Here is a 287,354-nt window from a genome sequence, read left to right on the forward strand (position 1 = left end):
TGTAACTATACTTCTTTTTCTAAATTTTTCAGCTTAATAAAGTCATCTAGAATTATAACTGGAGTTACGCCATTGCCTTGTTGTCACTGTTTACCTCATTGCATTTCCTAATAATTCCTTCATATATTTGTCTTTGCACATTTGGTATCAAGCGTTCATTAGACTTCATCGGTCTTCGGACATTTGACCATTCTCCACTGTGTGTTACATACCATATCTGTCCCAGTCCTTCCATTTATTTATTTTTAATTATTTGTTGGGAAAATTTTATAAATAAAATTTCTTTCTGCGAAAGAGATTACAGGGGTATGTGCTGTCTGTGTTTGCACGTGCCAACAATGTCTTTTCAACTCTCATATTTATGCAATGGTGAGGATGTGTAGAATTTGGAACTCAGAGCCCCTTTCCCTCAGAACTCTGTCAATCTTTTTCCACTGGCGTCTACATTTAGGGCAGCAAAGCAGCAGGCCAATGGCAGTTAGATTCTTGTTCCTATGTTATGCTAGTCACCATACAGGACTTCATTAGTTTTTGATGTAGTGTTCCATGATTCATTGTTTGCATAGTGCTCCATGCTATACCTGCCCTCCTTAATACCTGTCACAGGGCTAACCCATCCCCCTCCTCCCCCTCCCCTCTGAAACCCTCAGTTAGTTTCCCAGAGTTCACAGCCTCTCATGGTTCGTCTCCCCCTCTGATTTCCTCCCCTTCATTTTTCCCTTCCTTCTTCTAATGTCCTCCATGCTATTCCTTATGTTCCACATAATAAGTGAAACCATATGATAATTGTCTTTCCCTGCTTGACTTATTTCACTTAGCATAATCACCTCCAGTTCCATCCATGTCAATGCAAATGGTGGGTATTCTTCCTTCCGATGACTAATATTCCATTGTATATAAGGACATATCTTCTTTATCCATTCATCCGTTGAAGGTCATCTCGGCTCCCTCCACAGTTTGGCTACTGTGGACATTGCTGCTAGGAACACTGGGGTGCATGTGCCCGTTCTTTTCACCACATCTGTATCTTTGGGGCAAATATGCAGTAGCCCAATTTCTGGGTCGTAAGGTAGCTCTATTTTTAACTTTTTGAGGAACTTCTATACCGTTTTCCAAAGTGGCTGTACCAACTTGCATTCCCACCAACAGTGTAACAGGGTTCCCCTTTCTTTATATCCTCTCCAATATTTGTTGTTTCCTGCCTTGTTATTTTTTGCCATTCCAACTGGTATAAGGTGGTATCTCAATGAGGTTTTGATTTGAATTTCCGTGATGGCTAATGATGTTGAACATTTTTTCATGTGTCTGTTAGCCATTAGTATGTCTTCTTTGGAGAAGTATCTATTCATGTCTTCTGCCCATTTTTTGACTTGATTATTTGCTTTTTGGGTTTTGAGTTTGAGAAATTCTTTATAGATCTTGGATACCAGTCCTTTATCTGTAGTGTCATTTGCAAATATCATCTCCCACTCCATGGGTTGCCTCTTTGTTTTGTTGACTGTTTCCTTTGCTATGCAAAAGCTTTTTATCTTGATGAGGTCCCAAAAGTTCATTTTCACTTTTATTTTCCTTGCCTTTGGGGACGTGCCTTGAAGAAGTTGCTGTGGCCAATGTCAAAGAGGTTACTGCCTATGTTCTCCTCTAGGATTTTGATGGATTCCTGTATCACATTGAGGTCTTTCATCTACTTAGAATTTATCTTTGTGTATGGTGTTAAGAGAATGGCCGAGTTTCATTCTTCTGTATGTCGCTGTCTAATTTTTCCAGCACCATATATTGAAGAGACTGTTTTTTTTTTTCCCATTGGATATTTCTTCCCTGCTTTGTCGAAGATTAGTTGACCATACAGTTGAAGGTCCATATCTGGGCTCTCTTTTCTGTTGTATTGATCTATGTGTCTGTTTTTGTGTCAGTACCATGCTGTCTTGGTGATCACAGCTTTGTAATATAGCTTGAAATCAGGCAACAAAACAACAAAAAGAAATAAAAGGTATTCATATTGGCCAAGAAGAATTCAAACTCTCTTCGCAGATGACATGATACTTTATGTGGAAAACTCAAAAGACTCCACCCCCAAATTACTGGAACTCATACAGCAATTCAGTAATGTGGCAGGATACAAAATCAGGGCACAGAAATCAGTTGCCATTTGTATGTCTTCTACACTTACTAACAATGTAACTGTAGAAAGAGAAATTAGGGAATCAATTCCATTTACCGTAGCACCAAAAACCATAAGATACCTTGGAATAAACCTAACCAAAGAGGGAAAGGATCTATACTCTAGAAACTGCAGAACACTTATGAAAGAAATTAAGGAAGACAGAAAAAGATGGAAAAACATTCCATGCTCATGGGTTGGAAGACTACATTGTTAAAATGTCTTGCTGCCCAGAGCAATCTATACTTTCAATGCCATCCCAATCAAAATACCAGTGGCATTTTTCAAAGAGCTGAAACGAACAATCCCAAAATTTGTATGGAGCCAGAAAAGATCCCGAATCACCAAAGAAATGTTAAAAAAGAAACACAAAGCTGGGGGCATCACGTTTCAAACTATATTACAAAGCTGGGAAATACGCTTTTATGCTGTGGAAAAGTCTACAGAATTATTTTGGCATATATGAAAATCACAACTTATCCTTGGATCAACTGTACATAGGTATGTCTTTTGCTACAATTCTTACCTGGTGATTGATGAAACTTTTATGAATAAATATGCAGAATTTCTGTTCAGTGAAATGTTTTTCTCCTCCTTTATTGTTTGTCTTTCGTCTGTTCTGTTTTCTCCTCCTGAATTACATAATGTATTCCCCTGGTCTACTTTTTATGTCTCTCACCTGTTCTCAAATAACCAAATTCTCTCTCTCTCTCTCTCTTTTTTTTCCCCTCTAAGACTGGGAAAGAAACTTAAGTTCTTTTCAATTTAAAAATTCATTTTTATGCATTGTTTTATCAACTTTTAAATACTATCTACTGGATTTTATTTGATCAACAATGTCAATTTTTTCCCCTAAGACAAATTTTTATCTCCCAGTCACCTTTTCTCCTAGCTTGTCTTTGACAGACTGCTTTTGCTTTATTGGTTCAATAACCCCCTGAATCCCACGGACCATACCGCTGGGACTTTTCTTTACTGTCTCACCATCTTCCTGCAACAACTCTTTTTCAGGAGAGGCTGTTTGTTTTCATGATTAGTTTATTTATTTCCTCCCTGTTGAGTTAGAAGTTCATTTCAGCTCTCAGAGGCTTTCTATTCCGCTCATTCTTTTAACTGGACTTCTAGATTACTAACAATTGGGAGCTGGCTTGGAATTCCTCACCAGTCATGGGGGTGATTCTTAGATGTCTGCTGGTGAACTTCACCTCCTTCTCCCTCTGACTGCCATGTAAGGTTGGGTATTCTTAGGTAGAAAAGCAACTGACAGTCACCACTTGGCTGCATGCTTGGTCAAGCCATGTCAGGAAGTTAAGAGAATTCATTTGATTCTCCTAAATATATCTCAGTTTCCACATCACTCTGATGACCTATGGGAGGCCTCAGCTATCCAAGGACAGAAGTCAGGGTGACTAACATCTTCAAAAAGGGGAAAGAAAAAAGGCCTGAGTGTTTGACCCTTACATCAGTTTTGCCACAATCTACTCACTCTCCTCTCTGCTCCAAAGGTGTGAATGATTTTCTGGTGGGGACCATGATTGAGGACAGGAAAAGAGATTGATTACGGAGACATAGGAAGAGAACAGTTTTAGGGATTGTTAGAGAAACAACTTTAGGAATTAACAGGAACATAAGGAGAAAGAAACAATGAGCATAAAGATAAAAATATTACTATTGTTTAATATGGAATAGAATATGTTGAAAGGTAACATGAATCAAGGACCCAACCAAATATGTTCAAAGACAGAGGCCACGGAGCAATTGAATTACAGATCTATAGACTAGAGCTTTTTGTAAGTTAAAAATAAAACTTGAAGTGTTATTTTTCCTGGACATCAATTAGTTCAGTATGCATCCCAAAGATAGAAAACTCTAAGGCTTGACCAGCGGTATATACTTCCGCAGAAGTGCGTCTAGAACGGGGCGGAGACATCCCATTAAATGCTTCCTATTCACATAAAGCCTTCTGTGTGATCAGATTTGCCTATGCACCTTTGACGAAATTGGCCCTTTATCTTATCCTCTGAGACCCTCGGGTGAGAGAAACTAGGGAACAGAGATCCATCAGGACCCCGCACCATCACTGGATGAAGTGTTTGCGAAGTACCAGGTTCCTCACAGCAGCCTTCACGTCCTTGTTCCTCAGGCTGTAGATGATGGGGTTGAGCATGGGGGTCACCACCCCATAGAAGAGGGAGGTGAGCTTGTCTGAAACATCCTGCTTGTCTGCCCCCAGGGGGTCCTTGGATTTGGGCTTCCCATACATGAAGAGTGGTCCCATAGAAGATGACCACCACTGTGAGGTGGGCAGAGCAGGTGGAGAAGGCCTTTTTCCTTCCCTCAGCTGAGGGGATCCTCAGGATGGTACCAATGATGAACACATAGGAGACAAAAATGAACAGAACTGGGACCCCCAGGAAGATCACATTGGCCACTGCCATACTGATCACGTTGATGGAGATGTCAGCACAGGCCAACTTCAGGACAGCCAGGATCTCACAGGTAAAGTGGTTGATGACGTTGTCCCCACAGAAGGGCAGTCGCATCGCTAAGGATGTTTGCACCATGGCAGTCATGCTTCCAGCTGCCCAGGAGCTGACAGCCATGGGCACGTAGGCAGCCTTGCTCATGACCACAGGGTACCTAAGGGGGTTACAGATGGCCACATAGCGATCAAACGCCATCATGCCCAGAAGCACACACTCTGTGGCTCCCATGGCAAAGGAGAGAAACATCTGCGCAGCACAGGTGGAGAAGGGTATGGTTTTCCTGGGGGTGAGGAAGCTGTCGAGAATGAGGGGGACTGAAGAGGTTGTGTAGCAGATGTCCAGGAAGGAGAGGTTCCCCAGGAAGAAGTACATGGGCGTGTGCAGGCGGGAGTCAAGGACGGTCACCAGGATGAGGACCCCGTTGCCCAGCAGGATCACCAGGTACACGGACAGGATGAGCACAAAGAACGTTTTCTCCAGCCGTGGGTGGGCTGAGAGTCCCAGGAGGATGAACCCCGCCACAGGAGAAGTCCAGTTGGACCTGTCCATGGTATATCTTCCCTGTCACCTGTGGGAACTCAGGAAGCCAACTTCAGGTTTCTTTGATACCTAAAGTGGCCAGAAAGCCATTGAGGATACTTTCATTGCTAAGCAGCTGGAGAACAGCCCTGGCAATCTGGGGGCTCTTTACATTGTTCTAATTAAATGCAGAGAAATTGGTCAAAATCTACTTTGTGATATTTGGCCACCCATAGAGGTGTTTGACATTTCACAAAATTGGATTTAATTTTCTTAAGCACATTTAAAATTAACATCACACATTTACCTCAGCTTATACCATATGCGGCTGATTCATTTAATCAATTTTGTGAGAATTGTTATACTCCATTTGTATGAATTTTTTTTCTTTTGGGACATAAGACTGGTGGAAATAACTGATCTTCATTCTCAATTCCTGATCATTTTCCTCTCCAAGTAATTTTGGATACGACTTCCCTCCTCTTTTATAGTTCTCTCTCACAGTCCACAGACCCTTGGTATATTCATTCACTCATTTCTTCACTCACCTTCCAAACTCCTTGGAGCACTTACCAAAGAACTGACTTTCACCAATAATTCAATGTATGGGGATTATCAAGGCCCTTTTCCTCTCTGGGCTCTGTTTCCCTAATACTCATTTTGGAATGGATTATATTTTGAGATATTCTAACCAGGGACTAACTGATCTCATGAATTTCTCATTCTAAGATTTTCTGTCCTACCACTGAGATGTCCTTCTCTCTTTCCTTCCAGTTCACCCCATGCACATAGTCACAAGGAATGAAGCCAGGAATTTGGCTGGGCCCACAGAGTTTACATTCTCTTATACAAGTTCTCTCTTACCTTTTCTGTAAATAGGGCAATGACGAAAACCACTTGTCTGAGGTCCGGGAATAGTCCAGAGTCTGAAATTAGCCAATCTGATCTGAAAGTAGCAGCCAGAGGAGTTAGCCCATAAAATGGATGAGAGCTAAGTCTTTGTTGTATGTTTAGGTAAAATCCACAAAGGACCATGCATTGCCTATATGAAGCCAGTTAAATTCCACCCTGCTATTGGGATTATTCCAGTCCCAGAAGTGATTTAAAGTTTTGAAAGTAAGCTGACAAAGTTTAGAAACTTTATACATCTGGGATTATGTCCCCATGATCCAATTATTTTGAAGTCCTTCCAGAAATACTTTCTTCTCCCTCCCTCCCTTTATACCCAACCTGTTGAGTTATTGGAAAGCATTAGAAAGGAAGGGTCATTCTGGTCCTGTCAGAATTAACATAAACCCCCAGTCAATGACAATACTCAGTAGAGTCCATGATAGTTCTAGGAGAGTGTGAAAGTCACTGCACAGGACAAATCCTTACAGTTCAGTATCACTGGTATTTTCAAATTCAGGATGTTGGGGTTGGAAAGAGGCAAGTGACCTAGAAAATTCCTTCTTGTCTGTGTCCCACCATATAGATTCAGAGCTCCTGCCATAGGCCAGGCCTTTATAAGGCATTGGGAGAGTCATAAATGAATCTGGTTCTAGCTCTTGCCATGAGAGTTTCACGGGTATAGAAGCTGTGGACTTGAAAAAAGCCAGTTGATTGCAAAAGTGATGTCCTGTTGTTTGAAGTCTTTTTTATGCTCATTTGTTTTATCCTTTCCAGAGAATAAACTATTTGGGCGGATGGCTAAGAGACAGTTAGCCAATGTCATGGGTTGAGCAAGGAGGTGTGGGGACTCTGTTTCTTATACTTTTTTTTCCCCTAATCTTCCTTGTTTTAGCAGCATCCCTTCACCCTGGGACCTAGAGGGACCTGGTGCAGTGGCTTCTCAATGCTGGGGATCTGATTGTAGCACAGCACTCTCCCAGTTTCTGGCTCAGGATTTAGCTCTGTCAGATCTGCCTTAGCAATGACCACTAGTTTATCCACTTCCAGCCTTCAAAACGTTATCACTCTGATGTCCCCCTTCGTCTTAAGCTTGTGGTTTGTCATTTAAAAAAAAATGAAACAAAACAAAACAAAAAAACCTGTAGTTTGTGTGTGTTTTGGGAGCGAGCAAATTTAGGTGCATGTGTTCAGTCCTCCTGTATGCCTCAGTCCTGATTCTGCGCAGTTTCTAATCCCCTATTATTTTCTTATATGTGTGTGAGTCAATTGTTTCTTGTCTGTTTCCATCTGCTAGAATGCAAGTTTCACAAAAGCAAGGACTTTTTTCTACATTGTTTATAAATGTACCCTAAGTATAAAAACTGGACCTTGTTTACAGGAGGCATTCAATGAAGAGTTGCTGAATAAATTAATAAATGAATTTGTGCCCTACTCTCGTTTTCTTCTTTGCTCTGTGGTAGCTCTTCTTTTTATATTTTTACTTTTATTCCATCTTTTTAAAGTTTTATTTTGTAAACATTTTATAATGTATATAACATATTGGTACAGAACATTTATGCATTTTATAAATAAATAACCAGACAGTGTAAACTGAAAGGAAGCAAGGCTTTAAAACCTAGGGGACCATTGTCCCCAGATACCTAGCTTCTGGCTATGACTCCAGCCTTTCAGATATGTAACAAATCTCTCTTTTCTAAGTGGCTCTTAAATACTGGAAACATCTATCTTGAGTAGAACAAACTCGCAGAACTCAGGACTTTTGGCCCGATTGAAAGAGAATCTGCCATCTCACTTGTCTGTACCATGTACATTTCTTTGTTGGAGGCCATCCATGGTGAACAGGGCTGGGTGCTCCTGTTTTCGAAAGTCACCTCTGAGCTTCGAGATGCCTTGAGGGTCTAGTTTGGAGTCTCTCTCTCTCCTCAACTTCGGTTTCTCCTGCAACTCTTCTACAGTCTGTCACCCCTCAGTATTCCACTCATGAGCTTCGGTCTCCTGTGGAAAGCTCAGGAACAAGTGGGAGGGCCCACACCATTGCCTAAGCTCTTAGGATTGGCCCCAGTACTGCCAGGCACACAGGAATCGGGACACATATCACAGTGACAACCTGATTCACTTCTGCTCTTTACAGGAGCTTTGCCCACATTAGCTCTTAACATCTTATTATGTTGGTGTAACTTTGTTGCTGGGTGGACTGGGGATACCTTGGGTTCCAAGGCCTTGACACAGCCCATCCAAAAGATATTGTGTGGGGCTCTTGGTTTTATCATGAGAAAGAATTCAAGGACAGACACAACACAGCTGATGAGCAGTACAAACAGGAGGGTTTATTAAGTCTCATTATTCACTCTCTAGATGTGAGAGCGGGTGAGCTCAAGGGAGTGCTGCACCCATAGGGGTTTGGTTTTCTATCTTTAATAGACAGTTTTTAACAAAGAGGTGGAATATTCTTTACTCAAAGGTGGAAATTTTCTTCAAAGCAGGTGGTCTCTTCCAGGAATGTGGGTTATGTGCCTTTTCTTCCTTACTTGGTCAGGGGTTTTCTGTCATGGCACCCTTAGGGAGGAGACTTTGTCAGCCATCTTGGGCCTGTCTGGTTTAATATGGTTTCCTGTGGTTTTGTTTTGGAGTGCTGTCAGGATAGACCCCTGACTTTAGTTAGCTGTGACTTTCTCTTTGCTAGCTTCCAAGCATCCTGTCAGAACCTAACTAACTGCCTCTAACAACTTTAAGCCCTCTCCATACTTTCCTGGAATGAGGTTGTATGTGGGAGGAGATAACCTTAATCAATAGGTTAAGTAAAAATTCTGTAGAAATTGTAGGTATAAATTTTATATATGTATAAATATTTTATATTTATATATATTTCCTCTTTCCCCTGAAAGGCCTAGAAACTATGATAAACTCAATAGCACCCTTGGCACCCAGATTGTGGTTTCTAAATACCAGTCCCCCGTAAAGGAAACAAGAACTCCTTAGAGAAAATAATTATTTCCATGTCTGGAAAGGAACTGCAAATGTTGAGCCTATAATATCTTGACATACCAGAAAGCAAGGAAGCCATCAAAGATACTAGGGTCATATCAGAAGATCTCAGGAGCCATGAGCTCATAACTGCACTAAAACATAAACCTTTCAAGTATCTAGACCTAATCATCAATTTATAGGAAATACAGGGACAGACACTACAGAACAGTAATCAGTAGATTGTAGTAATGTGAAACAGATAAGAGGTATATATTTGTTCATTCAGATGACCAAAATATATTTCTCATATATATATTTGGTCTTTGTCAAGGATTCCTGGTTCATAGCTCCCAAAACCTCTGGAATTTCCTGAACAAGAGCAATGGGAGCACCTTTGTTATAATGTCTGGTCTCTTGTCCTCAGTTCCTGAGAAACACTTCACAGCCATAAAGGTGAAATGGTGTCTTATTATTTATTACAAGCCCCTTTCAAAGACACCAGAGTTTATGTTAATGAGGTGACTTTTGGAAAACAAATAAGAATGGAGGCTGTTTGTCAGGGAGACCAACCTTGAATAGAGTGTTGGAACTTTCAGTTCCACCTTCTCTATCCCCATCCCCAGTTTCCAGGGCAGGGAAAGGAACTGGAAATTGAAACAACCACTAATGGCCAATGATTTAGTCAATTGTGCCTATGTAGTGAATCTTCCAAAAAAATAAAAAAGGTCAGGGTTCAGAGAACCTCCGGGTTGGTGAACAGGGAACATAGGGGAGAGTGGAGAGGGCATGGAAGCTCTGCACCCTTACCCATACCTTGCTCTATGCATCTCTTCCATCTGGCTATCCTTGAATTACATCCTTTTATAATAAACCAGTGGTCTAATAAGTAAAATGTTCCTCTCAGTTCTGGAAGCTGCTCTAGCAAATAAAGAGGAAATTAAGGAGTGGGGGGGGGGGTGAAACAGGAGGGGAATGGGAGAGGGGAAAGGGACTTGCAGAGTAAAATACACTAATCATAATGTATAGTCTTATTTGGATTTTGGCTCAAATAAACAAATTGAAATAATTACAGCATTTATAAGACATTTGGGGAAATAGAAAATGCTGGATAATTGATGATTTCAAGGAATTAGTGTGAGTTTTAGGTAGGATAATGGTAACTTATTTATATTTTACAAGAGTGCTAGTCATTTTGAGGTAAAAACAGAAATATTTAAGGATGATATGCTTCGACTATCTGGGATTTGTTTCAAAATAATTCAGGAGAGAGAGAAATAATCCTTGGAGTTATAGATGAACAAGATTCTTCAAGATAAAAAGCTTCTGCACAGCCAAGGAAACAGTCAAAAAAACTAAGAGGCAGCCCACGGAATGGGAGAAGATATTGGCAAATGACACTACAGATAAAAGACTGGTATCCAAGATCTACAAAGAACTTCTCAAACTCAATACACGAGAAACAAATAATCAAATCAAAAAATGGGCAGAGGATATGAACAGACACTTCTCCAATGAAGACTTACAAATGGCTAACAGACAAATAAAAAAATGTTCAAAATCATTAGCCATCAGGGAAATTCAAATCAAAACCACATTGAGATACCACTTTACGCCAGTTAGATTGGCAAAAATTGACAAGGCAAGAAACAACAAATGTTGGAGAGCATGTGGAGAAAGGGGATCCTTCTTACACTGTTGGTGGGAATGCAAGTTGGTACAGCCACTTTGGAAAACAGTGTGGAGGTCCCTTAAAAAGTTAAAAATGGAGCTACCCTATGATCCAGTAATTGCACTCCTGGATATTTACCCCAAGGATACAGACGTAGTGAAGAGAAGGGCCATATGCACCTAAATTTTGGAAGGAGCTGAGATGCCCATCAACAGACAAATGGATAAAGAAGATGCAGTCCATATACACAATGGAATATTGCTCAGCCATCAGAAAGAATGAGTACCCAACATTTGCAGCAACATGGACATGACTGGAGGAGATTATGTTAAGTGAAATAAGTCAAGCAGAGAAAGACAATTATCATATGGTTTCACTCATTTATGGAACATAAGAAATAGCAGGGAGATTGGTAGGAGAAGGAAGGGAAGAATGAAGGGGGGGGTAAACAGAAGGGGGAATGAACCACGAGAGACTATGGACTCTGGGAAACAAACTGAGGGCTTCAGAGGGGAGTGGGTGGGGGAGTGGGATAGGCCAATGATGGGTATTAAGGAGGTCACATATTTCATGGAGCACTGGGTGTTATACGCAAACAGTGAATCATGGAACACTACATCAAAAACTAAGGATGTACTGTATCGTGACTAACATAACATAATAAAAAATTATTATTTTTAAAAAAGATACATCATGAATGGCTCATTTTTGGATCTGGGACATGAATACCTAAGGATTCATTTTATTATCTTCTCTACTTTTCTGTAGATTTAAATTTTTCCATAAAATGAGAGAGAAATTCTCCATGTCTTGGGTCATATATTGTACGGTTCTCTTTTGATTTGTCATTTCTCTGCAGACCACCTTTCTCTTTCTGGCAAGGCACATAGCCACATTGGTCCTGCATTTATGTGGCCTCTCAGCTCAAGAGCCCTATGCCAACTAATAAGGGTCTCTATATCCACATTCATATTCCCTGGAGAGAAAATATGATTAGCTCTGTTTGGGCCAATAGTCCAATCATCTGTGCCCAGGGGAAGGGGCACTACTGTCCTCTCATCAGCTACTAAGGAGGAAACATCTTGCCTCTGGCAGAACTTTCTAGTTAGTTTGCTACAAGGTCCAGATATGCCAAGCTTAGAGTCCCCCTGTGGTCATTAATCAGGACATGTTGTGATCTAATCCCCCAGGTGAATTGCCTTCACCATCTACCTATCCCAGGGTGCCCATACAAATCCCATTATTTTCTATGTGGTTCATGGCAAAAAATGGGAATGGGAAACACTGAATAAGGAGGTAGTAGGGAGATTTCAGAGAAGTTAACCACAATGTAAAACAAACTTCAAAGTAAGTTGATAAATAGAAGAACTAGAACGTAACCAAGGTCTTGTTTCAAAGCTTCTGGTGCTAACACAAGTATTGTACGTGGTACTTGTGAGGACTGCCAGTCTCCATGGATTCTGAAAAGAGAATATATGAATTATGTGAGCAGTGGAGCTTGCATGATGTCACAGTTTGAGTTTGCCAGGAAGCAGACTCTGGTATGGAGATTGCAGCACATAATGTTTATTAGGGAGTGCTCTTGGGATCAACACTGGTGGAAGGGAGGATAAGAAAGCAGGAATGGGCAGAGGGAGGAGTTGGCCCATGATATAGTCTCAACAAAGGCCGCAGTCAACCTCATGGGAAACTCTAGCAGTAGGATCACCCTTCAGAAGTATCCCAGGGGCGCCTGGGTGGCACAGCGGTTAAGCGTCTGCCTTCTGCTCAGGGCGTGATACCGGTGTCATGGGATCGAGCCCCACATCACGCTCTTCCGCTATGAGCCTGCTTCTTCCTCTCCCACTCCCCCTGCTTGTGTTCCCTCTCTCGCTGGCTGTCTCTATCTCTGTCGAATAAATAAATAAAATCTTAAAAAAAAAAGAAGTATCCCAAGTAGGGGCAAGATGTTTATATCTCTTCATCAGTCAATCATTGGATATGAGCTTCCCTAAGGAAGGGGGCATGACCTTGGGGGAGTCAACTGTCTTCAGCTAAGAGCACTCTTTAGCTAATTCCTGAAAGAGAGTGACAACTGAAGGCTTTCTGAGGGTAACACTTGCATCAGCTGAAGGAGTCCTGTAGAGAGTCCTGTAGAAAGATCTGGATGGAAACTAGTTACGGTTCTCTAAGTCAAAACTAGCAAAATGAAGTACGTTGAAAAGGAATCTTGCTCTGCAAGTATGTTTCATTTTAAAGTCAATTCTTGACTTATAAAGGATGGAATTGATCCTGAATTGATGTCATCCTCTCTGCAGTGAGCTAAGAAGGACATAAATGGGCTTTGTGCTCAACAGGGAAAGGCAAATTCACACCAGAGTGGGACAGATAATACTGGGTTTGAAATGGTGAGACAGGAATAGCCAAAGAGACTGTTTAAGGGCCCACACAGGCCGTGACCAGCAACCACGTTTCTGCCCAGTGTGGACAGGAGAGTGCTGTAGGGCTGAAGGGGGTGGCTGGCCACATCTCAGACAGGAGAAGTCCAGAACACCCAAGCAAGGCAAGCAGGGAACATTTGTTTTTATCAGGAAATTTTGATTCTCAGGAAAAAATAGACATCCAGTTATCTCAAGGGAAGAGAGACATTCAGAGTTCACTCCCTCACAGAATCTTTGTCCCTTTTTATGTCTCTAGTAACTGAGATCCTCACACATTACACCTGTGGACCCCTTCTCAGGTGTTCGGTGAACTGGCTCTGCCTTTCAGTTTTATCATTCCACTTCTCCTCGGTCAGCCACCTTGCCCCATCTTCTGCTGGTCCTGTGGTGCTCCTGCTCTGCTCTTGCCTGTAGGTCCCTCCTCTAACTCTCCGGACTATAGGGCCAGACTATGTACTTAAATATGTAAGACTTACGGAGGGCAGGAAAAGGAAGCTTAAAACCAGATACCAGCTATGAGTGCTCCTGGGCTAAGATCTTCCACATGCATTTGTAAGACCAACTTCCTTGCCCTCAGAGGAAATAGTCTACCTGGAATCTACATGATCCCAGCTCCTCTGAGTATCAGGGGAAGGAAAGAGCCAACTTTGTTCTCATCCCCAATCTCAGCCCTGCCACTAAGAAAAACAACATTGAAAGATGTGCCATTTCATCTCCAATGTGAACAGTTTTTTATACTGTTATGTCATGAAGTTTTGCCCCACACTGTCTTCCACGTCTTCTTTGCACAGAAGGATCTTGGATCTTAATGTAACTCAAAAGAACACTAAGCTGTTTTTCCCAGAACAATGAAGCAACTGCTCACAAGGGTGAATTCAGATGTGCCCAGAAGGAAACCAGAAAATCACTACTTGTTTTTTCAGCAGCACCCATTCCATCCCCTCAAGTCCCACCCTGTCAGGTTTTAGGTTTCATCATTTTTAAAACTTGGGTCCAGTAATAGCCAAAGTTCTTCATTATGTATGCGATTTTATTTTCTGGTAATCATTCTTCACATATCTCTTCTTTGGGGGCACCTTCTTCTGAGATTCATGGGTGCGAGAGTCAAGAGCACAGAACTATAGGAACAATTGTCCTCCAGATATGACTAGGTAAAGCATTTCTGACTCACCAGGTTCCTCACAGCAGCCTTCACATCCTTGTTCCTCAGGCTGTAGATGATGGGATTGAGCATGGGGGTGACCACCCCATAGAAGAGGGAGGTGAGCTTGTCTGAAACATCCTGCTTGTCTGCCCCCAGGGGGTCCTTGGATTTGGGCTTCCCATACATGAAGAGTGGTCCCATAGAAGACGACCACAACTGCAAGGTGGGCAGAGCAGGTGGAGAAGGCCTTCTTCCTCCCCTCAGCTGAGGGGATCCTCAGGATGGTGGAGAGGATGAAGATGTAGGAGACAAAGATGAACAGAACCGGGACCCCCAGAAAAATCACATTTGTCACTCCCATACTAATCACATTGATGGAGATGTCAGCACAGGCCAACTTCAGGACAGCCAGGATCTCACAGGTAAAGTGGTTGATGACGTTGTTCCCACAGAAGGGAAGCTTCATTGCAAGGGATGTTTGAATCATAGAGGCAGCACTTCCAGCTGCCCAGGAGCTGACAGCCATGGGCACGTAGGCAGCCTTGCTCATGACCACAGGGTACCTAAGGGGGTTACAGATGGCCACATAGCGATCAAACGCCATCATGCCCAGAAGCACACACTCTGTGGCTCCCATGGCAAAGGAGAGAAACATCTGCGCAGCACAGGTGGAGAAGGGTATGGTTTTCCTGGGGGTGAGGAAGCTGTCGAGAATGAGGGGGACTGAAGAGGTTGTGTAGCAGATGTCCAGGAAGGAGAGGTTCCCCAGGAAGAAGTACATGGGTGTGTGCAGGCGGGAGTCAAGGACGGTCACCAGGATGAGGACCCCGTTGCCCAGCAGGATCACCAGGTACATCAGGAGGATGAGCACAAAGAACGTTTTCTCCAGCCGTGGGTGGGCTGAGAGTCCCAGGAGAATAAACTCTGTCACAGAGACGGTCTGGTTGGCACTTTCCATGGTATGTCTCTTCTTTCAACAGAGGAAAACACTCAGAGATCCAAACTCAATATTCTTTGCCTTGCTTAGGTCCAGGGCATCTGGTCTGGAGTTCTGGTTAGGCTGAGTGATTAGAAAATAATATTGAAAGCCCACAGTCTCTATTTCTGCCAAGAAAAAGAAGCAATAATTTCATATTTTACTTTGGGCCCATAGAACATCAAATTTACAATATTTAAAATGGTGATTCTGATAACTTAATGCATTTCACCAGAGATAAGACATATAACACATTCATTTTTATGATTCTTTTTTTTTTAAAGATTTTATTTATTTATTTGACAGAGATAGAGACAGCCAGCGAGAGAGGGAACACAGGCAGGGGGAGTGGGAGAGGAAGAAGCTGGTTCATAGCGGAGGAGCCTGATGTGGGGCTCAATCCCATTACGCCGGGATCACGCCCTGAGCTGAAGGCAGATGCTTAACCGCTGTGCCACCCAGGCACCCCTCATTTTTATGATTCTATGTCCATATGGCAGTTCATCTCATTCAACTTTGATCAGAAAAGTGACGTTAAGTTTGCCTCATGTTCTCCAACTTTGTGCCAGTTACTAGTGAAATGATTAGTTGTGACTGCATACTTTCTTTCTTCTCTCCAGATTATTCTCACAGAAAACATACTCTTGTTGTTCCTAAGATTTCCTTTCTCATGGGCCCCACCTGCTCCAGGACCTTCCATCCATCTGTATTTCCATTCATCCATCCATCCATCCACCCACGCACCCACCCATCCACTCATCCAGTAGCGTCTGAACATCCTTCCACTAAAATATTTGTTGATCAACTAGTATGTGGTTATGACAGTTCCTATGGGAAACAGGGATGCCCCGTAGTCCAGACTTAAGTATGCTCACAACTTAGCAGGAAAGGGAAGCAGAAGGTTTCAGGAGAGGCTAGAGTATCTGAAAGGGCATCCAGGGTATTGATGGGAATAGATTTACAGAAGGCTTCTTTGGTGATACAGAATCCAGCTGGGCTTTCAAGGACAAAAAGAGACTGGGCATACAGAGCTGAAAATAGAAGTTGTGTGTGTTTGGTGGGAGGGGGTCTCCAAAGTAACTTCATGCTCTGGAAATGCTGGTATGTCCCAAATAGTTTGAATCTGATGTTCCATGGAGATAGAGGACTGGCTCTAAAAATGCACAGTGGATCACAGCTTCTGGAAATCTAGGTCTCTTAAATAACTAAAGCAATGCTTTTTTTCTTATTCTCCTGGGTCCCCCTTCCTCTGGATGAGCACCCTTATAGGAATCAATGGACATTAGTAGTCCTTGAGCCTTTTGACGCAGCTGCTAGATATGTCACCCAGACTAATATTCTGTCACTGATTATGCTCCCCAAGTAATCTAGTCCAGTCCTCTCTCCCACTCTAGATCATTTTCTGCACTGCACTGATGCATGGCTTTCAGTTTGCTTTTATTTTTTTTATAATAATTTTTTAATTATATTATATTAGTCACCATACAGTACAACCCTGGTTTTCGATGTAAAGTTCCATGATTCATTAGTTGCGTATAACACCCAGTGCACCACGCAATACATGCCCTCCTTACTATCTTTTAATAACGAAGAGCTCACTATATTCCCAAACAGCATACTACATTATTTGCAGGCTCTCGAGTATTAGAAAATGTTTCTTCATGTTGAACCAAGCAGGCAATTTTCTAAAAGTTCCTTATTCATATGATGGTAGTCAGCTTCCTTCTGGAACTGCATTGAATCTGTGGAAAGTCATCAGGTCTGTAAGGCAGAGATTTGGACTGCATTCTTCCTTCTCACCTGCTATGTAGACTTCAGTACTTCCTTCCCTCTCTTACATCCTCAGCTTACCCTATTCTGTATTAGGATTATAAGAGATCAAGGATGTTCAAATTATTTAAGAAAGAGAATAATTATTTTTTTAGGAAAGAGAACTTTCGTTTTCTTAAATTTAGAACCCCGAATATAAAGCAGAGGTGCTCTTGTTGAAGTAGGGAAAGAGGGCTGGGAATGTCTGGGCTACCCGGCCAGTGAGGCTCTTTCAAGGCATTGCAGGCAGTTTAAATGGCGCCCTCTAGAGCCTAACTGTGGGACAACGCCGGCCTTTCCATGGCTACTATGTGAATGATGCTCCCCGGAGTTATACAAGAAGGGGCTCTGAAATCATGGGCCCATCTCATTTCCGAGAGTGTCTCTAAAGTTAGATGAGTCCATTAAATGAGGCTGATAAGTTTCATAGGCTTCTTGCCATCTAGGTTTTTCTAATCCAGGAAGAAGGGGTTTGTGTTGCCCTCAGTCTTTGTGAGACTGAAATTGCTTCATCTCTTCTCTTTTCAAGCTCCAACCCCTTTGAAAAATCAAGTCAGAAGCTGAAAATGTTACTGTGCTAACACAAGGTTGAGGATTACTCTGATAAGAACCCTCACTTACCTTTATCAGGAACCTACTGAGAAAGGATCCCTACAGTTTGGGAATAGTGCATGGGCCAGAAATGGCAACACTAGTTTGAAATGCCCAAGCTGAGATGCCCACCTTGGATTTGAAGAAGGGGTGAAAACCAGTTCTTCCCATCTGTCTTGATTGTGTGTTGTAGGCAAACTCTCCAAAGGAACGGCCAGTACATGCAGAAGGCAATTTGAAATCAGTGGAGTAATTGGGACTGTTGTGTTCCCTGAAGTGATTAAAAGTTTGGAAATGGAATCATACAAAGTAAGAAAACTTTTTATACTTCTGGGACAATATCCCCAAGATCTAATCATACTGAAAACACTCTAAGAGGACTTCTTTTTCTCTTTCCTTCATTCCTGCTGGAACTTCCCACTCTTAAGCCACTGAAGGACATCAAGGGAGGCATTTCCATGTCCTGCTTGAATTTCTACAAACTTCAAAAGGCTTAAAATTCTTGAAAAAAGCAGCCAGAGGAATTATTTACAAACATTCTATGTTCATGGCATTATGGAACCAGCAGCTGTGGGCACAGTGCTTCTAAGCCAAGTGCTCAAGGCATGGCAGTGGACACTTGGGGGGAGCTTCCACCGAGAACCCTGAGAAGGCTTCAAGGAGCAGGAGATTTGTGGCCAGGACTTGAACAATAGAGGAGAATTTACACATGAAGAGATAGGAAAGAGGTGGGAAAAAGGGAAAACTATCTTGGGGACAGAGCTTGGCAGGCCTTGGGCTTGAGTATTTCTTCCATAGCCTCAACAAGTCATTTGTTTGAAAAGCATCATGGAACAGGTGGTATAGAACAAAGTCCAGGGAAGATATTCTATGCTGGTGGAATCTGGAAGTGGTTGCAGCCTCTAGGATTCTCCTTGCTGATTCTTTCCTCCTATTATTCATGGCCTTGTGTAATTCCCTTCCTTTTAGTGGCTTGCTTCTGACCAAAAGGCTACACTGTCTTTCTGGGTTTGATGAAGCAAACTGTCATATTGGAGAGGACTTGTGGCAAGGAACGGAGGGAAGTCTCTGGCCGACAGGCAGTGTAAAACTGAGGTCCTCAGACCAACTACCCTCAGGTTACATGGCCAACAACCATGTAAATGAGCTTGGAAATAAAGTTCTTCTCTCATCCCCAGTGAAAACCCCAGAAGAGATCCCAGCTCTAGTCAACATCTTGACTGCAGTCTTGTGAAAGACCCTGAAGGAGAAGACCCAGCTAATCTGTGCTCAGGTTTTCGACCTACAGAAACTATGAAACAATACACGTATGTTCTTCTAAGCTACTAAGTTTTGGAGTAATTTGCTTTGCAACAGTAAATAACCGATTCATGGAGTATGGTTATAAGCTGTGAGGAAGAAGCTAGGAAAAGAAAGAGGTAACACATCTAGGAAAAAGTCGTTCAGTGAATGGGACCCTTCTACTTTCCCAAAAGTCTGTCTCACTGCCAGAGGACATTGGTGATCAGAAGGATTTTCCTCACTCTGGACCAAAGTTTGCTTATCTACCTGCAGTTCTACCTGGGTCCTTGTTTAGCTCTTGGGGGACACACAGGACACGGTTGCTTCCTCTTGTGTATCAGCCTTTCAAAAAAAAAAAAAGTAAGTCATTGTAGACATGATCAGTTACACTGAAGATGTGAGCCTGAACTAAGCACAACATTCCTTCCACAATAATTTTGCAAGTAACTAACAATAACTAAACAGTAACTCAATAAACATATGATGAAATCATGACTGAGAACCATCCTGGGAAGCCAGTCCCCAGCATCAGACCACATGGCAGAAGGAATCTTGGGCCCTCAAATGACCTGCTTGTGAGAGGGACTTTTCACATGATTAAGAGCAAAGAAATGGTAACAAATACAGTAACAAGCTCCCAGTAGAACACACCTTCCTATTGTGTTGAGGCTACTAGGAAGGCCATCAGACAAATCTGTGCCTTGCCAATAGCAGTCATTATAACAAGTCCATACATTTAGGCAGACTGATAAGAAGCTGTTCACCTTTTTTTGGTAAAATTCACTTACAGTGAAATGTATACATCTTAAGTGGATCATCCAGTGAGTTTTGACAGATGTGCACACCCATGCAACCCAAATCCAGTCAAGTTAGAGAATATTTCCAACACTGCAATGAGTTTCTTATGCCCCTTCCCAGTCGGTCCCCAGTACCACCCTGCCCAGAGCAACCTCCATTGCTCTGATATTTTTTACCTTTTTAAAAACATCATATGCATAGAATCATGCAGTAAGTATTCTTTTGTCTAAGTCTTTGTTCAGAATGATATTATCAAGATTCATCTATGTTATTAAATGAGTTAGTGGTTTGTCCTTTTTTATTACTGAATAGTGTTCCATTATGACCATCCCATTTTGCTTACCCATTCTCCTTGTTGATGAACATCTGGGCTGTTTCTAGTTTGGCCTGTTATGAACAAAGTCATTATTAACATTCTCATACAATGGGGTGCCATGTGTGGCTCAGTCAGTTAAGCATCTGACTCTCGATCTCAGCTCAGGTCCTGATCGCGGAATTGTGAGTTCGAGACCCACTCCCAGCATGGAGCCACTTAAAAAAACAAACAAAAAAACATTCCCATACAATTCTTTTTCTTTTTAATTTATTTAAATTCAAGTCAGTTAACATATAGTGTAGTATTGGTTTCAGGAGTAGAATTTAGTTTCATTGCTTACATGTAATACTCAGTGTTCATTCCAACTAGTGCCTTCTTTGTTTTATTATTTTTTATTATGTTCAGTTAGCCAACATATAGTACATCATTAGTTTTTGATGTAGGTGTTCAATGATTCATTAGTTCCGCATAATACCCAGTGCTCAACACAACATGTGCCCTCCTTAATACCCATCACCTGGTTACCCCATCCTCCCACCCCCTCCCTTCTGTAACCGTCAGTTTGTTTCCCAGAGTCCAGAGTCTCCCATGGTTCATCTCCCTCTCTGATTGCTCCCCCTTCAGATTTCCCTCCCTTCCCCTGTGGTCCTCTATGCTATTCCTTATGTTCCACATATGAGTAAAACCATATGATAATTGTCTTTCTCTGCTTGAGTTATTTCACTTAGCATAATCCCCTCCAGTTCCATCCATGTCGATGCAAATGGTGGGTATACATCCTTTTGATGGCTGAGTAATATTCCATTGTATATATGAACCACATCTTCTTTATCCATTCATTTATTAAAGGACATCTCAGCTCCTTTCACAGTTTGGCTACTGTGGACATTGCTGCTGTGAACATTGGGGTGTATGTGCCCTTTCTTTTCACTATCTCTGTATCTTTGGGATGAATACCTAGTAGTGCAATTGCTGGGTCATAGGGTAGTTCTATTTTTAACGTCTTGAGGAATCTCCATACTGTTTTCCAGAGTGACAAGTGCCCTCTTTAATACCCATCACCCATTTAGCCCATCTCCCCACCCACCTCCCCTCCAGGAACCCTCAGTTTGTTCTCTTATAGAGTATCTTACGGTTTGCCTCTCTGTTTTTATCTTATTTTATTTTTCCTTCCCTTCCCCTATGTTCATCTGTTTTGTTTCTTAAATTGCACATATGAATGAAATCATATGATATTTGTCTTTTTCTGGCTGACTTATTTCACTTAGCATAATGCACTCCATCCATGTTGTTGCAAATGGCAAGCTTTCATTCCTTTTGATGGCTGAGTAATATTCCATTACATATATATATATACACACACCATATCATCTTTATCCACTTATCAGTTGATGGACATTTGGGCTCTTTCCATAGTTTGGCTATTGTTGATAGTGCTGCTATAAACATTGGGGTGCATGTGTCCCTTCGAATCAGCATTTTTGTATCCTTTCATACAAGTCTTTTTGTAGACATGTATTTCAGTTTCTCTTAGCTAAATACCTGAGAATGGGATTGCTGGCTCATAGCATAGGTATACACATAGTTTTATAATAAACAGATCCTTTGCCAAGACACACCATTTTACATTCCTGTCAATAATGTACAAGATTTCTCATTGCATCGCATTCTTGTCAGTGGTGTTTTAGCCGGCCTGATTGATGTGTGGTGGTCTCATTGTGTTTTTTATTTGCATTTTCCTGATAACTAATGATATCAAGCACTTTTTCATGTGCCCATTGGTCATTTATAAATCTTTGCCAATTATCTGTTTATTTTGCCCTTTAGTATAATTTTTTGTTGTTTTTGAAAATAATGGTTTATAGGAGTCCTTATTTATTTTAAATACAAGTCCTTTGTCAGATATATGTATTGTGAATATTCTCCCAGTGTATGTGGCTTCTGTATTCGTTTTCTTAATAGTGTCTTCTGCTGAGCAGATGTTTTAAATTTTGATGAATTTTTTTAAGATTATTTATTTATTTATTTGACAGAGATAGAGACAGCCAGCAAGAGAGGGAACACAAGCAGGGGGAGTGGGAGAGGAAGAAGCAGGCTCACAGCGGAGGAACCTGATGTGGGACTCGATCCCGGAACTCCGGGATCCCACCCTGAGCCGAAGGCAGACGCCCAATGACTGCACCACCCAGGCGCCCCTAAATTTTGATGAATTTTATCATTTTTTTCTTATTTAGTTATTACTTCCCATAGCCTATCAAAGAAAATTTTGCCTACCCCCAGTCACAAAGATATTTTTTGAAGTTTTATTATAAAAACCTTTACAGTTTTAGCTTTTATATTTAGACCTATGATCCACAGTGAAACTAATTTTTAATTTTTTGTCTAGTTGTTCTATCAATTACTGAGAAAAGGGTATGAAAATCTCCCCCGGTGCCTGGGTGGCACAGCCATTAAGTGTCTGCCTTCAGCTCAGGTCATGATCCCGGTCCTGTGATTGAGCCCCGTGTCAGGCTCCCTGCTTGGCGGGAAGCCTGCTTTTCCCTCTCACAATCCCCCTGCTTGTGTTCCCTCTCCTGCTATCTCGCTCTCTGTTAAATAAATAAATAAAATCTTACCAAAGAAAGAAAGAAAGAAAGAAAGAAAGAAAGAAAGAAAATCTCTCATTCTCTTCTATTCCTTTAATTATGTCCATTTTTTGTTTCATATTATTTTCAGGCTTTGTTACTAGGTGAAATACATTTATAATCTTTATGTCTTCCTGATTGACACCTTGTCATTATGAAATGTCTCTTTTTATCTCTGGTAATACTCTTTTCTTCAAGTCTACCCTATCTGATATTAATATAACCCTCCAGTTAACTGTTTGATTGATACATTTTTCCATCCTTTCACTTTGAACCTGTATGTGTCTTTGTATTTAAAATGCTTCTTTTAGGCAGAATTGAGTTGTCTTTCTTTTTTGCACAGTCTGATAGTCTCTGTATTTTTTTCCATTTTTATTAGTTTCAGAGGTAGAATTTAGTGATTCATCAGTTCCATATAACACCCAGTGCTCATTACATCAAGTGCCCTCCTTAATGCCCATCACCCAATTATCCCTTCCCCCACCCACCTCCCCCCAGCAGCCTCCCCTCCAGCAACTCAAGTTTGCTTTCTAGAGTTCAGCATCTCTTATGGTTTGCCTCCCTCTCAATTTGCACCTTATTTTCTTTCTCCTTCCCTTCCCTATGTTCACCTGTTTTGATTCTTAAATTCCACATATGAGTGAAATCATATGGTATTTGTCTTTCTCTGACTGATTTATTTCACTTAGCATAATACCCTCTAGTTCCATCCACATCATTGCAAATGGCAAGATTTCATTCTTTTTGATAGCTGAGTAATATTCTGTTGTGTGTATATACCACATCTTCCATTCATCTCTTGATGGACATCTGGGCTCGTCCCATATTTTGTCTATTGTGGACATCGCTGCTATAAACACTGGTTACAGGTGCCCCTTTGAATCACTATTTTTGTATCCTTTGGATAAATACCTGGTAGTGCAATTGCTGGGTCATAGGGTAGCTCTATTCTTAACTTTTTGAGGAATCTCCATACTGTTTTCCAGAGTGGCTGCACCAGCTTGCATTCCCACCAACACTGTAAGAGGGTTCCTCTTTCTCTGCATCCTTGCCAACATCCGTTGTTTCCTGAGTTTGTTAATTTTAGCCATTCTGACTGGTGTGAGGTGGTATCTCATTGTGGTTTTGGTTTGTATTTCCCTGATGCCGAGTGATGTGGAGCATTTCTTCATGTGTGTGTTGGCCATTTGTATGTCTTCTTTGGAGAAATGTTTGTTCATGTCATCTGCCCATTTCTTGACTGGATCTTTTGGTTTTTGGGTGTTGAGTTTGATAAGTTCTTTATAGATTCCAGATACTATCCCTTTATCTCATACGACATTTGCAAATTCCTTCTCCCATTCTGTAGGTTGCCTTTTAGTTTTGTTGACTGTTCCCTTTGCTCTGCAAAAGTTTTTAATCTTGATGAAGTCCCAATAATTCATATTTGCTTTTGTTTCCCTTGTCTTTGGAGACTTACCTAGCAAGAAGTTGCTGCAGCCAAGGTCAAAGAGGTTGCTGCCCGTGTTCTCCTCTAGGATTTTGATGGATTCTTGTCTCACATTTAGGTCTCTCATACATTTTGGGCTTATTTTTGTTGCCCAGGCTGAAAGTCTCTGTATTTTAATTAATATGTTTGATCTATTTCTATTTAACGTAATCATTCATTGATTGGGTTTAGATTTACTATTTTCATATTGTTTTCCATTTATCTCATCTATTTTTTGTTCCTCTGTTCCTCCTTTCCTGCAATCTCCTGGGTTAATTGAATAGTTCTTAGAACTAATTCCATTTTATCTATTGGCTTTTTGGCTATATCTCCTTGCCTTATTTTTCTAGTCATTGCTCTAGAGATTACTATATACATCTGAATCTTTTAGCTTTCTCAGAATTATTACTCAAACGAGAATATATAAATTAATCAGGAAAAGAAATTAATAAATCAATCCCAGTGACAGACTACTTCTGCCAGAATATTCTAGGTACTTGCTATTCAAATTGTAGTCAGTCTAAGACCAGTAGTGCCATCACTTGAGATCTGTTAGAACTGCAGAATCTCTAGTCCCATTTCAGATTTACTGAACCATATCTGCATTTTAACAAAATCCCCAGATGATCCATATACACATTAAAGTTTAGGAAGTGCTGTCCTCAGTAATTGACAATCTGTAGTAACAGTGCAAATATTAGGCACATCAGCATCACTAATTGATGATGTCCACCACTTCTTGGAATCCACCATACCATGGTCGTCTTCAGTCAACTCGGGTAGTTTTGTTTGCTCCTGTTGTGCGTACTATCCCCAATTGGCCACAACCACACAACCAATCTTCTGTTGTACTAGCAGTTGCTTGGCTTTCTGCATTATGCTGAAACCTGATGCTTACCTAGCCCCTCTAAATGGAAAATGCACAATGCTTTTGCTCCATGCAATGCCACATTTATTTTATTTTTCGGTGAAATGTTGTCTTCTATCTCCACAGCTGTGTTGTGCTTACAATGGAATAACTTCTTTTTTTTAAAGATTTTATTTATTTATTTATTTGACAGAGACAGCCAGCGAGAGAGGGAACACAAGCAGGGGGAGTGGGAGAGGAAGAAGCAGGCTCCCAGCAGAGGAGCCTGATGTGGGGCTCGATCCCAGAACACTGGGATCACGCCCTGAGCCGAAGGCAGACGCCCAACAACTGCGCCACCCAGGCTCCCCTACAATGGAATAACTTCTGGACTGAAATGATAGCTCTCTTCAAATCCAGACAACCTGATTCTGAATTTCTGAGATATGGCCCTACTGTTGGATACATACTAGTCATAGGTTGAGTTTCCCAGGTAATAGACTCTGAGGAATTCAACATATGAATTTTAGTGGGACACAGACATTTAGTCCATAGCAGCCCTCACTGTGTAAAAACAGCCCTATCTCTTCCTGAAGACTAGGATCAGTCATATGTAATTAGGATAGTAACTCCTTTCCTTGCCTGTTGGTCTCTTGACATAAGAAGCTCAACATGACTGGGGGATAGTCACAGCTTTAAGTTTAGTAGATATAACAAAATAGAAAGTCCTTACAGAAATTGGTCCTTATATTTATGGTCAATTGCCTTTCAACAAAGGTGCCAAGGCAATCCATGGGGGGAAAGATAATCTTTTCAGCAAATGGTCTGAAACAATTGAATACTCATATGTAAAAAAAAAAGTAAGACACTTATTTCACACCATACAAAACATTAACTCAAAGTGGATCACAGACCTAAATGTAAGATTTAAAACTATACAACTTCTAGAAGAAGTTTCTCATGAGAGAAAATCTTTGTGACTTTGGGTTAAGTAACGGTTTCTTAAATAAGACACCAAAATTAATTTTTAAAAATTGAGTATTGTACTACAAAATTAAAAACTTTTGTTTTTCAAATGACACCATAAAAATGAAAAGACAAAAAAGGCTAAAAATATTCACAAATTATATATATATTAAAGGACTTATGTCCAGGTTACACAAAAAACTCATACATATGACTCAGGGTGCCTGGGTGGCTCAGTCAGTTAAGTGCCCAACTCTTAATTTCAGCTCAGGTCATGATCTCAGGGTCCTGGGATTGAGCCCCATGTCAGGTTCCATACTAAGTGGGGAGTCTGCTTGAGGATTCTCTCTCTCCCTCTGCCCCTCCCCCGCTCATGCTCTCTCTTTCAAACAAATCTTTAAAAGAATAAAACTCCTACATATGACTCAATAATAAAAAGACAAACAGCCCAATTTAAAATATCTTCACCAGAAAGGTATGTGAATGACTAATAAGCACATGAAAAGATGCCCAACATTAGTAGCCATCAGGGAAATGCAAATTACAACCACACTGAGATACGAAGACACACCCACTACAAGAGCTACATTGAAGACCTCAACACCAAGGGTTGGTAAGGACATAAACTAGACATGTCATACATTGTGGTCATTTAAAATGATGCAGCCACTTAGGAAAATAGTTTAGCAGTTACTTAGAGTTAAACAGATTTGTACCGTGTGATCCACCAATTCCAAACAAAGTTCTGTACTTGAATGTTCATAGTAGCATTATTCATGATAGCCAAAAACCGGAAAAATCCAAATGTCCATCAATGAAGGGATAAACACGATGTGGTAGATCCATATAACACTTGTTTGTAGCAAAAAGGAGACTGCTGATACGTGTTATGACTGGACGAGTCTCAAAAGCATGCTAAATGAAAGACGCCAGACACAAAAGTCTACCTATTGTATGGTTCCACTTATCTAAATTTCTTGAAAAGGCAAATTTTTCTAGAAATGAGTTGATTAGTAGGTACCTTGGGCTGGAGTTGGGGATTGACTGCAAATGGGCATGAGAGAATTTTTGAATGATATATATATTCTGAAATTGGTTTGTAGCGATAATGGCACAACTGTAAAGATTTATCAAAAATCATTGAACTATACCTTACAGTAGGTGAATCTTATGGTATATAAGTTATAATTCAATTAAGTGCTACAAATTTTTTTAAAAGATTTTATTTATTCATTCAGCAGAGATAGAGACAGCCAGCGAGAGAGGGAACACAAGCAGGGGGAGTAGGAAAGGAAGAAGCAGGCTCATAGCAGAAGAGCCTGATGTGGGGCTCGCCCATAACGCTGGGATCACGCCCTGAGCCGAAGGCAGACGCTTAACTGCTGTGCCACCCAGGCGCCCCAAGTGCTACAAATGTTTAATGAGGCTCTTTCTGTGTCCCCTGGTGGAAGCAACCCTCCGTTAGGAACTAGGATCCTTAGACCTATAAAGTCTAGAGTTACAGTGACTGAAAGCACAAATTCCCCCAGTAGGTAACTGGAGGTGACGTAACCAGGGCTATTCTTGCTACTACCCTTGATTCCTGGACCACGTATTTTGCCTGTTGGGAACACAATACCATAAAACAGTCATTGATTTAGGGTTCATCCTACATTCTGGAGGGTGGTGCCCCATTCTTGAAGAGTATTATCTCTAAGCTGGTGCCTTAGCTGTGCTTTCAAAAGGCCATTATGTCACTCTCTTGGGCCAGCTACTTCTGGATGGTGCAGTATATGGAAGGATCAGTGGAGCGCATAATCATGATCTCACAGCTATACCAACTTTGCTAAGTGAGTCTTGGCCAAGAGAGATATTATGCAGGATCCCCTGTCATTAAATCAAATCCTCTGTGAGTTTTCAGATGGTGATGTTGGCTGATGCCCTACAGAGAGGAAAGGTAACCCATACTCAGAAGACGTGTTGATTTTAATCAAGGCGAATCACTGCACTTTCAGAATGGAAATGGCCTAATGCAATCAGCTTACCACCAAGTGGCTGATTAGTCTCTTGGAATGAGGGTTGGTCTACGTCAGCCTGAATGAGACCCTGCTGTTTAGCAAATGGCCTCCTGCAATCATGGCTGCTCTGTTCATTGTACCAATGACAGGGATTGGATGACATCAGCTCCCTGAGTCCCCGAGTTCTGTTTGGTTGTTGAGCCTAGTGGAGAAGAAGAAGGTTCTGAAGATGTTCCTAGCACATGAACAGCTAAAGAGGTGAGAGAAACAAGACTCAGTTCCAAATACTGAAATACTGCTATAAGACGGAGAGGGATTCTCCCACCAAAGAATGGAATCACAGATCCAAGGAAATTCACAGGTGGGTGTCACCTGAGATTTAGTACTCCCACTTCATTGTGTGGAAGAATATACCGGAAATTCTTCAAGAGCAGAGAATGCACTCTTGGTCTCTCAGCTCTATGTGGGAGGGCAGGGATTTGAACCTAGACCTTCTGGACATGTTCCAAATTTGCAGGTGATAGGATCCACAGAGGGAAAAGCCACTGTGGCAGAAAGGGAGTAATTGATTACAAGAAGCATTACATATTGAGCTAACAACTGTTGTTTTAAAACTGAGTTCTATAAGATTTCTGCTGTGTATTATAGCCTGGCACTCTTTTTGCACAAGGCACACTATAGAGAATATCTACTTTACACAAGTTAGTAATCATATTAGATATAACTTTGGTTGCCCTCCTTCAAAGAAAGTAACTTAATCTAGATTTGTGAAAAATAGAATCTAGTATAAAGATAGAGGAGTGTCCTTTAGAAGCGCAAGTACAGAAATATGCACCAAGCCTGGGGAAAATTGGAAACCAAGAACTGGGGCCATATGAGGATGCCCTCATCATCTTTGCTCTTTGCAGACCTGGTTTCTCTTTACCACCCCAGTACACATGGGCAAACACATGACCCCAAAACCCCTAAGTTTGTCTGTTATGGATCCAGTGACTCACTCCCTGGCTATTCACAACAATCCCCAAAACCTGGCAGAAAGAATCTGATTGGTTTAGGCAAGGTCAGTGTCACACAGCACAGACATGAGTACCTCATCTATGTGGATAAAGAAGAGGGGTGACTGGGAAAAATGCCCAGAGAAATGGGATTGTTGGCTCATAAGCTAGAAAGCCAAACAGAAAGGTGCTATAATAATAAATTAGAATTGATTCAGTCAGGGGCGCCTGGGTGGCACAGTGGTTAAGCGTCTGCCTTCGGCTCAGGGCGTGATCCTGGCGTTGTGGGATCGAGCCCCACATCAGGCTCCTCCACTATGAGCCTGCTTCTTCCTCTCCCACTCCCTCTGCTTGTGTTCCCTCTCTCGCTGGCTGTCTCTGTCTCTGTCAAATAAATAAATAAAATCTTTAAAAAAAAAAAAGAATTGATTCAGTCAGACAGAAGGTGGAATTGAACTCTGTCCTCAAACGTCATAAGGCTTCCACAGAGGAGTTATTTAACATATTTCTATAATAAGAATAATGTTTGTTTGTCAATTAGGAAGATATTCTTTGTTAGCCATTGTGCATTTTATGTGTGTGTGTGTGTGTGTGTGTGTGTGTGTGCGCGCGCGCGCGCGCTTTATTTTAATTTAATCCTCACAACAACTCTATGGGGTAAGCTTAATTATCTCCATTTTGCAAATTAGAAAACTAAGAGTCTACAAGATTAAGTAGTTTTTTTTTTAATGTACCTGAAATTACACAGGCAGAGGCACCTTCACATCAGTCAGGCTCCAAAGTCCATGCTCTTAACCACAAGGGTAATTACAAGTAGATTTTTAGCAATTGGTGCCAGAATCCAGTCCAAATCCTAAAGACAGAGAGGAAACTGAGTTTGACCATTGGGGTCTGGATGGTTGCAAACATCAATTCCAGGGAAATAAAAGGACTCAGAATATAAACTTTGCATTGCAGTAATAATGAACTTGAGAGTCCTAGAAATTTTGTTCTTGTTCTACAATATCTGGAGTTTGATTAGTGTTGACACAAAGTCCTCCTTCACAAGTTTGGGTAGGAATAGATGTGCTTTATGTACAGTAAAAGAAGGAGTTTCCCAGAATTGGTTCTAGGATATTAAGCAGGAAATAATTAAACAGGAAACACTCTGGGCTCCTTGCAGGGTGAAATGGTGTCATTTGGGATGTCTTGGTGTTGGTGATTTTCCAAAATGGCAGGTTGGTCTTCAGTTTGGACACCAATTAAGAAGTGACTTTTCCTCACTGCCACCCTCCCTCCCCATTGCGCAGTAGAGCAGAAAACAACATAATGGCACATACGAACTGCAGCTGGTCTGCACATGAACAAGGAAAGTATGTTTTTCTTTCAAAGTTTTAGTTTTTACTTATTTTTTCATAATAAAAATAAAATTTAATAGTCACTTATCTTCATTTCTGGGTGATTTAACACAGCCCCCTCTTCATTCTAAAGGCTTGGTGTTCCATTGTCAGACATTCAGGAAAGTCCCATCCTGATGTGCTTTGTTTGGGCAGTTTTGTGATGAAACTGTTGTGTGGGACCACCGAACAAATCTATGCTTATGAAGTAGCCATTTCCTATGGGAACAAACCACAAGATATGCTGCTTCCTCCCACTCTCACTGGGCAAAGCATTTCCGACTCACCAGGTACCTCACAGCGGTCTTCACATCCTTGTTCCTCAGGCTGTAGATGATGGGGTTGAGCATGGGAGTCAGAAGTCCATAGAAGAGGGAGATGAGCTTGTCTGAAACATCCTGCTTGTCTGCCCCCAGCGGGTCCTTAGATTTCGGCTTCGCATACATGAACAGAATAGTCCCATAGAAGACGACCACCACAGTGAGGTGGGCAGAGCAGGTGGAGAAGGCCTTTCTCCTCCCCTCAGCTGAGGGGATCTTCAAGATGGTGGAGAGGATGAAGATGTAGGAGACAGAGATGAACAGAACTGGGACCCCCAGGAAGATCACATTGGCCACCCCCATACTGATCACGTTGATGGAGATGTCAGCACAGGCCAACTTCAGGACAGCCAGGATCTCACAGGTGAAGTGGTTGATGACCTTGTCCCCACAGAAGGGTAATTGTACTGCAAGAGAGATCTGCACCAAGGAATTGGCTCCACCAGCCACCCAGGAGCTGACAGCCATGGGCACGTAGGCAGCCTTGCTCATGACCACAGGGTTACCTCAGGGGGTTACAGATGGCCACATAGCGATCAAACGCCATCATGCCCAGGAGCACACACTCTGTGGCTCCCATGGCAAAGGAGAGAAACATCTGCGCGGCACAGGCTGAGAAGGAGATGGTTTTCCTGGGAGTGACGAAGCCATCCAGGACTAGAGGGATGGAAGAGGTTGTGTAGCAGATGTCCAGGAAGGAGAGGTTCCCCAGGAAGAAGTACATGGGCGTGTGCAGGCGGGAGTCAAGGACGGTCACCAGGATGAGGACCCCGTTGCCCAGCAGGATCACCAGGTACACGGACAGGATGAGAACAAAGAACGGTTTCTCAAGCTTTGGCTGATCTGAGAGCCCCAGCAAGACAAATCCTGCCAGAATAGATTGGTTGGCCACTTCCATTTTAAATTCTCTTTTCTACCCTCAGGAAAACTGAGGACAGCAAACACATGTTTATAAGAATCAATATGTGGGGTAAGAATGAGATCCTTCCAGAACTTAAAGTTAAGTTTATCCTTTGACATACCAACGTGCAGTAGCAGCATCAAAGTTATAAAAATAATTGTCCACTGAAATTACCTTAAAAGTCAGGATATATCAAATGAAAAGCAGGAAGAGCAGACCCTGGAAACCTAACCAAACCATGATATATGACAGAACTTTAGCCAGATCGATAGTATTGACACACTTGAAGGAACGGTCTATATGGGAACCATGAAAGAGGGACCCTGAGGGTGTGCTGCACGCGTGGGTCCAGAGCACTGACTGGCTCTTCTGGCCAGCCCTGCCCACCCATAATTGTCCCTGCAGTGTCCTTGGGGGCTTCAAGCTGTCATACTCAGTGATGTTAACCACTGACATCACCTCACTCACTCCCCTGGCTCTAATTCTGTGTTTGTATAATAATTTTCTGACTATAATTTGGCTCCACATGGAGTCCTACATGGAGAGAATGTGATGGGCAGAGGCCAGGAACATGAAGGGCTGCCTAGCATTTATTTTGTTACTTGATGTCGGGTTTATACTTTATTTCTTGTGAGTTCGGTTGGTGATCTCCATTCATTGTGCTGTCAATAGGGAATATCTGGCAAATAGTTCAGAGAGACCCTAATGGAAACACTTGCACATCCCTCCTCTGTAACCGTGGCCTTTGTCCACAGCATTGCAGTTCTGCTCCAGCTGCCAGGGCTGGGGAGCAGGAACAAAATCCAAGGACAAATGTCCCTCATGCCTCCCAGCATGAGCATCTGCGACTTTGTGACCAGGCTCTATGCTTTTGAGGCTGCTCTGTAGGCTACAAGCCCCCACTCAAACCCTTCTATATCTGAGTTGACCATTAAAGCCACGGCAATGCCGCAATAGTGCTTTCTACCCCAAAGAAAAGCAGACAATTCTATGCAGCCTCGCAAAGCGGTCTCTCCAAAGAGGCATTGCACATAGGATGTACTCCAGTTGGGTAGACCAGTAAATCCAATACATTAGAGAAAACCTTAAGCCTTGGCTTCTCATGTTAAATGTGAGGAAACAGAACCTCACAAGTGCTCCCCTGTTGTACCAGAGCAGGTCTACTGAGGAGCAAAAGATCCATTATGAAATCCTGGTCATCCTTGCTTTTCCTAGGACACTCATGAAAAATAGAGATGCCACCCCTTTCTCTAAGGTATCCGCCTTATAACAGAGCTTGGGTGAGGGGGTGTCCCTGGACTTCACACACTGTCTGTGACTCTTACACTATTGCTGCCAGTCTGAAGCTAGCCTCATGCGATGATCAGAGGAGAGTAACTGTGGGCATTGGGAGCATTTGAAAAAAAAAAAAAAAGATACGTTTTTAGAGACATCAGTACTATTGGCTGGAGACTCTCAGACTTGGCAGGAATGTTGTAACATAACTGGTTTGCCTCTTTCCCCTCCATTGTATGAACATCTGTGAAATGCCATTTTCCCATTTCTGCTTTGAACACCCTGAGCTATGTTGTATCATTCCTTTGTCATACAGCCTTGATTGTTGGAAAGTTATCCCTCACATTAAGCACAACTTTATTCTTCTAAGGTCATCCCCACACCATACCCCCTGCCCCACCACCACACTGGCCTAGGCTCCCAGGACACGCCCCCTCCCTTCCCTTATAAAAGCCCTTCATAGACATGAGAGTTGTGACCAAGTCCCCACTCACAACCATCTTTTTTCCTCTCCCACCTATTTGGAGAAGTTCTGGCCAGAGAGAGAACTCAGTCTATATCCAGTATGGGGATGAGGCCATGTCAGGAGCTTACCTGGACAGAAGGTTTCACGTCAGGAAGGATGCTGGAAGGCTTCTGGCTTTAGAGGTGATTGCTTCAATTGCCCACCTTGACCATCCCCTGTCTAGCTCTATCTGGTGAGGCTGGGCCTGGAAACGTGCAGCCAATTCTGTTTAGCTGCCTTGGAGCTAAGCGGTTCCTTCAAATTTCACAGCAAGGTAAAGAATATTCAGGGCTGGCCATAGCCTAAGAGGCTCTCCCTGTTCCCTTTCCTGGCCTTCTCCACGCCCAGTGAGATAATAGCAAGAAGGACATCTCAAGTTGCTGTTTCCCAGTGGTCCTGACAGTCATGCCCAGCCTGCGTGCTTGGAGCAGACACACTCTGTTCTGTGCCGCTTGCCCTCTCTCCATAGGCTCCGTCAAAGAACCATGGAGCAATCTGGAGTTCTGGGTGTTCGGGACCAGTTTAATCCCAGAAGCAATTTAAAGTTTGGTGAAGGCCTCATAGGAGTTTAGGGCCTGTGTCCTATGAACCCAATTAAAGAAGTTGTAGACAACACTATGTAAATCTTAATTCTCATTACAAAGAGATGTCCCTAAGATTAGAAAATTCCCATCGTCTCCTTGCCAACCTTCCCAGAAGTAGAGGAGACTAAGTTCTGACTGTGCTTTTACCACAATGGTATCTGCTAGAGGGGGCCTGCACTTGTTTTTGCAAGGCTAACTGTCCAAACAAGAGGTGGAAGCTATGCCTAGGCCCTGGCAGACACACTGGGCATCCTCATGCCCCAGGAGCTGAGCCCCGCTTCTGTCCCTCGGCACTCGTCCAGGGCTGACAAGCTCTAGCCCTTGCCCTCAAAGACAGGAAGCAACAGACATGTACCACAGGCCAGCACCAGGCACTAGAAAGAGGGCAGAAATGACAAGGGTGGCACCTCTGATTTCCAGAAAGGTCCCAGTGACAGCTACAGTCTGAGAGATGATTGCCCGGTGCCTCTAAGCTGTATGGGAGTCCAGAGTAGACAAGAGTCAGAGGAAGGAAGTCAAGGCGGTTTAGGTCCCAACTAGGAAGCAACTCTTCCTGCGTCCTGCCATGCTATAGTAACTCGGGGAACAAGGATTACAGATTGCAGCAGAGGGCACGAGGGCAGAAGAGAGCTCTGGGCTTGGTGAGAAGACAACAACATTCAGTCTTAGAAGCAGCTCTGGAGTCACAGGCCAGGCAGGGAACGAGGTAACCAGCATTTTGCTAAGAGCTTCTATTAGTTAGAGATCTTTGGTGATGGGGACTGAGAATCCTTCAGGTAACCTCAACTGGGGTCCAGGAGGTGAGAGTCAGGCAGCATGGAGCTTGGCCATGCCTGCTCAGCAGGGCCTGAGGGCAGGAATTTTCCCTTAGAAGTCGATGAGGGGGAAGGCAGGGAGGAGGTAGGGGAGCCTCGGATTGAAGCCTAATCTCTATCAAAAGCAACCGCTAAAGACTTATCTGGAGGGTGAATTTGCTAATGAAAGACCTTGCGTACTAATTCTCCCTTGGTAAGAAGATGGAATTTGGTATCGGGGTTTGTTGTATATCCCCAACATCCGGGTAGACATCATGGTCCATGTTACCACGGGGGAAACGCACAAAGATCTCATTATAGAGTGTGGGTTCAGCCCCTCTCCACCAATGGTGCCATTTTCACGAAGACTGAGGAGAAGCAGCCCTGGAGCCCCCTGGCTGGGGATCTCTATAACCCACAGACCACCGCAGGCTTCAGGCTAGGGACTGGCGTGTTTGGATTTTCTCTTAAGAGAAAGTTTCACCCCTTCACGCCCTCACTTAGACCTTCTACAGAAGTCTACAAGCCACATACCACATCTCTGTGAGCACAAGGAGTGCAGGGGGATAAGAGAATGTTGAAAGGGAGTTGGGGAGAGATGTCTGTGCGTCTTCTTTAGCACCTGTACCCTAAGTACATTTTTAGGCCCTGAAGACAGTTACATCTGGAACTATCGGGTCCATTTCAAGACTGCCCCCCTCACCTGGACATTCTTACTTTAGAAGGTCCCACCTCAATCATGTCAAAATGTACCTGCATCCCACTTGAAGTATAATTTTATGGTATTTTATAATGATGTTTCTACTTCTGTTTTTAAAATTATTTGGCTTACAAGTGACTCAGTTTATAATTCTATGACTTCTCAAAAATAAGCATAAAAACTCTAGGGATTCTTGCGAAGTGAAAGTAACTATAGATTGTTCTAAAATATTGGGGTGCCTGGGTGGCACAGTCAGTTAAGCATCTGACTCTAGGTTTTGGCTCAGGTCCTAATCTCAGGGTCGTGAGATCGAGCCCCACCTCAGGCTCTGGGCTCAGCATGGAGTCTGCTTGGGACTCTTTCTCCATCTCCATCTGCCCCTCCCCCACCCCGTGCTTTTCCTCTCTCTCTCTTTCTCTGTAAAATAAATAAGTCTTTAAAATATGAGTCACGAATACAAGCATTTACCAATTACTGAGGTTGACATAATGCTCCCTTTTTAAGGCATGTAAATAAACAACCATTAAGATTTTTTAAGGGTTTTTGTTTGTTGGTTTTGTAGTTAAGAGCCAACATGTTCTCCAGACCTCAAACACCTTTGTACCGGCGAACACCCCACAGAGCTGACTACAGCACCCGCACGCGCAGGGGGTCAAACAGCCCTGCTGACTCTGCTCAGGAGTAAAGGCACTGGCACAGTAAATACAAATTAAGATCCATTTACAGGAATTTAACTTAGCAAATCATTTTTGGGGGAATAATTTTTTCCTTGAACAAAAGGAATTCACCCAGTTACTATCCTTGGCAAGCAGGGTGCAGGAGACACCTGAGAAGGACGTGGGCCAGTCACACACACAGCTCACGAGCCAGTGCTGAGATGTGACAATTGTTCTCCGTCGCAGGTAAACTTTCCCAGGAAAAATCTGATGGGGAGATTTTCACGCAGGATGTTTACTGGGGAGAGCTCTTATGGGGTGGAGGTGAAAGAAGCAGGACTGAGCTCAGAGGGCAAGCTTGAACTGCCCGTAACTCTCATGGGCCAAGGGCAAGCCAGCACAGGAACTCAGCTGAATTCTGTCTGCTACCAACACTCCCAACAGCTGGGGAAAGAGGAGCTTCAGTCCTGGGTGGGGTGGGAGTGGGGTCTGGGTGACACACCCACCACGGCATCCACTACACACCTGTAACCAATACTTCTCAAGGTTCAACGTGCGTATGAATCCCCTGAGGGATCTCGTTAACCTGTCAATTCCGATTCAGTAGGTCTGGAACCGCCCCGAGATTCTGCATGTGTAAAAAGCTCCAGGTGATGCTAGCTACCACGCTGTGAGCAGCATGGCTCTGAACTCACTTTGCCCCTCACCTAGTGTTAATATGCACTGAATTTCTCAAGTGAATCAGTGTGGGTCACGACATATCCCACCGTCACTGGGTGAAGTGCTTCCGAACCACCAGGTACCTCACAGCGGTCTTCACATCCTTGTTCCTCAGGCTGTAGATGATGGGGTTGAGCATGGGAGTCAGAAGTCCATAGAAGAGGGAGGAGCTTGTCTGAAACATCCTGCTTGTCTGCCCCCAGCGGGTCCTTAGATTTCGGCTTCGCATACATGAACAGAATAGTCCCATAGAAGACGACCACCACAGTGAGGTGGGCAGAGCAGGTGGAGAAGGCCTTTCTCCTCCCCTCAGCTGAGGGGATCTTCAAGATGGTGGAGAGGATGAAGATGTAGGAGACAGAGATGAACAGAACTGGGACCCCCAGGAAGATCACATTGGCCACCCCCATACTGATCACGTTGATGGAGATGTCAGCACAGGCCAACTTCAGGACAGCCAGGATCTCACAGATGAAGTGGTTGATGACCTTGTCCCCACAGAAGGGTAATTGTACTGCAAGAGAGATCTGCACCAAGGAATTGGCTCCACCAGCCGCCCAGGAGCTGACAGCCATGGGCACGTAGGCAGCCTTGCTCATGACCACAGGGTACCTCAGGGGGTTACAGATGGCCACATAGCGATCAAACGCCATCATGCCCAGGAGCACACACTCTGTGGCTCCCATGGCAAAGGAGAGAAACATCTGTATGGCACAGGCTGAGAAGGAGATGGTTTTCCTGGGAGTGAGGAAGCCATCCAGGACTAGAGGGACCGAGGAGGTTGTGTAGCAGATGTCCAGGAAGGAGAGGTTCCCCAGGAAGAAGTACATGGGCGTGTGCAGGCGGGAGTCAAGGACGGTCACCAGGATGAGGACCCCGTTGCCCAGCAGGATTACCAGGTACATGGACAGGATGAGCACAAAGAACATTTTCTCTAGTTTTGGATGGGCTGAGAGTCCCAGCAAGACAAAGTCTGTCACAGCAGATTGGTTGGATGCTTCCATTTCAAACTCTCTCCTTTATTCCTAAAAATACGTGTTGGTGTTTTGGTGGCTTGCTTGTGTCCGTACACAGGGATCACAATATGATGTCCCTAAAATTGTAAATAAATTTAATCTGTGGGATTCAGCTAAAAGACCAAGCTATCTGAAGTTAGGCTGTGTATCAGTCAAAAGCATGAAATGCAGAACCTGGAAAACTAAAAAAAACGTGATAAAATAAAAGACATTTCTGTCTAGTCAATATTAACATACCTGAGGCAAAAACTGTATGTCTGTATATGCTGCGTGTCTTCAACACTTTACAGGGAAGCAGGGGCCTCTATCTGTCTCTGTCATATAATTGGGACCTCGAGCTAGCACAGCACAGTGACACTGGCCATTGATGTCATGTGGCCCATTGCTATGGATCTAGTTCTCCTTTGCGCGGCCAGTTTCTATTATCATTGGACTTCCAACAGTCTTATAGGAAGAGAAGGTACTGGCTTGAAAACATAAAGCTACTTATATCTTGAATGGTTTTATTTCTTATACTGTATCTGGTTTACACTTCAGTATTTTGTGAGTTTAGTGAGCGTCAATCAGTTTATCTGATCTTAGCCCTCTTCTCTGAAAAATCTGACCACATGGAATTTCTGGAGCCTACCCCATGGAACTCCCACCAAAATCTCCAGAAGCCTGAAGAGCAGGCCTTGTGTGTTGCCTTCTGTGACCACAGCTGATCTGTCTGCGCCTCTGCTTCTCTGGAACTTGGGCCCAAGGAATAAAATCGTACCTGATGGTCAAAGCCCATTCATAATTCACATCCTTAGTGTAGGTTGAGTGGGGCCTTGAATCACATGCCATCCAGTGCCACTTAGATGCTTTGCAGACATCGTCACATGTAAATCTACTCAGCTTCCCAGAAGCTTCCAAAGCCACACTGTGGATCATCACAATTTTACTGTCAACGAGATTGGGAACACCAGATGTCATCAGGGTCTGCAGCAGGGGGCCCAAAACAACGTGACTGCTGGTTAAAAATACAGAATGCTGGGTCCTACATTTGTAGATGATCTTAGAGATTAGTTTTTGCTTGCTCGCTTTTTAAAGAAATGCTCCCCATGTGCTTCTGATCCACACCAGTCTTGGGAATCACTGACCTCTTAGTTTAAAGGTGCAGGAACTCAGGTCTGGAGAGAGGTTTGTGAATTGCACGTGGCCCTGAAGAAGGGGTGCTTTTTCGAATTGGTAATGACACAATGCTCAAAAGAGCTTATCTCGGGATATGTGGAATTAAAGGACAGAGAATCGTTTTTAGAGAAAGGTTCCGTTAGTACCAGGGAGTACAGAATTTGAGGCCTGGCAGAATCTTCAGCTATTAACCCAGTCCAGTCCCCTCGTCTAACCCACCCGTTACAGAGATCCTCTCTTCAGGAAGTGATTTCTCTGCTTCTGCTTCGACACTGAACATATTGTAGTCAGGAAGCGGGGCTATTGATATTTGCCCTTTTTCTCACTTCTTCCTTCCTCCACTGGCCCTAAGGCTCCTCTGGGCTCATGCAAAACAGACCTGCTCCCTGGCCACAGCCGCAGCCTTCAGAGCTTTGGAAATAGTTGTCTTGTCCCCCAGCCCAGTCCTCCTCCCACCCCCCACCACCACCACCCTGCACAACACTCTGCATTAGCCTCTTTTCTTCCTTCCCAGCTGGCAAAGAGCTGGCCATAGACATCCCCTGGCACTTACCCAGCATGGGGTGACATCTAGGCTGGGTCAGCGGCTTGCAGGAAAGGAGGCCCGGAGTGGGGAGGCTGCCAGTTTACAGCAGCAAGGAGAAATGACTGTCTCTGGTGTCACCTGCCCATCTGGGTGCTACCAAAGCCATAACGAAGCAGGCCATACAGACCTTATCTCTCAGAGCTGCTCCAGCACCAAGGATACATGTTCTTAACATGGGCACATTGTTAACTGTTGTCTGACTTCCTGGTGTCTCTAAATGACCCTGGGTATAGAGGGGTCCAAAGTGCAGCCACAAGTCACAGCCCATAGAAGCTACAGCTACTCACAGTGCCTTTGCCTGACCTTGGGGCTCAGTGAGACAAGGAGACAAAGGCTGACTCTCAAGGCTGAGACTCAGCCAGGAGCCTCAGCCCAGGGGAGGCTGTATCCCAGGGTGGGTTGGCAAGCCATGCCTAGCTACTGGGCCCAGCACCCTCTTCTCTGTGCTCCACACTTTCTCTAGAGGGCCCCACGATGACTCTCTCAGGAATTAAGGCTGGGTTGCTTTGGGGCCAGGCCTTATCCCAGAAGCAATTTAAAGTTTGGTGAGAGGTTCAGAATTTAGACTTCACTCCCATAGACCCAATTAGGCAATGTTGTGAAGTCTACCCAATGTCCCCCTCTCACTACAAGGAAATCTCAGCTTAGAACATTCTCTGGCCAGGTAATCAGAGTTTCCCTGGGTTTTGATCACAACAATGGGTCCAAGATGCTCTCTCATTGCCCTCAGAGAGCCTGGAAGGAAGAAGAGCTGGGCCTCAGTGATTCAAATATTCCAGGAACTTTGAGCCAGACAGATTCTCTGCCAACCAGGCACCTCCTCTCCTCCACTCAGTGACCCGTGACCCAGCGTTCATTCTCTCTCTCTATCTCAACAACCTGCCCACCACTCTGAACAACTGCTATGAACATGTCATATGTACCAAGCCTTGTGCCAAGTACCAAAGAGTAGAAATGGGGGACATGATGACCAGGAATGGGTCTTTGTCTTCAGAGAATGCTGGCATAGCAGAAATATCTAGAGAGCGAGGCGTGACTGAGGGCCACTAAGCTGTCCAGGGGGCTGTGCACAGGCGGGCTAAGCAGAACTCACCTAGGATGAAAATAACAAGGCTGGGGGAGAGAGGGGCCCAGGGAAACATTCAGGGGGAGGAAATGATAGGATTTAGAGGTAGATCTGGGAGAGATGCAGGAGAGAGAAAAATCAACAGTGGTTCAACTCCCAGATCTTGGGAACCGGCCGGTGACGTGGAGGAGAACCAGTCTGGGCTGGTAGGGATAGGGTGGCTGCAGCGTTATTTCCGACATTTCAGTTTATAGTTTTTGTGCCCTCTTTTGTGCCCAGCTCATTGGTTACTAGTAATAAAGATAAGACTAAGAAATAGTTTCTGGGATTGAGGAGTTTATGGATTATTGGATTTGTTATATTTGAGATGATGATGAGATGTTGATATTAATAAGAGTTACCATTAATTTATAACTATTTCCTTAATCTTGTCTTACCTAATGCCCCTCACGATCGCTTGAGGTAAGTATGAGGGACACTTGGATGTGAGCAGGTGGGGGACCCTCCATCGTTGGGCTCCAGCCTTGTATTCATGATGTCTAACATCTTTGACCTCTGCCCTCGAACTGCGGGGAGCCTGTCCCTCTTTCACTCTTGGTTTGAGGCTGAGGGGATGTTATAGGGTTCGTGTAGGTGGGCCTTATGGTTGGACAGGCACTGGAATGTCAATCTGGGTGGCTCCCACTGGCCCCTCTGTGGCAGAGCTCTGTGTCCCCCACCTCTAGGGCTCTACCAGGTGGGAGACTCAACCACTCGGGACTTACTCCAGCTGGGACTAATTGCCCCCGACTCTCTTCCCTCTGACTCGACTTCAGCTTACCACGGCTCTGACTTCTTCTCAGGCCTAACCACCTGCATTACTGTGGTTTCTCCTTCCTTTCCTTCCTTCCTTACACCAGCTGGTGACTACAGCCTGGTGTTTGAGTTCGAGCTCCTGAGAGACAGATCTAAAGGGTTTGGTTAGTCATCATCTAGTATAGGTCACCAGAGAGCTCACACGTTAACTACCCTAGAACTGGTGTCCACCTGGTCTAGTCGGGTGAGTCGTGCGGCCTAAGTGCTGCATGGTACAAAGCATGGAAACAATTTGAGGGGCAGGAGAACATGGGTATATCCAGTAAGTAAGGCTTGCTGGCATGAAGAAGCGAATCAGACAAATATTGTTTAGATAATCCAACATTCGGACTTCAAAAATTATATACTTGTATTTCCACTTAGCGCTTGCTGCATGAGTGGTCTTCTCTCCACGAGCAGGCAAAGCCTTGGCCCTCTCACCTACCATGGAGACAACTTCTCCCTCCTGCCTCTTCCCTTTTCCCTCTTCAGGGAAGTTCTGTTTCTCTGACCTTATAGCACCTGATTCCAGTCCTTGTTTTATCTCAAAATGGTGGTGGTTCTTTTTTGCCTTCACAGAGAATGTGCTAAAATGATTCCTGAAAGAATCTTAAAGTGTTTTTTAGTAAGATTGAAAAGTTTTGACGAGTGATCTGGTCATAAGCCTTGTGAATTCCATGGGATGTCATGTCCACATTTGTCCCCAGGAAGCCACAACAAGCAGATATCTCCCTGGAAAATTCTGGAGTTACTGGGATTTGGACTACCACGTTGGTCAACTCCACTCATCTTTGGCAAACTCACATTAACACACACCCAAACATACGCAATAAGGATATTTCTGACACACAAAGCTTTGTCTTGGCCAATTAAAACCCAAATATTCCCTGCCTGGTCTGACTAGAGCTTTCCTAGGCGTTGAGGAGAAATGAAGAGAGACATTTTCAGCAATACTTCTAATCTCAATGCCTTGAGATCCCACACACGGAGTTAGTAAGAGGTCTAGCTCAGTGCTCCTCAAGTGGGACTACAGACAGCACTGGCATCACCTGGCAACTTGTTCATGATGCAGATTCCTGGGCCCCTCCCTGGACCTACAGGATCAATCTCTGGCAGTGTGTGCCAGATCTCTATTTGTGTGGTCTGTGTTTTTCTAATTTCTGTTTTAACAAGTCCTCTGGGTGATTCTGATGCATGCTAATGTCTGAGAAGCACGAGTCCACCTAGACTTTTCCTAGAATTGGAATCTAAGAGGAGGGAGGGATTTTTTGTGAATGATCAGAGCAGCTGCCTAGAATTCCTCTGTTCTGGAGTCAGTGCTCTTTCAGGCTTGTTTGCCCCTAACTCCTGACCCTTGACCCTTGACCATCCACACCTCTGCGGACCCCCTCTGGGTCACTGTTCTCTGGGGTCTTTCTATCCTGGAGATTCACTTTCTCAGAGGGTTCTCACAGCAGTGTAGTGGGACGTTAGCGGCCCAGAGGTAAAGGAAATCCTGTAGATACTCTGAATTTGCATTTCCGGGGCTGCCAGCCATCTCTTACGGTAGTACAGTCGCAGTTGTATCCAGAGACGGCAGAGCAGTGCCAGCAAGCCCAGGGCACCAGCCACTCTAGATGTTTAGTCGGTGGGTCTCTAGCGCAGACATCTCTCCCATCTCTACCAAACATCTATACCCCAAAACGAATTCATCTTCTCTCCTAAAACCAGCAACTCGGTCAGTATTCTCTACTTCAGTGCTGTCACCACCACCCACCCATCATTTGAGCTGGAAATAGTGACTCTACCTTCTTTCCTGCCTGCTATATGCATCCAAGCTCTAGTATTGTATTTTGTATCCACCAAACATTTCTTGAACCTCTCTCTTCATCCCTCCATCCCTTCCCAGTTAACGTCCTTATCTTCACTTGCCTTTTAGTGTTTCCCTGTCTGTTTAGTTCTATCCTCCTGCCCCCAATCTTCCCCCACACAGTGTCCAGAAGGATCAACCTCAGATGCAAATGTAACCACATCAGACCTTTACTTAAACTCCCTAAATGCCTCTGTAGCCCTTACAGGAGAGAGTCCTAACTTCTCAGGATGCCCCCAAAGACCAACTAGAGTCCAGTCCTGCCTTCCTGCCCATCAGCAGCACCTGCCCCTTGTGCCCCAGCAATAGTGCACTGCTGGCCACCCTGGGGCTCCTTCTCGTTCTGTGTCTTTGTTTATGCAGCTGCTTCTTCCTGGGATGATTCCCACTCCCCCTTGTCAGGTCAGTTGCCACTCATGCACTCCAGGGGTGTTCTGGTCAAGGTTTAACAGCAGGATCTCCAAGTTAAAAAGCCCTGGTCTGGAGCATTTGCTGATTACTGTGGTATAAACACTCCCACGATGGCCAATTTCAAGCAACCAACAAATTCACTGAATGGGAGTTGGGAAGAAATGTACACAAGTGGCAAACAGCTCCAGCACAGGATGGACTGTGGATCATCCCCCTCACCCCGGGAGTCTGACCCCTGCCTCCCTCTGGGGTCTCCCAACATCTGGGCATTCTCTTCCCCGCCTACTGCACTTCCTCCCTTGATCATTTCTTTCCATGTTCCCCTCTTGCCACTAGAGGGCGCAGTCCAGGAGGCGGAGACCGCGGTTCCTCGGCACATCTCTGCCTTCTGTGCTCACGCTCCGTGATTGTTGGCCGAATAAAGAAATGTACCCATCCTGTGGACCCACCCCTGCTTTTGGCCACATTCTGTCAGTGACTTCCAGGAGGTTTCAGACCACATGCACACATGACAGGAAGTGGAAAGGATAGTGATTTAAATGGAGGCTGGGTGAGGATTGAGGAAGAATGCAGCAGGTTGCTTCAAGGGGCCTAATCCAACAAATTGACAATTTAAACGGAAAGTATAAGTCTTCCACTCAGGGGGCATCTGGGTGGCTCAGTCAGTTAAGGTCTGTCTTCTGATCAGGTCATGATCCCAGGGTCCTGTGACTAAGCCCCACATCATGACCTCCCTGCTCAGGGGGAGCCTCCTTCTCCCTCTGTCCCTTCCCCCTGCTTGCACACTCTCTGTCCCTCCCTCTCTTTCTCTCTAATAAGTAAATACAATCTCTTAAAAAAAAAAAAAAGTCTTCAACTCAGACTCCTAAAACCCTGCATAAGCACAGACTTGGGGTGATGGGGCTTGGCCAGAGCACAGGAGAAAAGACTTGGGAGTCAGGATGAGTCCTGGAATCACTGCCCAGCAGGCTGTTGGACTGTCTTAACAGGATTATGATGCTCAGAGGGAAGAAGGGATGGCGGGGGGGGGGGGGGCGCGGAGAAAGCAAGCTGGCAGCAAACTTCCTCCAGTGCCTTCAGCATAATTGGATCTTGGGGATGTTATCCCGGAAGGATACAAAGTTTCTAAACTGGGTACCGCTCACTTTCCAAACTTTAAATGACTTCAGGGACTAAAATGGTCCCGCAGAACATGCTAGAATTTAAATTATCTCCTAAAGGCAATGGCCAGTCCTTTGGAGATTGTGCACTGAGCACAGGAGGCAGGTGGAGGGGAGAGAACAGGCTGGACCCCTCACCTTCCTTGTCACACGTTCTGAGCCCTCACCCTGGCACTTCAGACCCAGTGTTGCTACTTCTGACCTGTGGCCTCTTCCCAACCCTTAGGAAACAAATGGATCAGTTGTGTTCACCATGTTTCTGATCTAGGTAAGTGCAGGTTTTGATCATATCAAAATTTTCGTTAGCAAGCTACATTTCTGTCGTCAGACTGGATTGTAGTGGAAGGGGAGAAGCCCCTTCATTGGTATGGTGTATTCTCATGGAGTCACATAGACCCAGCAAACTGCAACAGTCTCTAAGAGAGATCATCTGGCCTCAGCCCAGTTCATACAGAGGGGACAGGACTCGCCCAGGACCACACAGCTCATAGACTTTTCCACACATGCAGTTGTCCTTTCTTGATTAAANGGGGGGGGGGGGGGGGGTTTTTTTTTTTTTTTTTTTTTGTAGTTAAGAATCCAAAGTATGGTAATAATAATGAGCCATGCTTCTGGGTCTGGTGATAATGGCATAAAGGGAATATTTTCTTCACATGATCCAGGTTCTTGGGAGAGGACTGGCCAACTCAGGGACCGATTTACTGCCCCAGCACGGACGTCACAAGTAGTAGTGTGTCCTGGGCACCGGAGCCAGCCCCAGGCTGGGGGCCATTCTCAGTACTGAGCAGCCTTGTAGTCAATTCCTGGATGGTCCGTTTGCCTCAAAGAGATGGATCAGTGTTTTTAAGATGCTGGGAGAAAAAGGGAGATCGGCTCTTGTTTATCTTCATGTTGAAGCCAAGCGATTTGTAGGTATTTGGAGGCCTGGAACTTGAAAGAGGGATTAAAGTTGCAAAGGAGCAGATTTCAGCCAGTCCAGGGTGAAACTACTTCAAAGCGAATGAACCTCGTCAGGAAGTGCAGTGTCCCACGTCACTGGGGAGCCAGGCGCAGGCTGGAGGACCAGGACAAGGTGGTAGGGGCTGTCTGCGTTGGAAAGGGGGCACGTTGCTAGCTAAATGCTAAGGCCCATTGTCAGCATTAGCGTGATTATTGTGGTTGCCGCTACGACTGATGTGCTTACTTGTTGGTATGACTATTTGCATGACTATCTTCCCCACTAGATTTTGAGCTCTTTGAGGTCATGGGCTGTGCCTTTCATTGCTGGGCTCCCACCACCCAGAATGATGCCCGGCCCAGAGCACGTACTCAATAAACGTCTGTCAACCTGAGCTGAATTTTTATGGCACTTACTTGCTCACAGCTCCAAAGGTAAGAACCAATGGAAGAGTGTCTCAGGCAGATGTGCCCTGCGTAACTGAGGAAGGGGCTGGGTTGCTGAGAGCACTTGGTGAGCTGGATGGAAAGTTCATGAATGATTTAGATACGGAACAGGTAAAATGGAATGCCCAACACCCTCAATGTTCCCTACAAGTTTGTTCTTTTTTAACTGGTCCAGAATAAATACCAGTTTGGGGAGCTCTTAGAAGTCTGAGGAGAGATTCAAGCATGCCAGAAAGAAGAGCTGGCAGAGTGGGACTTGGGGACTTGTGAACAGTCTCAGGGAGAAGGGACATCCAGTCAGAATTCCCCATAGTGTGGCCACGGTGCACAAAGGGCCCATTTGCTGCCCCAAAGGCACCAGAGGATCAACAGGATGTTAGGACCTCAGCGCTGTGGCCCAAGCGGATTCTCCCAGCAGGCGGCACCAGGGCAGATGGGCTGTCGGCTCCCCTCTGTCCCAAGAAAGGCGATGCTTGATTCTCTGTTGGTTTTCATTTATGCTGTCTTGACTCCTGCATGCCTTATTCTTTTTTTAATGTGTGCCAGATGGTGTATTTGCACAATTCTTTATGGAAGTGATTTAGAAGACTGCGGCGACGTTACTTTCCTTCAGCATGGATTTATATTTGCTTCTGATTTGGGAAGCACCAAAAATCGGGGACCACCTCAAACCAATTTCAGGGCTTGTGCAGAGTGGAAGCTGATCTACAACGCCTGTAGGAAAGGGTCTCCTTCTGATGCTCTCTGACTCTTTGGGGCTGCCCTTGGGGATCCCCTACCAAAGGGAGGAGGTTTAGTGAGAGGCCCTTCACAGTGAGCCTTGCACTTCAAAACCTGTCCCCCACCTTCAGGAGGCCGTCCGTAGTGCTTCCTAGCTGCTCAGTGGCTACCTCGAAATGCTGCACGTGCCTCCGTTGACTCATGGCCTCAAATGCTGGACTTCTCTGAATTCCAGATTCCCAGAATTCCATGACTCCCAGAATCATGACCCTATGATCCTTTACTGTCTTACAACCTCACCAATGCTTTATACAGATGTTTTATGTTGTTGTGTAGTTTTTTTTTTTAATTGTCCTATGCAAGAGAGTTAGTCCAATTTAACTCTTCTTTCTTACTGGAAGCAGAAGTTAAATATTATTCTCTACTACATTTTCCCTAGAATCCTATAGAGATGACCAAATTGTCAGAGCTATTGTCCAGTTGCTCAGCAGGGTGGGGATTTTTGCCCCGCTGCCCAGGCACTTTTGGAGTCAGAGAATGCTGAAATTGACGGCAGAGTTCCCGCAGGTGACAGAGCAACCGCACCATGGACAGGTCCAATCAGACCTCCCCTGTGGCGGGGTTCATTCTCCTGGGGCTCTCAGCCCACCCAAGGCTGGAGAAAACGTTCTTTGTGCTCATCCTGTCCGTGTACCTGGTGATCCTGCTGGGCAACGGGGTCCTCATCCTGGTGACCGTCCTTGACTCCCGCCTGCACACGCCCATGTACTTCTTCCTGGGGAACCTCTCCTTCCTGGACATCTGCTACACAACCTCTTCAGTCCCCCTCATTCTCGACAGCTTCCTCACCCCCAGGAAAACCATACCCTTCTCCACCTGTGCTGCGCAGATGTTTCTCTCCTTTGCCATGGGAGCCACAGAGTGTGTGCTTCTGGGCATGATGGCGTTTGATCGCTATGTGGCCATCTGTAACCCCCTGAGGTACCCTGTGGTCATGAGCAAGGCTGCCTACGTGCCCATGGCTGTCAGCTCCTGGGCAGCTGGTATCACCAACTCTGTAGTTCAGACGTCCCAGGCTATGAGACTGCCCTTCTGTGGGGACAATGTCATCAACCACTTCACCTGTGAGATCCTGGCTGTCCTGAAGTTGGCCTGTGCTGACATCTCCATCAATGTGATCAGCATGGTCGTGGCCAATGTGATCTTCCTGGGGGTCCCAGTTCTGTTCATTTTTGTCTCCTATGTGTTCATCATTGCTACCACCCTGAGGATCCCCTCAGCTGAGGGAAGGAAAAAGGCCTTCTCCACCTGCTCTGCCCACCTCACAGTGGTGGTCATCTTCTATGGGACCATCCTCTTCATGTATGGGAAGCCCAAATCCAAGGACCCCCTGCGGGCAGACAAGCAGGACCTTTCAGACAAGCTCACCTCCCTCTTCTATGGGGTGGTGACCCCCATGATCAACCCCATCATCTACAGCCTCAGGAACAAGGATGTGAAGGCTGCTGTGAGGAACCTGGTACGTCAATAACACCTGAGTGACTATCAGTGATTTCCAGGCTGCCAGAATGCAAGACCTCCAAACTCCTCATTGTATTCATGGGGAAATGGTGACCCAGTATAGAGAAGGGAGTTTCCTAAGGTCCCTGCTGTAGACCATGGGACTAAGACTAAAAAGTAAACTGGTTCTCTATCTACCCACCCATTGTTCCATAGTTAATGGAAGCTTCTGTCTATGACCCTAGAAGGAAAGAGCCTTCACATTTCTAGAAATGTTATCTAGTTGTTGGCTTTGTGCACAACCACAGTGACATCATATCGTAGCTATTTTATGCTAGCGAAATCTTAGATTCTCCACCACCAGAAGCTGGTGCATGTCCGAGAAGCCTCATTGGTGTGGTGTGTGCAACATTAAGAGACAAACGCAGAATCTGGTTTTAGTAGAACTGGGCTCTTAGAATGTACTGTGAGGCCCCATGTAGAACTGCTAATCACTGTACAAGCTTTGGCATTATCCTAGAGGCTTGTGTTCAGTAAGAATAACGTGAAAAATATCATCTATACCATCACAGCATGTTGGCTGATAGCACCATGGCAAGAATTCACCTTACATCTTATCACCAGGAAAAGAGGACTCTTACCTTGAGTGTGGAACACTCTGAGGAGGCACAGAGAGATGTTTGCACTCTCCTCCCCACACCCCAGCTGCAATCACGCACTGATACGGTATTGCGTGGCTGGGAGGCAGCTGCTCTCAATCTCTTATTCCCCACACAAACTACATGACTCACAGCATCAAACACTCCCATGCGGGTGCCCAGACAATGAGGAAGTCCAAAAAATGTTTTGGGGAAAGCAAAGGTTATAATAATCCTCAATTGCACAGCTATCATCAGCCATTAGTAAGAGTTGGTTATGGCACAGGTGGGATGCGTGGTGGGCTGGGGGGGCTACAGGCTGGGACTCTTGGGTAGCAGCCATAACAGCTTGGAGGATGGAGGTCATATTGGGTGAGAGACCTTTGACAGCACAGAAGAGAGAATTATACTCAACCTGGTTTAAGAATGATGTGGTTTTATCCAAAAGTAGGGCCAGCCTGAGGCAAAGTTAATCAGGCTGTAGCTCCTTTGCTCTGAGATTCTCTTGACTCTTCACTCTTCCGAATGTCGGGTTTGTTCTCAGTCTGACTCTTCTTATGGTCACAAATGGCTGCCGTAGCCCTGGACCTGCAGTTTCCCATTCACTTAGGGGACAGAAACAACTGGTCCTCCAACCAGAACACAACCAGAGGTTTGCAAACCCATCACAGTGGCAGGTGAGATAAGATTATGTAGATTGACTTAGACCCTCAGGACACTCCTCCGAAACAAAAGGTGGGGTCAGGCTAACCTAAGTCTACAGCAGCTCTCNGGTCAGGCTAACCTAAGTCTACAGCAGCTCTCCAGAGGAACATCTGGAGTTGTAAGAAAGTGGTAGAGGGGCAATGGACCCCGGAAGGGCAGCCAACAAATGTCCACCATTTTCTGGGCCCTATGTGAGGCTTCCTGCCTCTGTGAAATCCCTAGGAGGGTAAAGTGCCTCTTTTTTTTTTTCAAGATTTTATTCATTTTTTTTATTAGAGAGAGTGTGTGCGAATGGGGGGAGGGGCAGGGGGAAAGGGAGAGGGGAAGCAGACTCCCCGCTGAGCTCAGCGCCCCAGGAGAGGCTGGATCTCACGACCCCTGAGATCACCACCTGAGCCGAAACCAAGAGTTAGACGCTTAACCGACTGAGCCACCCCGGTGTCCCTAGAATGTCTCTCATTGAATATGGAGGCAGAATATTCCCAGCCTGGTCAAATGGCGGCTCACTGCGAGACTTAATTTGATTAAAGAAAACAAATTCAAGAATATTCCTTGTACATCTGAGTTTTTGTCCTAGATTCAAACCTGTTCCTGGTCTGTTTGTATCATGTCTCCAACTCTGCAGCTGAGAAGTCCTCTCGATGGTTTGCCTTCCAAGGTGAATCTTACTCCTCCTTGGCTTTGTAATTTTATAATTTGTCTACTTTTAGTTTTCCTTTGTCCCATTTTCTCACTTGTCTATTTTTAATTTTCTGGCTTCGTATGTAGTTTTGGGTTATGTCAGTCCTTTGTGGAATGATGCCAGACATATAAAACCAACAAGCGAACAAAGCAACAAGCAAGCAAAAGAATTTAAAAAAAAAACCCAAATGAACTAGTGACAAAACATGGCAGTGGGGCGGCAGTGGGGGGACTGTTGGAGATGTAGCCCCTCACAGCTCCTTCTCTGGGCCTTGCTGTCTCTCCCCTGCTCTAGCTTCATTAGGGACTGGATGCCCTCCAGGCCCTTTCAAGGCTGACCTTCCAAGGTGGTGATTCTAACCCCGGCCATAGAATGAGACTTTGGGATGGTGAAATGAGACTTTGTAAAAGTCACCTTCCAGTATCACGGTCCCTACGGCGTCCTTGTCCTGAGCGGCTTCCTCAACTCCCAGTCCCCTGGATTTATTATATGTGTTACATGACACAGGAGATGGTGATTATAATTATTTCTACATATGTACTTAGATTTACCTGAATACAAGGCTCTATGAGTGGATCTCAGGTCATTTGTCACGGACATCCCCAAAGGTATGTTTGTGCGATCTGGCGATTGTACTTGAAAGATTCTGCTCATTCCCAGATTCTGGGTGGTGGTAGAGGTTCCTTTCACGTAGGATTGTATATAAAATACCAAACAACCTGCAAAGATTAGGACTTCTTGTGGGCCTTCTAGCAGGAGAGAGGAAAGAGAACACCAAGAAGTTCTCTACGGAAATTCTCTTTGGGCTTGGGGTCAGTGAGAAGGGGTCAGAACCTCGCTCCTTGGAAAGCTGTAAAACGAGGATCCTACTCTTGTTGAATTGACCACAATCCAACCCTCTCCACCACCAGAAGGGAGCAGGGCTTTGGGCAAATAGAGGAAAGTGGGTTACCCCAGGAGAAGGCGGGCAGGGGACATGGGGAGGGTCTGGGGCTATCTGTTGCTGTCTCTGCATTTTCCTTTGTTTCATGACCTCCACTTCATCTGACTCGCTGTGTTAACAGCGTACTCAGAGCAAGTCTTACTAACAGCGGATAAGAGGGATGGAGTTGAGCTTTATTACAGTCCTTTGCTTCCCTACCCCATTTAAAAAATTTTCCTTAGAGTCTGGGAACACCAATGTTCGGCTCCATCAGCTTCAGCTCTACTGAAACTCTGTTCATGAATTCTAGGTGATTTCCCTCATCAACCCAAATGAATTCTTGGAAAAAAATTAGAAAAAATTTACGTGCGCCTATGCAAGTGAATCTTTGTTCTTCTAACTAAGAGAGCAAAACTAAGCAGATTGAGATGAAAGTTCACTGAAGAGTCAGTGGCTCACAGCTGGTACTGGCCGCAGACTCAGGAACCATTAAGATTCCCAGGGGATCCTTTGAGGACCAGGGCTGGTTCTGTTTGCTCCCAGTTAAGACTGATGCTTTGTTCCCCTGGGGGTTAAGCCAGGAACCTGAGTATTGTGGAAAGTCCATTAGTATTCCAAATTGAATTATTACAACAGCTGCTTCTAGCACTCCCCAAGAAAACAAGAGAGCAGTTCAAAGAGCAACTGGGTCGGGGAGACCTGGGAGGTAGACACGCGGCCGCTCCCATCAGCACAGGCTGGGGCCGAGCCATCTTGCCACCTCCCTCCGGAGGCACGGTGAGCCCAGGCCAGGGAGCCAGAGATCTGCCTTCCAGTTCTGCTTCCAACGCTGTTTGCCGCTGTTGAGTTTCTTTCCCTCTCTGAGCCTCAGTTTCTTTGTCTGTGAAATGAGAGGTATTCCCCCCCCCCCAATAAACAACGCGTGGGAAGACAGCTAGGGAGAGCCCAGAAGGGAGGAATTCACGGCTCACACCCCACCACTTGTCCCTGCTGGATGCTCCCCCTCCACAGTCCATGAGCTATGGCTCCAAATTGCTAATGCCACTTGGGGCAGGATTTGAAGGAGCCCCGGGTAGCGGATTTGTGGCCCTGGCTATGTGTGCCCGCTACATGCCCGCCATCTGGTGGCCAGTTCTGCAAGCCTCGGAGATCAGTGCCGCTTGAATCCGAACGTGCTCAAGGGTCACCTGTGGACGTCGTGAAAAGGCAGATTTGGGTTCAGTCCGTCTGAAGTGGGACCCGGAACCCTACATCTCCGACAGGTTCCTAGGGGATGCCTATGGCGCTGCTTTGCACGCCACACTTTGAGCAGCAAGCCCTAGAAGACTTGGGACCAGGACCGAGGGACTGAAGGAAGAGGCAGGGAAGCAACGCCCGCGTGCAAGTCTCCTGCCGTGTGCCGGGTACGTTGGTGTCAGCCACCCACTCTGGTCTCTCAGGTTTCCAGGGCAGCAGTTTGCCCCGTGACCTCACTTCTCTATGGATCTAAGGACTGTTGATTGATCAGTTTGTTCAGCTTCTTACCTGTCAGTAGAGTGTTGACTACCTAGCTTCTTACATGGTAGACCAGAAGCTAGCCGTTCCCATTTCAAACAGCTCCAAAGTGCGGTCAGGTGCAAATATGAAACGTGGTCAGGGGCACCCGAGTGGCTCAGTCGGTTAAGCATCTGCCTTCGGCTCAGGTCATGATCTCAGGGTCTTGGGATCAAGCCCTGTGTCAGGCTCCCCGCTCAGCGGGGAGCCTGCTTCTCCCTCTCCCTCTGTCTCTCCTCCCTGCTTGTGCTCTTTCTCTCTCTCTCTCAAATAAATAAATAAGAAATCTTTAAAATAAAATAAAATAAATTAAAATGTGGTCAGGTGCAGAATAAGAGGGATAATTATAGCAGAGAAAGAAACATCAAATTTTGCAAAAAACACAATTATTATATTTCCAAAAATTAACCAGAATGCTATTAGCAGTAATATGAGTTCAGAAGAGTTAAGGAGGTAGAAATAACTTCCCAAAAATCAATTGTATTCCTACATACCATCAATATACAAAAGGAAAAAAAGCAGGAATAATATGCTATTTACAGTGGCAACAAATATCCAATAATTGGAAACAAACATAATTCCAGGCATGACGGAGTTAAGAAAAAAATATTGTAAGAGTGTTTTGGGAGTATAGGGGAAGACACAATTTTGACCAGAGATCACTCTCGGGAGAAGCAAGGGAGAAGAAATACAAAAAAATGACCTTAATTTCTACAGTGGAAGCTCTCAAATTGTATCAAACAGAAGACCCTCTTAATATGGGCTCTACCTCCAAATATTTCAATTCCCCTATGTCAGAGGTAAGGCCAATAGGAAAGGTGGGCTCAGGGCTCAGAAATAGTTTAGTGTTTTTAAATCCCTCCAAGGCTCCACTGAGCTACATAAATTGCTAGTGAAGAACAACTGAACAATACAAAGATTTTTTCAAGGGAACAATGTTAGATCTCTCCTACCAGATTTGAGCTTACTACAAGGTAGCAATTTCTGGAACTCCATACCATTGCTTTTTAAAGTTTTGTGACATCAGTGGTATCAGAGGCACCAGAAAATTCCAACTGTAAGAATTAAATACATATATGCCAGGTCAAAATTCACAGTGTGAAGGGAAAAAAATCACTTTTCAATCGTGGGCAGCCACAACTTCCAATCGAATGAAGGTTTGCCTCTGATCCACACGTCACACCATACGTTACCACACACTTCTGATGGATTGGAATTAAACAGAAAATACCATCGTAATGACTAAAAGCTAAAAAAGAACAGAATAACATATTTATTCCAGCTGTGGAAGGGGGTGTGATTCATTATGTTGGAAGAGAGAAGGTATCGGAATTAAAATAGACAAGCTCAACCATACGTTGTACAAAAATCCTGAATAATAAAGTCTGATCAAACAAGTATCAAACTACTCCCAAAAGGAAGTTTGTCAGACTCCACAAGTATTTCTTTAAAATATGTATATTTCCAATAACTCTTAAGAGGTAGTAAAACAATGGACACGTGCAAATTTGCGATGTTTTGATTTGTTTACACTCTAGTGGCCACTATCACATTAGCATGCATGCCACTGAGTTGACTTCCTTTTGCAAAGACCTCAGAATAAATCTCTTCCTGACGTCTCTGTGCATTTGTTTTATCTTCTTTAAATGTGTCCTTGATTAGAAAAAGTGTAGTTCTGCACCGATCTTTTCTTTGATCTAGGCTGATGCGCATGCGCTCATGTATATGTAATTGTACCGGGGAGTACACATAAGCACTGTTCTCAATTAAGTGCCGGGCAAGGCTCAGCATCATCTGCGCGGTGCATGTTCTCATCATGGTGTCATAGCCGATTGCACAATGACGAATGAACGTGTAACTGCTCCACGGTAATAATGTCACATTATAACTAGTAATGGGATTAACCATAAATTTGGGGTGCTACTTCTCTGACTACATTTAAGGTAAGGAATTGAGCGGTTAGCCAATCTTATTATCTTATTATTTCCGATTTTTAATGTCAAACTAGCATTTTTAAATTAATAAACTTTGTCTTTTAAAGCAGTTTCAGGTTCACAACAAAACTGGGCAAAAAGCGCAGACAGTTCCCATATAGCCCTATCTCTGTGTACCATCCCCCTCATTATCAACATCCCCCGCCAGAGTGATTACCTTTGTTACAACCAATGAACCCACGCTGACACATCATTGCCCAGAGTCCATAATTTACATTAGGATTCACTCTTGGTGGTGTACAGTTTGTGGGTTTGGACAAATGTATAATGACATGTGTTCAGCACTATAGTTTTTTTTGTTTTGTTTTGTTTTTAAAGATTTTATTTATTTATTCGACAGAGATAGAGACAGCCAGCGAGAGAGGGAACACAAGCAGGGGGAGTGGGAGAGGAAGAAGCAGGCTCATAGCGGAGGAGCCTGATGTGGGGCTCGATCCCATAACGCCGGGATCACGCCCTGAGCCAAAGGCAGACGCTTAACCGCTGTGCCACCCAGGTGCCCCTCAACACTATAGTTTTGTGCAAAATTGCTTCGTTGCCCTAAAAAGCCTCTGTGCTCTGCCTCTTCATCCCTCCCTCCCCACTAACCCCTAGAAACCCCTCGTCTCTTTACTCTTCCAGAATGTCATATAGTTGGGAATCATACAATATATAACCTTTTCAGATTGGCTTCTTTCACTTAATAACATGCTTTTAAACTTCCTCTGTGTCTTTTCATAGTTTGATAGCTCATTTCTTTATAGTGCTGAACACTATTCCACAGTCTACATGGACCACGGTTTATTTATCCACTTATCTACTGAAGGGCATCTTGGTTGTTTCCAAGTTTTGCCAATTACGAATAAAACTGCTGTAAACATCCTTGTGTAAATTTTGGTATGGACATAAACTTTCACAAATCAACACTGAAAAAAAATTTCTCAGTAGTCCTTCTTCAAGGTACCATCTTAATTTAAATAAAAAGTAGTTTGAGATTGCAAGGTGAGCTATTTCAAAAACCATGACCCTGTGCAAACTACTCATCTGTACGAATGAGAATTTTCTCTACAGCAGGCAACCAAAACAAAATACCAAAATAAATTGGAGGCTGAAACTGGTATGAAGGCAATTATCATCCATAATTCCAGATTTCAAGTTTTTGGGTTCATCAAAATCTCATTATCTTTGAATTCTCATTCATTATCTTTGAACCAAGTAATTGTTATAAATTTAAACTTATTAAAGAAATTAACAGTAAAACTCAGCTTTCCCCCTCCTTTCTTACATAGCAGGACTCTATAGGATTTTGTTGGAAAAAAAAGATTCCCCTGCTAAAAAATAAAAATAATATTTTGTAAGTTTGAAAATTACTGAAATACACAGGCAAAGAGAGTAGAGAATGGGGCCAATTTCATTCTCACAGTCTCATGCTCTTATTTATTTTTATTTAGATTCTAATTAATGAACATACAGGGTAATATTGGTTTCAGGTGTAGAATTTAGGGATTCAGGTAGAATTTGGTGATTCATCACTTACATATAACACCCATCGTTCATCATAACAAGTGCCCTCCTTAATACCCATCGCCCATCTAGCCCATCCCCTGCTCACCTCCCTCCATCAACCCTCAGTTTGTTCTCTATTGTTAAGAGGCTCTTATGGTTCGTTTCCCTCTCTCCTTTTTTTCTATTCCCCCTTTCCCTATGTTCATCTGTTTTCTTAAATTCCACATATGAGTGAAATCGTATGATATTTGTCTTTCTCTGACTGACTTATTCACTTAGCATAATACACTCTAGCTCCATCCACGTCATTGAAAATGGCAAGATTTTTTTTTTTTGGATAGCTGTGTAATATTCATTTATCCATTCTTCATTTTGATGGACATTTGGGCTCTCTCCATAGCTGGCAGTCTCCTGTCTTTAGAGGGCTCATCAGAGGCTGGCAGGCACTTTACCAGCATCCCAGATTGAGGGTCACAGTGCTGACTTGTATAATTGTGTGCCTTGGCGTAGGGCTTCTCTTCCTCCTGTGAGATCTCAACACAGGGGCCAATGGGGAGGTCAGATACACACAGATTCTGCTTTAAGGGACAGGGATCACCTTTGTTCTACAAAGCCATACTCCCAGTTATTAAATCAGCAGTGAACATGATTAACAGTTAGAAAATATTTTCTCTGGATGGACCGTTGCTTCTAAGCAACAACTTCTAGAAGGGCTGATGGACAGCTAGTTGTCTCTGCAAGTCCCTCTCCTGTTAAGCGACTAAAACTTGGTATCAGTCAATTCAGTGGGATCTCTCCTCAACACCCTCCCTAGCTTTCAGAGGCCTAGATAGAGCCAAACCCACCAGCTGGGACTGGGAAAGAAGGCAGGACATCTCGTCCTCAGTTGTCATCGTCAATTTCTGTTGACACCTGCACTCTCATGTGGTATCCGGTTGTAGAGATCTTGCAAACGATAGCCACGGCCTCTGCAGGCTCTCAGTGCTCTTGCAACTCCTGCTTGCCCCTCTCAAGGGGCAGAGCAAACGTTCAGCTACTCTTCGGTGGCACTCTAAGCAAAGACCAGGGAACAAGGCATACTTGCAGCCATTTCTCATCTACACTCACATCACGTGAGGACAGGGGAATTTTATGACATATGTCACTTTCCCGAGCTCCAGGGGGACAGGACTGTGTCTCTCAGAGTATTCTTCCAAGTCTGTTGTTCATATAAATGTTTTACTCCCTCTGCCTTTGGAGCTAGATTCTGATATCTCAAAAGCTTTTACTCTGATGACCACTGTCTCTGCCTGGAGTTTCAAAGGTCTATTTTTAAAACCAAAAAGTTAGGAATTGTCCTCTTTGTCTACTGTTCTACTCTAGTAATCGTCTCTGAAGAAATGAATGCCTTACCCTCATGTTTTAGTTCTAATGAAGGAATTACTAGAAATAATAAATATACTAATATTTTTTAAAATTGGCCCACTGTATACATATGAAGCCAGATATCATCAAGTCTTGTTTTAAAGATTTATTTATTTATTTTGATGGGGGAGACACCGAGGCAAGGAGAGAGAGAGAGAATCTCAAGCAGATTCTTCACTGAGCGCAAAGCCTGACAAGGCCCTGAGATCACAACCTGAGCTGAAACCAAGAGTCAGATGCCCAACCGACTGAGCCACCCAAGCGCTCCCACATATCATCAAGTCTTAAAGAATTCAAAATGGACCTCTTCCTTTTCAAGATAGATCGATTCATGATAGTAAAATGTGTTTAGGCTAAACAAATCCAGAAAAATTATTTTCCTTAAATATTAACTTCAGAAATTTACTGTGCATAAATTCCTGAAAACAAAGTATGGAATCCTAGCTAATTAAAATCATCAAGATCTGCTGTGTTCTTTATCAAAAAGTTTCTCTCCTCCAGATGCCAGAGAGAAATTTGGATCTATGTAAATGAATGAAGAGCATCCGAAATGCTTAACGTGGGTAAATATAAAAGACATTATTTCTTGCTTTATAATCCCTTGTTTAAATAGTTGGCTATTTAAAGCAAAATAATAATAGTGTGTGGAAGGAAAGTGTATGACAACATTAGCACAAAAGATAAGAAGGGGAAAATGGAGGGGCGCCTGGGGGGCTCAGTCGTTAAGCGTCTGCCTTCGGCTCAGGGCATGATCCCAGTGTTCTGGGATCGAGCCCCACATCAGGCTTCTCCACTGGGAGCCTGCTTCTTCCTCTCCCACTCCTCCTGCTTGTGTTCCCTCTCTCGCTGGCTGTCTCTCTCTCTGTCAAATAAATAAATAAAATCTTTTAAAAAAAGGGGAAAATGGAATCATAGTGTTGTCATCTTCTTACATTTTACATGAAGTGATAATTATTATTTGAAGATAGGCTGTAATAAGTTAAAATGTACACTATAAATCCTAGAGCACCTACTGAAAAATAAAGAGATAGAGCTACTAAGCCAATAGAGAAGATAAAATGAAATCATAAAAACAACACTCCACTCTATTATTCCAAAAGAACATAGGAAAAGAGAAAAAAAATGGGAAAATGGAAAAAAGAACAAATAGATCAAATAGAAAACAAATAGCAAGATGGTAGATTTAAACTCAGCCATATCAATAATTATATTAAATCTAAATAATCCTCTAGGGGGTATTATGCTAAGCGAAATAAGTCAGAGAAAGACAAATACCATATGATTTCACTCATATGTGGAACTTAAGAAACAAAACAGATGAACATAGGGGAAGGGAAGGAGAAAGAAAATAGGATGAAAATTGAGAGGGAGGCAAACCAGGGAACAAACTGAGGGTGGCTGGAGGGGAGGAGGGTGGGGAGATAGGGTTGATGGACATTAAAGAGGGCACTTAATGTAATGAGCACTGGGTGTTACATGCAACTGATGAATCACTAAACTCTACCCCTGAAACTAATAATACACTGTATGTTAACTAAATTGAATTTAAATTTAAAAAATTAAAAAAAAAAATTACCTGAACCCTCCAAATAAAAGATAGTCAGATTAAATTAAAAAGAAAAAAGCAACCAACTATATAATTTCTATAAGAAACCTACTTTAAATATAAGGAAACAGATGAATTAAACATGAAATGATAGGGAAATTATACCATGCAAACATGAATCAAAAGATTTTATGGGCTTTATTTATCTAAAATATAGAAAGATGTTTTGAGCTCAGGACAAAATTATTGGTAACATTTTATTTTATTTTATTTTATTTATTTTATTTTTAAAAGACTTTATTTATGTAACACAGAGAGAGAGAAAAAACACAAGCAAGGGGAACAAGCTACAGGCAGAGGAGAGGGAGAAGCAGGCTCCCTGCAGGGAGCCTGATGCAAGGTTCAATCTCAGAACCCGGGGATCATGACCTGAGCCAAAGGCAGCTGCTTAAACAACTGAGCCACCCAGACGCCCTATTGGTAATATTTTAAAATTGCCATTCTGACCTCTAAGCGTTAACCTTTCTTTAGAATGAAAGATAATTACAGCACCACCGTGGAATAGAACTATGTAAGTCCCAAAGCGAACCACATGTGTAATTTTAAGTTTTCTAACAGCCGCACTAAAAAGAGTAAAAAGAATAGTGGCGGATGTGTGTCTTCATATATTTGTCAAAACCCATAGAATGTATAACACCAAGAATCAACCCTCATGTAAACTCTGGACTCGGGGTGACAATAATGAGTCAGTGTAGGTTCATTGATTGTAACAAATGTGTCACTCAGAGCAGGGTGTTGATGGTGGAAGAGCCTGTGCCTATGTTGGTGTGGGGGGTGTATGGGAAATCTCTATACTTTCCACTCAATTTTGCTACAAACTAAAAACTGCTCAAAAGAAAAAAAAGTCTCTTTAAAACCAAAAAAAAAAAAAAAAAAAAAACCAAAAAAAAAAAAAAACCCAAAATACAAAACCCAAAATAAGTAAAAAGAGACAGGTGGAATTAATTTTAATAATATTTTACATTCTTATTTTCATCCTAAGTCTTTAAAATCTGGTGTCAGCACATTTCAGTTTGGACTTGCTATCTCTAAGTACTCAAGAGCCACATGTGACTAGTCGCTACCATATTAAACAGTACAACTCGAGACTTTTGATTCTTCTCTCCTGGGGAGGAGCTGCGAAGTAAGGTGGGAAGTAAATCCAGCCAGTCAGTTCTGTGACCCAAGCTGAAGGTTGTCCATATCTCTCATTATAGTTCTAGAGTGTTAATGTCATTCACTGTCTGTCAAGCACCGCCTTAGACATTTTAAATACAGTATCTTCCTTCCTCTTCTTATGAAGTCCAAGATAAAAGTAAAGGAAAAAACTGAGACTCAGAGAAGTTAAATGACTTTGCCCAAGGTCAGAGAGCTAGTTTGAACACAGTGAACTGCTAATGTGATTAACGGCTAGTTAGTGCAGTTTGGACTCAGGGCCTCTTAAGCCCAGGCTCTTTACTCTACATTACATAGCTGCTTTCTGTGTCATGGGAAACCTAAGTGCTTCTGGTTGTCTGATCAGAGGGAAACAGGAAAAAAGCTATTGGCTTCGTCAGAATACAGCAAGGTAATCCCAAAACTGATGTGCTGCTTGTTCAAGCATACTGCCTGAGGCCAGTGTCAGATCACTTGCCTCAGTGGGCAACCATCAAAAGTTTCCAGATCCTTTATGGTTTTAGGGTGTCCCCCCTCCCCCAGGAAGGTTAATGAGCCAGGTAGTTGGCCAGAAAATGCTTGGCCAAGAAGGGCCTAGATGTCCCTATTTCTTGACTTCCCCCAGGCTATAGTGGCTGGTCAGCTGTCTTTTGGTGGGGAGCAATCTCAAGCAGCTTCCATTTGGTGGCTCATCATCACAACTCAGATTTCAGCCATTCTTCTAACATGTCCATCTCAAATATAACTCTCGGTAGCAGAGAAATCGTCTCTACTACCAGGTGCCCTTAACCTCACTATTATAACCACATTGATTTACTTGTCCAGAGCAACTTTACTGCTGTATCTGATAAGAATTACCTGGAAATAAACTCATTTCTGATTCTAGAGCTGAGAGATCTCCAAGTATTCAGGCATTCTCTTTGTGCATGAGACTCCAGGTATCACCCCTGTGGGTCAACAGAGGCGCAGCCAACCACTCCTGTCGCTGGGGACTTAGGATCTTTGAACGGCAACTGAGCAGTCCTTTATCCTTTTCCTCCTTCTTCAGCTCCTTCAGAGTCAATGATTCTGATGGGGTGGGTAGATAGTCCTTCCTTCAGGAATCGTTATGTGTTGAGCGGTGTGTCCCTGACTCCCCCCCAATTCATAAGTTGAAGTCCTAACCCCCAGTACCTCACAATAGGAATTATTGTAGATGTTATTAGTTAAGATGAGGTCACCCTGGAGTAGGGTGGGCCCCTGAATCAATATGACTATGTCCTTATAAAAAGGGTAAATTTGGACACAGACACCCACACAAGGTGAATTCCATGTGAAAATGAAGGCAGAGATCAAGGAGATGTGTCTACTAGCCCAGGAGTGCCAAAGACTGCCAGTAACACAGCAGAAGCTAGGAGAGAGGTATGAGTCAGATTCTCCCTCAAAGCTCCCAAAAGGAACCAACCCTGACAACACTTTGATCTCAGACTTCTAGCTTCAAGAACTCTAAGACAATAAATTTATGTTGCGAAGGCACCCAGTTTGTAGTATTCTGTTATGGCAGCCTAGGAATCTCATACAGGGACCCAATGTTCTAATGACCCATCTGCATGGCTTATGACTATCAGTCTACCTATTGAATTATCTTGGGAGTGGTATCTATTATGTGTATGACCCCATTTTTCCATATGGAAACCTCCTTACAGGCCTCTCTATGACATTTTCTAAGGTGCACAGAGCTAAGGAGACCGGCTATCCTGTTTTGCCTCGGACTAAGGAAGTGTTTGGGACATGAGACTTTCAGTTTTAAAATCAGGACAGTCCCAAACAAAGCAAGATGTGTTGGTCACCTTACACAGAGCCCACTTCCTGTGCAGGTCCTTCCAGGGCACAGGTGAACCCAGAGTAACCATCTTAGTCCCCTCAGCTGCGTGGGTTACCACAGGAATTGGGGAATTCTGTGCAGAGGAGATACATATCGTAACAGAGGGGTGAAAGCACCTCAGAGGTCTGGAGCTGAAGGTAAGAGGTTCTGAAAGAATGGTGGCAGAGGTGCAGGGAGGGTGTGGAGATGAAGCTGGAAAAGGTGAGGGTCCAAGGGCTGAGAACCTCTGGCCCCACGTTAAATTATTGTACATCACTCTGTCCTGTAAGAAAATAGGTGGCCTCTCAGACTTTGAAGAGAGAGAGTTGCCATCAGAGCAGATGTTTCAGAAAGGTTATCATAATTTATCTATATTTTCCCTTTGTAAACTTAAAAGAGAGAGAATAGGTATAAAGGGATCTTAAAACATAGAAATTACAATATATGGACTTCGGAACTTGAAAAACTGAAAAAGGAAATTATGAGATAATAGGGGAAATTAAGCATTGGATATTTAATAATATTAAGGAATTTTAAATTTGTAACTGTGCTTATACTTTTTTTAAAAGGGAGGGGAGAGGGATCCCCCTGGGGACTCTGGTTAAGTGTCTGCCTTCTGCTTAGGTCATGATCTCAGGGTCCTGGGAGCCCCTGCTCAGTGGGGAGTCTGCTTATCCCTCTGCCCGCCCCACTTCATGCTCTCTCTCTCTCAAATAAATAAAATTTAAAAAAAAGAGATTAATTCAGGAACGGAGAGAAGGAGAGAGACACTTTGATAGCCAGTGGACCCTCTCAAACATTCCCCACAATAGCTGTGGGGGTAAGGAGTAGAGTGGACCTACCTCCAAATTACTTGTTAAACAAAATCTAAACCTGACATTCAAGGCTCACCCTATCTAGGTACACAACCATTCCAACAGCCACCTTTTCCTGATGGGAGTAAGTACCCTTGTCTTCAGCACTGCCCCTCAGATTTTAGGGGAAGTCGAGTTGACCCGGGTACTTTTTTTTGCGTGTGAGGCAGCGTCTGGGCAGAACGGATACTAAAAGGCTCATTGAGAGTAAAGAAAAGTGAAAGGAAGAGGTCCCTTTGGTTCAGACTTGGACTTTGCCCTTAGTTCTCAGGCGAACTTGCAGTGTGATCTTGGGCAGGTCAGTCTCCTCTCTGAGCCTCAGTGACCCCGGCTGCAAAGCTCAAGCTGTGGTTGGGGTGTTGTAAGGGCCCTTCCAGCTCTGATACCTTCTGACCCTGCACTTGGGGAAGGCCTTCTGCCGGACTCCACAGCAGAAGCCGACGCACAGCTGGGCCTTAACAAAGAGCCGGGGTCTCGGGAATGTTCCCGCCCCCAGCAGGTTTTGGATACTCCCAGAGGCCGAGGGGCGGGGCTTGAGAGCGCCGCCGCCAATCATTAAAGGTCCAGGCCGCCGGGGCGGGGCTTACGCGAGCAGCCGCGGCTGCCAGGCTGGGTCCGAGCATCCCGTGGCTCCGGACCCCGGCCCGGATATGGCGGCTGTCCGGGCCTCCCCGCGAGGCGCGCTGCTGCTTCTTCTGACCGTGGCGGGGGTCGCGGAGGTGGCAGGGGGCCTGGCCCCGGGCAGTGCGGGTGAGTAACTGCTGGAACAGCGGTTCGGGGCGGTCCAGGGCGGCCGCCTCAGCGCTCCAAGATGGCGCGAGGCAGGGGGCAGGGGTGCGCGCGACCCCCAGACATGGCCCAAGTCCGGTGACCCAGGGTCCGGAGGTCCCGGCAGGCGGGAGGGGGCGCTGAGACGGGACGAGCGAGGAGCCCTCTCCACCCTCGCGCTCTCCCCCCGAACATCTGCTGCACTGGGAACGGTGACCCGGGTTCGAGGCCTTGCCCTGTCACCCACCGGACTGGGGCCCCCGTCTCGGCCCTCACCCTCACAGCGGGTTCGGTCTCTGCCAGAAGTGGTGAAGTGCCGTTGCCCAGGACGGTCGCGAGGGTTGGGTGGGATTTCCGAGGTGCAGCCTCCTTACTGCCGCCTGGCCAGTTATTGTAACTTGACCCACAGTTCAGAAAGTCAGACCTCAGGCAGCGGGCGTTGATGGGCCCCACAGCCTACCAGGTTCAAGTCTCTGAAGAGAATGTGCCCGAGCCTGCTAAATCCAATCTGCTGCCATCTGCGGTGGGCGCACGGTGTGTCCAAGGTAGCTCTGGGCTCTGGCGGGAGATAGATTAAGTTGAGCTAAAGCACTTTCAAAGTTATGGCCCATGCAATGCTAGTTGTTCGTTCTCAGCCCACAACCACTTGATTCTGTGGAGTAGTTAAGAGTATTTGAACAAGTTACTTAGCCTTAGTCTTTTTGTGCGTTAATATCCACATTTATTATATATGGTACCCTGTGGATTTTAATGTGAGAATTAATTGAAGTAATTCATGTATAGAATTTAGAATAGCGTATAGTAAGCACTGAAACGTTAACTGTTAAATAAGTTTGGGAAACACTGCACATTGTACCCTTCTCTTATAGATTCACAATAAAGGGTCCAAGGATTCCTATAGTAAAGAAACTTGTTTGCTGGGGAAATGGGAAAAAGACTGCTAGTAGGTATGGAATAGGTATTATTTTACGGTAATGAAAATGTTCTGAAATTAAATAGTCGTGATGGTTGCACAACTCTGTGAATATTTTATTTTAAAAATAGGGGCGCCTGGGTGGCACATGGGGCGCCTGGGTGGCACAGCGGTTTAAGCGTCTGCCTTCGGCTCAGGGCGTGTTCCTGGCGTTGTGGGATCGAGCCCCACATCGGGCTCCTCTGCTATGAGCCTGCTTCTTCCTCTCCCACTCCCCCTGCTTGTGTTCCCTCTCTCGATGGCTGTCTCTATCTTCTGTCGAATAAATAAATAAAATCTTTTAAAAAAAATTAAAAAAAATAAAAACTGAATTGTACACTTTAAAACAACTGAATTGTACACTTTAATGGTGTGTGATTGTTAATGTATAAACTGAGGCATATTAAACATTTTCAGAGTTTATTTGAGCAAAAATTGATTTGAATCAGGTAGCACCAAACAGAAAGTGACAGGAGCTAGAGGAAAGACTTTGATAGAGAAGAGGTAGAAGCACAGCAAGGAAATTAGTTGATTGGCTATAGCTTAAGTGGATGCCTTATTGGGAAAGCCTAGGTGGCTGTTTGTGATTGGTTTTCCTTAGGTTTCGATTTCTTAACCTTAAGGCATTATAGGCTTAGGTTTTTGTTTGCTTAAGTAGGCTATCAAGGCATTAAAACCACCTCAGTCTAATGGCCTTCTTGTTTAATTAATTTAACATGATTTGTATCTCAGTAAAATTATTGTAGAAAAAAGAAGCTTGTTTGCTTATGAACTCTTTTTTGCCCATGATACCTAAAGGACACTTTAGAAAATGCTGGGCTAGATAATTTTTAAAGCCCTTCCAGCTGTAAAAATCCATGACAACATACAGTTTGCATTGTTTGATAAAAAGAAGAAGTCCAAGTTTGATCTAAAAGTGAGATTTGTCCCTTGTAGTACAAGCATTTATTGCCTGGTCCTTACATAAAGGACATTGAGTAATACAATGGACAAAAGCTTCCATTGTGAATTTGTAGAAAGTGTGGGAAAAGTTCTTTAATCCTAAATAAAAATTGAGAACAGAATATGAAATTGTATTTCGGTGAAGGCCTGGCTTTTATTCCTGATCAGACAGCCTTCTTTTTCCTCTCCAAGTCTGGGTATTCCTATATCCTCTGGTATAAGGCTTTACTTAGAAGTCTTATCTGTTCTTAGAAATTTTTATTGCTATTCCTGGGGGATGGGGGTGAGGGAATGATACTACTTACTCAGTGATTATTATCTCTTGTGAAGTTTTGGCACACCTTCTACATTGGAGTAATGCCACTCTTCCTATCCCAGTGTACCTTCCAATCCCAGCACCTTCCCCCCAAACCCCCATTTCTGATGTTCTCTTTGAAGGATGGGATGGGACCCTATGCTGTGGTCTCAGGATCTGTGTGTCATGGCATATGATAGTAGCGCTGTTTCTATTTAAGCTGTTTTGTAAGGGTACAAAAGAGGAAAAGATGAAACATTAAGGGCTAAATTTCAATAAGTTGACATTTAAGGAATTATGTAATAGTCGCCCAGAATCCTGAAAAAGAATGTAATGAATTTTAAGTTAGAAAAAGCAAACGCCTATCTGGAGGAAAGTAATAAAAAGCAGATTCTCTTTCCAAAGACATATCTTGGCCTACATTGTGGAAAGAGCTAGGATTGGTGATAGACCAGATATGACAGTTTATTCTGGTGTACTGCTAAAAGTTCCTGTCTCATATCCATAGATTTAAGAAATCTCAGTAACCATACTTTTCACTGTGTGCCTCTTCTAGAAGAAAGTGGGAGGATGTCAAGAAAGTGGTTTTTATATACTTTAAATGTGGTTTTTAAAAGAGCAGAACATCCCACAGAGGTTTGTTTATTTCAAAAAATATATATATATTTATTGAGTGCTTGCTGGTCGTCAGGCAGTGTTCTAAGTACAGGATTGCTGCTCTCAAGGAGCTTACATTCTACCGGAGGAGAGATAGATAATAAACAGGTAAATAACATGATTTTTGATAGTGATAAGTATGCTGTGAAGGAAACCAGCTGTTACTGTATGTGTGGAGGGGGAGGGGTGGTTCTTTACATGGTGGTGACAAGAGAGGCCTCTCTGGGAAGGTAAAATTCAGAAGCAAAATCTGAAGGCTGAAGGTCTAAGAAAGTCGGATAGAGACCAGAAAGTGCAGAGGCCCAAAGGCAAGAAGGAACCAGTATGGTTGCAACATAGCGAGCAGGAGGGTGAGCTAAAGCCAGCAGTACTGAGCCTTGCAAAAAGCCACATAAGAATTATGGATTTTATTCCTTGTGCAGAAAGAAACAATAGACTGTTATGTTAGAGATGTAAGCTTTGATTTATATTTTAGATCACTCTGGCTGCTGAATGAAAAAAAGTGGTTGTAGTGGGTTAGGAGTAAGGGCAGGTCAACTGGCCTCTGCAGTAGTCAAAGCAGGAGATAGTGGTGATTTACGGTGAAAGGGTGGTGGAGGTAAAAGAGGAGAGATTCAGGATACTGCTGATGGTTCGGATGTGGAAAGTGAGGGAAGGAGAAATTAAAGATTACTTGTAGATTTTTACCATGAGCAGTTTAGTAAAAAATGATGCCACTTACTGAAGTCTGGAAGATGGGGAGGAGCAGATTGGGCAAAGGTTGGCAGGTGAGCCAAGAAGATCATCAAAAGTTCTGTTTTCATATATGTATAAGATGGGTATTAGGAATAACTGCCCTAGGTCCATTCCAGACCTGTCAGTAATCCATTCAGCAAATATTTGTTAAGCTGTTAGTAGTGCCAGATGCTGTGATAGGTGCCAAGTATAAAGGGATAAGCAAAAACAGACATGGTCTCTGCTCTCATGGGGTTTATTGTTTAGTAGGAAATTCAGACATTAAGTACCATATATATGTAATATATATCTACATTGGTAACATTATGTAGTTGTATTAGTACATATCCATTTATATTGAAATGTGAAGAATATATCTGAGGAAAAATATGATTTAGTCAAGTATATAGCACATCATATGGATGCTATAAAGCACACAGATAACATGAAAAAGATGTCAAGAAAAGTGTAGTATTAAGAGAAACTTTCTGATCATGGAATATACCACTGGGTGCCAGACTTTTATACTTGTAGATTCCTTGTTTTTTTAGATGGGAGGCCTGCAGCGTAGAATGGACAAAGGAATTATCCAAAAATAGTGGCTTTTAGCCTGGAGTCATTTGCTGTAGCTGTTTCAGAATGATGAATGTCTAGGTTATGGCTCTTTTGACACACTAAGGGAACAGAAACCAGGGTAGCTCAGGATTGGGGGGCTAGTGTGTAACATCTAGCCAAGAAGCACATAGAAATCCAAAGGTAGGAAATTCAGCAAAGCAGACCTCAGGGACTGCTGTGGGAACTAGAAAGCTGCTAGGAGCTTAAACTGCTGTTAGAAGACGTCTCTCTCTACCTTTCATAGCCTGTCTGTGCATCTCTTGGATTTCCCAAGCTCCACCAATCAGCTTCCTCTTTTTACTCATCATTTCTGGACTACCATAAAACTTCAGCTTCCCCAGCCCCAGCTCCTCTTGACTTCATGGCTTCAGGGCCCACCACCTCCTGGCTGCACACTTCTGTGCCTGAGTATATGATTGGGTCCAACTTACCTTTTGATTTAGGCCAAAACCTCGTATGATGTTGCTAAATTATGGTTTGGTTACCATATGAAATGTGGTTCTCAAGTGTCCCAGTGGGAGAAATACTACTTTTTGTACTTTTTTCTGATAAAAGTCATTGTATAACTGGGAAATTATTACTTATTAACCAATGAATATCATTTTTTGAGCTGAGCAGTATGCTAAATGGATACAAGAAGTTTACAGTCAAACTGGAGATACTGTAAGTACACACGTGAAGTGAATAGAGAAGATTTAAATGTTAAAGTTGCCAGTTCTGCTAGAATATCAGAGCCTTCAATAACCAAAACATCAACAGGGCTTAGAGTTATTGGAGAAGAAAGTCTAACTAAGAGTTGAGGTGGATTTAAGCCTTGAAAGATGTTCCGGATTTAGGTCAGCAGGGAAAGGGCACTAAACATTTCAGTCAGAAGGCTGTGTTCAAGGTAACAGTAGGCTTTCCTTGTTAAAAAATGATAGACAGGGAAGGTAAAGTTATAAGAAGACTTGGAAAGTTTAGAATTGGAATAGCAAGAGACCACTATGGGCCCTTTATTAGAAGAGTGACATCATAAAAGGGTCTGTCTGGCAGTCATATTGGTAATAATAGACTCAAATGATTATAATTGGCTGTTTTGGCACTGTAATATAAGGCAAGCAATGGAGAAGGATATCTGTAACTTGCCAGTGATTCAGAAAAAAAAAAATATATATATAGAAATCTCTCTCTCTCTCTCTCTCTATATATATATATCTGTCCAGATAGATAAATAAAGCAGTATGATGACATGTTAGCAATGTTGAACCCAGGTAGTGGGTAGATGGGTAGTCACTTTATCGTTTGGCTCTTCCTTCGCTGATAATATATTTTGTATAGAAACAGAAATACCTAAGTATTTTTAAAGGAATAAATGTAACAATTGCAAGAATGTACTTTTAAGTGAAGATGTAGTTGTCATTTAAACGTTTTAAATGTGTCAATTTCTAGGCTGTTTTGAAAATAAATATGTGATTAAAAGTCAGATCAGTTTTTTATTAACACGTCTTTTTTATCTAGAATGACCTTTTTCAGTATCAGCTCAGATTTAGTTTTTTTCCTCGTCAACAGTGTGGGGTATATATATTCTGTTTTAGTAATTCTTTAGGAAGACATTATTTAGGGGGAATCTTTATTTTCTTTAGAGAAGAAAACAAGAATGGCTTTTCATTAACTAAATTGAATTATAGCATTTAGGAGGTTTCTGTGGCAAAATTCCTTTTAACTTCAAAAATCCTATAATTCTATGAATATTTTGGTTTTAGATTAGGGTATTTGTTTTTTTAAGTGCTGGTTGGTCTTAGAAGTTGCCTTTTTCCCTTGTGGCTGGAGAATGTGCTTCCTGCTTACTTGCCTATCTTTAATACACATGTGGCCCAAACTGTTAGTCAGACCTTGATGTTTCTAATTATTGGGTAATTCTGCTTGCAAATTTCTAGGTTACAGTAATACCTTTTTAAAGGCAGTATACATGGCTTTTAGCAATCTCTTTGGTTTTCATTAATTTTATAATTATAGACTCTTGGAATAGGGTGCAAAATATGACGCTCATCCTTATGTCTTTAATGAGGATAACACCTGAGCTTTTTATTTTCATCATGTCAGTATCAGGTTTTATTTTTAACTAATTTACCTGTATCTGTTCAATTCCATTTCTTGAGAATAAGCAAAGTTTTAAACTCTTTTTCTTGAAGAACAAGAAATTAGATTAGAACCAGATTATAAAAACAAAGCATTTCTAGAATTAATTGTCTTATATAAAAACATTAGGCCTTGGAGAGTTTTTTTTTTCACTCTAATTGTTAAATGACCCAATTAATCCATTTTAATAGCTCTAAAAAAGACAAAGACCTTTAGTTGCTACATTAATTGCATTTGAATCCCTTCTCCCCATTCTTAAGGCATGTGAATTGATGTCTATTTGTAGACTTTTATTTCTTGAAAAATATGTAGTGTTAAAGATTCTAAAAAGTTTTGTTTCAAAGGAAGAAAAATGTGCACCAATATAATAATGGCTAAGATTAAGGATAGGGTATGGAAAATATGATGGAACATAGGTCCCTTAGCCTATTCGTGGAGTGTGGCAGCTCTCTCAAGGGAGGAAATGTACTATTAGAGAGGAATGCTCCGTTGGGAGGGGGAAGGGAGTTATTACCAGAAGACTTTAGGCTGCCCTCAGTAATCCCATATTGTCAGATTTATCAGAAGGCTTTTGGAAAGACTAGAAGGAAATATGTCAAAGTGTCAACAGAGGTTCTGGCAAGACAGTGGGAGTATAGATCATTTTTCTTCTTCTTTTCCAAAGTTAGGGGTTTCTTAATGAAAAAAAGAATTATTTCAAAAATTTAACTTTGGGGGTCACTACATTGTAAATTTGACCTTAACATTAAATAGGAAAAAATGGGCTTTTATATTTATGTTTTTAATAAAACTTTCCATTGTTACTGGACTTTTAATTATAACACATTTTGTTTCTGTTCTAAATAGACCTTTGCTCCAAGAAACTGTTTTTCAAAAATCCCTAGGCCCAAATCAGACTCTTGTCTGCCGGATTGTTTACTTTTTGCTAAGCTTGTGCTTATTGGGACCATATGTTTTCCTGAGTTATCTTTGCTCACGATCAGCTAGATTTTTTTGCCCTGAAATGACCTTTGTGTTAGAGGATAGTAGAAAGTGGCAACTTCTTCAACACTTCAAAAGAGCACATCATTATCACACAAGAGAGCCTTTTTTCGGTTTTGTTTTGTTTTTCAGTTTTCCTACCTGCCCTTCCCATTCTAATGAGTAATGAGACTGGGGACATAACAAGATCTTAGAAGATGGGGGGAACATAGTGTGGCATGGCAGGGGAGAAGGGGTGTTTTAAGAAAGTCTTACGAGTGATTGCCTCCCATATACCCTGTTTTATAGAGAACAATTTCCAGTTTTGAACGTAGAAGGCTTGTTGGTGAGATCTAAAGAGCTCTTCGTTTATTCATCTGTTCATTCATTTTCCCCCAGTACAAATCCTACCTTCAATCAAAAAGCTCTGCTTTCATCTAACTTGTGTACTGAAATTGTATAGATTGCATTTGAAGAGATTATGTTACAAATTTATATATATATATATTTTTAAGATTTTATTTATTTATTTGACAGAGATATAGACAGCCAGCGAGAGAGGGAACACAAGCAGGGGGAGTGGGAGAGGAAGAAGCAGGCTTCCAGCGGAGGAGCCTGATGTGGGGCTCGATCCCATAACGCTGGGATCACGCCCTGAGCCCAAGGCAGACGCTTAACCGCTGTGCCACCCAGGCACCCCACAAATTTATATTTTAAACCATTGTATCAGATCCAGCTACCTGAAATGTAATATTTCCATCTTGTCCCTTTTGACAGCCCCGATCAATCCAGTTGTATTTTTTTCCAGTCAGGTACACTGTAGGATAATAATATGTCCCTGCTGTTTATTTCTATAGCCCATTTATGCGTTTCTCAGCCTGTAATGCTGCTTGGCAGTGTTTTTCCTTTTCTCTAATTTGATGTTTCTCACACTGGCATTCTGAAATGTTAGTAAGTGGCATGAAAAGTGTTCTGTGCTCTGAGAAGTCTGTCTACTTAGATCTTTTTTTGGGAGATTAGTAATTTATAAACATATTAAAGGCTTTGTTTGGGAAGCCCTGCAATAAGGAATTCTCTTTAACTTTTTTAAATCCCCCTTCATTTCCCTGTTTGTTTGAACATGAAACGTTTTCTCCTGAGGGATAGATATTAACAACTCATGAGTACAATACAAGTTTGAGAAATGTATTTATAGTTGCCTCCTTTCTCTGTTCTCCAGAGTGACAGTTCCACACTTCTACAATTTCACCTCAAACCCCCAACCCCATCCCAACCCTTTTTGTTTTCAGATCTAATCTGTGTTTCACTGAGAAAGTGGAGGCCATCAACTCTCTCGTAATTTATTAGTGTCGTTATATCCTAGACTCTTGTCTAGACTTTGTTTTACCATCAGACTGTAACCTGGATAAAGTCAGAGAACATAACATTTATTCACTATCGCATCCCTAGCCCCAAACTCAATTCCTTTTTTTTTTTTTAAGATTTTATTTATTTGAGAGAGAGAGAGAGAGAAAGCACGAGGAGGGGCAGAGGGTGAGGGAGAAGCAGACTCCCCACGGAGCAGGGAGCCTGATGAGGGGCTCAATTCCAGGACCCCAGGATCATGACCTGAGCCAAAGGCAGACACTTAACCGACAGTTACCGAGGCACCCCTCAGTGCCTTTTCTTAAACCCATATCCCTTTCCAGCAATCTCCAATATTCTGTTTCAACCACAACTGTGTGTATGGAAGTTCAATTCTGGCAGTAACCACCCAGAGTTAGAACAGACTTCACAAGTTATAGGGCATGGTCCCCAAAAAGACAACACTTAACCCAGACACCAGCCACACTTAGGCAGTCCCCAGGCCACCCACACATTTGAAAAACTGGCTATAAATCCAGGCTTCCTGCAACCACCTCAAAATCAGTAATTCACTAGAATGATGCATAGAGCTCAGGGAAGCACTATAGTTATGATTACAGTTTTATTATAAAGGATACAAATCAGGAGGACCAGCCAAATGAAGAGACATACAGGGTGAGGTCTGGGAGGAAATGCAGAGCTTCTGTGCCTTCTCCTCGTGGAATCAGTGTGATCACCCTCCTGGCACATAAGTGTCTTCACTGAGCTTCGTATCTAAGTGTTCATTGGGATTTCATCACACATACATGGTTGATTGGATTATTGGCCATATGACTGAACTCAGTCTCCTTCCGGGTCTTGCTAGAGGTTGGGCTGCTATCCTGTGGCTCAAAGTCCTAACCTTCTAACCTTCTAATCAAGTGGCTGGTCTTTCTGCATGCCAGTCTTCATCCTGAAGCTATCTAGGTGAGGTGGTGGGGGGCGGGGGGTTACCTCATTAACATAACAAAGATACACCTCTTACTCTAGAAATTCCAAGGATTGGAGTCTTCCTCCCAGGAATCAGGGACAAAGGCCAGCTACAAATGGGGAGGGAGGATTTTTCCTTCCCTCCATCCTGCATCTTCCTGTAACTGCTACTCTTTTTTTCCCTCCCATTTCTTTTTTCTTCTCCTTTTTTTTTAAGATTTATTTATTTATTTGAAAGAGAGAGAGACAGAGAGAGAGAACTGGGGAAAGGCAGAGGGGGGGAGAGAGAGAGAGAGAAAGAGAGAGAATCCCAAGCAGACTACCCATTGAGTTTGGAGCCCTGCTCAGGGACTCAATCCCTGAGATCATGACCTGAGCGGAAACCAAAGTTGGACGCTTAACTGACAGCACCACCCAAGTGCCTCTTCTCTCCCATTTCTGCCAGACTTATTGAGAGCCAGTGTTTGTTTATACTTCCTCACCTCTGGTTTACTCCTTAATATCATCCACTTCTAGCTCCACAGAAAGTACCTTGTGAAGTCTACTAAGTGGCCTCCTAATTAGTAATCCATTTCCTTTTTTTGAGTCTTCAATCTAACCTGTATGTTTTGGTACATGACACTAACTACACCCTCTTCTGTAATGCTGCTCTCTCAAGGCTGACCTACCTGTCTGACTGTTCCATTTCAGTGTCTTGTCTTGTTTCTTCCCATGTCTCAGATTTTGTGTTCTTTAGAATTTGGTGCTGTGATGACTTCTCACCAGAGAATACCTTCTTTATGCTGATGACTTTCAACTTGGATCTTTCAATTTGGCTTTACCTGCAATCTTGTCTTAGCTTTCTGACTACTGCAATTCCATTTGGATGTCCTTTAGGAACCTTAAATTTAACATGTTCAAAACAAAATTCACTGCCTTTTTATCACTTAGTCATACATTGTAGGTATAATAATAGAATATAGCCCATAGTGTAATTATAAGGATTGAATGAGATAATGCTTAAAGCAAACTTAGTAAAATTCTGGAACATAAAAATTACACATGGCAGTCTCCATTATTAGCCTGCAAGCTTCTTGAGGGCAGGGACCATGTGCTCAAACAGCACTGTCCTTGACTTGTAAAAGCTTGTTGAGTTAAAATGAATAATAATAATCTGTTGAATAAATATTTTGTATAGCCGTCTGATTTAGTTTCATCATCTTGTTTATTTAACAGTGGGCAATATCTGGTATTTTTTCTCTTAGGTGCACTGTGTTGTAATCATTCAAAGGATAACCAAATGTGCCATGATGTATGTGAACAGGTAAGCCTACATAATAATTGTTGAGGTTATATGTTTATTAAGTATAATTGTTTTGGAGAAATCTGCTGGACAGCACCTTAACCAAGTCATCATAGTTCACGTCACCAATAATGGAACAAATTAATATGTGTCTGCTGACAATGCACTAAAGAGAAGCACAGTATCTTAAGTAGCATTCCTGTCAAAAATGCATAACCTGAATCATGAGGAAACAATAGGGCAAACCAAGATTGAGGGATATTCCTCAAAACAACAGCCTGTACTCTTTAAAGTTGTCAGGGTTAAGAAACTTGAAGATTAAAGGGAACGACAAAGATATGACAAGTAAATGCAATATACAGTCTTGGATTGGATCCTGGAATTAAAAAAGATTGCTATAAAGGACCTTCTTGGGATAAATTGGTGAAATTTGAACATGAACTATAATAATAATGAATCAGTGCTATGATCCTAAATTTGGTGATTGTATTGCAGTGACGTAGGACAATGTCCTTGTTCTTGGAAGATACATGCTGGGATTTGGAATGAATGATCATGTCTTTAATGAATTCTGAAATGTTTCATCAAAATAACAATAATATCTGTATGTGTAGAGAGAGTTAAAGCAAATGTTGCAAAATGTTAATAATGAGTAGATGAAGACTATGTGAGTATTATACTACTCTTGAAACTTTTCTGTAGGTTTGAATTTTTCTGATTGAGCCTTTTAAGACAAGTTCCACTGAGACAATACCTGTTCATAAAGTCTTAACTTTCTTTCATCACCTTGGTTATGTAGTTCGGGCCTTGGCACTTGAGAACGAATGGCCTTAAGTATCTTTTGAAGAGTTTTCAATAATGTGGATTTTGTCACTTCCTAAAATTTAGAGAGCTACCTAACTAGAATTAAAAGTTCTCTCAAACAATATTATGAATTTATTTATTTTTAAAGATTTTATTTATTCATTTAAGAAAGAGAGAGCCCATGTGTGCACGACGGCCGGGGCGGGGTTGGAGAGGAAGGGCAGTGGGGGAGGGATAAGCAGACTCCTTGCTGAGTGTGGAGTGTAGTGTGGGGTTAGGGGCTGGATCGCACAACCCTGAGATCACAACCCAAGCCAAAACCAAGAGTTAGCCACTCAACCAACTGAACCACCCAGGCACCCCTCAAACAATATTATGAATTTAGAAAGGTTTTGCAAGATACTCTTTAATTATAAAACAAGACAGTGACTCAGCTCATCTAAGTACATGAATTCATGTCAAAACACTATAGCAAATTAAGTTTTCTGCAAATTGACTGTCCAAACAACAGCTTTTAAAAGTAAAAATGGCTCCTAGATGGTGTCATCTTAAGGGAGCTGAAGCATTGCTTTCCTGACTTTGCTTATTTGATGAATAAATCTGGTCATTTATCCTATAGAGTTTCTCACAATCTGAATTATGCTATTTGCAACTCCTTGGTATCATTTAATGTGTTCCCCTTTCCTTTATATTTCTTAGTAATTGGTAAGTAGATTTAAAGCAGAGCTATCCAATAGAGCTTTCTGCAGTGATGAAAATATTCTGTATCTGTGTGATCTAGTATGGCAGCCACTAGCTACATGTGCCAAGTGAACATTTGAAATGTGTTTAAAGAGGTTGAGGAGAACGAGAAAGAATTTGAGGAACTGAATTTTAAGTTTTATTTAATCTTACTTGATTTAAGTTTAAATTTAGATGGCCACATGTGTCTAACAGTAACCTGAGACAGGTCCAGAGGCTTGATCCGATTCAGGTTAGGTTTTGCTTTGTTTTGGTTTTGTTTGTTTGTTCAGCAGGTCTTACTCATAGCATTATTGTGTTTGATTTTCTCTTTTTGTAATTGACATTATAGTCATAATTGATAATTGCCTAAAGGCATTAATTCTCTAGTGGTTGCAAAATGGTGATATTCTAGCTCTCATCACTTATTAATTATAGATGGTAGTTTGGGAGAGAAATGGCTACTAAAACTAACTGGAGATAAATGCTTTTTCATTGTCCTTAGCATTCATGGATTTCACAGTCTTGACTATTTGCAGGTAACCATGAAGTTCTATCTCATATATAATGGCTTATAATTTACTGAGACATCAAATTGTAATTGCATTAATTAAAATTGTACTTGGAAGAGAGCCAGTTAGCCTGGTGAATGAACTTGTCAGCTCCTCAGCATCTTTATTAAAAATGGCTTTGTCTCTATTTAATGGTATTTTATGGAAGTTTATGCTATAATGCTACTCACAGATTTGTTCTTCACTAATATCAAGGGTGTGACATAATCTGTTTTACATTGTTGTTGTTTGACTAAAAGCATTTTGTAGAACAGTTTAGAATAAACTTATCTTTTTTTCTTTTCTGTTTTCTTTCTTTCTCTCATTTGTCCTCTAACAGATTTGGTAGTGTGGTTTTCTCCATTTTTGGTCATTAGAAAAGGGTCTAGACTTGCATATATGGACTTTCTCGATTATTTGCCAAACTAACCAACCGTTTAAGAGATGTTACCTCAGCTTAATTTAGATCTTTCCAAAGTTTTTCCATTTATAAAAGGAAGTTGGAAAATACTCTAGACACTGATAAGTATAGAGGACAACAAATTTTACCTCTTCTTAGTTCTTACAGAAAAATGCCACAAAAACTTTTTTTTTTTTTTTGTCAAATAGATATTCTCCTCAAAAAGTGAATCCCGACTAAAGCATCTGTTACAACGAGCCCCAGATTATTGCCCTGAAACAATGGTAGGTCTTGCATAACTTAACTGTGGAAGCTTTTGTCTAAATGAAGCCATCTAATAAGTTAACTTTTAGGTTCAGGAAAATTTTCAAAATGATTTGGGTTTGTGATCAAATTGAAATGTTAGATTTAACTAGGTATTTTAAAAAGATCATCACACAAATAGGTAGAATATTGTCTTTCATCTTTTATTGTTTATCCTATGATGTAGGGATAAAAATAATATTGAATATAAATGTATTACAGTCTTTAAATTTCATTATAATAGTTTATCTGGAATTTGGAATTTTACTCATTATTTTGATAATTTTATGAAAGCCATAATAACTTATATTATCTTATATTTATTTTGAATTTGAAAAGTTAAATTTGGGATAAGGGGAAATGTGTGACTTCTCATTATTCCTGTCTTCCCATTTTTTTGGTGTACTGTAGATACAGTGCTTGCCTGTCTGAATCATGTAACTTAAAATGTCTCCAGTGCTTGGGCCATGCCCAGTGTTCGGGATACTGGTGGGCCAGGCTGTGGAATTCTGAGCTTACATGAGACAGACTTTTTAGATGTGGTGGCTTGCATTATGTGAGGGGGGATAAATTGATCAAACAATTCTGACTGACTCATTTGCCTTTACTTGCTCTACAGACATTTTTGTCTTTGTGCTGAGAAACAGTGATTCCAGTAAGCATCCTGAGTACCCAGACACATCATTAGTGCTCTTAGGTGGGAAGATGGGAAAAGAGAAAGCAATATTTTTGCATCTCAGTTTTATTTTTTCTTCCCTGAATAGTTGCTTGATACTCATGTAGTCTTAGAACACTGACTATATAGAAACAAATGTAACCAAATTAGCTATACATAATTTCTGTATAAATTGTCATATTTAGGAGCTGGTTATATAAAAGCCTTTTGGTGATTACAATTTTAGGTTGAAATTTGGAGTTGTATGAATTCATCTTTGCCAGGTAAGCAAAGAAGTGTAACATTTAGCACTTTATTTTAAAAATTTGTTTTGTGATTGTAAAATCTGTGTCATAGTCCTGTAACCTAATGTATCCCCTTGAGTTCCTATCTTCTCTTTCTTGTAGGCACCCAAATTTTCAAATGTATAGTTTATTATCATTTACTCAGTCATTAACTGTGCTGTTGTCTCTACTTCTTCCATTCTAGTGGAACTGGTCTTTGAAAGAGCACCAGATCTCATGGTACCTAAATCTTACGGCCTTTTCTCAGTACTTACTCCCTTTGACTACCCTGCAGCACCTGGTATTATGACCGCTACCTCCTGTGACTCCACCTTGGCCTCATGACTTTATCCTCTCATACCTTTCCTCTACCCCACTCCCCCTAAGGACCTTGGTTATTCCTGTGTGTGGTCTTCTTCTCTTCTCTTTCCACACTTCCCCTGCTAATTGCGTTCCTTCCCAGAACTGTTAACTAGTCAGCCCTGGGAAGATAACCTTCAAATCTAAGTTGTCACTCACAACTTCTAGACACGTCACCAGGATGGATCTCTGCATCCTGGTGACAACTGAAGTACAAATTTAAAATCAAACTCATAATTGCCTATCTTGTGAATGACACTAGACTGGACTCCCTCAAGTTATCTTTAATTGCTTTTTCTTTTTAGCTCCTTTGACTCTGTCCTTGTAAAATCTTGCATCTGTTCTCTCTACTCCTAGTTCAAGCCATTATTATTATTCTCTGGGTATAGACTATTGTAACAACCTTGTAGCTGGTGTTTCAACATATCATAGCTGTCCTCCCCAGCTCCTTCCAAAAAACCCTCAAAAAACCAAAAATCTCCAGGGGGATGTCCATTTCCTTCAGAATAAAGCCCAAACTCCCTAGCCTAGCATTCACAGCTTTCCAGGATTAAAGCTTCCAGTCCTGGTTAAAGCCAGTGCCTTGGAAAAAAGGAAGTATATTTTATGTATCTCTGAACTCTAAAGGCTTTTACACTGTTTGAAGTTTGTATTTCAGACAAATTGGTCTATTTGCCTTCTGGGAATTGCCCATATCCTTGCTTGTTCTCCCAATTATCCCTCTACCTAATGTCCTGTAATTATTTATGTATAATTGATATCTCTGATATATGTAGATATAGCTGTATATAGACATAGCTCCATATGTAATCTCCATAATGGGATAAATCATATATTTTATCTGTTTCATAGCCCACATAATACCTAATGGAGTGCTTTGTACATAATACTGTAAACCCTTGTTGGACAGCAATAGTTTCTAGGAGGCCACTAGGTGTATGGAAATAGCAATATACTGTATTATGGTATAAAAGTTCACAGAATTTATGACCTACATTGATTCCATTCAAAATCATTTCAAAAATGTGACTGATTCTGATTCTGAATAAGTAGCATAGATTTAGAGGAAACTATACTAGGCAAAGGGCTAAATGGAAGTCTATTGCCTTTTGTACCATTAAAACATGTAGGGATACAGAAGCTTATGATATGCCGTATTTCTAGCCAGTTTTAACAATTGGGGTAGTTTATAATTTTGACAGCTTTGTCTGCAGGCCATTTTTTTACTTTTGTTTTTTAGCAGAATGCTTCTATTTGTTATATTAAGTCCTGGTTTCATTTGGAGAACTGTGTTACCTATTGCATTGAATTCTTGACACATTTCAAATGTAAATAATAATGATTTAGATGTGAATTTGCAGATGTATGTATTATGTATAGGAGGAGGAATGTGCCAGGAGGAATGTGCCACATGCCTATGAGCATATGTCTTTCCTCGTTTCATAATTGTTACTTGTGTCTCCTAATTTTATCCTAGGAGTCATTCATTGACATTTATACTTGCAAAAATGGATGTAAAAAATGCATTAGGACACTTTTTATAATTACATCACTTTTTGATATCACCGTAATTTGACTGGAGAAATAGCTGCTGTGTATAAATGGAAACAGAATAGTCATTTTGCCCCATAATTAAGTGTACTCACCAAAGTTAGTTCTTGCCCACAGGAAATGTTCCTGTCTGTCCTGTCTGTTCACTAAGTATCAGTTTCTTAACAGTATCATGGGTTTTGACACTATTCCAGGTATTTAATGTTTTGAAAGTAATAATCCTTATGCCCTTTTTTGTTTGTGTTTTAAGTTAAATTGGAATCTTTCCCTGTGATTCACAGTTTAAAAGTGAGGCAGGCCTCTCCTTGCTTTCCTTGACCTATGTGTTCTTGAGAGATACTGTCTATCCAAGAGTGAGGAGGATCTAAAGAGAGTTTAGGGTGGGCAGAGAGAAGAGAGAAAAAAACAAAGCACCTGATAATTCTGTTGTGGGTGCTCTGAGAAGACTGACAGCATTGGGAGTAAGGGTTGGAGGAGGGCCATAATAATTTTGAGGCCCTGCTATCTGAGTTAGTTTTCCTGTGGATACCTGCTTTGACTTTTAGTGAGATCCATGAACCAGTTTGGCATGCCATTTGTGTTTGTTACTGCTTATGACCAAAACATTTGAACATTTTGTTTTTTAAGGTGTGTTTAAGAAGTCTGATGGCTGGGTTGGCTTAGGCTGCTGTGAACTGGCTATAACCTTGGAGTGTCGACAGGCATGCAAGCAGGTAATACTGGGCAATCAGGCTCATAAGCAGCATGGAGTACAGTTTGAGTATTAGCCGTGTGTATGTCTTGGATTTTGCCCACCTCATACCTTTGAAGAGGTGACCCATAAAAGCTGCAAATTTAGCATTTCTTGCACAGGCCACTTCCTTTTAGACTTGCTGCTTTCTCAGTTATGGCTGCTGCATGTAAGACCTTCAGCCTTTTCTTATTCTTTCTTCTCTCTGCCATGCAAGAGAGAAGAAAGAATATTATAGGAGCTGAGGCCTTTTGTACTCTGCCTGTGGTCATACTTAGTCAGTGCTGAGTGACTCCAAATGGTTGTATAAATTTAGAGTATGCTTGGATGAGAGCAGATGACACAGTTGGCTTATTTCGCTTTCATCTTTCCTTCTCTCTTTCATCATGGGTTTACCCTGAACATGTTCTTATATCCCTTCTCTGCTCCTAAGGTGAGCATGACTCAAACAGTGAACTCTGACTTCTCTTTGATTGGGTAGATCTCTGATCCAATTCAAGTTAGGCCCCTGAGTTCTTCCTCACTGTGTGTATTTTCATAGTGGTTCCTCAGAGTGCTGTGGGAAAACTGGTCTCCTAGCTGCTCATACTCCCAAACTGGTGAGAGTAGACTTAACTGGGAAATTTAGGTGGCCTGGAAACCGTAGCTGGAAAGCCTCCTCTTATTTTCTTCTTTTAGTGACTTGTCTCTGGATCAGAGTATATGAGACATGGTGGCACCTTTACCTTCATACAGACCACTGTTCTCTTTAGCCTGAGCAACACTCTGAGCAGCACACAGCCTAGCAATCTGCTGCTCTTCTCCAGCCATTGAGATGAAACTGAGTTGCAGAGTATTTGAACTATAATGGGCTTAATGGGACGTAAAGAGAATTACATAAAAATAACTTTTGTTAATTGCCTGGCATAGCCTTTCCCTGTTTAGTTGCTCCCTCCATTACATGTGGATCTTTTCTGAGGAGATTGACTCTTAAATCAGTATGAGAATTTAGAATATAAAGGGTTAAAGAAAAAGCAAAATATAAATGCCCTGGCAGAGCTTCACAAGAAAATTTGCTACAGAGTGGAATTCAACTAAGAAAAAAGTTCTCTGATTTACATCTCCTTCAAAGTCATCTAGTTTCTGAAATAACAAAAGGACCCTGTTATTATGTGAGATTAAAGCCATAAAAGAGTGAAGTTTTAGCATATCGGGTGGGTTCTGGGGCTGATGTTTGTTTTACAGAACTTGTGTGAAATTTGTTGTATTTTAGGAACTTTTAAATATTGGAGCGTAAGACTTTCCTTGATGAAATAAAGAATACCAAACCAGCAAGTAACATATATTATGTTCTTTTTGTCCTGTGTTGAATCGCACATGTAGTAAATTAATGGAGAAATTTGTTATCTTTTAGGCATCTTCAAAAAATGATATTTCCAAAGTTTGCAGAAAAGAATATGAGGTATGCATTTTATTTAACAAATTTTGATAGACTATTCAGATATTATCAGAATTGATAAAACCACTTAAAATTTAAAAATAAATTCATTCTTACCTTAAATTGCCTTTTACTTTACAGAAAATATAGCCTTGACAAAATATAGCCTTGTCATTTACCTTGTTTAGAAATGTCATGACTTAAATTGACTTGTTGAAATTGGACATTAATTTTAGAGAAATGCCCTGTTAGTTATACGTGAATTAAGAAAATAAAATCATAAAGTTAAAAAAAATTTTTTTTAAGAAATGCCTAAATCACATATACAGAGGCTTTAACCTATAATGTATTCATGATAGCAACTGGTTGTACCCAAGGTTTTACAGTAGTTCTTAGGTTCCATGTCCTTTTTTGCCTCTTTTCCTATACCTTGACCCATCCAGGTATTCATCTTTATAAACTATCTCTAATTGAAAGAAGGAAAATCACACTGCCAGTGCGAGTAACTTCAAACTTTCCTAGCTCTTGCATTTGGCGGAGAAAGTACTAAATACAAAGGCTGTATTAAATCTGAAGGACTCTTGTCTCCCAGTGGTGGTTTTTCAAGCACTGTGTATCTAGATGGGGTAGTTCCTAGGGCAGGGGTAGAGGAGGTACTTCACGTCATGCAAATATGTACAGAAGATTGTCCCTGATGTGAAAAAGCTCCTCATTGGAGTACTTTCTTCAGTTTCTAGAACTCCACTATTAAATGTGACATTATTTTTTTTCTTAGTTTAAGACCATGCAGTTAAGGATACTTACATGCATACACTTCATTCATCATTTTTACCTATAAACATTGGGATTCCTTTGCTTTTAATAGTCTGTATTCTCTTGGAAAAGAAAGAATAGTTCTCTTAACACCTTCTAGATTATAGTTCTGCCTTTTTTTTTCTTTTCTCAATGCCTATAATTATATCTCTTGATTAATATTTTTACATTGGAAATATCTTATTTATCTTTTGTCCCTTTTTACTATTTGCTAAGTTATATCTGTTTCTCTGAAGACACATTTCCAAATTAACTGCCACTCTCCTCTGTTCTTATTAAAAGGAGACTTGCTGCAAAGAAATAAAAGATCTTTCTTTTTTTTTCTTATCTCTCTACCTTTGAAATAACTAGTTTTAGTTTCTCTTGAACAAAGTGGCTAACTGTGATAATTCCTTCTTTTCTCCCACATGATGTCTGACACTGTCCATCTCCTGTAGCCTGTCCTCCATTATTTTAGTGTGCTTCCTTCTCTTGTCTGGATTTCTGCATTGCCCTAGGAAGTCTGCCAGTATGTGTTGATGAAGGACGGGACAGGAAAGGTAAGAGAGATAAACACTGTCCTATGAGAGAAATACTAAGAATAGTTTACTTTTCCCAGTCTGTCCTCCTTTATTGGCCTAGAATTAAGCAACTATTTTCCAAAAATCTACATGGCCAGAGCGTTCTTTTACATATATATGTAAATATACATATGTAATATAAATTCGTTAAAAACTGACTCTATAAATTAGTCAAGATAATTCAAGACTCAATTTGATTTCTTATGTATTACTTAGAAATAAAAAGAGAGACAAGAGGGGCGCCTGGGTGGCACAGCGGTTAGGCGTCTGCCTTTGGCTCAGGGCGTGATCCCGGCGTTATGGGATCGAGCCACGTCAGGCTCCTCCGCTGTGAGCCTGCTTCTTCCTCTCCCACTCCCTCTGCTTGTGTTCCCTCTCTCACTGGCTGTCTCTATCTCTGTCGAATNAAAAAAAAAAAAAAAACTTTAAAAAAAAAAAAAAAAAAAAAGAGAGACAAGAGCATCTTAATGCTGAAGGAGGGTTCTGCATTATAAACCCCAAATAACATTCACTCTCATGATTGTTGAAGTCTAGTCCAAAGATGATGACTATTTGTTATAAAGTGAATGGGGTAAATATGGTGTAATATAACCTATTTTAACTGGACTGGTTGTTTATCAACACAAGAATAATTTATAAAACTAGTCTTTTAGTATCTTTTCCTTAACAATGGAGTGATCCCTGGAGTGAACTTCCAGATGTGTAAGCTGTTCCTTTGGCTTGCAGTTATAGGGGTTAGCATTTACCCTGCAGGATGGTTTTATGCAGTTTGATTGGGTATTCAGAGAGTGAGTAATTTTATTTGGAGGAGCTAATGTTTGTCTTTACTGGTAAGCTGCTACAGAATCCCTCAGGATTTCCTGAGAAATTTATTTGTATGAATAAAGTTCAAAAATTTTAATGACATTTAAAATTCTGTTTTGTTCTAACTAAGCTAAGATAAAGCAGTTAGTTGTAAAGCATTGTTATGTCTGATTTTATAGCATCTGGTTCCTTTTCTTTTGCAAATCAACAATTATTTATTGACTATAAGAGGCCGTTTTATATAATAGAAAGCATAAACTTTGGAGTTACACCTAACTTAGAATTCTAGCTAAGCTACTTATAACTTAACTTCAAATACTAAAGAATTGTATCTGAGTGAAGAATTGAAATATATACTGCACACATGAGGGCTCAGGGAAATTGGAGAGCAGAGTGAGCACGTTGGGATTTATCAGGGGAAACTTTGCAAAGGAGAAAGGCCTGAAAGGATTGGCATACTTTGGTAAAAAGACTGTGGACCAAAAGCATGTTAGCAAAAATGCACATGGCTTGTGCAGGGGACAGAAAGAAAATAGGCCTGTTTGGGGCTTAGAGTCTGTGCTTAGTCGGATAGGCAACATGGGACCAGATCCTGGAAAGATATTTTAGGGCTCAGCTCAAAATACCTCCCTTAAGTAGAAGGAGATGATGAAGATTCTAGTATAGAAGACCAACATAACAACTCCATATTTTAGAAAGCTAAAGCCTTAGTTGAACACATGCTAAGTTTTAGATCCCAGAGACCCCTCTAACTTAGCTAAAAGCTGGTAAGGCCCCAAACTAGGATGACAACAGTAGAACCAAGGATTCTGGAATAAATCAGAGATTTGAAGGCAGAATCCATCAATAGGATTTGTTAATGGTGGATTGAATATAGTAGATAATGTTCAGGAAAATATAAAAAAAAATTATTAGAGAATTGGGAGGTAGAACTGAAGAAATTATATGGACAAGCAGCACAGAAGGACAGACTAAAAGAGAGTTTAAGGGACATGGGAGATAAAGTGTTCAAATTGGAATACTAGAAGAAGAAAAGAGAGTATGGGACAGAGGCAATATTTAATAAGACCCAACAAATCTCCAGCAGGATTAAAAAAAAATCCATACATTACAGATATACCTCATAGCCAAAGATCTTAAAAGCAGTCAGGAAAAAAAGACATTGCCTTCAAAGGAGACTAACAGCTGATTTCTCAATAGCAGCAGAGGAAGCCAGACACAGTGGAATGATACCTAAACTGTTCTGAAAGAAAATAATTATCAGCCTAGAATTCCCTATCCAGTAAAAATATTTTTCAAGAAAGGGCAAAATCGGTATTTTCAGGCAACAAAAATGAAGAATTGCCATTACTGGACCCTTACAGGAAGTTGTAAAATACCTTTTTTGAGATGCAAAAGAAAATGAAAATGATGAAAATACAAAGTGACTAAGTTAAAACACACACAGATTGTAGAAAACAATAAGAATATATTATTCAAGTTTTTAAATAAGAGAAAATACATAGCAACACTAGCGTATATGTTAGGAGGAGAGTTTAAAGAAATTGAGGGGTATTGAGTGTTAAGTGTTTTTAAATGTAATAACCTATACCTCAGAGGTAGTTAGGAATACAGGACTAGAGGAGAGCGATCAGGCCCAAGTCAACCATGAAGTAACCCTTGAACCTTGAGAGTGAAAGAAAACTCGATGAAAGAGAAAGTGTTGAAAAAAGTGGAGAGCTAGATTTTGAAATTGCTTTTTCAGGGACCTAGAAAAGAAGGATCCAGATATCGATTAGGAGGACCCTACCTGTGTTGAATGGGACTGTTGGAATAAGAGATGTTCCAAGAAAAAGAGAACAAACTTCCTATCAGTGGAAATGTTCAAGCAAAGGCTTACTGGATTCACATATTGTGGAAGGGATTTCTGCAGTGGATGGGGGATTTGGCTGTTGATCTCCCAACTCTGCAGTTCTCTTTTTCTGACCTGTACGTAAGAAAGAGGACTTCCTTCAGTACTGATGAGTATTTTTTCAGAATCACACTTTTGATTCGAGCCACCATTATCAACCAGTGGCTTGATGACTCTGACAAGGACATGTTCAGGTGTTGTGGGCATGCTCAGATCTAGGTTCTCCATGCATTTTCACAGGCGTGGTCCTTGGCCCACCCAGAAATATTGGTCAGGCCACATGGATTCATAGATGTGGACCAGGGATGATAGTCAAAATAGTCAACAGCTGGAATGACGCAGGCACCAGCTGAACAGATGCTGGCTGTAAACCATCAGCAAGCCATACTCGTGCCGCTGTCTCGTTAGAGCCAATGCGCAGACTAGTTTGTGTTTTCTGTGAGTTGTGAGATATCTAGCATATCTTTTTTACATAGTCTTTGTCTGCAAGTTGTCTGAAAATATTTTCTTCTAGCCACCAAAATGGTGATTAAAAAAAGAATTTTGTTGTTCATAGTTTCTTTCTTGAATGTCAAGATAAACATTAACATGATGTGAGGCTGATTAATTTCCAGAGACTTGGCAATGGATGTAGAGTAATGGCACAAATTTTAGTTTTGGGTTCATAAATCTATTTCATATCTTTATGTCAGGCTTTACTGCCATTCTTCTAACACAGTGGTCATAAATATACATACCTTTTCCATTTGCTGCATGAGCCACTGAAATACAGTGCTACAGATTTTCATCAGACTTTTACATTTTTATTTGTCTCTTCTTCCTTTCACAGATCTTTCTCCATGCTTTTCTTTATATTCTTTTTAGAAATGTCATTTTCTATTCTCCTTTCTTTCTTGGCTTTCCACCCCTCCATTCCAGTATTTGATGTTACTTAAGATATAAAACCTTAATTAAGGAGGGTGAGAAACTATAAAGGAAAAGCACTAGGAGGTCTTTTTGTGAGGACTCACTTTTTTTTTTTTAATCTTAAGGCATTTAAGTTTTAAACTAAACAGTTGCTAAACAAAAGTAAAATAATGTTCTGTTCTGGAGTTCTGGTTCTGTGAGAATGCTAAGATAAAATTAAGACTCTGAGGATGTTAAAAAGAGGCTCTAAGAACCACAGGAACAAAGGTGGTTGGCCTTGTGAGTTTCAGACTCAGTTCTGTCAGTGCCATCCTGTCAACACACAGCTCAGTGCGTAGAGAAAGGTTCAGGTATGTGTTAATTTTTATTTTTTAAATAATCACATGTTCAAAATTCAAAATGGTGTACAATTAAAAGTCTCTTTTCAACTTCCTGTGCTATAGCCACCCAGTTCCTAGAGTCATTTATGCATATAAAAGTAAATATATATGTGGTTCTCCTCCACCCCCTATAACACAAATGGTCAAATCCCTGGGTGCTAGTGTTTGGTACATATTTATGTATGCCTGCATGGGCTGTGCAGTGTATTCTCAGGAAATGTCACAATAAAATATTCTGCTTTAAAGATTTCTATGTATTAATTTTATTTTGTTCCTTTTTCTCTCAAATAAACCTTGATTCTAGATTTACTACCAGAAGCATAAAGGAAAGGGATGAAGAAATAGCCCTAAAAATTTAGAGATAAGAAGGCAGGGATGTCAGGGCCAGCAGGATTATCTGGGTGGCTAGAGGCCTCTGATGCCTCGTGTGATTGGATCCGTTCTTCAGTGTTCTAAGAATACTCTAAGAATAGAGTAGACCATCTTGTATATCAGGTGATAGTCTAGGCTGTACTTAGTCAGCTTTGGGAAATTTAGCAAGAAGAAGAATATGGTACTTTGCCCAATCAAAGCCTTCAGGACTTAAATGTAAAGCTTCTTATAGTTAGTGCTAAGGAAACTCCAAGAATTGGCAGAATATAGTAAATAGAAGGCTGTGAATGGGAGGCTTGTGGATGATAAAATGCTATACCGAGACCCCGTGTCAGAGTAGGTATGAGCCGTTACCTGCAGCTGATGAGCTCCAAAAAGAGCGAAACCTATTAGGTCCTGCAGTACTGGCTTAAGATATAAAACCTTGATTATATGCCATCTGTATGTGGTTTTGTTTTGTCATATTTTGTATTGGAAGGGAATAACTCCTATTCAGTCTCCTGTGCTAGTGTGTTTCTCCTTCTAGTCCTTTCTTCTCAAGGGTCACCTGAATGAGATCATTCCAAAGGGAAGTTGGATCCAGTTTAATTAAATTGTGACCTGCGCTAATCTAAATGGCCAGGTTTTTTTCCCCCTAGGCAATCTCATCTACTCCCATAGTTTTAGTTGTCCCAGTATGACGACAATTCCAAAATTTCTTTGCTAACCTTCTTCTCTGAGTTCCTGAATCACTACTGAATATGTGTACTTTTGATGTTCAGTGGGCACGTCAAATCAGCCAAACTGTTATCTTCCCTACTTCCCCTTCTCTCCCCCACTGCTACACAGTGTGTGCGAGTGTGTTCGAGTGCACGCGCACATGTGAGTGAGCACACACACACACGCACACACACATATCCACAACAAAAACTTCGCATTTTTATACATTTCTTTTTTGGTTGTTCCAGTGCAGTCCTCCCAGACACGTAAACTAAAAGCCGAAGAGGTATTGTCTACTCTTTCCCCTTTCTCACCACCTACCGCAAGTAAGTGACTATCAAGCCCTAAAGACATGCCTTCAAAATCTATCTGAAGTCAGTCTCCTTTCCAGATCCTCAGTTACTGTCATCCCTCAGACCCCTATGCCACTTTTCTGGACTACAGTAGCTGCCCAGCTAGCCTTCCTATCTAATTTCTCGACCCTTATTTACTCTCTCCACTTCTCAGAGCGTGATTTCTTTAAAGACTAGATGTGGTCATGTCACTCCCCTCCTTAAAACTCTTCAGTGGCTCACCTGTAGGATACAGTCCATGTTCCTCCACCTGGCAAACTAAGCTTTTCTCCGTCTAGCCACTGTCTGTCTTCTTCCTTACACTTCAGCAGTATGCTACTTGTAATTTCCCAGATTGACCATGTGTTTTGTTAGTTGTAGTTGTACAACCTGTTTGTTCTACCGAGAATTCCCTCTCCTGGAATCTAGCCTATTACCCCGTCCAGTGGCATGCTGGAGTCAACTCCTACTAGCTAGGGAGAGCTGTTTGTTAACTACTCAAGAATTTTGCCAGCCAGTTTTTAACTCGAAAACAGCCATGATGGGGGTATTTTCACCACAAACATCAGCAAATATTACAAATCAGGACTTTCCCTCCACCCCCACCCCTGCAAAAGTTGGTCCTAGCACACCAATACTCCTGTCCAACTGGCAACAAACTTTGTCTGACATTCTGGCTTAGGTAGTTCTTTGAAACCTTTCCTGCCCAGCCTTCTTACTTCTACACAAATAAAATTGCTACTTCTAAACACTTTACAGGCTTGATTATAGCATTTTTCAACTTATAGTATAACTCTTTGTTTACATGTCACTTTTTAACATTAAACTCTTTAGTTCCTGGGGCAGAGTATACCTCAGTTGTCTTTGCATCTGTCATTCATTCACTTAACATTCACTGAACTGATAACACCAAACTGATACATTTAATGTGTCTCAGGCACTGTTCCCAGGGTACAGAGGTGAAAGGATTTAGCAACTGTCGGTAAGAAGCTCATAGCTAGTCCGTGGAAAGAGAGAAATTCAAATAGTTCATTATAATACAGTGAGACAAGTCCATTGCTAGAAGTCTGTACAAGACACATTGGAGCTTGAAGGAAAAAAAAACAACAACAACAACAACCCTGCCCAGTGTAATGGGAAAGTCTTCACAGAGCAGGTAAGGCTTAAAGGATGAACAAAAATTTGTTGCCTATAAATAGGTGCTACAGTTAGTATTTTTATAGATAGAATTTTTGAGTGAAATTTTTTCCATTCTGGACAGCTGAATTACACAAGGTTCTTTGTTTCAGAGTAAATGGCAGTTTTATGTGGAAACCTTGTGTAAATGTCTATGAATTAGGCATTCTCAGAATGAGTACAGGAGCACTGAATACTGTATCTGTTATCACAATAATGTTGTATAGCAGACTATCCCCAAACTCCATAGCCTGAAACAATAACAGTTTATCATTTCTTATGAATCTAAGGGCCAGGTAGGCAGTTCCGATCTGGCCAACCTTAGCTGATTTGGCTGGGCTTTCTCATGCTTCTGTAGTCAGCTCGCAGGTCTGCCTGAGCCTCAGGGCTTTAGGATGCCGTTGGCTAAGTCAGCTCATCTCCCCTCCATGTGTCTCTTCTAGCCCTTTAGGTCAGGCATGTTCCCGTGGTGGTAATAGGGGCACAAGAGAGGAAGTGGAAAGATGCAAGTCTCTGTGCAGGCCTCTGCTTGCCTCAAGCTTGTTACTGTCCACTTGACCAAAGCAAATCACGTGGCTAAGTCCAGAGTTAGTGTGAGAGAAATAGATAGAACTGCAGTCATTCTACCAAAACACTGTGCTGAGCTCTGTCCTAGACCTTGTGTTACTCTACAGATATTACTTGGCCTTAAATTTGCTTCCGGTTGGTTGGATGCTCTGGTGATAATGAGCAAACTTCTTTGAGCAGCCTAGACCTATTATTCTTATTTCAGTTTTGGGTGTTTTTATCCAACTCTTGAAATTATAGTTATTATTTGGGAGGCAGAAACTGAAGAATCACTCGATTAGCAATATCCATATCGTGATATTAAATCCTTTACATATTCTAGTCACTTAAACTTTTTGACTAAAAAGCCATGGTGTCCACAACAAGGAAGAAACACCTTGTAGAGGTTTAAAAACATAATTATTTAGAGACTCCTGGCTGGCTCAGTTGGTAGAGCATGTGACCCTTGATATTGGGGATGTGAGTTCAAGCCCTGCCGCAGTGGGCCTAGAGCTTACTTAAAATAAAAATAAAATAAGAGGTCAATTATTTAATCTCTCCAACTTAGCATCTGATGAGCTAGATTCTTCATATGAAATGCAAAACTTCAGAATGGGAGAAATTTCAGTCCATTTATGAAAAAGAAACATTTTATGTATCGAGGTGTTAAGAACAGAGCAACTCCTTTACTTTTAACTCGTAGCCTTGGGAATAGGGAACATTAAATAACATTTCATAAAATATACTCTTTTGGGTCTTTGTGCAGAAGTGATTGAAACATCCAAAATGAACCCCCCCCTTTTTTTTTTACAAGATTCATATGATCAATGGTTGTTTAGTTTTCATCATCCTCATCATTGAGACAAGTGGGCAAATGGAGAATTGTTAGAAAGGAAGAAGGGAATCCCAGAAATAGAAAAGTATGGGACAGGGACAGAAAATCCACAGAGCCAACTTCTGAGCAAGTGGTTGGACCAGAAGAATCTACCTCCCAGTTGCACCCCAATGACTCTTCCCCCAAAGGAGGGTCAGTGTGGCTTGCAGGGTCACTATGGTTCCTTTGCTTTGATTTTACTTTACTTTGATTTATTTTAGTTTTTCTGCCAGGCTTGCCCCCTGGTAACCTGCTCCCAACAGTAGGTGGAAGATCTTACTGCTATTCTCTAAAGCCAGTGGGAGTAGGGCAGGCAACTGGAAGTAGCTACCTGAGGAAAGATTTCATGATCAAGTATTTTTAAGAGAAATAGTATGAACTTTAATAAATGATTGTTGTCCCCACAATTTAATGTGCTGACTCTAAAAATAGGAGACTGTTAAAAAGAGATTAAAATGTGGACATAAATTCAACCTTGCATTGGCTGCATTCGGGAAAACAATCCAGTCTTCTTACAGTGTAGTGACATGAGAGAAAGTCTGGGTTCCAGCCCTGGCTCTGCCCTTTGTTTACTGTGTACATCTGTCTCTCTAGCTGGATAGCGAAGGCTTTTGGATTTGAAGATCTCTTGGGATCCTGTCAACTCCAGCACCCTGCTGTGTTCTTTGGGTTTCTGAGGTTGTGGTAGATCCTCATCTTGGTAACACTGTAATTTTTATCTATTCTAGAGTAAAATGAGCAGAGTGAGGGAGCTGTTATACGGAGGCACAGTGGGTATAGTAATGGCAAGAGGTCAGAAGAGGCTCCATGTCAGTATAAGGCTCAGTTACCTCTTTTGCCACCAGATGGCGACTAGACATTAGCAAGACTTAAGAATTAGCTTTAGCTAAGACTTAAATGTCTTAAGAAATGAAGAAATTGTAAGTACTATGGTGTAACTGAGTATGTGTATGTCTTTTTTTTTTTTTAAGATTTTATTCACCCATTTGTCAGGGAGAGAGCACACAAGCAGGGAGAGTGGCAGGCAGAGCAGGCAGAGGGAGAAGCAGGCTCTCCACTGAACAAGGAGCCCAATGCAGGACTCGATCCCAGGACACTGGGATCATGATCTGAGCCGAAGGCAGATGCTTAACCTACTGAGCCACCCAGGCATCCGTGATTATGTGTATGTCTTAAACCCTGTCAAACTAATCAGCAACAGTTTAAGCAGTGAAAAGGTAGAGTTACCTATGTTTTATACATTAGCTATAGTTACCTAAGGTATAGTTTATGCCTACTTATAGTTACTTAAGGTTAAGAATCCTTTATCAAAGAGGAGAAAGGGACATGATCAGAGTTTGAAATCCTGGTGAGTATAAAGTAAGCAAGAGAGAATTGATAAATTTATCAAATACTGATATACTTGAATGAAGGACCATTCTTTAAAACCTTAAAATTAATAAAGGTAAAAATGGAGATGTAAAGATGGTATTTATTAATACTAGAGGTACTGCTGTATGGAAATATAAATGTTTTTAGTTCACTAAATTAAGGTAAACCTATCTGCAAAAGGTCTATCAGTGAACATTAAGAGAAAATCAGAAGTGCTTAAGGAATATTTCTGAACTGTGGGTGTGACATCGAGGGAGACAGTTTGCCCTCCTTCTACCTCAGGGGTTGACAGACTTTTTCTCTAAATGGTCAGATAGCAATTGTTTTAGGCTTGCAGTTTATATGGCCTCTGTCTACTCAACTCTACCATTGTAATATGAAGTAGCCATATACAGTATGTCAACAACTGTTCCAATAAAACTTTATTTACAAAAACAGGCAGCAGGCAAGATTTAGCCGTGTGCCATAGTTTACCAGTCCACGTGTAGGTGACGGCTAGAGTTCTAAGCATTTCTCCTTTTTAGGCCTCCGTCTCTGGCTTTGGTTGAATAAGGCATTGAATTAGATGATCTCTAACATTTTTCAGGTTTTGTGTCCTTTAGTATCTCTCCCTGAAGCTAAGTGACCCACCAGGCCAATTCAGAATATTTCTTTTATTTGTAAGGTCAAATTTCTAAAAATCCAGCTTGAACAAATTTGTAAGTTTCTAGAACAGGGTTTCTGGACCTTGGCACTACTGATGTTTTGGCCTGTTGTCTGTTGTGGAGGAGCTGCCATGTGCGTTATAGGACGTTTAGCCGCATCTCTGGACTGTTCTACCCATCAGATGTCAGTAGCACACACACTCCTCCTCCTCCATACCACATGTCCCCTGGGGAGCAGCACATCACCTCCAGTTCTCTGGAGACTTGTATGAGTAACTGGAAGACCGTCAAAACTGGAAATCAGGCCATTTGACCCAGGATGGCCACCGAGATAATAAACACATTCCTTCAGGTACAAAAAAGCCAAGCCCAAAAAAACAGTTAGTTTATTAGAAAAAGAAAGAGAATGAGAATCAAAGGGGGCTGGAAAGTTAGTAGTAGATTACTTTTTATTTTATTTTATTTTTTTGAGAGAGAGTGAGAGAGGGATCGGGGTGGACGGGTGAGGATAGGGGCAGACATGGAGGGAGAGAGAGAATCCTAAGCAGGCTCCACACCCAGCATGGAGCCCAACTCGAGGCTTGATCTCCCAACCCTGAGATCATGACCTGAGCCGAAATCCAGAGTTGGACGCTTAACTGACTGAGCCACCTAGTGCCCCAGTAGATTGCGTTTTAATATTGATTTAGATCATTTTATGGAAAGTGTTCCTAAAACCACTGAACCCAAATAGATGGCTATCTATAACAGGTAGGTAAAAAGTTAAACATGGATGAAGAGAGATCTAGAAAAGATCATTAACACCAAAAATATTTACTTTTCACTCCTCCTGTCACTTCAGGAGATGTCTAGCAGAAAGAATTCATACTGGATGAATTCATTAGCCCCTATCTATCAAGTCTGGTTTTTTTGTTTTGTTTTGCTTTAAATGGATAAATCAAGTATGGTTTATTTCTACAGTAGAATATTATTTAGTGGAGAAAATGAATGCAGTGTAGCTTCTTCACACAACTACGCAGATGGATCCTTGAAGGTAGATTTTAAATGTCAGTAAAGCTGGTCCTTCAAAAGTCCAGATCGCATAGCTGGCTTGTGATTTAGCTACAACTAAAAGCCCAAGTCATCTCTATTCAACTGTAAGAGCACTTGATTTCCATCTTCCTTTTATTTATGCCCATATTATTTCTTTGAGGAATTCATTCTCTTCCAATTGTAAGGGATATTAATCATAGCTGACAAGCCCTGAATATCCAGGTGGCTTTGAACAGGAAATTTTTTGATTTTGTCTTATTTTGCCTCTTATTTTCTTTGCAGTGACTTTAACACAGTGTGGTATTTTCTGAACAGTGATCTAAGAGCTCAAAATGCTAATCCTAGTCTCAGGCTCTGCTTTTGACTTGCTCTGTGACCTGGGGCAGACTCCCCCCTGCTGAGGAAAGAGTAGAGATTCCCCAACTTCCCAGGGTGGTTACATAGGAATCATCTTATTATTTTTATTTTAATTCCAGTATAGTTAATATACAGTGTTGTATTAGTTTCAGGGATACAATATAGTGATTCAACAATTACATAAGAATTATCTTTGAAGCCTTGTTTAATATGTAGATTTCTGTGGTTCATGTCCAGATTCTGATTCTGTAGGGTAAGGCCTAGGAAGCCCAGGTGATTGATTATAGCAGTATTTGAGAACAATTAGAGATGATCTCTAAGGACCTTTCAACTCTAAAATGCGGTGGTTACATGAAATCTCTATTTCCCTAAATGCCTTTTATTATATAATCTTCTGGGAGCTCTTTTATATACTGCAAGAAGTAATTGAGGTTAATACATTGTACGGTACCCCACATACACACACAGGTACAGCTTTGGTTTGCTGTAACATGATCATCTTATGGTTCAGGATGACAATCTTGACCCCCCAATAATTGTGTTAGAAGATGGTTTCCCTTTTCACCAGGGTGTCATCTCAGCTTCTTTGTCTTCATCCTTGGATTTAGAGAAGAATTAAATAGCTTGATATTCTGATTTCCATGTAAACATAAAGTGGAATAAAATTAGAAATTCTGCCTGGTGGTTAACTTGTTTGTTTTTCTTTAATTTACAGAATGCTCTTTTCAGTTGCATTAGCAGAAATGAAAGTAAGTATATTGCCAATGGTTATATGAGCAGACCAAAGAAAAAACACAGTTTACAGAATACGATTTAGCTGTTGCAAGTATTGCCAAGACCTGGCATTATGACATGGGCTGTTAGTAAGCTGCCGTAAGGCCCAGCAGGATTCTGATAAGCTTTCCTTGGTGGTGTTTAGGCTATTCATGAATTATGACAGTTGCTATGTCTTAACTGCAGATTTACAAAGCAGATACTACTGTTAGGTAGGAAGATCATGTCCTACTTGAGTAAATAGGACTACTTGCAGAAATCAAGCATTCCCAGGTGATACAATGTAGCACTTCCCAAGGACTGCCTTTCAGTTCAGCAGACATTTACTGCCTACTTGCTCTGTGGAGACAGACACAGGATGAGATAGTGTCACTGATAAAAGTGATGTGGGAGCTTAGAGGAAGGAGGGATCACATCCTACAGGGGTGATTAGAGGAGGCTTCGTGGAGTTGGTAGCTGAGCTGGGCCTTGAAGGATGGACAAGATATGAACAGTGGAGATGGGAGGAAGGGCATCCCAGGTGAAGGGATAGTGAGAACAGTTGTAGCTAGGAAAACACAGCTGAGGAACAGAAGTGTTGTTTGGGTTGGCTTGGCAGTTCAGTGTATCAAAGTATGATAAGAAACATTAGCTGGCTATACTTTATTCTAACCCTCTCTAATTAGGGCTTAATTCACAATTTCCAAGATGTTCTTCTCACAATAATCTCTCTCCTCCCACACTGGTGAGGAAGCCAGCCTAATGGAGGAATCAGAAGATGGGCGTCCTTGGCTTTTTCTCCTTGTCTCTTCTGTCCTCAGTATTCCCCACCCCCACCCCTCAGTTTATCCTAAGGTTAATGGTGATAAATGTAGCCATTAATTATTCTTTGTGTTGAAATTGAACAGTTCAGCAATGAGCACAGTGTAGTAACTGTAAGTTAAAAACAGGTGGCACAGTAAGTGTGAAACAGTTTCCTGGTACAGGAAACAGGCCTATCCTGTGTCAGTTCAATCCTAGTTTAATTTGTCTATAATTTTATCCTTGTCATTGTTTCTGTAAATTGTCTGAATTCCCTGCTCATTCCTTGGGTAGTGGAATTCACAAGAAACCTGATTCTGGTTCTTCCATAACCTCTAATAATTAATTTCCTACCTGCCTTTCTCTTACCAGTTTTCTGCCATACCTCCACCTGGGTTCCCTTCAGCCTCCCACAGACCCTCTAACCTCTCCTGTGTGGGTCTCTTCCGCTTCCCAGTATAAATCCTACATCTGCACCCCCAGCCACTCATCTAACTTCCCCCAGATACCTGAGATGGTCCCCCTTGATTTCTAAAAATACACAAAGCAAAAAAGGTATTTCAAATGTGGGTTTTACTTTTCATTATTAAAGCAGGTCATCTCAGTTGTGAGGTAAAGACTGTTTCAAATTAGACATGTTCTTAGAGATGTTCAAACGGAATAGAACTTTTGAGATTTTTTTTCAAGGAACACAGTTATATAACTGTCAAATTTATGAAATGAGCCTGGCATCTCTCATTTTTTACTGGTCCTATTTTATAAATGGGAAGCATTTAGGGTTTGGTTTTATTTTGGTCTTGTTTGCCTTGCTTGGTTTGTAAATCTCCACAAATCTAACATGGAAAGAAGCTGTTCCAGTGGGTCTCAGAATGGGCAGTATTGGCACTTTGGGAGACAGTTCTGGTTGTGTGAGACTGCCCTTACGTCGCAGAGCAGTTAACAACCCCGACCCCATGCACTAAATGCCAACAGTAGTCCCCAAGCCATTGTGAAAACCGGAAACATTTCCACATGCCTCCAGAATCTCCCAGAGGGGTCGTACTGCTCCTGCTGAGAACCACTGTGCTAGATCGACACTGACAAATAATGACTCTCTTACATCAGTGAGCACCTGAATGTCCTCTTGGCTTATGCCTACAGCGGCGCTGATTTAAAGTACTTGTCTTCTGTGCCATGGCTTTATTTCTCAAATTCAAAAAGGTACATATTATTCTACCAATATCATGATGATTTGTTAGCAAATGGCTATTTCTATTTCAATACCATCTTCTTTTCTCCCCCATAGTGGGCTCAGTTTGTTGCAGTTATGCAGGCCATCACACAAACTGCCGAGAATACTGTCAAGCCATCTTTCGAACAGACTCTTCTCCTGGTCCATCTCAGATCAAAGCGGTGGAAAATTATTGTGCCTCTATTAGTCCACAGTTAATACACTGTGTGAACAATTATACCCAATCTTATCCAATGAGGAACCCAACAGATAGTAAGTAAAATGGACATATTCCTTTCATTTCAATCTTTGGAAAAATCATTTATAAAAAGGAAGTAAATTCTTGGGGCGCCTGGGTGGGTCAGTCGGTTAAACGTCTGACTGTTGATCTCAGCTCAGGTCTTGATCTCAGTCATGAGTTCAAGCACGGCATTGGGTTCCACACTGGGTGTGGTGCCTACTTAAAAAAAAGGAAGTAAATTCTTGTAGATATCTGCAGTCTCAGTCATTTGGGAAACACCAGACTTCCTTTGGTGTTTAGATTTGCCAGATTGGATATTATTATCACTGCTGAAAGGTGCCAAGAAAGGTAGAGCTGTCAAGGGTATGAGGAAGCAGGCACTCTTTATTCCGTGGATGGGAGAATTCATTGGTATGGATATTTTGAAGGGAAGTTGGGTAATGACTATGAGAATTTCAAATGATCATACCTTTTAATCTAGCAATTCCATTTCTCAGAATTTATCTTTCAAGAAGACTCATACATTTGCAAAAATATATGTACACATGTAAAGGATGTTTGCTGCAACACTGATGATAATGGAGAATAATTAGAAATAACCCAAATACCCATCGATAGGGTATTGATTAAAGTTGATGGAATAAATTATATATCTGTATAATAACAATACTTTATAACCAACACAAAGAAAAAAGTATGTTTACATAGAAAGACGCCCAAGATAAAGTAAGCAAAAAAAGTCAGGTTTCAGAACTGTACAGTACGATACATTTTTAGTTATATACCTGTTCCAGTTTATGTTTTTATCATGAACAGTTACAACTTTTATAATAAAAGCATCATGAAAATGAGGAGAGATACCGATACTTTTGAATATTGGCCTCCTCATGAATCTGCACCTTATGAGGTCTTCAGGGTCTCAGCTTTGTACAACCTGTAATCCATTTTTTTCACTTAGAAGTGAACAAACTTTAAACAATTGATAATTAACCAAACTGACAAAACACAAGATTTATAAGCCAATGCCAGTGTTTCGATTTACACTGTGATACTGAAAGACTTGTTTTATAAACTCAGAGGCAGTGATACATGCCTTCTTTGTCCAGCATCTAAAGCAGAACTCCAGTGCTTATAACGTTCTGTGGTATGGCTGTATGATGAAAATTAGAGGATGAAGCATTTGCCACAAATAACTTGTATTCATTTTTTAAAATTTATATATTTTAGAGAGCATGCACATGCATGGTGGGGAGGGACAGAGGCAGAGGGAAAGAATCATAAGCGGACTCCCCACTGAGTGTGGAGCCCCATGCGGGCTTGATCTCACAACCCTGACATCACTACCTGAGCCAAAACCAAGAGTCTGATGCTTAACCGATGGCACCACCCAGGCACCCCAACCTTCATTCATTTTAAAAGCAGAAGCAACCTGATATCTTGTCAGAGTTTGCTATTGTATTATTTAAATTACAGCTTAGAGTGGTGCCTAAGTGGGTGGCTCAGTAGGTTAAGTGTCTGCCTTCGGCTCGGGCCATGATCCCAGGCTTCTGGGATCAAGTCCTATGTCGGGCACCCTGCTCAGGAGAGAGTCTGCTTCTTCTTCTCCCTCTGACCCTCCCCACTGCTCGTGTTCTTGCTCGAGTGTTCTCTCTCTCTAAAATGAATTAAAAAACCTTTAAAAAATAAATTACAACTTAATTAACTCGCACAGATATATAAAAGCTTTATATCCCAGAATTTGATGGAATATGGTTTTTGTGGGTTTTGCTATTGAAATTAGTCATCTCTTTCATTCTGTCAAGAACCAGTCCCTTTTAGGCAGTTGTTTCTAGCATGAAATAATTCCAGTTTGCTCTGTAATATCTTTTCCAGGATCATATGATAGTTTCCATGTAAGGACTTCTTAGGTGTAGGACGAGATGACCTTTCATTTATGTAGGATTGGTGCCTAAGATCCCATGTTTGGAGACAGTGGTAAATTCTGGTAATAGGTACCTTGTCCACCTTTAGCTCTTCAGCTATTTGCTATACTGCAAAGTAATGGAGAGAGAATTTGGTAGGCTGTCTGTACTACAGATCCTGACATATGACTGAGTAGTAGTGTTTCCAGTACACCACCATGTTCTTCTGTTCTGAGCAGTGCGTGACGTAAAATCAGCTAATTAAGCCACATATATTCTAAAAACGTAGGTTTATATTGCTGTGACAGAGCTGAAGACCATGCTTGCCAAAATGCCTGCAAGAGAATTCTGATGTCTAAGAAAACAGAAATGGAGATCGTTGATGGCCTCATCGAGGGTTGTAAAACCCAGCCTCTGCCTCAGGATCCTCTCTGGCAGTGTTTTCTTGAAAGCTCACAGTCTGTTCACCCTGGAGTCACTCTACACCCTCCTCCCTCTACGGGCCTTGATGGAGCTAAATTGCATTGTTGTTCTAAAGCAAACACTTCAACATGTAGGTTAGTATCTCATTTTCCTTTATTAAAACCAGTAGAAAATAGCATTTTAATTAGTGATTTTAAGTCTAGCAAGTGTACGTCATATTTTTGCATTGCGTAGACTTAAGATTTTAGAAGATATAAAATCTTTCTTTCATCCAGCAAATATTAATTGAGCGTCATGTGTATATAAGACATTGTTTTTGAACATTGCTAAAAGAACTGTGTTTTGGGGTATAGAGAATTAACACTGGCAGGGCAATAAATATTTAAAGATGATGCAACATGGATTCTACCTTAAGTACGCTTACAGTTCAGAAGATGCTTTGAAGTGACATCTAAGGGATATTTTCTTTGTTAAATTATGAGACTTTGAATAGTAACTGACCTTTTGGTGAATGATCTGGGTTGGCACTTACACCCAAAGTTAGATAGCAGTGTATTGGCATTCGTTTGGATGATACAGTTAGGGATAAAATAATACAAATATAAGATGGAAGAAACAATCTAGAGACATGAATAAATGGAGATATCCAAGGTCATGATAGACTATAGGTGAAATAGAAGTTTGCTTTATTAGGGATATTTTAGGTGAAAATAGACCATGTATTACTAGAACATTCTGAAATACCACCTACCAGGAGTGCAACAGTTTTTCCTGTGGTTTCTAAATTGAATGGAACTTTAACAAAAATTGTGCCTAGTAACTCATCAAGTTTTACCAAAGATACAAAAAACAAACACAAAAACAAAAACAACCTGGAAAATATCCAAAGAAAATTAACAGAAGAGCTTGAACAGAAGTTGGTCCTGTAATTAAGGAAATTTGCTGATAGGAATTAAATGTATTTATGGGAGGGATGCTGAGTAATTCTTTGAATGTCCTTAAAAGTATTTATGCCCTATAGTCACCAGAGATTAGAATCGCTGTGTCGTCCTACAAGAAGTTCACTAAGAAACACTTTGCCCTACCTTACCTTGATGTAAGATTTTATGGTTTACTTCCATCTTATGATTGGTGTCGGTTTCTATAATTCCTGCTTATATATAGAAAACTAACTCTGAGATGTTATTGAACAGTCTGTCCAAGGTCATAGAAAAAAGTTAAGGACTAGAGAAAGGACTGGCTTCCAGCTCAAAGTACCTAATTTAACTCATTTGCAGCTTCCTCATCTCTATGATGTATAAGCTCCATGGAGAGCAGGGACCTTGTCTCTCTTATTTCCTGCTGCATATCCGGTGCCTTGAACAAGGTCTAACACGAAGCAGGCACTCAGTAAACATCAGTAGAGTAAATGAGCAAAATTATAAAAGTAAAAACATCCTCCTCATAGGGTTAATTATGAAAGTCAAATAAAATGTGGCAGGAATGGAGAATTTTTACTTGTGGCTTTGCATATTTTTGTGGTATTATATTTTATATGACATGTATTATTTTTTTAACATTTTTATTACTTTTATAAATGTTAAAAATTAAACTAATGTGAAGGCACTTTGTAAATGGTACTGATATTATGTTAGTTAGATGCAAGTTGCTTTGTAATCATTGAGTACTACAAATAAGATTGTCATATATTAACTACAATAGTATATAGAAGCCTTGGAATTCATAAACTTTTACACGTAGACTACCTTGGCCTATCTTAAGGAATATAAGTGGCTTTGGGATCATTTTTCAGGGAGAAACTAGTGAACCCTAAGTCTGCAAAGCTTCTTAAATCTGAGGACCATGTCACAGTTTTATCTCCTGTGATTGAAACATAAATATAGGGGAATCTATCTTTGTGGAGGCAAAACCATATGCCTTACCTTACTTTACGTAAAGGTAAAAGAGAGATCAGAAATATAGAAGAAATAATTGTGCCAAGAATAAGAATGTACAAACACTGTAATTAAACATTACATTTAGCACTGAGCTTTGTAGCAGTCATGGGGAAAAGGAAAGAGATGGATGATAAAAGAAGGCTAACATTTGCATGGAACAGTTACACTGTTTATGGCTCTAAATTCTAGGAGATAAATTTTAGTCTTTTGGTTTTTATACTTTTTTTCTTATTTATATTCTAAAGTATAGTTCATAGAATTTGAGTTTTATGTGAATCAAATTACTCATTTGGCTCACCTGTGTTTCTGCATTTGTGCCTTTGTTTCAGAGAACTGTGCACTAAGCTTTATAGCATGAGCTGGGGCAATACACAGAGTTGGCAAGAGTTTGATCGTTTTTGTGAATATAATCCAGTGGAAGTGTCCATGTTGACCTGTTTAGCAGATGTTCGGGAGCCTTGCCAGTTGGGCTGTAGAAATCTTACCTACTGTACTAATTTTAACAACAGGTAGGAGCAAACTATTGTACATGGAATGGAAGTATTTTATCATTATCTTGTTTTTAAATAAGTGAAAAGGCCACTTTACTCTGATTTTTACTGAGAGTTAAAAGGAAGTAGTATTTTTTTATGGTTTCATCTTTAAATGCTATAACCCATCCGATAAATCGCCTCTGGGAAAGGAGGCGCTATAACAAAATCCCTTCTAGGCTAGAGACACTTAAAGCATCTAGAATTCAAAGAATCTTTTCTGCCTTCAGTCTACCATTCTTCCCCTCTTCCTTCTATTACACAACCATTGGAAACAATTCATTGCAGAATAAACCACTGTGACTGATTTGGCCAACCAAATGCCCTCTTTTGAACAGTTTACTTCGAAGTTTACTTCAACCAGTCTGAAGGTCCCACTCAGTGAGTTCCCTATTTCATACAAAAATATTTTCTTATTACCTGTTTATATTTTCTCGAGGTATCAAGTATGGTCAGAAAAACAAGGGTCCAAACCTGAATGGCTGAACAAACAGTGAAGAAAACAAAAAGGCATCCAGAAGCAAAGAGAACACCATATCAGAGAAGGCAGAGAGAGAGTTTCTAAGCAAGAAGGGGCTGGTTTTGTGAGCTATAGCCTGGAGATGAAGGGGGCGAAGAGGGAAAGAATCATTCAGTTGGGCCAGACAGAAGTTTAAACGAACATAAATCCTACTCTTTTTAAAGTATTCAGAATATTTTTTAAAAAAGGTATTCAGAGTATTATTTCAAGTAAGAAAATTGAGATATCTTTACAGCTGGTGATAGAGTGTTAGCCAGTAAGGACCTGGTTTAGAGATTGAGTAAATTTGAAATCTATGAAATGTTTAAAGTTAAACTTGGACACATAGTCTGGCTTCTGGGGATAGTGGAGTAGTTTGTATCAGACTAATACTTCTGCAAGTACCAATTATGAACTTTGTACAAAATATTTAAAAAGTATTGTTTTGAAGGTGTTAGAGAGTGACCAAAAGCAGGAGGGCCAAATCTGATGAAACATAGAAACTGCACTGCATGAGGGCCACAGTTATCCAGTTTTTCCTTCATGGGCACCCTCAGCTCCCTTGCGTGGCATAAAGAATTCAAGCAAAAAGCAGCAGTCATGGGCTGAGGAATTAGAGATCAGAGTTTAGGGCTGCCAGAGTAGCTGGATGCAGGAGTAGAAAACCCCAGAAAGGTGGGAACCACAAAAGGATATGCCCCCAAATCTGCAACAAACGCCCCGTAAATCCTTACATTTAACAAAGTGACAGTATACAAGGTTAACATAGAAAAGCCAATTGTATTTCTGTATGTTAGCAACAAACAATGGGAAAATGAAATTTATTTTTAAATACAAATTTACTCAATTACATCAAAAACCATGAGATACTGAGGGTGGATTTAACCAAAGAGGTGCAAGAGCTATACATTAAGAACCAGAAAACTTTTCAGAGAGAAATTAAAGACAGTGAATAGACAGAGAGAGGTACCATGTTCATGCAATAAAAGACTCAATATTATTCGGATGTTAATTCTCCTGAGACTGATGTCTAGATTCAGTGCAATCCCAATCAAAATCCCAACAGGCTTTTAATTTTTATTTTCTTTATTTTTATTTTTTTTAAGATTTTATTAATTTGACAGAGAGAGACACAGCTAGAGAGGGGACACAAGCAGAGGGAGAGGGAGATGCAGGCTTCCTGCTGAGCAGGCTTCCTGCTCGACCCCAGGACCCTGGGATCATGACCTGAGCCAAAGGCAGATGCTTTAATGACTGAGCCACCCAGTCGCCCCCCAACAGCTTTTTAAAATAGAAATTGCCAGACTAATTCTGAAATTCAAATGAAAATACAAAGGACCTAGGATAGCTAAAAGAATTTTTTTAAAAAAATAACAAATCTGGAGAACTTAACATACCTGATTTCAAGACTTGTTACAACACAAATTAGGGGCACCTGGGGTGGCTCAGTCAGTTAAGTGTCATGATAGCAGGATGCTGGAATCGAGCCGCAGGTCGGGCTGCATGTGCAGTGCAGAGTATGTTTGAGATTCTCTCTCCTTCTTTCTCTCTGCCTCCTGTCTGTTCTCTCTCTCAATAGATAAATAAACAAAATTAATTAATTAATTTAAGATAGGTCATAGAACAAAACATAAAAGCTGAAAATATAAAGTTTCTAGAAGAAAACATAGAATATCTTGACAAACTTGGTGTAGCCAAAGATTTACAAAATGCACCAGTTATGAAAGAAAAAAATTAATGAGTTAGGGTTCAACAGTAAACACTTACTCACAGAAAGACACCATTTAAGATTTGGAAAGGCAGGCCACAGTTTGAGAGAAAATATTCAGTGTATCTCATGTGCATACTTACAGTCACACACACATTTCACAAAGGACTTGTAACCAAAATCTATAAATAACTCCTATAACCTCATAATAAAAAGTCAAACAACCCTTGGGGTGCTTGGGTGGCTCAGTCGGTTAAGTATCTGCCTTCAGCTCAGGTCATGATCCCAGGGTCCTGGGATCGAGTCCCACATCGGGCTTCTTGCTGAGCAGGGAGCTTGCTTTTCCCTCTGCCTCTGCCTGCTACTCCCCATGCTTGTACTCTCTTTCTCTGTCAAATAAATAAACAAAATTGTTAAAAAAAAAAAAAAGTCAAACACCCCAATTAAAAAAATATGGGCAAAAAACTTTCACCAAAGAAGACATCAAAATAGCCACCATACATTCACAGCTGATATCCTTTGATGCGTTATATGTACTTTCTTAAAGAAAATCAGCTTTTCCTACTGCATTAGTATGTCAGGATCTTACGTATTACTTCTCCCTAGAAAATACTTGCCTCTTGATTCTTTCTGGGCTTTTTTCTTTTCAGGCCAACAGAACTTTTCAGGAGTTGTAACGCTCAGTCAGATCAAGGAGCCATGAATGACATGAAGCTGTGGGAGAAAGGAAGCATAAAGATGCCATTTATCAACATACCTGTTCTTGACATCAAGAAGTGCCAGCCAGAAATGTGGAAAGCAGTAGCTTGTTCACTGCAGATTAAACCTTGTCATAGTAAATCCCGGGGAAGTATTATTTGCAAGTAAGTTTCTTTCCTCGCAATGACTCTCCAGTCTTGGTTCAGACCATGATCTGAACACAGCCTATCTTTAGAGTTTTCTCTCCCACCACTTCCCTTTGCCCATCTTCCCCACGTGTCAAATACTTTCTCACTTTTTCCTCCTCTGCTTGAAACACTCTTCCATCTCTACTTGCCCACTGCCTGTCTTTCTTAGCCTCTCTCAAACGCCAGTCATTCCCATGGAATCTTCCCAGATCTCTCCAGCTAACAGTAGTTTATCCTTCCTAAAAACTTCTATAGACCTTTATTTGAACTTCTTTTATGGAATTTAGTTCCAGAAACATTTTGTTAAGTGCCTTCAATACTCAATTCTATTTTTATATTTTAATTTGCGTACTTATATTCTGTTAGACTTCATTCTCCTTGAGGAGTTTATTCTTTGTGACTTTTTTTTTCCCTTGTCTCCTTGTTCCTCTTTTTCTCCTCTTCAGGGATTAGCATAATCCTGACACACAATAGATGTTCCATATATGTTTAATGTGTGTGAGGGAGTCAGTGAATATAGTCATTAGGGCCTATTTCTAGTGAGCATTTTGTGAATGGTTTGCTTAAGAGATCTAGGATAAAGAAAAGATGAAAGCTGCTGTCCTAGGTGAAACCAGAAGTTTTAGCCACATAGTAATCTATTCCAGCTGATCTTCAAGCATCTATCTTTCCAAAATCTTCTCTAAAAAACAAGTTATATCCAGCCCCTAAGTTGTTGGTGTGTGTCTTGGTGCCGCTGGGTACTTGATGACTGATTACAGAGAATTTCAACCATAAACAGGGTCCAGATCTATTCTTTGGTATGATTTGGTGATGACTTGAGTAAGGGGAAAGATGAGGGGTAACTTGGGTGACAAGAGGCAACCAGTGGGAAATTTATAGACTCTTAGTATGAAAACTTACAGAAAAGGAGTCAAATCCCTTTTGAAGACTGAGAAAATTTTAAAGTAGGGTACTTTCCAGTTGTTATGGGCCAAACACCTTAATGTTGATAAATAAAAAGATATTTAAAAAGAGAAGGGGAGGGAGGGAGGAAGAAGCAAGTAAGCATAAGGTCCTGAAAGAAAAGATGTACGATTTTGCAAAGAGCAAATCAGACTAGCCTAGTTTAATTTCCTTTCAAAGACAGGGATAAGCCACACTGATGGTAGTAACAGTATGAATATAAAATTTGAGCAAGGACTTTGATTTCAGGTAAGAGAAAGGGATGCTTTGCTAGTGTAATACATTACTTAGTACTATGCAACCCGAGGTCTTCTCTGACTCCTGTTTTCTTTTGCCATTACTCTGACCTACCCAAGTGTAAAATATTGTTATGAAAACTCACCTTCTAGAAAGGCTTCAGAAAAAGGATTGATATTGACTAGTCAACATGAGAGGTTCCCTGAACCCTAGATTTGTGTGTATTTTTCTTTTTAAGATCAGATTGTGTGGAGATTCTCAAGAAATGTGGGGACCAGAACAAATTCCCTGAAGACCACACAGCTGAAAGTATTTGTGAGCTTCTGTCACCTACAGATGACTTAGAGAATTGTATACCTTTGGATACATACCTCAGTAAGTACTTTGTTTTTTTAGGTTTCAGATATTTCTCCCTTCTGTCTCTGCCCTTCATGTTTGCTTTGGATGAACATCTATCTGTTGAGAATGTGTGGTTTAATGATACTGTCTCAGTTGCAGACTCTTATCTTATTTGCTTGGCCTTTTTGGCACTGGAAAGAATTGTCATCTTAAAATATATAAGCCCAAGTGACTATCTTATCAGTCTGAGGAAGTGATGAACTATTGTTGGTCAGGAATTCTAAGCAGTGAATCTGGGGCAAGTATCTTAGATAATAGCTCCATATCATTGCTGTCCCCTTGCCATGATTTAACCAGGAAGTGGAATTTCCCCAGGGAATCTTCAGCTTTTTGTCATCAGAATATTAGTGGACCTGAGCCAGGCATTGGTTTAGACTGACCCACCAACCAGGGAGTAAGGAATGACGGTCTGGGTTAGTACGTGAAAATGGAACTTTTGTCTCTGCCAAAATATTCCTGCCAAAAGCTAAGCCAAGAGCTAGAAGAATAAGTTGGTATCTCATTGAGGGATCCTGGAGGTGAGTTTCTGAGCAGGAGGTGACCCTGTGTGGTGGAAACCAAAGGGATGACAGTAGAATTCACACCCATGTAGTTAGGGTAGCGCGTCTCTGGGCTGCCGCCAGGGGGCGGTAGTACCCCCGAGCTGACTGGAAAGGCAGCCCGTGATTCTGCTCCTACTTGCTTTGTTTTCCTGTGTCAGATAGGACTAAGTTCTACTGCAAATAATAGAAGAACAGGTAAAGGAAAGGAAAGCCCAGAAATAAATAGTTCAGGGCTGTTACATGGTTCCACCATCCGGAGTGCAGGCTCCTTTTGCTTTCTGCACTGTCCTTAGTGTTTGGCTTCCATCATCAAGGTTACTTCAGGTACTTAATTATCACAACATGGCTCCTGGAATTCCAGCCACCATATCCTAGTGTAAGGGAAAACCACCCTAGCTGTAAGGGAAACTGAGAAAGATGATTTTTTTTAGCCGTGAGCCCATTGTCATACTATTATTAGTAAGTAGGAAGGGAAGAGTGGATGCTAGATTTGCAGCTAGTGGTATCAGCCACATTTTCTCAAGGCCAACAAACTATGTCCCTCAGCCTTTATGATCAGTATAGCAAAAAGAAAGAAAAGAAAAAAGAAAAAGAGCATTAAACTAGAGTATAGTCCTCTGTGACCTTGGACAGATCACCTCTTTCAGCCTCAGCTTCCCTATTTATAAAAGGATTGGGCTGGGCAAGAGGAACTCCAAGAACCCTTATACCTTTAGTAGCCCTACAGTCTGAGTCTGGCCTAATCTAGCTAATGTAGTCGTAAGCCTAGACTCTATTGGAGCAGTGAAATATATGTGTAGAAGGAAAAAAGTTAAATGTTTTTGTTTGAATTTTAATACTCTCTTTACATATCACATATACTTTATACTGAGACTCTTCTATGGTCATTATTTCATAAGTTGACAAATATAATCATGGTACAGGATCCATCTTACCATAGTGAATTATTATAGTTTATGGTAAAATGTGCCAAGTTATTCCTCTTAGGCATAAGCACGTATTTGACCACCTACCCAAAGTATACTTGTCACTTTCCATCCCTTTATACTACTTATTACGTATCAATAGGTGACTTTTTTATTTATACACAGAGAGACACACATGCACACACATACCCCCAGTCTATTTATTGTCTATTTCTCAAATAAATTAGGGATTTGTCAGTTTTGTTCACCACTCTATCTCCAGTGTTCAGAACCTTGTCCAGCATATCGTAATACCCAGTAAATAAACAAGTGAATGAATGTATGGATGTTAATGCTAAATTCACAAATGATCAGAGAATCTGTGTGTTGTAATAGTTTACTAGAATCAGTCCTCACTTTCTGCTCATGTGCCCTCCATTTATTCTAGCCATAATTAATTCAGATAATTTACAGACTTCTCTTACCTTTTTAGGTTGGTTAAACTGATCTGTGTTTGGTTTTTCAGGGCCGAGTACTTTGGGTAACATTGTAGAAGACGTCACTCATCCCTGTAACCCAAATCCTTGCCCTGCTAATGAGCTCTGTGAAGTAAACCGGAAGGGGTGTCCGTCTGGAGATCCCTGCCTTCCATACTCTTGTGTTCAAGGTGAGAAGTAGAGGGGTGTGGGTGTGGGGTGGGTATGGGTTTGTGCTGCTGGTATTTCTGTATAGGGATTATCTTTGGAGTGAGCTAACAATGGACTTTATTTTCTAAGTTATGTTTTCCTATAACATTTGAGGTTTTCCCAATAAACATATGTTAGTTATATAGACAGAAAAGGACAAAGACAAATGTAATTTTCAGTTATCATTTAGATTGTAAACATTCTCAAAAGAGTTACAGGGTTCTTGACAACAAAAGAAAAGAAAACCTTGAGCCAGTTTTTTGTACCTTCTCTTCCATGTTGTAATGTTTGAGAAAGTGCACTGCATGTTGTTCGTGGGTTTTTTTCTTTTCTTTCCTTTAGTTATATGGAGAAAAGGCATACTCGGCGGGATGTACAATTATCTCCATAAGCTTAATGTTTTATTGAGATGCATATGATTTTAAGACTGATTTTTTTAATGCAGGAGGCCTCTTATTGAATAAGAAATGTTTATCCAATTGCATTTTGATGTCTTTCTGTCTTTGCGCATCACTCTAGAGTACAGTGTGGCAATGTTTTGCTTCCTTTTATCTATTTTCCAATTGAAAATGTTTCTTTGTCATGTTAAAATCACCATTTAAAAATATCTTGAATAAGGAATAGAAGACTAAATTAAATAAGCATGAGGTCTCAAAGGATCATCTATAATATTTGTGTAATACCAGAATATATCAGTCAAGATAAATCTTGTTAAACTTGGAAATGAATGGGTTTTCCTTAAGCCCAATCAACTATTCAACTTTTCTTTGAATTTACGATATGCTTGTATTGCATCACTAAAAGTTTTCCTGACCAAGAGTATTCCAAAAATATTGTCAGTTTCCATAGTCCATTTCTTAAATATCTGTGATTTTTTAATATTGTTGATAAGCCCAAAGCAATTAAAAAATACATATCTTATAACATTTTTATACTGAACTATAGCTAACTTTGGGGTATAGGCCCATAGTCACCACCATCTCACGGAACATGGAATTTTTCATTTGGGAGGATATGTTTTGGTCAGTGAACCAAACCAAGTCTTTAACTTAGCGGAAGTTCTATTACGTAAACTTTAGTAGCCACACAGGACCTATGAGACCAATGTAAACTATATCTAATGTCATAACACAATGTCATAGAACAGTACCATCTCTCGGCTTATTTTTGTTTGTACAGGTTGCAAATTGGGAGAAGCCTCTGATTTCATCGTCCGTCAAGGGACACTAATCCAGGTGCCATCATCTGCTGGGGAAGTTGGTTGTTACAAAATTTGCTCATGTGGACAAAGTGGACTCTTGGAAAACTGTATGGAGATGCACTGTATAGATCTTCAGAAGTCATGTATTGTTGGAGGAAAAAGAAAAAGTGAGTCTTGAGCTCTATTTATTTGCTTTGGGCTTTTAATATGTGATTGATTATCTTAACTTTGTAGGAAGAACATTGGGTAGATTACCAGCGGACGGTAAGTTCTACAGATCAGATCCTCCAGGGTAGTATTTTCCAAACCGTACTCTACAGGACACGAGGACTTCTAAGGAACCCTTTTAGGAGCCTCCTCAAGAAGGGACAAAAAGCTAATAACAATTAATTCATACTTACTGAACTTTTCATTTTGTGCCAAGCACTATGCCAAGTCTTGGCCTGTGTTATCTCATGTGAGCCTCCCAGTTGTTCTTTGTCTCCAGTATTGTTGTGAGGAAGCGGATGCTCAGACAGGTCACCCAGCTAGTAAGTGACCAAAGCAGAATTCAGTCCCAGGCCTATCTGACTCCAAAGCCTTTGCCACAGGCAAGGACACAGGTGTTCTCCTTCCCATCCCTTCCTCAACTTTGTCTCTACCAGAAGTAAAAGTCAGAGTTTGACATCATGGAAAGCGAACTGGAGGGTGGGAACTATACTGTTGACTAGGTGTTGGGAGAGAGCACGTGAAGAAGTGCCACCCTTTGATGCCCTCTCTAAAAGTCTGAGAGTCTTGCTTTCTCACTGCTTCCTTAGCCATGTTTTGCTTATAGTCTTAACAACCATTCATGTCAATATACAACCTCAAAAATTGTGGGAAAAAAATGCTACTTTTGAGAATGTACTCCCCCACAGCTATTCACTCTGCTACCCTCTCCCCTACATCACCCCATACCCATCAACCAGGATAGTTCAGCTTATATATGGCTCTTGGTTTACTGTTCTGTGTGAGATCTTATTTGAAAGAAGGGTGCTTTTGGTTACAAAGAGCCTGCAAGTGTCTGCCCTAGTATGAGTCAGGTATTCATTTTTTTAAAAGATTTTATTTATTACTAACATAACATAATTTTAAAAAAGATTTTATTTATTTGAGAGAGAATGGGAGCATGAGCAGCAGGAAGGGGCAGAGGTAGAGGGAGAAGCAGACCCCCCACTGAGCAGGGAGCCCGACTTGGGACTCAATCCCAGAACCCTGGGATCATGACCTGAGCCAAAGGCAGACACTTAACTGAGCCACCCAGGTGCCCCTAGGTATTCATTTTTTAATCCATATTCTACTTAGCCAAAATGTAAGGTAGGTACCTTGTATCACAGAATATCTGAGGATAAACAAATTCATTCCTTCCATAGACTTCCACTGATTAAATGCCCACTCTTTACAGAAGAACATACTAGTGCATTATGGGGCTAAAACTGGGATGAGGGATTGAGGTCATGCTGTACATGATCAGATGGGGGAGAATTAGAGCCACAGAAGGAGCAGCAGACCAAGCGCTCTTCAAGGACCTAGTCATTCCTGCCAGGGCACCAGGAGAGTCTTCAATTCAAAGATGGCATCAGGGCTGATTCTGGAGAGATGACTAAAGTCCCAAAAGGAGGAGAGGAGCATGTGAGGCAAGAGTGGCAGCCAGAAATATTCTCAGAGAATAGGGAACAGTCTGGTGAGACTAGCACTTCAGGGGTTTTAGAGAGAAATGGTGGGAGTTAAGTATGAAAATATAAATATTACAGATTTAACTTCTCAGTTTGTATATTCAGAGGTCATCTTTCAAGAATTTCTATTTTAAAACTTTTTGCACTATTGATTTTTAATTTATGATTTACTTATAAATGCATGAAATGGATCAACATTTTATTTCTTTTTCTTAGGTCACGGGACGTCCTTTAATATTGACTGCAATATCTGTTCTTGTTTTGCTGGCAATTTGGTGTGTTCTACCCGCCTGTGCCTCAGTGAACACAGTTCAGAAGATGACCGTCGCACCTTCACAGGTAACCATGGCCACCCAGAACCTGTCCTTAGTGGCCATCATCAAGTCAGCTTCTCTGGTCTTGCCGTAACTGCAAATGTACACGGTAAAACAGATACATAATCTGAGAACAAGGTGCTTTCCCTCTCTCGATCTGTTTCTTCCTCTGTGAATTAAAGGCATTAAACTAAATGGTTTCCTAGGACCCTTCCAGCACTAATATTCTGAAATTCCATGGGTCAAAAAGAACAGGGCCAAGTGATTAGGACAGTTTGGGTTAAATGTAACTTTTCTACCTGCTAAAATACGCTATCCACCCCTGCCATTATGTTATAAAATATATTTTCTGTGTTTGTGCTGTAATGTTTTTCTCATCACTTTCTTCCCTGTCCTGCCTTAGCTTACTGGCTCATTCCGTAGAGACCCTTATAAATAAAGCTATAGGCAGGAAAAGTAAAGAATGCTCCTTCCAATCTAGTGTATAAAATCTAGAAATTAGATGTCTAAAGTCTGACTTGGGGGATTTCTGGAAAGCCAAAGGTAATACCAAGAGCAAGACAAAGACAAAGGTTGTAAACTCATCATGTAGGCTCCTTCCACTCTTCATCTCCATAGGGAAGGGGAAGAACAAGAAGGTAACTTGGGAAATTATTGTAATTTTGAGACAAGCATTTTTACGAACGTCTCTGAGTCATGTTTGGACTGGGACAATATCTGAGTCCCAAGAAATGTGGTCACTTTGTGGCAGTAAAATCTCCTTAGAGTCTGCTAGCTAGACAGTCATTACCTCAGTTTATCCTGGTACATGAGAGGCTACATGCCACAGGTTAAAAAGGATCCTGCTAGTTGTAAAGTTCATCTTCCAAAAACATTTAGATATAAGTAAATAAGTAAATAAAATAAATAAATAAGTAGTCTTCCACAAAAATCTTTAGTTTACTCTTCATCCCCAATGTTTTTATGGCTTCTCTAAGCAGAATGAATTGCTCTCATCAAAGCAGAGCAGATAAAGGATAATAGTAAGGTTAACAACCACGATGACAATAAGGCATCAAGGTTGGTACTCAGGGTAGATAAGAGGATGGAGTGGGGTTAGTCCTGCCTTTACTTCCCCAGCAGCCTGCTGTGCACTTCTTATTTCTGATTTCCTTTTTATTTCCGGTGGGCTGGAGGTACAAGGTCATAAATCCCTAATCTGTTCTCCTCCCATCCCTCTCCATGTGTCATACTAACTCCTGGGAAAGAAGAATCAACTTGCTGCTATAGCGGCATGAAATGCGGTAAATTTAGGCGGCTACTTACCTGCCTCCTCTTTACCCAGAACCAAGGGTATTTCAGATCTGGAGCAAAGCAGATCCCAGTACAGGGCAATGGATGGTGCTGTTGCTGTCAACAGCTGTAGCTGCTTCTCAAGAAAAGAGCGTCGCGTCTCACTGGCCTTTTCACTTACTGGAGCATGACCCAGCGGCATAAAGTGCAGGAATGTGAAGAAAGTCGTGTTCTTGATTGATTGCTCATAAACATTTTTAAGTCTCAAAATTACAGTAATTTCCCAAGTTACTTTCTTGTTCTTTTGGTATTACCCTTTAACATTCCAGAAATCCCCCAAGCCGGACTTCGGACATCTAAATTCTAGATAGATACACTAGATTCGGAGGAGCATTCTTTACTTTTCCTGCCTATAGCTTTGTTTATATGGATCTCTACCCCTGGGATCTAGGTCTGGAAGCCCTCGATCAGCTGGCAATAAATGGAACAAAGGAAAGTCATTATGCAGACAACTGGCTTTTCAGAGCCTTGCCACCTTTAAAAGCACTATCAGAGATTGGAGGGATGCTTTTTTCCTGACTTAACTCACAATTCTATTTTAACTTGAGAGCTCCATGTTAATTAGGAAATGTGACGGGCGGGGGAATGTACAAGTACCCATCATTGAGTCTGTGTCCTCTCCACAGGTCTGCCCTGTAACTGTGCAGATCAGTTCGTCCCCGTGTGTGGGCAGAATGGACGCACTTACCCCAGTGCCTGCATTGCTCGCTGTGTGGGCCTCCAAGACCATCAGTTTGAGTTTGGATCATGCATCTCAAAGGATCCATGTAATCCTAATCCCTGCCCAAAAAACCAAAGGTAAATTAAATGGCTCCCTATCTTTTCTTTCTTTCTTTTTTTTTTTAAGTTTTTATTTTAATCACCTGGTCCTCATCACCTATTTCACCCATCCCCCCACCCACCTCTCCTCTGGTAACCATCAGTTTGTTCTCTATAGTTAAAAGTCTGTTCGTTGGTTTGTCTCTGTCTTTTTTGCCCAGTGTTTGTTTTGTTTCTTAAATTCCATGTCTGAGTGAAATCATACAATATTTGTCTTTCTCTGACTTATTTCACTTAGCATTATACTCTCTAGCTCCATCTATGTTGTTGCAAAGGGCAAGATTTTTTTTTATGGCTGAATAATATTCCATTGTGTATATGTATATATATATATACCACATCTTTATCCATTCATCAGTTGATGGACACTGGGCTGCTTCCATATCTTGGCTATTGTAAATAATGTTGCCATAAACATGAGGTGCATGCATCCCTTTGAATGAGTGTTTTTGTAATTTTGGGGTAAATACCCAGTAGTGCTATTGCTGGATCATAGGGTAGTTCTATTTTTAACTTTTTGAGGAAGCTCCATACTGTTTTCCATAGTGACTGCACCAGTTTGCATTCCCACCAACAGTGCAAGAGGGTTCCTTTTTCTCCACATCCTCGCCAACACTGGTTGTTTCTTGTGTTGTTGATTTTGGCCATTTTGACAGGTATGAGGTGATATCTTATTGTATTATTGATTTGCATTTCTCTGATGATGAGTGATGAGCATCTTTTCATGTGTGTATTGGCCATCTGGATGTCTTCTTTGGAGAAATGTCTGTTCATGTCTTCTATTTTTTAACTGGATTATTTGTTTTTTGAATGTTGAGTTTTATAAGTTCTTTATGTATTTTGGATACTAACCCTTTATCAGATATGTCATTTGCAAATATCTTCTCCCATTCTGTAGATTGCCTTTTAGTTTTGTTGATTGTTTCCTTTTCTGTGCAGAAGCTTTTTATTTTGATGTAGTCCAAATAATTTGTTTTTGCTTTTATTTCCCTTGCCTCAGGGGACCCATCTAGAAAAAAGTTGCTACAGCCAGTGTCAAAGAAATTACTGCCTGTGTTCTCTTCTAGCATTTTTATGGTTTCAGGCCTCACATTTAAGTCTTTAATCCATTTTTAATTTATTTTTGTGTATGGTATAAAAACATGGTCCAGTTTCTTTCTCTTGCATGTTGCTGTCCAATTTTCCTAACACCATTTGTTGAAGAGATTGTCTTTTTCCCATTGGATATTCTTTCCTGTGTTGTCAAAGATTAATTGACCATGTAATTGTGGGTTTACTTCTAGGTTTTCTATTCATTGATCTATGTGTCTGTTTCTGTGCCAGTACTATATTATTTTGATTACTACAGCTTTGTAATATAACTTGAAGTCTAGAATTGTGATGCCTCCAGCTCTGCTTTGCTTTTTCAAGATTATTTTGGCTACTCAGGGTCTTTCATGGTTCCGTAAGCATTTTAGGATTATTTGTTCTAGTTCTGTGAAAAATACTGTTGGTATTTTGAGAGGGATTACATTAAATGTGTAGATTGCTTTGGTTAATGTAGATATTTTAACAGTATTTGTTCTTCCAATCCATGAGCATGGATTGTCTTTCCATTTCTTTGTGTGATCTTCAATTTCTTTCATCAGTGTTTTATAGTTTTCAGAGTACGGGTCTTTTACCTCTTTGGTTAGGTTTATTCCTAGATATCTTATTATTTTTGGTGTATTGTAAATGGGATTGTTTTCTTAATTTCTCATTCTGTTACTTCATTATTGGTGTATAGAAATGTAATGATTTCTGTAAATTGATTTTGTATCCTCGGACTTTATTGATTTTGTGTATCAATTCTAGCAGTGTGTTGGCGGAGTCTTTCTCGTCTTCTATGTATAGCATCATGTCATCTGCAAATAGTGAAAGTTTTACTTCTTCCTTACTGATTTGGATGCCTTTTACTTCTTTTTGCTGTCTGATTGTTGTGGCCAGGACTTCCAGTACGATGTTGAATAAAAGTGATGAGACTGGTCATCCTTGTCTTGTTCCTGACCTTAGGGGAAAGGCTCTCAGTTTTTCCCCATTGAGGATGATGTTAGCTGTGGGTTTTCCATGTATGGCCATTACTATGTTGAGGTATGTTCCCTCTAAACCTTTGTTGAGGGTTTTTCTCATGAATGGATGTTGTACTTTGTCAAATGCTTTTTCTGCATCTGTTGAAATGATCACATGGTTCTTATCCTTTCTCTTGGTGATGTGATGTATCATGTTGATTGATTTGCGAATATTGAACCACCCTTCCAACCCAGGAATAAATCCCACTTAATCATGGTGTATGATTTTTTAAATGTATTGTTGGATTCGGTTTGCTAGTATTTTGTTGAGGGTTTTTGCATCTATGTTCATCACAGACATTGGCCTGTAGTTCTCTTTTTGTGATATCTTTATCTGATTTTGGTATCATGGTAGTGCTGACCTCATAGAATGAATTTGGACGTTTTCCTTCCTTATCTATTTTTTGGGATAGTTTGAGAAGAATAGGTATTAACTCCTCTTTACATGTTTGGTAGAATTTGCCTATGAAGCCGTCTGGCCCTGGACTGTTGTTTTTTGGGAGTTTTTAAATTGCTGATTTAATTTCTTTGCCGGTGATCAGTCTGTTCAAATTTTCTGTTTCTTCCTGTTTCAGTTTTGGTAGGTATATATTTCTAGGAATTTATCCATTTCTTCTGGGTTGTCCAATTTGTTGGCGTATCATTTTTCATAATATTCTCATAAGGGTTTGTATTTCTGTGGTGTTTGTTATTCTCCTCTCTCACTTGTGATTTTATTTATTTGGGTCCTTTCCCTTTTTTTGTTCATAAGTCTAGCTAGAGGTTTTTCAATTTGATTTATTTTTTTTTGAACTGTGAACTAGTTCCTGGTTTCATTGATCTGTTGTATTGGTTTTTGGTTTTTTGTTTATTTTAGTTTATGTAACTTATTTCTGCTCTAATCCTTATTACTTCCTTCCTTCTGCTGGTTTTGGGTTTTATTTGCTCTTTTTTCTGGCTCCTTTAGGTGTAAGGTTAGGGTGTTTATTTGAGATTTGATTTTTCCTGCTTCTTGAGGTAGGCCTGTATGCTATAAATGTCCCTCTTAGAACCACTTTTACTGTATCCCGAAGGTTTTGGACCACTGTGTTTTCATTTTCATTTGTTTCCATATACTTTTTTATTTTTTCTTTTATTTCTTGATTGACCCATTCGTTTTTAGTAGCATGTTATTTAACCTCCATGCATTTTTGATCTTTCCAGATTTTTCCTTGTGGTTAGCTTCTAGTTTCATAGCATTGGGTCAGAAAAGATGTATGGTATGACTTCAGTCTTTTTAAATTTGTTGAGGCTTGTTTTGTGGCCTGATATGTGATCTATTCTGGAGAATGTTCTGTCTGCACTTGAAAAGAATGTATTGTGCTGTTTTATGATGAAATGTTCTCAATGTATTTGTTAAATTCATCTGGTCCAGTGTGTCATCAAATCCCTTGTTTCCTTATTGGTTTTCTGTTTAAGTGATCTATTGATTTCAGTGGGGTGTTAAAGTCCCCTACTTTGTATTATTATCAATTAGTTCCTTTATGTTTGTTATTAACTATTATATGTATTTGGGTGCTCCCAAGTTGGGTGCATAAATATTTACAATTGTTATATCTTCTTGTTGGAGTGTACCCTTTATTATTATATAGTGTTCTTCTTTGTCTCTTGTTACAGTCTTTGTTTTAAAATCTATTTTGTCCGATATAAGTATTGCTACTCTGGCTTTCTTTTGACATCCATTTGCATTTTAAATGTTCTCTGTCCCCTCACATTGAATCTGCAGGTGTCCTTAGGTCTAAAACAAGTCTCTTATAGGCAGCATATAGATGGGTTGTTTTATTATCCATTCTGTCAGCCTATGTCCTTTGATTGGAGCATTTAGTTTATTTACATGCAAAGTAATTATTGATAGATATGTACTTACTACCATTTTATTACTTGTTTTGTGGTGCTTTCTGAAGATTTCCCTGATCCTTTCTTGTCTTTCTCTCTTTAATGGTTACCTGGTTTTCTTTAATGATGTGTTTAGATTTCTTTCTCTTTATTCTTTGCATATTTATTAGTTGTTTTGAATTGTGGTTACCATTAGGTTTGTATATAACATCATCTGAATATAGCAGTGTCTATTAAGTTGATGGTCATTTAAGTTTGAATTCACTCTTTACTCCTCTCCTCCCCGCATTTTAAGTATATGGTGTCATATATTACATCAGTTTATTTTGTGAATTCTTTGATTTTTTTAACAGAAATACTCATTTTTTACTGCTTTTGTGTTTCCTGCCTTCATACTGTCATTTTTGGTCTTTACACTCAAAGAATACTCTTTACTGTTTCTTGCAGGGCTGGTTTAGTGGTCATGAACTCCTTTAGTTTTTGTTTTTCTGGGAAGCTCAATCTCTCCTGTTCTGAATGATAGCCTTACAGGATAGAGTATTCTTGGCTGCAGGTTTTTCCCATTCAGCACTTTGAATATATCACGCCACTCCTTTCTGGCCTGGAAAGTTTCTACTGAAAAATCCACTGATAGCCTTATGAGGTTTCTCTTGTATGTAACTGTCTTCTTCTGTCTTGTGGCTTTTAATATTTTTTTTTTCTTTATCACTGTGTTTTGCCATTTTAATTTAGTATGTCTTGGTGTGGATCTGCTTTTATTGATTTTGGGGGGGGGGTTCTCTGTGCCTCCTGGATCTGGATATCTGTTTGCTTCCCCAGTTTAGAGAAATTTTCAGCTGTTATTTCTTCAAATAAATTCTCTCACCCCTTTTTGTCTCTTCTTCTTCTTCTGGGACTCCTATAACATGAATGTTATTATGTTTGAGGGAGTCACTGAGTTCCCTAAGTCTTTTCTCATTTTGCATATTCTCTTTTTTCTCTTTTGTTCAGGTTGATTCCTTTCTATTACTCTATCTTCTAGTCATTAATTCATTCCTCTGCTTCTTCCAGCCTGCTGTTCATTCCATCAGGTGGGTTTTTCATTTTGTTTATTGAGCCCTTTATCTAGGCTATGTTGTTCCTTATCTCTGTGTTAAGTATCTCACTAATGTCCTCCACCCTTTTCTCAAGTCCAGTGAGTATCCATATCATCATTGCTTTAAATTCTCCATCAGCATATTACTTATATCTATTTTGCGTAGATCTCTGGCCATGGCCTTGTCCTATTCTTTCATTTGGAACAGATTTCTCTGTCTTCTCATTTTGTCTAAGTCTCTGTGTGTTAGGAAAGTCAACTACATCCCCTGTTCTTGAGAGTAATGGCTGTATGAAGAAGTCCTGTAGTGCCTGGCAGTTTGTGTCCCCTGTACCCCAGGGCATAGCACTTCCGGTAGTGTCTTCAGTGTGTGCTGTGTGTGTTCTGCTATTGTGTCCTGGCCGCTTTATCCTTCAAGCCAGTTGTCTGCAGAGGGTCTCTGCTTGTTATGGACAGTGCTTGTTCCTGACCTGAATGTGGGGCATTTTAACTAGGTGTGCTCTGGTCTGTTTGTGAAATGAGACCTGTCACCACTGCTATCAGAACCTAAGCTCTACAGAACTCCCACATGGGGAGATGCAGTGTGAGCAGGGGTTTGGGCTAGTCTTCTGGAGGATGGGCCCTGCCACACTGGGACTCAGGTGGTTGTGACTGGAAGGGGCAGTTCTACCAGAACATGATGGGGTGGGCCTTGGTGTAAGCAAGTAGAGAGCAGGTGTTGGTGCTGCGCTGGTTCCCGAAGGTGGCCCTGTGCTTATGCTGAGAGGCAGGGGAGGAAAGTGGCGCCTGCCATCTCCTTTTTTCCCTGGAGGGGTCTCTCTGTGAATGCTCTCTCTCTGGGACACATTCTGAGATGAGCGAGTAACCTCCCTACTGTGTGCCCCAGGTGCTCTTCAGATTGCTGTTTCCACACTGTATGTCTGCGAGCTGTTTGCCCTCCCTTTTCCTCAAGAGCAGCCCCAATGTCCTCTGAGCTCTCCCAGAGCCAAGCATGCTGACCTTTAAAACTCCAGGCTTTAAGCCCCACTGGTTGCAAGAACTCACGAAATTCAGGCCCTCTTGCTTTCCAAGCCAATTGCTCTGGGGATTTGTTTTCCCCATGTACTGCCCCATATGCTAGTTTGTCTCTCACCTTTCTTTGCAACTGTGGCTGCCTCCACATCACAGGGGCCATGATCCACTCCCTCTCCCAAGCCATGTCTCTGGACTTCGTACCTTCTTCTCTACCTTCAGTTGTGGAGTTTGTTCTGCTAGTCTTCAGATCGATTTCCAGAGTATTTAGGATGGTTTGATAGTTATCTACTGTATTTGCAGGTTGGGGTGAGCCTAGGACCCTCCTACTCTATACCCTCATTTCACAAACAGACCTGGCTCTATAGGCCAGGTTTAAAAGTGACATTCACCTCTGCTTCCAGCCACACTCCCTTGTCAGAACTCAATTATTTGGCCACAACTACTGCCAGGGAACCAGGGAAATATAATCTAGATGTGTGCCCAGGAAGAAAATTAAGTGAATTTGATGAACATCCAGCGAATGAACCACAATGCTTCACCTTTCTCATATTAAGAGAAATGTAAATTAAATTAAAACTACAACTATACAGCATTTTCCATCTACCAGATTGGCAAAGATAAAAAGTTTGATAACATGATGTAAGGGCACAGGCACTCCCATACAAGAAGGGAGTTGGAGGGAGGGTTGGTACATCCTCTATGGAGGGCAGTTTGTCCAAGCCTATCAAAATTTTAAATGCACATACTCTTGACGCAGCATATATAAATGTTTATACTTACATAAAGGATCTCGGGAAGACTAAACAAGAAGTTGACCATAGCGGCCGTCTCTGGGAAAGGGAGAGGGTGGCTGGGACGGAAGAGTAGGAGGCAGACTTATTTTGCACTGTATACAATTTTCTATCTTTCCAGTTTCACCATGGGCTTGTGTTATCTGTTCAAAAAATAATTGTTTAAAAAATACGAAGTTGTGTTCATTCATCAAATATCTACTGATGTACCAGCCATCTTTCTAAACACTAGGACACAGCACTAAGCAAGACAGAGTCCCTGCCCTGATCATGTTTAATTTAGCCCCCAGATTCTCAACTTTCTAATTGATCTTATTTCTCTATACTCAAATTGATAAAGTTTTTCCTTCCAAAATTACTGAATGTCTCCTGATATTCTTGGTTCTTATCCCTTCTGTGTTAATAGATAATGAAGTTCTAAATATTCTTTTCCATTATTTTTTTTCAAATGTCTTAAATTTCAAGAAAACCATAACTACATGCATTCTAATTTTCAATCCTGTCAGAAAAGGCGACCACAGGTAGTAGTAGTGATGGTGGTGGTGATTTCAGAGCAGGAGGGTTATCCCTAAAGAGAGTAGAGGTCATTTCCTTTGAAATTAAAATAATGCTAGCTGCTATATTCTTCTCCTTTTATTTTACAGACTAACATTTGTGTATCCTGTTATTTCAAATGCCCAGTGAAAGCTCAACATTTTAATAGTCTCCTTATAGAAAGTTATAAATCCCCAATGTAGAAATGGAAGAGCAGAAAGTCTAAAGAAGAGCTATCATCCCCAACCCTCCAAGGAAGTTCAGGAATTGAGAATGAGGCAAGGTCCTGATGCTACTAGGAAAACCCAGCTTCGTGGGGTGGCATTCTTTTTGTGATTCGCGACCAGCCAGTAGCAGGTTCTCAGCCTGTAAGCACAGAAGCCTGAATTTTCAGCACATACTGTGAAGCCTTCTCCTACGACAGACTCATATTACCCAAGCTGGAAATTAAACCCCAGAAAATGCTTCATTTATTATTAACTAAAAGGCCTCTAGCGCCAGACCCCAACCCACCCAATGGGCCTCATATCCTGCCACTTCTATCCCTGTGGCCTTGGCTTCTGCCCTCGGGGTCACCTCCCTTTGCCCCAGCACTGTAGTCAGACCACACCTTTGCTCTTGCTGCTCCCTCATTCTGGTAGGCCCGCGCAGCCCTCCTTATCCCCCAGGTGACAGCCAGGACGCCACCTGCTCCTATTGCTTTCTCCAGGCTCCCAAATCAGAATGACTCATTCCCAAGGGTGTTTTGTGTGTAACTTGCTCACTCACTTCATATGCATGCTTGACTCTCCCACTCTGCATAAGCTCTTGGGGATAGGGACTGTTTCTGATTTCTCTCTTGCTTTTTCCTCAACCTCTTGTGCTTTGTCAGTGCCTTACTGGCCCCATCATTGCCCCTCCCAGCATTGGCTGATGGTGCTGCATTTGTGTTTTTCAGATGCATACCCAAACCACAAGTCTGCCTGACAACTTTTGATAAATTTGGATGTAGCCAATATGAGTGTTTGCCAAGACAGCTCACCTGTGACCAGATTCGCGATCCTGTTTGTGACACAAACCACATGGAACACGGCAATCTCTGCACTTTGTACCAGAGGGGGCAAAGCCTCTTATACAAAGGCCCTTGCCAGGTACAGTTGTTTGGCTGACAAACCCAAGCATAAAATCAGTTTATGGTCTTTTACAGATGAAACAGCAGTGAGACCACTTGGGGTTCTTCTGTGAATCCTATCAAATCTGGAGAAATAAGATGAGCCATCCCAAGACTGGTTTTTTCCTCCTAACTCAGGAGGGCCCTCCTGCTAGTGTTGGTACCTTTGTGCATCTAGTGGACAAGCAAGAACGGAGTGGCCTCCTGCTGCCCGCAACAGTTAGGAAAATAATGTAAAGTTACACACCCCTGGGGTGTGTCAGTACTGTTTTCACTTCCCCTTCTGTGGCCCTCATTAGCAAACGGCCCAGGAAGAATGTGAGTTAAAACCACCAAGACAAGAGTCCTTTCCCACTCTTTCCACCAAAGTCCCACTCCTAGAAGAGTGAGTGAAAATTTCTCAAAGACTTAATGTCTTTTTACATCAGTTTATCTCTCAGCCTATTATGGTTCATGTCAAAAAAATACCCCCAAGGACAACCCCACAACGCACCACTGCAGGGCCCCCACCCGCAGCCAGCTAACACCTGACATAATTGCTTCTCACTTCCTGGTCTTCACTGGCAGGAGAGTGCCTTCGGCATGTCTCCCTAGGTCTGTTTTCCCTCAAAGCTTGTGTTCCAAGTGCACTGATACTGTCTACTCTGAATTCCCAGTCTTCTCTTCCTATTTGTTCCCTCTTACTGGCTACAAGTTTTGTCTTACTTATCCTAACCTACCTGATGGGTCCAGAGTCTCCGCCCCACTGATGTCTCCACTCTTCCCTCTACCTATCCCTACCCAGCATGAAATGATAAGTCTTCTGAATTTGCATGGAGATTGATCTTGTTTTCATCAAGCAGGTAGGTACTTCTGGAATGATAGAAGTCTGGGGTGGAGGGGGGCAGTATCTCATTTAATTTCACATGCAATGAGCACCCAAGTCCCAGAGAGGCTCAGCAAAGTAATCGTTTCAATTCATCTTGGGACATCCCTATTGACCTCACGCCCAACCCAAAGTTTAGCTGACCTTAGGAGCTTAATTAAGAGGGTCTGGGAATTTATACCTTTGTCTTTTTTCCCTTTCTATTCTGTACTCTTGGTTACAAAAAGTGTGCCTTAGAGGTTTTTAGGCTAAATGTGCTTTGTTTGTCGTCAGCCCTTCTGCAGAGCCACAGAGCCCATCTGCGGGCACAACGGGGAGACCTACAGTAGTGTGTGTGCTGCTTACTCAGACCGCGTGGCGGTTGATTACTACGGGCCCTGCCAGGCTGTCGGGGTCCTCTCAGAGTACAGTTCTGTTGCCGAGTGTGCTGCGGTGAAGTGTCCTTCACTCTCTGCAACCGAGTGCAAGCCCATCGTCCCACCGGGTAGGCCGGCGGTATTTGGGGTGGGATTGGGAAGACTTCCTAATCCACCTCCAGGGAGTGAGTCACTCGGAAAGAGAGCTGACTCATTTACTTAAATTTTTCAAAAAGTCTTGGCTTGGGGTGCCTGGGTGGCTCCGTTGGGTAAGCATCCAACTCTTGATTTTGGCTCAGGTCAGGACCTCAGGGTCGTGAGATTGAGCCCTGCATTGGGCTCCACGCAACCGCAGAGTCTACTTGAGATTCTCTCTGTCCTTCTCCCTCTGCCCTTCCCCTGCTCATGATCTCTCTTTCTCTCTTTCTAAATAAATAAATAAAATCTTCAAAAAAAAAAGTTTTGGCTTTACCTGATGCCGATTAGATGTATCACTGCAGATCCACCTTAAAAAACGGTAGACATCATCCTGTCCATTGGATTTAAAACAATATAGCAGGGGTGCCTGGCTCCGTCAAAAGAGCATGCAACTCTTGATCTCAGATTTGTGAGTCTGAGCCCCACATTGGGTGTAGAGATTAGTTAAAAATAAATCAACTTAAATAAATAAATAGAACAATATGGCAAACTTTTTCAGGCAAGATCCCACCAAACACCAATATATAAATATTTAAAGCAGTATTTCATTATTAAAATTATGGTTATTCAAATGCATAAAGTTTACTCACTATAAAGTTAATAAACAATGAACTAGTAGTTAATGAGTAAAGAATAAGTAATTAATGAATAATTGAAGTACTTTTGAGGAACACAAACATTTGAAATTAAAAGAAACATAAGATAGTGGTCTTAGACTGGCCTTACCATCTAGTTGTATATAATTAAGAAAGGCTTGTTTCATACAGTTATAAGTATTAACAATTTTTTTTTAAGAATTTATTTATTTATTTGGGGCACCTGGGTGGCACAGCGGTTAAGCATCTGCCTTCCGCTCAGGGTGTGATCCCAGCGTTGTGGGATCGAGCCCCACATCAGGCTCCTCTGCTGTGAGCCTGCTTCTTCCTCTCCCACTCCCCCTGCTTGTGTTCCCTCTCTCGCTGGCTGTCTCTATCTCTGTCGAATAAATAAATAAAATCTTAAAAAAAAAAAAAAGAATTTATTTATTTATTTGACAGAGAGAGAGTACAAGCAGGGGGAGCGGCAGGGAGAGGGAGAAGGAGGCTCCCCCTGAGCAAAGAGCCCAACATAGTCTTGATCCCAGGACCCTGGGATCATGAATTGAGCTGAAGGCAGAAGATGAACCAACTGAACCATCCAGGCGCCCCAGTAGTAACAGTTTTCTTAAACTACTTACCTTAGAGTGCTGTACTTTTCAGTCAAACAGAGGTAGCAGAAAGGACTTTATCCCGTGTCTGCACGGAACAGGTTAATCTGGAGTCTGACAAGTTCATTCCTCCATCCCTGGATTCATCAAATGTTCCTTGAGCTTCTACTGTGTGCCAGAGACTCGTCTAGGCACTGGGGCGTAGCAGTGAACAAAACAAAGCCTCTTTCCTGGAGACCATGTTCTCATATTTTGTTATCATTTTTTAAGAGCTTAAATATTATTTTAAAAATGAAATTTGAATCAAACACTCATGGGATCCCTAAAACATCTGCTCCTTGTTTTGCACACAGGAAATTACAGGCCCAGGAAAGCACTTGTCTAGGATCACAGTGAGTTTTGAGGCAGGGCAGGGTCCAGGCCCCACATCTCTTGAAAGGCAAGCTCTCTCTGCTGTCTTATACCATCACGTGTCACCCTGAAAAGTGCGGAAGGATGAAAGCAAAGGGCCGCCTGGATGGCTCAGGTGGTTGGGCGTCTGCCTTCAGCTTAGGGCATGATCCCGGGGTCCTGGGATCGAGCCCTGCATCCAGCTCCCTGCTCGGCGGGGAGCCTGCTTCTCCCTCTCCCTCTGCCGTTCCCCCCCAACCCCATGCTCTCTGGCTCTCTTTCTATCAAATAAATAAATAAAATCTTAAAAAAAAAAAGGATGAAAGCAGGGATCGAGGAAGGATTTGAGTAAATGTATAGATAATAAGATCCCAGTTGGTCAGGGAACATATCTAAAAGTACAGTCATCAGGGAGGACAGCTACAACTCTCCTAGCACAAAAAGAAGGGTTGGTTATTTCACTGACTATTTTGAATTCTCATTTTCTAATTCTGAATACACATAAAATGGTTTCTCTTATACAGGTGCTTGTTGCCCATTATGTGCTGGAATGTTAAGAGTTTTATTTGACAAAGAAAAACTGGATACTATTGCAAAGGTAAATTGCTTTACGTGCCGGGTACTGTTGAAACCTTATTGATAAACCTCTCAGTAATCCCACAGAGTAGAATTGTTGTCCCATTTATAGAGTAAGAAAGTATTTCACAGAAAAGCAACTTGCCCAACGTTGTATAGCTCATAACTAGTAGAACTAGGGTTTGAGCTCAGGCTGTCTGGAACCCCATCTTGTGCTCCTTTTCTCTACACCCTGGCTGTTTAGTGACCTTGCTCTGCACAACATAGCCTGAGCCTGCCTTAGAAAAGGTCCCCTGCTTCCATAGTATGTGGTTAGGGCTGGAGGCAGAACCAAGCAGCCAGAGACCACTAGACACCTGGATGGTTTCAAGGCTGCCTGCCCTCACAGTCCCCATTCCTCCTGCGGGGGTGCTTCCAGAGCCTGCCACCTTCCCATGGCCGCTTTGCCCCTTTCCCTTTAATGTACCATCACTTCTGCTCCACTTCTGTGGACACAGGGTTCCAGAAGTGTAGCCAACACTTGCCACTACCTAGAAAATTATCCTCATTTGGATTCAAACACCTGTATTTTTATAGGAAGACTAGTCATTTTCCTGTGGCTCCCAACTCAGAACAGTCCCTTACAAGGGAGTGGGGGGCTTCAGGTGAGTGTTTATCTTGGCTACAAAGCTCAGCAGTCAGACAAAAGCCTTTGGAAAGATTCTGGAGATTCAAAATTCAGCCAGCAGGGCCCCTTTTGGGGCCCCGCACTTACAGGTTCCAGTTTTTAGAAAGATAGCAAGGTAGCCTAGGCAGTAATAAGGAATTCCTCTTTTATTCAGGTAATGGAATTTTTTTTCTTTTCCCAGGTAACAAACAAAAAGCCAATAACAGTTCTGGAAATACTTCAGAAAATCCGCATGCACGTATCTGTCCCGCAGTGTGACGTATTTGGATACTTCAGCATTGAATCCGAAATTGTGATCCTGATCATTCCTGTTGATAATTATCCAAAAGCTTTGCAGGTGGGGTTCAGCACGCCTTGTGCAGCCTTCTTGTTTGGAGGACTTAGGAGGGGATAGGAAATGGAGGCATTTGGAAAGTTAGGTAGGGCAGGAGGGAGAAAAGCAAGGCAGTCTCGGAAGGACAGAGCTGTACCTACCAGGTGAGCATTTTCCAGGTGACTGAGGCCGGGCACACATCTGACAGCAGAATGTGAAGGAGTGGGGGAGCGGAGAGGCTGAGAGGTTGCTCAGAGTATGCAGACATGGAGGGCATCTGCTTACATACAGATGCGGCAGCTGAGGCCCAGAGAGGGAAGGGGCTGATACAGGTCCTGCAGTGATACAGCTGGAGTAGACACCTGTCCCCTTGGGGCTGTGCTCCCACTGGGGAGGAGAAGCCCACTGGGACTGGTCTTACCAACCCCATTTTTCTTCCTCATACTCTAGAGGTGAGCCTCACTCCTGTGGGCCCAAGTGTCTGCATCAAAACAGTGAGGGCTCAGGTGAAGGGAGTGAACACAAGCGGTTTGTAAACTGCCACAGTCAGGAAGCTGAGTAAAGCCTCATTGCTCTCCTCTGGGGTGGGTTAGGAAGCACTGAAAGTCCGTTGCCTGTGACTGTGTCTAACCGCGGAGTGGTAGTGTCTAAACGTAGCTAAGTGGTAAGGGCAGTGGCATTGTGCATCATTACTTTTCTGATTTAATTTCCATTGATGCTGTTACTATTGGTGTAATAAAGTAAGACTATATTAAAATGTGACTTTCGCTAGGAAAAGGACAGAGAAAGTGTATTCTGTGTTGGAATATATGTGGACTGTATCTTACTTGAGCTTTTCAAAAACAGGTTCTGTGGTTGTAGATTTTAAAAATCTGATTCTCCTCTCCCAGATTGAGGCCTGCAATAAAGAAGCAGAGAAGATCGAATCCCTCATCAACTCCGACAGCCCCACTCTGGCGTCCCATGTCCCTCTGTCTGCCCTCATCATTTCCCAGGTACAGGTCTCGAGCAGTGTGCCATCAGCTGGCATTGAGGTCAGAGCCCCCTGCCCCTTCTGCCTCATCCTCCTCAGCCTGGGCCCTGCCTTGTACATGGTCTGGACACATAACTGACCGCCCGTGAAAAGTGCAAAATGTTCCTCCATCGAGTTTTTCTACATTGTGAAAGACATGCAGGACTCCTGGTTTGTGATTGAATAGTAGCCAAGGAAAAGCACTTGTCACCTCTGTTCACCATACAGTATTTTTTTTTATTCTGCCAATATTAGGGTTTTTGTTTTGTTCTGACAAATGTTAAAATATGTTCTTCCAAATACTAATGAAAAGAGGATGTCTTCTTTTGGTGGATCACTGCCTTACAGTTTACACTTTGCTCATCAGATGGGTCCCCCCAATGTAAAACAAATTTGGTATCATTGATAAGTGAGATGATCACTTTTTAGAAAGGTAACTCACTTTACTATAAGCTTCATACCCAGAAACTTCATTTCAGAGTTCCTTTAAGTATTAAGGGTACTCCTAGTGTGTGTGTATTTGTTTACAGATAATTACCTACTCTATCTAGAAACTAGGGGTCACCGTGAAGAGCCTGCTATTAGAGTGTGAAAGGTAATGCGTGGTTGGAATTATTGTATAAATCATCAGGCAAATTTAATTACAGAAATATAATTCAGGAACCCATCTATTGTGTTCAGCAAAGCCAGCTAAGGAAATGGCATTTATGAGATACATTGTAAGCAACAGGCTCAGTGGTTACTAATGTGTGTATGACTTTTATGAAAGGGAGAAGTTATATCACATCAAAACATATTGTATTATGCATTTTTATATTAGCCAGATGTATATTCTTCGGTATTCATCCGAGTTAAACTTAGAATTTTTAAATATCAATCTTTAAACCAATTGCTGCTACTTATATACTTGCCAAAAAGTGAAATAATTAGTAGTCCATGTAAATAATACGTGATATTTCTATTTTATTATGAAGAAGGTAAATAGCCATATTTGTAAAATGACAATCATGTGTGTTAACCCAGTACTTTCCGTTCATGAAGACACATTGCTTTTTGTGATATGCACAGTGTGGATAAGTGTTCTGACTTTCTTATTTGATATAGAATTATAAAGAATTATGGTTTATATATTTAAAAATGTCAATCTAAGTATTAAAGTGTTTGCATGTTGTCTAAGCAATTGAATACTTTGAATGTGTTTCAGTTTGAAATAAGCTATTCAGTGTAATGCTTCTTGTTTGTATGCACCTAAACTTAGATGTTACATGAAGTATTTTTTCAGTATTATATGTACCCTTTGAAATATATAAGGATATGCTCATTATACCAAAATATTGTTTAAAAGTGGGCACTTAAAGCTTTCAGAATATCTCAGTGCTGATGTAGCATGTTTGTTGCAATTGCTTTTTCTATATAAATGTCTTCAATGCAATATACTGGAAAGCTTTTCTATTTTAATAAAAATAATTTTATATGATTATGTGTACTTCCAAACAGTGTGGACATTTAAAATGAAAGCACTGACCACTCTTGGCTAAGCTATGTCCTTTGCTCTGGAAGGAGAAATTATGGGAGTTTTATTTTTCCAAGCCAAGGGCCCTGGGAAAGCTGATCCCGGGAACGGAGCTGGTCAGCCCAGACCGAGGCTTGACCAGAGGGCATCCTATGGCAGGAAGTCAAGTACAAAGACCCCAGCTTTAGGCCTTCCAAGACCCAGGAACAGACTAGGCAGTCTTACTCCCCACTGCCTTGGGCCCAATGTTGCAGCTCCAGGGTACATCGCGAGGCAGAGAGAACTCGGCTATGGAGACAAAGGGCCTATTGATTAGAGCCTGAGATGATTTATCAATCAGCTGAGGCTAAGACCCCAAACCTCCATGGCTGACAACAACAGAGGCTCACATTTTATTTCCATCACGTGTTTACTGTGGGTTAGCTGCACTTCTGCTTTACACCATCTTCACTCCAGGACCCCTTCCAGTGTCCTCACAAAGTGGGAGGAAAGAGGCTGGGGCTCTGAGGGAGCTACTCAGAGCTTGCTCTTGGGCTGCTGGCCCTAGCATGGTCGACAGCACAAGTGCTGCTAAGGCCCAGGCTGATGACGGATGCCTGCCCAATTCCTGGAAAGGCTGCTGAGATCACCACTTCCACCACCACGGATTCATATCCAGCTGTGGCGGATTCCTGTGCAGGAACTAGGAGACCCATTGGTGTTTTACCTGGAGGCATGGCTGACTGACTTGATCTTCAGCCCAGACCAAGTCATAATCCTGAAAATAGAGTGGACGAGCTAGGTCCTGCTGACAGTGGACATAGTTAACTCTGGAGACTTAGCTGAAATCACTATCTTCGATCAGCCCTGTGTACAAAATCAGGTAGAGAGCATACACCTGAGCCCAGCATGGTGGCACCAGGAACGACGTGCTGGGGGTATGTGTGTGCACAGAGGGAAGACCACGTGAGGACAAAGCAAGATGGTAGCCATCTGCAAGCTAAGGAGAGAGGCCTCAGAAGAAACCAATCCTGCTGACACCTGATCTTTGACTTCCAGCTGGACTTCCAGCCTTCAGATCTTTGAGAAAATAATAACTGTTATTTAAACCAAAAAACAACAACAACAAAAGGAGGAGGGGAAGAGACAGAACCACAGCTGTCCCTTAGGCCTCTGCCTAGAAGTGACTCTTATTTTTGCTGACATCTTACTGGCCCAAGTAAGCCACATGGCCACTCCTGAGTTCAAAAGGTAGGGAGATATAATATTCTGGGGTGGGTATGTGTGTTGGGGGGAAGTGACAAGGATGGAGCTGGGGGAGGGACCATGAGTATTTGAAACAATAATAAGTCTACTATGGAAGTTGTTTCTCATCAGGATAGCCAGGACTGACTAAAACTTTTTTATTAGAAAATTAGTAGACGTTTCATGTTCTGAGAAGGAACTAGAGAAATGAGAGAGGTGCTTGGGTTTGGGAGAAAGAGAATATTAAGGGAGGGAAAGATCCACAGCTTGCTCCTGCTCTCATGACACATAATCATGAGAACTCTGAAGACCATTAGGGGCAAAGCAAGGCCAGGTCAGGTCAGTTTGGGGAGGTCATGCTCCTCACTTGCACATTGCTGTGATAAGCACACCCAGCCTGCCATGTGTATGACTGTCGGTGGCTGTCCAGCAGCAGTGCCGGATGGAGCCCCTGCTGCTTAGCTCTCCAGCATTCTGCCTAAGGCCCAGTGTGTTGGGCTGGTAGAGGCCTTGAATTAGGATTCTGTAGGAGAAAACTGGGGCTGTGGGGGGAGAAAGATGAGGTTCCTGTGCCCCAATAATTTTAGCAGGGAGGACCTGGAAGTTCAGGAGGACACGGTTCTGTAGGAGGACAATTTAGAAGGTGAGATAACCACATGAAAAATAGTTCCCAGGGGCGCCTGGGTGGCACAGCGGTTAAGCGTCTGCCTTCGGCTCAGGGCGTGATCCCGGCGTTGTGGGATCGAGCCCCATATCGGGCTCCTCTGCTATGAGCCTGCTTCTTCCTCTCCCACTCCCCCTGCTTGTGTTCCCTCTCTCGCTGGCTATCTCTATCTCTGTCAAATAAATAAATAAAATCTTTAAAAAAATAAAAGAAAAGAAAAGAAAAGAAAAATAGTTCCCAGAGAAAGATCCAGAGGCTCCTATGGCCATAGATAATGAAACCAAGATACTAGAAAAACAAATGAAATTGCTCCCTGTCCAGTCTACAGAAAGTAATTGGGCAGGAATGGACCCCAAGAGAGTCATACGCCCACCTCTGTGGCAGAGAGAAGGAAAGGTAGGGGAGCTCTGGTCCCACCTCAACCTGATGGAATGGATTTCTCTCAGGAAATAACCCTTTTCCTAGAAGAGGCCTTCTGCCAGATGTGTCCCCTGGGAAGTGTGCATCTCTCTAACAGGCCATTTTAGCCCCCAAACCAGTTTAACCTGGGAGCACACAGGAATGCCCTGCCCTCGGGCTGGGCACACACCTGGAGGTGTTACACCTGTCAGTCACCAGAGCCCTGTAACCACCACGGGGGTGCTCTGAAGGCTGACCTACTGACAAAGGGAATTACCCAAAGTGACTAATAATATGTTTGTTATACCAAGAGCAAAAATGGGAACAAAGAGGAGAGTCTGTGATGAGTGCAGGAAATTGAAATCCATTAGTGCAAAAAGAAAGAGGCCAACTCAAGGAAGATTCTCCTTGCTTCCTGGATGCCTCACTTCGGAACCAGCTCTATCAGGGAGCTTCCCGGAGCTCCAGGACAGAGGACCCGGGCTTAAGGCTTGTCATTGGATGACACTGAATGGTTGATCTCCCCCAGGTCACCATTCTTCTGTAGCACAGGGACAGCACAGGTATGTCACTCACGCCACCACCTCTTCATTTTGTGTCCGCGGTAGATCTCAGCTATGTCATGGTTTCCTGGTGGTTGTCTCAGCTCTAAGCTGAGCTTCAAGCACAGCACTCTGAGCAAGAAGAAAGACAAGAGTCACAAGTGCCTTTCTTTTCGCTACCAGTGCCTCTTATGAGTAAGAAAACGATCTCTCAGAAATCCCTCAGCAGTTGTCCCTCGTGCTTCCTGGGTCAGGATCAGGTGGTATTCCTGGCCCTAGACGACCGGCCCCGGGGAGCAGCATGACTATAGCTAGCTAGTCAGGGTCTGTACACTCGGCTGCCAAAGCCGAGTCAAAGTCCAGGAAGGCAAGTAGGAAGGCAAAGGCCACCAACAGCATTTGCCTCAAGATAAAACGAATTTTTGGCAGGCTCAGCCTGTTAGGGTGTAAACACAAAAACAGTTTTACATTTCTAGGAACTGCCCTTAGCTGTGCTAGGAGGACCCCTGTCTGCAGTTAAGCGGTAGAACCCTGTATCAACATCATCTGCGTCCATATCATCAGTATTACCTCCAGTTATCCAAACAGCCTCACTTCATTTCTCAGGCCTCTTCCGGGGTTATTTTAAAACTTCAATCCGACATCCAACACAAAGGCCTCTCTGGCCTCCTCCAGCCTAGGCTCACTTCTCAGTGAATTGGTGAGCTTGGCATGGTGTCACTATTGGCATCAGTCACAGTCACTAGGACATCTTCAATACAAGCTTTGGGACATTTGTTTCTGGTAAGAAGGTTTGTCAACTAAGATCTCCTGAGTGGCACAGCCGTTAGTTATGGTTTGCCTATACAAGACAGGGGTAGGTAATCTAATTGTAGTCTGTACAGTTGTGGTCTGTACACTGTCTAGTGTGCCTTGGGAGGAGTTAGGAGGAGGAGAGAAAGGAGAAGACAGAAGGCTTCTTAGAGAGGGTTTGATTTGAGTTGGACCTGAGAGAAATAGGAAGGCTTTGCCAGATGACTTTACGAGATGCATTTTCGGTAAAAGGTACAGTTTGAACCAAGGTACAGAAGCTTTGCGTGGGTCCCAGTGACAGAAGAGGGAGCTGACAAGTTAGGAAGGGGAGGTATCAGGCATATCAGATGTGCTGGCCTTGGATGTTAGGCCAGAATGGCATCCAGAGCCTCTGCCTTGCCGTCTTGGTTCTTCTCACTGACCTGGATAGCTCTGGTGTGCATCAAACTTCAGTGTCAAGAGAGACCTTTGATTGGAGATCATCCGCTGATCTCGTTATCAAACTGTGGTTCCTCTCCCTCCATCCTGTGAACATCCTGGACTCTACTGAGGAGACATCGACTGAGCCAGGCCAGGTGCCAGGCTTCCCCTGGACCTGGCCTCCATTCTCAGGGTTTAGCCTCGGCCTGTTTCAATTCCACCATGGGAAGAAAGTTAAGCCTGCCAACAATGCTAATGGCCTTGACACAAAATCCATAGAAGACATTTTATTTTCCTTCTTTTGGTTTAATGGTTTTCCCTCAGCCCTGGGCTGGTGGGAGCCAAACCCCCACACCCACACAGAGGCTGCTGTATTTCTCAAAGGGATGGGAGGCCCGGCTCCAGAATACTCCTCTCCCCCTGCCTGCTAGCTGTGGAAGAGGCCTGAGTTGTGAGCCCTGCCAGCTGAGGGGAAGGGACAGCAGAGGCATCATTCCTAGGGAAATTCCTTTCCCCAAACCAGCAATCTTAGAGCTGGAGGGTGGATTTCCACTTTGTACGTAGAGGGAAACAGTCCCAGAGAGCAGAAGTACTGTCCCAGGGTCGCGCAGCCAAGTCAGGGCAAAGCCAAGGCCTGAGGCCAGGTCTGGGCTTTCTCTGGCACAAGGCAACGGGGCACGATTTGTGCTGCTCAGGGTGGAGCCAGCCATGAGGGAGAACTCCAAGAGGGTGGACACCAGGGGGTGGGCAGAGTGAACTAGGTTCAATATCAGGTCAGACTGACAAGGCAGGCACTCTAGGTGGGGTCTGATAAACAAGTCCAAAGAGCAACAGGAATCATGAGAGTAATTGACAAAGCTCTCTAGCACTTTTAATGACAGTTTAGGCAGTGCTTTTCATCTTGGTCTCTCAGAGGCCCACAGCAAAATGGTGTGCAGAGATAGTACATGCAAAGTCTAAGGTCGAGTTAGGTTCTCAAAAACTTAGGCTCGTGGGAGGTAAGGGTAAGGGAGGAAGCCTTCATGTGGAGAAGCATGCTAACAGCCCTGTCCCCAACTCCAAACAGTTTTTTTTTTTTCCAAACTGAAGTCCACTGTATTGTTTTCTCATTACAAAAAATAACACGTGCATTCTCCAAAATACCTGGAAACATAAACAAAGGAAAAAGTTACCCACAATGCACCTTCCTCTCCCTGCTTCTACCAGTGAGTCAAGAATCCTTCTAGACCTTTCTCTGTAGGAAGATCTCTATCTAATTGGGGCAGGATCCCTGCTCTGTCCACACAGAGCCCTCACAGCCCCGTGAGGGTAAGTTCAGGAACCTGGTTTCAGCTTTGGTATGTCTCTACTGTCTCTGCGGGTTTGGCACTTTCCTGTGGGATGGAAGCCCCAGCTTGGCCAGAACCCTGCCAGGTAATCAGGTGACATGCTACCCTTTCCCTGAGTACCCCCTCAGCTGTCTTCCCCCTACCGACCTGGCAGCGAGCTCCGCTGGAGATGTGAGTAGCTGCTTTCCTGAGCCCGCAGGTGAGCTTCCATGTTGGTCCCGGCCCAGCAGAAAAACACGTGGCCCCCGCGATTACGATCATTTGAGGAAGGCTGGATAGGGGACTAGCTACAGAGGTGCGCGCGGAGTGTAAGAAAGTGCAGGGAGAGTGCGGGTGGGAGCTGTAAGCCCACAGCGGTGAGGTGGTTCCCGGGACACGCGCGGGCACTGCAGGCACCGCCATGTCGTCCGCGCCGCCGTCCCGCCGTTTGCTGAGCCCAGGCACACACCTGAGGACGAGGGGGCCGTTGCTGTCACAGGCAGGCCCGCCTCCCCGAGGGACAGCAGAGCCAAGTCAACCTAGGGAAGGAAGCGGAGCAAAGAGAAGATAGCACAGTCGTCCAGGACAATGGAGAGTCAGAGGAGGAGGACATGGGGCAGCGTCGGCCCACTCACGCGGGCGCGGCGCCCAAGATGGCGAGGGTCTCTCGGCTTCACGCTCTGGAGGCGACGCCGGCGCGCTCCTTCCTTCCTGACCCCGCTCGCGTCCTGGGTCCCCTCCTGGCCCTTCACGCCTCCATTTTCCAGCGTCTCTCCCCACCCCGATGGAGAACGCGTCCGGGCCCTCTGCACCTTCTTGACTCACACAAACGCCGCCCTCAGGCAGCCGCGCTGGAGACCGTCTGCGCAGCTGGGGGAGCCCCCCTGGATCAGCTCACGCGCCGCAGCCGCAAGGAGCGAGCGGCCCTCGGAGGAGTGAGTATGCGCTTTGCTGCTGCGACGGCCCGGGCCGTTCTTGTGAGGAAGGGATATAGTCCTCAAAATAAAATGAACGTGGTCCTGTGTCTACGGAAGTAAGTCCATACCTGAGTGCTTTTAAAATGCGGTGTTGTCGTTGCTATTCTCAACGTGCCCCCAAAGATAGAGTCTAACTGGTTATGGATGCTATGGGGAAAAGCTACTAGTTCTTCGCGCGACAGCGCGCGGACGCACACACAGGTGGCCAGAGAAGGCGTGGAGGCAGAGGGAGAGACCCTGAGCAGACCCGTGTGGGGCACCGTCTCCCTACCCCGAGATCCCCGCCTCCGCCGAAATCGAGTAGAGTGCTTGACCAACTGAGCCACCCAGGCACCCCGCTATTGATTTTTTTAAATGTTTTTTTTTTTGGACCTATCATTTTTTAAATTTTATGTTAATTTAATGGGTTTTCTTAGGTTTTTCCAGGGGGAAGCTTATAGTTTCTTCTCTCTCCCTTCCAATATTTACACCTCTTACGTCTTCCTGTTGTCCTAGTATTGGCTAGAACTCCCAGAACAAAGTCGAATAACAGTGGTGATAGCTGGAAACCTTGTTACGTTCTTGACTTTAATGGGAATGTCCATCCTTTTACTGTTAAGCATGACATGTTCAAGTATGACATGTCTTACTGTTTGCTTGAAGGGGCTTCCCTTTATTCTGCTGAGGGAAAATAAGAGTTAGTTTTATTTTTAAACTCAGTAATGGGTATTGAATTATATCAAAGATATATTTAGCATCTGTTTATGTTTTTCTTTGACTTATTAATATAAATTGTGAATATATTTAATATGAAACCATCCTTATACCCTTGAAATAAATTTTATTTGGTCATAATAATACACTACTAGATTCAATTTGCTGGCTCTAGCATTTATAGTCATAAATGATGTTGCACTATGGTTTCTTGTATTTGCTATACTTTTAAGATTTTGCAATCAGGATCATTCTGGCTCCATTAAATGAACAGGTGAGGGCGCCTGGGTGGCTCAGTTGGTTAAGTGACTGCCTTCGGCTCAGGTCAGGATTTCAGCATTCTGGGATAGAGTCCCACATCCGGCTGCCCCGCTCTGCGGGTAACCGGTTTCTCCCTCGGCCTGCCACTACCCCTGCTTGGCTTTTTCTCTCTCTCTCTTTATGTCAAATAAATAAATAAAATATGTTTAAAAAAATAAATGAACAGGGGAGGTTTTCTATGTCTTAGAACATATAAAAGATAGAAGAATCACCTGTCTCTCAAAGGTTTGATAGGACTTGGCTACAAACCTATTCTGGGTCCGTCAGTATTTGGGTAAGCAGTAGTATTTTCCCTTTTTACAAATGCCTATATTGGTTCTTTTAGATTTTTTCTCTTTTATTTTATTTTTTTTAAGATTTTATTTATTTATTCGACAGAGATAGAGACAGCCAGCGAGAGAGGGAACACAAGCAGGGGGAGTGGGAGAGGAAGAAGCAGGCTCATAGCGGAGGAGCCTGATGTGGGACTCGATCCCGTAAGGCCAGGATCACGCCCTGAGCCGAAGGCAGATGCTTAACTGCTGTGCCACCCAGGCGCCCCGGATTTTTTTCTCTTTTAAATAAACTTTAGTAATTTGTATTTTCCTAGAACATTGCCCAATCCAGAAAAACTAGTGGAGGGTTGACAATTTTATTTATCTGAGCACTCCTGAAAAGAGATTATCTCCTCCTTTTTTTTTATTACTAATGTAGTACATTTGAGTTTTCTCTCCATCTTTAGACTTTTTTATTGATTGATTTTTTAGAGTTGTGTCTGTTTGATATGCTTTCCAGCTCTGGGGTATATTTTCAATTCTGTTCTTTTTCTGTTTTCTAATGCATAATTTTCTGTTTTTAACTATATGAATTTCTATATTCAATTAATTTTTAAACACTTTATTATGGATTTCAACCTTGCAATTTGAAAGTGAAAATCCATATACTCACCATTGAGGTTCTTCAATGAACATTTTGCTATATTTGCTTTATTGCTATTTATTCACCTATCCATCCATCTTATTTTTTTTATGTGTTTCAAAGTAAGTTGTAATCATCAATACATTTGCCCCCAAATACTTTAGTATTCATTCATTAGCTATAGTTCAATATTTGTTTATGGTTCTTTTCTTAATTTTTTAAAATTTTTCTAGCTCCTTTCACCCAACACTTAGTTTATTTTTTTTTCTTTTAAAGTAAGTAGTATAGGGGCGCCCGGGTGGCACAGCAGTTAAGCGTCTGCCTTCGGCTCAGGGCGTGATCCCGGCGTTGTGGTATTGAGCCCCACATCAGGCTCCTCCGCTATGAGCCTGCTTCTTGCTCTCCCACTCCCCCTGCTTGTGTTCCCTCTCTCGCTGGCTGTCTCTATCTCTGTCGAATAAATAGGTAAAATCTTTTAAAAAAAAATAAAGTAAGTAGTATAATAATATTTAAGATTTATTGACCATCAGTCATGTTTCAGGCCATTTTAGAGGCATTTTTTTAATCGAAGGTCAAGGAACAGCCTTCTCTCTCCAGGCCCCAAATTAGGTAATAGGATTGTTTCTGTAACTTAGTAAACATAAGGCTCAGAATTCTAGGAGACTTGTGTAAGTCAGGTTGGGCTCCTATAACAAAGTACCATCAACTGCATGGCTTATCAACAACAGAAACCTATTTCTCACAGTTCTGGATGCTGGAAGTCTAAGATCAGGGTGCTAGCAGGTCGGGTTCTAGTGAGGGCCCTCTTCTGAGCTGCAGTCTGACTTCTAGTTGTGTGCTCACATGGCAGAGGGAAGAGAGAACTCTCTCAGGTCTCTTATAAGGGCACTAGTCCCATTCATGGGGACTCCACCCTCAGAACCTAATCACCGCCCAAAGGCCCACCTCCAAATACCATCATCCAGGGGATTAGGTTTCAACATATGAATTTTAGAGGGACACAAGCATTCAATTTATAACAATACAGGTATCAGTAAGAAGGGATTTTCCTTAAAGTCCCTTTAGTTTCAAATCAAAGGATTAAGTAAGAATAAGTCACTATACACTTTTCTCGGCCCTTTGATGGTGAAGTTTCCTTACTGGCTTTCAGATGAGTTCCCTTTCTTAGGAAGGGAGGGCAGTAAGAGGCTCACCTACAGTTTAGCTCTGTGGAGATGATGTGGTGACTACTTCTCTCCCTTCTACCTTCTGACCTTCCTCTTGCTTGTCCAAGATTGACAGTGATGTCATCTAACTACAGCTTTTCTCTCTCATTTGGAGCGGTGAGAGATAAACTTGGTCTATATGTTATCAGGAATACTATACTGCAAATCAGCAAAATGTAAAATCTAAGAAAACACTCCATGCTCAGTTATGTCTTACCTCTGTTATCACATGGGACCAACCCAGCTTGAGCCTTGGGTATCACACTCTTCTCCTGACAGTTTCTGCTGGAAGAACGGCCATGTGACAAGTGGCCAAGAATGACCAAAAAGTTTCTTGAACCACTTTCTCAAGATTGTCCAAGGATTCCTTTCACACAGGCATAGTACTAAGTGCTTTAAAGGAATTATCTCACGCAATTCTCACAACCCCTTTATGAAGCAAATACAGTTGACCTTGAACAACACAAGTTTGAACTGAGTGGGTTCACTTACACATGGATTTTTTTTTTTATGAATAGGGTACATTACTATAAATGTAGTTTCTCTTCTTTATGATTTTCTTAAAAACATTTTCTTTTCTCTGGCTTACTTTATTGTAAGAACACAGTATATATTATATCACATATAGAATGTGTGTTAACCGACTGTGTTATTGGTAAGACTTCTGGTCAGTGGTAGGCTACTAGTAGTTAAGTTTTTGGAGAGTCAAAAGATATACACAGATTTTCTACTGTGTGGGGGTGGTCAGTGCCCCTAACCACCATGCTGTTCAAAGATAAACTGTAATATTATTTTTTAAGATTACTTATTTATTTATTTATCTATTTATTTATTTGTCAGCAAGAGAGAGAGCACACAAGCAGAGGGATTGGGACATGGAGCTCCATCCCATGGGCTCTGGGATGATGGCTTGAGCCAAAGGCAGACACTTAACCAACTGAGCCACCCAGGTGTACCAAACTGTATTATTATTTTTTTATTATTAATATCATTTATAGTTGATGCAACTAAGCCTTGAAATTAAAGAATTTCTCCAAGGTCACATGGCTGGCAAGTAACAGAGCAGGGACATTTTGAACCCAGGCCTAACTTAAAGCTTATGCTCATATTTATTATACTGTGTATTTTCCTTTAAGTACAGCTTTGGCTGCATCCCATATATTTTCTAACAACAGTAATAAAGAGAGTATAACAGGATAAAATAAGGAGATTTTCTGCCAAGGTTTTTAATTTCTAGTTGCTATGGCTTTCTACCCGTGGAGCTACTACAGTGAATTTTTTGTTCTAAAAACCTCTGCAGAGCGAGAGCCAAAGCCTGAAGGGCTTAAAGCATAGTTTGAGTCTTAAACTATGGGGAAGACTTTATAACAATGTAAGAGCTCAGATTGAGAAAGGCTGAGTCACGGGATGCAGCACATTGTGGGGAAACAGATTTTAGGACAAAAACAAAGTGCCTTTTTCTGGAAAGAGAGATCTGGTCAACATTTGCTGGGTTTAGTCTGTTCAGCTTGTGGAGATGTCTCTATCTGAGCATAAAAGATCTTGTACCTAATGATGGAAGCTGCAAGAGGGTAGACATTCATTTCTCTATTTTTTTTTTCTGAAAGCTTGTGTGAAGGCATGTGACCCTGGTTCTACCAGATGCTCCTGCCCAGGAATCTGAGTCTGGAGAAGTTGACCCAGAAATGTGAAGAGAGCCAGGAAAGATTCTGGATTGCTTGAGTATTAATCCCTAAGAGACTAAGTAGATGTGACTGAGTTTCCTTCAGTGTTCAAGTGTGTTTTCTACCATCAGTAGAATTTGGACCTGATCTAGGCAGAGAAAGAGTTCCCTTTTTACATATCTAAATTGTGATCAGGAAATGTCACATACACAGTGTAAACAGTGACATTTAAAGAGTGCTAAGTGTCATCTCATTTAGTTGGATAAAAATCCTCCAAGATAGGTATTATTATCTTTATATCAACACCTGGATCAGAATCACAGTCAGCAGGGAGCAGAGCCAGAACTTGGACGACGGCCACATGACTTCATGTCTATGCCCCACACTCTTAAACATTACAGTTCGTGTTCTAATTGTCATTCATCTCTGAACATCTGCTTTGATTTTGCCTTTCAGTGCTCTAGGAGGGACTTTTTAAAAAATGTATAAATGGTTCAAAATTTTACAGTTAACCTTTTGTTACTAAGTTTTAGTTTTATTACGTCATGCTCAGAAAATTTAACTAACTAAATGGTTCTACTTTTAGGAATTTACCATGGTTTAGTTTAAGGCCTACTATTGGGGTCAACTTTTGTATTTGTTCCCTAGAAATTTGAAAATAAAGTGATCAAGTTTAAATGGCCTAACACAAATTAAAAGACAGATATTGTCAGACTGGATAAAAAGAAAGATACAACTACATCTTGTCATCTATAGTTGTCCATTTTTAATGTAATGAAACAGATTGGTTAGAAGTTAAAGGGTGAAGTAGTGGTAAACGTTTCTATAGTGCTTATTCTGGGTCAAGAACGGTTCTGGGGCGCCTGGGTGGCACAGTTGGTTGAGTGTCCAACTCTAGGTTTTGGCTCAGGTCATGATCTCAGGGCCCTGATCTCAGTGTCATGAGATCGAGCCCTGTCAGTCTCCGTGTTCAGTGTGGAATCTGCTTAAGTTTCTCTCTCCCTCTGTGCCACCCCCAACTCTTGAACATGCTCTCTCTCTCTGTCTCAAATAATTTTTTTTAAAAAAAGAACTGTTCTAAGCACTTTATGTGTATTAGCTCATTTATCTTCACAATCATTGTACGAGGGAGGTATTATTACTATTCCCATTTTACAGAGGCAAAAACTGAGTCAAATAACTTATCCAAGGACACACATTGTTCACATGAAGTTTGTATTTTTATATATACAGAGCATTCAATTACAAGGGGCTTAGTGTGAAAAATGTTGCAGTAAAGCAAAAGTATACATTTTTTGCATATGTGTACACATTTCATCTTATATATTTCTATACTTCTCAATATACATAACCTTCAAAATACATCAAAATCAAGTTTTTTTAATTTATTATTTTTTAAAGATTTTATTTATTTATTTGAGAGAGAGCACAAACAGGGGAGAAGGGCACAGGGAGAGGGAAAAGCAGGCTGCTGAGTGAGGAGCCTGATGTGGGGCTCGATCCCAGGACCCTGGGATCATGACCTAGCCAAAGGCAGATGCTTAGCCAACTGAGCCATCCAGGCACCCCTCAAAATCAAGTTTTATGCCAATAAAGCTATAATTCTATGAAACATAAAGGCCAAATTGCATTCTGCTATGGGAAACAATAGTATCCCATGTTGCTGAAACAAGGAAAAAATATTAAAGGGTAGAAATTAGATGAATCTACTAATACTAATTTAAAAAAGCTTTAATGACTACATTAATATCAAACTATATTTCACAGGAAGGAATATTAACAGAGATAGAGCCCTTTCATAATGATAAGTTAATTTATCAAAATGATACAAGAATTTTCAATGTTTATGCTCCAAATAAACAGTTTCACGGGGCGCCTGGGTGGCTCAGTTGTTAAGCGTCTGCCTTCGGCTCAGGGCATGGTCCCGGGGTCCTGGGACCAAGCCCCACATCAGGCTCCTCTGCTGGGAGCCTGCTTCTTCCTCTCCCACTCCCCCTGCTTGTGTTTCCTCTCTCACTGGCTGTCTCTCTCTCCGTCAAATAAATAAATAAAATCTTAAAAACTAAATACATAAATAAATAAACAGTTTCAAAGTACATGAAGCACCTGAAGCAGTCTACACATTCAATGCAATCCCTATCAGAATACCATCAACATTTTCCACAGAGCCGGAACAAATAATCCTAAAATTTGTATGGAACCACAAAAGACCACAAATAGCCAAAGTAATATTGAAAAGAAAATCGAAGCTGGAGGCATCACAATTCCGGACTTCAAGCTATATTACAAATCTGTAATCATCAAGCCAGTATGGTACTGGCACAAAAACAGACACATAGATCAAAGGAACAGAATAGAGACCCCAGAAATGGACCCTCAACTCTATGGTCAACTAATCTTTGACAAAGCAGGAAAGAATATCCGGTGGAAAAAAAGTCAATCTCTTCAATAAATGGTGATGGAAAAACTTCCTTTCTGATGGCTGAGTAATATTCCATTGTATAAATGGACCACATCTTCTTCATCTGTTCATCTGTTGAAGGACATCTTGGCTCCTTCCACAGTTTGGCTATTGTGGACATTGTTGCTATGAACATTGGAGTGCAGGTGCCCCTTCTTTTCACTACATCTGTATCTTTGGGGTAACTACCTAGTAGTGCAATTGCTGGGTCATAGGATAACTCTATTTTTTTTAAATCTTTTTTTTTTTAAAGATTTTATTTTATTTATTCAACAGAGATAGAGACAGCCGGAGAGAGAGGGAACACAAGCAGGGGAAGTAGGAGAGGAAGAAGCAGGCTCATAGCGGAGGAGCCTGATGTGGGGCTCGATCCTATAACGCCGGGATCACGCCCTGAGCCGAAGGCAGACGCTTAACCGCTGTGCCACCCAGGCGCCCCGGATAACTCTATTTTTAACATCTTGAGGAAACTCCATACTGTTTTCCAGAGTGGCTGTACCATCTTGCTGCAACTTTTTTGTCGGTGGATTAGTAATAGCCTTGCTTTATGTGTCTTTGTTTAAAGACATCTTATTTAATTTATACTGTTGATTCATGAACAAGGAACTCATGGGCAACAGCACTCGAACTCATGCCTGAACAAAGTTTATCCAACACATAAGTTTTCTCCATAATGCACAACACAGCCCTCTTGCATTTAGGGGCACTAAACAACACTTCAGCACTTCACTTGGGGGCCATTTTAAACAGCAGAATCACCAACAGAAAACAAAAAAATGCCCCAAACCTGGGACTACATAGACTCTGGAAAGGACATTTGTTTGCAGTATGAGAACTGTCTCATGGCGTCTCCTTGTTCAGCCTCAACTGGGAATTTATGTGTTGGGCAATGCAAATTTTTCAACGTCTGCACATGTTTTCCAATGACTGAAAATGTTGCAAGTATTGATTTGAGGGTTACAAATGAATCTTAACAAGTAGGTGACTTCGTAAATACAGAATGCACAAATAATGAGGATCAACTGTGTTGATAAACCTTTAGAAGGCACAATATCGGAAATGATAAAGGGTCACCGTTAGACATCATTCAGTTAAAGGATAACAATATTAGCAACCTCACACATATAAATTCCACCACTTCGGTGAATGAAATACACAAATTTCCTTAAAGGTATAAGTTACCAAAGCTCACAGAAGAAGAAAAGAACAATCTGAAGAGCTCCATATCTATCAATAAAGCTGAATTTGTCATTGAAAACCTTCCCTCCCCCAAAAAAGAATGAAAACACCTCCATGCCTAGATGGCTTCACCAATGATTTGTAGCAAATATTTAAGAAAGAAATAATACTAATTCTATACAAACTCTTCCAGAAAATAGTAGAGAGAGCCCTTTCCAACTTCTTTTATAAGGCCAGTGTTGATCCCCAAATCTGAAAAAGACATTACAAGAAGAAAAAACTAAATACAGAACAAATACCCCACAAAACATAGACTAAAGAGGATATAAATAAACAGAAAGATACACTATGGTGATGGACCAGCAACACAATATAGTTAAGAGGTCAGTTCCCCCCAAGTTTATCTATGTATTCATGACAATCCCAATCAAAATCCCAGCAGGTTGTTTGTTTTATAGTAATTGATGAGCCGATTCTAAAATTTATGTGGAAATGCAAAGTACTTAAAATGAACAAAACAAAAAAATAAAGTAAAATGAACAAAAGAACTTTGAAAAGAAAAAGAATAAAAGGATTTACACTACTTGATATCAAGATTTATTATAGGGGCACCTGGGTGGCTGAGTCAGTTAGTGTCCAACTCTTGATGTTGGCTCAGGTCTTGAACTGTTTTGAGTTCAAGCCCCACACTGGGCTCCACACTGGGCATGGAGCCTACTTAAAAAAAAATTAATAAAAAGCTGCAGCAATCGAGACAGGGTTGTATTAGTGTAAAATATGTGTATAAATATGTGTATAGATCAGTGGAACAGAATAGAGAGCCCACATATAGAGAGCCAATTCCAGAAATGATACTGGAGCAATTGGGCATTCATATGCCAGATAACGGGAGAGAGAGTTATAATCCTGACTTCATACCACACACCATAATCAGAATGAATGTAAGAGCTAAAACTAACTGTAAGAGCTAAAACTTTAGAACTTCTAGAAGAGGGGCACCTGGGTGGCACAGTCAGTTCAACAACCGACTCTTGGTTTCGGCCCAGGTCATGATAGGGTTGTGAGATCGAACCCCACTTCCGGCTCCAGCTCAGGGTGGAGTCTGCGTGAGATTCTCTCTCTCCCTCTGCCCCCCTTCCAGTTTGCGCTAAATAAATAAATAAATAAAATCTTCAAAAAAAAAATAGAACTTCTAGAAGAAAGCAGAAATATTTCATGATCTTGGAGTAGGTAAGGAGTTCTTAAGTAGGGCATAAAACAAAAAAGAAGTGATGACTTGGGTCAAACACTCCCTGTGCCTGACCTTTGTTGCCATTTCTCTCATCTCTGTTTGCTTCCTGGGCACCGGCTGGGATCAGTTGGGCAGTGGCTCCCCCTCCAACCAGCCCACAGCCCTTGAAAGGGGGCAATTTTGGCACTGCCCTAACCCACTCAGCACACTGTCCCTTCCACAAGCCCTCTGCTAAGGCCAGCTCTACAGCCCACAGCATCTCACCCCACACAGACTCCAAAGATGCCACTAAAGTTTGGATTTTGTCATCCCCGCCCCCGGCAAGCCCACCTTCATCTCTGTATGGGGGTGAAATGGAAGTGAAACTCAGTGGTCCCTCTCAGCAGGCAGTGAGTGGCTCCATTGTGCTCAGCTGTCTCCACTCAGGGCCTTGAAATTTTCCTTACAACGGAGACAACCTTCTAGAGATTCTAGAGTTGGTATGGAACAGGGTGCATTTGGTCATTTCAATGAGGATTTGTTGGCGAAATGGGAGAGGGCATTGAACACAATGGGTTTGTTCTTCACCTAACACCAAAATTCTCTTTGATTTAGGGTGGGCCACTCTAGCACTCTACCACAGTTTGAAAGTCTGACATAGGGGGAGGAAGTAGAGAGTACCATCGCCCTACTGCATTTGAAGCCTGTGATATTGCAAATTCTCCCTTTCTAATCAGCAAGTCAGTTCACTTCAGTGCCCATTTATTGAAAGGTCCTACCTAAATTTAGCTTCCTTTACTTAGGAGTTACTCTGGGGAGTAACGCAGGTGACCCAGGCCATGTCTTCCTGCAAGTGCTGTTCTCACACAGGGGTGGGGCCATGACTGAGACCAAGTCTTCCTGGTGCCAGGTGTGTACTGACCACTGCCCCCTAAGTCAAGAAAGGTGGGGGCCTCTGCAAGTTAAAGGGACCCAAAGGCCCTGAGGGATGGGTAGTACTCGACTGGGCAGAGATGAGCCAGCACCCAGGCTGGGGAAACAGGCCCAGCAGAGGCGAGGAGGCCCAGCATATTTAGGGAATAATAAGAAGTCTAGTTTGAGTGGAGCATGGGATGAAGTTAGGGAGTGGAAGAGACAGGTCTGGAGCCAGATTCAGGGGTGGGGGATTTGGCTGAGGTGTTTGTGGGGGTCAGGCCGAAGTGGGGAGACACCCTGACCCCTGGTGATGCGGGCCGGAACTGCCTCTCCTGCCGCGACAGTAAGCAGTACGGTCCTCGCAGCGCCTTAGCGTCTTCCCTCTGCACCCCCATTACGCGTCCCGAGAGGGGCAGTTCGAGGCTGAGATCCGGGAGGTCCCGAACTCCCAGTCCACACCTGGAGAGCCCTGGACAGTCGAGCGGGTCCCTTCGCGAGGCGAGTTCTCCCGAGACGGACAGGGAGGCGCGCGGGCGCGCGGCGCCTCCTCCGGGCAGCCGGCGGGGTGGCCCCAGGCGCCTTCGCCTGCAGCTGCCGCTGCCTTATAAGGCGGGGGCCGGGCCGCGCCGGGGGAGGGGCTGCGGCCGCCGGGCCTCCTCCCCCCGCTGTCCAGCTGCGCGGGGCCGGCTAGAGAGCGCAGCACAGCGCGGCGGCGGCGGTAGCCGGGGAGCGCGCCGAGCGGGCCATGGGCAAGTCAGGTGAGCCCGCGGGCCGGCCGGGCGGGTGCGGGGAGGGCTGGAGAGCCTCGGCCGCGGGACCCCCGCCTTCACCCTGCCCCGCGGCGGGTTGGTGCCCCGGGCAGTTAGGGTGGCCGCCGCCACGCGGGATCAGGGCGCCGGCTGCGCTGCGGGACACCGGGTGCCGGCTGCGCTGCGGGACCCCGGGTGCGGGATGGAGAGGCGTGCGGGTCAAAGCACCCGGAGGCACCGCGCCGGCAGTTTCCGGGGCAGCCAGGAAGCCGGGGTGGCCGTCGGGCCACCGTGAGAGAGGGAGGGAAGGAGAGACCGAGGGAGGGTCCCCCTGTCTGCGAGCCAGAGATTGCGTCAGGGAGGGTTTCCAGGCGCTGATGGGATTAGCGCTCAGCGTCCGGCCAAGGCGTGGCTTCTGCTTTGTTTCTGGAGCAGAGTTAGAATTGGAAAAAGCCTCCAAACTACGACAGCATCTTTTGCTGCAAAACAGTTCTTCCCAACCAACCCTCCTGAGGACAGCTCTGAGCATCCTTTTCTAACGTCGTTGTCCCTCCTCCCCTGAGCGCNCCCCGAGCCCCCCCCCCCCCGTGCCAGGCTGTGTGCCAGGCTCAGCCTGGCTCCACCCGGGTACACACTCGCGCTTCCCCTTTACGTCCGACCTGTCGCTGCCTATCCTCACCACTGTGGCTGTCCGGGTGAACTTTCTAAAGTGTAGATCTGCCCTGTCACTTTCTAACACCTTTCATCCCACTGTCTGCAGGTAAAAGTGTTCGCACTCTTCCGTGGGGCTTGGGGCCCTCGGGGAGTTGATCGTCACCCCTTACCTCCCCCTGCACGCAGCTATTAGGAGGCTGGTACGCTGGTCCTTTCCCCTGGGTTCCCTCTCCTAGCGCTCACCACCACCTCTCTGCCTCTCCCACTTCGCTGAGGTTGCAGATCCTCTCCATTCTTCTAGGCTCAGCTGGGCCTGGGAGCCCCTCCCTGAATCCTCCCCCTCCCCCACAGGCCCCACTCTGCGTCTTCTTTGTTGCAGCCCTCCCAGCAGTCAGCTTGGGACACTACTCCAGCCATGGACCTGTTTCCCACAGACTCCTCACTGCTGGGTGCCAGGGGCCGAGTCTATCCCAGCATAGTTCTACCTCACAGGAGGCTCTCAGTGAACAGCTGTCCAACAGAGTTCAGAAGTCCTGCTTCATGGGAAGTTGGGGCTGTCATCCCCGGGTGGGTGAGGCTGGGTGCCTCCTTAAATCTCTTCTCAAGATCCAGACTCATGCGGTACTGGTGTTGGGGGTAAGTGGCCTTCCCTGGCGTTCATCCTGACCTGCTGTGACAGGTCTGGCTTTCAGCCCTGGCTCTGCTAACCACTTGCTGTGTGATCTTGGACAAGGCTCTTTCCTGCTCTGTGCCTCAGTTTCCCCATCTGTACAGTGAGGGTGGCCCATATGCTCTCCGGTATGGAAAGGTGACATGAGGCGTTGTCATGTAGTTCAAGAACAGGGTGATAGGCGGTGATGAGGCAAGAACGTGGCAGATGTGAAAAAGCATTTTAGAAATCAACTCCTTTCTGTGTACCTTAGGAGAAAATCCACAAATTCTCCAAAGGCACATTTGTATCAGTGCTTCTGGCTTCTAGAACTTTTGATATTCAGCTGTATGCCCATACTTCTATCTGTTCATCCATCTATCCCTTCTTCCCTCCATTCTGCCTTCCTTCCTTTTCTCCTTCCCCCATCCCACCATCTATTAGCTGTGTGCCAGGCTGCATACCCCCTGCTGTGGAGGGCACAGGTTACTCTGTCCTCAGCAGTATTCATTTGGATCGTGAAATGAATCATAAAGCTGATTGAGGTGGGGGTGGATAGACTCCAGTAAGAGGTGGGAAGTGATTCAAGTCACAAGGCAGGTGCAGGTGGAGAGTGGTGGGAGATCAGGAGAGGGAGAACTCTCCTCTGCAGAGGGGACCATCGAACCTCCTGGAGGATCTTGGGGATTTGGACTTTACCCATGGGACCTCTGGTGCCATTGAAAGACATTGATCTGAAAGCCCGAGTTGTGCCGGGGTGGAGGGTGGCTAAGACGGGGAGGCGGAGGGGGGGTCCGGGGAGACTACTGCAGTCACTCAGGAGAGAGATGACCGAGGCATCTAAGGACTGCAGAGGGCGAGGAGATGGATATTTGAGGTGGTAGCCAGAAGCAGACTTGGTGACCGACTTACTGTGAACATGAGGGAAGGGCCGGCAGGGTGAGTCTGGGTGCGGGCTGGTGGTGACACTTAGAGGACCAGAGAGGTGCAGTCAGGCCGCTCTCAGAGGTGGAGGGCAGAGGCCGGAAAGAGCTGGTTCAGGCAGGCATCACCCCCATGCCCACACCCACCACACATACCCGTGGACCTTCCAGAATGCTGGTCCAGGCCTATCTCCCTCATAGGCACATGCATTTTGTTTGGCTCTCCCAAAGACTGTGAGCGCCCAGGACAGTGTCTGGCTCCCCTAAGGGTTCCGAAGAGAAAGTAACTTTTCTAGGTGACCCAAGCCCCATGGGCCTTCAACACAGGCCCTGCCTTGAAGTTCCAGGCCGCAAGCCAGAGGTTCTGTGTGTCCACAGTGCCCATAGCACTCACGAATACTTATCCACACAGGGGCCTTATGTGGTTCCAGAAAGACCAGGGTAAGGAGCCAGCCCCTGCCTCTGCCTGGCCTCAGTTTCCTCATCACTGCTTAGGGGCCAATCTCTTTTTAATTTTTAACCTCAGATATACTTCAGAGCTACCTGGGATTGTGGGCATTGCTGAAAAAGTATCACACAACTGACGCAGCTTAAATTCCAGAAGACACTTGGCGCAGTGCTTAGAGATTCCCAGGACCTGCTCCTAGCCCTGGTCTCCCTGCTGGGCTTCAGTTTGCAGCAAGTGTGATGGGGGCAGAGAAGAAAGGCAGTGACCTTGGGCAATGTAGAAGCCTCTGGTTCCTAATAATAGTGATTACCAATTACTAAGCTCCTGGTGCGTGCCAGACTTGGAGCTAGGTGTTGTGTACATGTTACCAGCGTTTGTTAACATCGCTACAGGGCAGGTATTACCAATTTTATAGGTTTATAGAGGTTGAGTACCTTGCCTAAGGTCACATCTTGACCAGTGAGTGGACAAACCTAGATTTGAACCTGGGTTTCTGCCTTCCCAACTGTGTGCTTTTCCCTCTACCACATGGACCCCTTGCCACCTGCTCCCCACCTGCTTCTCACCCTGGATTCCAGCCCCATAGGGACCTCTACACAGCCTGTAGTTACCTCTAAGAATCTTAGTGTCTTTCCACCCACATCTCCCAGCACCAGAGGACCGGAGAGCAGAAGACCTTTTAGGGACCCACTAGCCCAGGAATTTCCTACCAAGCGGGGGCTCTCACACCTCGGCTAGGGAAGACTGTGGACCAGGTCATTCCAGCAGTTCCATTTTTCATATGTTGATTTTATTGAAAAGAAAGGGGGGAGCAGTTCAAAAAAAGGGTTTCCTGCTTTGAAGATACTTTGAAAACCACAGATGTCATCCTTCCTTCACACAGATGGGGAACCAGCGCGCCAGAGAGGCGGGGAGGCAGGGCGGCAGGGCCGAGAAGGCGCGGCCACTCTGCAGGCCCGAGCGAGCTCTCCTGGGCTCCTGCAGTCCTTCAAGGACTATCGTCTGCCCGCAGAGGGCCAGCCTGGGGCCAGTGCTCTGGGACATCCTTGTTCCCAGTCGGCAATTGGGCAATTCTTCGTTGTCCGTCATTTTGCTGTTAGGGAGAGCTCGGAAGACGTCCGTGAAGTGAAAGTGTGCGAGATTTGAGGGAGGGGGGGAAGGCAAAGGGAGGACATTCTTAGATCGGGCCCTAATGTGGAACTCATTGTTTGACCTTGGGCAATTCACGTGTCCAGCCCAAAACCACAGTTTCCTCCTCTGTAATGAGAAGGCTCCCACCCTACTGCCTTCTGGGGGCTCCTGTGAGGGCTCCATTCATTTGTTCATGTGCTCATTCACCCTGCAAATGTCTGAGACCAATTTAAATACCAGCGTCTCTGCTCGCTTTAAAATCTAGGTTTTGTTTTAAGATTTTATTTATTTGAGGGAGTGAGGGAGAGAGAGAGCGCTCACGTGCAAGCACACACAAGCCTGGGGGAGGGGCAGAGGGAGAGGGGCAAGCAGGCTCCCCTCTGAGCGGGGACACCCCCCACCAACATGGAGCTCCATCCTGGGATCAGGACCTGAGGCTCAACTGAGTCACCCAGGCGCGTCCTAAAATCTAGGCTTTGACAGGGCAGTTTCTCCCAAGGCCAGAGGCCAAAGTGTCTCTGTCCAATAATGATGATAATAATCACAGTTGACATTTAGGAACCGTTTACTGTATTCCAGAACTGTTCTGAAGCATCTTCATAGGTTAAGTCATTTAGCTCTCACAACAACCCTGTGAAGTAGAAACTATTCTCCCCATTTTATGTATGAGAGAAATGAGGCACAGAGTGATTAAGCAACTTGTCCAAGATCGCACAGCTAGTAAAAAGCAGAGCTGGTCTTGAATTTCCTGGAACCCAGGCAGAAAGAGCAGGAGCTATCCAGGCTACCCGTCTGGAACTCATTCTTTTATTTCTTTTCTTTTTTCTTTTCCTNCTTTTTTTTTTTTTTTTTTTTTTTTTTTTTCCTTTCCTTTCCCTTTTTTTTTTTTTTTTTTTTTTTTTTTTTTTTTTTTACTCAGCTTACAATTTTTCCTCCCGATAAACTGGCAAAACCAGCTTTGCCCCAAAGATGGGACCAGGTCACTTTCTAGCCTCTTGCCAAGGGACGGAAGGAGCCTGTCCACAATTTCTGCCCTGACCCCTGATGGGCCTCTTTGGTGGGGATTTTGGAGAGGGCAGAGAAATGAGTCAGTCTGGGCCCCGAGAGGCCTCAGAAGAGGACCAACGCTGAGGGAGGAGGCTGTCCCAGCCAACAACCGGAGGGAGGAGCAGCACAACCAGAGTTTTTATCCGGCAGTTAGAAGCAGCCTGGGCCCCAAAGGACCTTCAAGAGCCCCCGTCCCTGTTCAGCGCCCCCTCCCCTGGTGGAGACAGCCCAGCCCTGACTCCGTCCCTCAGCCACAGGGAGCCATGCCCAGGCAGCTCCTTCTCCCTTCCAGCGGCTCTGACCTGAAGCCCCACACCCAGCCCCCGAAGCTCCTAATTTTCATCTGGGGCCCTTCAGTCAGGTCTGTCCATAAACGGCTTGGCACAAAGGAGGCTTTTGAGAAAGTTCTCTTCTCCTCTTCCTTCCTCTTCCTCAGAGATTGGCAGGCCCAACCTCACTGGACCTGTTCCTCCTCCTGGATCTGGTGACCCCGCTGTCTCTTCTATGTGCTTTCCTCTGTCTCCTGGCCCTCGGGGGTGGAATGGGGTTAAGGACAGGGTTTCCCTCTTCGTGGGTCTACTACCCCTGGACCATTTGTAGGAACTTGGGCAGGTTACTTCCCTTCTGGAGCCTCAGTTTCCTTACCAGAAAAAAAAAAAGGTACAGTAGTGGGGACTCCCACAAAAGGTGGCAATAAGCAAATAATATCGCGCACAGGCCTGGCACCTAGAAATGGTTGGTCAGCAGGAGAAAGGACCTCTTCATTCTGCGCTGGCACCCTGAGCCTGTAGGAGTTTTCTGAGCCTCGGTTTACCCTCCTACAAAGTAAGGACATCATTCCTACCCCCCCCATTGTGGGGTGTGGGGTGTCTGTGAGGGCTCTCCCTGCCTGATGTGGGGAAGGGTGGGTTTCCTCGACTTTTAATCTTTATGTTTATCTGTGTTCTAGGGTTTTTCTACAGAACAAGGTGTGCCTTTTGCTGGGTGTGTTCACAAGTGATATCTTGCCTCCTGGAGGCTGAGGCCCTGCTCTAAGGAGCCACCCCAGCAGGGACTGGCCTCAGAAGTGTGGCTGGGGGGTGGGGAGAGAAGGCTCCCCTACCAAAAAGTCTTCCTGACTCTTTTCTGGAAACCCTGGCCCAGGACGCTGGCCCCGCTGGCAACAGTGACCAGCCTTGGCTTCTGGGCACCAAGTTTAGATTGGGCATGGGAACTTTCACTTTTGTTTCTTTTTACTTCCCACATTCTGGGAGTGCAGTGACCTAGTTTTTAGCAGCCTTATATGTCCCTCTCTGCTAAAAAAGACTGCAGGACCTACGGCACTACTGGGTCCAGTGCGACCTGAGCCCGGCACTCAGAGCTGCCTTTAAACTGGCTTCACCTTGGCTACCCACCTGCTCCCTGTATTTCCCCCTCTTCCCCATAGCCCCAGATCCACCATCTCCCTGGTCCGCCCTGGCTCTTTCTGTGTCCCCTTTGCCTCCTCCCTGCCTCCTCCAGGAAGCCTTCCCCAGGACATTGGTGGTCCCCATTGCCCATGCCACTCAGTCCCATGCACCTCCTGTGATGTCCCCCTGTGGCCTGCTGGGGACATGAGCCCTGGCAGGGACATTAGTGTGGGCCTCGCCAAGCCTGTCCCTCAGATGGGGTCCCTCTGCTGCCTTGACATGTGCACCCACACCTGCCCCTGCACAGACACATACACTTGTGGTCACTCCATCTCCTTAGAGAAGCTCTGAACTCCTTGGAAGTCTGAGGTCAGCCATTCACTTGTCTCCTCTCACCCCAGCCTGATGGGACCTTCTGGGCTCTCAGGATTGAAGGGACTTGAAGGTCATCCGACTGGCCTCCAGGGCCCGAATCCTTTTGAGAAGAGTCACTTGCTTGTATTCCCCCGGTGCTGGAGAGCTCATTACCTTGTGAGGTCACTCTTTGAGTTATTGGGAAGCTTTGAAAGATCTTTCTTAGGCTGGGCTAAAATCTATTCTCCTGTCCTTTCTACCCGTTGGCCCTGACTTTGCCCTTTGGAGCCCCAGACTTCATCAGAGGTCTCCTCTGTGCCTTCCAAAGTCTGCTCTCCAGGATGAACAGACCCAGTACTTGCCATTATTCCTTATAAGACCCGTTTCCAGCCCCTTCTCTACCTGGTCCCCACCTCTGGACACACTTCAGACAAGGCCAGGACCAGGCCGGGTGAGGCAATCCAGCTGGACACTGGCTCCTGCAGAACAAGCAGTGCCTTGCTGGGGAACCGGTGGGCTTCTGGCAGCCGAGCCACCTTGCTGATTTCTTTGCATTTCATCAACTAGAACCCCTCTGGTTCCCGCGGGTCGCTATGGCTTCCACCTGAGGTATTCTTCAAGAACCTCTGTGACTCTGTTATCCCAAATACCACATTAACATACTCAACCCCAAATCTTTTTTATTACTGTGGTAAAAAACACAGGACATAAAATTTACCGTCATAACCATTTCAGAGTATATAGTTCAGTGGTGTTACGGACATTCACGTTGTTGTACAACAGATCTCCAGAACTTTCCCATCCTGAAAATCTGCCACCCTGCCCATTAAACACTACCTTCCCTTTTCCTCCTCCCTCCCATAAACCTGAAATCTTTATCTTTCACACCAACAAGGGTTTGGCCCTTGTCTTGACCACAAAGACTTGAGGGGTTCGGGTTGCAGCTCCACCTCTGTCTTGTTGACAAGATGGTAGCAAGCAGCTACCATCACCCCTTCCTTCACGGTGTCCTCCACCCCCCCACCCCCAGCCACAGCCTCCCAAATCCTGGTCAGCCCTGCCACCCCCTGCCCACATTGCTGTGACCAGACCTCACCGAACTGCCCCGCTGGGCCCCAGAGGCCTAACTCTTCAGGTGAACCCCCTTGGGCTGGCTCAACTGCCACCTGCCACAGGGTGTGGCCTGCAGTCGCCTCACCTCTCTTGGGCGAATGTAGCTCCGTGCTCCCTGAGGGCAAGCCCCGCCCCCGGTCTTCCTTCCCCTGCATCTCCTCAGAGACCCTGTGGGATTTGATTCACATCCCCCAGGAGATCTGGGGAATCTGGCCAAGGGAGGGGAAGAAGACTCCCTGTTGGGTCATGTCAGCCTCTGGGGTGAAAAGAGCAGAGGAGAGGAAAGGCAGCTGGCAAATGACCTGGGGTGGAGGTGAGTGGCTCTTGTTCACCCTCCACTTTGCACCCTTACTGCCCACAGCCAAGCCTCAGGGACAGGCCCCTGCCAGATGAGACTCGCTCAGTGTAAGGGCCCCCGTGGCTCTTACTCATACGCCACCCGACTCACTCCCAGATTCCTGCGGCTGGCGCTCAGTGCCTTCCCAGTCAGCCTCACTGGCTCCTGTCTGGGCAACTTTGGGGCCTCAAATCAGGGGCCACCTTCCTGATCCCCCAGCCGCATGGTAGGTTACTTTTCTCCAGGTTCCTCTTGACCTATGCTCACCCACACCTTGGCCCTTTCACTCTGCTGGTGTCTGTTTACAAGGCTGTCTCCCTTCTGGTGTGAGCTCCCTGAGGGCAGGACAAGGTGGATGTGTCTCTGGAGCTCTTGCACAATCCAGGAGCCCGACTGGAGGAGGCGCTCAGAGAGCAGATGAACCGATGGGTGGGTGGTGAGTGGCTGGCTGCTGCTGAACGGATGACAAACCAAGAGATGGACAGAAGAGTGGTGGGAAGACGGATGGAGGGTGTGGGATGGAGGGGGTTCCATTCCAGAGCCAAACTGGGGTGACTTCCGTCCACTGTTGACCTTGCCTCCGCCGACTTATTCTCTCCCTAACTCCAGCCTCCTTGAGCTTGTCCTCTCGGAGGTCATGACCCCATTGGGCACAGGCTCCACATCTTCCCTCACTGCGTCCCTGGGCCCAGCTGACCCCACCCTGCTCCCCACCACCACATTCTTTTCCGCCCTGTCCCCTCACTCCACTTCCCCAGTGCTGACCTCTCCTGGTCCCCTTCTTTATCTGCCCCGGTCTTTTTGGTTTCCCCAGCACAGCGCAGGCACCCCCACCACAGCCAGTCTTATTTCCCCTGGGTTCCCACCTCCAGCCCTCCCCAGCCCCCACGCACCCTGTAGGTCCGGTCTGAGATACCCAGTCTCCACACATTTTTTCCCAGCGGTTCCATTGCTCCCTGGCCCACCCCCAGCCCCCCACACCTTCTGTGCACCTGCAGCCCGGCCTCCCCTCAGCGGCCAGCAGAGACTCTCAGAAACACCCATCTCCTCACCTCCGCCCCTTGTGCCCATTCAGCCCCTTCCCATTGCCCCGGATAAAGCCCCAGATCCCTCCCAGCGTCCAGGTGGCCCCACGGGATCCATGAGGCGCAGATGTGCAGGGCGTGGAGGGCGACATCAGCGGTGTGGGGCAGGGCGTCACGGTGGCTTGGTCGGCCGGGGTGCCGAAGGGGAGCGGCAGCCCGTCCCCGGCGTCCCTCTGGAGCCGGCCATCCCGCTTTTTTGGTGGGTCTTCTCTCTGCACTGACACGGCCTCCATTTTGAAATCTTCGCAGCTTCCAAGCAGTTTAATAACGAGGTCCTGAAGGCCCACAACGAGTACCGGCAGCAGCACGGCGTTCCCCCGCTGAAGCTCTGCAAGAAGCTCAACCGGGAGGCCCAGCAGTGAGTCCGCAGCGCCCCGGGGGGCTCTGGGCCTTCCTGGCGCTCTTGCCGCGGCCATGGAGGGCCCGTGGGGTAGCCGGAAGGACCCGGGTTTGGGGGGCAGATCCAGCCAGGCTTGAGTAACCCGTGTGCCACTTACCTGGGCAGGTCCGTTTCCTCTGAGCCTCGGTTTGCTCCTCTGTAAAATGGGGCTGTTGTGGGGCTCAGAAGAGAGGCTGGTGTGACACTCCCGAGGTCCACAGCTGGCCCGGGGCAGGGACTGGGGTCAGCCACAGCAGTTCAGGGCTCCCCCTCTGGGGCTTCCCTGGGCGGGCCGCTCTGAGGAGACGCATGGACTGTGGCAGGTACTCAGAGGCCCTGGCCAGCACACGGATCCTCAAGCACAGCCCGGAGTCCAGTCGTGGCCAGTGCGGAGAGAACCTGGCATGGGCCTCCTACGATCAGACAGGTAGGTCGCTTTCTTGGCTGCCCCCCACCGTGCCCCCCCCCTTCTGAGCTGGGCCCGGGACTTCAGTATGCAGGCCCCAGCACCCTCCTCCATGGCCTTGCTGCCTCAGGCAGGGAAGGCAGAGGGCCCCGGGGCTCTGTGTGAGTGCTCCCAGGGGCTGCCTGCAGTTCCACAGTGTCCCAGATGGCTGGCCCAGGGCCAGGCCTGCGCTGGGTGCCAGGGACACAGAGATGAGTCAGACTGCCCGGCCCTCCCCTTCGGAAGAGCTCCCCGCTGAGGAATGGGGGGTGGGGGAGACAAATCATTTCTGTGCCCTTTCCCTCCAGAGTTTCAGCCTGACCCTGTGGGCTCTCTAGTATCCCCAGCCACAGTTTTACTTTCTTCGCATTTTGCTTTCTTTTTTAAAGTGTTGGTGTATTCACTTTAATCATCAGAAAAATGCAACTGAGCTTTTTCCATGTTAGAAAAAAAAGAGAGAGAGAGAAAGAAAGACAATCCCTCCATCCAAGGTCACAGCCTGGAATGGTGATTCCACCACACTGACCAAACATTCTTGAGCTTCCTGGCTCAGACAGGGCTGTCGTGGCTTTTTAGGAAAAATGCTGGAGAGAGCTTCTTTGCCCTCTGAAGCCTTCTCCAGACCCCAGCGGGAGGATGACTGCTCCCTCCCTCCTGGACCTGACATTCCTGGGAGTTCCCTGGGGAGGCCTGCAGTCCTCTCGGTTTCCCCAGAGCAGCGGGCCTCCAGCAGAGGCGTGCGCATGCTCCTGACCAAGGCGGGAGCCTGCAGCCTGCGGCCTCCTTTCCAGGCGCAGGCCCAGGCCGTGGGCCTTGATGGGCCTGGGGACAAGGCTTCCTGAAGGGATAGAAAGGAGCAGGCAATGGAGGTGATTGGTCCCAGCATTGGCCCCTTACGGAGCCCTGAGCAAGTCGCTACCCTCGGTGGGCCCAGTTTCCCCATCTCTGTCTCCACAGGCTGTCTTTATCCCTACCCTGGCTACACATTGGCATCTTTAGCGGCGCTTTCAAAAAAAACCAGTGCCTGGGTCTCTTCTCCAGAGACAGTGACACAGTCTGTGGCAGGCCCCAGGCGTCAGCCACGTTTCAGTGCTCCCGGGGGGAGGCCGGTGTGTAGCCTGTTTTCTGAGGCCTTGCTACTCAAAGTGGGGCTGGTGGGGAAGCAGCAGCATCTGGGAACTGGTTAGCAATGCAGACTCGGAGGCTGCAACTTTGACCTGGGATGTCAGAATCTGCATTTTGGCACCTCGTGATCCCTGCGCATATCAGAGCTAAGGGTGAGACTTCCTGTGTGGGATGGAGGCTCCTCGCTGTGGCCTTGACAGCAAAGGCTCCCAGGGAAATACTGTGGGTTTTCTCCTACCTGCACTGGGTGGGCCAGTAGATGCTTAGAATGAGGACCCTTCTACCTAGTAGAGACCTGACCCACCAGCCCAGTTGCCTTTCCTCCAGTGGGTATTTCAGGAGACACACTTGGGGTGGGATGAGGGCAGAGCGTCCCGAATACTCATTAGAAGCCCTTGGGGTACCTTGCATTCAACCCTTGTACAGAGGCCTATTTCGCAGTAAGTTAGTGGCAGGGCAGGTCTCCCAGCCCTAGGCCAAGGCTCTTCCCAATCCCCAGCAAGGCCCTCTCTTCAGCCTGGATACGCTCATGGGCAGGAGTCCCTGTTTCAGCTCATTGGTGCTTTATCAGACCTCTAACTCGGGGGGTGGAGGGGTGGGGTTAGTGGGAGAAGGTGGAAGGAGTAGCCAGTGGGTTGATTTTGCTGCTGAGTTTGAAACAGTGTCTTTTCCATACAGGACAGGAGGTGGCTGATCGATGGTACAGTGAAATCAAGAACTACAACTTCCAGCAGCCCGGCTTCACCTCCGGGACCGGTGAGTGAGGGGGTCACTCCAGTGGCCTGGGCCTGGGCAGGGTTGCAGTTTGGGTGTCTGACTTTGGAAGGGCACTAACCCTCTGAAAATCAATCGTTTCCCTCCTATTTCACCTCTTCTGTATTTCTCTGGTTTAACTTAGCCCAAAGGGCAAGACTCTCTTTCCCCATCACTTCTCCCAACACACATGCACTCCCCCTGTCTGAGAACACCCGAGCCACGGATTCCTGCCCCACCAGCTCCAAGTTCTCCAGATGACTAGAGTGCGTCGTAAGGAGGCTGTGGAAGTCAGAAGTTCCTGAGTGCCTCCTCCCGGAAGTGGTGCAATAACTAGGGTCTGACTGCCAATTTTGCTCCCCTCCAGTCCAGCCTGCTCCCAGCATCCAGAATATTCTAAAGCCCTCTCTTCAGGAAAAGGGCCACACTGCTCATTCTCTCCTACTCTTAACTGCCTCCCCCCTCATAACCTGTGTCCTTCCGACTTGCTCCCCACACCTCCCGCCTCCCAGGCATCTCCCCCCCTTTCACCTTTTCTCTCCAGTTTGTGGTTCAGATGAGCTTGGAGTGCAGACAGCCTAGACCTGCTCTCAGCTCCAGCGCTATTAGTTGTGTGAACTTGGGTTGATCCTCTGTCCTTCCCTGCCCCGGAGGGAGAGGGGCAAGGCGGTAGCCTCTAGGGGACATTCTGAGAGCTGGTGTGGATGCAGGGAAGAGCCGCAGGCCATGGCGGCCATGGGACCATCCAGCTTTTCTGTGAGGCCTCCAGGGTGAGCAGTAAACATTTAGGTGACTGAAGCCCGGGGCAGCTGCTCTGAGTTCTGGGCTCCCTCCTGCCCCTCAGCAGACTTCCCTTACCCGGCGCCTGCCTCTTTCCTCAGAACCGACTCAGATCTACTGGGGCCCAGGCTGGGTTAGAAGGGGCTGAGAGTTTCTCTGACCAGAAGGTGCCAGGGAAACTGAAAAGAGGATTCCCTGCCCACCCCCATCCCTCTACCCTACCCCATCCCACCCATGGGTGGGGCCACTATGGCTTCTCACCTTCTGGAAGATTCTTCTGAAGCAGGAAGTGACGCGTTCTCAGAGCCAGTCACTGTTTCCTGTGGTTTGCTGCTCACCCTTTTGGGCAGGGGTTCTTGCAACAGCATGGGCAGGACTGTGGGGCAGAGGCGGCAGTGTCTGCCGAGGCATTTCTCCTCTTAGCTCTCCAGGCCGGGGGTCAGGAAGCTGCTCGCAGCGCCCCAAGTGTAAATTGATGGTTCTGTGGCAGTTAAATTTGAGAAGTGAGGGAGGAAACAGGAACAAACCTCATCCCAGCGATTAAGGTTCTGTGAAGACACAGAACCTGTCTTCTTTTCATAAAGTGCAGTGTCCAGAAGACGTTTTATTTCGTAGCCTCTGAATGTGCTTTTCCCACAAGCAAGGCTCCCGAGCCATTGGACATGTGTCAGAGCAAGTTACTAGCATTGCTCAGGTGTGCCTGCCACTTGACAGTTATAAAGTGCCTCCGCGTTCCCAGCCACGTCAGCCTCACGACACCAGTTGTAGGTGGGGCTTTATTCTACCCATTTTGCAGAGGAGGAAACTGAGGCCCAGAAAGAGGAACAGACTTCTTTTAGATCTCCTATCCTCAATCCGATGCTTTTTCCATGGCTCCTGCTCCAAGGTGGGAATCTCGCAAGTGTCAGAGCTGGGAATGGGACTTTTCATGATCGCTGACCACCTGTCCAACCCATTGCCCCACATAGCCCACCCCTAAAGAGGAAAACCCCAGAGCATCTAGCCCCTAGGCTGTCCCAGGTGCCAGTGGGCAATGCCTGGGGACAAATAGAGCCTGATCCTAAGACAGGAGCACAGCTTTGGGTGGTGGTAGAATGAGAGCTCGCAAGACCCTTGAAGATCCTCAGGCCCTTTCCCCACGCCCCAGCCTCCCCCACAGCTGCTGCTTGCTGCACCGCTGCGTAGGGATGCCCTGACCTGAGTCCGTGCTGTAGGGAAAGAGCCTTCAAAATATCCTGTAATCTGTCCCCACCCACCCTGAGTCAGCATCTTGCAATGAAGGCCACAGTTGTGTGCTACATGCTTAATAGAGAGAAACTGTTTCTTGCAATTCCTTTGTTTCATCCTATTTTAATGAGTAGGTTGGTTTGTTTATTTATTCTGAGTATATAATACTTTTACATGACGTGGAATCTGCAAACTGTATAAGGTAAAAAGTCTTCCTTCCATTCCTGGTTTCTAGCACTTTCCCTTCCAACCAGTGATACCCATTTCTTGTGTATCATCCTAGAGTTGCTCTGATCTTATACCAGCATTAAGTAAATATGTTCTTTTTTCCCCTTTTTTATACCCTGGTGTATGATCTGTTTTGCACTTGCTTTCTTCACCCAGTAGATAGTTAGAGATTGTGCCATGTTAATAATAATAGTTCTTTCTTACTGTTGCATGTTATCATTATTCTCTTGCAAGAATATACTGTAACTTATTTAATGTGTTTTTCAAATGTATAATCTAGGAAGTGTGGGTTGGTTGCAGGAAAGAGGATGTGATCCCTTTAGGAAAAAAAAGAAAAGGTTTTGTGTCTGGTTTTGTGTCAGTTAGTGATTCAGTTGCCACTGTGTATCTGATGGTTGCTAAGGAAGTCGTGTCCTTTAACTTGTCTCTGAATACCCATACTTATTACCTCTGGACAGAAACCTCCCGGGCCAGAGGGAAAATCACTTAGTCTCATCTGTTTGAGAAAGGCTTCCCCAGGCGTATGTGCTGCTGGTAGGCACGTTGTGTCTTGTGATTGTTTTCTTGGCAACCAGTGGATAAACAGCTGTTCTTCCTTGTCTGGGCAACAGAAAGGGTGGGTGGTCAATAGCCAAAGTGTCCGGTTCTCTTGAGAGAAAAGGCTCTTGTGGAAAAGGGCTTGAGCCTTAATGAAAAGACAGCCTGTGGAAGGGGTGACACCTTGCAAAGCTGCTGGAAAGCCCAGAACTGTGACTCAAGAAGCAGGAGGACCAAGGGGGAATAGGCAAGAAGTGTTTCTCTTGTATTTTGAGGTGAAAATCGGAATTCAGTGGGCAGTGGTTAACACAAGTGTAAGGATAAGTGGAAAAGATGCATAATTGTACCTGGGGTTTGTTTTCCTTTGGTTCTTACTTTGATTTTATCACAGCAGCTCTACTGATGAGTGTTTATGGTTTGTTATTCTCATGAAGAATTTGGTAACCTCAAATCTTTTATGGATAGAGACAACAAAATAAAGTATTACCTAAATTTAAAAATTATAAAAATGGAGTTTATCTGTAGGGCAAAATACACAATTTTTTAAAAGATTTTATTTATTTATTTGTGAGAGAGAGAGTGAGAGAGAGAGAGTGAGCACAAGCAGGGGGGAGGGCAGAGGGAGAGGGAGAAGCAGACTCCCAGCTGAGCAGGGAGTCCCATGCAGGACTCAGTTACAGGACCCTTGGGTCATGACCCGAGCTGAAGGCAGACGCTTAACCGACTGAGCCCCCCAGGCACCCCAAAATACACAATTTAATCAATGAATGTTTATTCAGTCCTTGTCATATATGAGGCACAATGGAGGATATCAACTGGAAGGTTGCGAGAGTGTGGATACCAGCCCATCTGTCTGTCTGTCTGTCTGTCTGCCTGTCTTTCTTTCTTTTACGATTTTATTTATTCACGAGAGGCAGAGAGAGGCAGAGGCAGAGGGAAAAGCAGGCTCCCTGAGGAGCAGGGAGCCCAATGTGGGACTCGATCCCAGGACCCTGGGATCATGACCTGAGCCGAAGGCAGATGCTTAACCGACTGAGCCACCCAGGCACCCACTTTATTCTTTCCTTCCTTCCTTCCTTCCTTCCTTCCTTCCTTCCTTCCTCTCATTTTGTGGTAAAACATACACACCATAAAATTAACCATTTTTAGGGGCAAGTCCTGCTTCGGGCTCTCTGCTCCCTGCATCAGGCTCTGTCTCTTGTGAATAAATAAATAAAATCTTTAAAAAAAATTAACCATTTTAAGAACACAGTTCAATGAGATTAAGTACATTCACACTGTTGTACAACCATTGCCCTATCCATCTCCAGAACTTTTCAGTCATCTCAGATTGAACCCATTAATCAATAACTCCCATCCCTCCCTCTCTACCTCCCCACCTCTAAACTCTGGTGACCACTATTCTACTGCTGTCTCTATGAGTTTGGTGATTCTAGGTGTCTAATGTGAATGGATCATATAATATTTGTCCTTTTGTGTCTGGTTTATTTCACTTAGCATAATATTCTCAAGGTTCATCCTCGAGGGAGAATGTATCAGAATTTCATTCCTTTTTATTTTTTTTTTTTTTAAGATTTTATTTATTTATTTATTTATTTATTTGACAGAGATAGAGACAGCCAGCGAGAGAGGGAACAAGCAGGGGGAGTGGGAGAGGAAGAAGCAGGCTCATAGCGGAGGAGCCCTGATGTGGGGCTCGATCCCACAACGCCGGGATCACACCCTGAGCCGAAGGCAGACGCTTAACCACTGTGCCACCCAGGCGCCCCCATTCCTTTTTAAGGCTGAATAATATTTTGTTGTATATGTATATGATATTTTGTTTATCCATTCATCCATTGGTGGGCATTTGGGTTTTCCCCCCTTTTTGCTATTGTAAATAATGCTGCTGAACATTGACGTACAAATATCTGAGTCCCTGCTTTCAATTCTGTTGGGTTTGTACCTGAAAGTGGAATTACTGGGTCAGATGGTAATTCTATATTTCATTTTTTAAGGAACCACCATACTGTCTTCCACAGTGGCTGTGCCATTTCACATTCCCACCAGCAGTGCACAAGTGTTCCAATTTCTGCACATCCTCACCAACACTTGTTATTTTCTTCTTAAAAAAAAAAATCCACCCAAATGGGTGTAAAATGGTTACCCTCTTTCTTTCATACCCTGTGGGATGCTTAGCCACTCTGATTCAATTTTCCTCCTTCCCTCTGTCTCTTCCATTCTTCATCACATGCTTGTTGAGCATTTCCTATGTGCCAAGCTCAGTGCTAAACACTGGGGGTACTGTGATCAATAAGACAGGAGTGGGGGGCTCCTGGGGGGCTCAGTTGGTTAAGCGTCTGCCTTCAGCTCCGGTCCTGATCTTAGGGTCCTGATATGGAATCCTGCAGTCAGGGTCTCTGCTCAGTGGGGCGTCTGCTTCTCCCTCTCCCTCTGTGCTCTCTCTCTTGCTCACACTTTCTCTCAAGTAAATAAATAAAATCTTAAAAAAATAAAATAAAATAAGACAGGTGTGGTCCCTACCATCAAGGAGGAAACATAATCTCTTCAGTGTTGTTTGAGCAAATGAGTGCTATTCTGTGCTATGGAAGTCAATATCGACCTGTCAAAGGATCTCTAAGTCCTTAACAGTAAAGGTGGGAAGGACAAGCTTCTACCCTCTACTCCTTGGAGACGGAAGAATTTATGGTCATTGAGCAAAGAGCACATTACAACTCTTTGACCCCCAAGTGGAAGGGGAGTTGGAAGCTAAGCTGTATTAAAGGTTTGAAAGAAACAGCGAGTGAGGGGCAGGCAGCCTCAGCAGCGGGACACTGATGCTGAGAAGCTTAGCAAACCACAGAAGTGTCTGGAGGGTCAGGCAGTAGCTTGAGAAGGAGCTGGGCTGTTTGGCTCAGAGCAGAGAGAATTGAAGGAGGCTCTAACTTGTCAAGGCCTCAAAGAGCGCAAAATGTGGAAGGCCTGCACTTGCAGTGAGGGCAGAACCCAAGTCCAAGGTGGTTCTTCCATATACCTTTTCATTTATTCCCTCATTCAGGCAACAGAGGTTTATTTTACACTTTTCACGTGCCAGGCTGTGCCAGGGTACTGAGTATACTTTGGTGAATAAAACAGTTTGGTTCCTGCACCTGTGAGTCTCATAGCCTAGTGAAGGAGCCAAGCAAATGAACAAGAAATCGAATACATATAACATTGCAAATGGTAAGAATGCTATGAGGGGAAGAACAGGGTATGACAAGATGATCTTAGGAGGGAGGCGTTCAGGAAATATGTGACTGTGAAAGGCTTCTCTGCACAAGTGACATTCAGGCTGAGGCCTCAGGAATAAGAAGATGTTGGTCATCAGGAGAGCGTTCCACACAGTGGCCAATGTGTGCAAGGGTTCCATGGTGGGAAATAACCTGACATGTTCAAGGAATGGAAAGGAGGCCATTGGGCCAAAGCATTCCCTTTCATTCTAGGTGCAACTGGAAGCAATTGAAGGATTTTTAAGTGGGGAAGTCAACAGATGTGACTTAGGTCTAAAAATGACGACTCTGGCTCCTTTAGAGAAAGTGAGTTGGAGGAGGCAAAGTGGAGGCTGGGAACCGGTCAAGGGCTATCACAGTGGTCTGAGTGAGAAAGTTTGTGGTTGGAACCCAAATTTAGGGAGTGGATAGACTTAAGATCTATTTTGGAGTGAGAGTCTCCAGGATTGAATGATGGGTTGTCCAGGGGGAAATGAGGGAGAAGGAGGAATACAGACCAATCCCTAGGACTTGTGCCCAGAGGGAACATTAATGGAAACGGAAGGTCAGAAGAGGGGGAACTCTGGGGGAACCAAAATCCAGAGTGAGGTTTCGATAGTTACATTTGAGATGTCCGTGAGCCATCCAAGTGGAAATGTCAAGTAAGTAGTTGTATCTGGAGCACAGAGGAGATATCTGGGCTAGAGAAATAAATTTGGGAGCCAGGGAAAGATGAAATTGCCTAAAGAGTGAAGCAAGTAAAGAAAAGCCAGCCCAGGACTGAGCCTTGGGCAGGGCAGTCCCCTCCAACATTTACCAGCGACAAAGAAGAGGAGGAAGAGGCAGTCAGATGGGGATGCCAAGAGAGGGCAGCATCATGGAAACCCAAAGAGGGGGTCCTTCAAAAAGGGGAGGAATTGACTGTATTCAGTGTTCCTGAGATGTCAAGTAAGAGAGAGACAAAAAGTGATCTTTGGGGGAAGCATGGAGAAACATTGAAGAATACAGTCGGGGGCAGGAGAAGGGGGGGAGGCAGGTGCCAGTAGGGTGGCATCCTAACTATTGGGGTCACTTGGCTTTGTTGTGATCTCCGGGAAACCATGAAGCCTTTGAGCATCGGGAAACGGTGAGGTGAGGAGGGTCTGTGTGGCTGATGGAGAGGACCTTACGCCTCAGAAACTCAGGCAGGCAGAGTGCTCTGTCTCCTGCCTCTGGTGTGTGTGAAGCTCAGACTTCCCAAGCCTGATAAGATGGTGCAGGGGTTCAAGAAGCCTTTGAAACATCCTTCTCCGGAGTCTGCTGACTAATCTGTTTCCCCTCCCCCTGCCTGTGCCTCTCCAGGACACTTCACAGCCATGGTATGGAAGAACACGAAGAAGATGGGAGTGGGGAAGGCATCTGCAAGTGACGGGTCTTCCTTCGTGGTGGCGCGATACTTCCCAGCAGGGAATGTCGTCAACCAGGGCTTCTTTGAAGAAAATGTCCTGCCTCCAAAGAAGTAATTCATTCAATGTAGTGGGAACGTGGCAGACTTAACATGGATACCAAGTGCCTAGAACAACAAAAACTCAGCTGTGTGTGTGTCCCTGTGGGTGTATGTGCTTGTGTGTGTGGTGCATGTGAGTGTCTCTTGCACACACACTTGGATATACAGTTCTATACGAACTTATTCTTACCAAAAGGAATGAGCCTATGAAGCCTTTACCCTGGTGGTTACCTAGACCACAATTATTTGGACTTGGGGGAGGGGGGATCAATTTTAAAACATTTTTTTTAAGCAGACTTCTTTTGTACATTTCTTATACTGTCCCTCCCTGGTCTTTTTCTATTCCAAATGTTCGTGATGCTTCGAGGTGAAGTTCATTTTATGTGATCTTCATGCATTGTCATCTACTTTTAATAGATATTTAAGACTATTAAACTCTCATCTACATGTAACATAAAAACAGCTTTAAACACGTAAATATAAAGCAGCTTCCGTTGCAAACATGAGACAGGCAGGAATTGCATTTCACAGAGTGATTGAGATTTCTCAGTTGTAAGACATGATGTCATCTGCTTGCCTCCTGGAATTCTCTGATGGGAATGCCAAAGAACAAATGGAGAGAAAAGTTTCACTTCCTTGCATGTTCCACCTTTAAATAGCAAAGTACCACTACTACCACCGCCCTCGCTCCCCTCCCACCTTTTTTCCTAAAATCCTCTGGCATCTCAGAGCTCAATATGTGCCTCCTGGTTTCTGGGGCCTCGAGTCAGGCCTGAAAGTCACCCCCCGCCCCCCGGCCCCGACCTCCACTAGGTGGCCCAGGGCCTGTTCTGGGAGAAAGCCCCTCACACTGCCTGGGCCCTCAGCCAAGCGTCCAACAGATGAAGTCAGTGAGCGTGGGGGTGAGTGTGAGCTCACCAGGGCCCCCAGAGGAAGCCCTCCAGCCTCTGCCCTCCCCTTGCACGCAGGGCTGCAGGGCGGGGCCCAGGCCTGTTCCTGGCAGCTGCGGTTGCAGCTGTGCTGCTGCTCCCTCCAGGAATGTGTGACAGCCCCGAATGTTCCAGGGACATCTCCCATGTGGGGGCTGAGAGTCACCAGTTTGGTTCTGTGTTTTGCCTCAAACTATACAAAGTTCCCCTGAATAACGATTTCGCGCGGTCCCTGTGGGCGGAACCGACCCAGATGCCGAGCTGGTGTCCTGAAAGCGCGGCCTCTCCAAGTGCTCAGACAGCAGGGGTGGGAATGAGGAGTCCGATTGGGCCAGTCAGGAAACATGCCTCCCGAAGGTCTGCACTGCACTGTGAACACAGCCTCACGCTGTGCCCTTCATTTCACCGGGGATATTGACTAAGACGACAATAAAGTCTTTTTCTTTTGTGTAATATCTTCCATTCATTCATGCTCGATTCTTAATTGGTGACTAAGGTAATCACAACTCTTAGTTCCTGTCTTAGGTAACTCAAGCTTCCGCGTACTTCCAACCTCTCCCCTGTACCCTGCGCCCCTTTGGCAGGTGAGTTTTGAGCCATGCAACCTACCCTTACATGGCTGATTAGACTAAAGTGGACATGTGATCCAAGGGCGGCCAATCCCCGGGCTGGCCATGGACCAGGAATTTGAGCTAAGAAATGAGCAGAGAATTTGCCAGTGGAACTTAAAAAAAAAAAAAGGATGCCATGAGTTTGAATTAGGGCCCTGGCAAACCAAACCACATGCAAGCCTAGTTGCCAGTTGAAAATAAATGGAAGAGGAAGCCAGTGTCAGAGGTACAAGAGAGGTGGGGTTCCAGAGCTTTCTAGCTCCAGGTCAAAACTGTATAGTTAAAACATACCCCTCATCTTCAGGGTTTCCCAGCAAAATGATATGTCAACTGATGTTCCCCAGAAGGTTAGAATATTAGGGTCCCCTCCCTGAGGGAGTCTTCTTAAGCCAAAAATGCTGAGCTGGGCAGGAAGTGGAGGGTGGGTGGAAGAAAAAGACTGGGCTGAGGCCACACCTGGGCAGCCACCATGAGCAACAGGGACTGAATGACCAGTCAGTGAACTTCCTGGTGGCTCCTAGGGAGACCTTGCACCCAGTACACATACATAACCAGGTGGTGGCCACTGGCATGCAGCCAGACTTGAGGCTTGGCATCAGTTTTCTCAGTTGGCTGGAGAAAGAAAAAAGCTGACCAGAAGAGCCTTCTAGGCTGAAGAAAAGCCAGGCAACAAAGCCGGCTGAGCAGGTGGGCAATTTTACTTCTTTGATGGATTTCTTAAAGTCAGCAACTCCCACAGTTCAATAAGAGCAGGAGACAAGCCAGATTGCCAGCTCTTTGCAGCCAGAGAACCGAGGAAGGAGTCAGGAACCCCAGCTCCAAGCTCTAGCCCTGTGCTCTCAGAGTCGTGTGCCCGTCCCCATCCTGGGCTGCAGTCCGTCCAGCTGTGCAAGGTCTGGCACATGGAGTTAAGTCTACTGGATCTTCTCAGGTCCATTACTCTGCCATGCCCAAGCCTGAATTTCTCAACTGGAGAGACCTTCCTGCCCTGGTGTTCTGGTCCTAGAAACAAAAGCAAAGGGGCACAGTCACCGTCTCCACTAAAATGCCCCAGGATGTGGGGGCAAAGGGGCAGATGAAACACCAGGCCTGACCCCACACATGCTCTACTCTTGGTTGGCCCGCCAGCGTCTCACCAGAGCAGGCCTAGAAGCCAATAGAAATGAAAAGGTGTCTGGTATCAACACCAAGATGTCTCACCTGCACCTGAATTGCTGCCACCTCTCGCGAGATCTGGGCTGGGGAAGGCTTTACAGCTCAGTTATTTTCACATGGGGAAAACAGAGAAGAACCCACCGAAACCACACAGCTAGTCTGTGGTGGAGAGGCTGAAATCTAAGCCTTCTTTTCATGGGGAAAGAAGAAGTTCTTAGCCTTGTGCAGAGATCTGTCAAGAGACTGAGTGCCTCTATACCATTCAGCAATCAAGGTGAACAGATTCAGCATTAAAACGTAAGTACTTTTAAATTGTTTTTAAGCTGCCAAATCCCCAAAGAAAAAGCCAGGTCTGAAATGGAAGAATGAAGTACGGAGCCGATGAATGATAACGTAAGCCAGGGAGGGAAAGAGCTGGCGGGCTCCCATTCCCCAAGCTCCAGGCGCCGCTCTTCCTCGTAGGGGCGCTAAGGACGACCTCAGGGTCGGGAGTGGGGCTTGGGGCCCAGGTCCTCTCGGTACCATCTGGCCATCGCCGCAAAGGCCTTCGAGTTGAGGCCCTTGCCGGGAGCCCCCCAAGGCTGGTCCGGAGTGGGGCCCCGTGCTCCTCCACTCTCGGCAGCAGCCTCCACCCTCCGTGGGGGCTCCGGCTGACCCTCAGCCCTTCCTTGGCACGGGCAGCACAAAGCCGCGCCGCGGGCACTCCGGGAGCCCCACGCCCACCCAGGGGCGGCGGAGTCTGCAGGCACCCCACGCGGCGGGGCGCCCAGGGGTGACGGCCGGAGTCAGAGACCGCTCCTCTGCCGGGCTCAGCACCCCACGTGTAAAGCGGGCACAGACGGCTTTGTGGTGAACGTGGGAGGCCCTGCCACGGGCATTCCAGTGGCCACGGGGAGCCGGGCGCGAGGAATCCCCGCGGCAAGGGGGCCGGGGACGGTGGGCGGGGGCGCTGCAGTCCCCGCGGGGAGCGGGCGCGGCAGGAGAGCGCAGGGGGCGCGGTCGCCGGGGCCTCAGCGGCCGGGGATGGCCCGCCAGCTCCACCGCGCGGCGGGACCGGGCTCGCCGAGCCCGCCCAAAGGGGGCGCGGGATTCTGGCGGGATTGCAGACGCCCCACCACCAGCAAACACCAACCAGACGACGACAGGTATTTACGTACGAGGGGAGCAGCTGAGGACACCGGCGCTGGATGAACTAATACGATATCAATAAAGTAACGGCAGCTAACATTTATTGAACGTTTGCTACAAGCCAAACATGGTACTTAACACGCTCTAATCATTTTCTCATTTAAATTCTTAATAATTTTCGAAGCGGGTACTATTACTCCCATCTCACAGATGAGGAAACTGGGGTTTAGAGAGTCTGAGCCACTTGTCCAAGTCGACTTTTGCTGGAGAGAGCTAACCCACCACAGCCCCCAAAGTTGCATGACTACAGACTTGGAAATGTGGAGAGAAGGTCTCAGTTTGCTGTGGAACTGAAATCATCAGGGCTTCAGGGGCCTGTCCAACCCCCAGTGTGTGGCTAACTCCTCTGTCCCTGCTCCAACCAGTGGCCTCTCCCTCTCCATCTATTTTAAAGAAGAATGGTGTCCATGGCTACGAAGGTCAGAAGGCAAAGGACAGAACCTGAAATGCTTCTCTGATGGCTAGGAACCTTGGCAGAAAAAGGTACCTTGAGGCCTGAAATCAGAGACTGGGGAGAGTTGGGTAGTAAGGAGCTTCCTGGAAAGATGAAGAGTACGGAGTTATAGAAGGCTTGGCTTCCAGGCCTGGTCTGATTCCAGACTGCTCTGTGGTCTTGGGCAAGTCCCTTCTCTTCTCCGGGCCTGTTTCCTTCCTGCACATGGAAGGATTCTTCTAGATCCAAAAATCTCTTTTCTTCCCCTAACTTCCCCTTTTCCCTTCCTATACCACCCCTACCCAGACTGGCTCAGACATTCCAGAATTACCCTTGAACTGAGTGTTAAAAGCCCCAGGTAAGAGTTCCAACCCATCTCTGAGTTCCTCCTGAGCTCTGGTCCCAGGGCTTTAAGTCCTGGCAGGGTATCTATCTAGCCTTGGCAGGTTGAAGCCATCAGAGGGGAGAAGGGTCCTCTCCCCTGTGCCTCTGAGAAAGGCCTCAGGGGCTGGCATTGTGATGACCTCATCCATTCTATGACATCATCCTCTCTCCTATCCCCCCTCCTCCCTGATCAACTGCTCTGCAAACAACAATCGATCCATACCCCAAAGGCCTGAGAACATCTGTTCTCCAGCACCTGCTGCTGGTCTTCTGCCTCAGCCAGCAAGAAGCACCATGAAATTGGAATTCACGGAGAAAAACTATAACAGCTTTGTGTTGCAGAATCTGAACAAACAGAGGAAACGCAAAGAGTACTGGGATGTGGCCCTGACTGTGGACCACCATGTCTTCTTTGCGCATCGCAATGTGCTGGCTGCTGTCTCTCCGCTGGTGAAGAACCTTATCTCCAGCAATGACATGAAGACCACCGATGAGCTCTTTATCACCATCGACCCCAACTACCTCAGCCCAGCCACGGTGGACCAGCTCCTGGACTACTTCTACAGCGGCAAGGTGGTGATCTCGGAGCAGAACGTGGAGGAGCTCCTTCGCGGGGCCCAGTATTTCAACACACCACGCCTTCGAATCCACTGCAATGACTTCCTGATTAAGTCCATCCGCCGTGCGAACTGCTTGCGCTACCTCTTCTTGGCTGAGTTGTTTGAGCTCAAAGAGGTCTCAGACTTGGCCTACTCTGGCATTCGTGACAACTTCCACTACTGGGCCAGTCCAGAGGGCTGTATGCACTTCATGCGCTGTCCACCTGTCATCTTTGGCCGCCTGCTCCGAGATGAAAACTTGCATGTGCTCAATGAGGACCAGGCTCTCAGCGCACTCATCAATTGGGTGTACTTCCGGAAGGATGAGCGGGAGAAGTATTTCAAGAAGTTCTTCAACCACATCAATCTTAATGCCGTCTCCAACAAGACACTGATGTTTGCCAGCAACAAGTTGATGGGCATGGAGAACAGCTCAGCCCATGCGACCCTGATTGAGAGTGTCCTCATGGACCGAAAGCAGGAGAGGCCATCCAGCTTGCTGAGCTACCAGCGGAAAGGGGCCCTGCTTGATTCGGTGGTCATCCTTGGTGGCCAAAAGGCCCACGGCAAGTTCAATGATGGAGTGTTTGCCTACATCATCCAGGAGAACCTGTGGTTGAAGCTGTCGGAGATGCCCTATCGGGCGGCAGCACTTAGTGCCACCTCTGCTGGCCGCTACATCTACATCTCCGGTGGCACCACTGAGCAGATTTCGGGGCTGAAGACCGCTTGGCGGTATGACATGGATGACAACTCCTGGACCAAGTTGCCAGACCTGCCTATTGGGCTTGTCTTCCACACCATGGTGACCTGCGGGGGGACAGTGTACTCAGTGGGTGGGAGCATTGCTCCGAGGCGGTATGTCTCCAACATCTATCGCTATGATGAGCGCAAGGAGGCCTGGTGCCTGGCAGGGAAGATGAGCATCCCTATGGATGGCACGGCCGTGATCACCAAGGGTGACCGGAACCTGTACATCGTCACGGGACGGTGCTTGGTGAAGGGCTATATTTCCCGGGTTGGAGTCGTGGACTGCTTTGACACCAACACTGGCGATGTGGTCCAGTGTATCACCTTCCCCATCGAGTTCAACCACCGGCCCCTGCTCTCTTTCCATCAGGACAACATCCTCTGCGTACACAGCCACCGGCAGAGTGTGGAAATCAACCTGCAGAAGATAAAGGCCAACAAGACGACCACCTCGGTGCCTCTCTTGCCCAACAACTGCCCCTTGGATGTGTCCCATGCTATATGCTCCATTGGAGACAGCAGAGTGTTTGTATGTGGGGGCGTCACCACAGCCAGCGATGTCCAGACAAAGGACTACACCATCAACCCAAACGCCTACTTGTTGGACCAAAAGACAGGCGAGTGGAAGACCCTGGCCCCCCCACCAGAGGCACTGGACTGTCCTGCCTGCTGTCTAGCCAAGCTACCTTGCAAGATTCTTCAAAGGATTTAAACAACTTTTTAAGTGGGAGAATAAGTAAATGCATTATTATTCACAATTTAATGAGAGAGAGAGGAAGATGGCCTGTTGGTTCCTTCTTAGTGTTGCAGTCTGTTTGGCCCTGAAAGTGGGGATCCTGGGCTAGGGCTGCCCCCAGTGGGTGGAAATTTGGGGTTACTCATCATTGGAGGGATCCAAGCTGAGGTTGGAATGGAGTCCCTGGTGGGTGGGACTGAAGCATCTCTGGGCACTGGCCAAGGTGGTGTCTGGAAAGCCCCCGTTCTATCCCCTGTAGTCATCTCACCGGCGTCTGCTAGACTGACAAAGTGTTTGCTTGGAGTTATGAAGCCTCAGGCTTCTCCAGCACTCACTCCCCTCGAGTCTGTCCAGGAAGGCAGGGGAGGGCCAATTCCATATTTGGAACAGGAGACTTATGGGCTGGGGTGGGAGTGGGGGGTGGAGAAAATGGTGGAAAGGCTCAGGGATGGGGATAGCGGGAACAGAGGAGGCAGGGTTACTTGGCTGTTGTATCTGACCATGCAGCTATGGTGTGTTTGTGTCTTATTTGTGGGGAAGTTGGGGGGTTACTTACAATTGTTGTCAGTAAGCAAAGTACATCGGGAACTTTCTCCAGGAATACAGGGACTGAGGGACTGGGAGTGAAAGAGAAATCAGTAAAGGGAGAAAAAAGAAACCTATGCAGTAGTCCCCCCTTATCTGTGGTTTTGCTTCCTGTGGTCAGCTGTGGTCCAGAAGCAGATGGTCCTGCTTCTGACGTACCCTCGGAAGGCCGGGAGTAGCCCTACACTGTGTCACAGCGTCATTCACTCCACTTCATCTCAGCATGTTGGCCTGTTCCCATCTCACACCGTTACAAGAAGGGTGAGCACAGCACAATAAGATATTTTGAGAGAAAGAAAGACCACATTTACGTAACTTTTATTACAGTATATTGTTAAAATTGTTCTATTTTTCATTATTGTTGTTAATCTCTCACTGTGCCTAATTTATAAAGTAAACTTTATCATAGGTATGTGTGTATAGGAAAAACGTAGTATATAGAGGGTTCGGTACCGTCTGCAGTTTCAGGCATGCACTAGGGGTCTTGGAACAGATCCCCTGCAGATAAGCGGGGACTACTGTATCTCTGTTGGGGAGAACCTTGCGGGTGAGGCGAGAGGACAGGATGAGAGAGACAGGATGGTGTAGCAGCTAGGAGCCTGATTTAAATACCAGTTCCCACCACCTGCTGGGTAGTCCTGGCCAAAGTACTTCACATCTCTGGGCCTTGTTTCCTTATCTGCAAAAGAGAGTGAGAGTGCCTACCTCCCAGGGCGATGTGAGACGGTTAAATGAGTTAACACGCGCACAATACCTAGGACAGTCCCTACCATTTATTAAGGTGCTACAGGAGGACATGTTAAACAAAAATAGGAGTGTGGCAAGGCTCCAGGTTCTTGAACCTTTAGATCGAGTAAGTTCCACTAAAATGCTCTTTGAGACTTCCTCCCTCAAAGCCTTGTGAGCTTTCCTCAATTCTCACTCTCTCTGTTTCCCTTTCATTCGGGAGACTAATACATAATCCTCAACAACTGAGAAGAAAATGACCAAGGTCCTAAAAACCATATATGATCCGTGTTTGTCCACTCACTCGTTCATGAATTTACTTATTCATCTAGTCATCAATTCACACACACACACCATTCCCTGAGGCCTTTCTGTGCAGGTCCTTGTCCCAGGTGTTGGGGCCACAGGCATGATACAGACAGTCCCTGTCCCAGTAAGGGAGTATCTAGAGCAGTGCTGTGCAATAGGAATATAATGCAAGCCACGTGTGCAATTTAAATTTTTCTAGAAGCTCCACTACAAAAGTAAAAACAGGTGAAGTTAATTTTAATTACATTTTATTTAACCCAATAGATCCAAATATTATTTAAATAAATAATCAGTGTACACATTTATTAATGAGATAGTTAACGTTCTTTTTCTTCATGTGAAATCTTTGGAATCGTGTATATATTTTACACTTACAGCACAAATGAATTTGGACTAACCAATGCATAAGGCCCAGAGGCTGGTGGTTACTGTACGATGGTGCACTATCTTTCTCTCTTCTTCAGTGCCGGGCAGCCCCCCAGCTCTGCTGACCTCACTGCCGTCCTCCAGCTGGAAGGACAAAAGGGTCTTACAGATCCATTGCAACTCAGCCCAGCTGCCCTCAGCCCCACCCCCACCCCACCAGCTCTCTGCAGCTGATTCTCTAGCCCTCTCTGGTGTCCTGAGGCCCCACTCTTCTCTCCTCTTTCTCAACTGCCTACTTCTCATTCTGCCACCAGATCTCCAGAGAAAGAGAGGTCAAATGATCTGAGCTCCACGAACAATCCCACACCGGCCAAAACTCTCTCCAGAACATCTGCAGCTTTCCTGCCTCTCAGAGGAAGCGGTGTCCTTCGACCATTCGACAGCGATCCCCCTCCCCCGGCTCTCCATTTTGTCACCTCACAGCTTCTCAGGAACCTCAATTCCTTCTCTCTGTACATCCCCTTCCTGATTTTTTCTCTTTATTCCATAAATATTCTCAAGTCTCTCTTTTTCTGGAAACAAACCCTCGTCAGCCCCGAGGCCCACCTCTCTCTCTCTGCCCATCTTTTTCCTCAGCTGAGCGCCCTCAATGTCTCTGCTCTCTGGTTCCATCTGTCATTTCCAGATCAATCTATAAACGACTCAGTCTGTCTTCTGTTCCTACCATACTACCAGACTGTCTCCTGACAACATTGTCTTCTTTGTCCTTTTCTCCATCGATTCTTTCCCTTACGGTACTGGACGGTGTTGACCTCTCCCGCCTGCAGCAGAATCACTAAAAGGGAGATCTTTGGCATGGTAGGATTATAATTTGATACATTAACTCATGTTATCCTTCCTTCCTCGTCTTCCTTCCTTCCTAAGCTCTTCCCACATTAAAATTAGACCATAAGGCTGAAACATTCGAGGCTACCAGCTTGCGGAGGCTGGCAGAGCCGAATGCAGGACTCAGAGTCAAAATCTTGGCTTTAGCTGCAAGAGAAGCTTTAGCGTTTCATAGCGGAGATTGTGGTCTTGTAAGACAAGGCTTTTGAACTACAACTCAGGTCTTCAAACTCAGGAACGTGAAGTCTTCCCAAGGGAGATTCAGACATGCACAGTTTTTAGGGAATCAGTTTCCAGATCTTCAACTTTTTTCCTAAAATCAATCTATCTGAGAATACACCTGTGGTGATTTCCTTCTAGCTCTCTTTTCCCACCTTCCCTTTCAAAATTATTCTTCAAACACCTTACACACACACACACACACACACACACACACACACACACACACACAGAGCAACCTTTACCCATTCCACTTCTTCCTGGGATGTCAGTGAAGCCTCCTTTCATCAAGACACCAATATGCAAAGAAGAGTTTGTTGTATTTTTCTGTCTTATTTATACAGTATTTCTGTTAAGGTGTGAGTCTGGTGTTAAAAACTGGGGTACTTTGGTCCAAGTTAGTCTGGAAATATCAAGTAGCATGATGGAGTGATGACATATTTTGAAAAGCTTTATTGAGGTATAATTCACCTGCCATACAAGTCAATGGCTCTTAGTATATTCACAGTTGTACGACCGTTATCACAATCAATTTTATAACATTCTCATTACCCCAAAAAGAAACCTTGAACTTGTTAGTTGTCACTCTCTAACTCCCTTATCTTCCCAGCCGTAGGCAACCACTGGTCTGCTTTCTGTGTCTGTGGATTAGCCTCCAAGACGTTTCATATGAACGCAGTCCTACAATGTGACTGTGGAACTGGCTTCTTTCACCTAGCATAGTATTTGCAAGGTTCACCTAGGTCGGAGCATATGCCGGTGCTTCATTCCTTTTTATGGCTGAATATATTCTACTGTAAGAATATACCACATTTTATTCATTTATCAGTTAACTGATGGACATCTGTGTCGTTTCCACGTCTTAGCTGGTATGACTAATGCTCTATGAACATTCATATACCACTTTTTTTTTAAAAGATTTTATTTATTTATTCAACAGAGATACAGACAGCCAGCGAGAGAGGGAACACAAGCAGGGGGAGTGGGAGAGGAAGAAGCACTCATAGCAGAAGAGCCTGATGTGGGGCTCGATCCCACAACGCCGGGATCACGCCCTGAGCCGAAGGCAGACGCTTAACCGCTGTGCCACCCAGGCGCCCCATGTACCACTTTTTGTGTTCACATGTGTCTTCATTTCTGTTGGGTGTATACCTCAGAGTAGAGTTGTCGGATCCTGTGGTGACTGTATGTTTAATGATTTCAGAAACTGTCAGACTGTTTTCAAAGCAGATGCATCATTTCACATCCCCACCTACAACGTATAGCAGTTTCAACTTCTCCACGTCCTTGTCAACACTTCTTAATTACCTGTCTTTCCAAATACAGTCATCCTACTGGGAGCAAAGTGGCGTCTCATTGTGGCTTTGATTTACATTTCCCTGACGCCTAAGGATACCGAGCATCTTTCCGTGGGCTTATTTTATGACGGTTGTTTAATAACCTTGCCGCTTCCACACTCAGCTGCTGTCAGAGAAAGCATTCTTCCTGAGGAAGGGTTCTGTGAGGACAGAAGAAGACACTTTATAATTTCATTCTGGCCACAGAATCCTGGCAAGCCCATGCTTTCCTACCTACCCATTTATCTTTGAATTAGAATATTCAAGATTTGTTAAAAGTATTTTAGAAAATACCCGGGACCAGGCAGGCCCACTCTGCATTTTCACCTTTCTCATTAGTGAGAAGCAGCCCCGTTATCCCAGGTCTAGTTGTATATTTTACACCATTTAAAGGATGACGTAAAACATTCCACATTCACTTCCAAAAGATCAGTGTTAAATCTTTGAACAAAAGTAAAAATATCACATGTAAGTTAGAATGCTTATTGAGAAAGGTAAGAAACATGCTAAATAAACCCTTTTTGTTGTGAATACAACACAGAAAAGCAATGATACATAACTAATTAGTTTAACAAATTATTGTAAATATTCTAAGTATCCATGTAACCACTATTTAGCACAAGAAATAGAGCATTGCCAAGACCTCAGAAGCTACATGGCTGCTTTCCCGATTATAATCTCTTCTCTCCCCTCTGGCCATTATGATCATGTATGTGTTCCTGACTTTTCTATATGGTTTTATTACCTAAATAGACATTTCTCACGTATAGATAAATTCAGCCTGTTTTTGAACTTCACAAGAAAGTTGTACAGTATGAATTATCTTGTACCTGGCTTCTTTTGCTCAAAATTACTTTTTATAATTTATCCATGTTGACGTATGTAGGTTTAGTTCCACCCATTTCACATCTGTATAAAATTCTGTCCTATGAATATGTCATTTTCCGTATCCAGCCTCTTGTTGATGGACATCTGGGTTGTTCGCAGTTTGGGTGATTAAAAACAATGCTGTTCTTGTGAGTGTATGTTGGCGCACGTGTACCAAGTTTGTCTAGGGCGCATACCTAGTAGTGGAATTGCTGTCTTATTTGTAAGATAATTTGCAAATAATTTTTGCAAAGTGATTGTTAATTAACATTGCCATTAGCAGTATATAGGAAGTTCTGTTGTTTTAGCCACTTGCCAATACTTGGTATTGTCAGACTTTTAAATTATAGCCAATTGAATATTAAGTGGTATCTCAATGTGTTTGTCTTTTTAAAAAGATTTTATTTATTTATTTGTCGGAGAGATAGCAAGCACAAGCAGGGGGAGCAGCAGAGAGAGAAGCAGGCTCCCCACTGAGCAAGGAGCCCGATGCAGGGCTCGATCCCAGCACCCTGGGATCATGACCTGAGCCAAAGGCAGATGCTTAACCAACTGAGCCACCCAGGCGCCCCTCAATGTGTTGTTGTTGTTATTATTGTTTTAAGATTTATTTATTTATTTATTTTAGAGCGAGAGAGAGTTGGGGGTGGGGCAGAGGGACAGAATCTTCAAGCAGACTCCCTGCTGAGTGTGGAGACTGACATGGGGCTCAGTCCCATGACCCATGAGATCATGACCTGAGCCAAAGTCACGAGTGGGTGCTTAACTGATAGCCACCCAGGGATCCCTGGAATTCTTAATATTTTCTGGATATGAGCCCTTTATCAGTTACATATGTGGTAAATTTCTTCTTCCCCTCTGTGGCTTGTCTCTTCACTCTTAATGGTGTATTTTAATTGTAATTAGTCTGATTTGTCTTTTCCTTTTTGGTTACTGCTCTTTGATACTTGAAGAAAACATTCTCTACCCTGGGGTCACAAAGTTCCCATATGGATGTATAACTGTCCAATCATTTTTCCACTTCTCTGCAGGGCTACCTTTGTTGTAAATCACATGTCCCTACACAGAAATGTGTTTATGAGCTCGCTCAGTTCATTGGTCTGTATTTCTGATCTTATGCCAATACCGCAGTCAGCAGTTACTGACATTACCAAGCTTTATCACATCCTACACAGTTTAGATTAGTAGAATTAGACCATCAAGATCCACAGAAAACCTGTTGGGATTTTGGTTGTGATTGTGCTAAATTTATAGATCATTTTAGGGAAATTTGATATATTTACAATGTCAATTTTTAAAATTCATGAACGTGGTCTATCTCTCCACTTAGGAGAGTCTTCTTTAATTTTTCTTAAAGTTTTATACTTTACTTTGTAGAGGTCTCACATACTTTTGTTAGATTTATTCCTAGGTACTTGACATTTAAAAATTTGTACACACACATAAGTGTACTTTATAGTATCCTTTAAAAAATTCATTTCCTCTTTTTATAGTTGGTATTTAGAAATATACCTGGTTTTTGTATATTGATTTGTATTTAGCAAATTGTAGGACATCTTTACGTATTCTGGATGTGAGCCCTTTATCAGTTATACATGTGGTAAATATTTTCTCTCCACTAATATGAATCATAGCTGGGAATGTAAAAAGCAAAACTACAAAACTTTTAGAGGAAAACATAGAAAATATTTGTAACCTGGAGTTAAGCAAAGATTTCTTAGATATGACATCCAAAGCATGATCCATTTTAAAAATTGATAAATTGGACCTCATCAAAATGAAAAGCTTTTGGGGCTCCTGGGTGGCTCAGTCGGTTAAATGTCTGCCTTCAGCTCAGGTCATGATCCCAGGGTCCTGGGATTGAGCCCCACCTCTGCTCCTTGCTCAGCGGGGAGGCTGCTTCTCCCTCTCCCTCTGCCTCCGCCTTCCGCTCCCCCTGCTTCTACGTGTTCTCTCTCGCTCTCCCTCTGTCAAATAGGTAAATAAAATCTTAAGAGAAAAAAAAAACTTTTGCTCTGGGAAAGATACTGCTAAGAGCATGAAAAGACAAGCCACATATTGAAGAAAATATCTGCAAATCACCTATCTGGCAAAGGACTTGTATCCAGAATATGTAAATAATTTTTAAATAATTTGTAGATATTTCTATACTTTCCAAATACACAATTATATTACGTATAATGACTTTCTATTTCTTTAAGGAAATTTCCTTTATTCCAAGTTTGCTAAGAGTTTTTATTGTGATAGTCAATGTTATCGAATATTTTTTTTTGCATCTAGTGAAATGAGCACAAGTTTTCCCCTTTAATCTATTAATTAGGACAAGTCACTTTTATTAATTTGTTAATGCAAAAACATTCATTGCTGGTATAAACTTGGCTATGACATATAACATAGTTTATATAAAATACTGTATATTTTTATATAATTACTGGACTTAGTAACTGTAGAATTCCTTCTATATATTGCTGGATTTCATTTGCTATATGGACATTTTTATTTTACTTGTAAAATTATCATAGGAGGCTATCATAAATGGTATTTTAAAAATTGTAGTTTCTGGGGCGCCTGGGTGGCACAGCGGTTAAGCGTCTGCCTTCGGCTCAGGGCGTGATCCCAGCATTATGGGATCGAGCCCCACATCAGGCTCCTCCACTGTGAGCCTGCTTCCTTCCTCTCCCACTCCCCCTGCTTGTGTTCCCTCTCTCGCTGGCTGTCTCTATCTCTGTCGAATAAATAAATAAAAAAAATTTAAAAAAAATTGTAGTTTCTAAGCACACATTGCTAGTATAGCGAAATATGACGGATTTTTGTGTGCTCACCATGTGTCTTACAACTTGGCTAAACTCACTTATTAATTTTAGGAGTTTTTTGGGTAGATTTCTTGAAGTTTTCTAGGTAGATAGTCATGTTATCTGCAAATAAGGACAACTTCATTTCTTCCTCTTGCAATCTATATACCTTTTTTAAATTAAGTTCTTAATTTTTAAAAAAATTTTAAAAAGATTTTTATCTATTTGACAGAGAGAGAGAGCACAGGCAAGGGGAGCGGCAGGCAGAGGGAGAGGGAGAAGCAGGCCCCCCATGGAGCAGGAAGCCCAATGCGGGGCTCGATCCCAGGATCCTGGGATCATGACCTGAGCTGAAGGCAGTTAACCAACTGAGCCATCCAGGTGCCTCTGAATTTTTAACTTTAATTCCAGGGTAGTTAACACACAGAGTTTTATTAGTATCAGGTATACAATATTGTGATTCAACAATTCTTTTTTTTCCTATTTTTTATTATGCTTAATTAGCCAACATACAGTACATCATTAGTTTTTGATGTAGTGTTCAATGATTCATTAGTTGTGTGTAACACCCAGTGCTCATCACCACATGTGCCCTCCTCAATACCCATCACCCGGCTACCCCATCCTCTCACCCCCCCTCCCTTCTGTAACCCTCAGCTTGTTTCCCGGAGTCCAGAGTGTCTCATGGTTTGTCTCCCTCTCTGACTTCTTCCCATTCAGTTTTCCCTCCCTTCCCCTATGGTCTTCCGTGCTATTCCTTATGTTCCACATATGAGTGAAACCATATGATAATTGTCTTTCTCTGCTTGACTTCTTTCACTTAGCATAATCCCCTCCAGTTCCAGCCATGTCGATGCAAACGGTGGGTATTCATCCTTTCCGATGGCTGAGTCATATTCCATTGTATATAGGAACCACAGCTTCTTTACCCATTCATTTGTTCTATACATTACTCAGCGCTCATCATGGTAAGTGGATTCTTTAATCCCTTTCACCTGTTTTACCCACCCCCCACCACCTCCCCTCCAATATGCTTTTTATTTCTTTTCCTTATCTTACTATATTGGTTAGGACTGCCAATGCAGTACTGAATAGGACTGAGGAGGGAATATCCTTGACGTGTCACTGATCTTAGGGGAAGAGCATTCAATTCTCACCATTAATATGTCAAATTTATCATTAACATGATAAGTTTTGCATAGATGAGACTATAATAAGTAGGTATTGAATTTTGTCAATTCTTTGTGTGAATTATGTGATTTTTCTTCATTAGACTGTGAATGTGGTGGATTACATTGATTTGTTTTTCAAATATCGAACCAGCTTTGCATCCTGGGATAAACTCCCTTTTGTCCATATACTCCATGTACTGTTCTATTTATATGTTGATGGATTCAATTTGCTAATACAGATCTTTCTCAACTTACAATGGGGTTATGTCCTGATAAACCCATTGTAAGTTGGCAATATCCAAGTCAAAAATACATTTAATACACTTAACCTACCAAACATCGTAGTTTAGCCTGGCCTACCTAAAACATGCTCACTTCCATTGGCCTCAGTTGGAAAAAGTCATCTAATGCAGAGCCTATTTTAGAATGAAATGTTGCGTATCTCATGTAGTTTATTGAATACTGAAAGCGAGAAGCAGATTGGTTGTATGGGTACGGAATGGTTCTAAGTGTATCAGCTGTTTACTCTTGTGATCTGGACCTACAACCACTAAGGAATATTGTACCACGTATCACTAGCCTGGGAAAAGATCAAAACACAAAAATCAAACAGTTTCTACTGAATGAGTATTGCTTTTGCAACATTATAAAGTTGAAAACTCATACATGGAACGATCATTAAGTTGGGGACTGTATTCTGTTGGGGGATTTTTGCCTCTATGTTCTTAGGGGATATTGATCTATAGTTTTCTTTTTTGGTACTCCCTTTGTCTAGTTTCAGTACCAGAGTAATGCTTGCTTCATAAAATGAGTTGGGAAGTGTTCCCTTCTCTCTGCCTCTCTCTCTCTTTTTTCAGGAGATAATGCTTAGAATTGGTGTTACTTCTTTAAATATTTGGTAGAACTGGCTGACAGTACTATCTAGTCCTGGAGTTTTGTTTTGTTTTGCTTTTGTTGTTGTTATTGTTGGTTTTTTCTTTTGTTTTGTTCTGTTTGTTTGTTTGCATGGGGAAAGAGGTTTTTAACTGCAAACTTGATTTTTTAGTCATAGGCCTATTCAGATTATCCATTTCACCTTCGGTAAATTTTGGTAGTTTGTCGCTTTCAGGAATTTGTCCATTTCACTTACATTGTCAAATTTATGTGCACAGAGTGGTTCGTAATATTCTCTTATCATCCTTTTAATGTTGCAGAATACTTCATGATGCCAGTAATTTGTGTCTTCTCTTCAGTCTTGCTAGAGATTTATTTTATTGATTTTTTTTCAAAGAACCAGCTTTTGAGTTCATTAATTTTCTCTATTTCTCTGTTTTCAATTTTATTGATTTTTGCTCTTTACTGTTTCTTTCCTTCTGCTTGCTTTGGGTTTGTTTTGCTTTATTTCCAGTTTCTTAAGGTAGACGCTTATTTACTTGAGACCTTTCTTCTTTTCTAATACTAGCATTTACTACTATAAATTTTCCTGTAAAAACCACTTTAACTACATCCCACAAACTTTATATTTGTATTTTCATTCATTCAGTTAAAAATATTTTTCTAATTTCCCTAAAGACCTGACTCATGGATTATTTAGAAGTGTTTTGTTTAATTTCCAAAGTTTTGGAATTTTCTTTACATCTTTCTGTTTATCATATCTGCTTTAATTCCATTATGGTCAGAGAGCATACAGTATTTTTTCCCAGTTCTTTTATACTTGTTGAGTTTTGTTTTATGACACCAGATATTGTTTTTCTTGATGAATGCCCCATGTGCACCTGGAAAAAAATGTGTATTTAGTTATTATTGAACAGAGTGTCCTGTAAATGTCAATTAGATCCAGTTGGTTGACGGTGTTGTTCAGTCCTTATATATCCTTGTTGATTTTCTTTCTACTAGTTCTATAGATTCTTGTGAGTGTTGAAGTCCCCAACTATAATTGTGTATTTGTGTTTCTTTTTGTTCTGTCAGTTTTTGCGTCATATATTTTGAAGTAATTGTTCTTACTTACATACACATTTAGGATTTTAATGTTTTCTTGGTGACTTGACCCCTTTATCATTAGGTAATATATGCCTTTATATCCCGTTATTTTCCTTGCTTTGAGTCTACTTTGTCTGATATTAGTGCTTGCGTGGTTTATCTTTTTTCCATCCTCTTACTTTTAATCTACCTATATCAACTTCCTGTAGACAGATTATAATTGGTTCACGTCTTGTTATTCTAACAAACTATGATTTTTGTATTGGTGTGTTTAAAACAGTTACATTGAATGCACTTATTGATATGTTTGGATTTAGGTCTATTTTATTATTCATTTTCCATTCCCCCCCTTTTTTCATTCCTCTGCCTTCTTTCAGGTTATTTGAATATTTTTTTAGTATTCCATTTTAATTTACTGTGTTTTGACAATATATCTTTGTATAAAGTTTTTAGTGGTTGTTCTAGGGACTACAATATACACACTGAACTTCATAGTCTATTTAAAATTAATATTTTACTACTTCAAGTGGAATATAAAAACCTTTCTCCATATAGGTCCCTTTACCCTCCCCCTTTATATTACAGTTGTTTTATATATTACATCTACACACATTGAAAACCCCATCAGACACTGTTATATTTTTTTGCTTTCAAATATCAAGAATATTTTAAAGAACTCAAGAGAAAAAGAATGGTCTATTATATTCACCCAGATGCTTATCATTTTTATTGCTTTCCTTCATTCCTGAAGTTCTAGCTTTCATTTTGGTATCATTTCCCTTCTCTCTGAAGAACTTCCTTTAGCCATTCTTTTAGAACATGTCAACTGGCCATGAATTCTCTTAATTTTCCTTCTTCCGAGAATGTCTTTATTTTGTCTTCATTCCTGGAGGTTATTTTTACTGGATAGAAAATTCTGGCTTGATAGTTCCTTTTTTCAACACCTTAAAAATATTTTGCCACCTCCTCTGGCCTTCATGGTTTGTCTTTCTTTCTTTCTTTCTTTCTTTCTTTCTTTCTTTCTTTCTTTCTTTCTTTTTAAGATTCTATTTATTCAATTTATTTTAATTCATGAGAGGGAGAGAGAAAGAGAGAGAATGTGAGTGGGGAGAGGGACAGAGGGAAAGGGAGAGAGAGAATCTCAAGCAGACTCCATGGTGGGCAAGGGGGCTGATCCCATGACCCCGAGATCACGATCTGAGCTGAAATCAAGAGTTGGACACTTAACTGACTGCACCACCCAGGTGCCCCCGGCCTTCTTGGTTTCTGACCAGATTTCAACATTCATTCAAACCATCGGTTCTCTGTCAGGAATGTGTTTTTTGTCTGGCCACGTGGAATATTTATTTTCTTTAGTTTTCAGCAGTTTTATTATGACGTGTGTGGGGACAAAATTCTTTGGCTTTATCTGGTTTGGAGTTCAGGGAGCTTTTTGAATATGTAGATTTATGTCTTTTGCCAAATTTGGGAAGTTTTCAGTTATTATTACTTCAAACATTTTTCCAGCTCTGCACCCTTTTCTATTTCTGGAAGTCTGATGGAACAAATGCTGGACTTTTTTTATTGTTCCACAGGTCCCTGGGGATCTTTTTGGGTTTTATTTTTCCTCACTGTTTTTCAGACTTATTTTTATTCATTGTTATGTTCACATGACTTTTCCTTCTGTCATCGCATACTCTGTTTTGGAATATATTCAGTAAGTTTTTAATTTCTGGGTTTTCTTACTTTCCAGTCCTAACATTTCCATTTTATTATTCTCTGTATTTTCTATTTCTTTACTGAAACTTTCTAGTTATTTGTTCCAAGGTTGTTCACAATTCTTAGAGCATTTTTATAATAGCTGCTTTCAAGTCTTTGTCACATGATTCCCATGTCTAAGTCATCTTGTTATTGACATGTGTTGACTGTCTTTATTTGTGAGTTAAGATTTTTCTTACTTATATGCCAATTAATTATTCATCTGCCAAGTTTAAGAATATATATTAAACATTTTGAGGGGCGCCTGGGTGGCACAGCGGTTAAGCGTCTGCCTTCGGCTCAGGGCGTGATCCCAGCGTTCTGGGATCAAGCCCCACATCAGGCTCTTCTGCTATGGGCCTGCTTCTTCCTTTCCCACTCCCCCTGCTGGTGTTCCCTCTCTCGCTGGCTGTCTCTATCTCTGTCGAATAAATAAATAAAATCTTTAAAAAAAAAAAAAGAATACATATTAAACATTTTGAATGTTAGGCTATGAAACTCTGGCTCTTGTTTAAATCATATGAAGAATGTTGATATTTTTGTATTAGTATGCAATTGACCTACTTAGATTCAGGTCATAAATTCCAAACCACCCTTGTGGACTGTGATTAAAATTTCGTTTCAATTTTCAAAGACTTTGCAACGGTATTCAGATCTATTCCACATGTGTGCCACCCTGTGGACAGTCTGAGACCTGGACGTGGAAAATTCAGTTCTCAAAGCCTTAGGTGCTGATTAAGATAAGACCAGGTCAACCTAAATACAGCTCACGGCTGAGCCCAGGAGTTCATAAACAATTTTATAGTGTCACTTCCCCAAGATGCCCCCTGCGTGTGATCTCCCTTGTACTGTTCATTTCCCTGAGGTTCCTCTTTTTGGTTCTCCACCAGAAAGCTAGAGCTTTGCTTAGCCCACTCTGCCTGCCATGCACTTTCATAACTGTGCCCATGTCTGAGGCCGAGTGGCAGGAGAACCAGAGGATAAAAAATAGTGAACTTGTTGCCAGTTCAGTGTTTCATATTTTTGTCTTCTTCCCCAATTTGCCTGCCACTATTTACTCTTCAGAGTCCTCAAATAGCTTCTGCTTCATGCATTCTGGCTAGGTTTTATAGCTGCATTCAGTGGGAAAGACCAGGAGGAATGTACTTACTCCATCTCACTCCCACTCCTGGTTTTCTCAACTATATTCATGAATGATTTTGCCTGTAATTTTCCTTTCTCTGTCTGTTTTGGGTTTTGTATCAAGGCTATGCTTACCATAAAATCAGTTGGAGTGTATTCTCCTTTTTAAATTCTCTGGAAGAATTTGTGAAGACAAGAAGATTCACTGATGAAGGCAAATGGAGTTTTCTTTGTGGGAAGGATTTTGGTTTATTAAACTGGTTTCACTAGTTATAGGAATACTCAATTCTATTTCTCCTTGTGTTATTTTTAAGTTATATTTTCTAGGAATTTTTCATTTAAACTTTCAAAGTTATTAACATACAATTGTTTGTATATCTTCTTTTGATCTTTATAATGTGTTTAAATTTCCAGTGACCCCATTTTTATTCCAGATTTTGAATTAAAAAAAGTATCATTCTCACATAGGTGTCTTTACGACCTTGGATAGGCAATGGTTTCTTAGATATTACTCCAAAAACACAAATAAATACAAATAACCATCATCAAATTTAAAAACAAGTGTGCCTCAAAGGACACCATCAAGAATATGAAAAGACACGGGGCACCTGGGTGGCTCAGTCATTGAGCGTCTGCCTTCAGCTCAGGGCATGATCCTAGGGTCCTGGGATTGAGCCCCACAGTAGGCTCCCTGCTCTGCTAGGAGCCTGCTTCTTCCTCTCCCACTCCCCCTGCTTGTGTTCCTTCTCTCGCTGGCTGTCGCTCTCTCTAATAAGTTAATAAAATCTTAAAAAAAAAAAGAATGTGAAAAGACACAATTGAGAAAATATTTGGAAAGCACATATGACAAGGAACTTGTATTTAGACTATAGAAAGAACAACTCAATAAAAAGCAAAAGAAAAAAAGAAAGAAAAGACAAAAAGAAAAATTAAAAAGATGGGCAAAGGATCTGGATAAACATTTTCTCAAAAAAGATGCACACATGGCAAATAAGTCCATGACAAGATGTTGTTCAGTATCATTAGCCATTGATGAAATGCAAATCAAAACCGTGAGATGCTACTTCATACCCACTAGGATCACAATAAAAATAAGTGTTGGCAAGGATGTGAAAAAAAAAAGGAAACTTTCTACAATGTTGGTGGAAATGTAAAATGGTGTAACCACTTTGGAAACAGTATGGCAGTTTCCCAATGATTAAACATGGAGTTACCATATGACCCAGTGATATATATATGGGGTATATTACCCATTAATTTCATTTTTAGGTATAAATATGTACTCAAGGGAAATGAAAACATGTGCATAAAAACTTGTACATGAATTTTCACACGTAGTAGTCAAAAAGTAGAACTTATCAACTCATAAATGGACAAATGAGTCATCCATACAATGGAATATTATTCAGTCATCAAAAGAAATGAAGTACTGCTCTGTGCTATAACATGGATGACCACTGTAACTATTATGCTAAGTGAGAGAGGCTAGTCACAAAGAACCACATATTGTATACTTCCATTTCCATGAAATGTCCGTATCAGGCAAACTTATAGAGAAGAAAAGTAGAAATTCAGTGCCTACAGTTAGAGGGTTTGAGAAGATGGGAGTGTAAAATTCCTTTGGGGGTAATGAAAATGTTCTAAAAGTGATAGTGGTGATGGATGCACGAGTCTGTGAATATGCTAAAAGCCATTGAATTGTACACTTTACATGGACGAATTGTATGGGATGTGAATTGTATCTCAATAAAGCTATTAAAAGATACCACGCCTCTGTCTTGGTCATTCTTTCTTGGATTACTCACTCTGGAGAATGCCAACTTCTGTGTCCTAAGCAACATTTTGGAGAGGCTCATGTGGCAAGGAGCCAAGAGCTCCTGCCAACAGCCATGTGAGTGACTTTGGAAGTGGTTATCCTGTCCCCATCAAGATTTTAATGACTGCAGCCATTGCCAATAGATTGACTGCAACCCCCTGAGAGATCCCGAGTCAGAACCACCCAGTTAAGCCTGCCCAGGTTCCTGACCCTCAGAAACTGTGAAATAATAAATGTATGTTACCTTAAGATGCTAAGTTTTAAGATAATTTATTACACAGCAATAGATAATACAAGCCCATCTAGCTCTTTAAGACAGGAATTTCTAATAAAATTTTGTTTTGTATTTAATAATTATGACATTTTCTGGTATACTTTGCTGTTTTGATTAAATGTATACTACTAGTAATTATGTCAATCCAAAACAAAATTTTAACAGAGCCTTATGGTTATGGGATATTTTTAAAAAGTCAATTATATTTATATTACATGTTTTTGTTACAAAGAAGTATGATACATTGATCAATAAAAGTGTTCCAAGCAGGGGCGCCTGGGTGGTTCAGTTGGTTGAGAGTCCAACTCTTGGTTTCAGCTCAGGTCATGATCTCAGGGTTGTGGGATCGAGCCCTGGGTGGGGCTCCATGCTCAGTGCAGAGTCTGCTTGTCCTTCTCCCTCTTCTTCTCCTCCTGCTATCTCTAAAATAAATTTAAAAAATCATTTAAAAAAATGTCTTTCAGGCATAAAAGCATTCTAATGGGATAGAATTCAGGGGCAAATGTTGGAATGATCGTATGTATTCAAGGAGCAAAAGTAAGAATCTGAAATTTTTTAGCGTTAATAAAAGGCTTTGCAATGTATTTTTTTAATGGATGATACTATCAAATCATGTAGACATCACTGAATACATTTAAAAGAGCAGTGCAACTATTTTATTTGAAAGGATCAATATTCACAATATATTAGAAATTACATCCTTGCAACTAATTAAGTTATGAAAAATGCGCAAGAGGCCTGTAAATTTCTAAAAAATTGTTTTAGGAAGGGTGTTTTCTATTTTTATTATTTAAATTCAATTAATTAACATACAATGTATTATTAGTTTCCGAGGTAGAGGTCAGTGATTCATCAGTCTTATATAACACCCAGTGCTCATTACATTTTGTTGGGAGGGTATTTTTGATCTTGCTTGGAGTTCATGGTGATTCTTAAAACTGTGGCTTGGTTTCATCAATTTTGGGAAATTCTTAGCCATTTTATCTTCTAACACTGCTCCATTCTCTCTCTTCTCCTTCTAACTAAAATTACATGTTTATAAAACCTATTCCTGGGGCACCTGGGTGGCTCAGTCAGTTGAGCCTCCAACTCTTGGTTTTAGCTCAGGTCATGGCCTTAAGATTGTGGGATTGAGCCCTGCATCTGGCTGTGCCTGCAGCGTGGATTCTGCTTGAGATTCTCTCCCTCTGCCTTCCCCCCTCACCCTTGCTTGCCTGCGAGCACACGCACACTTTCTCTCTATATATAATAAATAAAACCTTTAAAAAAAAAACCAAACCTATTCCTCATATCCCATATGTTTTTTACGCTCCTTTCCATGTTTCAGCCTGCATACTTTTCTGCTTTATCTTTTGGTTCACTAATTTTCTTTTCAGCCATGTCTAATCCACTATTAAACTTATGCACTGAATTAATAACAGATACTATAAATTTTAGTTCTCACATTTTTAAACTGCTGAAATTCTCTATTTTAATTCCTTTAACTCAGTTATAGCTATTTTAAAACCTAGGTCTGACAAATACATTATCCGAATCCTCTGGAATTTCTATTCTAAGTCTCTCTCAAAATGTCTCTGAGCAGGTTCTGTCTTTTCATGCTTAGTTATTTTTGGATGAAATTTTTCCTATTAGAATTTACTGTTGCTTTTGGCAGGGAGCTCTAGGCTAAAGACACTAGAAAGCCTGGATCATTTTAATTCAATCAAGGAATTATAGGATTCAAAGCTGTGCTTTAGACAATTTTCACCTTGATTCCAACTGTGTAGCCCTTTAGGATCTCAACTAAAAACCTGGTAGTTATCAGGGTTCTTCCTTTTTGGTGAGCCCCCAACTATTTTCTCCTTCCAGCCTTGCCCCCGCCCCCAAAGACTGATTGATTTATTTATGAAAGAGAGAGAGCATGAGTCGGGAAGGGCAGAGAGAGAAACAGGCTCTCTGATGAGCAGGGAGCCTGATGCAGGGCCAGATCCCAGGTCCCTGGGATCATGACTCGAGCCAGAGGCAGATGCTTAACCGACTGAGCCACCCAGGTGCCCCTCTCCCAGCCTTGTTTACTGAAAGCTCTACTCAGCTTCTCAGCTTTCAGAACTAACAATCTCCTTGAGAGAAAAAGTAGCTTGAAATAAATGTTAGGATCATTTTTCTTGCCTTACCCTCCTCTCCTAGAACTTCAGCCCAGAATTCCTCACTGCTTTGGTAGTCCTCTGATGCCTTCAAAGAGATTTTGAAAACTTCTTGCCCAGCTTTTCTAGTTATTTTCAGCAGAAGAGTTGGCCCTAGGCAACTCTGCCCACCATTGCTAGAATTAGAGCCTCCTCTCCTAAATGTCAAACTGATTTCCAATATCCTGTTGAATGCCTCATTACCTCACAGGTCCCTTGTGCTCAGTAAGAAGCCACACTGAACTCTTCGTCTTATCTCCTGCCTCATCCTACTCAACCGGCTTTTCCTGTCGTAGCTATTTCTGTTCATGGTTTTCTAAGCTATAAATATTGTGTGGGGGCACCTGGTTGCCCCAATTGGTTAAGCCTCATTCAGCTGAGGTCATGATCTCAGGGTCTTGAGATTGAGCCCCACATGGCTGGCTCCATGCTCAGCAGCAGGGAGTCTGCTTGAGATTTTCCCTCTCCCTCTGCCCCTCCTCCCTGTTCCCATTCTTTCTAAAATAAATCTTTTAAAAAATATATTGTCTGTGAATCTCTTCCCTCCTAAATGCTGTCAGTTACCAGGATCTCTGTACATTACCTCCATTGTTTTCCTTCCATCAGAGCCCACTGCTCTGTTCCTGAAATACCATCCTTGGCCCCTGTCCTCTCCTGAACCACTGCAGGTTCACTGCAGCACCTTTCCTTTTTTTTTTTTTTTTTTAAGATTTTATTTATTTATTTGATAGACAACTAGCGAGAGAGGGAACACAAAGCACAGGGAGTGGGAGAGGAAGAAGCAGGCTCCCAGTGGAGGAGCCCGATGTGGGGCTTGATCCCAGAACTCCGAGATCACGCCCCGAGCCAAAGGCAGACGCTTAACGATTAAGCCACCCAGGCGCCCCCACTGCAGCACTTTTCCTAACTGACCTCCCTGCTTTCAGAACCCTCTCATATGCTTACATTGTCTGAGCTGCCAGAAGATTCTTTCAAAACATAGCTCTAAGTTATTGCCTGCTTAAAGTCTTTCAAAGGCTCCTCACAGCCCCTGAAATTCAGGAATAATCCTCACCTGGGCACTCAAGCCCTACCTGAATTGACTCCACGCTTGTCTTCAGCTGTATCCATTTACTTTCAGGAGTGAGTGCTGTCTGTCCCTCAGCTACTGCGGCGGTGAGCATCCAACAGTTGTCTTCTCTGGACTCTCTCATGGTCATCCTTTCCTATTACCCTCTGCCCGGGGCAGGAGAAATGGTTTCAAAGAAAAGATGAATGTGAAACTACTTCATATGTTGTTGATAATTTATGTTAGGGATAAGCATTAAACAAGAAGCGGGAGGAGAAAACTGAGTGAATTGCAGGCCCTAAAATTTTAAGCTTCTTAAAATGTTTTTCTTCAAAACTTTCCCACGTTCCATACTTAAAATGACTAAAAATACATGCTTTAAGCAAATAATTACCTCTTTGTCATTAAAGATACATGTATATTAAAAACACCACTTTCCTGTCCCTTGCTGACTATCTCTGGAGACTTCTTTGACCTCTGGTTAGTTAGTTCTTTTTTCCTTTTTAAAGGGTGGTGGTGAAGGAGAAAGAAAGGTCCTCTGGTTAGCTATTGTTTCGCTGGGACGTACATACAAGAGGTTGTACCACATTACCGAGGCGCCCAGAAGACCTGGGTTTCCTCTTGACCACTCTTGGCGTGATTAATCCCTTCCCATACAGGGGCCGGTTTCCATATAAAATTCCTAGGTGACCCCGAAGGAGTGTTCCAGTTCTAGAAACTTCTGTCTAGCTCTGGTAAGATGTACTGGCTGCAAAAGGGCTTTGGAAAGGAAAGATATTCGTCTTTTTATAAGCATTTTGTGTGGGGCGGAAAAATCAGAGTGGATTTGAATCAATTTACGTTTAAGTCAGGCGGCTCTACAAGGGAAAATGATCCAGGCTGGGTGAATGAATTAACACACACAAAATTTTTAATAAAGCCAGTACACAGCCGTGAAAAGATTCAGTCTTCCCAAGGAGCCTGGGAGGGAAGCAGTGCAGGATTCTCGTTCCCATCTTACAAACGAGGAAACGGGGGTTCTGAAAGCCTAAGTAGCTTGCCCCCTCGGTGGCCGACCGATCGATCGTTGCCGCCCTCACTTCATCTCACCTCCGGCTTTGGCACTTGAGTCTCTTCAGAGGTGGCAGTCCAGGGTCAGGGCAGCCCCAAAGGCCAGGCGGGGAAGGCTGCTTTAAGTCAAGGCACTTCCGCCTCCCCCGAGCCTTGCTGGTCTCACCACCTCACAGCCCCGGCGGCCCGAGTCACGAGTTTTCCTCGGGGGCCCGCCCCTCCTCCAGTTGATTGGGTAGTTCTTGAACTATCGCCGTCCTCTGATTGGTTGTTACCCTTTCGGCTCTCCAACACCGCCTACACCAACCGGATATAGGGGCAGGGTTTCCGCTTCCGCCTTCTCCCTCCCGCTTGTTGGATCGCGGTCGCCGCCACAGCTGCCGCTGCGGGGCGCGGTGCTGGTGGGTCGGTTGGCTTGTCTCTCGACGTCGGTGTCCGTGCCGTTGAACTGCCCGCTATGGCTGAACTAGATCCTTTCGGCGCTCCTGCCGGTGCTCCCGGCGGCCCCGCGCTGGGGAACGGGGTGGCCGGTGCCGGCGAAGAAGACCCGGCCGCGGCCTTCTTGGCGCAGCAGGAGAGCGAGATTGCGGGCATCGAGAACGACGAGGCCTTCGCCATCCTGGACGGCGGTGCCCCCGGGCCCCAGCCACACGGCGAGCCGCCAGGGGGTCCGGGTGAGAGTGCGGCCGCGTTTGGGACGGGAGGACTTGTATAGAAACTCCGCCCAGAGTGGGTCTGAGGGCTCTGTATAACTCTTGTTTCTTGCTGAACCGGGAGGTCAAGGAAGAGTGCAAGGAGGAAAGAGACCCTGGCCCAGTCATAGCAGAAACCTAGGTTCGGGGAGCCTACTCAGTGGTACGAGTATGTTTAAGTGCTCCTGGACGGGGCAGAGCGAGAAAGCGAAGAAAATAGTGTGACAGGCTGAAGAGCTCGAAGAAGCCCGTTCAGTTGAGGAACTTTTCATTGAGCACTTGCTGTGCTCTGAGACTGGCCTCTGAAACACAGCCGCATTGGCGCAGTTTGGCCAGACTTAAAGGCAAGCGTGAGCCCGGCATAGAAGCAGTTATTAGGAAAGGAGGGCAGAAAAAAATGAGAATACTGGCATCGTTTTTGAGATATACAAACAAAAATGGCAGTGCAATTCAGCATTTAAGCTCGTCAGGTGTACGGAATGTTGGATTATGGGGAGGAAAGGAGGCGTGAATAGAGAACTCAAGGAAGGTGGTCTAATCCTGGAGTAAGAAACTCCAGCCAAAGAAGGGTAAGAGTTTTACCATTTGTCGAACGGATTATGGCCGGGATTTCTAGAGCTCTACTTCCTCTAGGAACTAGAGGTGTTGGCAGTGTTGCCTAAGCAGAATTTAAGATTAGCCTGAACTAGTCTTCCAAAAGGTGAATAGAGAATGTGGTGTGGCCTTCTCCCAGCCAAACTCAAGCAAAGACAAAACAACAAAAAACAAACAGTAGGATGCCAGTTTGACCTCTGAATGCCTTACCCGTGTGTAATGCTTCAAATTACAGTGGGAGGAAAAGATGAGTGGAAGAGACCTATTCAGTAGAATGGGGGAAGTAAGAAATTACCTGGAAGAAATGAGACCTAGGTTTTCATTTACTTAAAAAAATTTTTTTTTCTAATTAAAGGAGAATAGGGCACTAGTGGGGCAGATAGGAGTGTTTGTACTACTCTAACCTCAAACCTTAAGGAGCCAGGCAGATAACAGAAGTAGAGAACCCTGCTGGGAATGCGAGACTGTGGAGTGGTGGAGAGTGAGGTTCGGTGCACTAGAGTTGTACGCTGTGAAAGCATTCAGACTCAGAAATCTCAGTTACTGTGCCAGCCAGGCGGAACCATTTTTTGTGAGTAGGGGTAGGGAGACTGCTCGTTTGCAGCCTCTGAGTTTTTATTGCTGTACCATGTTACCTCCTAAGCAAATTAGCGCGCCCCCCCCCGCCCGGTAAAAATTTACACGAGAACAAGATACACCTGAAAATGCGAATTTCAGCAAGCAGGTTGGACTAAACCGGGTTGTGGCCAGGGGGTGAAGTTGGCTTTAAGTCGGTAGGGTTTTGTTGTTGGGTGGTGTTTATTAACATTTGCTTGAGAATCATAAAATTTACTTCTTAGATCCTTAGTTTACTTTCCTCATTTAATATAAGAAAACTTGAGTCCTGCAGAGAAATGACCTGCTTAAGAAAAAAGGGCAGGTTCTTAGCTATGCCCCCCCCCCCCGTCTCCCTGCCCGTAGACTGTACCATATGCTGTTCCAGTTGTTTCAGCAGGGGGATCACGGGACAAGAGATTGTCATTTCTGAAAGGCAGTGTGGCTGCCTTGGGTAGGACAGAGTTGGGAGAATCAGGACCCGTAATTAGAAAACTGCCCTGATCCAAGGACAGTGTTACTCTTGCTTACAGCTGTATCCCCAGTGCCTAGCAGGGTGTCTGGCACCTAGTGGATACTTACAAAGGAATGAACAAAAATACCAGGTCCAAGAGTCTTGTAGAGAAATGACACATCTTGATGATGGGCAGTTTGGAGAGGTAAAGGGAGAGGCTAGAGTTGGATACACAGGTCCCTTGTGCATTAAGCTTTCAGCAAAGGGAAGGAAGGGGTGATTGCTGACTTAGTTTCTAGGAAGGACTTTCTTAGTGAACTAAGCATTTAGTGATTTAAAGCCAGACCTCTGACAGCGTCATTGAAGTTGGCAGTAGTGCAGTGGTCAGCACTTCCTTTGGGGATTAGAGAACTAGTTGAACACTTTCCTTTCTTTCCTTGAAAAGATGCACTCTAGTGGTTAAGATTCTGTGCTGTCCTAGACCATTTGAGTGTAAGTTTAACTTTGTGGTCTCAGGCAACTTAGGTAACCACCACTGCCCTGCCTTAGATTGTTCATCTGTACAGGGTACAGATGGAGACCACATAGGTTACTAGGATTACATTAGTACCTGTAAAGTGCTTACACACAGTACTTGGTATATTACTGCCACAGTACCTGGCTATACTGTTACTCCATGGGAGTCAGAAGAGAGGCATTACAAAGCCTATAGGCCTTCGGGTGTGCTGAGGAAAAAGATTTTAGGAGGGAGCCCTGTGTCTCATGTGTTACTATACAGATACATTGGCAGGAGGCTCTAACGGGTAGAAGAGCAGCCTTGGGGAAAACTCCCCTGAAGGATGGGAGCAGGCAGAAACCAGAGAGCCCAAGCCTTGGGTGACTCCTTCAGTTGTTACGAGACTTGGAGAAGAGAGGTAAGTCTAGAGGTGGGAGGTAAGCAGCTGAGTGAAGTGGCTCAGATACCGAGGAAGAGCAAGTAGGCAGGAAGGAGGCAGCGTAAGTCTAGAGCTGCTGAAAAGCCCTCAATTATGAGGGCTGAGGAGGGAGGAGAAAAAGAGGTGATTAAGGAGCTGCTGAGAGTATGGCAGTGAGGCGCCGTTTGTTTCTGACAAGTCTTTCCTTGGAGGAGGAAGAGAGGCACATGAATTAAAGGAAAGCCTTCTGGAGGAGGGGAGTAATTTTCTAGGTAGCCGTGGTGGAGAGAAGTTCAGGAAGTCTCATGCTTGGTGATTAGTGCTGTGCACTTACCGCCGGCCGGTTCTCTGTAGCCGCAGGTCCACGCAGTGGCCGCAGGCGAAGTAGTGGGATCCTATTTCAGATAAGAAATTGTCGTGGAAGTTAAGCAGTGTTCCTAAGGTGGCAAGCTAATACATGTCTCCACTGGCATTCAGACCCACGTCTGCTTTACTTTCAGTGGATGGCACCATGGGAAGTCAAAGGTGGGTTTGGGACAAAATGTCTTTCTTCTCTGGAAACTGATTCTGGCCCTGGTTCTTCTCTGGCGTTCCTGAAATGCCCTAGAAAGTTTCCTTCTGGAACGTCAGGCTGCTTAGCTTCGTTGTCCTAATAAATCAAGGCCCTAGATGTCTTTCTGCATGTTTTGCAGCAACAGGCAGTCCTTTGACTTGGGCCAGTTGAATGTCAGTATAGTAACTAGTAAGAGCTCAGGCACTTGCTGGTGGGTTTGGATGAGTCTTCCGTCCTGAAGGGCAGGCAGGCAGCATGTGACTTTGGCGGAGGTATGGGAGGAGAGTTGCTTCTAGGTTTGTGTATGGAGTGGTGATCAAAGGCTTTCCTATTGGGAATGGCCCTTGGCTGGAATATATTAACTGGATATTTGGTGTGTTAAATGTAATATATTAACCAGAATTGAGGCCTAGGCCTGGCCGTACTAGCCATTATAAGCTCTAGGAGTCAAAATTATCTCCCTCTTTCCTACCTTACACAAAAATAAATCCCAGGGGGTTAAAGAGAGGCATTTTTGTTTTTTTAGTACCAGAAGAAACCATATAAAATGACAGTGGGGGAATATTTGTAATATGAGAGAACAAATAATAGAAAAGTGAATAGAGATCAAAAGATAGCAGAAAAAATGGGCAAAACTCAGACAATTCGGTAAAGAAAATCAGATGTCAGCTACATGATTACCTCCCAAGAAAAAGATCTGCAGGGCAAAGCCGCCTTAAGTTTTTTCCTTGCTATCAATTTAGCAAAAATTTAAAAACCTAAAACTAGTCTTTACTATCACTAAGTGTCTGAGAAATGGGGCAGTCATGTGCTGATGGTGGTAATATAAATGAGACACTAAAAAGGGGGCATGTGGTTGGTATTTAGAAGAATGAAGAGAGGGTAAACAGAAGGGGGAATAAACCACGAGAGACTGTGGACTCTGGGAAACAAACTGAGGGCTTCAGAGGGGAGGGGGTGGGGGATGGGCTGGGCCGGTGATGGGTATTAAGGAGGGCATGTATTGCATGGAGCACTGGGTGTTATACGCAAACAGTGACTCCTGGAACACTACATCAAAAACTGATGATGTACTGTATGGCGACTAACATAACATAATAAAAAAAATTAAAAAAAAAAATGTCTATCCTGTGACCCGGGAATCTCTGTCTTGAAGGTCAGCTGCTGGCGGGCCTTCAGGATGACCAGCATGCTGCCACCGCGCCGCTCCAGCTGCTGCCCGCTGGGCACGGTCTGTGCTAGTGGTTCTAGATGAAGGAATTTATTACCGAGGAGCAATTGAATATGCTCCCCAAATACTTCTATTAGTTTTTTGGGTACTAGGTGCATCTCTCCTCTCATCTTCCCTATCCCACCCCATGCAGTAAGTTTGGGGGGATTGGACAAATAAATAGTTTGAAGTAGTTTGAAAAAAAGGACAAAATAATGGAAGTAGTAGGTGGTGGTGGTGGTGGTAGTAGGTAGTATGGGTCAACCAGCAGATCCAGAGTACAGAATGTGTAGGCAGAAGCTAAATCTTTATGGTGTCTGTATCAGGGCTTCTGAAAGAAGGTGGGGCAGCCACCCCAGAGGGATAGCAGGCAGCCCTCTACAGACCGCCTCTTCCTGATGGCTTGTGGGTCAGGGCAGGGCTGAGGATGCATACTTGTCAGGGTGATCAGGTAGCTGAATTACTGAGACACAGAATGGGTTAAAAAAAAAAAGTGGGGGGACTGGGGTCCTGGCAGATAGACATACAGAGTGTACTGTATGTGAAGGCTGCCCTCCTCTCACGCAGGCCCAGGATTGCCAGATCAGAATTCTGTCTGCCTGCCCTCACCCCAAAACCTAGACATCCTGAATGTGTGAAATTTTCTGACTTAATAGTGTGTGTTTTAAATATGCTCAGACTGTGGACCACCATTTTGTACTATATGGATTGATAGTCTCTAGGTCTTACTAAAAAACACCATTTCCTCATTTTTCAAGATGGGCTTTCTCATTGAGCTCATGAATGAATTGTGCTAGTGAGACTGGATCGTACACCACGCTCTGAGTTTTTTGTGACTTGCATCCTTGAAAATACTGACTTAATTTGGTGTGCCCAAATCTTACTATCCCAGACTAGTTCAGGTGTCTAGAGGAATTAGCTCAAGAAATCTCAGTTATAGACCCTTAGGTCTACAGGTACAGGATGGAGAGTCCTGACCCCCAAGAAAGCACTTTGGTTTGAACACGAAGCTGCATGTCCTTGCTCACGGATTCCAGGCCCCAGTTTTCCTTTGCCTTCTCCAGAACTGTCATAGAGAAGCAGAGGCTCTCTCTGAGACTCTTCTGCCGGGCATCCATGTGTTCTCTCTCTAGGGCAAAAGATCAAAAAGCTTTTGAACTGGGGGTTTGGCCCAGAGGTGAAGTAATTTGTGTATAAGCATATCTTGGTTTCATTAAACAGGAAGTCGTTCATTGTTCTGTCTAGTGCGTAGCACCGTCCCCGCAGCAGATGGGACCATAGTAGACTCTGTAATGCTTTGGCCCAGCGTTTGACTAGTCCTGACTGACGGACCAAAATTTTATGTCTTGCAGATGCTGTGGATGGAGTGATGAATGGCGAGTACTACCAGGTACAGAGTACTCTGATTATGTTAAGTCTTCCTTTCCTGTGATTTGAATTGATTGACCTAGAAAGGACCCTAGTCCTTTGACTTTCCTAGATCTATTAGTATTGGGTATATTACCTGATTAAATGGAAGGATTTGAAGAGAAGTGACGTTGATCATGCCTTTAAAATGTTACTGAGGTGGCCCTAGTATACTGATTTTATTCTCAAGAAATGAGCAGCCTTATGGTGATGATGATAGCAGTGGCTGATTTAAACACTATGTGCCATGGGCTGTGTCAGGCACTGTTTATATTTACTCTTTAATTCTGTCATCAACCTGGGGGACCTGTATCCTATTTTACATATGAAGAAACTGAGGCACAAAGTAGTCTAAAAGTAACAAAGCTGGTATGCGGTGGGGCCGGGATATTTGAACTGTTGAGATTGTATTCGAGGAGAGGGGGGCTGGAATTTGTGGTGACTGCCGTTTTCCCTCTGTATTGCCAGCCCAACTCAGATTAGCTTAAACACAAAAAGTCTTACCAGTTTTTATAATTGAAGTGTCCTTGGACCAGGACTCTGACTCAGTTCCCCTAGGACTTTCGTTCTGCTTGCTGAGTGTGCATTTTTGTGCTCAGGCATTTTTCTTGGTGGTCAAGTGACTATAGCACATCTGGGCTTCTCATGTGCATGTCATGTTACCTAGAACAAGAGCTTTCTCCTCTTCTCCCAACCACCCAACGAAAATCTTGCATTTCCTTCTGGACCAACTGGAAGTAGTCACTATAGCCTGGGGAAATAGCATAGTGCTTCGCTTATGTGTGGGTTTCTGCCCATCTCTCAACCAGTTAACTGGCAGGAAGGATGTTAGTCTAATTGGTTTAAACCAAGGACGGACTAACTTTTTCATAAAGTACCAGATAGTAAACATTTTAAGCTTTGTCATAAGGCCTGTGTCAGACTGCTCTTGCTGTAATGTGAGAGCATCCATAGACAGTACGTACGCGGATGCACATGGCTGTGCTCCCGTAGAATTTAACTACAAAAACAGGCAGCTGGCCTAGACTCTAGTTTCCAGCGTCTGGTTTAGAGCTTAGCCCTTAGAGTGAGACAGAATGGGGTTCAGATCTGGGCTCTGCCTCTTACTAGCTGTGAATTGGATCTCTGCCTTGGCTTAGTCCCCCCAAATGTGAAATGGGAATAAAAACTTTGCAAGTTGCTTGGGACATAAAGCTTTTATGTGCCTGATGCATGGAAAGCGTCAGTAAGTTAGTTACTAATACTTTCATTCTTCCATCTTTTTATAGTCTGGTTAGGTGAACCTGCAATTTATTCCCTAGTTCAACAGGTGAAAAAATTTCTAGAGATTAAATTCTGTTTGAGTTTTGTCCGTTTATTAGCTGTCAGACCTTACCACTATAAAGAATCTGCCCCCTCCCCCACACTCTTGTGACTCCTGTTTGCTTGCCTTTCTATTCTTTTACTTGGTGTGACTGCTCATTTTCTCTTGGACTCCCTTTTTCCCAGAATTCACATACTTTGGTTAGGTGGTATCAGGTGCTCTTTTTCCTGCATTGTTTAATAGCATTTAGAAGTTTTAGGTTCTAGGCCTTGCTGTGCAGTTTATTTACCTTTGTTACCTTGAAGATCCCACATAAGCTGTGTGTTAAGTGAAGAAACTAAAACTGCTAACACTGTTTCCTAGTAAGTCCATGACTCACCTCCCCTCTCTCCTCTCTCCCACTCCTGTCCCAGTTATTAACAGGCAGGGTAACAACTACTCTGCCTCCCTTGTGGATTGTAAGGATTATGTGCAGTAATGTTGAGAACTGCCTATGAGCCTGTAAGGTTGTGTCATTGCTTTTAAGGTAATCCTTGAACATTTTACAACAGCCGTCCGTGCATAACCGGGGTGTTCTGCTGTGGATGAGGCGCATTTCGGGAACGTGTGCCTGGTACTGATAGAACACAACTGTGTTTTGTGTTAAGGAGAGTAATGGTCCAACAGACAGTTATGCAGCTATTTCACAAGTGGATCGATTGCAGTCAGAGCCTGAAAGTATCCGTAAATGGAGAGAAGAGCAGACGGAACGCTTGGAAGCCCTTGGTAAGGAATCTTTTTCTATCTTTGGGTGTCTATTTTCAGTGGGATAGTTGACCTTGACTCTTAGCCCTTTTTAATTGGAATTAGCCGTAATGTCCTTGTCTAGTATTTGGGAAGATCTTTTCCTCAGCCTGAGGGTCACAAGGCCACCGCCAGGGAGATGCTTAATCACAGGCCATTTTGTGAGGGCTAAGGGCAGCTCAGAGAGCCACCACCACAGGCATCCCCTTGGGACGAGCAGAGCGGTGCTGTGGACACTTAGTGGTTCAGACCCTGCAGAGTCTGTTTCCTCATCTGTGGGGTAAGATCAGCGTTACCAACTCCAGGGTTAGTCTGAGATGGTATTTATGAGAGTGTTATGTATACTTGAAGGTCTCCGTGCGAGAGACTTCAAAGTCCATTTATCATTTCTAGGCTGAACTTAAGGGAACACTTTAAGAAGAAAATGTGAAATATATTAGGAAGTATGTACAATTTGGTTTTCTTACTCTAATATCCCTGTGAGCTAAGTTTTTGTTTTTGTGAGTGAGGAAAGTAAGAATCCTAGAATAAGTTTTTGAATCACACAGGGCTTACGTCTGCCCTGCTTCATAGTCCACGCCCCTCCGTCCCTTCAGCCACGTTGCTTGTCGTATACGCCGTCTCACCGAGATCAGTGCCAGCCGGCCTGGCCTTTGGTGAGGAACTGCGTGCATGGAGCGTGGCTCTTGGTCAAGATCAGGAGACTTGGTATCTGTACATAGGTGGGTTGCAGGGGTGTGACACAGTGTGGAGATAGAGCCAGCGGGGATTCTGGTCTCAGCTTTTTATTCAAAAAAAATTTTTTTTTAAAGATTTTATTTATTTATTTGACAGCCATCGAGAGAGGGAACACAAGCAGGGGGAGTGGGAGAGGAAGAAGCAGGCTCCTAGGGGAGGAGCCTGATGCGGGCTGGATCCCAGGACCCTGGGGCCACACCCTGAGCAGAAGGCAGACACTTAACAACTGAGCCATCCAGGCGCCTCCTTTATTAAAATTTCTAATGCAGGGGTGCCTGCCTGGCTCAGTTGGTAGAGCGTGCAACGCTTGATCTTGGGGTCATGAGTTCGAGCCCCACATTGGGTGTAGAGATTACTTAAAACTTGAAATAAAATTTCAAACACTAAATAGTTGAAAGAAGAGTAAAATGAACCTGTGTGCACCCCCTTAGAGTCAGTGATTAACATTTTGCCATATTGGGTTTTCTTTATGTAAATGAAGCATGTATGTATGTATATGTTTTAAACACATTTCTGATCCACTTGCAGATACATCATCTATTTCATGCCTAAATTATTTTTTTTTAAAGATTTTATTTATTTATTTGACAGAGACAGCCATTTAGAGAGGGAACACAAGCAGGGGGAGTGGGAGAGGAAGAAGCAGGCTCCTAGCGGAGGAGCCTGATGCGGGGCTCGATCCCAGAACGCCGGGATCACGCCCTGGGCCAAAGGCAGACGCTTAACGACTGAGCCACCCAGGCGCCCCTCATGCCTAAATATTTTATTGTATATCTGGAAATAATGATGTTCTTCTGTGTACCCACAATGGCAGTATTCTTAGTCCTTCTTGGGAACCACTGAATTAGTAAAAACTTGATTCCTTATTTTTCAAATGGGATTAACTGACACGTAGAAGTATGACCCAGGTAGTGCCAGATCTGTTCTCTCTCCAGCCCAGTTGATTCGTTCTGAAAGCCACAGGGCACGTTTCTGTTTGAGCCTTTATGGCACTGTCCGGCAGTAGTTTCTTTGAAGGAAATATTACGGATCTGTGCTGCCCGTATGGCCGCCACTAGCCACATGTGGCTGTTAAGCACTTGAAATGTGACTAGTATTACTGAGAAACTGAATTTTTAATTTAATATTAATAAGTAGCCACACGTGGCTAGTAGCTCCTGTACTGGACAGTGCAGCTTTAAAAAGACGAAGATTGTCTTCATGATGCTGGTAGCTTTAGTCTTTGCTTGTTCTTTGTGTCTCTCTTCTGAGTGCGCAGAGAGGCAGGACTTCGCCGCTAGTATTTGTCATGTTACAGAACTTTTCTCTTTCAAGTTTAGCAAAGTTGTCTTCTCTGTGGAAAGAGTACACTTTGGTCACTTTGGTGTCTGGAAAAACTGCCTCCCCCCCCCCCTCCAGTGATCAGCTTGGGCACTGTGGGACTATTCCATGAAGTGCTGTTTCCTTAACTCAAGATGCTTTTCTGAAATCAAACATTTGGCTTTGGAATTAAATTGGTCTGTGAACTAGGTGTTTCTTCAGTTTCATCTTTTTCCTTTGCAAGAACTGAGAAAGCACAAGATGCTAAAAATAGAGAACCAGTGTGCGTGGTTTTCAGCTTAGCTGCTGACTGTGTTCTCACAGTTTTCTTTTCCATGAACAGTAAGGAGGACGGCCCAAGAAGACGGCTGTCAGTGCGCCCTGCTCTCTAAAGGGACTGTCAGCCTTCCCGCCCTCTTCTCCTGCCCACATGCAGAGATTGTATTGTCGCTTGGATCTTTGTCCTACTGAGCTAAGCATTTAAGAATTCTAAATTTTTGTTTTTTAAGATTTTATTTATTTGAGAGAGAGTGAGAGCGCACAAGCAGGGGACAGGGGGAGCGGCAGAGGGAGAGGGGGAAGCAGGCTCCTTGCTGAGCAGGGAGCCCGATGTGGGGCTCGATCTCAGGACCCTGGGACCATGACTTGAGCTGAAGGCAAACACTTAACTGGGCCACCCAGATGTCCCAGAATTCTAAATTCTTATTGCCAGTGTTGCTTTTCAAATATCTGTAAAAGCAAGAAGACAATTTAAAGGGATAGTTTTCTGCAAGATCTACAATCTGTGTAGATGGTTACAGTTTTTATTTAGATTAATTTTTCAGAGCTAAATTTCTGTGTTTTGTTCCTAGTGTAATAAACTTTTAAAAAATCATCTTTAGACTATAAGGAAATACTCTCCAATCAAAAGTAATGTTCCAGAAGTGATTTTACCATTCTTGAAAAGGAGATTTTAACCCTAGTATTTTGTGATTTCTTGTCCACATGCAGTGCCAGCCCATAGCATCTCCCACCGCATCCTCGCACCCTCCGTTCCCCCTCTGCTTCATGCCGTGGACGCATATCAGAAGTCTGCTGTATAGACTTGACTCTCAGTGGAAGTCTGAGTAAAAGAATTCTGAGTGGGGCGCCTGGGTGACTCCGGTCATGATCTCAGGCTTGTGAGATTGAGCCCCATGTCAGGGTCCAAGCTGGGCGTGTAGCCTCAAGACTCTCCTTCTCTCCCTTCGTGCCCCCCCATTCTCAAAAAAAAAATTCTGAGTGATAGGTCACCTTTGATAAAAGGGTAACAGGTTCTTTACAATCTGAAACTTTGGGGGAGTTTCTAGCTGCTAACAAGCAATTTCTTGTAGTTACAGACAACAGCCTTCTGCAGGTTGTTATGTAAGACCTTCTTGAAAGGCCCTAAGTGCTCCATTGCGTCCATTCAAGGGGTGACTCGCCGCCACCACCACTGCTTCCTACTTAGCCAATTACAGGTTGGGCTCCGCCTTGCACTGTCCGAACTCTTGTCTGGATCACTGTGACCACCTTCTAGTCACATCTTGTGGTTGTTTCTGGGTTTGTTTTCTTTTCCATCCCTCCCTTTGGAGGCAGCTTAATGAAGTAAGAACCTATAAGCTTCAGAGTCAGACCTGGGTTTGAATTTTAGTTCCGCCACTTACCTTAGGAAGGGTTACTCAAACTTTCTGAGCTATCTTTTTTCTCAGGGCTGAACATGGGTCTAGAGTTTACTTTCTCAGGATTTTTGTAAAGATTAAATGAGAGGTCTATTAGAAAACACCTGCCAGAGAGGATGTCCTTAAGAACGTGTTTCAAGTGAAGTCTCAGGGTCACTTCAGATGGCAACTGCATAATAGCTATGACCTGCATTTCTATGTCTTGCTATCTGCTGACTTGGTCTCTTTAGCTAGTTGTCATATTTGAGACTCCAGCCTGGCAAACTTGCTAAGTTTATGTGTTCTCTCTAGAACCTTCTGGATAACTGTTAATGATTTCCCCACCCCACCTCAACCCCCTGCAGTCCTCTCCATTAGAGCTTTAGTTCTGTCCTAGCTCTGCCACAAACTCACTCTGTAGTCTGAGCAAGAACAGATGTTTTGTGGTCCCCTTCAACTCTTATTTTTTTTTTTAAGATTTTATTTATTTATTCGACAAAGATAGAGACAGCCAGTGAGAGGGAACACAAGCAGGGGGAGTGGGAGAGGAAGAAGCAGGCTCATAGCAGAAAAGCCTGATGTGGGGCTCGATCCCATAACGCCGGGATCACGCCCTGAGCCGAAGGCAGACGCTTAACCGCTGTGCCACCCAGGCGCCCCTCCCCTTCAACTCTTAACATCTATATTCTGCTGTTCCCTTGTTCCTGAATCCTCTCTACCTCTGGTAATTTTAACAGTAGCTTTCTGCTTCATACCAGTGCTTCTGCTATGTTCAGTTAAGAGAGTGCCACCTTGTGTTTTACAAAACCATCCATTGGCAGAGTTGGGATGTTTTGTTTGTGAGAAGATTTTGTTCAAAGATTATCTAGTATCAGTGGTCCACCCTGAACTAATATTGGCAGCATAATTATTAAAGAATCCTCCTGGGGCACCTGGGTGGCTCAGTCGGTAGAGCACCTGACTCTTGATTTCAGCTCAGGTCGTGATCTCAGGGTCCTGGGATTGAGCCCCGAGTCGGGTTCCACACACAACACAGTCTGCTTGAGACTTTCCTGTCTCTCCCTCTGCCCCTCCCCCCACCATGCTCTCACGCACATGAGCGCTCTCTCAAATCTTCAAAAAAAAAAAAAAAAAAAAACTCTGCATTTTCCCCAGTTGGTGCCCCCAGAGGCTTTTTTCTATGTATCCTCCCCCCAAAAAAGAAACCCTAAAACTAGTGAATCCACTAAGATGTCAGTGGACTGAGAGAAAACGTGAAACAGCTTAGATAGAATCACTGGGATCACAGCCTGTAGGTACAAACAGGGAAAACAGAAGTTTGTCTACCCTCCTGACTATGTCACACAGGCGTGCGCACGGACACAAACCCGCACACACCGTAAGTTTGATAAGACTAAAAGAAATTGATGGAGCAAACTTCAGTTTGTGTTTTGCCTCATTTGTGTTTCTTCCCCTTCCCTTCAAAGATGCCAATTCTCGGAAGCAAGAAGCAGAGTGGAAAGAAAAAGCAATAAAGGAGCTGGAAGAGTGGTACGCGAGGCAGGACGAGCAGCTACAGAAAACAAAAGTGAACAACAGGTCAGTCCCGGCGCTGCTAGCACTGCTTGCTTCCCAGGATTGAATCACGCTCATTCCTAACAGCCAGGATCGTTCTCACATGCTGCCTCTGTAGTGTGAAATGTCTTTGCAGGTTTTGGGAAAAGTACTTGAAACATAGAGGTTGCAGGCCTCTTGGGTCTTGGGAGCATAGTTGTAGTGATTTAGCTCTTCAGCTAAGCGTTTGGTTACTCTATTGCTTGTGATGGTGTGATATGTAATAGTATGAAACAGCTATTGGGAAAGTTACTTCATGGATCAAGTCCACATGTGGAAATGTAACCCTGAAATGAAGGGCCACTTTCATGAATATACAGGATCTCAGTACTTTCGAGATGATCACAGACTTGGTCATGTTGCATCCCCTAGATACAACCCTGCCCTCTGAAAGCTGCTTTACAGAGGGGTCCAGTAGCAGGGAAGCCTGTGTGTAATTGGGTAGCCAAGGATGTTCCAATATGGTGCTTCGGAATTAAGGGTTCTCTGGGGACTTCTGTGTCTAGAAAAAACTTGAGTTGACTTTTTAAAAATGCTCTTCGGAATGGACTCCCTCACTGAAGATTAAGTAGTTGTGGGGAGAAACCAAGTTCATTCTGTCCCCACTGACCGGCACCTGCGGTCTTGACTGCTCCATGCTTAAAGTCCCCTTGGAAGTAGCTCAGAGAAGGGTGAAGGCAGCACTGCTGGCCTTGATGCAGGCCGATGGCTTGCCTGCCCTGCTGGGTCAGAGGCCAGCTTTTACTCCGTGGTCACTCCACTATCTCACTGGGGAGAGAGGCTAGACTGAGCCAGGGGTGTTTGTAAGCCTTAGGTTCCTGCCCTCAGAGGCAGAAGTTGGTTTAAGTGCTCTTGCCTCTGGCACCTCTTAGATGGAAATGTGCCAGAAAAGAGGGAGGGGACTGCTTTGCCAGCCAGCCTGTGCTGTTTATTGTGGGGCAGCTACGGCAGAACAGATGGACCGTTCTGTGCAGTAGTCTTCAGCTACCTGTCTCTCGTTGGCCATCCTTGGTTCTGTCAGCTGCCCCTCAGATGGCAGGCTGGAGCCGGTATCCTGTGGGGGATGTCTTCTCTAGGCGTGCCTCTCAGGTTCCAGGGGAAGCTCTGTGATATGTATGGCGGGGACCGCCCTCTGCCCTTGGTGTCGAGTTGCTCAGGGAAGCACTCGCTACCAGGGCTTCTCCTGAGCTTGTGATCGGTTTCAAGCGCTGACAGGTCCAGGCTGCTTTATTCTCTGCGCATTCAAGATGATTTACCCCGGGTACAAGTTCAGAGCTCTAAAGGGAGCTGAGTGGGTGCCTTGTGTAAGCCCTGCGGCCCTGTGTCATTCTGCCCTGAAGTACTTGGTAAAACCAGGCTGACCCTCCTTGTTCAGGATCCCTAATGTGTAAACAAGTTGACCTGTAGATTCTCAGACTTAAAAAAAAAAAAAATGGGAATAAGCTTCTTCTGATTGCAGTTTTGCTGAACTGTATCCCTTCTGTAAAGAAAGGGGCTGTCTGTATGCAGCATTCGTTGTCCTTGGAGCGAATAAGCACACCTGTTTTTAGGAGCTCCGTCTTCACGGTTTAGTCCCTCCAGGCATGGATTTAGGGCTTTGGTACCTTTCTTAGGATTGTAGAACGTTGGGTTGGATGGTCTCATAGATGAACCTCCCAAGTTCCAGAGAGGGGAAGAGACTTACACTTGCCACTCACGGAGAATGTACGGCTCTTCCCAAAGCAGGTCCCGTGCCTTGCAGAAAGAAACCTTGAAGCATAGGGCAGACTCTTTGTCAAACTGGTGGCACGCTGGCCTTCTGTCACCAGGGTTCCGGGATAGAAGGGATGGTTTTGACACTATTCCGCTTACTTTTCATGGGCTGGGGTGGGAGCCATTTAGACCCACTGTGGGGGCCTTCTTCCAGTGGTACACCCCTTCCCCTGGAGAATTTGACATTGCTGACACTCCCCCTCCGTGTTGGACTCCCTAAACAGCGTGCTGTGGGACTAAAGGAGTAAGTCCGTTTATATATGTAAAAGAACTCTTGTCTATGGGTAAATAGTGACTATCAAGAGAAAATAGGATGCTCATTTCAAGCATGTGTCCTCCTCCGGATGACTTCTGCAGCCACTGGGTGTTTAAGGCACCACAAGCTAAGGCTGAGCAGTTTGAGAGGAGATATGGTGGGGAGCGAGGGCCTGTTTTTATGCGTGTATCATCAGGCCGCCTGCCTTCTACATGCCCTGACTTAAAACCTTAGGCGCACATCTGTGCTAGGCCCGGTGCCAGATGGGTCTGGCCTTCATGGCAGCTGTAGTCTGGTGTCCCTCTGCAGTTGGCATCTCCTTCCCTGTAGCCCAACTCCGGGTCCAGATATCACTGCACAAGAGCCATGAATTATTAGTGACAGCCTGTGGGGAAAAAACTCTTCCATGGGAGCCAGTCAGAACAGTAGTGACCTGAGAACAGCCCAGACCATGTTCCCTTCCAAACTGTGACAGAAACCTTTCCCCTTTTACAGGTCGCTCTGGTGCTTTTTATCTCTTTCAAGACTTATAAAAATTTGGGAATCCCTGATTCTCTGTGATGGCAAACATTTTTTCCATGCCCACTGGGGGTTCTTTACGTGCGTCACTTCTTGAGCACCCTGTGATCAGGCCCACGTCCCCCCCCCCCCCCCCCCCCCCCCCCCCCGCCCTGTTTCCCTGAGGATTGTTGCTTTCGGGCCCCTCTGATGAGTGAAGAACAAACAGGGGCCGCCTGTAGTGATCATGGTTTTCCATTTGCTCCGTCTGTCTGAAAGTGGATGGGGCTGTGCTCGAGTTCTTCGGTCTGGGGGCTAGCTGCAAAGGAGAAAAAACCTGCCATTCAGGCTTTTGTTGTCTTAGTGATGTCTTGACCGGAGTCATTTCAACCTTTATTTTCTTCAGTAGGAGCACGCACAAGTTGAAATTGGTTACGTTTAGCCCTTTGTGTAAACTAAAAGGATTATGGGCTTACAAGCTGGCCTGCCTTTCCTTCCCTGCCCACTCATTCTGCCGACAAACAACTCTGTTTTCCTGCTGACTCAGAGTTACAATCAGGCTGTTCTTTTTGCTTTCTTTAAATTTCCACAAACCACCACCTATGTATAAACCAAAATGGGAAAGAAGGAAGGCTATGTGTGAGTTTAAAAATAAACCGATAAAATTACTAGAATTTCCCTTCAAATAAATAAGTGAGCCTAGGTTAATGAGCAGGCATGAGCGTCGTTATAAATGTCTCTTCTGCTCCTGTGCCCCAAACCAGCCTGGCAAAGGATAGAGTAAAACTCCTGGAGGGAGGTTCCCCACCCACCCACAGTGGATGGGGTGGGCCTGGGGCAATAAGGTCTAAGCCAGCCTGTCCCCTGGGGTGGAAACTCTTCACCCAGCATGCCCCCTTTCCTTTTTGTCCCAGAGCCCTGCCATTTTGACCCATTTCTGGTGTAAGAGTTAAGTGAAGTTCTCGTTCCTGGGCTATGCCTTGTGACAGCAGTCCAGTCTGGCAGGGACCGAGCAGACCAGCATCTTCAGGGATAGACAGGAAGCCAGAGCCAAGACCCTTGGCTGCAGTTCTTTCCACCAGACCACTTGACTCCAGCACCTTTTTCTCTGAGATGGGGACTTTAAATGACCACATCTATTCCCAGAATACTGAAAATCGATCCCCTTCAGTTAGGGTGGGGAAGCAGGAGTCGGACAGTCCGAGGTAAAAAGTGGCGGAGCGTGTCTGGCATCTGGCAGCGGCAATGCCTAGTGAGACAGATGGAAGCGGACAGGGCGGTGGCACGGCTTCCTGAGCACACGCCAGCTGGGAAGCAGCATTACTGTCCCGCGGAAAGAGCCAGGCGGGCTTGCTCGTGAGCTCTCCTGCCACCCAGGGTTGAGCAGGTTGCTTCCTCTCCAGGCCTCCTGTTACCTTACCTGTGAAGTGTCGATGAGAACACTGTGCCCAGCGTTGTCAGCGTTGAGGATTGGATTGAATGGACACAGTAGCTCTGGAAGAGCTGACCTGGAAGTGGGGGCGAGACCTGCCCGCTGTGGCTGGGATGAGTTCGGGAAGGACTTGGCAGGGCTCACCGGGAGACTCCCCAGGGGGAAGGCCAGTGGGAACCTTGCCTGCTGGAGTCTCCAGCGCTTGAAGCTTCACTGGGGGAGCACAGAGCCTTGGGAGCGGCGCCCCCGCGCACAGTCGTGCCTCTATTATGGATTTGAGATGTTTCTGCTTCTCAATGTTCTCTCTTTTTTCCTGCCTGCTTGCCTGCCTTTTGGACCTCTTGCTGTCTAGGGTGGCAGATGAAGCTTTCTACAAACAACCCTTCGCTGACGTGATTGGTTATGTGTATGTTGCAAAACTAATTTTTTCCTGTTTTGATTGTACTTTTTGTTTAGAGTTAATGCTCCTGTTATGTCACAAGCTGTTTTGCTTCCTAAGTTATTTCAAACTGGCACTCTGGGGACTGCCTAAGAGTTAGAAGATTGGGGGTAGGATCCATTGACTGTCTTGCAGAAGCGTGACTCCCTTTAACTCTGAGAGCCTCTTCCCCCACATTCGGGGTTTTGGAGGCAAGGAAGCAGATTCCCTTTTAAAATGTGGGTCATTTGTGACCTTGTTGGGGAAGGCTTTGGGACTGGGGTGGGCTGTTGCTGCCACCGCTGCCGCCTCCCTGCTTGGGAGCCCATGATGGGGGCAGTATTTTCTACATTTGGTTCTTCTGAAGAACATGTGGGGTTGGTTGCTGCTCCCTTGGGAGCAGAGGAGGTGGTCTCGTTAGGGGATTGGGGGTTCTGTAATTGCTTCTCTGTGCTTCTGATGCCTATCCCCCACTTTGGCACAAAGAAGCCCCAGCTTTTTAAGGTCGAGATAGCCAAAGCTGTCTGATAATGGGCCACGGTGGCTTTTTCCCCCAAAGAAAACTGTATCTTCTCTGGAAAAATATTTAAGGACTCTTGTTTTGAAAGCAGTATTGCTGAAGACGACTTGGAAACAGTTCTGTTTCCTCACAAATTAGGACTCTATTTTGATAAGGGAGATGAGGGTAGAAGGAAGAGTAACTGGCGGGAAGGGTGGACGATGGGTTCATGGCTGTAGAGCTGCTTATCTTAGGGCCTGTGACCTCGACACGTTCATCCCTTTAGAATACAGAGTGGGGTTTCCTGGGTCCCCAGATGCATTTGCGATGAGATTTGTGAAATGCTGGACTTACAGGTGGTGTTGGACTGATTTTTGCACGTTCTCTCTGGAGTAGAAACGGAGACTGGAAAGGTCGAGTCTGGGTTTGCTGGGCAGCAGGATGGCCCAGCAAAGCCAGCTGCACGTTCCTAAGTGTAGACGGAGTGGCAAGGGCATGTCTAGCTTACTGACCATCTGCATTGAGCTCATTCTCATTTTCTATATCTGACCTAAAGTTTCTCTCGTTTCTTTTCTTCTCTTCACCTTTAAGCACAAACATAAACCATCCTTGCTACAGCCTAGAACAGTTAAGTAAACCTTTCTCACTGCCCCTAACTGTGTGTGCCATGAAGTCGCAGTGTCGTAGTGGCTCCGGGCTTCAGCAGTGTTTGCCACGGCCATCCCTGTGAGAGTGCCACCCCTCCGTCCCCACAGACCAGTCATCTCCATCGCTTTCGCTTTGCCCGTGATGCTTGTCGGAGTAGATGAATAGAGTGTGTCTTCCTCCTCTTTCCACTGTCCTTTCGGGCTGAGCTCCCACCAGTTAGTTCCCAGCGGGGGGTGGGCTGACCTTGATCTGAAAGAATGTTGGAGCAGCATCGTACCCCAAAGCAGCTAACATTGATTGGCTCCTCAGCCATTGAGCGCCCACCTCTTCCAGAACATGCCCTGAGCGGCCCAAGGCACCTGGCTGGAGGGAAAACGGCCAACTTGCAGCTCACCTGGAGAATGCCCTAACAAACCCCCTTCCAGAATGGCTTTAGTCTCTAGTGCCTGCTCGCATGGGAGCTGTGTCTTGAATTCCTTTTGATCTGCCCTGTTTCTCTCCAGCCTTAGGAATAAATCCAGAGGCTATCATGCAATGACCGGTGGGCTTTTGAGAAGTCTCTCAATTCACTTGAAACTCAGTAGAGCCCAACATAAACTGTGCACACTCTTGCCCGGCCTGCTGCTTGGCTCCCGCTGACGAAGGCCGTGCATAGCCGGCTGAGGACTTGCTTTGGTAATGCTCTGTGTCGCCAGAGACAGAGAGTGAGCCCTGAACCAAACACCTGTATTCCAACATTTTACACCGCGGTCCGGGCCCCCCGTGCCTAGGAGAACTGGCCCCGTGCCTGCTCCCGAGTCTGAGCTGAGCCAGGGGCTGTTACTCTTTGGAAAAGCAGAATGCCATTAAGTCAGGCGTGAAGAGGCAGTCACTTCTGTAACAAGGCAGCCGCCAGGTAGCTCACGAGGGCTTCTCCATTAAACCGACATACTTTGTTGTTGCTTCCAGGGCAGCAGAAGAAGCCTTTGTAAACGACATAGACGAGTCGTCCCCAGGCACTGAGTGGGAACGGGTGGCCCGGCTGTGTGACTTTAACCCCAAGTCCAGCAAGCAGGCCAAAGACGTCTCCCGCATGCGCTCTGTCCTCATCTCCCTCAAGCAGGCCCCCTTGGTGCACTGAGGAGCCACCCTGTGGAAACACTACATCTGCGGTATCTGACTCCCACTCAGTGAAGCTCTTCACAGTAATTGGATTAATTATGTTGAGTTCTTTTGGACCAAACCTTTTTGTCTTTAGAGTTGATCATTGTTTGTGATTGCATGTTTCCTTCAACTCTGTTCTCCCTGGCAGTCAGAGAGGAGGGGGAGGAAGGGGGGGAAGCCTCCCAAAGGTAGTCTCAACCTCTACTTTTGTGCATTGTTCTGAGAATAAATTTGTTTCAAACAATAAACATGAAGCTTCATTATTGACTTCAAGACCTGCTGCAGGGATGGAGAATTTCATTTTACCAGTTCGAGGACAAGGTGGCACAGCCACTGAAGGTCCACTCCTGACTTGAACGAAGAGAGCTCCAAGTTACTACGATCTATAGTAGGATTCTACGGAAGTTTCCATTTGAAAAGGGGAGTTCCATGGCTAAAAATTAATCTATTGTTGCCCAGCTGAGATAGAGCTGGGAATCCCCTCCCCAGCCCAGACATTTTCTCCCAGCTGGCTCTTGTCACTGTCCCCTACTTGAAGGGCTTGGATAGTATTTTTCAGCAGGGGTCTCTCTGGGTATGTATTACTCCTTCAGATTCAGCCAGTACACCTGAATCAGGGTGGCATTATTTTGTGGCTAGTCCCATTACTCTGGATTCCCACGGGACACACGGTCTGTGCCAGCGCTAGCAAGACTGCTCCTGTTTCACTTGTCAGATCCTTCAACCAGGCCTTACTGGCCAGTGCAGTAAGCACATGTGGTTATTTAAATAAGAGTACATTTCTAGCCCTAGAGCTCATATGCTCAGTGGCTGCATGTGGTTAGGTGGCATCCCAACTGCACAGCGCAGAGAACATTTACATCATCACAGAAAGTTCTGGACCATACTGATCTACGCAACAGGTACCACTAAGAGACTGTGCACCATTCAGGCTTCGACACCTGTCTTCTCTGTCTTCATCCTATCACATTTTAGGTGATGGTTTGAGCAACTAATAAAGCCAAGTCAAATCTGCTTATAGTTACCTGATATTTCCAAGTTGGAGACTGATGTAAACTGTAATACCACTCAGGAGAAGGGTAGGTATTGGCAAGAAGGAAAATTCGCCGTCTCTCCTATGGTAATTATGTCTGGAGGGGAGAGGAACCTTCATTACTTTTCTGCCCATGGCCTTCCCCTCCCCCCCAAGCTGCTTAGTTGGGCATTCTTTGGCTCACATTTCTGGCCTCTTTGCTCACTCCTTCCCTTTAGCCACTTTTGGTTGCAATCAACCACTCATTGTTACCAACTATTTATTACTTCTGGGCCTTGCTAATGCCCTTCAAAATGTCAGTCCAGTTTAAGAAGCAGCTCAAAGGTCACCTCCACCTCCAATGCCTTCCCTTACTCCCCTCCGTGAGCTCCCACGGCCCTCTACCTGGGGCAGCTTACCTTTTCATATTGTCTTGGTGGTGTTATCTGGACTGGTCTTGCCTCCCACACCAGATGGGCTTCTTGAGGGTAGATGTGGCAGTTGTAAAAGATCAGTAAAGTCTGACAGTCCCCAGATTAAGAGGTGACTGGTTAATATGACAAAGGTACTGCTATGAGCCTTCCAAAGCTAGATCATAAAAGGCAACACAGCTTACAGCTGGTTTGTTGGAACGTGCAAGCTACACAGGGTGGTAGTCCTTGTATCACCATGTAAAAATACCACCCTGAAGCCACATTCTGTGATGAAGTCCAAACCAGCCCACACATCCTGAAACTAAAGCAGAGAGAACTGCCTGCCTGGCCAGTCCCTAGCGTTCTACCCTCCTGCTACTCCAGCTCTAGCCACTGTAACTACAAATGCATCAGTAACCCTGAGTCAGAATTGCCAAGTAGCCTTTCCTAAATTCCTAATCCATAGAAACAATGGGAGAAATGATTACTGTTTGAACCTCTTAAATTTTGAGTTGGTTTGTTCCACAGTAGTAACTTAGAACTGTTTCTGATGCCTCCATTACCCACCTGGGGCTCCAGAAGAAGAAGGGAGCTGGTCCAGGAACTCAGTGTTCAACATTTAGTTTTAAACTTCTTAAAAAAAATTTTAAAAATAAACTAATTTTTTAGGGCCACTTTGCTTTTTATGTCAAATTTTGAATGTTACTTAACACAGTATTACAAGTTTTAGCCAGAGCAATTAGGCAAGAAAAGGAAAAGGCTGTAAGTCTTGAAGTAAAGCTGTCAGTCTTTGCAGATAACATGACATTAAATATAGAAAACCCTGAAGACCAAAAAATGTTGGAATAAATTCAGTAAAGTTACAGGACACAAAATCAATATACAGCAATCTGTTGCATTTCTATACACTCATAACAAACTACCAGAAAGAGAAATTAAGAAAACAATCCCTTTTACAGTGGCATCAAAAAGAACAAATACCCAGGAAAAAAATTTAAACAAAGACGTGAAAGACCTGTACACTGAAAACCCTGAGAGATTAACAAAGGAAACTGAAGACAAATGGAAAGATACTCCATATTTACGGATTGGAAGATTAAAATATTCACACTACCCAAAGCAACTTACAGATTCAGTGCAGTCTCTCAAAATTCCAATGGCATATTTTAAAACAATCCTAAGGGGTACCTGGGTACAGCAGTCGGTTGAGTGATCAACTCTTGGTTTCATCTCAGGTCAAAATCTCAGGGTTGGGAGATTGAGTCCCGTGTCAGGCTCTGTGCTCAGCATGGAATCTGGTTAAGACTCTCTCTCCCTCTGTCTTCCCCTCTCCCCCCTACCAAATAAATCTTAAAGTAAAAAATAAAACAATCCTGAAATGTGTATGGAACCCCAAAAGACCCCAAAGAACCAACACAACCTTGAGAAAGAAGAACAAAGCTGGAGGCATCATGCTCCCTAATTTCAAACTAGATTACAAAGCTATAGTAATCAAAATAGTATGGTCTAGATTGACAGAACAGAATGGAGAGCCTAGAAATAAACCAATGGATGTAAGGTCAGTTAATCTATGACAAAGGAGGCAAAATTATATAACTGAGAAAAGACCGTCTCTTAGTAAATGCTGTCGGGAAAATTAGATCACTATACAACATGAAAATTAACTCAAAATGGATTAAAGACTTGAAACCAATAGGCAGTAAGCTCCTTGGCATTGATTTTGGTGATTTTTTTTTTTAAATCTGACCCCAAAAGCAAAAATGAACAAGTGGGATGTCAAACTAAAAAGCTCCTGCACAGCAAAGGAAACCAACAAAATGAAAAGGCAACCTGATGAATGGGAGAAAGTATTTTCAAATCGTTATCTGCTAAGGGGTTAATATCCAAAATATATTTTAAAACCCCTATAATTCAGGGCGCCTGGGTGGCTCAGTCGGTTAAACATCTGCCTTCAGCTCAGGTCAGGATCCCAGGGTTCTGGGATTGAGCCCCACGTCGGGCTCCCTTGTTCAGCAGGAGTCTGCTTCTCCCTCTCTCTCTGCCGCTCCCCGCTTTGCTCTCTTGCTCTCTCTCAAATAAATAAAATCTTAAAAAAAAAAAAGTAATAAAAACTCCTATAACTCAGCAAAAACAAACTAAAAACCCAACTAAAAATTGGGCAGGGGATCTGAAGAGAGATTTTTCTAAAGATAAACAGACGGCCAACAGATCGATGAACAGATGCTCAGTAGCCCTAATCAGGGAAGTACAAATCAAAACCGCCATGAGATACCACCTGGTACCTGTTAGGATGGCTGTTACCAAAAAGACAACAAACGCTGGGGAGAATGTAGAGAAAAGGGAACCTTTGTGCTGTGTTGGTGCGAAAGCAAACTGGTGCAGCCACTGTGGAAAACAGTATGGAGGTTCCTCAAAGATTAAAAGTAAAACTACCAGGGACATACGTCTAGGTGGCTAAGTCAGTTAAGCATCTGACTTGATTTCTGCTGGGATCATGATCTCAGGGTTGTGAGATCAAATCCTGTGTCAGGCTGCATGCTCAGTGAGGAGTCTGTTTGAAATTCTCTCTCCCTCTCTGCTCCCCCCCCCTACTCTCACTCTCTAAAAAACCCTTAAAAATAAAATAAGTAGAACTACCATATAATCCAGCAATTCCACTTCTGGGCATTTTTCCAAAGAAAAGGAAAAGTCTCACTTGAGAAAACAAATGCACCCCTGTGTTCGTTGCAGTATTATTTATAAATAGGCAAGATACGGAAACAACATAAGTGTCCATCAGTGGATAAATGGCTAAAGAAAACGTGTATGTGTATATATATATATTCATATATACCTATTTCCTGTATAAATATATATTTATATATATTGTTCACATATCTATATATATGTGTATACACACACACACTATGAAGTATTAGCCAAAAAAAAAATATATTCCCATTTGTGACATGGATAGACCTTGAGGACAAAGTCAGAGAAAGACAAATACTGTGTGATCTCACTTGTATGTGGAATCTGAAAACCAAAAACCAACAACCATGCTCATAGATAGAACCAGTGACAGACTGGTGGTTGTCAGAGATGAAGGGTGGGACGGGGGTAGGTGAAATGGGTAAAGGGAGTTGAAAGGTACAAATTTCCAGTTATCAAAGAAGTCCCGGGGAAGTGAGGCAGAGCACGGCAAGCGGAGTCCGTAACGGAGGCCTACCTCGTGGACAGCGCACGTTCAGTTCCACAGCACGCAACAAAGGGAGCATGGCAAGGAGATGAGTCCAGTGAGCTTTCTGGTTTCCTGGTGCATATAAATGTTTATACTGTAGTCTGGTAGGCCTGCAACAGCATTATGTCTAGAAAATGTACACACCTTCATTAAAAAATGCTAGCCATCACCTGAGCTGTCAGCGAGTTGTCATCTTTTTGCCGGTGGAGGGTCTTGCACTCGAAGTTGCTGGCTGCTGACTGACCAGGACGGTGGTTGCTGACGGCTGGGGCGGCTGCGGCAAGTTCTTAACATAAGACAACGATGAAGTTTACCGCACCGATTGACTCTTCCTTTCACGAACAATTTCTCTGTAGCATTTGATCCACAGAATTTCTTTTGAAATTGCAGTCAATTCTCTCAAACCCTGCTGCTGCTTTATCAACTAAGTTTATGTAATTTCTAAATTCTTTGTCATCATTTCAGCAGTCTTCATGACATCTCCACCAGTAGATTCCATCTCAAGAAACCACTTTCTTTGCTCATCCATAAGGAGCAACTCCTCATCCATTAAAGTTTTATCCTGAGATCACAGCAATTCAGACCTCTTTAGGCTCCACTTCTAATTCTGGTTCCCCTGCTATTTCCATCACATCTGCACTTACTTCCTTCACTGAAGTCTTGAGCCCCTCAGAGTCATCTGTGAGGGTTAAAACTTCCAAACTGCTGTACTGTTGATATTTTGACCTCTTCCATGAATCTTTTTTTTTTTAAGTAGGCAACATGGGGCTTGAGCTCACCAAGACCCAGAGATTAAAACCTGAGCTGAGACCAAGAGCTGGACACTCAACCAACTGAACCACCCAGGTGCCCCACGAATGTTCTTAATGGCATCAGGAATGGTGAATCCTTTCCAGGAGGTTTTCGATTAACTCTGCCCAGATCCATCAAAGGAATAACCATCCATGGCAGTTACAGCCTGACCAAATGTATTTCTTACATAAGACTTGAAAGTTGAAATGACTCCTCGATCCACGGGCTGCAGGGTGGATGTTTTGTTAGCAGGCTTGAAAACAATACGCATGTCATTGTACATCTCCATCAGAGCTCTTGGGTGACCAGGTGCCTTGTCAATGAGCGGTAATACTTCAAAAGGAATCTTCTTTTCTGAGCAGGATCTCCACAGAGGGCTTAAAATGTTCAGCAAACCATGTCGTAAACAGATGTGCTGTCATCCAGGCTTTGTGCCATTTACAGAGCACAGGCAGGGTAGACTTAGCATCATTCTTAAGGGCCTAGGATTTTCAGAATAGTCTATGAACACTGTTTCAGCTTCAAGTCAGCAGCTGCATTAGCCCCGAGCAAGAGAGTCACCCCGTCCTCTGAAGTTTGAAGCCAGGCATTGACTTCTCCTCTCTAGCTCTGCAAGTCCTAGAAGGCATCTTCTTCCCATAGAAGGCTGTTTCGTCTCCTCTGAAAATCTGTTGTTTAACTGCGGCCGCCTTTGTGAATCATCTTAGCTGGATCTTCTGGAGAACTTGCTGCTTCACCTTGCACTGCTAGCTTCCGACTTTCTTCTGTGGCTTCCTCAGCTCTCCCGGCCCTCACGGAACTGCAGAGAGTTAGGGCCTTGCTCTGGATGAGGGTTTGGCTTAAGGGAATCTTGTGGCTGGTTTGATCTTCTATCCACCACTAAAACTTTCTCCATATCAGCAGTAAGGCTGTTTTGCTCTCTTATCTTTTTTGTGTTCACTTGAGTAGCATTTTAATTCCCTTCAGGAACGTTTCCTTTGCATTCACAGCTTGGCTATTTGGCGTGAGAAGCCTAGCTTTGGCCTGTCTCGGCTTTTGACAGGCCTTTCTCACTCATCCCTAGCTTTTGATTTAAAGTGAGAAACCTGTAACTCTTCCTTTCACTTGAATAATACATAGAGGCCATTGTAGGGTTATTAATTGGCCTAATTTCAATATTGTGTCTCAGGGAATAGGGAGGTGTGAAGAGAGGGAGAGAGATGGAGGCACAGATGGGCAATGGACCAGTCAGAACACAGCATTTCCCGATTAAGTTCACCTATCCTATATGGGTGCAGTTCATGGTGCCCCAAAACACAACAGTAACATCAAAGATCACTGATCACAGATCACTGCGACAAATATAATAATGAAGAAGTTTGAAATATTACAAGAATTACCACAATATGACACAGAGACGCAAAGTGAGCAAATGTTGGAAACATGGTGCCAAGAGACTTGTGTGATGCAGGGTTGCCACAAACCTTCCATTTGTAAAAACATATTATCTGTGAAGCGCAAAAAGAGGTATGTCTATACTATATATGCCTATACCGTGTATTTGAAAGCTGCTACAAGAGTGGATCGGACACATTCTCATTACAAGAAAGAAAAGTTCTATGTGTATGGTAATGGTTCCTTTACTGTGGTGATCATTTTGCAATATATATAAATATTATATAGAAATGCTTATCAAAAAAATTGTTAAGAAATTCATACTAGATGCCTTAAGAAGTTACATGACCTTCAAAAAGTGAACAGTCCAACAATATAAATCTCTTCTGGAAAGAGATTTTTAACCAGAAAGTTAATTAAGAAAACAAAATGCAAAAATGTTAGGATTTCCACAAAGAAATATATTTATTTTTTCTTTAGAATTTGGCTCAGAACATAAAAATATTTACATTAAAATAAATTAATATGTGATTATTTAACTATAGGTAATAATTACGTTGGAATATATTAGCCTTTCCATGAATTTAATAAAAATTAAGATTTGGTTTTAGATTTAATACCATCCTTCCAAATATTTGGTATGAAACTTGGTAGCAGTGTACAAATCAGTTACAGATGTCACCAAGGAACCACCGATGCCCCTTCATAGTCTGCCACCTCACCCTGGACGCGGATGGCCAGACAGACTAGCTTCCTTCCTAGGAATCACTGTGGAATTTTTCAACAATAACCAGAACCTGGAGATTATTTCAGGGCTGGTGGAATTCTAGGAATCAGCCAACCTATCTTTTCACATTAACCTACCAGGAAGGAAGTGGTTCAAATGCAATATTGATTCTTTCACTTTATTTTGTATGCTAACACCAAAACAATGCAAACCTTCAGGTTTTCCTAAAATAAAAATTTGAAAAACATGCATATGCTTTTCTAGATCATCTAAAAGCACCCATAAAAACCTGTCACTAGACCAAATACTATATTGGCAAAATGTCCACAGCATAGAGGAATATTTGATTACATGTATCACTGAGGGACAGGATCAAAGACAAATTGAGTCAGTCTTATTAAAGCTGTTGGTAGTATGAAGTAAATTAGGATATATTCACATTTTGCAAGTTTTTTATATGAAAGTTGGTGTGGCATAGCAGAAAAGCACAGAGGGACCTGGGATCAAACCCTGTTTTCTAAGACTCACTAGCCACGGCTTTACGTACATCACTTCAACACCCCAGGACTTAGTCTGGGATTGTATAAAATGGAAATTGGGACACCCACCTCCCAGGTTGTACGAATTTAGAATAATGTATATGAAGCACCTAGATCAGAGCCTGGCATGTAGTAGGCACTTAATAAGTGGTGGGTATTAGTACTTCTTCTAGGTTAAAATGGATAGCAAGGACCTTAGCCTTCGTATCTTGACACCAAAGAAAGCGCAGAATCTTATTCAGCCAGAATCCAGACTCACAGATACAGGCCCTACAAACGCTGCCTTAATAGCTACTCCAGGGTCATTTTCAACATGAGTATGACAAGGTATTGAAGGGAGAGGTATCTGTCAGTAGCAAAAATCCTTTGGGGATGGTTCATCTCCTTTCAGAGGCTGTAAGTTCTAGTGGCTTCTCAGCTGTCCTTAAGAAGATAAGGACAAGGTCAGTAAGGCCACTGTCATTCGGATCCCTAAAGTTACTCAAGATTCTGCAAGAGTGATAAATAACATCGTTAAGCAAACATCTGGAGAGACAGAGGTGTCCAATGTCTTGATTGCGGTGATGGTTTCACAGGTGTATATCTATGTCAAAGCTTATCAAATGGTACACTTTTAAAAATACCTCAGTAAAGCTGTTTTTTAAAAAAAAAAGTTTACTTCAGCCTTTCACAGTGAGATTTCCTTCTGTTTCCTGACCGGATCCCGTTCTGCCATCTGAGTTTAGGGTCAGAGGAGGAAGGGTGAACAGTCCACACTCCAGTCTGGAGGCCCCGCCTCAGGCAAGGCCTGCAGGTCTCGGCGATTCAGCTAGTAAGCGCAGCCCCGAGGCGTCCTCGTCTATGATCACAGCTCCTCTGGCACAGAAGATTGTGACTGGGACTTACAGGGTTTGAGCTGAAATGACCCCAGAAAAAGCAGCATCTACAAAAATGGGGGTTGGGAAGGGGAGCTCCGAAGAGGAGACTAAAAGCAAAAATTTAACTCCCGAAGTCACCTGCCAAATACCAAATTTAAATACCAAATCTGCTTTTTAAAAGAAATGCTTGTCTAAGAGACAACCTGATTCCACAGAGAAGCTCTGCGACTCGCTCCAGGTCCGCTCCTGGGAGGCCTAGCAGATCCTGCGAGTTGTGTAGTCCAGAACCATGCTGGCGGCACCGAGCAGGGCAGGGTCCGCCAAATCCGAAACCACCACATCCACATCCTGAACCGAGGACAAGGCCTGCTGGCGGATGACGTCTTTGACGATGTGGATGTAATGACTGGCTAGGACCCCGGAAAGGATCACAAGGGAAGGGTTTATGGTGTGGAGGACGTTCACCACCCCAAGACCCAAAGCCGTTCCAGCTACAAGAAAACAAAAATGAAAGTCAGTCTCGAGAGCCAAATCAAAACCGTCAGAGGGGGCGTCTGGGCGGCTCAGTCAGTTAAGCCTCTGCCTTCGGCTCAGGTCATGATCTCGGGGTCCTGGGATGGAGCCCCGCATCGGGCTCCCTGCTCAGCGGGGAGTCTGCTTCTCCCTCTGCCCCTCCCTCTGCTTGTGCTAAGTCAAATCTTTAAAAAACAAAACAACAAAAAAATGCCAGAGGATGGTGGAAAGAGTCAGCAGCCCAGAACCCTTAGTTACATGCACACTACATAACAGAAAGTGGTACTTGAAAGTTATTCGTGATTTATTCTTAATAAGAGAAAATGATGTTATATTTTGAAATAAAAAAAGCTAGGTATACTATATACCATAGCATACGATCTCAACTATGTAAAAAAAAAAAAAAAAAGCAAAGACTGGAAGGAAATGTTAATAGTTCATCTCTGAACAGTAAAACCTGAAGTGATACTTCCTTACTCTTACATTTCTCAAGATTTCCTATAAGACAAACAAGTACTTTATTCATAGTTGTAAAATAAAACAAAAAACGTGTTTAATGAAGGTAATGCTGCCAAATACCTCAAATGCCATTCCCTTTTTCTCTCTCAGAAAGCAGGGAAAACACCTCGGAACACACACTGCGGAGCGCTGACCCCGAGGGAAGCTGGGTATATGCGGGAGCCCTGGGCAGAGCCAGGGCAGAGCCACCCGGAGCCACACGCTCACCTGTTCTCAAGATGCTCTGGGCCTTCGCGTTGCCAAGTTTTGCAGCTTGGATGAGGTGGACCGCGCCCACGACCTCGTCTTTCGGCACGGACATCCCTTCCACCAAGAGCAGGTCCTCTGTATGAGCAGAGGGGAGAAGCAGCAGTCATCAGCGAGCCGTGGCAGCCCCGCAAGGGGGTCGGGCTGAGAAGTCCACCTGCGGGCAGCAAGCCCCCAAGCGGGAAGACAGCGTGTTCTTTTCACACTGGCAAAGCTTTCTATCACTCCCAAGTGTCCGCATACACTGCTCCAGAGGCCGCTGCGGCCCTCCTCCTGCCTTGGTTACACATCATCCAGAACTTCCCCAACTGGAAAATCCTCACCTCCGACCACAGCCCCCTAGCCAGCCCTCTAGCTTCCGACTTCTCACTTCCACAAGCAACAGAGACTTGCCTGTTTCTCTTCTTCCTTTATCCATCCCAGGCGCACGTCACATCACTTGTAGGGCCCCCCATTCTACGGCAGTGCCTAAAGCACTGACACGGACGGGGGTTCATTCGCCAGCTCGGCCACGACCAGCTGCACAACCCCACCCAGGTCACATCACCTCTATACTCTTCTCTTCTCTAGAAAGCGGGGGTAACACACGTAACCTAACAGGATTATTTGAGGAACTAAATGAGATCATGGACGTAAAGAACTTAGATGCTGGCCAGAGTCAGTGCTCACTGAACAGTAAGTAGGTCTGTTATCTGTAGTCCTTGTCTTTTCTGCCCCTCAGCAACCCAGGTCCGTCTTCCTCCTCATCTGCTATCACACTTGGGCTCTGATGAGAGCAAATCCCAACCATGCAGGCCTGCTACCTAGCCCCCCCCCCAGGGGTCTCCTCACGGCTGCTCTGCCAGCTCTCTCCCATTCCCCCTCATGGCTCTTCTCAGCTTCCACCACCTCAAACCTTTTACCCTGCCCCCGCTACCACGAGATCGCTGGACTGCTGACCTCTCTGACGAAGGACCCCACGAGGCAGGGTTTCCCTTACTTCCTGCCCCCGCCTAAAAACACGTCTGTATTTGCCTACCTTCACTCCTCTCCCACTCTCAGGCCCTCTACCCAGGCCTTGCAGCTCATCTCCTCCCCGCTCCTCAGGAGCCTTATGGTGGGGACTCAACTGCCCTTCTCTCCTGCATTCTCCACCTTCACTTCCGTCCCCACGGTCTGCTTTCCGCCAGCAGGTGCTCACAATCTCCCTGTCCTCAAAGCACTTCTTCCCTCTTAGTGTAGTCAGGCCTCTGCTCCGCTATTTGAATGCACTCTTTCACAAGACATGCATTTGCCCCCAGGAGGATAGAAACTGGTTCTTCAGGCAAAAAACAAACAAAAAAGCCCCACCTACTCTTTTTATACAAATGGTACATAAACACAAGCAGATAAACAGTACATCTGGTACTTAAGTATCATGTGTCGGGGCGGTGATTAGGGAAAAAAAAAATGTCCAAACTGGTTCCTAAGGGAGGCTAATGATAAAAATGAAGAAATGAAGTTGAAAAACAAAGTTTTCAGGGTTTCAAGTGATGTCCTCATGGCCAAAGCCAATGAACTCTTCTGATTTCCTCTTACCCGTAAGCAGCACTTGACATTCCCAAGTACGCCCTCCTTGAAACACTCTCCCTTTGGCTTCTGTGACTTTACCGTTTCCTGGTTTTCCTTTCTGCCCAATGCTGTTTTGCAGGATTCCACCCCTGACTCTTGCCTCACTCTAAATCTCAGAGGTTTAACTGCCACCTCAGGGCTGATGATTCCCAAAGCCCCACCTCTAGCCCAGTCCTCTCTCCTGAGCACCAGACCCCCGTAGCCAGCTGCCGCCTACACATCTCCAGCCGACGTCCCACAGCCACCCAACCGTCCCCTTCCGCCACAGCCTGCTCCTCCCAGCCTGTCCAGCTAGAAAACTGGAAGTCACTCTAGAACTGCACCATTTAAAGCTACTCCATTCGACTATTTTTCTCCCAGAAAACAAAAAGTTACAGTTTAGTGAAGAGTCTGAAATTCAGATCTGACCATGTTTTTCCCCCAGAAGTTCTCAACAGCTTCTCCATGCTCCATTCTGCTGGTGTTGGCCGACCTCTTGCTATGCTTGACTCTACCTTGCCCTTTATGCACCCACAGCACTGTTTCCCAGGCTTGGAAGTATTGCGGGCTCATCCCAACTTGCCCTGCCAATTCTGTTTACCCTCTCTCAACCCCCGGACAGCACCCCAACACTCCCTTCCCCCTCTGAACAGGGCAGGGACGGAACACTGGTGTCCTTATATGTGTATATATACATATGTAGATATGTATATCTACATTCCCTGGCCATCATTCTCAGTGCGCTCGACACTCTAATGATAGTAAATGACTCCCTCTTGCATTAGACTAGAAACCACCCTGACCTTTATAACATGTTCAGAAATAGCTTTAATTCAAATAGACTTCTCAGAGTTCACAACTGTAATATGCTAATCCATTTACTTTCTCAGCTAGGGGCTGAGAAAACAATCAAAGCTTCCCCGCTATCCGGGAGCTCAAGACCCTTGTCCATCCCCAACACTGGAGAGGAAAGTGTTAATATGGGTCAGGACTAAGGGGATTTCGGAGCTTTGGTATGAGGAAGCCCCACCTTTCCTCCAGGAAGTGAGAAGGGTACAAGTTCTGGCTTCAGTGTCCAGCTCTCTTTGGAGTATCTACTTTGAAATACTGGTCTACCATTTAGCTATTTAATTCCTCAGGCGAAGGAAACCAACCATCATGTAGCTTCTTTGCTTCCCTCTGCAAGGCCATGCCAGAGGCGTAGGCTTCAATACATCCGTGACTTCCGCAGGAGCAATCAGGCCCATCCAGGGACACAACAAGGTGGCCAAGCTCTGCAGCACAGAAGGAGCTTCCGTGGATCAGCTCGTGCTGATGGATGATCCCCCCGCCAATTCCTACAGCGAGAGAACAGTCACTGAGGTGGCTCTTCAGCTGCAACAGGAAGCTGTGCTACAGCAACGCCTCGTCTGCGCAGCAAAGCTCTGGAATGTGAGGTTCTTTATGATGCCTTCTTTCCTAAGTAGCTGAAACTTACCAACACTTGACCTGGAAGCATTTTGGAGGGAAATATTTTAAGCAGGTCCCTAACCCTAACCCTAATGTTGCAACCCTGAGTTGCATCTACGTGGCTCATTGTGATTTCAACCACAGCTGTGGGGAACAGATCCACGCAGGCCCAGACTCACCATGTGACAATATGCCACCTCAAGCTCCCACTGCCTATCTCCTCACCAAGGCCACCTCCACACTAAAGGGCCTAGTCATCCATGAGAGCACAGGACAACCTCAACCAAGCAAGACAAGAGCCAGCAGATTCTAGTGGACAATTCTGGATGGCCTTCTGCAGACTTCTTGGGAGGTTCTGGTAGATTTCAGCCCCCAGTGCCCTCAAGGCAACTTGGATAATGGCTTTCCACCTACTCTGTTCTTCTCTTTTCACTCCTTCACTCCTCCTTCTCAGGATCACTCCAACATAAAATACCCCAAGTCTTCATCTTCGGCTCTGGCGTAGGGGAAACCCAAGAGAAGACCATCTTTCCAAAATATATCATACGCCACCCTTTCTTAAACAGAGCATAAGAAATATGATTTTGCCTCTTCATAATGCCACCATGTCTAAAAATCTTTGACTCTGATTATGAATATCAAGGACTCGTTTTGCAGAGTTTAGGAGCCATTAAAGAGGAAAGCCTGAGAGGCCCTGCTTTCTAGACGACTCCTGCCATCGGTTACTTCCTGTGGCACTACTCTTCACCTCCACCCCTCTAATTCGCGAACTATCAGCTGACAGGAGATCTAGGAAATGACAGCCACGCTTGCTAAAGCTGTGTCTGAGACTAAGAGATGAAGGGCCTGGGCTTCCAGAGGAGGTAGCGTAATGCAGTTTAAGAGCACCCAAGTTTTGAGGTTAGATGTAGCTGGGATCAAATGGTGGCTCAACCACCTACTAGCTGAGTCAGTCTCCTCCTTCCAAAAACAAACTAGGATATCAGCAACGATGGCAGAGTAGGCAACTCCAAAAGCCCATCCCTCCGCTAAAGTGATGAATAAACTGGCAAAAACTGTCAGAACCAATTTTTTGGGAATTCTGCAAACTAACAAGATTGTAAGAACCAGGGAAATGCTTCATCAGGCAAAAAACAGCTGAATTTTAATGAGAGCTGTCTGGAATTTTCAGGTCCCACCACCCACTCCCAGCTCGGTGACCTTGAACCAGCCCACATTCTCAGCAAAGATGGCAGTACTGGAAGGAGCAAGAGAAACTCTATTTTCAAAAAACTGTGGTGGTTTGTTTTGACCTACTTGGCAGCTCCTAGAGGACCAGCTCAAAGGGCTTGTTATGTCACCTACCTCAGAACTTGAGGGGGCTACCCAGGAGGTGGGGGGTTTGTCAAAGACATTTAAAGGAAAAATATATTTCTTAGTCTCCACTGCCTAGGACAACAGCTGATAGTTGAGGCAAATATTATACTAACCAGAAAGACTGGGAGGAGAAGCTGGGAATGAGAAGCTTTGGGGAGTAAGGGCCTGACTAGCTCTGGCAAGTTCCTGGGAGTCTGAGGTCCACATGTGTGCCCAGGGCAGGGCACATGCTCAGGAAAGCCTAGGAAGGTCCTACGCCCTCACATGGGGCTCACCTTCTGGCTCTGCTCAAGCAGGAGGTGAGGACTAAAGCAGACTTGCAAGCTGCCTGGCTGACGCTGAGGCCATGCCCCACACACATTCTAGCTCCCGAAGCAACCTTCTCTTACTCCTCTCACCTGTGCCTGTGATAAGGGTCACAAAGTTTTCCAGGCCCTTTCCTTGGCCAAACTTCCTTTCCGCCAGGGCAGCACAATTGCCATCATTGTCCACCCACACGGGGAGATGCAAGGTGTCAGAGAGGGGGGTCCTGAGGTCCACGGAGTTCCATTCTTGAATCAGTTTGGTTGAATGCAGCACAATTCCTTCCCGAGGATTTACACGGCCACCCGTAGAAATACCTGAGCTCCACCACACACACGAAGAAAATAATTCTCATAAGCAAGCTTAGAAAAGTGTGCCAACTTTCTGGGTTTCGAACACAAATTAATTCACCCAAGATCTCCTCAGACAAATATTACCAAAGATTGCAAGGAAATGTCAGGCATTTTGAGCTAAATCTGCAGCTCCCCACCAAAGTACCCATGATGATTACTGGTGTTCCAGAAAGTCCCCATGCTTGGGGCCCACAGATAGGACCTGGAGCCGCATACACAGGGCAGTGATCTGATGGTCAGTGATGCATCAGAACTCAGTAAACTGTCTATCGAAATGAACATTTCTTGAATATGCAATTCACAATCTTACCTACTCCCAAAATTCTGCAGTTCAGTTTTACAGCTTCCGCTGCAGCTTCCACACACATCTGTAGGATTAAATTAATCCTCTCTTCATAGGTTTTAGGATTGAACTGAGTATACTTCTTAACAATTTCACCCTGAAAGAGAAAACAAGCCCTATCTCCTTGATCTTACCTCAGGAGCACCCCATGAATCTTCTGACCTTTCTCATGCTAAGTCACACTGTGCCAGAGGACAGAGAGTACTTAGACTTATTTAGGCGACTGCTCGGGAAGGGAAGCCGTCCCGGCGCAGGGCCACGAAGCAGTGACGGCTCCACAGCAAACCGCGGGCTCCTCTCAAGCGCAAAGTGAACGCTGCCTAATCTCTGTCTTCATTTAAAGGTCACAGTTTCCCTTTCAGGTTGACAAAATTTCCTTGCTTAAAAACTAAGGCAACTAAATAAATATCCTACGGAGGTTCAGCTGTCATCACCCCCATAAAGGGAGCCGACAGCAGCACGGCTCCGCGGTTTACGGTACGCGCTCTGTGGGCAACCTCTTGGGTCCCCTCCCTCTTCGGGAGCTTCGTACTCGCACTTTGCTATCACTCAAACTTTGCTTTGCTGCCCCCCCCAAAATAAATAAATTACTGTGCTCTGTGATATATCTGAATACTAGTCAAGGAGAGTCTCTCCCAAATCTTTTTTTTTAATTTTCCTTGCTCTTCTCACTTGTGCATTTTGAGTAAATTTCAAAACAGTGTTGTCAAACTTTAAAAAATCCCCTTAAAATGTGGACTAGAATTATGTTAAACTTATAATTCAATCTAGAAAGTGCACACATTTTAAAAATACTCAGTATTCCCATCCAGGACATTTTTCAAGCCTTTACGTTATATGCTGAAGTTTTATAATTTTCTTTATATAGGTTACATAGTTTTTTGGTTTAGACGATTCTTACAATTTTTCTGGTTGTTGTTCTGAATAGGCTCTTCTTCCATTCTTTCGTTACTAATGGATTTTATCCATTTATAAGGGTTAGAGATGTCTCTAATGACTGTCATTAAAAATAAACCTAGAGGCACCTGCGTGGCTCAGTTGGTTAAGGGTCTGACTTTTGATCTCGGTTCAGGTCTTACTCTCAAGGTCGAGTTTGGGCCCCACTTTGGGCTCCAGGCTGGGTGTGGAGCCTACTTAACTAAACAAACAAACAAACAAACAAACAAGAAAGCAAACCTAAAGTCTTGTTTCTCTACTGTTGACTGCAGCAGAATCACCTGGGCTTTGAATAAATATTGATGCCATGGACTCCCCCCGCCCTGCCCAAAGATTCAAATTAGTCTTGGGGTAGGAGCCAGGTATCTATGTTTTTCTCAAAGCTTCTAGGTAATGCTAATGTGCAGTCATGCTAACAAACACTCATTTACAGGAAAACTGCCTAAAACTTCATGTTAAGTGGGAAGTCGCTGATATTTATATATTTATCATAACACCTAACCATTTTACTCAGATGTCTTATTAATTCTGCAAGCTTGTTTATTCATATTGTCTATAACATTTTTTGTTTTACTCTGTGCACAATCTCCACTTGTGCTATTTGTTCCTTGCTTTAAATAAAAGCCCTTGCTTTTATTCCCTTTGTAACTTCCAGAATTATGTGCAATAATGTTGCAGAAAACATCTTTCTTTCCTTCTTGATTTTAACAGGAATGTTTCTAGAGTTTGACCACTACAACGGGTTCTGGCTAGTGATACAGAAAGATCATCTTTAGGGGCGCCTGGGTGGCACAGCGGTTAAGCGTCTGCCTTCGGCTCAGGGCGTGATCCCGGCGTTATGGGATCGAGCCCCACGTCAGGCTCTTCCACTATGAGCCTGCTTCTTCCTCTCCCACTCCCCCTGCTTGTGTTCCCTCTCTCACTGGCTGTCTCTCTCTCTGTGGAATAAATAAATAAAATCTTTAAAAAAAAAAAAAAAAAAAAGAAAGATCATCTTTAGGTTAAGAAAATCTTCTATTAATGCTTTTTAAGGAATCTTTACAAAGGACAGCATTGGCTTCTTTTGAGAAAATTGTTTTGTTTTGCTTTGCTTTATTTGACCTAAACAACTTCATTTTTTAAATCCTTGCCATTTCTCATGGACTCCTAAAATTTTTTATACCTACAATATTTCCAACAAAGGTTTTTCTGGTAGTTTTATTCTTAAGTCATCAGAGATCATTTTAACATGAACAATTTATGTTTTTACGAAGGCTCTCTCAGTTTCTGTCAACACTGTGTTAATCTTTTGGTTAAGGGATTGAAGGTATGCTGTCCTGAACTAAAATCATGTTCTATCTAGAGGAAACGCAATCCCCTTCACCATTTGCTGATACCCTCCCCTGGGTAGTGATAGTAGTCAGCACGCTCCATGCTTTACCAAGTATATAATTCCAGGTGTCCTGGATGGCAAGAGCCCTCTCTGGTGCCTTAAGGGGTCTCCCATTGTCAACTCAAGTCTACTAACTTGGATTCCCAGAGAATTTTACTTCTTTGAAATGTTAATGCTTAGTAAAATAGTGAGGCCAACATTGTAATGGATCCAAAAGTCAACACTGTGGGCAAATGATTACAAGCTCTAATGTATGTTTCTAGTCCTACCTTCCAACTATACTTAAAAAAAAAATCAATTATTTATATGGGATATGAAATTAAGACTTAGAATTATTTTACCTTCATGCTGACTATTGCAACTCGGAGGTTTGTCCCACCGAGATCAACAGCCAAGGCACTTAGAGTTTCAAGAATATGGTCAATGTCTTGAGAGATATTCTCCTTCACGGGAGGAAAGCAGAATTTCTTTTGTAGTGGCTCCTGAAGATCAATAGATTTAAGAAACTTCAGAATCCTCGGAACAGCGTTCCCATCCCCATAGATCTTTGAACTGCAATATCAGAAAAGTCAATTAAGTTAAATGCTTCTCTCATACATGTTAAACGATATGAAGGACATGGTACTAATAGAAACCGAGACTTCAGGTAATAAAGTTGTGCTTCTTCATTTTAAAATAACATCTGGTATCTCTAGCAGCACAGTAAGTCCATGCACGTTACTAACGGAAGGTCTAATTCTACTGTTGATAGAAGTACAGCTACTTTCAGCCTGAGATACTACTAACAAATGCCTCTGTCATCAAAGACAAATTATCTTTGTTAAGCCAACTTCAGAACATAACATAGTTTGGGACAACAAAGTTATTTACTTATTGCTTTTTTAACCTTTACATTCATGGGGAAAAACAGTTATTTTCAGAATTTAAACATTTCAAACATTCAAATATAGGAAAATCTCATTAAATTCAAAATAGAGCAGTCTAAATTACAATGCTGAACTAGACTATTTTTAAAGAAAATCAGTTATTTTCTAATATTCGCGAAAAGTCAAAGTAGGCTAAAGAAGTATTTCCCGCAGAAGTGCTACATTAATTAACTGAGACAAATAAAAGAAGTTATCCTCCATCTGAACCCTTGGTAGAATAATAGGGGCTATATTAGCAAGCCCTGTCTCACTAGCAGCTAGGGGACCCCTAGGGACGTAGAATGAAAGCTCTACATTAAAATGACTGAAGAATGATCACAGCTTAAAAATGGTACCCAGGCAGCTCCCCTTTGAAACACTAGAAGGGCACGTACTCACCAAGGGTACTGTTTACCAAACTGAAGGTGCAGCGCTTGCAGTATTTTGTCTTGGGTGTCAGCATCCCGGACGTGAAGGACATTCTCCCCTAGGTGAACCCAGGGACACGTTACAATGATTTGGAAGTGAAAATGTCCAAAGAATTAAGAAATTAGCAATGTGCTGTACCGTGCTCGTAACTAGCCCTGAAACCCAGAGGACTTCAAACGAGCCTTCTCTGAGAGCAACATCAACTGCTCTCCTTCACACCTTTTAAAGCGTCCTCAGCAAGGTTTGCATGTATCAAATACTTAAGAACACTAGGGTCCTTTATTCCTAAAGAGAATAATAAATCAAGTTCTTGTTGATTTACTGAAATAAATGACATGCATGAATCTAGCACCCTCGTACCCCTCCGCCCGCTTCCAGTCGTCTAGTGTGTCCACTCTTTCCATCCACCCTGCCTTCCATCTACTCAGCCAGCTGTTCATCAGCTGCTCAGGCGAGGTTGGTCAGTCAGTCAATAAGCCAGTCAGCTGTCAGTCACTTTGTCTCCATATATTTTCTGACCAATGTGATGGAGTCAATATAGTGAAAATGGCCATATTTTTCAATAGAGCTGGCTAAGAAGAGAAGGGAAGAGTGGTAGCTAGAGAGAGGAGTGGGGTCGTTGTTTCTAAGACATGAGAGGCTGAGGCATGTTTCAGTGATGAGGAGGCTGAAGATCCATGGCAAAGAAAGGCTGCCCCTGAGGTCCCGGAGAAGGCAGGACGGGTGGGGGTCTAGAACACAGGTAGAAGGCTGAGCAGTGGGCAGGACAGAGAGATGCCATGCCCTCCAAAGTAAATAGGTAAGAAGGAAAGGATGGACGGGCACATGTTTATCTAAGTGTGGTAACAGAATATACAAGTCTGCCTTTGGGGCGCCTGGGTGGCACAGCGGTTAAGCGTCTGCCTTCGGCTCAGGGCGTGATCCCGGCGTTGTGGGATCGAGCCCCACATCAGACTCCTCTGCTAGGAGTCTGCTTCTTCCTCTCCCACTCCCCCTGCTTGTGTTCCCTGTCTGGCTGGCTGTCTCTATCTCTGTCAAATAAATAAATAAAATCTTAAAAATTAAAAAAAAAAGTCTGCCTTTGACAACAGACGACCCGCTGCAAATTCAGCGTTCAACTGTCCGCATTGTCCTTGAACTCTCAGCAGTGTTCAACACCATCTCTTCAAAACCATTTCTTTTCTGGGCTTTAACGCTATCACCTTCCTGGGCTTCCCCTGACCCCACTGGCAGTTTCTTTTCAGTCTTCCTTGCCAGCCCCTTCCTCCTCACCAGAACTCTAAATGCTGACGGGCTCCAGCGTTGGTCCCGGGCTCCATTCTCTTCCCTATTTACATGTCACCCCTGGGCAATCTCATGTACTCCCTTCGTTTTAAATGACATCTCTGGCAGAGCACACCATCATCCTCCATATCCCTTCTCTGTACTAGTATCAGAATTTTTAGCTGGGTATCTGATAATCCAGCTGAGGACTATGTTCGTCAGCACCCCTACAGCTAGATGTGACCCTGTGACTGCATTCTGATCAGATATGTGGAGAAATACTTGCACCTGCCAGGTTATGCTTTGAAAAGGAAGGACACCTTTCCTCTCTTCCTTTCCAACAGCTAAAATGTGGACTTGACAGCAAGAGTTGGAGCATCTATCAAGAAGACAGACGGAGGCTAATTCTCTGACAACCACGGAGCCATACCAATGAGAAACAAAGAAAATCTAACTTACTTAGGCACTATTATTTTGGCTCTATTACGGCAGACGTAATCACTCTCACCCATCACTCTCAAATCTCTATCTCCAGCTCTGACTCTCCCTAGAACTATCTAGCTGTTTGCTTGCCATGTCTACTCTGAAGTGTACCAGGCATCTCAAATTCAACATGGCCATTAGAGAACTCTTCATTCCACCCCTCCCAAACGTGTTCCTCCTGCAGTGTCCCGTAAGTCAGGAACGAGTACCCCGCTGCTCCGTCCAAAAATCTGAAAGTTTTTTCCTTTCACTGCTCACATCCAAACAGCAGCAAGTACTCTAACAAACCCTGAATCTAAACTTTGTCCATCCCTGTTTTTACCGGTGCTCTAAGCCACTATCACCTCTCACAGGAACTGAAATAACCTCTTAATTGGTCTCCCCGCTTCCACTCCTGTCCCATCACATTCCACTCTCCACAGAACAGCAGAGTGGTCTTTCCAAAATGCAAGTCACACCACGTCCTCCTCCCATAAATGGCTTCCCATGATACTTAGAAAAAAATCCCAGATTATTCACCCTGGGTTACAAAGGTCTGCCTCCTTCTCTAACATTGTCTTGTATCACGCTGCCTCTTGCCCACCACCTTACAGCTACACTGGCCCTTGTTTCTCAAATACATCAGGCTTGTTCGCATCTTAGGGTCTTCATGCTGGCTGTTCCCTCTGCTTCTCTCTGATCCTCACATAGCAGATTCACTGTCACTCAGGTCTCAGCTGAAGTGTCATCTCCTCAATGAGGTCTTCCCTTACACCATCTAATGTATCCCATCACATAACCTTGTGTTACAGCCTGCACGGCACACAGAAAGTCTGATGCTTTTCTTTCCTTTCTTTTTTTTTTTTTTTTTTTTTTTTTTTTGGTCTATCATCTTCTCCCCTCCCACTAGAATAAAGTTACATGAGAGCTCTGGCCTGGTTAGTATAGTTTACTGCCAGTGCCTACATATAGTAGGTGCTTATTAAATATTTTGAAGTTGAGAGAATTTCCATTCAATGGTTTGTATTTTCTCTGTGAAGTGGGGAACAAAGTAATATGTTGGGAATGAAAGAGGAAGAAGACCTAAAGGTAACAGAAAATTAGGGTAGCAATTTTGAACAGAGGAAGAGCAGAGCTGGAACTAACCCCTTTGATTCTAGTCCAGTTCTTTGTCCACAAAGTACATTTTTCCATTAGCTACAGAAATATATTTGCATGGATACTATTAGAACTTGGACTAATATTAATAACAAGATCTAGCTCAGCTAGCAAATTCATTAACAATAATCCTTCTTACACTTTAGTTATTAAGGGGGCATCTTATTTAGAATTTTCATGCTCTAAAGTACTCACTAAATGCACTCTACCCACAAATGAAAGACTAGCACTCATATACTTAAAACACAATCATTCTGTCTTAAACACAGCCATCAAAGACCATAATCAGCTAACAAAATCTTAGCTCTGACATCACAAGGACAAAAATATTAAGTAGAGCCCTAAAAACTGATAATCATTTTGTGCTATTTATAGATTTTAGGCAACAGGTCATTAACCTCGTTCACTCACTTGTTCATAAAAATGCATGCCAGCACTGATACATGCAAACCCTGTAATAATTCAAATATATGATGAAAAAAATGTCACAGATGTGTAAGGGGGAGCCCATATTTAATGCCTCTCCTCACACTTTCCTAGCTACTGCCTACCAGGGGAGGCAAAGTTGCTACTCTGATTGGTCAGACAGTAGGCCAGCAACCACACTGTGTTCACTGGTGGGCCGGAGCCACTGAGTCCACATATATTCCTAGTCAATCGAGACACAAACGGAGGTAAATACCCGTTTCTCTTCCAATCTGACGTGTTCCTAGATTGATCACAGGTGTTCCAAAAGCTCCAACCTCGCGTACTCCACAGCTGCTGTTCCCTATCATACAACCAGCATGGGCGACCAACTGTATAAACTGGTCAAATGGGACATGTTTAACCGCGCGGAAGTTGGGATGGTGCTCAATGCCCTTCTTCCGCATCACTCGAACCATCTCCTTGCTCCCTGTGAAAATGAAAAGAACCACCTGTTAAATGGTTTATGAGATGAATGGTTTATGAGATAAACCATTTCCACTGGCAAGTAAAGCCCCACTTAAAGAAATCAGCCTATAAAAATTCAGGATGGTTATTAGGGAGATAGTAATTTTAATTACTGATCTTTTCAGGAATGATGAATATCTAAAATGTCTGGCCAGCTCTCTGCTTCAACTCATCTAGGAACTTTAAACAGCAGCATTTGGGACTTTTCAAACAGCATTCAACAAAGTAAATACCTTTTATTAATGCCCCAATAAAACCTCTACCTTAGACAACAATTAAGAAGTTCAAGACAGGCCAGGAATCTCGGGCTCTTAAGCTGGGAGTTCCTAAATGGAAAGGTCTCGGCTCCACACACCAAGCTGATCAGAGGGCCTCTGCCTCAGCTATGCTCCTATTTACCTGAACAACAGCTCCATTGGCTAGCACTCGCCCTTACCTGGACTAAGCTCCAAGAAAATACACGTAGATTCTGATACTGTAGCTGAATTTGATTTCAAATGCATGATTTTTTAAAATGGTACAAATGTGTGAAGGGGAGGCAATATTTAATACCTGTAGGCTTGCCTCTTTACTCACCCTTTACTCACCATCTAGAAGGGAGACAAGGTTGCTATCAAGATTGGTTAGACAGCAGGACAGCAACCACAGACCACACAGTGTTACCACACCGTGTTCACCAGTGGGCAGGGAGCTACTGACTTAAGAGAAGCTGGACATGCATGTGTTTTCTCTCTTTTAAACATTCTCTAAGTGGCGAGGTAGGTAACGGACTCAGGGTGTAACTCCTTACAGCAGGCCTGGCCACCTCTCTCCATGCCCAGTCCTGCCACAGTATGCCAGTCACTGACTATAATTATTGTAGTATTTGGTACACCAGAAGACAGTACTATTCCAAGATTCAGATTTGGGCTCAGTGAAGGCTTTCTCTGGCCTTAAGCTGAAACCAGACACTACTTCTATTCTATGTTGGGGAATTAGGCCCTACACCACATAATGATAAAGGGAAGCCATGATTATTTCCCAATTGTTCCTTGGGAACACAAAAACCCTGTTGAGGGGTGAGCAGCAGACATGATTTAGGTATTCCTGGGACCCTTTATGTTCCTCAGGGAAAAATACCTCAAATTCTAAAGTGTATACAATCAGGAAAGTATATAACAGAGTACTGCTGACAAAACTGAATGAGAAACATATTATTACATTACCAAATGTTTATAGAAAATTGATAGAAGAATCAACATGAAGGTTTTTGAGATACTGGTACATTACCTGGATGAAACCTGGGTTGGGGTTTCTTAATTTCTTTTTTTCCAGCTAACATCCTACGTTGTTTCCCCTAACAGAAAAGATTATTCAAGAGACTCTAAGAAAGGGAAACTTTCAGAGTAAGATGGAGACGTCTTGGTATTGCAGAGAAGGGTCCTGCTGCCTTCATCAACAAATGCCTAAAAGCTCAGCAATGAGTGGTATCAGCTAAACCAGTAACTGAAAATTCTGCAGTGTCAGGCCCTGCTCTGCATTTCTCATTTGTATCTCATCTTCCCATTAACCTGCTGCAGTCATACCAGCACAAAGGCTACAGTACCGTCCACCAGCAGGTGGTCAACCAGGTCAGGCTTGAGGATGAACTGGTAGGGGGACTCCAGATCTCAACTGCCTATGCTCAAGACTAAGGTATAGCTAACATAAATAAGAGAACAAGAAATAGCAATAGTGGCTATTTTACTGCACTCACTAGGATCCTTATTTTCCTAAAGACACCCTTTCACCTTCTAAGGGTAAGTCTTTTAGCTACTGCATTTTCTCATTGGTGGAAATGGGAGGGAAGAGACTAAATTTGGAACTACAGTGGAGATTACAGGAATTTTTTGTAGTATTTCTTTCCTATTCAGTTTCTACTAAACTTGGCAAAAACATCACAAACTTCTATCTACTACAAACTTGGTGATCCCCTAACAATTGGAGTGAATTTCAGGACTACAATAGCTTCAATGATAAGATAGGAGGGGCAGTCAACAGAAGACATAACAGAAACATAAAATTGGAAAAGTAGGTGGCATCACTTCATTTTCAATTACCTGCATCAATGTTTGGAAACAGAACTAGGGTCCGCTTGTTAAATGAGATAAGCGCATCCAATGTTAATTCAAACATTTTAATGGAATGCTTAATGTCAGTGGTCACAGGGTGCTGCAGCGCAACAATGTAATCTTTAGATTTTACATCATCACCTGTTTAAAGAAAAATCAAACCACACTGCTTCATTAGTTAAGAATCTTAAAGAGGAAGAAGCAAATTCTAAAAAGCAAGACCCCAAAGTCTGTGCTTAGAAATTCTAAGGAAAAACAGTTTGCCACATTCCAGGCAGAGTATCTGAATACAGGCTCAAACGGTTAAGAGCTCAGAGGAAAAAGTCCAAGAATCTAGCAAAGTTAACTTTTACAAAGGCGCTTGCTACTACAAATACATAATTTTAAACAGCAGTCACTAGAATCTGTTGTTTAAAATTCAAAATACTTGGGGCGCCTGGCTGGCTCAGTTGTTAAGCGTCTGCGTTCGGCTCAGGGCGTGATCCCAGCGTTCTGGGATCGAGCCCCACAGCAGGCTCTTCCGCTGGGAGCCTGCTTCTTCCTCTCCCACTCCCCCTGCTTGTGTTCCCTCTCTCGCTGGCTGTCTCTCTCTGTCAAATAAATAAATAAAATCTAAAAANAAAAAAAAAAAAATTCAAAATACTTCAAAGCATTAGAAAAATGTAAATCTTCCTCATTTCTAACCATTGTTTCTTTTTTTGTTTGTTTGTTTTTTTTAAGATTTTATTTATTTATTCCACAGAGATAGAGACAGCCAGGGAGAGAGGGAACACAAGCAGGGGGAGTGGGAGAAGCAGGTTCATAGCGGAAGAGCCTGATGTGGGGCTCGATCCCATAATGCCGGGATCACACCCTGAGCCGAAGGCAGACGCTTAACCGTTGTGCTACCCAGGCGCCCCACTAACCAGTGTTTCTAATGAATTATCAGCAGTATTAATGAATTGATGAAGCTCAAAGATTACTTTAATGCATAGTTAACATAAATAAAAGAACAAGAAATACCAGTAATGGCTATTTCCCTGCAGTGCGTAGGATCATTACCTTCTCAGAGACACCCTTCCACCTTTTAAAAGTTTATGTCTCTTGGCTACTGCATTTTCTCATTGGTGGGAACTGGAAGGAGGAGACTAAACAGGAAACCTCTTGCTGGATGTGCAACTTCTGACACCACTCTGCTTTGTCTCACTCAGCCCTCTACACAACCCTGTCCATTAAGGTATCATCATTTTGTTTCATGTTGTACAGTTCTTGATTTACTGTGGTATTTCTTTCATTAATAGGAATTTAACAAGTCTTAACTTTTTTTTCGGGGGGGGGAGGGATAGAGGGAGAGGGAGAGACCACCTTAAGCAGACTCCAGGCCCACCACAGAGCCAGATGCAGGGCCCGATCTCACGACCCTGAGATCATGACCGGAGCTGAAATCAAGAGTCAGACACTTAACTAACGGGGCTACCCAGGCATCCCAAGTCTTTTTAACGTTGCTAATATTTTTACTAGGACTGCTATTTATTCGTGTTCTGATGACGAAGTTGCATGCTCTGAGTGGCCTACCCAACCCTAATCTTCCTATAAGCATAGTGATACCATCAGAAGTTGCAGGTGGAGAAGTGGTTACAGGTTTTGCACAAAACATACTGCCAAGGGTGGGTGGCTTAGACTCATTGTTTTTTCATTTCCACTGGCTTAAAAAAAAAAATCTAGTTTTTGCTATTTTGTCATCCTTCTTTTCATAAAGAAACTGCTGAAATGGTTCCAAATAGAAACTTAAGCCCCACAAGTACAATCTTGCTACATTTTGGTTTATAATGGTTATTTTCTATTCATTACATTCAGAAATACAAAGTTTTTCAGAATCCATCTAGAGCAAACAGTATAATCAGAATCCAAGAGTGTTTACTTAGAAGCATACAAAAAGGAGGGGCGCCTGGGTGGCTCAGTCGGTTAAGCATCTGCCCTCGGCTCAGGTCACGAGCTCAGGGTCTTCAGATCAAGCCCGGTGTCAGGCTCCCTGTTCAGCAGGGAATCTGCTTCTCCCTCTCCCTCTAAGCCTCCCCCCCGCCCTCCCGTGCTCACGTTCTCATTCTCTCTCAAATAAATAAAATCTTAAAAAAAAAAAAAAAAAAAGCAGCAGCATACAAAAAGGAGAGCCTAAAAAGACAGAATTTGTTCCATTAGCATTATGTAGACAGGCTCCTTGATAACTAATATCTGTCCAAGGGTAAGAAATACATAGATTGGATTAACTCATTAGTAGGAAAGCCCTATTCCTTTCCTGTTCTAATGTGATCTAAATTAAATATATACATAATCATAGGGCGCCTGAGTGGCTCAGTCGGTTGAGCTCTTGGTTTTGTCTCAAGGTCATGATCTTATGGGTTGTGGGATGAGCCCCATGGTGGGCTTTGCACCCAGCAGGGAGTCCGCTTGAAGATTCTCTGCCCCTCCCCTACTTGCTAAAAAAAACCATATATACACAATCACTAAATCAATTTTTTTAAGTAGGCTGCACACCCAGTGTGGAGCTCAACACAGGGCTTCAACTCACAATCTTGAGATTAAGACCTGAACTGAGATCAAGAGCCAGTAGCTTAACCAACCGAGCCACCCAGGTGCCCCAATATATCAATTTTCTATTCATTAATTTCATTATACTATAGATCCACCTCTTAAAAAAGGAGAGTCCCAAATGTCTAAGATTGGTTTTGATTTGCCCTCTAGACAGTACTCTTCCTATAAATTAAGCAACTGACATTCCGTTTATAAAACTATTTTCTTTGCATCTTATTCAAAAAAGTTAATTTCCAGGAAGCTGGATCATTGATCAGTGAAGATTTCAGAATTCAAGGCTATTTACAGAGATAATACTAATGGTACAACTATGACTTTTGCTTTAATTATAATCACCACAATCCCTTATATTAGTAAGTTCTTATAGCTTACTGCTTTCAACATTATCTAAGTATTCCAACAACCTCATATGAAAGACATTAAAATTAAAAATAGTTTTTTCAGGGGAGCCTGGGTGGCACAGTCTGTTAAGCATCCAACTCTTGGTTTCCGCTCAGGTCGTACTCTCAGGGTCGTGGGATCAAGCCCCGAGTCGGGCTCCTTCGGGCTCCGTGCTCAGCATGGAGTCTGCTTGGGATTCTCTCTCCCTTTCCCTCTATCCTCTGCCCCTCCCCCCCACACCCCATCCTGTCAAATAAATCAATGTTTAAAAAGTTTTTTCATTCCCCAAAAAACAAAATACAGGAAAACAAAAACCAAAACACCCATAACGACTAACCAGAAGTAAACATTATAAATGATTTGGTATACATACTTCCTAACCTTTCCATTATGTTATAGTTTTTATTAAAATGGGATCATATTACACATATAATTTTGTAGTTTTTTTTTTTTAAGATTTTATTTATTTATTTGACAGAGAGACAGCCAGCGAGAGAGGGAACACAAGCAGGGGGAGTGGGAGAGGAAGAAGCAGGCTCCCAGTGGAGGAGCCTGATGTGGGACTCGATCCCATGACCCCGGGATCACGCCCTGAGCCGAAGGCAGACACTTAACGACTGCGATACCCAGGCGCCCCTGTAGCTTGTTTTTCCCCCCTTGTTGTTATATCAGGATCTCTCCTTGTAACTATTCACCCATAGCATATTTAATGGATCAAAAGCATTCCATTCTATAAATTATAGCACAGATTTAAAAAATTTAACCCATTAAGACTATTCCACAGAAAAGGTGAGTCTCAGAGAGGTGAAGTCATACCATAAGATGAGATCTATGAACTAAAACTTTAGCCTTCCGAATTCTAACAGAATATTCTACCCACAATAGTTTCTAAAAAAAACCTGAAACCTATAAATGGAGAAAAACAACCATTAGACGGAATAAAGTTTGATACATACCTAACCACATCCGAATGATGCTCATGTAGTCTTTGTTCTTGGCAGAGAGAAGCTTGTCATAGGAAGGGCAGCCCGCCAGAAGGATGCGATCATGGTCCTCACACATGGATATCAGGTGTTGCTCTGCACTTCGGGTGCAGCATACATGATAATGAGCCAGTTTTGTTATGGCATGTCTGATAGAATCATCAATGGTCCCACTGACTTCCCCACCTTCAATGTGAAGGATTCGGATATTCATCAAGGCGGCAGATGTAGCCAGAGCCAGGGCATCAAACCTGTCTCCATGAACAATCATGATATCAGGTTTCAAGCGATTAAGGACATCTGGTAGCTTCACTAGGGCCAAGCCTACTGATTCTACCATGGCTGCCTCATCTTCCCCTCTAACAATTGTGTGTAGCCTCGTGTTAATGTCAAAGTCATCTTGTTCAATCATGCGGTATGTGTTCCTAAGGCAGAAGAGAAATAGATGTAAGAGCATGTTCTTCAACACAGGGCCATGAGCACATGTGGGAAAAGCAATCTAACATCAACCCTGAAGGGAGAAGTATTTTATAAAATTTACTTCTTAAAATAGACAAACTGAAGTATAACTTACACACAAAAACTAAAAAGCACAAATCATAAATGTACAGATTGCTTGATTATTTTACATGAACACCCCTGAGGCCACCACCCAGCTCAAGATATACCACATCGAGCACCTGCAAAGTCTCACTAGTGCCCTGGTCAATACCTGGATAAAGAAACACCTAAAGGAGAAGAATTTTTTTTTATTAAAACAGAGACCAGAGTTTTTGGTGGTTGACTTTTCTCATTTTATACATTTAAAAAAATATATGCTACCTAATAAAAAAAGTTACTTATAAAAACAAAGTGCTTTCTTAAAAAAAAAAAAAAAGGATCTCAGGATACCTGACATGTCACCATACTATAAATTTCTGAATGATGGAAATTATCTTCTGAATTTGTACTGTATCATTAATGCGGCATAATTCTAAATGGGGTGTAAATGTAGGTTTTACGGTATTAAATTGGCTATGAAGGGGCCCCTGGGTGGCTCAGTCGGTTAAGCAGCCAACTCTTGGTTTCAGCTCAGGTCAAGGTCTCTGAGTCCTGGGATCCAGCCCCAAGTCTGGCTCTGTGCTCAGCTGGGAGTCTGCTCCCTCACTCTGCCCCGCTTCCTGTAGTCTCTCTCAAATAAATTTTTTTTTAATTAAAAAAATTTAAAAATTGGCTATGACACACAATATCAAGTCTGTCTCATGCTTCAATAAAGCAACAATTCTCAATGCCTCAAAGTTTCCTATTACGACTAGATTTTAAAAGATAGTTTTTCTAGGGACGCCTGGGTAGTGCAGTCGTTAAGCGTCTGCCTTCGGCTCAGGGCGTGATCCCGGAGTTCTGGGATCGAGTCCCACATCGGGCTCCTCCACTGGGAGCCTGCTTCTTCCTCTCCCTCTCCCCTGCTGTGTTTCCTCTCTCACTGGCTGTCTCTGTCACATAAATAAATAAAATCTTTAAAAAAAAAAAAAAGATAGTTTCTCTAAATATACATATTTAGAATATATATAACATAATTCTATATTTTTATAAATATATTTTTAATTGGAAAACATAGGAAATTATTACCCCTAAACCTAACACTCAGCAATATCAGTGTAAATCACCTTGACTTTTTTCCTAGCCACTTTATGTATATTTCAACATGGTTGAGAACAAAATTTTATAATCTATTTAATGCATTTCAAATATTTCCCCAGATCATGAAAGATTCTTTACATACATCATTTCACATCATACAGATGTTCTAGTAGTCACTTTATAGATTCCCTGGAATTTTCCTACAAAACTATCATGTTGTCTCTAAACAAAGACAATCTTTGTCTTTTGGTCTATTTCTCACTCTATTGCACTGGCCGTTATGTCTAGCACAAGTTGAAGAGAAATGGTGAAAGCAAAAATCCTTACCTTGTTCTCTACCTCAGGGGAAAGCGTACTTTTATGTTAGCTATAGGTTTTCCCGCCACTGGCCTTTACTAGATTGTGGAATTTCCCTTCTATTCAAAGTCTGCTAAGAGTTTTATCATAACTGATTTAATTTTGTCAAATGTTTTTTTTTTAAGATTTTATTTATTTATGAGACAGAGACAGCCAGCGAGAGAGGGAACACAAGCAAGGGGAGTGGGAGAGGAAGAAGCAGGCTCATAGCTGAGGAGCCTGATGTGGGGCTCGACCCCACAACACTGGGATCACGCCCTGAGCCAAAGGCAGACGCTTAACCGCTGTGCCACCCAGGCGCCCCTGTCAAATGCAAATGGTTTTTTGACATCCATTGGGATGATCATATGTGCTTCCCCTTTATTCTGTTAATAAGTAACACTGATTTTCAAATGTTATATCAATCTTGATTTCCTGAAATCAACCCACTTGGTCATGATGTATATTGCTGGATATGATTTAATATTTCTTTTTAAATTTTATGTCTGTTCATAAGAGATGCTAGTCTGAATTTTTCTTACAATGTCTTTGTCAGGTTTTATTATTAAGATTATGCTGACTTTTTAAAGATTTTATTTATTTGAGAGCAAGAGTGAGCACAAGTGGGGGGAGGGGAAGAGGGAGAAGCAGACTCCCTGCTGAACAGGGAGCCCAATGTGGGGCTTGAGCTTAGGACCCTGGGACCATGACCTGAACCAAAGGCAGACACTTAACCAACTGAGCCACCCAGGTGCCCCAAGACTATGCTGACTTAATAAAACCACCTGGGAAAATTCCCTGCTCCTCTATTTTCTAAGAGTTTATGTAAGATTGGTGTTATTTCCAAAGGGGAAAAAAAGAGACAAATCAAGAAGCAGACTTTTTTTTTTTAAAGATTTATTTATTTAAGAGAGAGAGAGAAAAGAGAGAACGGGGGGGGCGGGTAGCAGAAGAGGGAGAGAGAAACTCAAGCATACTCCACACTGACAGCGGAGCCCAACATGGGACTTGATCTCATGACCCTGAGATCACAACCTGAGCCAAAACCAAGAGTGAGAAGCTTAACCAACTGTGCCACCCAGGCACCCTAAGAAGCAGACTCTTAACTGTAGAGAACAAACTGATGGTTACCAGAGGGGAGGTGGAGTGGGGGGTGAAATAGGTCGTGGGGATCAGAGAGTACACTTATCATAACAAGCACTGAGTAAAGAATTGTTGAATCACTATATGGTACACCTGAAACTAATACAACACTATATGTTAACTGTACAAGAATTAAAATTAAAAACTGAAAAAGATTGATGTTATTTCTCGCCTAAATGTTTGATAGAATTCATAAGTGGCATCTTTTTATGGGAAATTTTTTTATAGGAAAGAATTCAATTTCTTTGATACAGGGCTATAGATATTTTCTATTTCTTCTGTGTTGGTTTGATAAGCAGTGTTTTTTCAAGGACTTTGTCCAAGTTATATAAATTGATTGCCAACTTTACTGGCCTAATATTCTTTTATTCTTCTAATGGCTATCAGATCAGTAGTGACATCTTCTTTGTCATCTTATATTCGTAATCTGTGTTCTCCTTTTCTTAGGCTGTTAGGAATTTGTCAACTTAATATTTTTAAATATCGTTCTCTATTGCTTAATCTACTTTTATGTTTCATTGATTTCCACTCTTCGTTTCCTCCCTTCTACTTACTTAGGGGTTTTCTCATCCTGTTCTTGTTTAATAAAGTGAAAAGAGACCACTAACTCTAAACTTAAGATTTTATTAGAGAGAGAGAAAGAGAGACAGAGAGAGAATATGCATCGAAGCAGTAGGAGCGGCAGGCAGAGGGAGAGGGAGAAGCAGGCTCCACTAAGCAGAGAGCCCGACATGGGGATTGATCTCAGAACCCTGGGATCATGACCTGAACTGAAGATAAATGCTTAACCAACTGAGCCACCCGGGTGCCCCTCTAAACTTTTTAACCAAAGTATCTAAAGGTAAAAATTTCTTCAAATCATTCCTTCATCTATACCTACAAATTTTGATATGTTGTAATATTTATTATTCAGTTCAAAAGATTTTTCTAATTTCCCTTAGAATTTGTTTGGTCCGTGGGCTTAGAACTCAACAGTAAAACAACTTAAGAGAGTGAGTGCACATGTGCATGCGGGGGGAGGGGGCAGCAGGGTGCAGAGGGAGAGGGAGAATCTCAAGCAGACTCCACGCCCAGCGCAGAGCCTGACATGGGGCTTGATCTCACGACCCTGAGATCATGACCTGAGCCAAAATTAAGAGTCAGACGCTTAACTGAGACACCCAGGCACCCCTTTTTATATTTATTTATTTAAAAAAAATTTTAAACCATCTGACTTAAAATTAACTAAAGACTTTAGCAGATACCTCACCAAGATCATGTAAAATTGGCAGATAAGCATATGACAAGATGCTCAACATCATATGTCATCATAGAAATGCAAATTAAAACAGATCCTGCTACACACCTATTAGAATGGCCAAAATCAGAATGCTGACACCACCAAAAGCTAACAAGGCCAGTGGAGCAACAGGTGCACTCACTCATTGATGGTTAAATACAAAATGATACAGCCACTTTGGAAGACAGCTCAGTGGTTTTGTTTGTTTTTTTTTAAAGATTTTATTTACTTATTTGGTAGAGAGAGAGAACACAAGTAGGCAGAGCAGTAGATAGAGGCAGAGGGAGAAGCAGGCTCCCTGCTGAGCAAAGAGCCCGATGCGGGGCTCCATCCCCGGACCCTGGGATCACGACCTGAGCTGAAGGCAGATGCTTAACCGACTGAGCCACCCAGGCGCCCCTCAGTGGTTTCTTATAAAACTAAACATATTCTTACCATATGCATCAGCAATCAGACCCCTTGATATTTCCCAAAGGAGCTAAAAAATTATGCCCACACAAAACTCTGAAAAATGGGTATCTGCAGCAGCTTTATTCATAAATGCCCAAACTCGGAAGTAACTAGTATGCCCCTGAGTAGATGAATGAATAAATAAACTATGGTACATCCAGAAAATGGAATATTATTCAGTGCTAAAAAGAAAGGACTATCAAGCCATGGAAACACATGGAGACATGGAGACTTAAATGCATATTACTAAGTGAAAGAAACCAATCTGAACTGGCTACATACTATATAATTCCAACTACACGACATTCTGGAAAATGCAAATCTATGGAGATGGTAAAAATCTATGGAGATGGTCATAGAATATATTTTTAGGGCGGTGAAACAATTCTGATACTATAATGGTAGATACAATTCATTATACATTTGTCCAAACATACAGAATTTACATCACCAAGGGGTGCCTGGGGGCTCAGTCGGTCAAGCACCCTACTTGATTTCGGCTCAGGTCGTGATCTCGGGGTTGTGCAATCAAGCCCTGCATTGGGCTCCATGCTGCGGTGGAGCCTGCTTAGGATTCTCTCCCCCTCTCCCCCTCCCCATGCTTGCATGCACGCACATGCACGTGCGCGCTCTTCTCTCTCTCTCAAAATGTAATGTAAACAGATGTACCCCTGGAGATGGAGGGCTGACAATGATAATGGGGGATACTAGGCATATGTGGAGGCAGAGATGTATATGGGGTAACCCTGGTACCTTCTGCTCAATTTTGCTGCAGACCTAAAACTGCTCTAAAATGTTTTAATATTTTGTATCACCGACTCATATGAAATAAATGAACAAATGAATTTCTAACTAGCCTGTTGTTACTTATTTGATTTCCTTTTTTAGCCAGTTCTTAAAGAGTATAAAAATGCTATCTTTTATTTTTTTATTTATTTTTTTTTTTAAAGATTTTTTATTTATTTGACAGAGATAGAGACAGCCAGCGAGAGAGGGAACACAAGCAGGGGGAGTGGGAGAGAAAGAAGCAGGCTCATAGCAGAGGAGCCCGATNATAAATGAACAAATGAATTTCTAACTAGTCTGTTGTTACTTATTTGATTTCCTTTTTTAGCCAGTTCTTAAAGAGTATAAAAATGCTGTCTTTTAAAAAAAGGATCCAAGTAGTTGAAATAGAGAGTAGCTTATTTTTTTCTTTTAATGTCTTTGAAATATAGATAATACATTCACATGGTTTAAAATTTAAAATACAAAAGGTTCTCCAGTGAAAAGGCTACCTTCTCACTTTTGTTTCCCAGTCATCCAGTTCCTCTCCCAGAAGCAACCACCTTATGTTAGGATGTACTTTACATGACTTTTCCATAAAGTACCAGTCAAGTGGCCTATTTAACAGTCTCACGAGACAAATACTGCCTTTCCACCCTTACTTACTGTGGCAGACAGGGAAATGTAACACAATTTCCTTGAAAGCCTCTGTCCCACTAATCTTCCCGTCGAACTTCTCTCAAAGAAGTTAAAGAACCCACTTAGACTTCAAGTCAGGCCCTGATTAAAATTTCTCTTCTACTTTGTCTTATGTAAGAAAACCCAGTGGCTTTTCTTAGATAGCCAGAATTCATTTCACATTTTTAAAACCTATGAATTTTTGAGCTATGCATCAGTTTCTTCTCTACTCTTTAAGTATCTTCTTAGAGAAAATTGGTTTTTAGAGGCAGGTTTTTGTTTGCTTTTGTTGTTGCTGTTGCCTTGCTTTTAAAGAAAAGTCGGAAAAGGCAATTTTACTTCAATACAAGCTTCTTTCATATATAATACAGTATTATTGACCATCTTTGGAAGCTGCATTAATGTTTTTATGCCACAAGAGTGCACTAAATGCCATTTTATTACCCAGAACAAAATGAATGTTCATCTTTGGTTTAGACATTCTGTTCTAAGATTTCCCAACTTTCATTTTTCACATTTAGACTGTGATCAATAACAAACCTAATGATAAACACCGAAATAAACAGCAACGGCAATATAACATTCTAATTTATCTTGTAAATTACGTTTTAAAAATCTTGTTTCGTATCTACTACTTTATATGCTGTCAATAAATACATGAGTTTTAAGAAAGTAGTACCATTAGAACTCACAAACATATTACAGGAAGTTACATTATTAGAGTCACACAACATATATTTATAAGTAGCATTTCTCCTGAATGTAACAATAACAAAAATATTTATAGCTATCATTTATCAAGCACCTATTAAGCAGCCGCACTGTGACAGACACTGTATATCCCTATCTCCACACGTTACAGTAACCAGTAACCTACAACACAGGTTTTCACTCCGTTTTGTAACTGAGGAAACTGAAGATGCAACTTCTCCAAGAACATATAAAAACTAAGAGGGAGAACTGGGATTTGAAGATAGGCCAACATGGCTATAAGATCCGAGCTCTCTCTAGTACGCCATATTGCAATGAAGAATATCATAAGAAAATGCTTTCATCTTACCCGTAGTCATCTATCAGGTGAGAGCCAAGTACCACCACATCAAGTTCAAAGAACTCAGGTTCCATTTTAATGCCAAACATGATCGGGGCAAGTTTAGAATAATCAGCACGGTTGCAAGTAGCAACACAAACCCGAAGCTTTCGGTTATTCCCATTCTTCTCCATGACTTGTTTCTTTTGTTTTGAGAGGTTCTCAAAATAGAGTTCCTAAAATTGCAAAAATAAAAATTATTTATCATCAGAATGATAGGTCCTAGATATAAACACAGAATTTTCTAGTTCTAAGCCTTTTAACCACCATTTAATACAGTGCTTTTTAACCTTTTTTCCACCCCTGCTCCTATGTGACACACCCACTGGGATATTTAGAGCTAGGAAATTCCTTCGGACTAGTTCCACCCCTTTCTCTCACACTTACGAAAACACACTGGAATGCAATTAAGAAACAGTGACAAAAATCAGCTCCCATTTAAAAGGCAAGCACACATCAGCTCTTTATTAGTTAGAAATTACTTAACATACCTCACAACGGATGCCAACACACCAGACTACTGAGAACAACTGACCTAGTTCAACTCCCTCTCTTACAGAAAGGGAAACACACGTCTTGAGAGAGGAAATTACTTTCCCAAGATTCAAGATAACATCTTCTAAGGGATAAGATCTGTTCACCCTCACACTAAACACCCACTATATACAAAACACTGTGATTAACGTTAAGGGAGAGAAAGGTAAAATAAAAAACCCTACCTTCAAGGCCTCATTAGCCCCTATAGCCAGTGCCCACAAACTTCCAACAATTCCAAATGCCCACCAGGTATCTCCAGATTCGTACACACCATGAAGTCAATGGCCCAAACGGAACTCATTTTCTTTTTCTTCATTGCTGTTCCTCCTTCCTCGTTCTTTCAGTTATGACTTCCATTCATCCAAATGCCTTGACCCTTGCCATCCTGTCTTTTCTGTCCCTTACTCTGTACCTCCTAAAGCCCTGTCAGTTCCACCTCCTGAATATCTTTCTTTTTTTAAAGTAGGCTCCATGCTGGGAGCCCCAGTGCAGGGCTTGAACTCACAACCCTGAGATCAAGACCAGAGTTGAGATCGAGTCAGATGCTTAACCAACTGAGCCATCCAGGCGGCCCTCCACCTACTAAACATCTTTCAAATCTAGTTCCTCCTCTTCATCCCCACCAAGACAGCTCCCAGTCCAACCTCTCACTTTAGGTCTGAACCCTTGTTAACAGCTGCCAAAGTAGTTTGCCTGTCTCTAGTCTTGCCCCGCCTCCCACAGACCTTCAGAGTGATCTTTCCAAAGTTCAAAATTTGATTATCATGCTCAACAGAATACACAACCTATGAATAAAGTCCAAATTACTGATCTGGACCTACCCCATCTTTCCAACCACTTTCCCTTGACCAACAATTACCCTTACTCTGTGCCAAAGCCATACCAAAGCACCTGCAGTTCAACCAGTGAGTCTCCAAATCTCTGTGCCTTCCTAGATATAAGTACCTCTAGGTAAAACTTCCTTTCCCTCTGGCCTGGGCTCCTCCTCACTTCAAAACTCAGTCTAAGCTTGGCCTCTTCCAGAAAACCTTTACACAAACTTCAGTTCCTCTTCACCTCACCCCTTTTAGCTGCTGCCTTCCTCTGGGCACTGTGGCCCTACCAAACACATATATACTTTTGCTCAACTCCTCTGCCCATGCCCACCCTCCCCCCATCTATACCCTCCATTCAGAGTAAAAATCAGGGGCAAGGGATAAGAGCTGTTTTATGGAGCATTTTAAACTTCTCTATATCAATGTAAAATTCTACCTCATGGATTCAATGCTTTTGCTTCAGGAAGTGTGTCAATATTAAGAATCTGTAATCAGGAATACAGAGAAGCTTGAGTAAGGATGCCAGAAGGGGAGCTGCCCTTTAGATCAGGGTAAACTCTAAAACCCACTGGAAATCTTATCAGCTGCCATCTCATCTCTGTAAGGCTCGAACTTCTGTGAGCACACAAACTGTCCCATCATTAGGCCCATTCTGAACTCACCGATCTCCAGTAAAAGCTAATTCCACCCAACAGAAAGCACTTAGGATATAATGAAAGAAGCATTCTGTCAAAAGAGTTGTATTCATAAAATCTAAGCACTACCTACTCATTAAAGACAAAATTATTTTTCCAAAAATGGTTGTCTTAAATGGTCTTGTACATAACCCTTCCCTGACTGATCATTACATTTGAGCTGAACAAATTGGTGGTGATATTCAACTTGCTGGGCGAGGCAAAGCAAATTTTTCATGGTTGGTCAATTTGTTTTTATTTTAAAAGAATGTAAACTCCACCTCACAATACTAAAATGCTTAGTATTTACCAAGTAACTCAAAGGTTATTCTACCAAACCTGAGAGTAAGCTGGCCAAATAAACAAACTATTTAAAAAAGGCAAAAATGTGGGGCGCCTGGGTGGCACAGCGGTTAAGCGTCTGCCTTTGGCCCAGGGCGTGATCCCGGCGTTATGGGATCGAGCCCCACATCAGGCTCCTCTGCTATGAGCCTGCTTCTTCCTCTCCCACTCCCCCTGCTTGTGTTCCCTCTCTCGCTGGCTATCTCTATCTCTGTCGAATAAATAAATTTAAAAAAATCTTTAAAAAAAAAAAAAAGGCAAAAATGTTACTAAGGCCAAAACTTTTTTCAGGAAAGAAGTTAAATCTTTAAGATACGGTAAAATGCCTTTTTAAGGGGAGAAGTTTGGGTTTTTTAAAAATAATTTTAACTAACTTATTTTTTTCTTAGATAGTACATTCGCATGGTTTAAAACTGAGAAATCACAAGAGGCTATATATAGCAGAGTCCTCTCATCTGTGCTCCCCAGCTACGTAGTTGTTCTCCCTAGAACTATGAGTTACTAGTTTCTTATCTATACTTTAATAGGTAAACCATGCATATATAAATAGATATATTTGCGTATGCATACAGCATATATTATACAACTGATAACATTCTACAAATTGATGATGCACACCTTGCTTTTAAAAATGCTTTTAATTATGTTTCTGAATTGAATGGTAAAATGGGAAAGTTTAAAAGCACTGCCAATATCAAAAGTGCAAAGTTTTGAAAATTGCCGGCCATTATCTCTTTAAATATATGAAGGGTTATGACAGACCCAATAGTAAAAATAATCAATGTCACATTTAGTATCTATTCTGTGTGGAGCACTATAAAGAAAGCTGAGAGACACACAGAACTGAGAAAGACCCTGTCTCTGATTTTTAGAAACTTTAAATCTAGTACGGACACACGGCCACATAATGGATCTTAACTAGTTTACTTTTCCAAATAGAAGCCCTGGAAACAAAATTAATAATTATTTTCCTCATCCCAGGACACATTATTATTTGCTCTGGATAAGAGGTCATACCCAAAGATACATTTTCAACTGAGAACTGTGACCACAGTCCCTGTGACTAGTATAGAATGAATAAATGGCAAAATAATGAATGAGTGGCAAAATGGACTTAAACTGTAATAGGACAATTTAAGTTGCATGAAGTACAATGTAAAGCAAAAAATATAAAACTCAATTCTTTACAAGGTGGAATACCAGACAGCAATTAAAATGAATGGACTATGTCCATATTTGTCTGTATTAATAAATCTCAGAAACAGAACATTAGAGGAAAACAGCAAATTCTAAAAAGTTAGATACAACAGGGTACCATTTTTTGTAAGTTTTTCAAAATGTATAAAACATCACTGTATGTTGTTTATTGATCTACAGTAAAGTTCCTCACCAACTCAGGAAAGTAGTTACCTTTGGAGAGAGAAAGAAGGGAAAGCAAAATGGGGCTTTTCAGGCTTTAGCTGACATTTATTTTTTTAAAAATCATACCATAAGCAGAGATGTGAAACAAACACGGTAACATTAATATGTGTTAAATCTTGGTGACTGGTAGAAGGTGTCATACCGTCTTCTGTCCTTTTAAGCACATGTGAAATTTTCATCCCTAAAAACAAGAACTCTTTTAAATAGATACTGTGACATAGGTATGTTGTCCATAGTCCCCTCGAGCCTAAAGCTCAGAAAGTCAGGAGGAATTGGATACTTGCCCCCATTTCACCTATCAATTCCAAAACTGTAACTAAAATACAGATAAATGCCAAAGAAGTATTCTTTCATCTTGAATTCACTGGCAATCTCTGAGAAACACAATTCGCAAAGACCACACTTCTGCATTCTTTCAAGACTCACCATTTTAAATGCTGATAAAAGGTGATCAACACTTTCCAGAATAAATATTCCACTCAACTGTGGAAAAAGACTCACAAACATTTGGCTGAAGCGGTCACTGAGCAGAGGAAACAGTAACAATAAACATCTGAGAAGTACTTGAGGCGCTAAGCACTGTGTTAAGAGCTTTATAAGCATTAACCATTTCACCCTGACAGCCCCCTCACTAGCCCCATTTTACAGAAGGGGACACTGAGGTACAGCCAAAATAATTTACTTGCCCCAAATCACAGTTAATAATTGCCAGAACCAAAACTCAAACCCAGCACGCAGGATGCTGCCACATCTAGTGTTTGCCTAGTATCTGATCATTAACATCCATGGACCTTCTTTGTGCCAGGTCCAGCCAGGCCCCATGGCAATGAGAAGAACATGATATATCACTCTTCCCTCGGTGCAGCGGGGATGAGACTCAGGACTGAGGAGGAAGGGGCTAATAAAAGCGGCCTGAAATTCAGAAACCTATTCCTGAGCTGCAGTCGGCTTTGGCTTCTTCCTGAGCCTCTACGGCTGGGTTAAACAGTTATCTAGACTGCTAAACGGCACCCCTCCTCTCTTTCAGAAAAACCAATACTTTATCGCGCTCTAACAATTATACGCGTGTGCTCAGATTTGGGCAAAAAAATAAACGCCTATCAAACTACTAAGGAAGCCCAGACTCAGGACGCCGTCGGGGTTGGACGCAGACCTTCAATATCATCATTTAGTTCAACCCTTTACACCCCAGGGCAACTTGTCTGTCAAGGAGCTCTCCGCCCTCTCTTGCACACCTCCGTAACAGAAGCCTCACTATCTCCCAGGGCAGCCCGCCTCTTTACTGGCTAGCACTGCCCGTGGGCTGGAGTCATTCCGGGCCGCCGGCTACTCGCCCGGGGCCCGCAATGAACCTGTCTGCTCCGCGGGCCACAAGACGGAGCCCGTGACGGGAATACAGAGGGGCCCTGGCACGCGGGCCTGCGGAAGACAGGGCGAGGCCTGGGTCTCGTGCGGGCCTGGGGACGCGGGGAGGTCCGAGGCAGCCGCCGGACTGGGGAGGCCACGAGGCAGGGGCCGGAGAAGGAGGCCGTGGGAGCCTGGAGGATGCTCTCCCCAGCCCGTCCCCGGGGTCCCCGCCGACGCGGGGCTCTCACCAGACGCTGGCGCGCAGCTCCTTCCCACGCCGCCGCCGCCGCCGCCGCGCCTCCCGGGCGAGAACCCAACGGAGCACCAGAAGGCGGGCCCTGCTTCCGCAAGTCGTCGGCCACGCGCGCAGAGGACTCTCGTCTCGACCCCAGCCCCGCACTCCCCTGCACGCCCACCCCCAGCACCGAATCGGCGAACGCGCCCTTACGTAACATGAGAGCGGCCCTGTGATTGGCTGCGCCCGCCCAAGCCCCACCCATGCCGAACGGTTTTTGGAAGGGGCCGGGTGAGGGTGGTGGAGTGTGTTCCGTTGTCGTGGCGGACCGCGCCAGCTTACGTTCCAGCCCGACGCGTTCTCCACCGCCGCCACAGGCACCCTGGGGAGCTCGGGTCCTCGCACGTGGTAGTTGTTTTGGCCTTGCACCCAAGGGAGAATTACGCCTTCTCTTCCCTGAGGCATTTCATAGGCCAAAACAATACTGTCGTGCAGCAGGTCCGCCCCAGAGCCATCTCTTGAGATAAAGCCTCGCCACTCCAAGACTGACGGGAGTGTTGATAATGATCCAAACAGGGCAGATACCCGCTGGTCGCGCTCCGCCTACGCCTCCCCGTTAGGGAACCTCCCATCGGTCCGCGCAGGACGTCCAGAAGGGAACTCGGCGGCCACAGAAAAGGTGGCGGAAGAGGACTCCCACGGCGTCTGAGAAAGACTTTTTAATGATCTTTCAAATTACCGAGTCACCAATGACAAGCTTCGAATGAGTTGGTGTTACAAAACATTAAGACATTTTTTACAACCATTAAGTAATTTACCACAGGTGAAACTATTTAACAACTCATCTAGAGTTCTTGCTATAAAGCGAATTTCAAATCCAATCAAACCTTTGCGTTTCATGTATTTCAATTAATGATGAGGCTGTAATTTGCAGAGTACTTATGAACTAGCAGTTACCCTGCAACTAGCTTGGAGCTACTAAAAGGTCATATCAGCCACAAAAGGACAGACTTTTGTATAAGGAAGTGCCAACAGATTTTTTAAAATATCAGTTTGGCTAGTATGTGGAGAATGGAGTGGCACTGAAAGAATGGTTGGCAGTGAAAAAAAATAGTCTGGAAGGTACATAAAAAACTGGTCCCACTGACTGACAGCGCTGGAAGATGGATTTTTACACCAAATACCTATTTATAATATCTTTTGTATTTTGTAGTATGCACATATTCCATATTAAAGAGAATAAAATTAATTGTAAATAAATGGTGGCAGTGAAACTCAGATGGATAATATGAGTTTGGAAGCAGAATTGAAAATTACGGATTAGGTATGAGGGAATGACAGAAAAGGAAGAAAACAAGGACGGCATTAGTAATTAGGTAATTGGTGCCATTTACCAAGATGAGAGAAAAGCTGAGGGAGTGACCAGGTTTGGGGAGTTAAAAGTAAAGTTTTAGTTTGGGATATGTTCCAGATGCCTATGAAGTAGCTATACAAAGCTATTAAGTGAACAAGGTATATGAGTCTGGACACAGATTCACCAGAGAGCGTATTGGTTTTCTGTTGCTGCTATATAACAAGTTACCTCAAACCTAGTGGCTAAAAACAAATGTATTATCTTACAGTTCTGGAGGTCAGGAGTCTGAAATGGATTTCACCCAGCTAAAGTCAAAATAGCAATGTAGGTATCATCATAGGAAAAGAAAATTGTAACCGTGTGGTGATGGATGTTAGCTAAACATAATGGTGATCACTTCACAATATATACATACATATATCAAATCATTACGTTGTACACTTGAAACTAATATATAATGTTATGTGAAATATATGTCAGGTGTTTTTTTAAAGGTATCAGTGGGTCTGCTTTCCCTAGAGGGCAATGGACCATCTATTTCCTTGCCTTTCCTTGGCTACAGGCTGCCCTCATTCTTAGGTTTGTGGCCCCTGATCTCTGCTTTCCTTGTCACATCTCCTGTGACTCTCCTCCTCTTTCACTTAAAAAGACCCTTGTGATTACACTGGGTCCACTTAGTCCAGGATAATCTTCCTATCTCAAAATCCTTAACTTAATCACATCTACAAATTCTCTTTTGCTATATAAGGAAATATTCACAAGTTCTAGGGATTAAGACATGGCTCTCTTTGAGGAGCTATTATTTTGCCTACCACAAATGGTATTGAAACTTCCAGGAAATGTTCAAGATGCGCATATTGCTTTTAAAGTTACATGCCAGCAGCTTGTCGATGGAGCTTGTGACTCTCCTCGATCTTGAGGTTGTGAGTTGGAGCCCCACATTGGGTGTAGAGATTACTTAACTTAAAAATAAAATCTTTATGGGGCATCTGGGTGGCTTAGTTGTTAAGCGTCTGCCTTCGGCTCAAGGTGTGATCCCAGTGTTCTGGGATCGAGCCCCACATCAGACTCCTCCCCTGGGAGCCTGCCTCTTCCTCTCCCACTCTCCGTGCTTGTATTCCCTCTCTCGCTGGCTGTCTCTATCAAATAAATAAATAAAATCTTTAAAAAATAAAAAAAATAAAATAAAATCTTTAAAAAANTAAAAAATAAATAAAATAAAATAAAATCTTTAAAAAAAAATAAAGTTACATTCCATACCACCAAATATCCAGAAAAGAGCACTAATTTTTTTCTCTTTAAAGTTAAGAAAAATTAATTTAAAAAACAATATTAATGTTCAGTTTTTTAAAAATCTGGGTGCTTATTACATGGGTGTGTTTAGTTTGTTAGAATTCAAATTGTACACTTAAGATATCTGAATTTTTTAATGTGTATTACAAGTACTATATATTTTTAAAATACTGCTTAAGATTATAGCTGGGGGAAAATGTAACTAGAAATACAAATACTTTTAATAAAGATAATACAATTTTGAGAATTTGTGCACTTTTTAAGCCACTTGTAGATTTTATGTTTGTTTGACCAATATTGAAAATTTTATATTTCCATATGTAGTTCGAGTAGTTCTGTGTTCATGGAATCATTTAACCTTGAAATGAAAATGAAATTAATGAAATGACCCTCTTTTTTAGAATTTTTGTCTATGTTCTCTTGAGATGAAGTTGCAGCAAACAATGGAGGAGGCATCTCCTTTTGGTTTTTTGGGATCACGTTTCTATAGGAAATATGACATTTCCAGATCTCTGTTACTTTGCTACTTAACAGTGTGAATTAAAGTATCAAAAATCTTCCCAAGTCATTACGTTTTGTATGTTTGGTTTGGTTTGCTTTGGCTTTAATCTGAGGACTCTACAAGTTGCAAGAAAGTACGTATGGCTTTATAATATAATAAAATCGAATTTTCCATACCTTACTCCATAAGCAGAATTACAACTTCAAACATTTATGGCATAATTGGGTTATCAGAGAATCCTAAATCTCAAAAGATCATCTAACCCAACCTTTTCATCAAAGACAGAGACCTCTCTAAATCATTCCTGACAGATGTTCATCTGACCACTTTAGGAACATTTCTTCTAATAGGGACTTATCTTGCTCTTTTATTTGGTGGTTTAATTATAAAGTACTCGGTCTCTCTCTAAAGTCTACCCATGTATTAGAACTCCACTATTCTAAACACTTTATTTATATTCTCTCAGTACTCCTAACAACCTTAAGATGTAGATTCTATCACTCCCATTTTATAGATCAGAAGACTGAAGCACAAAAGGGAAAGTTGCCTAAGGTCACACAGTTGGTAAACAGAAAAACCCAGCCCTTGATCCCACATGTTTAGCCACTACCCTGTATTTCCTCTTTATACTAAACAGAGCCTTTCTTATGACAGAAACCTATCTTCAGGTTGAACTTGCTCATCGATTTTTTGGGTATGCTGTTCCACTAGTTAAGAATTCACATAACTCTTCTGTTATCCAGCCCACATTTCTCTGAATTGCTTACATGAACGTCTTTAAGAGATTTTTAAAGATATCTCCTTTAAATCAACATATCCAGGGGAGCCTGGGTGGCTCAGTTGGTTGAGCGACTGACCCTTGATTTCCACTGGGGTGGTGATCTCAGGGTCGTCGGACTGAGCCCTACATGAGCCACCCCGCCCCCGTGGGCTCCATGCTCCATGGTGTCTGCTTATCCCTCTCTCTCACCTCTTTTTCTCTCAAATAAATAAAATCTTTTTAAAAATTAAAATAAAATAAAATCAAGGTATACAATATCTATGGCAGTCTCCTGATGTATTAATTGTATAAAGCCTTCAAAAAAGAAAATGAGATCAGTTTGGCCCTTTTTTATTTATTTATTTTTTAAAGATTTTATTTATTTATTTGACAGAGATAGAGACTGCCAGCGAGAGAGGGAACACAGGCAGGTGGAGTGGGAGAGGAAGAAGCAGGCTCATAGCGGAAGAGCNAGAAGAGCCTGATGTGGGGCTCGATCCCACAATGCCGGGATCCCTGAGCCGAAGGCAGACGCTTAACCGCTGTGCCACCCAGGCGCCCCCAGTTTGGCCCTTTTTTAAAAAATAAACTTTTCATTGAAGTGTAACATACAACAATAAGTATGTGTTGAAGTCTGAATTTTCATGAAGTGGACATATCTGGATAACTATGACTAAAATAAGGAAAGAAAACATTGCCAGTGTCTATGGGCAGTCTATGCAAGGGCTGCCTGTCCATGACCCACGGAAAGAATTAGCACCAAGGCTGTGCTTAGTAAAAGACACAATGGTATTGATTAAGCATGTTAAACTAGCTCTCTGAAGCCTTTAGACTGTGGAATGCAGAGAGGGTTGGCCAGTTGGGAGCAAACTGGAAAATGAGGCACAAAAACATAGACAAAACAGATATGTTAGAGGAGGTAGAATAAGCGGGCTGTAGGGAAAGAATCCAGTCCCAGACTTGCCTTGGATCCTGAGCAACTTCAATCCATGTGAATTCTTTAAAAATCCTCTGTTTCTTAAGGTGCCTGGTTCCTTGCAGTCAGATGATACTAACACCAAAACTATAAACCAGGATGAATCAATCTCCAACCCCATTATTTTAACTCCCGACTCCAACCAACTGGTAGTGGCTGCCTAGAGAACTGTGTGGAAAATGACTCCGAGGTGAGTTCAAAGGAAAAAACTCGTGGTATCGGCTGTGTTGTTTTGCGGGGAGGATGGAAGGAAGGCAGGGACGGTGCCATGTACTTGCCATTCCTGCCCTTAGCCGATTTCATGAAGAAATCAAGACATGGAAAACACTGAGCAACTAACCACCATATGAAGCTGGATATTTCTGTTAAATAAATATCCTTTTGTTAACCGTTCCCCTGACCTCACTCTATATCTCAGGCCAACACTTTAATTGCCAGAACCTCTTGAGTACATAAAGATAAAACACACCTTACAAACCAGATATCACTGCATAAGCCAGAGGGTTGATAGCCCAACCAAGTCATAGAGGCACCTCCCCAGAACAGACAGAACTACACTTGTTGCACCGATGACGACACAGATGGGAAAGCAATTCCTTCCCCTTTTGGAAAAGCATGTAAGGATTAAGGTTACGTTGGAAATATTTCAGTAACATCCTAAACTCTGTGTGTCAACTTCAGGTTTGCAAGAGCACGAGACAGAAAGATATGCTTACAAAGGTAGTGATTAAGATATTCATAACAAGAAAAAAAGCCTCTTGAAATTCATATTCCGGGACCATTTAATCACTCTTCATATCCTCAATTACTAATCAGTTTCTAATGTCAGCCAATCAGCTTTTTAGAGCACGTCTGGTGGTGGTGAGCCATCCCTATGCCAGCTCTCCCAATTATAGAAGAAAAGTACAAATAAATATAATGACTGTATGTTTGTTTTGTGAAATATTGCCCTTTTTGGGATTTTTAAGTGCATTTTTTTAAAGATTTATTTATTTATTTGACAGAGATAGAGACAGCCAGCGAGAGAGGGAACACAAGCAGGGGGAGTAGGAAAGGAAGAAGCAGGCTCATAGCAGAAGAGCCTGATGTGGGGCTCGATCCTACAATGCCGGGATCATGCCCTGAGCCGAAGGCAGATGCCTAACCGCTGTGCCACCCAGGCGACCCTAAGTGCATTTTTCTTTATGAACTATGAAAGTATCATATATCAAACCAGCAAATAATTTTATTTCTTGTCTGTCTGCTAGGGAAATGAGGTAAGCCAGAGAGAGCTCAGCCATCCCTGACTAATTGGAGTTCAGAAAGTTTAATTTGCACAGCTATTCCCGAAGAACTGAAAAAGCATTTAGAACTAGTTTATCTTTAACTTTGACTCTGTTATAAAAAGTTAGATCAACAAAATTATGTTCTAAAATAACCACTCACGAAAGAGTTATGTGAGAAGGATGTTCTTTTGGACTTGAAAGGACCTGGTTAAGATCAATAGCACTCAGGGGCGCCTGGGTGGCACAGCGGTTGAGTGTCTGCCTTCGGATCAGGGCGTGATCCCAGCGTTATGGGATCGAGCCCCATGTCAGGCTCCTCCGCTGTGAGCCTGCTTCTTCCTCTCCCACTCCCCCTGCTTGTGTTCCCTCTCTCGCTGGCTGTCTCTATCTCTGTCAAATAAATAAATAAAATCTTTAAAAAAAAAAAAAAAGATCAATAGCACTCAAAACCAGCAACAAGCCTTTGGAGAAATTTCATGATTTCTCAATATAGGCTGACGAACCAGCCAAAGGACTGTTCCAAAACCGCTGGAGCTGAGGAACAGCCCACAGCTGGTAGTCAGCGTGAAGCTAAGAATGAAGATGGGGTCCCACACGGACACTCCTTCAGAGCACTGAAGTGGGCTTCTTCATACCTCTGTGACTGCTTAAGATACACCCAAATACATGGGGTGCCTGGGGGGCTCAGTCAGTTAAGCATCCCACTCTTGATTTTGGCTCAGGTCATGATCTCAGGATCGTGAGACTGGGCTCTGCGCTGGGCCCTACCCCCACCCCTAGGAAGGAAGGAAGGAAGGAAGGAAGGAAGGAAGGAAGGAAGGAAGGAAGGAAGGAAGGGAAAAGAAAGACATCCAAATACACATAATTAATGTCTATAAATCCTAAGCCTNATACACATAATTAACGTCTATAAATCCTAAGCCTGAATATAAGCCTCAACCTTTCTCTTCTCATGACTCTGTGTTCCTACCCTGGAATGAATCTAATCCAACCTGTCACATCATTTCTGCTTTTCTTCCCCACCCTGCTTCCTGTCTCTAAAATCGGGCATTTCCTAAGGATCACGCCTCTCCTGCCGGCCTTCTACATATTCCGTCCTTCAGAATTTCATTTACTCTCAAGTCTTCCATTTTGACTTCTGTGTAGATAATTCCTTGGATGCAAACTCTAGCCTCATCTTTCTTCCTAGTTCTAGGCCCATATCCCAATTGCCTGCTAGATCTTTCCTCACCTCAAACTCTATATATAAAATTTAGTTCGGTTTTTTCCTCTTGACTTCCCCCTGTCTGTTAATGGTACCAACTTGCCACTTTCATTCAGACTCAAAATCATGGAGTCATATTTTCATCTTCTTTTTTTTTTAAAGATTTTATTTATTTATTTGACAGAGAGAGACAGCCAGCGAGAGAAGGAACACAAGCAGGGGGAGTGGGAGAGGAAGAAGCAGGCTCCTAGTGGAGGAGCCCGATGTGGGGCTTGATCCCAGAACACCAAGATCACGCCCTGAGCCGAAGGCAGACGTTCAACTGCTGCGCCACNACACCAAGATCACGCTCTGAGCCGAAGGCAGACGTTCAACTGCTGCGCCACCCAGGCGCCCCTATATTTTCATCTTTTCTCTTTTAACNTGAGAGGAAGAAGCAGGCTCCTAGTGGAGGAGCCCGATGTGGGGCTTGATCCCAGAACACCAAGATCACGCCCTGAGCCGAAGGCAGACGTTCAACTGCTGCGCCACCCAGGCGCCCCTATATTTTCATCTTTTCTCTTTTAACATGCAATGTCTCAACTTCCTCAAAATGGTTTTGGGATTTTTGTTTTGTTTTTGGGGGTTCTTTTGCACCTACTCTTCCTCTCCATTCCTACAATTCCTCTCATCACTACTTTAGTTCATCTTGTTATTTCCTTAGTTCTGAGATGCCTATACTTTTATGATATTCACACCTAAAGTCAAGATTTATCTTATAATCAATGTACGCATTTAATGTAGAGGATTTTTTATTACAAACTCTGTTATGTCAACAGTGTCTTAGAATTGAGAAAATATGGCATCTTAGATCTAAATTACTGTGTTTCTATTTGTTCTTCCTGCCTGCGCTCCCTTGCTTTTGTAATCTGTCCTGCACACTATTGCCTGGTGAATCCCCTTAAAGGACTGCTTTCATTAAGTTTCTTTGCTTAAGAACAACTTCAGGGGCTCCCCACTCCCTGCTAGGTAAGGTATACCTACGACATCAACTTTGGATTGAAAGGCCCCCACAGTCCCATCCTGACCTGTTCCTGTCATCAACATTTTCCCCTACCCAGATCCTTTTGCCCTGAATAGCTCTTCTCCGCCTCACTTTGTGTCATTCCCCACAATAAGAAGGCTGTCATCCCTCCTGCTACTTACATACTACTCATGCTTCCGGTCCTACCTCTGCTATAAAACCTAATTTGAACACCCTATCCCTAAAAAATCTCTTCTTCCTCTAAATACCTGTAGCAGTTGTACTTGTCTTGATCACTACTCATTTCATACTTATTCTTAATTACCTGCCACCATTGAATGTACATATTTATGACTGTAAAGTAATAGATCTGATGTTTCATAAGAAAATCGGTCACATAAGTTACTCTCTATGTCCTATTTTTCCCATCAGATCATAAATTCCTTGAAGTTCATTCTGTTAGGTATACTTGTCTCCCTGGTAGTTCCTTGAGTCATGATGTATGTAAGAAATACAGTCTAATAAGCATCAAGTGAAATGGGCAATCATATCTCTTATCAGAGTCATTGCTGGGCACCTGGCTGGCTCAGTCAGTAGAGCATGTGACTTTTGATCTCAGGGTTGTAAGTTTGAGCCCCACGCTGGGTGTAGAGATTACTTAAGAGAAACAAAATCTTTAAAAAAATAAAATAAAAAGAGTCATTGCCATCCCTGTTCTTTTCTCTGACTGGTTCAAGTCACTTGGATTCAACTTCCCTATCTACCCTCCTCCAGCACCCAAACTTACGATCTTACTAGTACAACACTGCTGCTCAGATTTATAATGGATCAAGGGTAGAAAAGCATGGTGAGTTGAAGAACAGGAAGAAATGTAATGGTGTTATAGGATCGATGTGTGGAGGCAGAAAGTAAGGAGATGCAGCTAAGGTGTGGGGTAAGGGCAGATCAGCGAGGGCCTCGGTCGATGTCCTGCTGAGGAGGTCAGGCTTTCTTCCTGCTCACTAGAATTGGCAAACGTTTAAATCAAGGGAGTGACGTGATCAGACTTGCTTAATTACAATTGTGGAAGATGGGTTGGAAAGAGGGGTAGGACTAGAAGAAGGCAGACTAGTTAAGAATCCTATTCCAGGACCTGAGTTAGGACGGTGGTAGTGGGAATTAAGAGGAGAAAATCAAAAGAATGTGGAGAAAGAATGGACAGAACTTGATGGCAGAGACGAGATCGAAGGGACGATGTTGTAAGAGAATGAGGTTTCTGTTTCAAAGCAGCTGGGTGGCTGGCAGGGCTGCTATCTGAAGCAGAGGGGAGGCCGTGGAGGCGGTGATAAGGATCTCTGGTGCGGCTGTGTTGAATTTGCAGTGAGTGCCTAAAGGTCATTTTCATTAGACTGGGGACCTGGAGAGTGATGTGGGTCGGAGATACGTATTGTGATAGGCATAATTCACCCAACAAAATTCGTATCTATTTTGAAATACACTGCACACTCTTAGCCCAAGGCACCCAACTACATTTCTTGTTCTACCCGTTTCGCTGGGCTTTTTTAATGTCCCGATACCCAGTTTGTTACACTTGTACTCTTGGCCAGTTCAGAACTCTTTTTATAATATTCTGCCTATAACAGTTTTCTAAGTCCTAGATGATTATACTCTTAGACATTATTAAATTTCATTTTATAGGGTGTAAAACCCTGTGGAAACCCAGGGACGTCAGTTTATGGTGCGTTACGTGAAACATTCGGGGGTGCTTTCCTGGCCTCGTTCTTTTTCTGACTCCTCTCACTTTTTCTGACCACCCAGGCACCCAGTCTTTCCTGCTCTCCTGCTGCTCTTCTCTTAACCTCTTCTTTGCACTGTGGTCACTGCCTCATCCTGGAAACCTTCTTCTTCCCACGTTTCCATGACATCTCCTGATTTCCTGCCTATCTGCCACCTCTGGCTGCTATACTTCTTCAAACCGCTACTTAAAAGTTCATGTTTTCTCAGAATTCCCCACTTAGCTTCCTTTTCATCTCCCTTTAGTATCCTCCCCGCGTATCCCTTTAGTGTCCTCCCCGTGTAACTTAATCCACCTGCATAGCTTAACAAACAAACATTTTAAATTCTTGCTAACTCTGAAACTCCAGCCTAGTCTTCTCAGTCCAGACCCAAATAACTAATTCCTTTTAAAGGCGCTGAGGTGGCTCAGTCGGTTAAGCGGCTGCCTTCAGCTCAGGTCATGATCCCAGGGTCCTGGGATTGAGCCTCTTGTCCGGCTCCCTGCTCAGTGGGGAGCCTGCTTCTCCCTCTCCTCCCTGCTTGTGCTGTCTGTCGCTATCTCAGTCTCTCTCAAACAAATAAATAAAATCTTTAAAAAAGAAACTAACTCCCTTTAGGACACCTGCGTTTGGCTGTGTCCCACAGGTGCCTCAAATCAACTTGCCGGAGTGAACTTTTTTCTCCTCCATAAACTTGGGGCTCTAATTCTCAGTGAATGGTATCATCATCCACCCAGTAACTGGGAGACTTCTGTGACTTCTCCTCCATTAGCTCTCAAATTCAGTCTAACATGAGATGCTATCAATTTTACATTTCAGATGAGCATTTGCTAGGAGAGAATACGGTGTGATTGAACATAGTAAGGGAGTGAGAATAACATACAGAGGAGACTAGCCCAACAGGAGAAAAGTTTTTTGAGGAATATTGGAAAATACAGAAGTATTATTAAGGGGAAGAGAACCTTGAAAGGTAACTTAAAAACCACATAGAGTATTTCAGAGTTGATGTGGTCACAGGACCATAAAACATTAGGCAGATGGATGAAATGGTAATTTCAAGGCGCATTAACAAAAAAAAAATCAGTCACATGAAAAATGGGAGTCAGACAACTATTACATTTGTAACTAGAGAGAGCCGAATCTTAGATTTCATTGAAGACATGAGGAAGAAAAAAAAAATAAGAAGTTCCAACTTAGAACTCAGGAAATCTGACCTTGAATTTAAATGTAAGTACAAGTGCTACAAAAAATAAAGATAATAAATTCTCGCCCAAGAAGGCAAATCGAGATTAGACATTAGTGATACAGGTAGAAGTCGACTGTGTTGAAAATAATTGCAAGAATGACCTTATTTGATTGAAAACTGCTTATAAACCATTCCTTAACTATAGACGATCTTTTTTTTTTAATATTTTATTTTTTTAAGTAATCTCTCCGCCCAAGTGAGGCTTGAACTCCCAACCCTGAGATCAAGAGCCGCATGCTCTACCAACTCAGCCAGCTTGGTGCCCCTAGATGGTCTTTAAATATATATAAATATTTTTTTAAATCACCAAATTGAAATGTGATGCTAATTCCCTAAAACATCTGGATTTCCCTATGCCTCAATAAAAAATTTAGGTTAAATAAGTTTCATTATAATATAGCACACTATATGACATAGTTATATTTCGATAAACACAATAATTGCCATTACCACTGGATACTAATTAACTCAGAGTAAACATGCTCCTCTCCCACAGGCAGCTAGTGTAGTTAAATAATTGGGAGAGAAAGAAGCATTAGCTGGGCCCCCCTATACATGCAGTTTCAAAAGCAAAGAAGAAAGCAAAAATAGTTGCCACGAACATCACACGTTTGGAAATAAACTCCATTTAGGAAGCAGAAGATTCAAAAGGTAAAAGCAACCACACTTTATCTGATAAAGCCTGAGGAATTTGAGGGAAAGAGTTCATTTTCAGCTTTCAGTTTAGACCAGGAGTTTCAGCACAGTAACAGAGAAACAAATAGCAACCACAGAATGACTAACACGGGTTAGCAGTAAAAAGAAGGCATTTTTAAAAAGATGGATGGGATAGATTTAAACCAAAGCTTTCCTCTTCTTCCTGTAGTTTCCCTGTTTTTTGTTTTTTGGTTTTTTTCCGGATTTCAGTTTTCACAGTGAAGTGCTATTGACTTGCTAAATGACTTACGTGAGGTCCTTGAAGGCACAACTTCCAGTGAGGATACACACTGATTTCCATCCCGTAGCAAAAGCTCTGTAGCAAAAGCTCTGTACCCGGTGTTGTTTGAATTAATGAACAGGGCAGCTGTTTGTTCTCTTGGCTTGGCTGCCACAGAGCAGTCATTAATAGGCATCTGAATTCCAGTCGAAATCTTAAGCCCCGCCCCTCTGAAAAGGAAGACCAGGGGGAAAAAAAAAGTGATTCTAAATTCTTCCTGTATTCCTGGACAGTAGCTTGAAAGTAGGACAGTCAGTTTCTGAGTGTGACTTCCCTGTTTCTACCATTTGATTCTATTTTCCACTAGGAAAATTATTTTCTTCTGAGTTTCTCAAAGATAGAAACAAAAATCTACAATCAAAAACCACATTCATCTTTTTCACACACAGGTATATTCAAAACACTTATTGACATACTACTTTGACCAAAAAGTAAACTAAGGAAATTAAACTAAAACTAAAAAAAAATTAAAAATTTTAGGGGCGCCTGGGTGGCTCAGTTGTTAAGCAGCTGCCTTTGGCTCAGGGTGTGATCCTGGAGTCCTGAGATCGAGCCCCACATCAGGCTCCTCTGCTGGGAGCCTGCTTCTTCCTCTCCCACTCCCCCTGCTTGTGTTCCCTCTTTCGCTGGCTCTCTCTCTCTGTCAAATAAATAAATAAAATCTTTTTAAAAAATTTAAAAATTTTAATTGAGGGGCACTTGGGTGGCTCAGTCGTTAAGCGTCTGCCTTCGGCTCAGGGCGTGATCCCGGTGTTCTGGGATCGAGCCCCACATCAGGCTCCTCTGCTGGGAGCCTTCTTCTTCCTCTCCCATTCCCCCCCTTGTCTCTCTCTCACTGGCTGTCTCTCTCACTGGCTGTCTCTGTGTCAGATAAATAAAAAAAATAGTTAAAAAAATTTTTTAATTGAAAAATTAAACTAAAATTAAAGGAGGATTTAAGATTTTTTAATAGTCACTGACCTCAGCATATTAGAATCCTTAGCTTCACAAGACTGAAGGAAAAGTCAATATTGCTGCATTTTTGTCTAAGCTACATTACAATAGAAAACTGTTGCTACATTTTATAAAGGATGTACCTTGCACTGTTGGTACTCAGGGACTCTCACAGCCAGACTGGTGACAAAGGATATAGGCTGATCATCTGCTTTTTTCCATTTGATTGGCATATGTTCATTTGAACACATCACCAGCCTAGCCTTATCTACTATACAACTTTCCATTCTACTTAAGGAACACTTTATGCTGCTGTTTGTAAACATAAAGAACAGTGGGAGGCATATACACTGGCCTATGCTAGCAGATTTACTGAACTAGAGCAGGCTAGCACAAATCAAAAAATGAAATTGATTTAAAGAATCCCAATCAAATAAATAAACTCAGAAATAAAAGGGGAGAAATAACAACCAACACCACAGAAAGACAAAGGATTATAAAAGGGGCGCCTAGGTGGTGCAGTTGATTAAGCGACCGACTCTTGGTTTCAGCTCAGGTCATGATCTCAGGGTCCTGGGATTGAGCCCTGCATCAGGCTCTATGCTCAGCACGGAGTCTGCTTGAGATTCTCTTCTCCCTCTGCCCCTCCCCACCATGCTCTCTCTCTCTAAAATAAATAAAATAAAACAAACAAACAAACAAACAAAGGATTGTAAGAAGCTATTATGAAAAATTATATGCCAATAAATTAGAAAACCTAGAAGAAATGGAGAAATTCCTAGAAATTATAACCTCCCAAATTGAATCAGGAAGAAACAGAAAATTTAAACAGATCAATTAGTGAAGAAATTGAAATGTAATAAGAAAATTTTCAATAAAGAAAAGTCCAGGACTAGACAGCTTCATGGGTGAATTCTACCAAACATTGAAAGAAGAGTTAATACCTATTCTTCTCAAACGATTCCAAAAATAGAAGAGGAAGGAAAGGTTCAAAATTCATTCTATGAGGCCAGCAATACCCTAGCACCAAAACCGGACAAAGACAAAGAAAGAAAGAAAGAAAGAAAGAAAGAAAGAAAGAAAGAAAGAAAGAAAGAAAGAAAGAAAGAAAACCTTAGGCAAATATCTCTGATGAACATAAATGCAAAAGTCCTCAACAAAATATTAGCAAATTGAATCCAACAATACATTCACCATGATCAAGTGGAATTTATTTCCAGGATGCAAGGGTGGTTCAGTATTCACAAATTAACCAAGGTGATACATCACATTAACAAGAGGAAGCGTAAAAACCACATGATCACTTCAATAGATGCAGAAAAAGCATTTGACAAAGTACAATACATATTCATGACAAAAACTCTCAACAAAGTGGGTTTAGAGAAAACATACCTCGATATAATAAAGCCCATATATGAAACACCCACAGAAAATATCATCTCAATGGGGAAAAACTGAGAGCTTTCCCCCCAAGATCAGGAACAAGACAATGACGTCCACTCTCATCACTTTTGTTCAACTCGGTACTGGAAGTCCTAGCTACAGCAATCAAACAACAAAGAGAAATAAAAGGCATCCAAGCTGATGAGGAAGAAGTAAAACTCTCACTATTTGCAGATGACATGATACTATATATAGAAAGCCCTACAGACTCCACCAAAAAACTACTAGAACTAGTAAATAAATTCAGTAAAGTCACAGGATACAAAATCAATGTACAGAAATGGGTTGCATTTCTACACACTAATAATGAAGTAGCAGAAAGTGAAATTAGGAAAACATTCCCATTTACGATTGGACCAAAACCAAAATATCTAGGAATAAATTTAACCAAAGAGGTGAAAGACCTGTACTTTGAAAACTATAAAACAATGATGAAAGAAATTCAAGACAATGCAAAGAAATGGAAAGACATTCCATGCTCATGGGCTGGAAGAACACCATATTGTTAAAACGTCCATACTACCCAAAGTGATCTACACATTTAATGCAATCCCTATCAAAATACCAACAGCATTTTTCACAGAATTAGAACAAATAATCCTAAAATTTGTATGGAACCACAGAAGACCCCAAATAGCTAAAGCAATCTTTGAAAAAGAGCAGAACAGAACTGGAAGCATCACAATCCCAGATTTCAAGATATACTACAAAGCTGTAGTAATCTCAACAGCATGTATTGGCACAAAAATAGACACATAGCTCAATGGAGCAGAAGAGAGAGCCCAGAAATGAAGCCATGATTATACAGTCAATTAATCTTTGCCAAAGGAGGCAAGAATATGCAATGAGAAAAAGTCTCTTCAACAACAAATAGTGTTGGAGAACTGTACAGCTACATGCAAAAGAATGAAACTGGACCACTTTCTTACAACATAAATAAAAATAAACTCAAAATGGATCAAAGACCTAAATATGAGACGTGAAACCAAAAAATTTCTAGAAGAAAATGTAGGCCATAATCTCTTTGACATCAGCTGTAGAAACATTTTTCTAGGTATGTCTCCTTTGGCAAGGGAAGCAAAAGCAAAATTAATCTGTTGGGACTACAACAAAATAAAAAGCTTTTGCACAGTGAAAGAAACCATCAAAAAAACAAAAAGACAACCTCCTAAATGGGAGAAGATATTTGCAAATGCTATATCCAATAAGGGGTTAATATCCAAAATATATAAAGAAGTTACACAAGTCAACACCAAAAACAAAACAACCCCCCCCACAAATATCCAATTAAAATGGGCAGAAGACATTAATAGACATTTCTCCAAAGAAGACATCCAGATGGCCAACAGACACATGAAAAGATGCTCAACATCACTCATCATCAGGGAAATGCAATCATCTCACATGTGTCAGAATGGCTAAAATCAAAAACACAAGAAACAACAAGTGTTGGTGAGGTTATGAAGAAAAAGGAACTCTTGTGCACTGGTGGTGGGAATACAAGCTGGTGCAGCCAAAAAAAAAAAAAAAAGGAAGAAAGGAAAAAAGTTCGAGAAAAAGATCAGGTGAAGAACTTACCATAACAGATATGAAAACAATCTGTAAAACTACAATAATTTAAACAATACAGTACTGGAGTGGGAATAAACAGATTAATAAGAGAGAATAGAGTCCAGAAATTGACTCATGTTCCCATAAGAACTTATTATACGATAATGGTAGAATTTCTCAACAGTGGGAAAATGAAAGATTATTCAGAAATAGTACTGGGACAATAAGAGAGCCACAAGCGAAAAAATGAGGTGAATCTCTGCCTCATACCAAACTCAGAAATAAATTCAGATTGATTCAAGATCTACATTATAAAAGCACTAGAAGAAAATACAAGGCAATATCTTTATAATCAGGGGATGAAAAAGAATCGGTAATCATAAGCAAAAACAGACAGATTTTATTAAATAGAAATTTAAAACTCCTCATAGTGAATGACTAGGAAACATATTTGCAACATATATCATAGACAAATGCTTAATAACTATAATACATAAAATTTCTATGACTGATTAAAAACAAGAAAGCTAATAGAGAAAAACAGTAAAAATACAGATAACTCTTAGAAGAAGAAACACAAATATTCCGGTAAATATTTCAAAAGATCCTTAAACTCATTAGTTTTCAGGGAAATGTAAATGAAAACAAAGACAGAGTAATTATCTTTCGCCTATCAAATCTTGTGAAGCTAAAATGATTTGATAATATATAATGATGGTTGGCAGAATAAGAACTCTCATACTCTGCTGATGAGAGTATAAAAGGTTGTATCCTTTTTGGAGAACAATTTGACAACAACTACCTGTATTTTTAATATATATACTATTTGACTCCTCATTTCCACTCCAAATCCTCTATTATACACATGTACCTGCAAATGCATACAAAGATATATGTACAATTATGATCATGGTGCCTTTTTTCTAAGTTGGAGATAACCCAGATAACTCTCAAGAGGAGACCAGTTAAATAAACACAGGATATCCACACTGTAAAATACCACGTAATTGTTAAAAGGAACACATAGGTCTGGATGTACCAATAAGGAACACTTCTGGGACACATCATTAAATGAAAAAGAAGCATCCAAACTATATGCATAGTGCGATCCCATGTATGTAAAAAACAAATCTAAATTATATTCTATACACTGTATAGATATGTACACATATGTCAATAACTACTCTAGTCACTGAATCACATTTTATTCCAAAAGCAATGCAACATTCAAAAATACCACAACTCAAACAGGATTTCCAATCTTCACTTAAACCTGTTAAGAACTTAGAAAATTCACATACATAGCCTTTACTATTTAACCATTTTGGTACTCTGATGTACTTTCCTTTTCTTTTTTCCTCTATTCCTTGATTTTCCATATAAATTTTTTTTTAAAGATTTTATTTATTTGACAGAGAAAGAGACAGCCAGCGAGAGAGGGAACACAAGCAGGGGGAGTGGGAGAGGAAGAAGCAGGCTCATAGCGGAGGAGCCTGACGTGGGGCTCGATCCCAGAACACCGGGATCACGCCCTGAGCCGAAGGCAGACGCTCAACCGCTGTGCCACCCAGGCGCCCCTCCATATAAATTTTAAGATCAACTTGCCAAGTTCCAGGAGAAATCCAATTGGGATTTTTATGGGGTTAATTTTTACTTTTTTTCTGTCCCCATAGACTGAAAGCTCCTTGATGACAAGAGGCCATGCCTGTCTTGTTCTCACTGCTCCCAGCACCTAACCCAGCGCTCGGAGTGCAGTAAGTACCCAAGAAATATCTGTAGAGTAGTTGGGCGGATAAACAGGTGAATGAATGACCTATAAAAGCATAATGACTCAACATAAAATGTTTGCAGGTGTTTAAATTTTTATTTTCAATGTACAGTTAATTATGGGAAGGAGCCTTCAGTCTGTAGTTAAATAATTTAGTGGTTTGTAAACAGCAGAAATGTACTTTTCACAGCCTTGGAGACTGAAAGCCTGAGCTCAGGGTACCAACATGGCTACGTTCTGGTGAAGGCCCTCTTTTAAGTGCAAACCATCAACATCTCAACTTCTTGTTGTATCTTCAAGTGGGGGAGAGCAGAGGGAAAGCCAGCACTCTCCTGATTCTTATAAGAGCACTAATCCCACCCTGAGAGCCCCACCCTCATGACTTCATCTTATCCAAATTACATCCCAAAGGCCCCATCTCCTAATACCATCACATTTGGGGGGTAGGGTTTCAACATATGAGTTTTGGGGGAGACACAAACATTTGTTCATAAGAAGGCCCTGCTGAGCACGAGCTGGGGGGAGGGGCAGAGGGAGAAGCAGACTCCCCGCTGATCAGAGAGCCCACTGCCAGGCTAGATCCCAGGACCTGAGATCATGACCTGAGCGGAAGGTAGACGCTTAACTGACAGGAGCCACCCAGGCGCCCAGACAGAGGGAAGCTTGAGCTGAATTTCTCAGATATTCTCCATCTGCTCTTGACAGGCAATAGTTCTCAAGGGAGGCAGTTCCATTCCCAAGAGGGTGGATTTAAAACTGTGTGTGTGGAGGGGGGTGGTATTTTTAACTGTCACAATGAGCAGTGGGTGCTTTGGGTTTTCACTGGGTAAGAACTTTTTGCAATGCACAACAATTTCCCTGCCCCAAATGGCAGGCCCATTCCCACTGAGACATTCTGCTGAAGTATTATGCCCACTCTCTTTTCAACACGTGTAGAAAGCTTTAGGAATTTGTACTTAAATAGAAAATAATAGAACTATCCCTTACAATTGGGTTGGGACATTCAGGGGTGTCATGCACCATGAGTCTCCCCCCGGGCACAGAAATTCCTAGTTAATCATTATATATTGACAGATTATGAAGCAAGCCATGGTCTGAATTTAAAAGCAGTGTTGCAATCAGAGAAACCAGCTGGGCCACCAATGAGTAATTTTTAAATAACTCAAATTTTCTCTTACCTTGGCCAAATATGACTAAGGGTATCAGAACCCTCAGCAACATTCTTCTGTTAAATCCCCACTCTTCATTCCTATCCATCTCCTCATATCCAGTCTGCTTCTCTTCATGACCTAAAAACTCTTGGAAATACGTCCTCTTCTCCCCTCCCTCCTTTTCTAGTCTCTGTCACGATAGCTCAGCTGTGAGGGCTGAGACCTGAAGAACGTTCTCATCGCTGGGTTGCAGGCTGGGATCTGAGGGTGACGGCCCAGGTGTGAGCAGAGTACCTGGGCTCTCTCGGATTCTCAAGCACGTGCAAGGCTGCGGGTGAGCCTGACTGCTTGAAGGGCAAAGATACAAGAAGCCACTTTTAGGGTGCCAACTCCCCTGGTTTTCGTCCCACACACCAGAGAGGACAACAGAGAAACACAGCGGGCCACGTGGACTGCAGTGTGACATGCACAACGGCCAATGTGGAAGAGCCCGTTGGGGGCTGAGGCCGAGCAGGTTCATGCTGTGAAGCTCTGTTTTGAGGGGACTGGGGCGGAAAGACTCCCACCTTGTCAGAACCTAGAAGGCCAGAAGAAGTCATGTCACCAGATCCTCCCAGTGAAGTTGGGGAGGTGAATGAGAGGTGGCCCACAAGCCTCGCATCCTCTCATGTTAAGGTGCCCTTAAATAGAAGCATGCAGAAGACCGGGTTTTATATTGATCAACTGACAAAAATGTGACCGGAGATGTGAAGGAACATAATCGTCGTTTTCCCTTGGGAGCAACAGTTTAGTATTCACTGAGTCAGCGTTCACAGTCACCTTATAGAACATTCTACTGCAAGTAATGAGAATAGGCTGTATTACGGTGAATATAGGGATGTAGTTTGGACTTCATGCATAGCTGTGCAAGTGTCTCAGGGACTCCTCCTCCCTTCCCAGAGGTCCCCAGCCCATACTTTGGGAACCGGTGCTCAGTGTAGGATAGTTAACAGACCAGCCCTTCAGGCAGACTGTAAACTCCATCAGGGCTAGCCACGGCCGTTTTGTTCAACTTTGTATTTCTAAAACCTCGCATAATGCGAGGCACATGGTAGACACTCAGTAAATTGTGAGTTCAATTAAAATGAGATGAGCTGATTTCTGAATGGGGTAGGATATTACCCCCATGATTTCTGATATAAATGGGGGTAAGGAGGCTAAGAGCTGAGAAAGATGAGAATGGTCTCTTTGGTGCTGAAGGTCAGTTCAGTCTTAATCTTCATGATTTTATGTCTAGAATGGATTATTTGATCTATTAACGTGATTAAACACGTTTTGGATTATTTAAAGTGACAACAATTATATCCAGATATGAAAAAGAATTGTTTTTTAAGAAAATCAGATGTGGAGAGAGCATACTCACACTCAAAGAGTATGATAGATTGATAAATAAATACAAATCTATACTGATTAAACATTTTGATTTTTGAAGTGAGTGAATTTTACAGGGTGTGTTTTTTTTTAATGAGGCAGGATTCGAAATCAGGCCTCGCCTTACATTTTTCTAATAGCTGCGGTAACGGTTATGTAAATCTGCACTAATCTAGATCGCAAAATATACCATCATTGTTCCCTATCTTTAATTGTACAAACACGACTGAGCATTAGGTCTAAGGCTGTGATGAAATAACAATTTATAACTCCAGGAGCCAAACGCGGCCCGCGCCTTGCTTTCGTTCAGTACGCGGGGGTGGGCAGTGACCGAGCAGACAGTAAGCCTGCAGGGGCCCCCACAGCGCGGCTGTGGCCGCTGCCGCTGGCCTGAGACGGTGACAGCGTGGGGGCCCAGGGCGGGCACCAGGCCTGAAGGAGGCCGACCGGCCGCGCTGGAGCCTCGGAGCCAGGCGTCTGTGAGGCCGGAGCGCCCAGGCCCGCGGTGCTGGGCGGGCAGGAGGTGAGGGCACTAGAGGTGAAGGGTCCTGCCATGGGGCCTGGGGGGCCCAGCGTCAAACCACCCAAACAGCGGAAGCTAGAAGTAGGTGGGTAGGGCCGCCTCGAGACTTTTCTGGGCCGCGGGCAAGTGCACAGGTCAGGGGCACAGCGGAGAGGAACGAGAGGGAGCCTCTGGCTCTTTCCTACGGCAGCCAACGACGAGCACCAGCTGGGGGGCCTAACACTGCAAACCTGTATTCCCTCCCAGCCCTGGAGGTCCGAAGTCCAACATGCAGGCGCCCGCAGGGCCACTCGCCCTCTGGAGGTGCCAAGGGACAGGCCTTTGCCAATGCCAGCTCCCAGCGGCTGTAGGTGTTCCTTGGTCTATGTGGCTGTGGCCACATCACACTCATCTTTTGTGCGTCTGTCTTCATGTGACCTTTTATTCTTCCCTGTGTCTCTCCTAAGGACCCTTGTCATTGGATTAAGGGCTTCTGGGAGGATCCAGGATGTTCTTGTCTCAAGATATCTAATTATACCTGCAGAGACTCGTTTTTGTTTTTTTTTTTTAGGAAAGAGAGAGCCAAAGCGCACATGCGGGATGAGGGTGGGAGGGGCAGAGGGAGAGAGAGAATCTTAAGCAGGCTCCACGTGGAAGGTGAGCCCACGTGGCACTGGATCTCACGACCCTGAGATCATGACCTGAGCCCAAATCACGAGTCCAAGACCCAACTGACTGAGGCACCCAGGTGCCCCCTGCAGAGAGTCTCTTTAGTGATAAGTTAACACTTACACAGGGTGCCTGGGTGGCTCAGTTGGTTGGACGTCTGCCTTCGGTTTAGGTCATGATCCCAGGGTCCTGGGATCTGGGATCAAGCCCTGCATCAGGCTTCCTGCTCAGCAGAGAGCCTGCTTCTCCTTCTGCCTCTCTCCCTGCTTGCATTCTTTCTCTCTTGCTCTCTCTCTCAAATAAATAAATAAATAAAATCTTTAAAAAAAATTAACACTCATAGGTTCCCGGGGTTTGAAGGGGACATATCTTTTGAGGGGGTGTGATGTGTAATTTTATGTATCAACTTGGCTGGGCCATGTTGCCCAGATATGTGGCAAAAGATTATTCTGAATATTTCCTTGAGGGTGTTTTTGCATGCAATTTACATTTAAATCAATAGACTGAGTGAAGCAGATTGTCTTCCATGATGTGGGTGGGCCTCATCCAATCAGTTGAAGGCCTGTATGGAACAAAAGGCTGACCTCCACCAAGCAGGAGGGAATTCTGCCAGTGGATGGCCTCTGGACTTCATCCACAATATTGGCTCTTCCTGGGTCTCCAGCCTAACTGCCTTTGGAGTCAAATGATAACGCTTCCCAGAGTCTCCAAACTGTCAGCCTCCCTCATTGGGTTTTGGACTTGCCAAGCCTCCACAATCATGTGATCCAGTTCATTAAAATAAACCTCTTTCTGTATATACCTACACATCCTATTGGTTCTGTTGCTCTGGAGAACCCTGACTACTACAGGGGGCTACCATTACATCCACTACACCCGTGTCTCATCCACAGCACTGCTTCTCAGACCTGAATGGGCACACGATTTTGCTCAAGGGCAGATTCTGATTCAATAGATCTGGAATGAGGCCAGGATTCCCCATTTCTAACAAGCTTCCAGGTGCTACTCATTAGGGCAACCAACATATCCCAGGACTATCCCAGTTTCAGCACTGGAATTTCCTTGTCCCAAACGGACCCTGAGCCCCAAGCCAACCAGGATGGTTGGGTCCAACAGACGGCACTTTGAGTAGTAAGGAGCTAGACATTCCTGTGAGGGGGGGATTGTGAAAATTTGGGGCCCTTCAAATATGGGGATAAGTGTAAAAGTATCTTGCAGTAGATAAATTCCTAATACTAAAAGTATTAGTTCCGGACATGAGGGGCCGCGGGTGGTTGCAAACCTGTTAAGGGCTTTTCTTTTCCAGTGCTCTTATTTCTTTTAATTTTCTGTCATATGAGGATGAAAGCTGCCATCAGGATGATTTCTTATCAGACCCCCACCCCCCGCAGTGGCCTCCCCACTGACTTCATAGAAACCGAGAACCTCCCAAGGAAACTCCCTTCTGCTTCCTCCCCTGAGCTGAACATATTCTAAGCACTGACTCACTCTCTCCTCCTCGCCTGGCGGAGTAAAAGGAGCGAGGCTGGGGCGTCAGCCGGAGCTGTGTTTGAGTTCTGCCTCCGCCATTTACAGTTGATAGATCTTGGACAAGTTATCTAACTTGTCTAAGGTTGATGAGACTTCTGAAGAGATAATATTCAGAGGGCTGTTTCCAGGTCAAAGGAGACAGCTATGCAAAGTGCCCACCCAGCGCCTGACTCTCAGGGAACGTCGTCCTCTCCCCCAGCCAGGGCAGGACGCTGACGCAGGCCCTCCCAGGCGGTGCAGGCGATGGGAGAGACAGTGTATCTCAGTCTGATGACTGCCCAACCTCCTAATACTGTTTTACTTCGGTTTTTCCTGAAATCAATTTTAAATCAATTTTTTTTTTACTTAGTCTTGTACTAAAGAATGATATTTGTGAAATCGTGGGTTGCACTTGCCAATTATGTATTTTTCAACACACAGAGATATTCAAAAGAAATTTAGAGTGCTTTTTATGCTCTCAGTAGGATTACTGTGCTAGTTATGGATCTTTTGAGATCTTTTTTCTAATACAAACTATAATGAATACAGGTAGTCATTCATTCAGCAGATATTAGAGTGCCTTTTTGTGTTAGAACAGCTTGGCACAGGGGCGTCTGGGTGGCTCAGTCGGTTGAGTGTCCAGCTCGTGGTTTTGGCTCAGGTCATGATCTCAGGGTCATGAGATGGAGCCCTGAGTTGGGCTCCACGCTCCACAGGGAGTCTGCTTGAGATTTCCACCCCCCAACCCGGCTTGCTCTCTCTCTCCAAACAGAAACAAGTAAATCTTCAAAAAAAATAACAGGCTGTCACAAATCTAGGCTCTCCAGCATCCATGCTAAGGGAGTTGACCCCAGACCCCACTTGTTCCTGGGACTGAGAAGATCGATGACTTGCTGCATCAGTTAGGAAGGTCTGTGATGTGTTTACCAAGGAGCCCAGGCAGGGTACACTAGAATCCCAGGCCTCAGGCTGGAGGCTTTCTTACATTTATTTATTTGTTTATCATTATTATTTATTATCATTATTATTTTTTTTTTTAGTAATCTCTATACCCCTCTATATGGGGCTCGAACTCACGACTTCGAGATCAAGTGTCGCATGCTCTTCTAACTCAGCCAGCCGGGCGCCCCTGGAGGCTTTCTTCTACTCTTCCACTGCCTCCATGCAGAGGACGGGGAGTCAAAGGGCTGGGGAATCCATTTGAGGGCTTGAGCATCTTAGTCTTACTTTTTTTTTTAAGATTTTATTTATTTATGTGAGAGAGAGAGAGCAAGTGAACAGGGAGTGGGGCAGAGGGAGAGGGAGAGAGAGAATGGCAAGCAGACTCCCCGCTGAGCAAGGAACCTGACACAGGGCTCCTTCCCACGACCCTGAGATCGTGACCTAAGCCAAAATCAAGAGTCGGATGCTCAACTGACTGAGCCGCCCAGGCGCCCCTTGTTCTTGCTTTTTCATCTACGTCTTCCTTACAGGTAACCGAAAGTAAAAATGGACTCAAGCCTGCTCTGTGGGTTTGGCCGTCCTCTGTGTGTGTGTTTTCTCTCTCTCTTTCTCTTTTGTTCCACTGTCCAGGTGGTTGCATGAGTAAATTGGCTCAGGGCCTGCAGGCCTGGTCAAGACAGCCAACTTACCCTCTTTTTTTCCTTGGGGACCTACGTCCTTCTCACAACACGGCTTGGGGCTCCAGGTCCGTGCACCTATAAGATGCCAAGATTCAGATCTGGGGGTGGTTTAGGAGACGCCTCCTTTACGCGAAGCCGAGAGCTCCAGCCCAGCTGCCTGACTCTGTCAGACGTGGCACACGGGGCACCGCACGCTGCTGCAGCTAATACAGACTGCCACCTTGGTCTGATTTTCCAAGGCTCCTCCTTCACGGGGACCGGGCTTGCTCAATCACATCCTTCATCTTCTGCCTTTCAGTCTCCTCCTCTCTCTACAGGCCTTCCTCTCTGTGTACCAGCACATTTCTCTAGGGCAAAGACAAACACCATCAACCCAAGCCAGTTCTCACTACCGTATACCCTTGGCATGTTGGGGCCATCTCTTCCCTTCCTCTCACGACACAATATTGCGAGAATAGGTTACACGTAGGATTTCCACTGGCCAGCCCCCCACTCATTCCTTAACTCGTCCAGGCTGTCTGTCTTCAGGTCCCGTCACTCTCCTGAAACTGCCATCCAAAAAGTTGGCAGTCACCTCTCACCGCCCTCATCCACCCCGACGGCCAATGGTGCATTGACCTTCCCTTGGCTCTGGCACCAGGTGGCCTTGTGTGGCTCCTTTCCCAGGCGTTTCCTGACTCACCTTCTCCCCCCAGGATGAGGGCAGCCAGAGGGCTGCGCTTGCTGGCCTCTTTTCCCCTCCCCCCACTCGTCCTCTCTCAGAGCCGCCTCCTGCCCTTCCCCACAGTGTGCCTCCGGCCTTCGTGTGCAGGAGACCTGCGGCCTGTTCCATTCTTATGCCCCTCAGAGCCCAGAACTCAAAACAGAAACGCTGAGAGCCGCGTGACCAGGCCTCCGAAAGGTCATCCGGAAAAACCCAGGGTTTCAGAAAGGAAGCATGATCCCGGGGAGTCAGGTGCTTCAGAAGAACGCGGAGATTCAGAACGAATGAGGCCCAGCGGCCCAGCTGCTCGCCTTCTACGGACAGGAAGCAAGCGCGTCAGCGGCCTGGGGCCCTGTGCAGACCGGCGTCGGCCGAAGCTGTCACACACACTTACTGTCCCGAGGGACGCCTGGGCGTCCGGTGAGAGCGAAGGAAGGCCGTTTACCATAAAGACTTACGGGTGGGATTTGGGGGAAAGGAAGGCTCCTGAGGCGCCATGACTGTGTCAGAGTCACTGAGACCCCTCAGGTGACGGCAGGAAAAGGAAGGCCCGGCAGGGGCTCCTGTGACAGCCCGGGGAGGCGTGGCCCCTGCTGCTATTTCGGGCTCCCTCAGCCCACCTGCGCCACCGCCGCTGCGGGACCGGAGGCCCTCACAGGCAACCCTTTGCATGCAGCAGAGGCAAAAAACCCTCTTTTAAACAGCGGTTCTCTGCCCGCTGGGCAACAGGCGCCCCGGGGACGAGGAGTGATAGGTGCTTTCCTGGGTGTTGTTGGAATGTGAGGCCCAAATTCTTCCGGATGACTTGGGCAGACCTGCCAGCGAAGGTACTGAGGGAGCAGAAGCCGGCGGGCCACCCGGTGTCCCCAACGACGGCAGGAGCTCCCAGGGGCAGAGCAGGCGGGTCCGCCGCAGGCCGCACTAGGCAGGAAGCCCCAGGCTCTGATTTATTACCAACAGATGTTTGCTGCGTGGTTGCAGACCCTGGAACACACTAGTCTGTGTCATGTGTGCATGCGTGCGTGTTTGACGCGGGAGAGGCTGAAGAGGAGATAAAATGCACAAACGCAGACAAGGGGACCCGAGTGAGAACTGAAGCCAGGACAGGGGAGCCAGAGGAGAAATGCAGCCTAAAGAGACCTTCAGGGCCTAAGCCGGCAGGTCTTAGACACGTAGGATCTCCCTGAGCTGCCATGCATTTTCCAAGAGATGGTGTCTGAGAGAAAGAGGCATCTACCAGGTGGAAGATAGAGAGGGCTGTTGACCCAGGGGAGGCTAGACCCTGACTGGAAGAGCCGGTGGCCTGGGAGCAGCAGGGGCCGCACCAGCTCCCAAGGGGTGTTGAGAACACCAGGCACCATCCCACCTTCCCTTTGCTTTCTCTCTTCTCTGCTGTTAGACGGTGGGCCCAAATCAAAATGAATAATTTAAACCTCTTTCCCCTCCAGATTTTTTTCTCTCTCTTTTTTTTTTTTAAGATTTTTTATTTATTTTTCAACAGAGATAGAGACAGCCAGCGAGAGAGGGAACACAAGCAGGGGGAGTGGGAGAGGAAGAAGCAGGCTCAGTGCGGAAGAGCCTGATGTGGGGCTCGATCCCATAACGCCGGGATCACACCCTGAGCCGAAGGCAGACGCTTAACCGCTGTGCCACCCAGGCGCCCCCAGATTTTTGTTCTCTTAACAATAAACTTATTTTTTTATGAAATAGGCAAGAACAGAGAAAAATGTCACTACCCAGCTTTTAAATGTTAGCATTATGCCATTTTGCAATAACTTTTGCAGTGAGCTGAAGATCACAGATACAGGGGAGGAGACTACCCTTCCTGTTTCTAGGAGGTGACTCCACTTCCTTCAGCTCCTGGTCGGTGGCCCTGCCTCCTGCCAGTGGAGCACACAACCCCCTGAGATTATCCGGACTCGAAGGCGGGCACTGAAGTGGACCGGAAGTTCGCTCTCTCTTGCCCAGAAGGGGAGGCAGACCGCAGAGGGTGATGTGTGGGAAGGTCTGCTGTTAACTGACGTCTGAAGAAACAGGTTACCTAAAGAAGCCTTCGGGTTCCACCCATGTTAACTAAGAGAGCGGCTGAGCGTTCCACCGGCTTTACTGATTTATGACTTTAATCTTGCTGGTATCCTCTCACTCACATGTTTATTGCATGTTACACCCTTATTTATAGTGTGCCCTTTTAACCACTGGGGTTCACGAACCATTACTGTAATTTTCCACTTACACGACTTCACCTGCAGATGGGAGTTCCTGTACTTACTCAACTATTTCCTGCTTGTTCACCTGCCAAATTAGGACAAGAATACCTACTTCAGAGATTTCCTGAGGATCAAGTGAGATAATATACGTAAATCGCCTAGCATCGAAGTTGGCAATATACGCAGTGAATGTTTTCTCCCTTTCTTTTCTAAGTTCTCCTAAAGCATCTATTTAAAACTTCGTTTAGAATTCTCAAAGTGCTGCCAACAAGCTCCACAGAGTTGCTGGAAACTACCTCTGGTTCATTAATGGAAATTGTGGCATTTCCTTCCTTCTGATTAACCTAGATGTTGGAGAACCTGCAGGAATTAAGTGTTAAAGGACGGTTTTTCAAAAATGTAAAAATACGACTTTCAGGCAAATATAAAATGAACACAGGTCAAAGATTTTAAGCAAACCCATTAATTCATAAGGGCACCAGTAAGATGTTAAGACCGTTTCAAAGGAGAATGTGAGGAACAGAGAGGCAATGAGGAAAGATAAAATGGTTTTGCTAACACACACAAAACCAGTGCAAGAGAATGTAATGTTTGGGGTTTTCTTTTCTACAGAGGGGAACTCACTTGTATCTTTACCAGACAAAATTCATTTGTATTGCTACAGATAAGAACCACCTGCATTAATAACATTTTTTTAACAAGCTTACTTCAATTCCTGCAGAGCTGGGAAAATAGTCTAATTAATAAGAAATCAAATTTCACTAATTTATAGATTCAGAAAATGACAGAGATTCCGAGAGGCAGTGATAAACATTCCATTGAAAGGCAACCTAGTATGGAATCACTTTTGTCCACTTCCATATCTTGGACAGTTTTTCCTGATGAAAACTATACGTTTAGGACATGACCTAGCAGGGAGGCTTCAGAATTTTCTCACTGTGAATTGTGGGACCACACACTCAGCCCGGGACACCCCAGATCCAGACAGTCAGGCTCTTATCGGAGCCAGCTCCTCACGCCCAGTCTCTGAGGACGGGAATTTTGCTCTCGCTGGGGTGTGATGGGGATTAGGGACAGGGTGCTTGGGCAGCCAGTTCCAAAACTGACCGTTTTGTTCCTGCAGCTGGGAGTCCCAGGGCTAGCTGGTTGGGTAGCCCCATTATTGAAGGCCTCCATCCACATACTGCCCCAACAGGCTTCCCAGACTCCTCTCCTCCTTTGCCCTTGCAAATCCTCAACCCAAGCCAAAGGGAGAATTAATATACCCTGAAATTTGCAAAACCGTGTGGTTTGTCAAACCATTCATCACACATTACCTTGGAACACCTCTTGTATCCTATCATTTAACTTGTCTACAGTTTTGAAAAATGTTATTTCTTGTGTCTTCAATTCAGTTGTATTTCTTTGATCGCTGACACTATTCCCCTCTACCACCACCCAAATTAGGGGTTAAATAAATATGTAACAGGTGTTAAATTAGGTGTTTAAGTGGGCATTTAATTAGATGTTAAATAAATATTGGTTGAAGGGATAGGAAGGGATAGGTGGAAAGTTCCCAGTGCCTTCAGAATAACGCCCCAACAACTGTCAGGGAGGTCGCACCCCCCTCCCCCCACGTCACCCACCCACTCCTTCCACACCAGGCGCTTAGACCCAGTACAACGTCTGTTTTTTTTTTTATCTCTGCATCTCCTCTCCCAACCCAGAACGCTCTTTTCCTTCACCCTCAGGGATGAACTCAAATGTCAGCTCTTCCATGAAGCCTTCCCGATCCTTCTGGTCAGAAGCTACCTGCTCACCTGCCTTGTCCTCTGAACAGAAGTGAGACGTGGGAGATGCAGGCCCCAGAGCCAGACGGCCCGAATCCACTTACCAGCTTTGTGGCCTGTGGCAAGTTACAAAACCATCCTGTGCCTGAGTTTTCTAGCACAAACCTTGGGCCGCGTACTGCTGCACACCTCACAGAGTTTTTGGAGAGATTAAACAAATTCCTACATGCAGAGCACTTAGAAGCTGCCCGCCACAGAGCGCACGCCTCGTGAGAATTTGTCCTTCGTCCTCGTGTATGTGCTCATTGTTCTTTCCCTGAGGTCACCGTCTGACGCAGATTTCACTTACGTTTTACGTTTCTGTCCCCATCGCTAGAGTAAAGCTCCATCAGGGAGATGCAGGGCACAGTTGCTGACTGAATACACAAACGAAAGAAAGGATGGGGGCGCCTGGGTGGCACAGCGGTTAA

The 287,354-nt window shown here is 43.4% G+C and overlaps 7 protein-coding genes, 2 long non-coding RNA genes, 1 other non-coding gene and 2 pseudogenes across 21 annotated transcripts; 5 read left to right on the plus strand and 7 right to left on the minus strand.

Moving 5' to 3' along the window:
• Nucleotides 1-4,238: 4,238 nt before the first annotated feature.
• On the minus strand, nt 4,239-5,196 carry LOC100479660 (annotated as a pseudogene).
• A 9,064-nt stretch (nt 5,197-14,260) lies between these two features.
• On the minus strand, nt 14,261-15,215 carry LOC100473112 (olfactory receptor 13C7). The gene is given in 2 exon segments (XM_002918886.2): nt 14,261-14,450; nt 14,452-15,215. Coding segments are annotated over 2 exon segments (954 nt in total).
• Nucleotides 15,216-30,561: 15,346 nt separating this feature from the next.
• Nucleotides 30,562-31,519, minus strand: LOC100473367 (annotated as a pseudogene).
• A 5,286-nt stretch (nt 31,520-36,805) lies between these two features.
• Nucleotides 36,806-37,760, minus strand: LOC100473627. Its single transcript, XR_004626428.1, has one exon. It is a non-coding gene; the product is annotated as an olfactory receptor 13C7 (transcript).
• Nucleotides 37,761-47,522: 9,762 nt separating this feature from the next.
• Nucleotides 47,523-48,467, plus strand: LOC100480168 (olfactory receptor 13C7-like). The gene has a single exon (XM_019799304.2). The coding sequence runs from the start codon at nt 47,523-47,525 to the stop codon at nt 48,465-48,467; it is 945 nt and encodes a 314-aa protein (XP_019654863.2).
• Nucleotides 48,468-63,809: 15,342 nt separating this feature from the next.
• RECK (reversion inducing cysteine rich protein with kazal motifs) lies at nt 63,810-130,873 on the plus strand. Of its 3 annotated transcripts, XM_019799330.2 has the most exons (22): nt 63,851-63,986; nt 74,815-74,873; nt 76,882-76,915; nt 77,537-77,611; nt 78,533-78,569; nt 81,108-81,193; nt 82,604-82,651; nt 96,100-96,133; nt 98,224-98,421; nt 100,580-100,847; nt 102,980-103,159; nt 106,038-106,250; nt 107,695-107,831; nt 109,829-109,969; nt 111,168-111,356; nt 113,100-113,222; nt 115,156-115,327; nt 123,641-123,833; nt 124,992-125,202; nt 127,373-127,446; nt 128,273-128,428; nt 129,295-130,873. In XM_019799330.2, the coding sequence occupies exons 2-22, from the start codon at nt 74,857-74,859 to the stop codon at nt 129,514-129,516; spliced, it is 2,808 nt and encodes a 935-aa protein (XP_019654889.1). In that variant the 5' UTR covers nt 63,851-63,986; nt 74,815-74,856; the 3' UTR covers nt 129,517-130,873. The 3 variants fall into 3 exon arrangements, with proteins under 3 accessions (XP_034519998.1, XP_019654889.1, XP_019654890.1); XM_034664107.1 differs by lacking the exon at nt 76,882-76,915 and having other exon boundaries at nt 63,810-63,986; XM_019799331.2 differs by lacking the exons at nt 63,851-63,986; nt 74,815-74,873; nt 76,882-76,915; nt 77,537-77,611; nt 78,533-78,569 and adding an exon at nt 83,878-83,979 and having other exon boundaries at nt 81,110-81,193.
• A 4,644-nt stretch (nt 130,874-135,517) lies between these two features.
• Nucleotides 135,518-137,149, minus strand: LOC109489568. Its single transcript, XR_002142598.2, has 3 exons — nt 137,103-137,149; nt 136,446-136,816; nt 135,518-136,113 (listed from the first exon to the last, which is right to left on the minus strand). It is a non-coding gene; the product is annotated as an uncharacterized LOC109489568 (long non-coding RNA).
• An 11,251-nt stretch (nt 137,150-148,400) lies between these two features.
• On the plus strand, nt 148,401-169,246 carry GLIPR2 (GLI pathogenesis related 2). Of its 2 annotated transcripts, XM_034664109.1 has the most exons (5): nt 148,402-148,557; nt 157,927-158,035; nt 158,380-158,483; nt 160,305-160,382; nt 167,720-169,246. In XM_034664109.1, the coding sequence occupies exons 1-5, from the start codon at nt 148,545-148,547 to the stop codon at nt 167,878-167,880; spliced, it is 465 nt and encodes a 154-aa protein (XP_034520000.1). In that variant the 5' UTR covers nt 148,402-148,544; the 3' UTR covers nt 167,881-169,246. The 2 variants fall into 2 exon arrangements, with proteins under 2 accessions (XP_034520001.1, XP_034520000.1); XM_034664110.1 differs by lacking the exons at nt 158,380-158,483; nt 160,305-160,382 and having other exon boundaries at nt 148,401-148,557; nt 167,720-167,786.
• A 1,623-nt stretch (nt 169,247-170,869) lies between these two features.
• On the plus strand, nt 170,870-178,731 carry CCIN (calicin). Of its 2 annotated transcripts, XR_004626510.1 has the most exons (3): nt 170,870-174,649; nt 175,356-175,495; nt 176,950-178,731. XR_004626510.1 is itself a non-coding variant. In XM_002918888.4 (2 exons), exon 1 carries the CDS (start codon nt 172,859-172,861, stop codon nt 174,623-174,625), a length of 1,767 nt encoding a protein of 588 aa, XP_002918934.1. In that variant the 5' UTR covers nt 170,870-172,858; the 3' UTR covers nt 174,626-174,649; nt 175,356-176,942. The 2 variants fall into 2 exon arrangements, 1 of the variants encoding a protein (XP_002918934.1); XM_002918888.4 differs by lacking the exon at nt 176,950-178,731 and having other exon boundaries at nt 175,356-176,942.
• Nucleotides 178,732-190,795: 12,064 nt separating this feature from the next.
• On the minus strand, nt 190,796-195,278 carry LOC105237480. The gene is made up of 3 exons (XR_856089.3): nt 195,115-195,278; nt 194,051-194,192; nt 190,796-191,237 (listed from the first exon to the last, which is right to left on the minus strand). It is a non-coding gene; the product is annotated as an uncharacterized LOC105237480 (long non-coding RNA).
• A 121-nt stretch (nt 195,279-195,399) lies between these two features.
• CLTA (clathrin light chain A) lies at nt 195,400-227,116 on the plus strand. 3 transcript variants are annotated; one of them, XM_019799332.2, is made up of 7 exons: nt 195,400-195,749; nt 201,439-201,476; nt 203,444-203,561; nt 208,741-208,852; nt 213,158-213,211; nt 214,314-214,349; nt 215,319-215,761. In XM_019799332.2, exons 1-7 carry the CDS (start codon nt 195,533-195,535, stop codon nt 215,488-215,490), a joined length of 747 nt encoding a protein of 248 aa, XP_019654891.1. In that variant the 5' UTR covers nt 195,400-195,532; the 3' UTR covers nt 215,491-215,761. The 3 variants fall into 3 exon arrangements, with proteins under 3 accessions (XP_019654891.1, XP_034520007.1, XP_034520006.1); XM_034664116.1 differs by lacking the exons at nt 213,158-213,211; nt 214,314-214,349; nt 215,319-215,761 and adding an exon at nt 225,570-227,116; XM_034664115.1 differs by lacking the exons at nt 213,158-213,211; nt 214,314-214,349 and having other exon boundaries at nt 195,403-195,749.
• Nucleotides 224,591-269,779, minus strand: GNE (glucosamine (UDP-N-acetyl)-2-epimerase/N-acetylmannosamine kinase). Of its 6 annotated transcripts, none has more exons than XM_034664113.1 (13): nt 257,328-257,466; nt 255,799-255,913; nt 251,913-252,118; nt 244,555-245,006; nt 240,635-240,787; nt 238,306-238,518; nt 234,711-234,798; nt 233,748-233,958; nt 231,066-231,195; nt 230,498-230,719; nt 228,449-228,631; nt 225,687-225,803; nt 224,591-224,938 (listed from the first exon to the last, which is right to left on the minus strand). In XM_034664113.1, the coding sequence occupies exons 2-13, from the start codon at nt 255,799-255,801 to the stop codon at nt 224,703-224,705; spliced, it is 2,214 nt and encodes a 737-aa protein (XP_034520004.1). In that variant the 5' UTR covers nt 255,802-255,913; nt 257,328-257,466; the 3' UTR covers nt 224,591-224,702. The 6 variants fall into 6 exon arrangements, with proteins under 6 accessions (XP_034520004.1, XP_034520003.1, XP_019654892.2 ...); XM_034664112.1 differs by lacking the exon at nt 255,799-255,913 and adding an exon at nt 256,159-256,255 and having other exon boundaries at nt 257,328-257,454; XM_019799333.2 differs by lacking the exons at nt 255,799-255,913; nt 257,328-257,466 and adding an exon at nt 269,618-269,774.
• Nucleotides 269,780-287,354: the final 17,575 nt, after the last annotated feature.

This window comes from Ailuropoda melanoleuca, chromosome 7 (genome assembly GCF_002007445.2).
Source record: "Ailuropoda melanoleuca isolate Jingjing chromosome 7, ASM200744v2, whole genome shotgun sequence".
Lineage (NCBI taxonomy): Eukaryota > Metazoa > Chordata > Mammalia > Carnivora > Ursidae > Ailuropoda > Ailuropoda melanoleuca.

What these genes read in the sequence shown, in the direction of transcription:
- LOC100480168 (XM_019799304.2), top strand. Translation starts at nt 47,523, where the DNA reads ATGGACAGGTCCAATCAGACCTCCCCTGTGGCGGGGTTCATTCTCCTG.
- RECK (XM_034664107.1), top strand. Translation starts at nt 63,887, where the DNA reads ATGGCGGCTGTCCGGGCCTCCCCGCGAGGCGCGCTGCTGCTTCTTCTG. An exon ending in TATGAATTCATCTTTGCCAG is followed by an intron (nt 78,570 to 81,107) that starts GTAAGCAAAGAA and finishes TTGTTTTTTAAG; the next exon opens with GTGTGTTTAAGAAGTCTGAT. An exon ending in AACTGGATACTATTGCAAAG is followed by an intron (nt 127,447 to 128,272) that starts GTAAATTGCTTT and finishes TTCTTTTCCCAG; the next exon opens with GTAACAAACAAAAAGCCAAT.
- GLIPR2 (XM_034664109.1), top strand. An exon ending in CTCAACCGGGAGGCCCAGCA is followed by an intron (nt 158,036 to 158,379) that starts GTGAGTCCGCAG and finishes GGACTGTGGCAG; the next exon opens with GTACTCAGAGGCCCTGGCCA. An exon ending in CGGCTTCACCTCCGGGACCG is followed by an intron (nt 160,383 to 167,719) that starts GTGAGTGAGGGG and finishes GTGCCTCTCCAG; the next exon opens with GACACTTCACAGCCATGGTA.
- CCIN (XM_002918888.4), top strand. Translation starts at nt 172,859, where the DNA reads ATGAAATTGGAATTCACGGAGAAAAACTATAACAGCTTTGTGTTGCAG.
- CLTA (XM_019799332.2), top strand. Translation starts at nt 195,533, where the DNA reads ATGGCTGAACTAGATCCTTTCGGCGCTCCTGCCGGTGCTCCCGGCGGC. An exon ending in GCTGACGTGATTGGTTATGT is followed by an intron (nt 213,212 to 214,313) that starts GTATGTTGCAAA and finishes TTCACCTTTAAG; the next exon opens with CACAAACATAAACCATCCTT. An exon ending in CCTTGCTACAGCCTAGAACA is followed by an intron (nt 214,350 to 215,318) that starts GTTAAGTAAACC and finishes TGTTGCTTCCAG; the next exon opens with GGCAGCAGAAGAAGCCTTTG.
- GNE (XM_019799333.2), bottom strand. Translation starts at nt 269,773, where the DNA reads ATGACTGCTCTGTGGCAGCCAAGCCAAGAGAACAAACAGCTGCCCTGT. An exon ending in GTTTCCAAACATTGATGCAG is followed by an intron (nt 238,519 to 240,634) that starts GTAATTGAAAAT and finishes TCATTTTCACAG; the next exon opens with GGAGCAAGGAGATGGTTCGA. An exon ending in CCAGAGCATCTTGAGAACAG is followed by an intron (nt 224,939 to 225,686) that starts GTGAGCGTGTGG and finishes GTTTTCTTGTAG; the next exon opens with CTGGAACGGCTTTGGGTCTT.